This window comes from Dryobates pubescens, chromosome 1 (assembly GCF_014839835.1).
Source record: "Dryobates pubescens isolate bDryPub1 chromosome 1, bDryPub1.pri, whole genome shotgun sequence".
Classification (NCBI taxonomy): Eukaryota; Metazoa; Chordata; class Aves; order Piciformes; family Picidae; genus Dryobates; species Dryobates pubescens.
In genome coordinates, this window is record NC_071612.1 from 34340822 (window position 1) to 34604208 (window position 263387).

Sequence of the window (263387 nt, forward strand, 5' to 3'; positions counted from 1 at the left end):
AGAGTAACTGCATGTAAAACCTGGGCTATGGAAAAGTTGAAAAGTTTGAAAGCATTAGGAGATTCTCTTTACAGATATGATTTGAATTAACACTGCTCATTCATTTTCATACTTGATAAATATTCCTTTCAACATTTCCCCCTAAATCGATTCTCAGAAATCATAGAATCACAGACTCAACCAGGTTGGAAAAGACCTCAGAGGTCATCAAGTCCAACCTATTATCTAATACCTAACACCTCATGACAACTAAACCATGGCTCCAAGTGCCACATCCAGTCCTTTTTTGAACACCTCCAGGGATGGTGATTCCACCACCTCCCTGGGCAGCACATTCCAGTGGCCAATCTCTCTTGCTGTGAAGAATTTCTTCCTAACATCCAGTCTGAACCTCCCCTGGCACAGCTCGAGACTGTGTCCTCTTGTTCTGGTGCTGGTTGCCTGGGAGAAGAGACCAACCCCCACCTGGCTACAACCTCCCCTAAGGTAGTTGTAGTGAGCAAGAAGGTCTCCCCTGAGCCTCCTCTTCTCCAGGCTAAACAACCCCAGCTCCCTCAGCCTCTCCCTATAGAGCTGTGCCCCAGACCTCTCCCCAGCCTCACTGCCTTTCTCTGGACACATTCAAGTGTCTCAATGCCCTTCTTAAACTGAGGAATCCAGAACTGGACATAGTACTGAAAGTGTGGCCTAAGAGCAAGCATTTCCCCCCCCACACACCTCCTGCATTTTCTGCATCTTGAAAGTGTGTTTCCATATTTTCTGAGAATGGAAAGTCTAAGGCCAAGTAATTAAGATTTTACCAATTGCTAAGCAATAAGGCCTCTAGGTAAGCTCTTTAATTACAGCACAGGCCCTGGCACTAATCCATGGCTTGGATTACAACTGAACGTACGCTCTGTGTCACAACAAACCTGCACCCTGCATGACCTCAGCAGGGATGAGTCTGGAATTCACAAATCCTTCTCATTCATTCCTTCCCATTCTCAGGCAGCGTATGGAATTTGCTCCTGGAAAATTGTGTTTCCTGTATCTTCTTTTTAGTTCTTATGGGGCTGCACCTGGGAAGACTGGATGGGGTGCTTGGTGCCATGGTGTAGTTGATTAGATAGTGTTGGGTGATAGGTTGGACTCGATTATCTCAGAGGTCTCTTCCAACCTGGTTTATTCTATTCTATTCTCATTTTATTCTAAGGGCTCATCTGCAACAGCAGATTTTGCTGCTCAGGGGAATAGACCTTGTGCCCCTAACCCTTTTCTTCCCATTAGCAACTTGCAGGATCCCTGTGGCATCTGTCTGATGGCAAGAATTTATTCAGCTAAATAGAAATTCATTAGTAGGCACAGATAAATTATTAGTACAGTCTTTCTCTGGGGAATCACAGAATTGTCAAGGTTGGAAGGGACCTCAAGGATCATGTAGTTACAATGCCCCTGCCATGGGCAGGGACACAGCACACTACATCAGCTTGCTCAGAGCCACATCCAGCCTGGCTGCAAAAACCTCCAGGGATGAGGCTTCCACCATCTCCCTGGGCAACCTGTTCCAGTGTCTCACCAACCTCATGGGGAAGAATTTCTTCCTAACATCCAGTCTCAATCTACCCATTTCTAGCTTTTTTCCATTGCCACTAGTCCTATCACTACCTGACACCCTCTATATATAGACTATTACAAGCAAAACAGCAAATACCTCCATTGTGTCTTATAAAAATAACCAACACCTTTTTTCTCCTCTTTATCTGGCTCCAAGCCAGGCCACACTTCTCTCCTCTCCTCTCCTCTCCTCTCCTCTCCTCTCCTCTCCTCGAGTCGAGTCGAGTCGAGTCTCCTCTCCTCGAGTCTCCTCTCTTCCCTCTCCCTCTCCCTCACCCTCTCCCTCTCCCTCACCCTCTCCCTCGCCCTGTCCCTCACCCTCTCCCTCCTCTTGCCAGAGAAAGGAAGCTGCAATTTTGCATGAGAAGCCCTTTAAGAATGACAAATTCATCTGTGTGGATTTCTGTTCTTTTTTTTCAGAAAGTGAAAGTTACTTTCTGGAGTTAACATTCCCTTTAGGCAACTTGTGATCCATAGATTATTGACAGAAAATGCTGTGGCTGCTCTTTTGAAACCTTTATAGCCTGAAGAGCCTGTCTGTGTGCTTACTCTAAAGAAATAATTACAGCTTGTCCTTAGCAGCTTCATGACCTCCACACAGGTGAAATTTTTTTTTTACTGAAATGTTCAAAAAATCACAGAATCACCAAGGGTGGAAGAGACCTCAAAGATCATCAGGTCCAACCTGTCACCACAGACCTCATGAGTAAACCATGGCACCAAGTCCCACGTCCAATCCCTTCCTGAACACCTCCAGTGATGGTGACTCCACCACCTCCCTGGGCAGCACATTCCAATGGCTAATGGTTAGGGCATAGCTTGAGTCCTGTGTCCAGTTCTGGGCCCCTCAGTTTAGGAAAGATGTTGACTTGCTGGAATGTGTCCAGAGAAGGACTGCAAAGCTGGGGACAGGTCTGGAGCACAGCCCTGTGAGGAGAGGCTGAGGGAGCTGGGCTTGCTTAGCCTGGAGAAGAGGAGGCTCAGGGGAGACCTTCTTGCTGTCTACAACTACCTGAAGGGAGATTGTAGCCAGGTGGGGGTTGGTCTCTTCTCCCAGGCAACCAGCACCAGAACAAGAGGACACAGTCTCAAGCTGTGCCAGGAGAGGTTCAGACTGGATGTTAGGAAGAAGTTCTTCCCAGCAAGAGAGATTGGCCATTAGAATGTGCTGCCCAGGGAGGTGGTGGAGTCACCATCACTGGAAGTGTTTAAAAAGAGACTGGATGAGGTGCTTGGAGCCATGGTTTAGTTGATTAGGTGGTGTTGAGTGAGAGGTTGGACTTGATGATCTCAAAGGTCTTTTCCAACCTGGTTAATTCTGTTCTGTTCTATTGTCTTTTGCTTTCCTAGTAATTTCTATCAGCAGAATCATGTTTTTGACAGCCACTGGCTATTGATTAGTAGAACCATTCATACATACATACATACATACATACATAGAATAAACCAGGTTGGAAGAGACCTTCAAGATCATCACGTCCAACCCATCAACCAATCCAACACCACCCAAACAACTAACCCATTCGTGCAGGAATCCAGAACTTCTCACTTGTTTAGAATAGAATAGAATAGAATAGAATAGAATAGAACCTCTTCAGCATAAAAAAGAAAAACCACCAAAATCTTTGAATTTCACTTTTTTTTCTTTGCCTCTCACCTACCATCTGACGGAAAAAAATGAGGAGGCTTACAGTGGATGTGTCTGAGACCTCTATGCATAAAACTCATTTTTTAGCAGACACTTTACATAATGTATCCAATTAATTTGGGGTAAAAAAAAATATTTCAGGGAAGTAGTAAATGGTGTGTTTCTTTGCAATTAAATTTTCCTCTCTTCTTTAGGAACATAATTTAGTAATGTCCCACTTATAAAATTATTAATGGAGGCTATAAATATAAGTAATTAAGCTTAAGGCTTACTGAATTAATCCTTAATGTGATTAATTTTTGCATTTAAAAAAAAAACAAACTAGAGAATAATTGACTAATTATTATAATGGATTTGCCATACTCATCAGTTTACTTTGAGTAATAAATGTAGGGTTACATAGTGAATTCCATACACAAAATTCTTGAGTCTCTTCTACCACATCCCATTTAATCTTTTGCTATCTTTTTGTTTTAAATTATTTTTTAAACTTTACCAGTAATTTTAAAACTATTTTAATTATTACCTCATTTGCTTCTCTTTTCACAACAAAGTTCAGCAACTGGTTTGAGAGCAGCCCTGAAGAAAGGCTGGGGGTGCTGGGGGATGAGAAGCTCAACATGAGCCAGCAGTGAGCACTCACAGCCCAGAAAGCCAGCCAGAGCCTGGGCTGCATCAAGAGAAGCATAGCCAGCAGGTCAAGGGAGGTGATTCTCCCCCTCTACTCTGCTCTGGTGAGACCCCACCTGGAGTACTGTGTCCAGTTCTGGAGCCCCTAGGACAGGAAGGATCTGGAGGTGCTGGAGTGTGTCCAGAGAATGGCCATGAGGATGATTAGAGGGCTGGAGCTCCTCTGCTATGAGGACAGACAGAGGGAGTTGGAGCTGTTCAGTCTGGAGAAGAGAAGGCTCTGAGAAGGCTCATTGTGGCCTTCCAGTATCTGAAGGGGGCTACAAGAAAGCTGGGGAAGGACTGGAAAGCTGTTGTTGGACCACAACAACCCCATGCAGTGCTACAGGCTGGGGTCAGAGTGCCTGCAGAGCGGCCAGGCAGAAAGGGACCTGGGGGCAATGGTTGACAGTAGGCTGAACATGAGCCAGCAGTGTGCCCAGTTGGCCAAGAAGGCCAATGGCATCCTGGCCTGAATTAGGAACAGTGTGGCCAGCAGGAGCAGGGAAGTCATTCTGCCCTGTACTCAGGACTGGTTATGCCACACCTTGAGTCCTGTGTCCAGTTCTGGGTCCCTCAGTTTAGGAAAGATGTTGACTTGCTGAAACGTGTCCAGAGAAGGGCAATAAAGCTGGGGAGGGGTCTGGAGCACAGCCCTGTGAGGAGAGGCTGAGGGAACTGGGGTTAGAATAGAATAGAATAGAATAAACCAGGTTGCTTAGCCTGGAGAAGAGGAGGCTCAAGGGAGATCTTCTTGCTCTCTCCAACTACCTGAAGAGAGGTTGCAGCCAGGTGGGGGTTGGTCTCTTCTCCCAGACAACCAGCACCAGAACAAGAGCACACAGTCTCAAGCTGTGTTCTGTATTCAGTTCCTCTAGAAGACAAATGCAATAGTGAATGCACCACCTCCTCTGCTGTTCTCTTAACTTTTTTAATGCTGATCAGACATCATACACTATGGCACATCCCTCTTGTCAGTTTGGCCTGCTGTCCTAGCTATGTCCCCTCCTAAGGTCTTGCCCAGCCCCTAGTCTGCTGTTGGAGAGATGGCCTTGATGCAGTGCAAGCACTGCTCAGCAGTAGTCTAAAGCCTGGTGCACTCCCAACAGGTTTCTAGCTACCAGTACAAAGGGAAAATTAACTCCATCTCAACCAGACCCAATACAGCTGCCTAGTTTGTAACCTGGATAAACAAAGCTCATGGGGGGTTATTAAATTAATTCCCTACCTATAACAAAATAAATATCTTATCTGATCACCCTGTTACAGGAGGCTTGTTAGCACTGTTTGGAAACTGTTCTTGTGGTCAGCTGCTGCTGTCACTGTGAAACTTTTCAAGTTCTTCTGCTCTGAGCTTTAATTTACCATCAACTGATAGCTTCAAGGATTTGTTATCTGCTGTCTGTTTTGTCCTAGCAGATTCTGTTCAAACCACCCTGTGACTGGCTCTGCTTGATAAATTTTGCTTCAAAGTGTCTCCTAGATGAGGTTTGTAAGGCTTCTGCCCTATAAGGCATCATTAGAAATCCTCTTCTCTTTCACAATTACATTTGAGGCACATCAGGCAGCACTTATTTAATCAGTGTAATGGTTGTTCCATTAAACAGTGATGGTTCTGTATTTATTGAAGCAAAATCAAGTAAAATGCTTTGTATAAACACAGGTCAACAGTGGTTACCTTTCCCAGCTACAAATCTTGTTAGGAAATAAATTAGTTTGAAATGAGCTAGTTTCCAAAAGCCCATGGTGATTGGAATCATTGATTCAGCTATTTATTGTTTGAGCCCATAATTTGCTAGGATTAATCTCCTGGTGATAGGCCAGTAATTACTCAGGGCACCTCATTTAGCCTTTTGCAAAGTGGGGTATTTATTTAGTTTTGATCTTCTGAAACTCTCCTGTTGTTTCACAACTCAACAATGCAGAAAAGGTTTTGAGCTCTCCTTCTGCACCTTTTAGATGGAGAAGTTTTGAATGTCAATTTGAGCATTTCTAATTAAATGTTTCTTTTTGGTTCATTGATCCTTTTAGGTTGTTTTTTGTTTGTTTGTTTGTTTTATATATATATATATATATATATATATATATAAATCATAGTATCACTCAGGGTTGGAAGGGACCACAAGGATCATCTAGTTCCAACCCCCCTGCCATGGGCAGGGACGCCCCACACTAGATCAAGCTGGCCAGAGCCTCATCCAGCCTGGTCTTAAACACCTCCAGGGACAGGGCCCCAACCACCTCCCTGGACAACCCATTCCAGGGCTTCACCACTCTCACGGTGAAGAACTTCCTCCTCACATCCAGCCTGAATCTCCCCACCTCCAGCTTCATTCGATTATATATATGGTAGGAGAATGGCATTGTTGGTATGGTTATGCCTGCTTCTGATACAGTTTGGATGGTCATTGTTTCTACAGTCCACTTTCCTCCAGGCTGGATGTGTCTCTGGGTAACCTAATCATAGAATCATGGAATCAATAAGGTTGGAAAAGACCTCAAAGATTATCAAGTCCAACTTGTCACCCAAGACCTCATGACTACTAAATCATGGCACCAATCTAGTGGAAAGTGTTCCTGCCCATGGCAGGGGGGTTGGAACTAGGTGATCTGCGGAGGAAGGGGTACATTCACTATTGCATTTGTCTTTTGGAGGAACTGAATACAGAACACAGCTTGAGACTGTGTTCTCTTGTTCTGGTGCTGGTTGTCTGGGAGAAGAGACCAACCCCCACCTGGCTACAACCTCCCTTCAGGGAGTTGTAGACAGCAAGAAGGTCTCCCCTGAGCCTCCTTTTCTCCAGGCTAAGCAACCCCAGCTCCCTCAGCCTCTCCTCATAGGTCTGTGCTCCAGACCTCTCCCCAGCTTTATTGCCCTTCTCTGGACTCGTTCCAGCAAGTCAACATCTTTCCTAAACTGAGGGGCCCAGAACTGAACACAGGACTCGAGGTGCGGCCTGACCAGTGCAGTGTACAGGGACAGAATGACCTCCCTGCTCCTGCTGGTCTTTTCCAACCTGGTCTGGTCTATTCTATTCTATTCTATTCTATTCTATTCTATTCGGTTCTGTTCAGTTCTGTTCTATTCTCCTAATGAAACAGAAGTTATTTGGCCTTCAACTTCATAGAATTTAGGATGCACTTAATGCCCACATTAATGGTCTGATAAACCATCCCAGCTAGTGTCCCATTTTTCAAATCAACCGTCCCAAGTGCTCACTGGGAAGCTATTCAGTCAGTAAGTGAGAAAGGTAGCACCTGTTATAAGCGGTTAGCTACCTGATACTAAAGCATGGGTAAATAGAAAATTTGTCTTTGGAGTTTAAATGCTATTTCAAAATCCATACTGTGCTACAGGTTTTCTAGTAGCCAGGACTATAGAAGTTCTTAAAGTTTTATTCATGATGGGTTAGGAAACAAAGGAGATTTCACACTGAATATTGTATGGAAAAAAACACCCCAAAACCCCAAACCAAAATAAAACAAGAAGCCATGAATGTGATGCCTACACATTCAAGAAAGCCCTCCAAGAGCAGAGCAGAGTTCTCTGTCTTTTAAGTAGAGACTGCCCTGATCCTGCTGTGGTGGGTGCTGCACTGCAAGAGGATGCTTTGCAAATGAATAAGAGCTCCTGGAGAAGCAATGGGCCATGAAGATGTGCCTGGAGAATAGTGTCCTTGGCCTGCATCAGTGTATGGAGCTGACCCTGCAATGCCTTCAGCTTCCCTCTCTCTGCTGTTGCAGTCTCAGGGAACATTGCATTCTCCTGGAGAGGCAAGCAATGGAAAGCTTCCTCTGACCCCAGAAGGGATGACTCTCATGTGTCCCACATGCTACAGAAGCATCTGCTAGAAATGTGTCCCCACGTAAATGTATTTACCCTACACACCCTAATAATCCCTAACAGGGATTATTATTATTAATCCCTAACAGGGATCCCTAACAGGGATTATTACTATATTATTATTACTATTATTACTACTACTATTATTATTATTATTATTATTATTATTATTATTATTATTATTATTATCCCTAACAGGGATAATTACATATTGTTAAAACTTTCTGTTATCATAGAATCATAGAGGTGTTAGGGTTGGAAGGGACCTCAAGGATCATCCAGTTCCAACCTCCCTGCTCACACTACATCAGGTTGCTCACAGCCATATCCAGCCTGGCCTTAAAAGCCTCCAGGCATGAGGCTTCCACCATCTCCCTAGGCAACCTGTGCCAGTGTCTCACCACCCTCATGGGGAAGAACTTCTTCCTAACATCCAATCTGAATCTATCCATTTCTATTTTTATTCCATTCCCCATAGTCCTATCATTACCTGACACCCTAAAAAGTCCCTCCCCAACTTTCTTGTAGCCCTCTTCAGATACTGGAAGGCCACAATAAGGTCTCCTTAGAGCCTTCTCTTCTCCAGGCTGAACAGCCCCAATTCTCTCAGTCTGTCCTCATAGGAGAGGTGCTCCAGCCCTCAAATATCTAACATCTCAGCTCAGGGGGGCTCCAACAAGGTCTTCATAAATGCCTACTTAAGAAGAAAGCTTTAAACTGCAATCTAGGTTATTGGTTTGATTGTTTGTTCATTTTCTTTTGCTTTCCTTGGAAATCCCTTCCCCATTCTGCTTATGAATGCTGACCGTGCTATTGACAGGTTGTGGGTTTGAGGTTTTTTTCCCCCCCCTTCATATGCATCTGTTCAAAGATCAAATTTAGAATCTTATAAATAGCACTAAGCTCATCCCAGTTGAAGCAAGAGGATATTTTAGGTGTTCTCCAACATGTGAAGTCAACAGACTGGAGTTTTCATCAAGTATCTTGAAAAGTAAGTAACCTTAACTCCAGATTCTTTTGGAACATAAATCTGTATTTTCTAAACCCTGCTATAGACTTTGCAGTAGACCTGGTTTAGTAATTAACTTCATATAAAGTTGTCTTTTCTAAACCCTGCTATAGATACTGCAGTAGACCTGGTTTAGTAATGATTTCATATAAACTTATATCTTCTAAACCCTGTTCTAGACACTGCAGTAGACCTGGTTTAGTAATTAATTTCATATAAACTTATCTTTTCTAAATCCTGATATAGACACTGCAGTAGACCTGGTTTAGTAATGATTTCATATAAATATATCTTTTTTCCCTGAACCCTGTTATAGACATTGTAGTAGACCTGGTTAAGTAATTATTTCACTCCTTGTAATGGCAGCAAAGAACAGTAAAGACTTATTGGAGCTGAACTGTTGGGCTAGAGGTACCACGTAAAGTTCTTTGAAACATGTGCCTCATAAACTCTTTAATGAAGAAATGCCTAACTGATGTCCAGTTTCCAAATAAAACCACAGTAAATATCTTGGTACAATGAATTAATTCTACTAATTCCTATTTACAATGTAAAAAAATGATTTCTTTTCTAAAGGTGGAAATCCTGCATGATTGGGCAGCAGTTCAGAGAACAGAATAAAATAGAATGGAATGGAATGGAATGGAATGGAATGGAATGGAATGGAATGGAATGGAATGGAATGGAATGGAAAGGTCTCAAAGGTCTTTTCCAACCTGGTTAATTCTATTCTATTCTATTCTATCCTATCCTATCCTATCCTATTCTAGATGGTTGGACTTGATGGTCTTAAAGGTCTTTTCCACCTGAAATAGTTCTGACTCTATAAAGGTAACAGTGAGTCAAAATAGGGTCAGTCCCTAATCTTGTGGCTACTGCTACTCAAGGCATGGAAGGTACACCTACCAATTTTGAAGCTATTTTGTGGATTTCTAATCAGCCATGCTAATACCATAAAAAGCACCTTGATCAAATCTAAGGATTAGTAAAATGCCTTTGCACCTTGAGATGATCTGATGCCAAAAGGCACACAGTGTGTTACAGAACCAAGGTGCTTCATTTCATATGTTGCTTATATATGACCCAGACAACCAGCCCTGTGTGCACACAGAATACATGGGATGGGCCCAGTGTGTACAAAATTGACATAGTTATAGAAACAGCCACAATACAGAAAGGAAAAAAATACATGTTCACAGAAACACAGTCACAGAAAACATCTGGTTGGAAAAACCCTCAAAGATCACCCAGTCCAACCCTCAACCCAGCACTGAAGGGTCAACACTAATCCATGTCCCTAAGCAACAGGTCCACACACTTGCTGAAACATCTCCAGTGACTCCACCACTGCCCTGGGCAGACCATTCCAATGTTTGAGAACCCTCTGTATGAAGAAATATTTCCTAATATCCAGCCTGAATCTCCCCTGACTCAGCTTGAAACCATTTCCTCTGGTCCTGTCATTTGTCATCAAAGAAGAGGCTTGCCCCTTTTCACTCCAACCTCCCTTCAGGTAGCTGTAGAGAGCAATGAGGTCTCCCCTCAACCTCCTCTTCTCCAGACTGAACACCCCCAGCTCCCTCAGATACTCCTCACAGGCCAGGTACTTCAGGCCCTTCAAGAGCCTCATTGCCCTTCTCTGGACATGCTCCAGCACCTCAATGTCCTTCCTATAGTGGGAGGCCTAGAACTGATCACAACACTCAAGGTATGGCCTCACCAGTGCTAAGTGCAGGTGATGAGCTCCCTGTCCCTGCTGGCCACAGTGTTTCTGATCCAAGCCAGGATGCCACTGGCTTTCTTGGCTACTTGGGCACACTGCTGACTCATGTTCTGCTGACTATCAACCAATACCTCCAGGTCCCTCTCAGTCACAGCTTTCCAACCACACATCCCCAAGGCTGTAGCTTGCCATGGGGTTGGTGTGTGCTCCTTTCTTAATCTAATCAGCCTGTAGCTAGAGCACTGAACTATGAGTCAGCAGTATTGTTCCAACCAAGTTTTTAGCATCTTTTTTTTTGCCATTCAATCACTTAACTTTTCAAAGACATGAGGCTAACCAGTGAGAATGCATCTCTGATACTCCTCATATACCAACTACAGTGTCCTTAAACAGAAATCAAAGCTGGTGAGGGTCTTGGAGCACAAGCCCTATGAGGAGAGGCTGAGGGAGCTGGGGTTGCTTAGCCTGCAGAAGAGGAGGCTCAGGGGAGACCTTATTGCTCTCTACAACTACCTGAAGGGAGGTTGTGGCCAGGTGGGGGTTGCTCTCTTCTCCCAGGCAACCAGCACCAGAACAAGAGGACACAGTCTCAAGCTGTGCCAGGAGAAGTTTAGGCTGCATGTTAGGAAGAAATCCTTCATAGAGAGAGTGATTGCACATTGAAATGTGCTGCCCAGGGAGGTGGTAGAGTCACCATCATTGGAGTTGTTTAGGAGGAGACTTGATGGGGTACTTGGTGCCATGGTTTATTTGATTAGATGGTGTTGGTTGATAGGTTGGACTTGATGATCTTGAAGGTCTCTTCCAACCTGGTATATTCTATTCTATTCTATTCTATTCTATTCTATTCTATTCTATTCTATTCTATTCTATCACAAATTTCTGTGAACATATTGGTATTTTTCTATTGCTTTATGATAGTCACATAGAATACTGCAAACCTTAAATAGCTGAAAATAGCAATTAAAAAACAAACCCACCCACAAATACTTCTTTAAAACATTAATTTCCAAGCATTCCAGCATGGTCACAATTAATTAATTTGTTTATTTTTTTAAGTAGGAAAAGGAAGTGTTTGAAACAATAGCTTACTTGATGCATATCACCTTTCAAAACTAATCTGGTTTTGGAAACAGTAGGAAGAGAGGAAGTCTTGTACACCACTTGTAAACTAATGAGCAGTAACAGGAGATTAATTTCTCTTCTCAGAACAAAAGAAACAAAGAAAAGCTATTTTTGTTACTCCCAAGTTATCATTGATATTCTACAGAAAGATTCTCTTGAGTTGGTGGCTTTGATGTTTGCTTCTTAGGGCAGTTCCAAGTATAGATATTGGCTTGTTGCAAAGTCTGTTTTATTGATGTTTTCAAGCACTTTTTCTCCCCCTCCCCTAATCAGAATGTCGAATTTCGAGCAGTTTCACTTCGACTTTTACCAGTCCAATTATACCATAGATGACCAAGAAGAAGTTTGCAACAGTTCTGGGTCTAAGGAAAATCTTAGTGGAAGCAGAAAGTAAGTATGGTATTTAAACAACAACAAAAACCCCACACCCAAAGAAGTGAACAAAACAAAACAAACTCCCCAAAAAACTTTAAAAAACCCCAAACAACACCACAAAACCATAGAATCATAGAATCAATAAGGTTGGAAAAGACCTCAAAGATCATCAAGTCCAACCTGTCACCCAACACCTCAAGGATACTAGACCATGGCACCAAGTGCCACGGCCAATCCCCTCTTGAACACCTCCAGGGACGGTGACTCCACCACCTCCCTGGGCAGCACATTCCAATGATGAACGACTTGCTCAGTGAAGAACTTTCTCCTCACCTCGAGTCTAAACCTCCCCTAGCACAGCTTGAGACTGTGTCCCCTTGTTCTGGTGCTGGTTGCCTGGGAGAAGAGACCAACCCCTTCCTGTCTACAACCACCTTTCAGGTAGTTGTAGAGGGCAATGAGGTCACCCCTGATCCTTCTCTTCTCCAGGCTAAACAACCCCAGCTCCCTCAGCCTCTCCTCATAGGGCTGTGCTCAAGGCCTCTCCCCAGCCTTGTTGCCCTTCTCTGGACACGTTCAAGTGTCTCCATGTCCTTCTTAAAGTGAGGAGCCCAGAACTGGACACAGGACTCAAGGTGTGGCCTAACCAGTGCTGAGCACAGGGCACAATGACTTCCCTGCTCCTGCTGGCCACACTATTCCTGATACAGGCCAGGATGCCATTGGCCTTCTTGGTCAGCTGGGCACACTGCTGGCTCATGTTCAGCTGGCTGTCAACCATCACCCCCAGGTCCCTTTCTGCCTGGCTGCTCTCCAGCCACTCCAGCCCCAGCCTGTAGCACTGCATGGGGTTGTTGTGGCCAAAGTGCAGCACCCGGCACTTGGACTTGTTGAATGCCATCATGTTGGACTCTGCCCATCTGTCCAGCCTGTCAAGGTCCCTCTGCAGAGCCCTGCTACCTTCTAACAGATCAACTCCTGCCCCCAGCTTGGTCTCATCCACAAATTTACTGATGACTGACTCAACCCCCTCACCCAGATCATCAACGAAGCTATTAAACAGGATGGAGCCCAGCACTGATCCCTTCGGGACACCACTAGTGACTGGCCACCAGCTGGACTAGCAAAACAAAACAGAACAAAACAAAAAGGATAAAAAAGGTGATACATCTCAAAGCTCAAATGAAATGAATAACAAAACCCCAGCATACCATTGCCCAAAAAAGGGGTTGCATGTTCAATACCAGGGAAGAAACACAAACCAGACCAATAAAAAGACAGGAAGGATCTTGTTATTTCATTTTTTTCCTCACATTTTTTAAGCCTGTTGGTGACTTCAGCCTATAGGAGCCTCTTTCTATAGGGAAAGAAGTTCCAAGAGTTTACCCTTAAGGATCTTAAGGAGGGGGTTGAGTGTGCCCTCAGCAAGTTCACTGATGATACAAAGCTGGGAGGGGTGGCTGACACCCTGTCAGGCTGTGCTGCTGTCCAACAAGATCTGGACAAGATGGAGAGCTGGGTGAAGGAGAACTTCATGAAGTTCAATATGGACAAGTGCAGAGTCCTGCATCTGGAGAGGAATAACACCAGGTAACAGGCACTAGGGGTTGTCCTACTGGAAAGCAGCTCTGTGGAGAAAGACCTTCAATCCCAGTGGACAGCAAGTTCTCCATGGGCCAGCAATGTGCCCTTGTGGCCAAGAGAGCCAATGGTATCATAGAATCATAAAATAGAATCATAGAATCAATAAGGTTGGAAAAGACCTCAGAGATCATCAAGGCCAACCTATCACCCAAGACCTCATGACTACTGAACCATGGCACCAAGTGCCATGTCCAATCCCCTCTTGATTTTGGGATGCATTAAGAAAATGTGTCCAGCAAGTCTAGGGAGGTTTTCCTCCCCCTCCTCACTCTGCCTTGGTGAGACCTCACATGGATATTGTGTCCACTTTTGGGCTCCCCAGTTCAAGAGAGACAGGGATCCACTGGAGAGGATCCAATAGAGAGCTATGAGGATGACTGTGGGACTTGAACATCTCTGCTGTGAAGAAAGACTGAGAGACCTGAGGGTGTTTACTCTGGAGAGGAGAAGGCTGAGAGGAGATCTTACAAACATCTATAAATATCTGAGGGGTGGGTGTCTAGATGAAGATGCCAGGATCTTTTAGGTGATGCCCAGTGATAGGACAAGGAACACAGGAGGTTTTCCAAAGTCCTCAAACTGAAAATAGTTGCCAATTTAAACCATGGCACACCAGCAGCTTTAAGCTGGTGCAACGTTGGTCAGTGCATTTATTCATTTCTTACTGTCCTAGGAGGCAGACAGGAGAGCAATCTGCAGCCAGTGCTTTTGTGCCATCAGAAATACTTCCATCCTCCCAGAACTACACAGGTCAGATTCTGCAGCCAACATACAACCCCAACGCCTTCTCTCACCTTGATTATGCTGATGGATTTGATGAGGAGCCTCCTTTGCTGGAAGGTAAAATAAAACCATGGTCAACATGTGTGGTCCAGGGTGGGGGGGGAAGGGGAGAGTGTACCTGTAGCTTCCCAGCTAGTGACAGTCACTAGGGAGCGGCAGCAGAGGTGCCAGACCTGGCTGTGGGAGCTTCAGACAACAACCCCTGGCCCCTAAATTGACCTCTTCCCTTCCCTTCCCTTCCCTTCCCTTCCCTTCCCTTCCCTTCCCTTCCCTTCCCTTCCCTTCCCTTCCCTTCCCTTCCCTTCCCTTCCCTTCCCTTCCCTTCCCTTCCCTTCCCTTCCCTTCCCTTCCCTTCCCTTCCCTTCCCTTCCCTTCCCTTCCCTTCCCTTCCCTTCCCTTCCCTTCCCTTCCCTTCCCTTCCCTTCCCTTCCCTTCCCTTCCCTTCCCTTCCCTTCCCTTCCCTCTCCTCTCCTCTCCCTCTCCTCCCCTCTCATCTCCTCCCCTCTCACCTCCTCGAGTCCCCTCTTCTCTCCTCTCCTCTCCTTTCCTTTTCTGTTTACTTTGCCACAGCAGAGAAATATTTTGTCTCTTCAGCCTTACGGCACATGCAACATATATTCCTCTGCCACTAGATGACAGCATTACAGCAAGTTTTGCATTCCCATTTCCAAATCCTTCCCCCCCACCCGGCTCCCCCACCTCCCCAGTTATCTTCCATGCATATTGGACCATCTATAATTAAATACTGCTCATAACCCTCTTTTTTTTTGCATATCTAGTAATAAATGTGATGGTTTGAAGATGTTTGCTTCAGTGAGAAAGGAATTGGGAAAGCTGCTTTCAGCTTCCATTAGTGGATCATTTTAACTAAATGAGCAATGTCATTGTGTCTGATGGTTGACCCAGCTTAATGCTAGTGGCTGATTTTGCAGCTTGCAATCTACTTGTGCTCCATTAAAAAAATAATAATTGGAGGGTTTGTTTGTGATTATTTAATCAGAATAGAAGAAGAGCATGTTGAGTCTGCTGTTGCATACAGGAAGGGGAGTTTTTACTACTTAAGAGATACTGCCATAGCCTTAAAACAATCAGGATCACTCTGATATAGGTAATTACTAGATCTCTAACTCTTAGACACCCATGTGTGGTGGGCTGAAGTTTCCCCCCACCATCAACTTCAGCCTGAAACTACCACAGAATGTAACTCCACATGCAACTCACCCAGTGAAAAGGGTGCTGAAAGGCAACTGCTTCAAATCCACAGGGCTTCAGAGCTTCTCTTATCTCTGTACCACATACACCTGACCAAAGATACACATTTTAATTACAGGATACATTAATTTATATAGTGTTTTTGCTCAGCTTAGGGTGATGGATTGGTGGAATAAGGTCAATATTTGGCTTTCCAAAGAGATCGAGCAGTGTCAGTCTCAGCAATTCTGGCACCCAGTTCTGAGCCTAAGTTGTCGCTTACTGGACCATCTCAGGGAAGATGATTAGTCCTACAAGCTGAAGTGTTTCTGCAGTTCTAAGAGAAAACTTTGCCCTGGTGAAGTTAATGGCAGAATTCCCATCAGCTTTAATGGGGAAGAATATTGTTCTGTATCTAGAGGTCTTCAATAATTACTTTTCAAATGCAAAAGAAGTGTGGGGGGAGAGGGGGGGGAAAGGAGCCTATAAAGCACAGTACAAAGTATTATTAACTTGCCTTGAAGGGAAGAATGTCATTTTTAAGTGCTTCTGGCAGTTCAGGCTTTAGACACATCTCTTGTCAGATTTGCCAGAATTAAAGCATCTATCTCTGTCCTTGGGTATCTGGAATTCTGCAGTTGCTCTTAATTAGCATATTTTTCAACATCCAAGTTTGTGTGGCATGAGATAGATGTGTTTTAAATATAGGAAAACCCAAATATTAACTTAAAAATGCTGAGGGCTTTTTTTTTTTCCTCTCTCTAATGTGGTTACTTGCCTAAAACTGAATTTAATAAATTACCAAATATACTGGGTATCTAGCAAGGACATCACATTCCTACTACAGGAGACACCATCCTACGACACCATCCCCATTAAAGAGATTAACATCTTTGCCTCTTTGGAGTTTTTTGTGGTTATCTAATGGCTATCTGTAAAAGTGCTGGTTTCTTGTGAGCAATTAACAACCCTGGAGTTTCTCTTTGCAGAACTTGGAATCAATTTTGAGCATATATGGCAGAAAACATTAACAGTTCTAAATCCACTGAAGCCTGCAGATGGCAGCATTATGAATGAAACAGACCTCACTGGACCTGTGGTCTTCTGTTTGGCCCTGGGAGCAACGTTGCTGATGGTAGGATGTGGTAGAAGTCTTCAGGGATCCATTTTCTAACAAGATAATGCTGAGGTGCTAATGCATGTGACGTTGCAGAAGATGTAGCACTATCATAAAATGAGTCATGCCCCTATTACAAGAAGGATCTGGAGGTGCTGGAGCGTGTCCAGGGAAGGGCCACAAGGATGATCAGAGGGCTGGAGCTCCTCTCCTATGAGGGCAGACTGAGGGAGTTGGGGCTGTTCAGTCTGGAGAAGAGAAGGCTCTGAGGAGACCTAATTGTGGCCTTCCAGTATCTGAAGAGGGCTGCAAGACAGCTAGGGAGGGACTTTTTAGGGTGTCAGGTAGTGACAGGACTGGGGGGAATGGAACAAAACTAGAAATTGATAGAATAGAGTAGAATAGAATAGAATAGAATAGGATAGGATAGGATAGGATAGGATAGGATAGGATAGGATAGGATAGGATAGGATAGGATGTTAGGAAGTTCTTCCCCATGAGGGTGGTGAGACACTGGCAAAGGTTGCCCAGGGAGGAGGTGGCAGCCTCAGCCCTGGAGGTATGTAAGGCCAGGCTGGATGTGGCAGTAAGCAACCTGCTGTAGTGTGAGGTGTCCCTGCCCATGGCAGGGCAGGGGTTGAACTGGATGATCCTTGAGGTCCCTTCCAACCCTAACAATTCTATGATTCTATGACTTGCTGCCATTCATTCTGAGATTACACATTAATAAGTCTCTATGCTTTGAAAGTGACCTGCAAGACGTTTAAATGTCATGTAGGTGTGATGAAGGTGAAATGGTGTGTTATTTCCTGGTGGAAAGAAAAGGCCTAGCAATGTGTGCTAGGTAAATCATAGACTCACACAATCAACCAGGTTGGAAAAGACCTCAGAGAGTCCAAGCTATTACCTAACACCCAACACCTCATGACAACTAAACCATGGCTTCAAGTGCCACATCCAATCCTTTTTTGAACACTTCCAGTGATGGTGACTCCACCACCTTCCTGGGCAGCTCATTCCAATGGCAAATCACTCTTTCTGGGAAGAACTTTCTCCAGTATCTAACAAGCAGTTTTAAAGCAAGGAATAGAAAGGCATAGCAGGCCAGACTCTTGCAGTTGCTTTGAAATAATCTTCTGTCTTCCTTTAAAGTGCAGACAGATATAATTTTACTCCCCCATAAGAGCAAAACAAAACTCATTGAATTGGAGAGAAGTAACAGAATTATATTCACAAAATATACAGAAAAGTAGAGAATACATGAATCCTTAACACCTAATACCTACACAGGATACACGAAAACCCACAAAAACCTTCCCCCAACCAGACTAATCCACAAGCCCCAGTGCTCCTTTTCTCTTTTCCCACCTGCTCCACATTTTCTCCCTTCCATTCAGCCTAAACAGGCTGAAATGGTGCAGGAAAAATTAGTCAGGCCTCTGAAGGCCATAAATAGGTCTACTCCCCCATAGTACAAAATAAGAACTCGCAGGATCACAGGAGGTTAGGGGTTGGATGGGACCTCCGGAGATCATGGAGTCCAACCCCCTGCCAGAGCACGACCATAGAATCCAGCACAGGTCACACAGGAACACATCCAGATGGGGCTGGAAAGGCTCCAGAGAAGGAGACTCTACAACCTCTCTGGAGAGCCTGTTCCATTGTAATGTGACCCTCACAGTGAAGAAGTTCCTCCTCATGTTGAGGTGGAACCTCCTGTGCTGTAGTTTAGATCCATGGCTCCTTGTCCTGTCCCAGGGTGCAACTGAGCAGAGCCTGTCCCCTCCTTCCTGACCCCCAGCCCTCAGATATTTACACACATTTATTAAATCCCCTGTCAGTCTTCTCCTCTCCAGACTAAAAAGCCCCAGGTCTCTCAGCCTCTCCTCATCAGGCAGTGCTCCAGTCCCCTGATCATTCTCATAGCCCTGTGTTGGACTTTCTCAAGTAGATCCTTATCTGTCTTGAACTGGGGAGCCCATAACTGGAGAGCCAAAAGGAGGGAAGGAAGAGTTTGAGTTGACCTTGCTGTCAGTTTATAAACAGATAGCAGAATTATGGATTGAATAACAAGATTGCAGCTTCCTGGGTCTGCCTGCTGGACTGTCTAGCCCCTGGGTACTGTGTCCAGTTCTGGGCCCCTCAGTTTAGGAAAGATGTTGAGTTGCTGGAAGGTGTCCAGAGAAGGGCAACAAAGCTGGAGAGGGGTTTGGTGCAGAGCCCTATGAGGAGAGGCTGAGGGAGCTGGGGTTGCTCAGCCTGGAGAAGAGGAGACTCAGGGGAGACCTTATTGCTCTCTACAGCTACATTAAGAGAGGCTGTAGACAAGTGGGGGCTGGTCTCTTCTCCTAGGCAACCAGCACCAGAACAAGAGGACACAGTCTCAAGCTGCGCCAGGAGAGGTTCAGACTGGATGTTAGAAAGAAGTTCTTCATAGAGAGAGTGATTGCTCATTGGAATGTGCTGCCTGGGGAGGTGGTGGAGTCGCCATCATTGGATGTGTTTAGAAGAAGAATTGATAGGGTGCTTGGTGCCATGTTTAGTTGAGTAGATGGTGTTGGATGATGGGTTGGACGTGATGATCTTGAAGGTCTCTTCCAACCTGGTCTGTTCTAGTCTACTCTAGTCTAGTCTAGTCCTTTCTTAGCTAATTCTTTTTTTTTCTACATCATCTGCTAAATAAAGTATGGTAGCCTGTTTTTAACCTCTTTCCCCTTTATGAGCATAGCTTTCCTACAGGAGGAAAGTTGAACAGGGTTTGTACAGTGCTCCAAATTCATCTATTTATCCCTGACAACAGGGGCTCTCCATGTGCTGCTGAAGTACAGCTCTGATTATTGGTGGCTATTCATCAGACAGGGATAAGGTGGGACCGTTCTGGGAAGGGCTTTACTGTTCTGCAGCTGAGGTGTGAGAATGAGGGCCCTAATTCTCCATTTCCTCTGTGATAAATAGTGCTGAATCAGAAGACTCTTGCAAGTTCTTACTCAATTTGCAATGTCAGTGCAGTGCCTTGACTGCACAAACTGCAATGCCAATGGCAAATATTATTATTATTTATGTCCCCATAAAGATCAAAATCTTTTAAAAGGGTAGCAGAGGCAGGAGGAAAGAGAATAAAAAGGGAAAGAAGGTTGGAAGCTAGAGAAGACAAGGCTATTTTCCACCTAGAGAAATAAAGGTATGAGGGGAATAAAAGTAGAAAGTGTTGAATTTGTTCTAATCAGGAAAATAGAAGAAAAGCTACAAGGAAAAAAAAATTGAGAGAGGAGAAATAAAAACTGATAAGAAGTTGCTGTTGGTTTTGCTCCCTTAACAGCCAACAATTATAATGAATTAAACTGCAATTACTGAAATAAACTCCTTCATTTACCATATTTATTGTGGGATATTAAGCATTTTAGGTGCCATTAGAAAACAAACTGTTTTCCATGCTGCAGTTTTAGGACAGTAGAAATCCTCTGATACATACTGATGGGTTTGTGCCACAGCTAAACAGCAATATGCCTATGGGATTTCCACAGGCCATCTTCTACATTATAGAATCATAAAATTAGAGGGTTGGAAGGGACCTCAAGGATTGTCTAGTTCCAACCCCCCTGCCATGGGCAGGGACACCTCACACTACATCAGGTTGCTCAGAGCCACATGCAGTCTGGCTGCAAAAACCTCCAGGCATGAGGCTTCCACCACCTCCCTGGGCAACCTGTGCCAGTGTCTCACCACCCTCATGGGAAGAACTTCCTAGCATCAAATCTGAATCTACACATTTCTAGTTTTGTTCCATTCTCCCTAGTCTTGTCATTACCTGACACCCTCAAAAGTCCCTCCCCAGCCTTCTTGTAGCCCCCTTCAGATACTGGAAGGCCACAATTAGGTCTCCTCAGAGCCTTCTCTTCTCCAGACTGAACAGCTCCAACTCCCTCAGTCTGTCCTCATAGCAGAGCAGCTCCAGCCCCCTCTGATCCTCGTCATGGCCCTTCTCTGGACACCTTCCAGCACCTCCAGATCCTTCCTGTAATAGGGGCTCCAGAACTGGACACACTACTCCAGGTGGGTTATCTCAGATGCATTCGAATACTAAAGTGGCTCTTCAGCTGTGTAAGCCATCGCATCCTTCTGTATTTGAATAATTCTTATAGTACCGGGAAGATAATTTGGGTTGAGAGCTTGTTTCCAACAAGAATTTATAATTTTTATTTAGTTTCAGCTTTTTAACTATGGAGAAAAATATGCAAAAATATTCTCCAAATGCTAGCAATTCTTTCAGCACAGAGGCCCAGAGGAAAGGGTTGTTAGCCTGGCAGCAGGGCCTGTTCTTCCTCGTACTGGCATGAAACAAGGCAGCTCCAGCACAGAGAGAGGAACAACAGCAGTGAGAACTTTAGCAGGAACCTGAGCCTCAGCTGCTTTGCATTTTACACAGTCATTTGTGCAAAATCAGACTTCCCCATCCACTTGAACTAAGGATAGTAGCACCCACTCCAGGCAGATGTGAACAAGCACACCAAGTCTGACTTTCCTCTAACCTTGCTCCTTCCGCAGGACAGATTTAGCTCTTTCCATTCATCAAAGCCTGCCAGACTAATCAAGCCTGATTCTGGTTTTGCTTACATCACTGTGAATTGGGAGTATTCCCACGTGTGTGAGTCAATATATTTACATATGTTAAGAAAGACTGGAATTGAAATCAACGTGTTCAGCTGCCTGTTTCTCTCTCTCCCATTCCCCTGCACCACAAATCAAACATTTCACCGAGTTAGCTGCTAGGGATACTGCTCCCTTCAGCTCTGTCTCAATAATTTCTTCCTCTGAAATTAAGGAGGGCTGGAACTCCTTTCCTAGGAGGACAGGCTGAGAGAGTTGGGGTTGTTCAGTCTGGAGGGGAGAAGGCTCTGAGGAGACCTTATTGTGGTCTTCCAGTACCTGAAGGGGGCTACAAGAAAGCTGGGGAGGGACTTTTTAGTGTGTCAGATAGTGACAGGACTAGGGGGGAAGGATCCAAGCTAGAGAAGGGTGGGTTTAGATTGGATGTCAAGAAGTTCTTCCCCATGAGGGTGGTGAGACACTGGAACAGGTTGCCCAGGGAGGTGCTGGAAGCCTCATCCCTGGAGGTTTTAAGACCAGGGTGGATGCGGCTCTGAGCAACCTGATGCAGTGTGAGGTGGTCATGGCAATGGCAGTGGGGTTGGAACTGGATGATCCTTGAGGTCCTTTCCAACCCTGACAATTCTGTGATTCTGAAATTACTTCTCTGTGCAATGATTAAATGCAGTAGAACAGTCTAAAATATTAGCTCATAGTTGTTGTTGTTACATCTGTTTGAGACAGAGCTTTTCTTAACTGGTTTATATTAAAATATCTGACTGTTGAGTGGCAGGAGGGTGGAACCAGACTCTTCTCAGTGGTGTCTAGTGACAGGGCAAGGGGCAGTGGACACAAACTGGGCCACAAGAAGTTCCAGATTAACTTCTTCACATTCAGGGTGGTAGAACACTGCAGCAGGCTGCCCAGAGGCAGTGGAGTCTCTTTCTCTGGAGTCATTCTAAACCCACCTGGACACTTTCCTGTGCAACCTGCTCTAGGTGACCCTGCCCTAGCATTAAGGTTGTGTTAGATGATCTTCAGAGGTGCCTTCAAATCCCCACCATTCTGTGTGTGTGTGTGTGTGACTTTGTGAGAGGCTGCCCCACACCTTGGTGGATGCTAAATTTACTACAAATCTTCCATGACTGAAACTGTAATTGATAATAATCAAAGCTGCTATTGCTCTCCCACACTCTCTCCCACTAGCCATGATTAATTTTATTTGGTGAAGCAATTTTTTCCAGATTATTTTATACCAGTAGTATGCAAATTCTGGCAGAGGACTCTACATAAGTAGGAAGATCATAGAATCATAGAATTGTTAGGGTTGGAAGGGACCTCAAGGATCATCTAGTTCCAACCTCCCTGTCCATGGCAGGGAGGTTGGAACTAGATGATCCTTGAGGTCCCTCATGGTCAGGGAACCCCTCACACTAAATCAGGTTTCTTACACTGACAGGTCAGGAATGAATTCTCCCTTTATGGAGGAACTCAGAGATGGTGAACAAGCCAGCAGTTGGGACATCGTGAGCCTATAGTCAACTTAGTAGTATTTGACATCATCTTGAAAACTGGAACCAGAGGACAGCTCAGAAGTGAGCCAAGCCAGGCTGAAAACAGGATGACAGTGCAGATGGCCTCATCCCTGGAGGTTTTGAAGGCCAGGCTGGATGTGGCTCTGAGCAACCTGATGTAGTGTGCGGTGTCCCTGCCCATGGCAGGGGGGGTTGAACTGGATGATCCTTGAGTTCCCTTCCAACCCTAACAATTTTATGATTCTATGTTTCTATGTAAGTCAGGTCTTACTAACTGAGGCTGCCTTTCACATAAGCATGCACTGCTCTCCACCTAAAGCTGGTGAGCTGTCACCAGCCTGCAACATTGGAGCTTTCAGGCTGTGTCATCACTAGATTAAGCTCTCTCCACTACATTGCTGTGTATTTTTCCAACTCAAATAGTGCTGGCATCCAGGGATCAATTTCCATCATCAATTTGGGAGTGAGTAATGCCCTTATACCTGGAGGTGGCCCTTCAAAATGAGGGCAGGAGATGAAGAAGTAGGTGGTACTGTGGCTGCTGTTACCTATCATACTAGCTTGCCTTATAAATTAGAAAACACCAGGCTCCAGGTTGTCAGGCTGGTAGCTTTCACAGGCACTAAATTCACACAAAAGAATAAAACCTGGAAGGAAAGAAAAAAAAAATACACCTGAGTTTTTTCCTTTTGCTGGAACAAGAAAAGAACACAGGCTGACAGTTCCTGCTCAGGTTTATGTTGAAATGAGTGTGTGGTATTGATCTAACCACAGAGTTGTGTCTCTCTTTTGATAGTCAGGGGGAAGAATGGAGATATTCACCCTAGAATCCAGCATAATGTCAGCAGGCTTTTTTGAAGGCTTTCTTAAAGCTGGAGCTTTGTAATGAAATGTGAAGTGTATCAAGTAAACTAAGTCATCGTTTCCCTTAGCAGACTTTTCCACAGCTCCACGTACACCCATTAGGAAAGATGTTTCCTGACACTGACTTGTGCTTTCCATAACTTCATCTCAAATTTGTTACCAGTCAGACCTCTCCAAGTTCTGGAGCCCCTATTACAAGAGGGATGTGGAGGTGCTGGAAGGTGTCCAGAGAAGGGCCCCTAGGATGATCAGAGGGCTGGAGCACCTCTCCTATGAGGACAGACTGAAGGAGTTGGGGCTGTTCAGTCTGGAGAAGAGAAGGCTCTGAGGTGACCCAATTGTGGCCTTCCAGTATCTGAAGGGGGCTACAAGAAGGCTGGGGAGGGACATGTCAGGATCTCAGGTAGTGATAGGACTAGGGGGAGTGGAATGAAGCTGGAGGTGGGGAGATTCAGGCTGGATGTGAGGAGAAAGTTCTTCACCATGAGAATGGTGAAGCCCTGGAATGGGTTGTCCAGGGAGGTGGTTGAGGCCCCATCCCTGGAGGTGTTTATGACCAGGCTGGATGAGGCTCTGGGCTCTGTGTGAGGTGTCCCTGCCCATGGCAGGGGGGTTGGAACTAGATGATCCTTGTGGTCCTTTCCAACCCTGACTGATTCTATGATACTATGATAAGTTACCTCAACCATTACTGCCACAGAGAGCAGGGCTAAGAATCAGCCTGGTCACTTTAGGCTAGTGACAAGCACATGCTCACAACTTTTATCTTGAAGTTGTTTTTTTGATGCATAAAGCAGCCAAAATTATCACCTGTGGCTGTGGCAGTTATAGGCTGTGCCTAGGAAATTTTCCACAGATCTCAAACAGTGGCAGGGTGTAAATAAATCACCATGGGATGTCAAAGGGAAAATAATGATAAGGTCTAAATAATCCCCTGGGCCTGGTATCTAACACAAAATTAGGTGTGTACACTCTCTGTTTTTGGCTTCCTTCACTCTGGCAGATGCTAGCTGGCTTTTGCTTAGCTGTTGCTGACCTTGGCTGTGTTCTTTGTTTTGGCTAAGTACTAACAAAGCTACTTTCTGCTCTTCACTCTTTTACCTTGTGTAGGGGAGAAGGAAGAGGGAGGGGGAAGCTGTTGGTAACCCCCTAGTTTTGTCCAGGAGGGTTCTTGTGTTGTTTATAAATGTAAATATATGTAAATATTGTATATTTTGTACATATTCATTGCATTTCACACTTCTAGATTTTAGTTTGCTTGTAAATATAGCTTCATTTGCTTTTAACTGAGCTGGTCTGGCAATTTCAACCCCCTTCAGTGGCTTACAATTGAACTGCTGTTGGTGAAGCAGAGAGAGGGTGTCAACATGAAAAAGCAATAAACCTAGTGTTAGTCTTCTGTCTTTTACCACCACTTGCAATCTCTTGCTCACTTCGTGCTTCCTCCTATTTATTCCAGGCAGGAAAAGTTCATTTCAGCTATGTGTATGGCATGAGTGCCATTGGGTGTGTTGCTATGCATGCCCTGCTGAACTTGATGAGTGTCTCAGGAGTCTCTCATGGTTGTGTTGCAAGTGTCCTGGGCTATTGCCTGCTGCCCATGGTGATCCTGTCCTCTTCTGCAGTCATCTTCTCACTACAGTAAGTACCAGTCTATGTCAACAGGAATCAAGTGTCTTGGGCTATTGCCTACTGCCTATGGTGATCCTGTCCTCTTCTGCAGTCATCTTCTCACTGCAGTAAGAACCAGTCTATGTCAACAGGCATCACAGGGAGGAAATTAAGTCGGAAGGCTGATGTTATGCAAAACATTTTGTTTTACTTTCAGTAGAATAGAATAGAATAGAATAGAATAGAATAGAATAGAATAGAATAGAATAGAATAGAATTAACCAGGTTGTAAAAGACCTCAGAGATCATTGAGTCCAACCTGTTACCCAACACCATCTAATCAACTAAACCATGGCACCAAGCACCCCATCGAGTCTCTAAAGTAGTGAACCTTGGCATCTGAATCTGAAAACAAAATACTATTTTTGGGGGGGGGGGGGATGTACAAAACTGGATGATATTTGAGAGGGGTAATACATATTTGGTTCAGTAATACATATTTGGTTCAGTATGTTCTTAATTCAACCATTTACTTGGACTAATAGAAGGTCTTGGATCTTTGCAGCAGCCTTGGATGGGATTTTTGTTTTGCAGAGCCAACAGTGGCCAGACTCAGATATCTGATTGATTTTGCCAGATTTTGCTTTTAGATTGTTCTTTTATTTATTTATTTCTTTTTAAATCATAGTATCAGGCTCTCATTCTTAGCCTTCATCTCCTTCTATAGACTGCCTCCTGTGTGGCAAAAAATGTCCTGCATCAGAAGTAGTGTGGCCAGCAGGAGCAGGGAAGTCATTCTGCCCCTGTACTAAGCACTGATTAGGCCACACCTTGAATACTGTGTCCAGTTCTGGGCTCCTCGAGTCACCATCACTGGAGGTGTTTAAGAAGAGCCTGGATGAGGCACCTGGTGCCATGGTTTAGTTGATGAGATGGTGTTGGGTGATAGGTTGGACTTGATGATCTCAATGGTCTTTTCCAACCTGGTTAATTCTATTCTATTCTATTCTATTCTATTCTATTCTATTCTATTCTATTCTATTCTATTCTATTCTATTCTATTCTATTCTACTCTACTCTATTCCATTCTATTCTATTGAGACATTTGAACATGTCCAGAGAAGGGCAACGAGGCTGGGGAGAGGTCTCAAACACAAGCCCTATAAGGGAGAGGCTGAGGGAGTTGGGGGTGTTTAGCCTGGAGAAGGAGGCTCAGGGGAGACCTTCTTGCTCTCTACAACTACCTGAAAGGAGGTTGTAGACAGGTGGGGGTTGGTCTCTTCTCCCAGGCAACCAGCACCAGAACAAGAGGACACAGTCTCAAGCTGTGCCAGGGAACATTTAGGCTCAAGGTGAGGAGAAAGTTCTTCCCAGAAAGAGTAATTGCTCATTGGAATGTGCTGCCCAGGGAGGTGGTGGAGTCACCATCCCTGGAGGTATTCAAAAAAGGATTGGATGTGGCACTTGGAGCCATGGTTTAATTGTCATGAGGTGTTTTGTATTAGTTAATAGTTTGGACTTGATGATCTCTGAGGTTGTTTCCAACCTGGTTGATCCTATAATTCTATGAAAATGAAATAAGCCACTCTTAAAGACTTGGAGCATTTGAAGAAGCACTTAAGATGTGAAAGAGTGGTGTACTCTGAGGTCTAGTTGTGGTGTAATTGCAAACCTGAAAATAACTGAACACTTTGAAAAACCAAATGTGTGGTGGCATATGTATCTGTGCCTCTGTGTGTTGGTGTTCAGTAATATGCCTATAAATAGGAAATTTGTATGCAAACCTCTTCTTCCTCCTCATGCTGCAAGCCTTTGGAGATACAGGCTGTGTTTACCTCCCTGTTCACAGGCAGCAAAATACAAGGAAGCTCCAGGTCTTGCCTGAAGGCCTTGAGCAGTACTTTCATCCATCGTTAACACGTTATTAATAACGATTCCCCTCCTGGATATTTGTTGTTCACTCACATTTTTAGCTCTCCAATCTGTAATGGATGGGACTTGGCAGCTGATGAAAAAGAAAGTGACCCTGTTTGAGCTTTGGGTGTTTTGGTTTGGGTTTTTTATTGGGGTTTTTTGTTTGTTTGTTTTTTAAAGCAGCATTTTCATGTCTATGTATTTTATTTTTAAAGGAAATTAAACAATGTGATGAAGATTTTGGCATAATTCTTGTGGGATTTTTGCCAGGGTGCTATGATGGCTTAACCTGACCCATATTCATAGAATAGTTAGGGTTGGAAGGGACCTCAAGGATCATCTAATTCCAACCCCTCCTGCCATGGGCAGGGACAGCTCACACTAGAGCAGCTTGCTCAGAGCCACATCCTGCCTGGCCTTAAAAACCTCCAGGGATGAGGCTTCCACCACCTCCCTGGGCAACCTGTGCCAGTGTCTCACCACCCTCATGGGGAAGAACTTCTTCCTAACACCCAATCTCAATCTACCCATTTCTAGGTTTTTCCATTCCCCCCAGTCCTATCACTCCCTGATATCCTAAAAAGTCCCTCCCCAGCTTTCTTGTAGCCTCCTTCAGAAACTGCAAGGCTGCAATTAGGTCTCCTGGGAGCATTCTCTTCTCCAGACTGAACAACCCCAGCTCTCTCAGTCTGTCCTCATAGGAGAGGAGCTCTAGCCCCCTGATCGTCCTCATGGCCCTTCTCTGGACACATTCCAGCACTTCCAGATCCTTCCTGTCCTAGGGCTCCAGAACTGGACACAGTACTCCAGGTGTGGTCTCACCAGAGCAGAGCAAAGGGGGTGAATTACCTCCCTCAATCTGCTGGCTATTCCATATATTAATGCCCTCATGAGCTCTCCTTGATAAGATTAACAGCAGTGACACTGAAGAAACCATTTTTCTCTGTTCTCCCACACTTCCCATATTTTCTTGATTAACCTGTTTAATAATCCACCCTAATAATAGGTGCAGATGCCTAATTACAGCACAGATGGGGCAAACACCAGACCAGCTGTTACAACTGCATAGGGTACTGTTGTCTCTACAAGGAATCCCCCAATCACACACTGCATGGTTGTAAAATGCTTTTAATTTACAGAAAGCACAGCTTTTGGAGATCTCTAAGTGCTATTCTCTGACAGCCTTTACAAAATTCAACCTTTAGTTGTTAACATCCAGTGCTTATCACCAGGATTTCCCACCTGCATCAGAAAGAGTGTGGATGCCAGGGGCAGGGAAGTCATTCTGCCCTGTACTCAGCACTGGTTAGGCCACACCTTGAATACTGTGTCCAGTTCTGGGCCCCTCAGTTTAAGAAAGACTTTGGGATACTTTTGTCCAGAGAAAGGCAATGAGGCTGGGGGGAGGCCTTGAGCACAGCCCTGTGAGGAGGGGCTGAGGGAGCTGGGATTGCTTAGCCTGGAGAAGAGGAGGCTCAGGAGAGACCTAATTGCTGTCTTCAACTACCTGAGGGGAGGTTTTAGCCCGGTGTGGGTTGATCTCTTCTCCAAGGCAACCAGCACCAGAACAAGAGGACACAGTCTCAAGCTGTGCCAGGGGAAGTTTAGGCTCAAGGTGAGGAGAAAGTACTTCATAGAAAGAGCAATTGGCCCTTGGAAAGTGCTGCCCAGGGAGGTGGTGGAGTCCCTGTCCCTGGAGGTGTTGAAAAAAAGGGTTGGACGTGGCACTTGGTGCCATGGTTTAGTTGTCATAAGGGTGACAGGTTGGACTTGATGATCATTGAGGTCTTTTCCAACCTTATTGATTCTATGATTCTGCAGTCCTTGCTAATTCACTATATGAAGCTGCTTGAGCACAGCCAGCACCAGGGTTAACTATTGCAAACGCACAACTAAAATGAAGTGGCAACTTTTAAAATATCCAACATTTTTAATCTCTTTCAAAAGGCAAAGGAAATACAGGCACACATTCATTATTTCTGTTTTTTCCTAAATATTTGTTAAAATGTTATTCTTGTCTGTTTCAATGTGTGAAGTAACTTCAATGCTTGTTAAGGTAATCTTGGAATGGTTTGGGTTGGAAGGGACCTCCAAAGGTCATCTGGTCCAACACCCCTGTAGTGAGCAGGGATATTGCAGAGGCAAATACTAATCCAACAGTTTTCAGTTCTCTTGGCTACTGAATAAAAAGCAAAATATGGAAGATTTTGGGTGACAAATATTATCAAGGAGAAAAGCGGTTCTCCCTCTCTGTTCCGCTCTGGTGAGACCCCACCTGGAGTACTGTGTCCAGTTCTGGAGCCCCTAGGACAGGAAGCATCTGGAGGTGCTGGAGCATGTCCAGAGCAGGGCCACGAGGATGATCAGAGGGCTGGAGCTGCTCTCTTATGAGGACAGACTGAGGGAGTTGGATCTGTTCAGTCTGGAGAAGAGAAGGCTCTGAGGAGACCCCTAGTATCTGAAGGGCACCTACAAGAAAGCTGGGGAGGGACTTTTTAGGGCATCAGGGAGTGATAGGACTGGGGGGAATGGAAAAAAATAAATAGAAATGAGTAGATTGAGATTGGCTGTTAGGAAGCAGTTCTTCCCCATGAGGGTGGTGAGACACTGGCACAGGTTGCCCAGGGAGGTGGTGGCAGCCTCATGCCTGGAGGTTTTTGCAGCCAGGCTGGATGTGGCTATGAGCAACCTGCTGCAGTGTGAGGTGTACCTGTCCATGGCAGGGGGGTTGAAACCGGATGATCCTTGAGTTTCCTTCCAACCCTAACAACTCTATGATTCTATGCAAATGTGTGTGGAACCAGATTGATTTCTGCCCATCTATGCTGATACCATGAGTGAGACAAGCTGATCAGGCCATCTTTCTGAGAGAAACAGCAGCAGACTTTTTCTGTGAATAAACCCATTCATTACTATGGCCAAGCCATTTCCTTATCTAAACAGCAAAGGAAATAAGTGCAAGAGTGAAGAAATTAATTCTTCGACCCATCTGCAGGTTGAGAGAGGGAGGAGTAGAGAGGGTCCACCCATGTCTGTCCCCACAGCTCAGTTTCATGCCAGTACACCCTCAATTCTCTCCTTAGTCACTGTTGGCGTGATGGTGGGACTTGATGATCTTGGAGGTCCAAAACAATGCTATGATTCTCTCTGCCTTTTGCTTGAGGATTTGGCTTTCATGGACATGCCAGACAGCAGCTCTCTGCTGAAGCCAAACCCTTCCTTTTGGCAGCAACATGCTGTTAGATCAAGGAGTGAATTTATGAGTGCACAGAGAGATGTCTTGGCTCCAATATGATTTTATGTCCTTTTCATCCTGCTCACTGCCAGTCCTGGAGCAAACCATGAGAGACCATTGGACTTCAGTGCAAGGCAGAAGAGCTCTAAATTGTATGCTTTGTGACGGCCCCCTAAAGAGTCATTATACTAGCTGAAAATTGTCATCACACAGTATGTTCCTGTTGCATCCCAGCCCTCTGCCAGCATGGCTACTAGCTCAAAGAGCCATCCACACCAGCTCTAAATTTCTGCATAGCTGTTCAGGTCAGCATCCTAACATCTCCACTTGGAGCAGAGACCAGGAACTTGGTTCACACGGCCCAGGGTGGTTTCTCTGAATGCCACTGTGTAGGTTTAAAGAGCACTTAAGATGAGGATATTAACTCACATGCTCTTTAATATTTATTTTTAGCAGGTTGGAGTTGCAGTGAGGTGCTGAGTCACCTTAAAATCAATTCTCTCTTTCCTCCCTCAAAGTCCCAAAAGCTGATACCACCAAGCACCTTACTGACCTGGAGATAATGCACTATTATCTATCTGAAATTGACTTTCTTGTGTGATATGATTGCATGATGTAAACTGAAATAAGGAGAGCTTTACTCATCATGGTTTAATTGCAATAATAATAGCAGTGGAGATTATTTCTTGCAGATGGACACAAGTGAGTAGATGTAGTCATTTTCCCACTTCTGGTTCTATTTTGCTAATACTTCAGAAGAGTGTGGCACCAAGAAGCCCCATACCAAGTGGCAGAGATTCATTCCTTGTTAAAGTCCTTCAGATTGACACAGCCAAAGTGTGTAATGCAGCAGTTCTCATGATGTGCTCCAGCTATGTTTTCCATAGCACATGATTCACACATTCCCAGACTGCACTGGGTTTCAAGAGACCCTCAAAGGTCATTTTGTCCAACCCCCCTGCAGTCAGTCAGGACACCTCCAACTAGAACAGGCTGCCCAGGGCCACATCACATCTGATCTTGGATGTTTCCAGGGACAGGGCCTCAACCACATCCCTGGGCAACCTGTTCCAGTATTTTACCAGTCTCATTGAAAAGAACTTCCTCCTGATGCCCAACTTAAATCTATCCAGCTCCAGTTTCAGACCATTGTCCCTCATCCTATTTAAACCCTTCCAAACAGTCCCTCCCCAGCCTTCCTATAGGTCCCCTTAGGATATTGAAATGTGGCTCTAAGGTATCCCTGGAGCCTTCTCTTCTCCAGGCTGAACAAGCCCAAATTCTTGCAGCCTGTATTCACAGGAGAGGTGATCCAGCCTTCTGATCATCTTTGTGGCTCTCCTCTGGATTTGGTGCAGCAGGTCCATGTCTCTCTTGTGGTGGGGGCCCCAGACCTGTACACAGTACTCAAAGTGAGGTCTCACCAGAGCAAAGTGGCAGAATCACCTCTCTCAACCTACTGGCCATCCTTTTGATGCAGCCTAAGATGTAATTGACCTTCTGGGCTGCAGGTGCACATTGTTGGGTCATGTCCAGCTTCTCATCCACCAGTACTGTCAAGTCCTTTTCTGCAGGGCTGCTCTCAATTTCATCATCCCCCAGCCTGTATTGATATTGAGTATTGCCTCAACCTGTGCTCTCATGCATTTTACAGAAGCAGGCTGCAAACACAGAGAGCAAATAAAGACTATGTGAAAAATTATTTATTGGTGAGATCACAATCCTCCAGGGTTTAACAGTGAGCCCTCTGTAATGAGCTGGAATATTTCAGTGGATTTTTGACCATCATCCCATTATCATCAATTCTCCAGGCCAGCCTGTGCTTGAGAGGTGGCACAATGCAAGTTCAGAAAGGCCAAGCTGCCAGAAACGCCACTAAAGGAGCAGTGTGGAAAGCCACCATTCTTTCAGAGTACAAAGAAGGATACTATGATGAGAAAATTATTTTTCCTCAGTGGTTCCTTTCCCATCCCTTCCCTTCTACTTAATATTCACCCTTTTTTGAAAACTTTCTCCTGGAAGCCTCCTTCATTGCTCCTCAGAGTCTGCAGCACACTTAAAACTTGTGCCAGGTGTTACAATGACTGTTCCAGTTCAGCAGACTGCTTGATGGAATCATAGGTCTATAGTGCCCTTTTAGATCCTCACAACTTAGAATCATAGAATGGTCTGGGTTGGAAGGGACCTCCAAAGATCATCCAATCCAACCCTCTCTGTAGTAAGCAGGGGCATCCTCAACTAGATCAGGTTGCCCAGAGCCCTGTCAAGCCTTACCTTGAATATCTCCACAGATGAGGCCCCAACCACCTTCCTGGGCAACCTGTTCCAGTGTTCCACTACCCTCATGGTAAATAACATGTTCCTTCTACAATGGGGTCTTTGCTACCTTTAAAATTAAGTTCTAGCTGCTGCATCTGCTGGAGCCACAGAAGATTTATTTGGAAATGCATTGTTCTCTTCACTCCACTTCTGACGAAGCAGCTGCTTTTAGCCATGCTGCAGAAATTACCTTTCTGTTTCCTGTTACTATTTTCATTTGTTTCTCAGGCTTGACTTTCATTGTGTCTGTCAGTCCTTGGCTCTTCCAGTCAGTGGTTCCTTATCAAGACAGGCCAATGGCATCCTGGCCTGAATCAAGAATAGTGTGGCCAGCAGGAGCAGGGAAGTCATTCTGCCCTGTACCGTGTCCTGTTCTGGGCTCCTCAGTTTAGGAAAGATGTTGAGTTGCTGGAAGGTGTCCAGAGAAGGTCAACAAAGCTGGGGAGGGGTTTGGAGCACAGCCCTCAGAGGAGAGGCTGAGGGAGCTGGGGTTGCTTAGCCTGGAGAAGAGGAGGCTCAGGGGAGACCTTCTTGCTCTCGACAACTACCTGAAGGGAGGTTGCAGCCAGGAAGGGGTTGGTCTCTTCTCCCAGGCAACCAGCAGCAGAACAAGAGGGCACAGTCTCAAGCTGTGCCAGGAGAGGTTTAGGCTGGATGTTAGGAAGAAGTTCTTCCCAGAAAGAGAGATTGGCCATTGGAATGTGCTGCCCAGGGAGGTGGTGGAGTCACCATCACTGAAGGTGTTTAGGAAGGGACTGGATGAGGCACTTAGTGCCATGGTTTAGTTGATTAGATGGTGTTGGATGATAGGTTGAACTCGATGATCTCAAACGTCTCTTCCAACCTGGTCTATTCTATTCTATTCTATTCCATTCCATTCCATTCCATTCCATTCTATATTCTAAGATGCTACATATAAACTTGATCACCTTCCTTAAGAAGATGCAAGACATAAACTTGCATGCCATTTTGATGCTACATTTGCTAATGTGTGGACTCTGTCATGTCTCTTCTGTCTTCTCTCCTAGGGGGACCCTGGGCACTTTGTTAACTCTGTTTATCGTTGGATGGTGCAGTTTGTCAGCCTCCAAAATTTTCACCTCTGCCTTGGCCATGGAAGGACAACAGCTTCTTATTGCCTACCCCTGTGCTTTACTTTATGGACTTTTTGCACTGCTAACAGTTTTCTGAGCTGTATTTTCTGGCAGCCTGATTATAGGCTGTTTATGGTTGTTGTAGGGAACAGGGGTTGTTTACTTGTTTTTAGATTGCCTGCAGCTGCATTTAGTTCCATTAACAAAATTAGATTATATGACTTACCTTTTACTTGCCTAATGACTGATAATGAAAGAAAGGGGAGGAAAAAAAGAAGCTAACAGGTGAATGACTGCAATAATGGTGTTTTGAAAGTCTTGCAGCTTAAAGGGAAAAAAAACCCACACAAAACACATTTGAGGCTGTAGTAAAATGGGGAAAAAATAAATGATAATTAAAAAAATATATGTTCTGAGTATTTAATATATAAAGCATGTAGCAGAGACTAACTGGAAAGCAATAATGTCAATATTGAATATTAGAATATTGAATATTATTGAATTATTGAATTATTATTGAATATTGAATACTAGACCTAGTCAATCAAATTAAAATATACATTTCTCTGTTTCAGAAGCACCAGTTTGCCATCTTCTATGCTTGATAATGACTAACCAGAATTCATGTGTGTGGGTCTGGGGTTTGGGGTTGGTTGGTTTGTTTTTAACAGAAGGGTTGTGATGCTGAAGAATCATCCAAGAGCAGATTTCTGCATCAGAGGGAGGAAGCTGAGGATGTCAGCTCGTTTGTTCCTAAAAAGGTGCTGCTGCCCAAAACACTGTTGTACTTTGTAATGGACAGTGATGCTAGAGTTTCAAATTGCCACTAAACCACCTCCTGCTGTCACTGCAGAAAAGCACCATGCACAGCAAAGGCAACTCCTACAAATGTCTCCTGAAAGGCACAACTGTGTTTGAGCAAGCAAAATACAAATCCCCACAATTTTATTGTGTGCCCTGCCCACCCAAAAAAGGAGAAATGTCTATTTGCTGCTTTTAGTTTTCCAGGAACCTAACATTTTTATAATAGCCATGAAGCATGGAATGCACAAGATGGTGTTTCAAAATACCCAAAGTATCAAGAGGAAATGGAGATGTGTGTGCAGTCGTAACAAGAACCACAGTCGGCGGTACTGGAAAATCAATGTGGCTGTAGAAACGGCTAGGGAACAGAAACAGATGACATAAAGGGAAATGTGAAGGAAATAAATGGCAAAGAGATCATTTTGTCAGTGTTTTATAGGATCATAGAATGGTCTGGGTTGGGTCATCTAGTCCTGCTCCCTCTAGGATAAGCAGGAGCATCCTCAACTAGATCAGGCTGCCCAGAGCCTTCATGAGCCTCACCTTAAATATCTCCAGGGATGGGGCCCCAACCACATCCCTAGGCAACCTGTTGCAGTGTTTCACTACCCTCATCGTAAAGAATCTGTTCCTAACACCCAGGGTGTCCTCCCTCTTGATTATTCTCCAATTCATGCATTATCTTGAATTCTTTGGTGAAATGCTTGGGTCATCTAGTCCTACTCCCTCTGCAGTCAGCAGGAGCATCCTCAACTAGATCAGGCTGCCCAGAGCCTTCTCAAGCCTCAACTTGAATATCTCCAGGGATCACAGAATCACAGAATCACCAAGGTTGGAAGAGACCTCAAAGATCATCAAGTCCAACCTGTCACCACAGACCTCATGACTAAACCATGGCATCAAGTGCCACATCCAATCCCCTCTTGAACACCTCCAGGGACAGTGACTCCACCACCTCCTGGGCAGCACATTCCAATGGCAAACGACTCTCTCGGTGAAGAACTGAGGGCCTCAACAACCTCCCTGGACAACCTGTTCCGGTGTTGCACTACCCTCATGGTAAAGAATCTGTTCCTAACATCCAAAGAACCTGTTTGTTCCTTACACCCAGGGTGTCCTCCTTCTTGATTATTCTCCAGTACATGCATTATCTTGAACTCTTTGGTGAAATGCTTGCAAAATATCTCTCTCTCTCTTCAGACAGGGGACCAATGAGTCTGTGGGAGCGGGTCCTGATTCTGCAGGCAATTACACAGAAGTTTAGCACGGAAAAACTGCTCCAAAATGATGTCATATTAATTCTGTTCCTAATCCTTTTTAGGTCAGGGGTAAATTAGGTGATCAGCCTGTCCTCAAGCTAGTAATCCTGGTTCTGAATTGAAAGAGCCTTTGGTAAAAATATTTCCCATTACTTGCATATCTGGGATTTTTTAAGAGCTCTTGTGCCAACCATTCTGGAATTAGTTTTACTGAACTCCAGTGGAACTGGTTCAAACTAGGGGGGCATGAGAAGCAAACCAAAGTTAATGTATAATTAGGCAATTCCTTGAAAAGTCACAACTCATATATGGAAAAATACTTGCTGCATGTATCCATTTCTTTGGTGCAGGGCTATGAACAGGTTGCCCATGGAGGTTGTGAACATCTGCTCCCTGGGGGTATTCAAGGCCAGGTTGGATGAGGCCCTGAGCAACTGAGTCTAGCTGAGAGCTGTCCCTGCCCATGGCAGGAAGGTTGGAGGAGATGATCTCTAAAGTCCCCTCAACCTAAGCCATTCTGTGATTCCTTGTTGATTCTATGGTGCAGAAACAAGGTGAGTTTATTAGCTGCATGCCAGCAGCAGCAGTTCAACAAACAAGGAACCGAGGTTTTTTCTTACCTCTCAATACAGAAAAGACCACAGCAGAATAAACAATTAAGAAATAAATACTACAGCTACAGGGGTACACATATCAGAGACAATATTCTGGCAGGGAGGTTGGAGTAGGTGATCTCTGAGGTTTCTTCCAGCCTAAGCTTTTCTATGCTTCGATCATTCTATGAACAGAAGAGACAATGGTTGGAGGCACAGCCCTGGGGCAAATTGTAGCTGTAACTAGACAGGATCTAGCTGCCTGTGAGTGGGAAGTGTGTGAATTTGGCAGGTCAGCATTTGTGAGCGCAGCAGATTTGGCCCTGCTGTATCAGGGAGTAAATTTGCCACTAATGAGGCACAGATAAACATGTCAAGTGACTCCAGGGTGTGGTTATAAAATCAGGCAGTATCTGAAGGGGGCCTACAAGAAAGCTGGGGAGGGACTTTTTAGGGTGTCAGGTAATGATAGGACTAGGGGGAATGGAACAAAACTAGAAATGGGTAGATTCAGATTGGATGTCAGGAAGAAGTTCTTCCCCATGAGGGTGGTGAGACACTGGCACAGGTTGCCCAGGGAGGTGGTGGAAGCCTCATGCCTGGAGGCTTTTGCAGCCAGGCTGGATGTGGCTCTGAGCAACCTGAGTGTAGTGTGAGGTGTCCCTGCCCATGGCAGGGGGGTTGGAACTATGTGATCCCTGAGGTCCCTTCCAATCCTGACAATTCTATGATTTACTGTACACTAATGGCTTTCTCATGTCTGAAACGGGAAACATTCATGTAGTTGCACATCCTCTGAAGATCAGAAAACATGGTTTGGAAACACTTAGATCCATTTTTGTCCTGCACTTCCTATTATCATTCATACTGCCTAAAACAAGTATAAAATGGCTCTGTTCTGCAGCACTTTATAGTCATTTGCATCCTGATCTGCATGATATGAATGGCAGGGGAACCAATGAGTCAAGCCATCAATTTGTCTTTTGATGTCATAGACAAGTGAAATTGCTTGTGGGGAAAATGAACACCTTGAAATTTTGGCACAACATTTACAAAGGAAATTCTGGTCTAATTATAGCTTTGTTTGTCCTCTCAGAATTTGCTCCTTTCCTTTTCCCTCTTCTCTTCTCTTCTCTTCTCTTCTCTTCTCTTCTCTTCTCTTCTCTTCTCTTCTCTTCTCTTCTCTTCTCTTCTCTTCTCTTCTCTTCTCTTCTCTTCTCTTCTCTTCTCTTCTCTTCTCTTCTCTTCTCTTCTCTTCTCCCTTTTCTTTTACCATTTTTTCCCTTTTTTTTCTTTTTTTTTTTTCTTTTTTATTTTTTTCACTGAGATGCCTCTTCATCATTTCAAATGCTAACTTCTTGATTTCAGTAACTTCTCTGGCTTTGCTCTTTACCCATCCTGATTTCCTTTTACCTGTTCTCAAGAGATTTCCATCAAGCAATATACACTGGCGCTGTGCTCCCAGTGTGGTGTCCTTCAGATGTCTCTGTGCTGCCTGTGAGCATTCTAATCTCTTAGCCAGCCTTCTTCAACTTCTTTTAAACAGGAAGTCTCATTTTCACATAATTGTCCTTTCTGAAGGTCAGCATGGCTATGGGGATGCTTTCAGCCCTGTTCCTATAGAATCATAGAAATCATAGAATGATCTGCATTGGAAGGAGTCTCCAAAGGTCACGCAGTCCAACCCCCTCTGCAGTCCGCAGATCAGGTTGCCCAGAGCCCTGTTGAGCATCACCTTGAATATCTCCAGGGATGGGGCCCCAACCACTCCCAACTTGTTCCAGCATTCCACCACCCTCATGGCAAAGAATCTGCTCCTAATATCCAATCCAAACCTGCTCTTCCCTAGTTTGAAGCCATTGCCCCTCATCCTGTCACTGCAGGCTTTAGTAAACAGCCTCTCTCCATCCTTCATGTAGGTCCCCTTCAGGTACTGGGAGGCTGCTATTAGGTCTCCCCAGAGCCTCCTCTTCTCCAGGCTGAACACTCCCTGTTCCCTCAGCCTGTCCTCATAGCAGAGGTGCTCCAACCCCCTAATGATTTTCATGGGCCTCCTCTGGACCTGCTCCTGTGTGCTTCCTGACTCCAAAGTTGTCATGATCACTATTATAAGCAGTTACTTCTTCATAAATAAATGTTACTTTGGTCTAAGCTCAGTTCAAAACATGCATATTAAGTAATGTACTCTGGTTCTGCCTCTCTGGACAGGATTCCCCAACAGCACTTAGCTTTCCTGTTGTCTTCTTATCTGGGCCATTGTGTTTCCCTCCCTCACATCATTCCATAAAAGTTTAAACACAAGCCTGGCAAGCTACTGCTTTCAACTTGCCAAAAAGAGGATTATAAACTAGTAATGGGTCACAGACTGATTTTTAATTCATGTCCCTCACCCCAAAGAGTTAAAAATAATCACAAGACTTAAACATAAGCTTCAAAACAAAAGGTGGAGGGGAAAACCATGGATTTGGAGAGTGAAGGTTTCTAATCTGGTTTTGGTTTCTGGGTTTTCAGGGCATGCACAGTAAAGTGCAGTTCTGAATGTGCTTTCACACACAAAAATGGGCACTTATTTAGTTCCCTTCTGGCTGGTTTGTTGTTTTTTTTTAATGGTGATGCCAATATTGGATGCAGGCAGCACAGGAGACAAAGTGCTTGGTCTTGCTGGTCTTCCACTGTACTTCTTGTGTGCCAGATGCACTCAAGGTCACCCTCAGAAATGAGCTTGCAGCACTCTGCTGTAATCTAAACATTTTTGCTGTTGTGTTGCAACAAAAATGCAGGAGAGTATGAAAGTGAAGGTTTCCTGAGTGAGAGGAGACTACAGCATGAGTCAGAGTACGCAGTGATGGTAAAATGGTTATCATCTGAACAGCAGCTGCTGACAGGACATCAGGGTGCATCCACAGACCTGCTCTCCTTGGCAAGCCAAGGGCCACATTTGTAGCATCAAGGTTCCCCTTAGTTATCAAAAAATCATCTCATCGTATGTCATCCTTAAAAGATTGTAATGCAGGCCTTGAATGGTTTAACTGTTGGTAAACTGAATCTGGGATTGAAGGCTGCTGACACATTGAATTGGACACACGCCGGGCTTGCTGAGGAGGTAGCTCCATTAGCAAAGGGTGAGATTTGCTGGGCTTTAGCAGGGAGGCCACAGAAAGGTTATACACAAACGCAGTGACACAGGACTGCATTGCTAATGTCACTTGAGAACAAGACATGACAGCTCCGTGTCTTGTCTTAGACCTCTCTCTTTTATTTCAGCTCCTTGCTTAGAGAGACATCTTTCCATGTCATAATTTTCTGTCCCCTGAATGGCCTTAAGTGGATTTTGCAGTAATGTTGCATTACTGACCTTTACTCATATCAATAATGGCTATAAGTGAAGCAAGAATTCAATTAATTGTCTCTGTCTTAAATTTCCTTTTTCCCACCTCTATTATCAGGACTATATTTAGTGCTTAGGCTGTTGTGGGCTTGTTCATGACTGGTAGCCAAAACTATATATGTGTGATACCGGGGTGCAGTAAGAAAAGTGTGTTCAGCAGGTCTAGGGGGTTCTTCTCCCCCTCTGCTCTGCTCTGGTGAGACCACACCTGGAATACTGTGGAATACAATTTTGGGCTCCCCAGTTAAAGAGAGAGAGACCTGCTGCAGAGAGTGCAATGGAGAGCTGCAGGGATGATTAGGTGACCTGAACATCTCTCCTATGACAAAAGACTGAGACCTGGAGCTGTTTAGTCTTAAGAATGCTGAGATAGGATATGATCAACATCTATAAATATCTGAGGGGTGGGTGTCAAGAGGAAGGTGCCAGGCTCTTTTAAGCAGTGCCCAGTAATATACAAAGAACAAAAGGTATAAGCTGCAACACAGGAAATTCCACCTCAACATGAGGAGAAACTTCTTTACTGTGAGGGTGGCAGAGCACTGGAACAGGCTCAGAGAGGTGGTGCAGTCTCCTCTGGAGACTTTCAAAACCCACCTGGATGTGTTCCGGTGTGACCTGCCCTAGGTGATCCTGCTTGGCAGGGGGGTTGGACTGGAGTATCTCTGGAGGGCCCTTCCAACCCCTAATATTCTACGATCCCATGATATATGCATACGTAAGCTCTATCTATCTATCTATCTATCTATCTATCTATCTATCTGCTTCTGTAACTATTTTGTTCCTGCTGTCACCTGGGATCTTGGCCAACTCTGTAGAAAGAGAGATTGGCCATTGGAATGTGCTGCCCAGGGAGGTGGTGGAGTCACCATCACTGGAGGTGTTTAAGAAGAGCCTGGATGGGGCACTTGGTGCCATAGTTTAGTTGATTAGGTGGTGTTGGGTGATAGGTTGGACTTGATGATCTTGAAGGTCTTTTCCAACCTGCTTAGTTCTATTCTATTCTATTCTATTCTATTCTATTCTATTCCATTCCATTCCATTCCATTCCATTCCATCCTATCCTATCCTATCCTATCCTATCCCACCCCATTCCATTTCATTCCATTCCATTCCATTCTATATCTATCTGTATGTATGCACATATGTATGTATGCATGTGTGTATGTATACGATAGGTTACCAGATACAGGAGCTGCAGCAAGTTCTGGGCACTCCATCCTCACTTTTTGAGGGCATAACCTGAGCAGTGTGGTGACCCAGCCTGGGAGATGATGTACAACCTTCAAAAGAATTCAGCAGTTGCAGCATCTGCTAAGCCTTGTGGAGAATCACTGCACATAATGGCAGAGCTCACAGAGAAGTGATGCATTTGGTGGTTAATGTATTTTCTGACAGGTAACAAAGGGCTGCTGGATCAGCAAGTAATGGGTTACTGCAGCACAATGGCTACAAAAATAAACTGGATAATTAATGTCAACCTGCCTAGACCATTGTAATATGCTCTGGATATCTATCTGTGTTGGCATTACTAATGGATATGCTCCTTTTCAAAATCTGCTCGCTGTCACAATTTGCCCTTCACTGATTCCATGTGGGTTCATTTAGCCTCTTGCATGTTTATTCTAAGTGCATTGCCAAGGCACCGGTGGAAGTACTGATTTGTGTAGCTGCAGGCCATGACTTATCTGCTTAAACCACCTCACGTCCTCGCTGTTCCTGATGGTGCATTCCTAGGAGAGGTCAGAGCATGCACAAGTGCTGTGTTTCAGCCGTGCTTGCCGGGTGTTTTTCAAAAGAACACCACCTGTGGCAGTGCCAATATGTTTGCTGTGATTACCAAGCACATTTGCTAGACTTATGGTCTCATCATTAGCTTAGAAATGCCCAGTGACCTTGGTGCTGCATCACGGAGCTAGATGAATGGTGCAGTTCACAGCGATCTGCATACGGTTGCATAACAAAGACCTTGGTCAACACATCCCCTCTGCTATGATAGCATTTTGGTTCCAACTGCCAAACACCATAGAATCCTTACCCTTCTTTTGCTGTGATGTTAAGAGTGGTGGGAATGAGTGGAAAGAGGTCAGGGAAACAGCAGACAGCTGTAAACATAACCAACCTCGGGGGAAGCCATCGCTTTGCAGAGAACAAGGGGGAGATTTTCAAAGGCACAAAGGTCAGTCCTAGCAAAACTCACTAAGATCTGAGCTCCAGTGTATACTTTGGTGATTTTCCTGACAGCCTCTTGACAAGCACTCCTGAGCAATCAAAGTGCAACCAGCCACCAGGCTACCACAGTCAGTCTCTCCCAGGACACTGATGACCCACATAGAATTCGAGGTGGAGGCAGCTATAGCAATCAAGCATAAGAAGTTAGCCCACTGTGTGGCTACAAAATGAGATTCCTGGCTACAAGATCACAGGATCATAGGATCACAGGATGTTAGGGGTTAGGAGGGATCTCCAGAGATCATGGAGTTCAACCCCCCTGCCAGAGCAGGACCATAGAATCTAGCACAGGTCACACAGGCACACATCCAGATGGGTCTGGAAAGTCTCCAGAGAAGGAGACTTCACAGCCCCTCTGGGGAGCCTGTTCCAGTGCTCTGTGACCCTCACAGTGAAGAAGTTCCTCCTCATGTTGAGGTGGAACCTCCTGTGCTGTAGTTTACATCCATTGCCCCTTGTCCTATCCCAGGGAGCAAGTGAGCAGAGCCTGTCCCCTCCCTCCTGACCCCCAGCCCTCAGATATTTATAAACATTTATTAAAGTCTTCTTCAGACTGAACAGCCCCGGGGCTCTCAGTCTCACAGGGCAGTGCTCCAGTCCCTTCATCATCCTGGTAGCTATCTGCTGGACTCTCTCAAGTAGATCCTTGTCCCTCTTGAATTGAGGAGCCCAAAACTGGATGCAATATTCCAGGTGTAGTCTCACCAAGGCAGAGTAGAAGGGCAGGAGAACCTCCCTAGATCTGCTGGACACACTCCTCTGAATACACCCCAAGATTATTACTTTGAGGGTTGTTTTTCCCCAGTTTATTTAACCCTCTAGCTCAAGCACTATCTGCTTTTTATCTCAGCTCTACATTTATGATATGGAGTTTGGCTGGGCTCTGGCTTTGCTCTTCAGCTTAGTAAACTGCTGGTTGTTCTCATTTCTGACCCTTAGCCCCTCTCCTCCTGACTCCTAGCTGACTTCTAACTTTTAGCTTCTTAGCTAAAAATTCTTTTTTATTCCTGGCTTTTGGTTTCTGGTTCCAGGTTCATAGTTTTAGACATAATATTAACCATTTCACAGTCTGCATCCTTGTATTACTTTGATGCTCCACCTGCCTTATGGAATGGAAAGCACACAGAGGAAGAAGGAGTGTTAGTGAAGAACTTGAAAATATTTCTGAGATAAAATCCCATCAGAGATTCATAGAATGGACCTTAAAGATCATCTAGTTCCAACCTCTCTGCCACAGCCAAGTACACTTCCTACTAGACCAGGTTGCTCAAGGCCTGAACCAAAATAGCCTTGACCACCTCCAGGGATGAGGCATCCACAGCCTCTCTGGGCAACCAGTTCCAGTGTCTCATCACCCTTACTGCACTTCTAATATTCTATTATCTAATCTAACCACAAGTCCTTTTGGTGTATGGCTAACTGTGCAGTTAGGAGAAACACAACAGGAGCCAGCAGTGTGCACTTGCAGCCCAGAAAGCCAATTGCATCCTGCACTGCATCAAGAAAAGCAGAGCCAGCATGTTGAGGGAGGTGATTCTCCCTCTCTACTCTGCTCTGGTGAGACCCCACCTTAAGTACTGTGTCCAGTTCTGGAGCCACTATTGCAGGAAGGATCTGGAGATGCTAGAGTGTGTCCAGAGAAGGGCCTTGAGGATGATCAGAAGGCTGGAGCTGCTCTCCTGTGAGACAGACTGAGGGAGTTTGGGCTGTTAGTCTGGAGAAGAGAAGGCTTTGGGGAGACCTAATTGTGGCCTTCCAGTATCTGAAGGGGGCTACAAGAAATCTGGGGAGGGACTTTTGAGGGTGTCAGAGAGTGATAGGACTAGGGGGAATGGAATGAAACTAGAAATGGGTAGATTCAGATTGGATGTTAGGAAGAAGTTCTTCCCCGTGAGGGTGGTGAGACACTGGCACAGGTTGCTTCCACCACCTCCCTGGGGGTTTTTAAGGCCAGGCTGGATGTCGCTGTGAGCAACTTGCTGTAGTGTGAGGTGTCCCTGCCCATGGCAGGGGGGGGTGGAATTAGATGATCCTTGAGGTCCCTTCCAACCCTAGCAATACTATGATTCTATGATGATATGTCAGCTTAACAGTAGCATTGAGAGAGGAACCTCCAATCTATTTTACCACTAAAAGTAGGGTCGTTTTTCTTAAAATACAAATACCTTATTGAAACCCAAACACCATCAGGAGTGATAAAACTGCAGCCTTTCACTGAAAAGACTCCAGAAAAGAATACCCTAACATTTAAAAGAGGCATAAAGCCACGCAGGAGATTTTATCTCTCCATTGTAGAACAGCTGATAGCCATGCATTGCTGTTCAATTGCTCTCCTGAATTGCTAACTGGCTGGAGGAAGTGCACCGTTGATGCACTGCAGAATGTGAAGCAGCTCAGGCAGTTATTCCTTGTGGAAAGCAGTCATGGCACTTTGGCTCCTCAGAAGAAGGAGGCGTGATAATGTGATCCCCTTGTGCATTTTGCTTGGTGAGTCAATTTGCTGGAGGAAGATGATATTAAATGACACTAATAGCCACCCAAAAAAAATAAAAAAGGATGAGTGCAGCATAAATTTGCTTATATTTCAGACGTTGGGCACATGGTGCATAGAGATCTGCAGAGTGTTGCAGAGGAGCAGCGCTGCGATATATCTCACCTGCATAATGAGGGCTGCTGGCTAACTGCTGGCACTGCGTAGGAAACACTTTGCCTGAGACTGGAGCATACCTAATGCTTCCTGTCTCCTGGAAAAGACTGCTTCTCAAAAGAGAAACTCACCCTGGAGACGTGAATTTCTGAGGTGATGTGGCTAATGGAGCACTTTGCAGCTTGCTTCCCCCACCAGCGCTGCCTGGATTGTTCTATTCTCTCTCCCTGGCTCACCGCTCTGATTATTGATTGGGTCCTGATGCAAAGGAAGAGGCTCAGAGCAGTCGCTAAAGGTCACTTGCCAGGTGTACCCTGAAGTGCAGCCAGGATCTCCACATCCATTTGAAGGATGCACCACTCATGGATAAGGAATTGGCTGGGTGGCTGCACTCCTAGAGTTGCAATCAACAGCTCCATGTCCAAGTGGAGACCCAGTGGCATTGCTCAGGGATTGATACAGGGACTAGTGCTATCCAACATCATTGTCAGAGACATGGACAGTGGGATCAGAGAGTCCAATGGAGGGCTACTAGGATGATTAAGGGACTGGAGCAGAGACTTATGAGGAGATGGTGTGAGGGAGCTGGGGGTGTTAAACCTGGAGCAGAGGAGGCTCAGGGGAGACCTTATTGCTCTCTATAACTACCTGAAGGGTGGTTGCAGCCAGATGGGGGTTGATCTCCTCTCCCAGGCAACCAGCACCAGAATAAGAGGACACAGTCTCAAGCTGTGCAGGGGGAAGTTTAGGCTTGATCTTAGAGGGAAGATCTTCCCAGAGAGGTTGGCCAATGGAAGGGGCTGCCCAGGGATGTGGTGGGGCCAACATCCCTGGAGATGTTTAAGAAAAGCCTGGATGAGGCACTCAGTGACATGGTTTAATTGATTAGTAGGGTTGAGTGATTGGTTGGACTTGGTGATCTAGAGGTCTGTTCCAACCTGGCTGATTCTGTGCTTCCCATAGATGCTGCTGATTGCTGGAAACCTCCAAAGGCTGGATCAGGAAAAGAGTCACTCTATGTCTGTCCCATTTCTCATGTTTTTAGCTTAAAATTATACTTCTGGCCACTGCCAGAAGAGGAATACTGAGCTAGACAGGGCTTTGGTCTGACCAAAGACCATAATTCTTATAATTATTACCCTAATCCCCATGATTATTATGTAGTGCTTAATGGCTAATCAGGAATGATATATAGGCAAGGTACAAGCAGAGAACAGTGCCTCTTTCCCAGAACAGCTTATACCAGTAAAATATGACTGCTGTAGCAGAACACAATTGATGGCAGCCTTGCATTAAGACATTGCAAAGCTTTCCCTCTGTACAGCCTGAGCAGTGCACCACAGAAGGCATTTTGCTCTGTAATCACTGCAGCGTGGTGCTAATGAGCTCGTTAGGCTTTGTGTGCTTTGCTGCACGGTTTGCATACTTGCTGTTCTTGGGATGCTTCAATGTTTTCAGGCCGTGCCAGTGGTGTTTGCATTCTGTTTGCCTAACAAAACAACTCTGCACGTTTAAGGAAGGTCTGGATGCAAATCTAATGCATGGCAACAATAGCAATACCCTGGGTGCCTACAAATGCCAGTGGTGCCATGCATTCAGATGTGAAGGAAGTGGGCAATGGGAGGTTACAGGCATCAGTTAATGCATACATTCAGTGAATAAATACATTCTGCTTGCCAACATTCTTTTTTTTACACAGCTCAAGGAGTTAAAGGAAGAAGGTTTTGGCTGTAAGCAAGAGGGGATTGTGGTTGACATGAGAGAATCATAGTATCGTAGAATCAACCAGGTTGGAAAAGACCTCAGATATCATCAACTCCAACCTAATACCTAACACCTCCTGACAACTAAACCATGGCTCCAAGTGCCACATCCAAGCCTTTTTTGAACACCTCCAGGGATGGTGACTTCACCATCTCCCTGGGCAGCCCATTCCACTGCCCAGTTACTCTTGTTCCACACAGGTTCACCTCAGGCCCTTTGCTGGATTTCCCCTGGGATTCTGGTCACTGACTTGGACCTTGAATGCCAAAAGTGTTCAGTGATGTATCCCACTGATGTCTTTGAGAGACAGGCAGCTCTTAGGATCTGGGCCCACAACTCCTCTGCAAGAAGAATAATGCTTTCATGTCTCACAAATGTGCCTTGAGGGTACCTTTGCTCCTTAAAGATTACCAAGCACTCAGGAAATGAGGACTAACGTCAGCTCTTACAAAAGAAGTGCCACTTCCCAGCCTAGCAAGTTATCTTTTCACTGGAACACCACTTTTAAACCCAATGGACTGCATATCAGATGGGGCAGCCCTAATCATGAATGACATACTTACTTCCTAATCTGGTGGGGCCAGATGGGCAGCCTCCAGCCAGCAAGATGCTGTCCTGCCTGCCATGTTATTCTGCTCCTCTGTCTGTCACTGTGCAAAACCTCACTTCTTCCCTGTGGCCATATCTCCTGAGTGTGGACAAATAAAAAAGAAGACCTCAGAGACAGAATCCCTTCCTCTCTACTTTGGATGATCCTCATGAAAACCTCGAGGGAGGAACCTGAAGAGGGGAAAACACAGATGTCCCAAGGCCAAATGTGAAAATCTGCATTCCTTCTTTGGGGGTCTGGGGGGGGGGGGGGGGTGTGTGTTAAACTATGGGGGCTGTAAACTGCAGCAGGACTGGGAAAGGGTCACAGTTTTTTGACATGAGAGGTGCACCCTGTATGGGGCAGCTGAGAGCACTAAGGGTGCATACGCCAGGCAGAAACCCAGTACTCACACCTCTGAGTGCTGTCCAGGGTACTGGCAGGCAGGATGATGTCTGTCCTACAGCTAAGAGTTAGGAAATGGACTGTGGCAGTTTTAGGCTGCGCCTAGGAAAATTTTTCCACAGATTGAGTAGGAAAGTGGCAGAATGTAAATAAATTAATCCCAGGCAACCAGCACCAGAACAAGGGGACACAGTCTCAAGCTGTGCCAGGGGAGGTTTAGACTCGAAGTGAGGAAAAAGCTCTTCACTGAGCGAGTTGTTCATCATTGGAATGTGCTGCCCAGGGAGGTGGTGGAGTCGCCGTCCCTGGAGGTGTTCAAGGGGAGATTGGACGTGGCGCTTGGTGCCATGGTCTAGCCGTGAGGTCTGTTGGGACAGGTTGGACTTGATGATCTTTGGGGTCTCTTCCAACCTTAGTTATACTGTGATACTGTGATACTGTAAATTGCCATTGGATGCAAAAGAAAAATGATGATAAGGTCTAACTAATCCCTTTGGTCTGATAACTAACAAAGTTAGTTGTATAAACTAACTCTTGCTCTTTCTGCTGCTTTGCTCTAGCGGAGACTAGCTGGTTGCTTGCTGACCTTGGCTGCATTTCTTTATTGTGACTAAGTACTAACAAACTACTCTCTGCTCTTCTCTCTTTCTTCTACCTTGGATAAGGTGGGGGAAGGGAGCAGGGAGGGGTAACCCCCTGGTTTTGTCCAGAGGGGCTCCTGTGTTGCTTATAAATTGTAAATGCATGTAAATATTGTCTATTTTGTGCATATTCATTGCATCTCATATTTTAGGTTGTAGTTTTGCTTGTAAGTATAGCTTCATTTGCTTCCATCTGAGCTAATCTGACAATTTCATATTGGGGGTTAATTTCAGCCCACCACGTGGACTCTATCAAAAATCAATGCTGCTGAAACCCAGACACCAAGTCTGAGCTGCTGAATAGCTCTTACCCAGACATTCAGCATCCTCAACATGTGGTAAGTCCTGGCTTCCTGTGGGAAATTCAGTATGTCCTGCAAGTCTTCTGACTTTTAAGTTCACAATTCTCTCCCAGGCAACCAGCAAGAGAACAAGATGATGCAGCCTCAAGGTACACCAGGGGAAGTTTAGGCTGGCGGTGAGGAGAAAGTTCTTCACAGAAAGAGTAACTGGCTAGTGTAATGTGCTGCCCAGGGAGGTGTTCAAGAAAGGATTGGATGTGGCACTTGAAGCCATGGTTTAGTTGTCATGAGGTGTTAGGTAATAGGTTGGACTTGATGATGTCTGAGTTCTTTTCCAACCTGATTTATTCTATGATTCCAGTTGCTGTCTGCAGCCATGGTCCCAGCTATGCACCATCAGCCTGCCTGGCAAAGCTGCACCCTGCACGCTGCTCAGTTGCTCAAGTGACCTCGACAAGGTATTAGCTTGGTGCTTGTAAGCTAACTCAGTGAAGAGCTTTATTTTATGGCTAGTCTGTGATGCTTCAGATACTCAAGTATCTGTCAGTCTGTTTCTGCAGGTAGGAACCAGTCCAATGAGTTCCAGAAATACTTTTTGGGGGGTTAAAATCCACCAATAGATTTCTTCTGCAGTCCAGCGTGACGAGGCAGTGTGCGCGGTCAGCACTTACTCTTTGGGATGGTTAATTCATCATGTGCTGCTGATACTCTGTTTATTGCTATTTAAAGGAGCTCCTTTGTCCTTGATGGAGCATAGTTCATCCTAGCAAACAGACGCACAGGCCCATTATTTTTATAGGCCTGGTGAAAAGTCTTCCTCTGAGATCATTCTATTTGACAAGCAGAGATACAAATCCTCCATTCCACCTGAACAAACAGCAATACAAACTGTGAGTGCTGGAAACCTGAGGGAGAATTAGGCTTTCAACCTACCATCATAAAGATCTTTGAAGGACTAGAAAATACTTCCCTGCTTTACCTTGGTATGTCCTAGGATGTGCTTAATCGGACCACTTGTACAAAAAAATACCCCCAAACAACACCACCAAAACCCAACCCAACCAAAAACCCCCAACAAACACCAAACCAATCAATAAACAAACACACAAAATAAAACAAAGAAACTAAAACAAAGAAATAAAATGAAACAAGCAAACAAAATAAAACAGAAACAAACAGAATAAAACAAAGAAACAAAATTAAACAAAGAAAAACTAAAACAAAGAAACAAAATAAAACAAAGAAACAAACAAAATAAACCAGAAACAGACAGAATAAACCAAAATAACTGGGGTTGCTTAGCCTGGAGAAGAGGAGGCTCAGGGGAGACTTTGTTGCTGTCTGCTACTACCTGAAGGGAGGTTGTAGCCAGGTGGGGGAATGGTCTCCTGGGTGGCCAGCGCCAGAACAAGAGGACACAGTCTCAAGCTGCACCAGGGGAGGTTTAAGCTGGATGTTAGGAAGAAGTTCTTCATAGAAAGAGAGATTGGCCATTGGAATGTGCTGCCCAGGGAGGTGGTGGAGTCACCATCCCTGAAGGTGTTTAGGAAGAGACTGGATGGGGTGCTTGGTGCCATGGTTTAGTTGGTTAGATGGTGTTGGGTGATAGGTTGGATTCAATGATCTCAAAGTTCTTTTCCAACCTGGTTAATTCTATTCTATTCTATTCTATTCTATTCTAAAACAATGAAACTAAATAAAACAAGCAAATAAATCAAATAAAACAAACAAACACAACAAAGAAACAAAATAAAACAGAAACAAACAGAATAAAACAAAGAAACAAAATAAAACAAAGAAACAAACTAAACCAAACAAAATAAAACAAACAAGCAGACAAAATAAATCAGAAAGAAACTAAAACAAACAAAACAGAAACTGAATAAACCAAACTAAAACAAAGAAACAAACTAACCCAAAATAAAACAAACAACCAAACCAACCAACCAAAATAAATCAGAAACAAACAGAATAAAGCAAAGAAACAAACTAAAACAAACAATCTACAGCAAAAAAACAAAATAAAACAGAACAGAATAAAACAAACTAAAACCAAGAAACAAACTAAGACAAACAGAATAAAACAACCAAACCAACAAACAAAATTAATCAGAAACAAACAGAATAAAACAAAGAAACAGAATAAACCAAGCAAACAAAATAAAACCAACCAACCAACCAAGGTAAAACAGAAACAAACAGAATAAAACAAAGAAACAAAATTAAGCAAACAATAACCAACTCACCACAGCAAAAACAAAATGGGGGAAAATAAAGAGAGTTCTGGAGAGGAATTGTGTTGCAGGCACAGCACAAGTAAATAGAATGGCCAGAAAGAATCAAATGATGAGGCTGTTCTGGTTTTAATTTCAAGGATACTAAGCTGACTTAAGTTACTGCATCTCCGATTTCAATTGGCTTGGATCACTGAGAAAGCATCTCATAGCTTTGTGTAACTTAGAAGTATGAAGAAGAGGAAATGGTGCTGCTTTCTCTACTTCTTGATACAAACACAAAGAACTGGGTCAGTGCCTTAATCACAGGGCTGTTAGCATTTTGTTTATCCCTTCTCTCCTACAGTGGGCATTTTACAAAGCTGCATTCCAACATCAGGCTATTTGGACTGGATTTAAGTAGCAAGGGAAAGAAATGCTAGGATTTTGCTATCAGCCCAGAATGTTTCTTTCATATAGATTAATCTGATTCTAAACAAATATTTCTATGCCATCAGAGTATCAGTGTATTCTGATAACTCTGGTGAACACTGCCAGACTGGCTCATTCTGTTAAAGTATCAAGGAGTATTGATGATGTAGGCTGACCTTCAAGCTGATGCAGAATCATAGAATCACAGAATCATACAATCATAGAATGGTCCAGGCCAGAAGGGACGTCCAAAGGTCATCCAGTGCGACCTCCCTGCAGCCAGCAGGGACATCCCCAACTAGATCAGGTTGCCCAGGGCTTCTTCAAACCTCACTGTGAATATCTCCAGGGAAGGAGCCTCAACCACCTCCCTGGGCAACTTTCACCACCCTCACAGCAAAGAACCTGCTCCTAACATCCCATCTAAATCTGCCCTTCTCTAGTATGAAGGCATTGCCCCTTGTCCTGTCAATGAAGGCCTTTGCAAACCATTTCTCTCCATCCTTCCTATAGTCCCCCTTCAGGTACTAGGAGGCTGCTATTAGGTTTCCCTAGAGCCTCCTTTTCTCCAGGCTGAACACCGCCAGCTCTCTCAGCCTATTCTCGCAGCAGAAGTTCTCCAATCTCCTTATCAGTGTTCAATTCCATCCTGCAGGCTCCTGCACTAAGGGGAATTACTCTTTCCTCCATGTCTAAGAATTATACTAAACACTATTTCTGCTGCTCAGGATGGGAAACCAGGGTAAAGATCAGATTTAACTCTCAGTTACAATGCAGTATACTTGCAGTAGGGTCATTAACAAATGAAAGGCAACAAAGTTGGTGAAAGGTCTGGAGAACAGGTCTTAGGAGGAGTGGTTGAGGGAGTTGGGGTTGCTTAGCCTGGAGAAGAGGAGGCTCAGAGGAGACCTTATTTAGGAAGAGACTGTATGAGGCGCTTGTGGCCGTGGTTTAGTTGATTATATGGTGTTGGGTGATAGGTTGGACTCGATGATCTGAAAGGTCTTTTCCAACCTGGTTAATTCTATTCTATTCTATTCTATTCTATTCTATTCTATTCTATTCTATTCTATTCTAAACATCTTCGTTGAAAGGGCTTTCAAACACTGGAACAGGCTGCCCAGGGAGGTGGTTGAATCCCCAGCCATGAACTTGTTTAAAATCTGAAGGGATGTGGTTTAGCACCAAACTTGTAGAGTAAGATAATGGTTGAACTTGTTGACCTTAGAAGCCTCTTCCAAGCAAAACAGTTCAATGATTCTAAATACCAGTGGGTGACTCTCAGCAATACCTACACCTGACATGTCTGGCCAACACCATATTTCTGGGCAACAGTGTGGTTTAGGTTTAAGGATAGGAAAAAGGACAATTTTCAGGTTTCTGTAGAGTGTAAAATAGCTGTGACATGCCTGACACAGAATAGTTTGTGTTAACAAAATTGCTATCACATTTTTAATGGGAAAAAACTTGAAAGCAGATCCCTTCTGGTTCAGACAAACATTAATCAGTAGAACCAGGTACTTGTTAAGTAAATTAACTGATGCCACAGCCTCCACTACACCTTTTTCTCTTCACAAGAAGAGAAATCACAATATAACGCTGGGAAAAAATGGGTTTATATTTCGTGCTGACATCTAAAGAGGTCCCTGTAAAGAAATAAATACAAATCAGGAATGAAATGAAATGCTTGTCTCTAAAGAAAAGAAGCAGACTGTTTGATTGGTTTGTGATTCTTAGCATCTACAAAACGCAGGTCACTATTGCAAAGAGGTTCAGTTAGGATAGGATAGGACAGGATAGGATAGAATAGAATAGAATAGAATTAACCAGGTTGGAAAAGACATTTGAGATCATATAGTCCAACCTATCACCCAACACCATCTAAGCAACTAAACCATGGCACCATGCACCCCATCCAGTCTCTTCTTAGATGCCTCCAGTGATGGTGACTCCACCACCTCCCTGGGCCACATGTTCCAATGGCCAATCTCTCTTTCTATGCTATTTCTGTGGTGCAGAACTACCAATTCATCAGAAACTTACAGGGAAAAGAGCTTGAGGCCTGGGCAGAATTCATTATTCAGTACCCAACTTTCTCTTCATGAGATACATATGGAGTGCGGCAGCTACATTTTTATCCACTAAAGAACATTTCAGTGGGAAGCTCTCTCGGGAACTGCTACGAGACCAGCAGCCTCGGAGGGCGCCTTACTCTACTTTCCTTTTCAGGCTACAGGAGTGGCAGGACACCTTCAGTGATGGTGACTCCACCACCTCCCTGGGCAGCACATTCCAAAGGCCAGTCTCTCTTTCTGGGAAGAATTTCTTCCTAACATCCAGCCTAAACCTCCCCTGGCACAGCTTGAGACTGTGTCCTCGTGTTCTGGTGCTGGTTGCCTGGGAGAAGAGACCAACCCCCACCTGGCTACAACCTCCCCTCAGGGAGTTGTAGAGAGCAATAAGGTCTCCCCTGAGCCTCCTCTTCTCCAGGCTAAACACCCCCAGCTCCCTCAGCCTCTCCTCACAGGGCTGTGCTCGAGATCTGTCCCCAGCCTCATTGCCCTTCTCTGGACATGTTCAAGTGTCTCAATGTCCTTCTTAAATTGAGGAGCCCAGAACTGGACACAGGACTCAAGGTGTGGCCTAACCAGCACTGAGTACAGGGCACAATGACCTCCCTGCTCCTGCTGGCCACACTATTTCTGATGCATGCCAGGATGCCATTGGCCTTCTTGGCCACCTGTGCACACTGCTGGCTCATGTTCAGCCAGCTGTCACCCAATACCCCCAAGTCCCTTTCTGCCTGGCTGCTTTCCAGACACTCTGCCCCCAGCCTGTAGCTCTGCATGGGGTTGTTGTGGCCAAAGTGCAGTACCCAGCACTTGGACTTCTTAAATGCCATCATGTTGGACTCTGCCCATTTGTCCAGCCTGTCAAGGTCCTCTGCAGAGCCCTTCTACCCTCTAAGAGATCCAGACCTCCCCCAGCTTGGTGTCATTTGCAAATTTACTGGTGATGGACACAATGCCCTCATCCAGATCATCAATAAAGATATTGAACAGGATGGGACTGTTCCAGTGCTGCACCATGCTAATGGTGAAGTTTCTTCTCGTGTTGAGCCTCAACCTCCCAACCTATGGTTCTTGGCTCTTGCTTCTTGCTGTGCATCTGCTGCAGCTGAGGAAAGTTTGGCTCTGCTTTTGCATCTGTACTTCAGAAAGCTCTAGGCTGTGATTCAGCTGCTTCATCAGTTGCTCCTGGAATATGATGCCTAGGGAGGTGGTGGAGTCACAACTGCTGGAGGTGTTTAGGAAGAGACTGGTTGAGGCACTTGGTGCCATGGTTTAGTTGATTAGATGATGTTGGGTGATAGGTTGGACTTGATGATCTCGTAGGTCTTTTCCAACCTGGTTAATTCTATTCTATTCTATTCTATTCTTAGCCTTCTCCTTGTTAGACTAAACAGCCATTCTGCCTCCACCTCCCTTCATAGGACAGGGGCTGTATGCCTGTGAATAAATCATCTGTCTTCTTACATCAGGGTAATCATCAACACCTCGTTGAGAACATTTTGTTATTGGCAAATCTGCCAATAGCTTGACTAAAGCAAGCATCTGAGAAAAGACATGACAGTTTAATATCAGGGCCTGTACAGCACACTTGAAATATCCAAAGAGGTATAATTTAATGAGTCCACCTTACCACGTTTTAGTCAACACTTAAAATTGTCTGCTTTGGTTGGACAGCACAAAAGGTTGTTGGTTGAACAAAAAAAAAAAGCAAGAAATTATGACAGATGTGGAAAATGTTCAGATCAACATAAAAAAAAAAAAAGAAAGAAGCAAGAAACCCTCCCAGAAGGATGTTATGGTAAGGCTTCAGTATTATCAGCTTGTAGAGGGCAAGATGGGAGCCACTGGGACAGGCTGGGGACAGAGAGGCTGCAGAGTGTCCAGGCAGAAAGGGACCTGGGGGTACTGGGTGACAGCAGCTGAACATGAGTTAGCAGTGTGCCCAAGTGGCCAAGAAGGCCAATGGCATCCTGGCCTGCATCACATATGGTGTGGCCAGCAGGAGCAGGGAAGTCATTCTGCCCCTGTACACCGCACTAGTTAGGCCACACCTTGAGTCCTGTGTCCAGTTCTGGACCCCTCAGTTTAGGAAAGATGTTGAGTTGCTGGAAGGTGTCCAGAGAAGGGCAACAAAGCTGGGGAGGGGTCTGGAGCACAGCCCTGTGAGGAGAGGCTGAGGGAGCTGGGGTTGCTTAGCCTGGAGAAGAGGAGGCTCAGGGGAGACCTTCTTGCTCTCTACAACTACCTGAAGGGAGGTTTAGGCTGGATGTTAGGAAGAAGTTCTTCCCAGAAAGAGAGATTGGCCATTGGAATGTGCTGTGGAATGTGGGAGGTGGTGGAGTCACCATCACTGGAGGTGTTTAGGAAGAGACTGGATGTGGCACTTGGTGCCATGGTTTAGTAGATTAGATGGTGTTAGATGATAGGTTGGTCTTGATGATCTCAAAGGTCTTTTCCAAGCTGGTTAATTCTATTCAAGCTTCTGTCCTGGACAGCAAAGTGTGAGAACCTTCTGTTTCAGAAAACATCTGTTAAGAATTAGAGCTGCAATAAGCAGAGTGTAAAGTGCCTGTGGAGTCCCAAAACCGTGACAAACACAACCCCAAAGTAATCTGTGCTTAAGACAAGGCATCTGTGGTTTTTCCCATTTCAACTGGAACTTCAAAACCTGCAAACCCCAAGCCTGTGCTTGAGTTTTGCCAATAAAGCTTGCGCAATTCAAAACACATCTATCCCAAATTTCCATACAACCCCAGTGAGGCTACCTGAGCAGCTCTAGTCCCAAACAGAAGACCAGGAAACATTAATTCAGATCCAGTAAGTGGGTAAGTATTTTGCACAAGATGCATTGGAAGACACAAAGAGCCTTCCACGTGATGTGGTTTCTTATAGTGCTGTGGGAGATGTGGCTCTAATTCAGCTAAGGAACAGAGCATCCCCCGAGTCTCCCCCTCCCACATAACCATCACAGGATTGAGTGAAAATGTGACATTACTACTTCATGCTAATACAATGAACAGGAGTCAGTGACAAGCAGTTCTGGCAGCTAACAACTACCCTGGATACTGAATTAGGCTTAGTATAACATACTGAATGTTTCTCAGCATTCAGGAATGGCTTGTTTAACTTGCTGGCCTTCAGGAGACTCTTTATTGTGAGCTTTAGGGCCCAACTCCCAGTTGGATTCTGCTAGAAATTAAATACCAGAGTCCCCTTCATGCATTCTCTCACCAGTTTTAGGGCAAACACCTCAAGTAGCCCCATGAGCCACAGATAAAAAAACAGACTTGCATATGATCAGAGCAATAATGGATTTGGATTTTCCTTCTCCACCAGAAGCCTGCCCAACAGGTACAAGTACTTAAATGCTACACTTCCCTTTATTTGCTTCTCAAGCTCTTCCCTTTACCACCCCCATCCACCTCCAATTAGATGACTGCTAGTTGCTCTTTCCTGTTGTCCCTGATTTTCGTACTTTGTGATATGGTTGAACTGGTAAATTCTATCTCCATCTGCAATCCTCTGGGTTAGAATCATAGCATGGCTTAGGTTGGAAGGGGCCTAGTTGGGAGCAGATGTTGATCTGTTAGAGGGTAGAAGGGCTCTATAGAGGGACCTTGACAGGCTGGACAGATGGGCAGAGTCCAACATGATGACACTCAACAAATCCAAGTGCCAGGTGCTGCACTTTGGCCACAACAACCCCATGCAGTGCTACCGGCTGGGGTCAGAGTGGCTGGAGAGCAGCCAGGCAGAAAGGGACCTGGGGGTACTGATTGACAGCTGGCTGAACATGAGCCAGCAGTGTGCCCAGGTGGCCAAGAAGGCCAATGGCATCCTGGCATGCATCAAGAATAGTGTGGCCAGCAGGAGCAGGGAGGTCATTGTGCCCTGTACTCAGTGCTGGTTAAGCCACACCTTGAGTTCTGTGTCCACTTCTGGGCTCCTCAATTTAAGGACATTGAGACACTTGAATGTGTCCAGAGAAGGGCAATGAGGCTGAGGAGAGGCTGAGGGAGCTGGGATTGTTTAGCCTGGAGAAGGGGAGGCTCAGGGGAGACCTTATTGCTCTCTGCAACTACCTTAAAGGAGGTTGTATCCAGGAGGGAGTTGGTCTCTTCTCCCAGGCAACCAGCACCAGAACAAGGGGACACAGTCTCAAGCTGCACCAAGGGAAGTTTAGACTTGAGGTGAGGAGAAAGTTCTTCACTGAGTGAGTCGTTAGCCATTGGAATGTGCTGCCCGGGGAGGTGGTGGAGTCACCATCCCTGGAGGTGTTCAAGAGGGGATTGGATGTGGCACTTGGTGCCATGGTTTAGTCAAGAGTTCTGTGGTGTCAGGTTGGACTTGATGATCTTTGAGGTCTCTTCCAACCTTGGTGATTCTGTGATTCTGTGACCTCAGAGATCATCTACTCCAACCTCACTGCCAGGTCTGCTCAGCTAACGAAAAAGCTCTTAGGTTAGTTTGGGAAGCTGCAAAAACTTGAGACCTGTATTTTGCTGCATAGAACCAGGTTTTTATTTCATTTTCTGAAAGATATTAATAGAGAAAAAAACCCAAACAGAAAACTATTAGCAACTCTCTCTGTTCTCATTGAACTATTTCTGCTTGGAAAATTACTGCTGTTGCCTTTGGCTCCTCATAATTAGCTGTATGCTTGCATTCATAGGGCTCTGTCACCCTAAATCATCTCCCCTGAACGATGGGATGTCCTTCAGAAGTCAGTCCTGATGTCTATTTCCATGACGAAGACTCCACCTAAACTGTATGGATCACTGGTAGGTAATGTAGTGTATATACAGATATATTTTCCCCATTGCAGATAACTATTTTAAATGGCTTGAACTGTTCCATAGGAATTCTACTAAGTCAGCCTAGATGGTGAATTCTGAAGACTCTTCAAACGTCTTCAAGGACAGAAAGTGTCTGAACAGATTGTATATGACAATGGAAATCAATTCGTGTTCAAAGAGTCTCTATCATTTGTCAGAAGAAATCATATCAAACATGACAACCTCATCAGGTTCAACCAGACCAAGTGCAAGGTCCTGCAGCTGGGTTGAGGCAATACTGAGCATTGATACAGGCTGGGCAGGGACTGGCTTGAGAGCAGCCATGAAGAAAAGGACTTGGGGGTCCTGGGGGATAAGAAGCTCAACATGAGCCAGCAGTGAGCACTTGCAGCCCAGAAAGTCAACCAGATCCTGGGCTGCATCCAGAGAAGCATAGCCAGCAGGGCGAGGGAGGGGATTATCCCATTCTACTCCACTATGCTGAGACCTAGAGCACTGTGTCCAGTTCTGGAGCCCCTGTTAAAGAAAGGATCTGGAAGTGCTGGAGCATGTGTCCAGAGAAGGGGCAGAAGGATGATTAGAGGGCTGGAGCTCCTCTCCTATGAGGACAGACTTGAAGGAGTTGGGGCTGTTCAGTCTGGAGAAGACTCCAAGGACACCTGGAGTGTAGCCGTGAGCAACCTGATCTAGTGTGAGGTGTCCCTGCCCGTGGCAGGGGGGTTGGAACTTTGGATCCTTGTTGGATCCTGGTTGGATCCTTGAGATCCCTTCCAACCCTAACAATTCTATGATTCTATATACTGAGTGACCAGGGGAGAATGGATGTAACACAGACTGCTCTGAGTGTGCATCTGAAATGTGTATTTTAACATAAATTAACTGTACAAATGCAGTTCAATGAACGATGTGTGTATAAAAGTAGAGTTTTGTTGATCATAAGTTACAGACTGAAGTACCTGCATTTATGATCATTCCAATATTCTATATTGATGCATTCAGAGAATCATGGAATTTTGGGGAGTTGGAAAAGGCCTCTAAGATCATTGTGTCCAACCATCAGCCCAACATCAGAATGGCCTTAAAATCATGCCCTGAAGTGCCATGTCTACACATTTCTTGAACACCTGCAGGGTTGGTGACTCCACCACCTCCCTGGGCAGCATCTTCCAATGCCTCACCACTCTTGCAGGAAAGGAATTTTTCCTAATATCCAACCTAAAGTTCCCCAGGTGCAATTTCAGGCCATTTTTTAATGCAGTATCACTTGATATCTAGGGAGAAGAGACAAACACCCATCTTAACTACAGCCTCCTTTTAGGTAGGGGTAGAGAGCAAGAAGATCTCCCCTCAGCTTCCTCTTCTGAATAAGAGGGCACAGTCTCAAGCTGCACCAGGGGAGTTTTAGGCTGGATGTTAGGAAGAAATTCTTCCCAGCAAGAGAGATTGGCCATTGCAATGTGCTGCCCAGGGAGGTGGTGGAGTCACCATCACTGGAGGTGTTTAGGAAGAGCCTGGTTGGGGTGCTTGGTGCCATGGTTTAGTTGATTAGATGGTGTTGGGTGAGAGATTGGACTCAATTATCTCAGAGGTCTTTTCCAACCTGGTTAATTCTATTCAATTCTACTTCTATTCTATTCCATTCCATTCCATTCCATTCCATTCCATTCCATTCCATTCCATTCCATTCTCTAGACTAAATAATCCTATTTCCAGTTCCCTCAGCCTCTCCTCAGCAGATCTGTTCTCCTGGCCTTTCACCCTCTTTGTTGCCCTTTTCTGGACCCCTTCCAGCAACTCAATGTCTTTCTTGCAGCGAGGGGCCCAAAACTAACCCCAGTATTCAAGGTGAAGCCTCATCAGTGCCAAGTACAGGGGCATGATCACTTCCCTACTCCTGCTGCCCACGTTATTCCTGGTACAGGCCATTTATGCAGGAAGGGCTGAAAACCAGAAAGGAACCATTTAACCCTGAAATATCAAACTACTTTACTTAAAAGTAAATAAACCCACAGTTATACATGATTTAATTATTTCAGCTCTCAAAAGCTCTATCCAAGTGTAGCACTGCACCACTAAAATGAGATACTGAGAGGCATTCCTCTGCAAAGACCTCTTCTCTGCTCGCTCTCTCTCAATGTGATACTCTAAATGTCAGATTAATTTCCATGGGGATGATTTTACTTCTCATAAATTTTTATCAAGGGGATATATCCTTTCATAGTATAACAATATCCAGCCCTTGACTTAGCAAAGAGAGGTAAGTTAAGAAGGAAGGAAGGATCAAGTGGGTGTCTCAAACTGTATCTGCGCTGTGGGATATGGCAACCCTGCCCAGCCCTTGTGCTGTAAGAGATGACCTCGGGGCTTTCTGAGTCCATGTCAGGATGAGACCTGAGCATACATCCCCTGCCTTTGCTCATCTTGACTTCTGCGGAGGCTGTGCAAGAGGGAAAAGCCAAGTGCCCTACTGGGGGCTTGACCCGAGCCATCAGGAACCTCAATGGAACACCAACATCATCTGACCCGAAGGCTGAGCAGGTGTTTCACTCCTATTTCAGTGCTGAACACCCCCAGCTCACAGCTCATGGACTTTTGAAGGGCAGATACATTTAGGGACAAAAAATTTCTGCACAGACAGACAGGTGAATAAACCAGTTGGGGAGAGGGGAAAAGTGAATGCTAGAAATGAGCAATGGGTAGATTCAGCTTGGATGTTAGGAAGAAGTTGTTCCCCATGAGGGTGGTGAGACACTGGCACAGGTTGCCCAGGGAGGTGGTAGAAGCCTCATCCCTGGAGGTTTTTGCAGCCAGGCTGGATGTGGCTTTGAGCAACCTGCTGTAGTGTGAGGTGTCCCTGGCCATGGCAGGGGGGGTTGGAATTAGATGATCCTTGAGGTCCCTTCCAACCCTAACAATTCTATGATTCTATGATAATATCTTTTAAAGAGAAACAAGCCTAAACCATCCTGATCATGCCCGCTGAGATGCAATTCTCAGTGAGAAGATTAAGTTCTCTTTTTTTTTCCAAAATAATTCTATTTATACTGATAATATTTGAACATGGCTCATTTGATAAAAGCAAATATTGAAATCAATCATGAAAACTCAGTCTCTTGCATCAAAAACCTATGTCTGGAAAAGGATAATCTATTGTAGGGTAATTTTGCAGACAGTATATAGTGCAAAGAATATTATTATTGTTACAATAAGTCTTTGCAGAAGCATTTCACAGACATTTACTTCTGTCAGAAGTTACTTTGTCCCCTTTTACTACCAGATAAAAGTGTCAGGTTTAGAAGTAGAAATAATGGCACACAGAGATAATTATTCATCTTGAAGTTGCAACAGAAGTGGTATGTAGCAGGTAGTTGATATTATTTTTTTTTAGTGGAAATTGATAGAAAATACATTTTCTGTGGACAGATAATATTTCATGTAGGTAGATAACTAGATTGATTTTCCATTTTAAATATCTTTGATGATTGTTTTAATCACAGAATGTTAGGGGCTGGAAGGGACCTCGAAATATCATCCAGTCCAACCCCCCTGCCAGAGCAGGATCACCTGGAGCAGATCACACAGGAACACATCCAGGTGGGTCTTGAATAGCTCCAGGGAGGGAGACTCCACAACCCCCCTGGGCAGCCTGTTCCAGTCTTCCATTGTTCTCATAATGAAAAAGTTTTTCCTTCTGTTTCCCTGGAACTTCCTATGCCTCAAATTCCACCCAGTGCCCCTTGTCCTGCCATTGGGCACAATTGAGCAGAACCTGGATCCAGCCTCTTGGCACTCACCCTTTACATATCTGTAAACATAAATGAGGTCACCCATTTGGTCTCTTAAGCAGCCAGCACCAGAACAAGAGGACACAGTCTCAAGCTGCACCAGGGGAAGCTTAGGCTGGAAGTGAGGAGAAAGTTCTTCACAGAGAGAGTTGTTAGGCACTGGAATGTGCTGCCCAGGGAGGTGGTGGAGTCACCATCACTGAAGGAGTTCAAGAGACATGGCTTTGTCATGAGGTCTGTGGTGACAGGTTGGACTTGATGATCTTTGAGGTCTTTTCCAACCTTGGTGATTCTGTGATTCTCCCCTTAGTCTCCTCCTTTCCAAGCTACAGACCCCCAGCTCCCTCAGTCTCTCCTCATAAGAAAGATGTTCCACTCCCTCAATCATTTTTGTGGCTCTGAGTTGGACCCTTTCAATCAGTTCCCTGAGGTCCTGCTTGAACTGAGAACTGGACACAATATTCCAGATGTGGCCTCACCAGCACAGAGCAGAGGGAGAGGAGAACCTCTCTTAACCTACTAACCACTCCATTTCTAATCCTCCCCAGAATGGCATTGGCTTTCTTGTCCACAAGAGCACATTGCTGGCTGGTGGTCAACCTTCCATCTATTCGGAACCCCAGGTCCTTTTCCCCTTCATTGCTCTCCAACAGGTCAGTCCCCAACCCATACTGATTCATGGTTTTTTTTTTTTTCCCAGGTCCAAGACTCTACCCTTGCCCTTGCTGAATCATTGCAGAAACTCTGTGAAATATAAGACAAGCTGATATAAAAAAAATAATGCTTAATGTAGGACAATTAAAAGTTGGTTGAAGGAGGAAAAACTTGTTTATAAGGCATAGCTCTTTTAGTGCTGAATTACTGTGTTCTCTATTCTTTCCTCCAGTGTAATCTGAGCTTTGAGCTCTGCTCTGCTTCTGTGGCTTTCACGATAGTCTTTTAATGCTGGGATGGCACACAATGTCTTGCAGGGGATTAACAAAAATACAACAAAAGGCCAAACAAACAAACAAAGGCAGTAATTTGTGTGGCCATTTCTTTTTGTTCAGCAGAGCAAAATGGAGCTAGTCAAAAATCCTATATAATTTATGTATCCTATAGACTCTACCTGAAGGGAGGATGTAGCCAGGTGGGGGTTGGTCTCTTCTCCGAGGCAACCAGCACCAGAACAAGAGGACACAGTCTCAAGCTGCACCAGGGCAGGTTCAGGCTGGATGTTAGGAAGAAGTTCTTCCTGGAAAGAGAGATTGGTCATCGGAATGTGCTGCCCAGGGAGGTGGTAGAGTCACCATCACTGGAGGTGTTTAGGAAGAGACTGGATGGGGTGCTTGGTGCCATGGTTTAGTTGATTAGATGGTGTTGAGTGATAGGTTGGACTTGATGATCTCAAAGTTCTTTTCCAACCTGGTTAATTCTATTCTATTCTATTCTATTCTATTCTATTCTATTCTATTCTATTCTATTCTATTCTATTCTATTCTATTCTATTCTATATACAGAATGCAGAATTAAGCAGATTGGAAAGACCTTTGAGATCATCGAGTCCAACCTATCACCCAACACCATCTAATCAACTAAACCATGGCACCAAGTGCCCCATCCAGCTTCTTCTTAAACACCTCCAGTGATGGTGACTCCACCACTGTGGATGTGATTGGTGCTGTAGAGCAAAAAATAAAATCAAGTTAATGTTTTGGATATTAACAAAGCAGAACACATATTAAAAAAAAATTGCTTTTTCTTGCCCTTTTGTTTTTTCTCTTGAATCCTTTATTTTTGCTCCCTTTTACTTTTCTTTTTTATTTCTTTTATAATTTTTTTGTGGTTTCTTGTCTTTGTTTTGGGTTTTTTTTGTGCCTTTTTGGGTATTTACACTTTGTTTTGGTCTATCTTTACCCTTTTGTTTGTCTTATTTTAAATCCTTTTATTTGTTGGGGGTTTTTTCCTTTTTTTTGGTAATTTTTCAGGGGTTTTTGTGTCTTTTTTTTTATTTTCCTGTCTTTGTTTCGGTCTTTAATTGTCCTTTTATTTGTCTTTCATTTTATCCTTTTTGTGTCTTTTTTTTTTCCTTATTTTTTGGTCTTTTTCCTCTCATTTTTGTATTTTGTCTTTATTTTTTTTCTTTCTGGGGATTTTTTTGTCTTTTTTTGTATCTTTTTTGCATCTTTTTTCTGTCTTTCTTGTGTGTCTTTCGTTCTTGTCTTTTTCTCATCTTATTTTGGGGTATTTTTGCCTTTTGATTGTTTGGTTGGTTTTGTGCCATTTCTGTCTTTGTTTTGGTCTATTTTGATCCTTTTATTTGTTTATTTTATCCTTTTATTTGTCTTTTTTATCCTTTTATTTGTCTTTTTTAATACTTTTTTGGTCTTTGGTCTTTTTCCTTTCATTTTTGCATTTTGTCTTTTTTACTATTTTTTTGTCTTTTTTTTTAGTCTTTCTAGTCTTTTTTGTGTGTCTTTCTTTCTTGTCTTTTTTGTGTCTTATTATTTTGGGGTATTTTTGTCTTTGTCTTGGGTTTTTTTGGTGCCATTTTGGTCTTTGTTTTGGTCTATTTTTATCCTTTTGTTTATTTTATCCTTTTATTTGTCTTTTGTCTTTTTGTGTCATTTCTTTTTTCTGGATTTTTTTATCTTTTTTGTGCCTTTGTCTTTTTTTGTGTCTTTTATAATTTTGTGGGTAATTTTTTGTCTTTCTTTAGAGTTTTTTTGCATCCTTTTTTTGGTCTTTGTTTTGGTCTATTTTTATCCTGTTATTTGCCTTTTTTATCTTTTTTATCTTTTTTGGTATTTTTTTACTTTATTTGGTATTTTCTGTGTCTTTTTTTTTGTCTTCTTGGGTGTTCTTTAGTCTTTTTTTCTTTCTCTGTAGTTTTCTTTTTGTCTTTTTTTTATGTCTTTTTTTCTCCTTTTTGGGTGTGTTTTTTTTTTTTTCTACTAAGGAAATGGCAAAGCAGGAACCAATCTAATACTTATGCAGAACAGCACCTATTTTTAGTAAAGCAGTTTTCACTAGATACAATTTGGGCATTCTGAATAGAATTTGTGAACCACTGCAAATTTAACTCCTTTGGGTTAGGAAAGTAAGTCCACAGTGGATGTGACTAAGGTGAGGATATCAGCTTGGGTTTGGCCTGTCAGTGCAAGGTCTCCAGTTTTAAGAGATTCCTGTCAGGATCACAGCATCACAGCATGTCAGGGGTTGGAAGGGACCATTAGAGACCATGGAATCCAACCCCCCTGCCAGAGCAGGACCATACAATCTAGCTCGGGTCACAGAGGAACGCATCCAGATGGGTCTTGAAAGTCTCCAGAGAAGGAGACTCCACAACCTCACTGGGGAGCCTTTTCCAGTGCTCTGTGACCCTTAAAGTTCTTCTTCATGTTGAGGTGGAACCTCCTGTGCTGTAGTTTACATCCATTGCTGACTGGCCAGCCTGGTCTAGTGTGGGGTGTCCCTGCCCATGGCAGGGAGGTTGGAACTAGATGATCCTTGTGGTCCCTTCCAACCCTGACTGATTCTATGATTCTATGATTGCTCCTTGTATCACAGGGAGTGTCTGAGCAGAGTCTCTCCCTGTCCCTTCCTTCCTGAATCTCAGCACTCAGACATTTATAGACATTTATTAAATCCCTTCTCAGTCTTCTCTCCAGCCTAAAAAGCCCCAGGTCCCTCAGCCTCTCCTCACCAGGCAGTGCTCCAGTCCCCTAATCATTCTCTTAGCCCTGTGCTGGACCCTCTCCAGCAGATCCCTGTTCCTCTTCAACTGGGGAGCCCAAAACTGAACACAGTACTCAAGATGAGGTCTCACCAGGGCAGAGTAGAGGGGGAGGAGAACCTTCCTAGATCTGCTGGACGCACTCTTCTTAATGCACCCCAGGATCCCATTGACCTTCCTGGCCACCAGGGCACATTGTTGACCTATGGATAACTTGTGATCCACCAGGACTCCCAGGTCCCTCTCTACAGGGCTGCTCTCCAGCAGATCACCCCCCAACCTGTACTGGTGCAGTTTATTCTTCCTCCCCAGGTGCAGGACTCTGCACTTGTCCTTGTTGAACCTCATTTGGTTCCTCTGTGCCCAGCTCTCTAGTCTGTGCAAGTCTCTCTAAGCAAACAAAGATGATATTCAGGTATGTATCCAACACAGCAAAAAAAACCCAAATCCCAGATAGATGAACTGAGTGGCTCAAATTAAAGCACATTCACAGAGCTTGCCTTCATTAAGATGAATTTCCCCCCAAATATCTATGCATGGAGGAGGCATCCCAGCAAAGCACAGATACCTTCATTCCTCATTGCATGAGCACTGCATCTACCCCACATCTGTTTCTTCCATGCCAAAATCCAGTGCAAAAGAAGGGATTTTTGTTAGTCCACTGTGGGTTCAGCCCATTAACTCTTACCTATTTATTTGCCTGTATACATAGATTTTTCATATGAAGCCTGTGAAAGTAGTATCTAAGCAACAGCCTGAACATTTCAGCTTTGTCCTGAGGACTCTATTCAGCATTTACAACAGAGCAGAAATGTAGGCAAGTTGCAATGGCTAAGGGGAATTTAACCACTGTATTCTCTTACCTTGGTTTGTGCTAAGCAGGCTGTAAGCAGTGTGTTCTTTAGATGGTTACCATTTCCTGCTTGAAACAGCACTCACTGTTGTTACCACTAATGAAAGTACCTCAGAGGTGCTAACCTAGAGAAAAATATGACAGGAGATGCAAAATCATGCAGGAAAAAACCTAAAATCACTGCTATGTTATAGTCTCTGCAGCTGGTTGTAGGCATATGTGGGATTTATAAGGGTTTAGTAGTCAGATATTCAAAGCAGGCTACTAAATTTTCAGATCTTATGAAGGTATTTGAAATTTATTACATTGATTTATTTGAAATGCATACATTATATATATATATATATATATATATATTTCCTCTTCACTCATATCCCTTCCCCATCAACACTATATTGTGGGCCTCAGGACCACCACAGACATTCAAGGTCAAACTTGATGGGGCTCTGAGCAACCTGATCTGATTGGAGATGTCCTTGCTTACTGCAGGGTGCTTGGGCAAGATGACCTTCAAGGGTCCCGTCCAACCTGATGCATTCTATGTTTCTATGACAGGTTTGGTGCTCTCAGCTAGACGAGTGTGTGTTTGTGTCCAGAGAAGGGCCACAAGGATGAGCAGAGGGCTGGAGCTGCTCTCCTATGAGGGCAGACTGAGGGAGTTGGGGCTGTTCAGTCTGGAGAAGAGAAGGCTCTGAGGAGACCTAATTGTGGCCTTCCAGTATCTGAAGGGGGCTGCAAGAAAGCTGGGGAGGGACTTTTGAGGGTGTCAGGGAGTGATAGGACTGGGAGGAATGGAATAAAACTAGAAATGGGTAGATTCAGATTGGATGTTAGGAAGAAGTTGTTCCCCATGAGGGTGGTGAGACACTGGCACAGGTTGCCCAGGGAGGTGATGGAAGCCTCATCCCTGGAGGTTTTTGCAGCCAGACTGGATGTGGCCATGAGCAACCTGCTGTAGTGTGAGGTGTTCCTGCCCATGGAAGGGGGGTTGGAACTGGATGATCCTTGAGATCCTTTCCAACCCTGACAATTCTATGATTCTATGAAACAGTAGTTTTTTTGGCTGGCCACATATCATGAGAAAGTTATTTGGCAGTCCCATATTGATCCTTTTTTTTTACCACCTGGGATAAAAAAAAACCAAGGATAAGTTTTTGCAAGCCATCATGAAAAGAAGAGACTGAATTATGGGTTGTTGGATTCAGTTGCTGCTCGTTTTGGAGGGAATCAAAAATCCACAGTCTCAACCAGGCAAGCAGCAAAACAATTCAAGACCTTATTGCTATGTACAACTACGTGGAGGGAGGTTGTAGCCAGGTATGGGTTGGTCTGTTCTCCCAGGTAACCAGCACCAGAGCAAGAAGACACAGTCTCAAGCTGTGCCTGGGGAAGGTTAGGCTTGAGGTGAGGAGAAAGTTCTTCACAGAGAGAGTTGTTAGCCATTGGAATGTGCTGCCCAGGGAGGTGGTGGAGTCACCATCCCTGGAGGTGTCTAAGAGGGGATTGGATGTGGCACTTGGTGCCATGGTTTAGTTGTCATGAGGTGTTGGGTGACAGGTTGGACTTGATGATCTCTGAGGTCATTTCCAACATTATTGATGCTATGATTCTATGATGATTCTATGATGATATGCAAAACCTGGCCTTAGGCTAAAGCCAGGCTGAAGTTTAGCAATATTAAAAGTGAGGATGTGAACGCAGGGGGCTAAAAGCAAGAATTCCTTCTACAAACAGAAGGCTTTTCTGTTGGAAACAACAGAGTGGTAGAAATACTTGTTTTTCTATTACCTAACTCATTGCATGCCAGCAGATAGAGATAAGATACCAAAATAATGCTGTCATGGAAAAAAGAAATGGAAGATTTATCAATGGGAGGAATCTAAAAGACTTGGCTTGATGTGTTTGCCTGTAATAATGAACGGCTGGAACTGATATCCTGGGAACTTTCACCTAACAAATTCCCAGTCACTACACACCTCTGGGACATTGGTGGTTCTTTGGGGTCTCTATGCCTTAGGATGTGAATTCTTAGTTTCTACATATACTGAGAAGCATTCTGTAGCTTGTGGTGGCACTAGGATGTGCAGTTGCCCTTTCTTAACTGGATGTTTGCAATACAGGTTTTTGCCAAATCATAGAATCAATAAGGTTGGAAAACACCTAAAGGCCATCAAGTCCAACCTGTCACCCAACACCTCATGACTACTAAACCATGGCTCCAAGTGCCACATCCAGTCCCCTCTTGGACACCTCCAGGGATGGTGACTCCACCACCTCCCTGGGCAGCACATTCCAATGGCTAACATCTCTCTCTGTGAAGAACTTTCTCCTCACCTCAAGCCTAAACTTCCCCTGGCACAGCTTGAGACTGTGTCTTCTTGTTCTGGTGTTGGTTGCCTGGGAGAAGAGACTAACCCCCACCTGGCTACAACCAATCTTCAGGTAGTTGTAGAGAGCAATAAGGTCTCCCCTCAACCTTCAGGCTAAGCACCCCCAGCTCCCTCAGGCTCTCCTCACAGGGCTGTGCTCCAGAACCCTCCCCAGCCTCGTTGCCCCTCTCTGGACATGTTCAAGAGTCTAAGTGTCCTTCTTAAATTGAGATATTCAAAGTGGGGCTGGACAGGGCTCTGGGCAACCTGATCTAGTTGAGGATGTCCCTGCTGACTGCAGAGGACTTTGGACTGGATGACCTGTGGAGGTCCCTTCCAACCCAGCCTGTTCTATGATTCTATGATTCTGTGTTCTAACAGTAAAATACAAACCCAAACTTCAGTTACTGATGCACTCAAATAATTTTTGGAAGTTTTTTTCTCCTTCATTCAGTACATTATATCAGAAAGGACCATCAAGAATCAAAGTTGAGTGACTTTCAATATCTTAAATAAATAAATAAATAAATAAATAAATATGTATAATACAATTGACTTTTGGAGGTCCCTTCCAACCCAGACTAGGATTCTAGGATTCTATGATAACTAATCTTGAGTATCTTGCTGAAGGCTTTACTGGTTCCTACAAATGTCTTTGCATATATTGACAAACTTGGATTATAGCTGTGCTCTCCTGTAATGATTAATACCTTTACCTTTAAAAGGTTTGATTCAGAGTTATTGCCCATCCTTGACTTTCCTGCATTTGTATTTCCTGATTAGTAATGAAAACCTTGTTGACATTTCAGCTATCCAAGGGTAAGCAAATTGCTGCTCATTCTCATTTCATTTGAAATACAAATTATTGCTGGGTTTGTCCTTGTGCTCTTTTGGAGTTCTTGTTGCTGTTTTGCCATCTTTTTGATCAGGGATTGGAAAAAAAAAATCACTTAAAAGAGAAGCATTAAAAGTGATGATCATACCAGATAGCAAAAGAATGGCTGTTGTGTTGTGAATAAATCACTGCACTGATCCATAATGAAGGTTGATGCACCACAGCAAGAAAGCAGTAGTGGGGGGGTGCGAGAAAAATACTGCTGGAAACACCTGGCTAAAAAGGAGGGGAGGGAAAAAGAAGTTACTCAGGAGGGAAAAAATAAACAAAACAAAAAGTGTGGCAAATAATTGCTACAGAGCAGGAAAATGCTAAAGAATGGGGAGAAAGTAATGACAGTTTGAAAAGCTCTTCTTATCTTCACAATTGTGTCAGAAAGGTGATCTGCTGGAGAACAACCCTGTGGAGAGGGACCTGGGAGTCCTGGTGCATGACAGGTTATCCATGGGACAGCAACGTGCCCTGGTGACAAAATAGGCCAATGGGATCCTGGGGTGCATTAAGAAGAGTATGTCACAGAATCACAAAGGTTGGAAGAGACCTCAAAGATCATCAAGTCCAACCTGACACCACAGACCTCATGACTAAACCATGGCACCAAGTGCCACATCCAATCCCCTCTTGAACACCTTCAGGGACGGTGACTCCACCACCTCCCTGGGCAGCACATTCCAACGGCAAACGACTCTCTCTGGGAAGAATTTTCTCCTCACCTCCAGCCTAAACTTCCTCTGGCACAGCTTGAGACTGTGTCCTCTTGTTCTGGTGCTGGTTGCCTGGGAGAAGAGACCAATCCCCACCTGGCTACAACCTCCTTTCAGGGAGTAGTAGACAGCAATAAGGTCTCCCCTGAGCCTCCTCTTCTCCAGGCTAAACAACCCCAGCGCCTTCAGCCTCTCCTCATAGGGCTTGTGCTCAAGGCCTCTCCCCAGCCTTGTTGCCCTTCTCTGGACACTTTCAAGAGTCTCAATGTCCTTCTTAAACTGAGGGGCCCAGAAGTGGACACAGGACTCAAGGTGTGGCCTAACCAGTACTGAGTACAGGGCACAATGACTTCCCTGCTCCTGCTGGCTACACTATTCTTGATGCATGCCAGGATGCCATTGGCCTTTTTGGCCACTTGGGCACACTGCTGGCTCATGTTCAGCCAGCTGTCAATTAGCACCCCCAGGTCCCTTTCTGTATCTCTTTCATTATTTCCTCCTTTGTCTCTCTCTTCACAGTCTCTTTCCCTTTAATCCAAAAATCTTCTTTTTCTTTTTTTTCAGTTTTTTTCTTTTTTGGCTGGCTTCCATAGAAAGTACTGCAGTATTTTATTTTTTTTCCCCCTATACATACTATTCTTGCCAGCAAAACACTATCCTTGACAAAGAGGAAAAAAAAAACCAACAAGCTGCTTCTCTGGAGGTGGCTAGGAAGCTGGCATAATGCCAGCGAACATAATCCAAGTCTGGCATGGGCCAGACTACACAACCTGAACACCTTTCCTTTTAGTGAACTTTAAGGGGGTTGTGAAAGTAGTAAGGGAAAGAGAAGAATTCCAAAGCACTAAAATCTGTCATGATATGTTAATTGTGAAGAGCTGAAGAGATTCCACAGATCCTCCATCAAATCACCTTCACACTTCACTCTCACTGCTCGTTTTGCATTTCAGCTTGTTTTAAATTAAGTACCAATGGGATTCTTACTTTAACTCTTCACCTTGCTGGGGAGAGGCCTCGAGCACAAGCCCTATGAGGAGAGGTTGAGGGAGCTGAGATTGTTTAGCCTGGAGAAGAGGAGGCTCAGGGGAGACCTTCTTGCTGTCTACAACTACCTGAAGGGTGATTGTAGCCAGGAGGGGGGTTGATCTCTTCTCTCAGGCAATCAGCACCAGAGCAAGAGGACACAGTCTCAAGCTGTGCCAGAGGAAGTTTAGGCTGGAGGTGAGGAGAAAGTTCTTCACAGAGAGAGTCGTTTGCCGTTGGAATGTGCTGCCCAGGGAGGTGGTGGAGTCACTGTCCCTGGAGGTGTTCAAGAGGGGATTGGATGTGGCACTTGGTGCCATGGTTTAGTAGTCATGAGGTGTTGGGTGACAGGTTGGACTTGATGATCTTTGAGGTCTCTTCCAACCTTATTGATTCTATGATTCTATACTTCAGCTCAACCCCTTACTTTTGCTAAGCAGATGAGAAGAGCTTCTGTGTCAGAGGCAGCCTCGCTTAAGCAGGCTTTCCTGTGGAAAAGAGCAGTGTAAGCCCTCCATCAGTCCTTGGGTAAGCCTGCCGGCAGAACATGTAAGGGGAAGGAAGGGCAGACTCAAAGATTAAGGCAGAGCCCAGAGAAGTTAATACCTTGGGGACTGTAGCACATCCATATAGTTCCTTTCATTCCCTGCTTGCATGTTGTCAAGCTAAGCTGCATGTACCAAGCACCCACTTCAACTGCAGACCTTTGTAGAGGGGTGAGAGGAATTTGCTCTTGCCTTTGTGCAGTGGTTCCGTGATTTGTCCAGAGCTCAAGAAACGGTGCCTACAAGCATGCGGCTAGGTGAAGTCAATGATTTCACTTCTTGTTTCCAGTATTTTGGAACACACACTTCTGAAAGACTGCAGAGCTATGCCAGATGTAATAGAAAATAAAACATCCTCTCTCATCCAGGGTTCTCTGTTGATCCCTTGGGAGCCATCAAGCTAGATAAATACGTGATAAAGCCACCGCTGACACTGGCACATCAAAAAGTCTTATGAAAGTTCAACAAACCTTCAGACACAGCAATCTGACATCTTCTTTTTCTTCCTCCTTGTTCAGCTACCCATCCCTTTGTAACTGAAGTACAAAACAATCATGTGATTAAGAGCATTTATTAATATAAGAAACTCAAGACTAGAAACTGAGCAAAAATCAAACTAATAGCACAAGTGAAGATTTCATCCCAGCTTTGGAGTTGCTTTGCATTCCCACTTCTAACACATAGCACTGAGCCTTTTATTTTCATATCTTGCTGTAAGTCTTTGCCAGCCTGCTTATATTCCTGAAATAGCTTCTGCTTCACTACATTTCCATCTGTACAGAAAGGGCATGGACATAAACACTGATAAACAGTGAATGAAATCTTCCCTACCTCCCAGCAAAGGCAGGGTACTGGCAGGCCATATTTTTCTTTTCAGAAAGTATTATGCTAGGGATTGAGTCTTTTATTGTGATTTAAGAGGGATTTTTACCAGGATGCTGGCAGCATCAAGAGGGCTTTTTTGCTGGATGGTGTGCTGCTCTGTGATATATAGGTATGTGCCATTTGGCTGCTTGTAAAAACCTTCCTCAAAACCAACAAAGTACCATTAGCTATACCTTCACCATTTAATCCCTGCAGTAGATTAAAGTAGATTTTAGCCTTGCATATATTTTTCTGAGCTTTCCTCTGGTTAAGAGCAGGATGGAAGGTTGTCATATATGTGCCCATACAAAGGAGGGAATGGTAGAGCTATATTCTGTGGAACAATCTATAGAATCACAGAATAACAGGGATTGGAAGGGACCTCTGGAGGTCATCGAGTCCAACACCTCTGCCAAAGCAGGATCACCTAGGGCAGGCTGCACAGGAACACATCCAGGTGGATTTTTAAAGTCTCCAGAGAAGGAGACTCCACAATCTCTCTGGGCAGCCTCTTCCAGTGCTCCAGCACCCTCACCATACAGAAGTGTCTCCTCGTGTTGGGGTGGAACCTCCTGTGTTCTAGCTTGTGCCTGTTGTTCCTTGTCCTATCACTGGGCACCATCACAAAGAGCCTGGCACCTGCATCTTGACACCCATCCCTCAGATATTTATGGATGTTGATCAGATCCCCTCTCAGCCTTCTCCTGTCCAGGCTAAACAGCCCCAGGGCTCTCAGTCTTTATTCAGAGAAGAGATCTTCAAGTCCCCCAATCATTCTCCTGGCTCTCTGTTGGTCTTTCTCCATCAGGTATCTGTCTGTCTTGAACTGGGGAGCCCAAAACTGGATGCAGTATTCCAGGTGTGGTCTGACCAGGGCAGAGAGGGAGGAAGGAAGGAATGAAGACATCACCTGGCTACAAGCACAAACAGAAACATTTTTAAAGGTCAGGGCTTGGTGGAATCCTGACTTCTTTTTGCCCACATCATTACTGTACTGGTAACAACCAGTAGAAATGTACATGAGCCTGTTGAGTAATTAGCACACTTATACCCTCTGTCGTAGTTTGGGCTGGGTGCCCTCTGCTACAGGGGTGTTTCCTGTGTCCAGAAGTCCATCCCAGTGGGTGGACTCAGGAAATTAGGTATTTCTACCATAATCCCTTGCACCACTATAAATTTTGCGGTGGGGTCTGGCACTTCCTCTTTCCTTCCCTCTCCGAGACTTGGTAACTGGGGGAGAGATCTCCCGGCCATGGGCCTGATTGGGCCCAAGGCCACAGGGGGATGGGCAGTCTCAGGCCTGGCCAGCTGGGACTAGCCCAGCAGAGGGAGGGGGAAGAAGGAGCCCTGGGGGTTTTGCATGCACCCTCAGGTGGGGATGGGATCTTTCTTTGTCACTGCGCTTTGGGTTTTCTGTAACATTCACTGCTTTCTATTTAAACTTTCATCACTTTTGCGATCCGTTTGTCTGAGTCGTTATTTCTGCCTGTGGTGGGGAGGGGATCTGCCCCAACCCATTACACCCTCTAATCATGCTCCTGAATTAGGAGGATTTTACACCATCACAGGTATAAGATATAGAGAATTATAAATCCAGGTAGCAACAATTTGAAACAGGGTTTTAAAAATCAGATAGGCTACTGAAAAAAACCAACACCAACAGACAAAACAATAACCCCCCAAAAAAACAACCACCACTTTGCATCTGGAGTTATGTTCTCCAAAGGAGGGCATTTTCAATATGAGATGATTCCAGTGAGGTACAGGTGTATCAAATATTCAGAATCAAGCTGGTTCCAAGTGATAAGAATAATAAGGAAATAAAGACTATCAAAATCATGAACCATATTGTATCTATCAAGTATTGTATTTATCAATATTCTATTATAATTCTTTAAAAGGCTCACATTGGAGAAATCAATTGGAGAAATATTTATTGATGATCTGGATGAGGATATTGAGTCCATCATCAGTAAATTTGCAGATGTCACCAAGCTGGGAGCAGGTGTTGGTTTGGTAGATTGTAGGAGAGGTCTGCAGAAGGAGCCAGGCTGGACAGATGGGCAGAGTCCAAGGGCATGAGATTTAGCACATCTAAGTGTAGGGTTCTACACACTGGTCACAACAACCCCATGCAGTGCTACAGGCTGGGGACAGAGTGGCTGGAGGGCGGCCAGGCGGAAAGGGACCTGGGGGTGCTGGTTGACAGCTGGCTGAACATGAGCCAGCAGTGAGCCCAGGTGGCCGAGAAGACCAATGGCATCCTGGCCTGGATCAGGAACAGTGTGGCCAGCAGGAGCAGGGAGGTCATTCTGCCCTGTACTCAGCACTGGTTAGGCCACACCTTGAGTCCTGTGTCCAGTTCTGGGCCCCTCAGTTTAGGAAAGATGTTGAGTTGCTGGGAAGTGTCCAGAGAAGGGCAACAAAGCTGGGGAGGGGTTTGGAGCACAGCCCTGTGAGGAGAGGCTGAGGGAGCTGGGGTTGCTTAGCCTGGAGAAAAGGAGGTTCAGAGGAGACCTTATTGCTGTCTACAACTCCCTGAAGGGAGGATGTGGGCAGGTGGGGGTTGGTCTCTTCTCCCAGGCAACCAGCAGAAGAACAAGAGGACACAGTCTCAAGCTGTGCCAGGGGAGGTTTAGGCTGGATGTTAGGAAGAAGTTCTTCCCAGAAAGAGAGATTGGCCATTGGAAAGTGCTGTGGAATGTGGGAGGTGGTGGAGTCACCATCACTGGAGGTGTTTAGGAAGAGACTGGATGAGGCACTTAGTGCCATGGTTTAGTTGATTAGATGGTGTTGGACTTGATTATCTCGACGGTCTTTTCCAACCTGGTTAATTCTATTCTATTCTATTCTATTCTATTCTATTCTATTCTATTCTATTCTATTCTATTCTATTCTATTCTATTGTGTTAGAGTAAATTCCAGGCACATCTGCTGATGAAAAAAAAAGGGGGATGTGTATGCCCTAAAATATTGCAGTTAGATTACTCAGAAGAGAATTTTTTTTTCTCTAATTAAATTAATATCAGCATAACTAAGCTCACATAATTCTCATTAATATCAATAGGAAGCTGATGCCTAGAAAGAAGATAATAGAATCCTTACACACTTATCAGAAGCAGATTTGCAGCTGATTAATTAATAGTAATAATAATTAAAAAAAGATTAAACTTGTCTCTATCCTCCGATCCTACACAACATGGTTGCCAATGTATCTGCAGTCTATGTTTTGCATGCTCATGACAGCATCTAATCATGAGTCCTGAGTCCTGTTTCCCTGTCTTTCCCAGGCTCTTCATCAGAGCTGCTCCAGTCTGCCAGGGGATTCCTCACATGTTCTTCAGAGTCCTGTCATGACCAGACCTCCAAGAGTCCACACAACAGGTAGAATAGCATAGAAGAAACCAGGTTGGAAGAGACCTTTAAGATCATCAAGTCTAACCCATCATCCAACACCATCTAAGCAACTAAACCATGACACCAAGCACCCTATCAAGTCTCCTCCTAAACACCCCCAGTGATGGTGACTCCACCACCTCCCTGGGCAGCACATTCCAATGAGCAATCACTCTCTCTATGAAGAATTTCTTCCTAACATCCAGTCTGAACCTCCCCTGGCGCAGCTTGAGACTGTGGAGTAGTGGAGCCAGCTATGGAAATGCATGCCAGATCATGCTGGGGGTGTCTGCAACAAGGAGAAGAGCAGGAAAGACTGCAATTAGTAAATAATAAAAACGAATGAACAAACAAAAAAAAAAAGGAAAAACAAAAGCAAAAACAAAAGCAGAAGAACCAAAAATAAAAGCAAAAGCAAACCAAACCCAAACCTGAATACAAAACCAAAACCCCAACCAACCAAAAAAAACCCAGAAAACAAAAAAAACACCCTGCTAAACCCCTCAAAAAAAACACAAACTAAAACAAATCCTCCCCCAGCTCCCCCCCCCCCCAAAAAAAAGCACCAGGAAGAAATTGACAGAAAGAGGAAAGCAAACAGGCAAGACTGCAAGACATACTCTATCCAAAATCACAGAATCATAGTATCAGTCAGGGTTGGAAGGGACCACAAGGATCATCTAGTTCCAACTCCGCTGCCGTGGGCAGGGACACCTCACACAGAGCCCAGAGCCTCATCCAGCCTGGTCATAAACACCTCCAGGGATGGGGCCCCAACCACCTCCCTGGACAACCCATTCCAGGGCTTCACCACTCTCATGGGGAAGAACTTCCTCCTCATGTGCTGCCTGAATCTCCCCATCTCCAGCTTCATTCTATTCCCCCTAGTCCTATCACTACCTGACATCCTGAGAAGTCCCTCCCCAGCCTTCTTGTAGGCCCCCTTCAGATACTGGAAGGCTACAATTAGGTCACCTCGGAGCCTTCTCTTCTCCAGACTGAACAGCCCCAACTCCTTCAGTCTGTCCTCACAGGAGAGGTGCTCCAGCCCTCTGATCATCCTCGTGGCCCTTCTCTGGACACCTTCCAGCATGTCCATGTCCCTCTTGTAATAGGGGCTCCAGAACTGGACTCGGTACTCCAGGTGGGGTCTCACCAGAGCTGAGTAGAGGGGGAGAATCACCTCCCTTGACCTTCTGGCCACACTTCTCTTGAAGCAGCCCAGGATCTGATAGGTTTCTCCCATGGCAAAATCTTGTAATAAATAGTTGAAATATGCCTGATAAGATAATGCTTGTGATTCTGGGGAGCTGCCAGAGTCTAGCCATCAATAAAGAAATGCAATTATTGATGCTCACAAAACAAAGGAAGCCTACTGCAGATTTGGGAGTAGGGTTCCTTGTGCTGGGTGTTTGTTGACATCTCACTATATACCAGTTCAAATGTGCTTGTTGATTTTTAATAAAAGCTTTTTCCTTTATCTTAAAAATCTCTCAAAAAGCAGGAAAATGCCCTGCAATTACAAGAATATATAAATGGAGTGGAGACCATTTTGCTTCCTAGCCTGTTGTAACATTGGCTTTTGTATCCAGGATAAGGAAGATGCACCCTTATGTAGTACTCTTCTGTCTGATCTTCTAGATCTTCCTTTAACAAGGTCTGCTAAATAACTTGGCCTGAAATGGGATGTTTTTCTTTTAAAGTGTTAAACTTCCCCTTTGAAGAAAAGACTGTGGTGTGGAGCCAGGGCAGAGGAAGGCAAGGAAGATGGGGAGGGCCTGGAGAATAAATCCGATGAAGAGCAACTGAAGGAGCTGGGGATGGTTAGTGTGAAACAGAGGAGGCTGAGGGGAGACCTCATTGCTCTCTACAACTACCTGAGAGGATGTTGTGGAGAGGCTGCTGCTGGTCTCTTCTCCCAAGTAATTAGTGATAGAACAAGAGGGAATGGCCTCAAGCTACAACTGGGTAAGTTTAGACTGGACATTAGGAAACATTTTTTCCCAGCCAGAGTGGTCAGGCACTGGAATGAGCTGCCCAGGGAGGTGGTTGGGTCCCCAAGCCTGGATGTATTTAAAGGTGGTTTGCATGTGGTACTTGGGGCTATGGTTTAGGGGTGAACTTTGTAGAGTAGGGTTGTGGGCTGGACTTGGTGATCCCGAGGGTCTCTTCCCACCCGAATGTTTCTGTGATTCTGTGATTGGTTCGGTGTCCTTCAGTTTTTCCAAATGGCTTCAGGAAAGGAGATCAGCCAAAGTGGCTCAGTGAGCATTCTGATGTTAAATAGTCCTCTATGCACATTAGTTTCATTTAATTACTCTTTGGATTTCTACCACTGTATAAAATACCTCCACTGCTTAGAGATATAACATTGATTTAGCTTCCTTATGTTGATAGCATTCCAGACCACGCTTCAATTAATCCTGACCCTGCATTTGTAGTTTGGAGAGCCAGTCTAGGTAGCTTTTGGGGCTTTTTTTTTGTGTAATTAGACCCTCCCAGGTAGCAGGAAGCTAGAGCTTTGGCTCCTTAGTTAGCAGCTGTGCTCCCAGCTGGGTGTGTTTATGAGAAATGAAAAAGACTCCTCAAATTCCCATTCTTGGCATGCCCATGCTTGGCTTCAGTCTCCATTTCTGGACGTCACTGAAGATAAACATTAAAGGCAGCCTGAATGCTGCCTCCTAAAGATTTGGTTGCCATAATGGGCCATAATGATATATTTCTAATCAGGCTATTTAGTGCTATCAAAGGATCTTAAAAAAAGAGACCCACCCAAAACCTGAATCATGACTTGTCACTGGAATATAAATGGAACCTAACTCAGTGTGGCAGTTTTAGGCTATGCCTTTAAAAGTTAGCTGCAGACTTTGAGCAGAAAAGTAGGGAAAAAATATAAATAAGTCACTACAAAGGATTATTCCAAACCAATTCATTGGATAAATGTCTGAGATAAGAGAAGCTGTATCATAATTCTATTCTATTCTAATCACCTGGAGCCATGGTTTAGTTGTCATGAGGTATTAGGTATTCGGTCATAGGTTGGACTTGATGATCTCTGAGGTCTTTTCCAACCTGACTGATTCTGTGGTTCTGTGGTTCTATAACAATTCCACACATTTAATTTCTATTCCCATTCCTTCTCTCTTCTCTTCTGATCACAGAATCACTGAATCACCAAGGTTGGAAGAGACCTCAAAGATCATCAAGTCCAACCTGTCACCACAGACCTCATGACTAAACCATGGCACCAAGTGCCACATCCAATCCCCTCTTGAACACCTCCAGGGATGGTGACTCCACCACCTCCTGGGCAGCACATTCTAACAACTCTCTCAGTGAAGAACTTCCTCCTCACCTCCAGCCTAAATCTTGGCTGTTTTGCTTTGCTCAGAAGGTAACATGCTTCAGGCTGACCTTGGGATAAGTCTAACCCACTGCTTACTCTCAACTCCTTCTCTCTCTCTTGGGACAGGGGGGGTTTGTAGGAGCAGTGGAACAGGCTTCTCTGGTCATCTGATCAGGGTTTTTTTTCATGTTGTTTGCTAACTGTAAATATCTGCATAATATTGTAACTCCTGTATATTTTGTACACACTCATTGCATTCCATTGTAGAGTGTAGGCTTTGCTTGTAAATACAGCTTCATTTGCTTCTAACTGAGTTGGTCTGGCTTAAAACTTAATGCTCTGGGGAAACTTCAACCCACCACACTCAGACAACTCTCTCTCTCTAATAAACCCACACTAAATGGAATTTCTCCCTAAAGGATGCAGGTGGTAACCAAACAATGGGGCACTGTTGACCTGTAGGGGGAGTATTTCACTGCTCATTTGAAGAACAGCTGACCTGTGAGTCAATCTCATTATACAAAATGGGAAATGTGCTCCCTGGCATTGTTAACAACAGCACACAGCATTTTACTGGCTCTCTTATACCCAGTCTGGAGGGTTTAAGTGAGATTTAAGGAGCTCTGGGCAGCAGACTGACCTAGTTGAGGATGCCCCTGCTGACTGCAGACTGGATGACCTTTGGAGGTGCCTTCCAACCCAGACCCTTCTATGATTCTACATAGGCCCAGTATTGGTTCTTAACATGAGAGGATTTAATCATGAATAGCCATAGGTTGGATGTAAGCCTCTGTAAAAGCAAGACATGGAAAAACAGCATTAAAATTTAGTTTTCCATGAAGTCACTAGAGTCTATTTTTTTTTTTGGTGGAGCTGGAGCTTTTTGTCCCAGGTGATATTTTTATGTATTCAAATGTGATTCTTTTCCACTCTCCCTTCTATTTAATTCTCTAACAAGCAATCTCTCCCTCTGCACCTCCTAGCACTTTCACTGCTTTTTTGCATGACTCATTGAGCTTTTTGTCTCACATATTTCATTCAAGTGTAACAAATCCCCTCAAGCCAGCATTGGTCTAGAAAAATCTGAGGATGGGGAAGCAAGTTATTTCATATCAGGGTTAAAGTCTGTACACTACTGTTCTGTATTAAAACAGCTATGAATTTGTCTACTTAGATTTTTGGTTTACCATCCGAGTTCTAGTCAAGACACACCACATTTCTCAGGCAAAATCCTATCAGGTTAAATGAGAGTTTTGCAGCTGATTTCAGGAAATCTCACTCAATTTCATTGCTTTTTAAGAGATAAATATCTGTTCTGCTGTCCTGATGCAGTCTACTTTTCTGTCTCCATGTGGTTGTTCTCATAGATCAGAGGAACAACACAGAGGTGCCTTATTCCAAGGCCATACTTTGAGGACTGTGTCAGTTTAAGAAGGACAGTGAGACACTTGAACGTGTCCAGAGAAGGGCAACAAAGGTGGGGAGGAGTTTGGAGCACAGCCCTGTGAGGAGAGACTGAGGGAGTTGGGGTTGCTTAGCCTGGAGAAGAGGAGGCTCAGAGGAGACCTTATTGCTGTCTACAACTACCTGAAGGGAGGTTGTAGCCAGATGGGGGTTGGTCTCTTCTCCCAGGCAACCAGCACCAGAACAAGACAACACAGTCTCAAGCTGCACCAGGGGAAGTTTAGGCTGGAGGTGAGGAGAAAGTTCTTCACAGAGAGAGTTGTTAGCCATTGGAATGTGCTGCCCAGGGAGGTGGTGTTCAAGAGGGGATTGGATGTGGCACTTGGTGCCATGGTTTAGTAGTCATGAGGTCTTGGGTGACAGCTTGGACTTGATGATCTTTGAGGTCTCTTCCATCCTTATTGATTCTATGATTCTATGATTCCATGTTATTAAAAGCAATCACTTCCTTCCCTAGGAACATGTTTCTCTATGACCACATAGTCTCAGTCAACTATTTAGTAAGTATTATAACCCATCAGTATGAAAATTGATTTGATGCACTGCTCTATTAGGAATACATCTGGTGCAAGACTTCATTTATTACCTATCCTCAGTGGCAAGCACCTCTGGCCAGTGCCCATTCTGATCTATGTCTTGAACTCATGATCATCACTGAACTAATAGAGGCAACACTAAGCATGGCCACGAGAAAACTGAACTGGGAAGCTTTCAAGAAGACTAAAACTATTTTTTTCTTCACTTCTTCACAAATAGAAGACTTTAAAGGTGTTAATCTTTTGGTCATGACACCATTAAAATGTAGTGTTTTGTGCCCCTAGGTAGGATGCTCTCCCCCACAGCTACTATGACTTTGAGGCTATCATCAAATTTTCTTTTAATGCAGTAAAAATGCCTGGATGGCAGCCAGCCTCTCTACTTCATCTGAAACCAGCCTCTCTGATTAGCTGTGTAGTAGAAATCTAATTACATGTTACAGCTTAATGCCTGAAGGATGAACAAAGCAGTTGAGACCATATTCTTTCCACATGTGCAGTTTGGTCCCACTTATTCCCTGTTTAACAGTGCTGGAAAAGGTGTTGAGTTTTTTTTGTCTCCCAGAGATAAACATGATACATAGGCCAAATTCTCCTCTGATTTACATGCAGCGCAGGCTCTCTGGGCCAAATAATTAAGTTATGCTCCTCTATCATGTGGTGCCTTAGCACAAATCTCTTTTTCTGCCATGCATCTTCGAAATGAGATATATTTCACTTTGGAAAGGTGAGGCTGCTCTTGTGTGTGCCAGCAAAACCTGTCATACTTTTGGCAGAGAGGAACTGAACCAAGAAAAAGTGTGGACGTACTTGTGTAGGTCACAGTCTGAAAAATTAACTCCTGGTATTATAAAATCATAGAATGGCCTGGGTTGGAAGGGACCTCCAAAGGTCATCCACTCCCACCCTCTCTCAGGGACATCCTCAGCTAGATCAGGTTGCCCAGAGCCCTGCTGAGCCTCACCTCACCTTGAGTATCTCCAGGGAAAGGGCCTCAACTGCCTCCCTGGTCAACCTGTTCCAGTGTTCCACCACCCTCATGGTGCAGAATTTGTTCCTAACATTCAAAGTAGAGGTTTTTTTTCTGCTTTCCTCTTTTCTGAGTCACAAACTCAGTAATTTGCAGCACAGCACTAAACCACATGAGAACTGAAGTTAGGTTTAGGTTAATGTAGGCAACTGCACAATTTGAAACAGCCTCTGGACTACAAATTATGCTGCTCTTGAAGAACTGCATGCCATATCCTTGCAAGGAGAGATGGGAGCAGTGAAAAAATACTCAAGAGATTCTTCTGCATAGAGTTGTTACAGTTGTTGCTACTGTACCTTTCCTGACACATGTGGTACAAACACCCCACAACAGAACTGAGGACCATGCTCAACAGGTTAATGTGATGAAAACCTCTGAGGTGATAGGAGTTGGCCACTTAGCCCTGTTGTGAGGAAGATAGGTGATGGCTAAGGTGATGGATGGAACTTCTGTTTGATTAGCATGCCCTGCAAGGGGATATGATCTACTTATGGAGTAAACTTCAACCTCACAGCATTAATCATATTGTAGAATTGTAGAATCATAGAATCAATAAGGTTGGAAAACACCAACAACCTGTCACCCAACACCTCATGACTAATAAACCATTGCACCAAGTGCCACATCCAATCCCCTCTTGAACAACTCCAGGGACGGTGACTCCACCACCTCCCTGGGCAGCACATTCCAATGGCTAACAACTCTCTCTGTGAAGAACTTTCTCCTCACCTCGAGTCTAAACTTCCCCTGGCACAGCTTTAGATTGTGTCCTCTTGTTCTGGTGCTGGTTGCCTGGGAGAAGAGACCAACCCCCACCTGGCTACAACCTCCCTTCAGGGAGTTGTAGAGAGCAATAAGGTCTCCCCTGAGCCTCCTCTTCTCCAGGCTAAACAACCCCACCTCCCTCAGCCTTTCCTCACAGGGCTGTGCTCAAGGCCTCTCCCCAAGCCTCGTTGCCCTTCCCTGGACAAGTTCAAGAGTCTCAATGTCCTGCTTACCTTAGTCAACTTTTAGCATCCCCAAGAGCTGACAGAGCAGAGGCTGCCAACCAGAGACCTAAGATGCAGCATACACAAAGAATAAATAAGTGTGTGTGTATATACATATATAAGTTAGGTTTAATATCTTGAATGTTTTCTAGGGTTTAGGAATATGATCCTTCAATTCCCAGTTTCCAGCAGATGAGGGAAAAAAGCAACACCACTAATGTTTCATGATTTATACTAGGAAGTACACGTCATAAAACTAAAGCAAATGTGAAGTCAAGGTTTATTAGTCAAATCCAAAATTAGTTTGTCATGTTCTTAATTCTGTGTTAATACTTCATTAGCACTTTATGTACAGCTATTTATATTCCATTTATTACCTGCCTGAAGCACTAAGCACCTTTAGAATGTACAATCATTGTATTGAAATCTCTGTCATAGAATCATAGAATCAACCAGGTAGGAAAAGACCTCAGAGATTATCAAGTCCAAGCTATTACCTAACACCTAACACCTCATGGCAACTAAACCACTGCTTCAAGTGCCACAACCAATCCTTTTTTGAACACCTCCAGGGATGGTGACTCCACCACCTCCCTGGGCAGCACATTCCAGTGGCCAATTACTCTTTCTGGGAAAAATGTTCTCCTCACCTTGAGCCTAAACTTCCCCTGGTACAGCTTGAGACTGTGACCTCTTGTTCTGGTGCTGGTTGCCTGGGAGAGAATTGTGAACTTTAAAGTCAGAAGACTTGCAGGACATACTGAATTTCCCACAAGAAGCCAGAACTTATCACATGTTGGGGATGCTGAATATCTGGGTAAGAATTACTCAGCAGACTTGGTGTCTGGATTTCAGCAGCATTGATTTTTGGCCAATTACTCTTTCTGTGAAGAACTTTCTCCTCACCTCCAGCCTAAACTTTGCCAAGTGCAGCTTGAGACTGTGTCCTCACACTGTGCCAGAGGAGGTTTAGGGTGGATGTTAGGAAGAAGTTCTTCCCACAAAGAGAGAATGGCCATTGGAATGTGCTGCCCAGGGAAGAGGTGGGGTCACCATCACTGGAGGTGTTTAGGAAGAGACTAGATGGGGTGCTTGGTGCCATGGTTTAGTTGATTAGATGGTGTTGGGTGATAGGTTGGACTCAATGATCTCAAAGGTCTTTTACAACCTGGTTTATTCTATTCTACTCCTATTCTACTCCTATTCTATTCTATTCTATTCTATTCTATTCTATTCTATTCTATTCTATTCTATTCTATTCTATTCTATTCTATTGTTCTGTCACTGGTTGCCTGGGAGAAGAGTCCAACCCCCACCTGTCCACAACCTCCTAATACCTCAACTCATTGGATTTTAATTAGTAGTCCCTGAAACATGTTGGTTTGATGTTTAATAGGACGCACCTCTGTTTCACCTCTGTGGTTTTGTTTTCTTCTTTCTTTTAATATCAGGTTTCTGCTTGACATCCTCTGTACTTTTCCCTAGTCATGGGTTTTGTCATTCTCAGCAGTATTTGTGCTAAAAGTATTTGGAAATTTATTATGTAGAAAATAGCATCTGCATGTATATCTCCACAGATATACCACCAGCTTCATTTCTTCCACTTGATTCTCTCAGATCTATGGCTAGGGTAAGAAAATCTCCCATTACTCCTACAGCTCTCTTGACCTTTCCTTATGCCTTTTCATTTACTCAGTCATTTCACACTTGAGCTGTTGTTTCTGGAGAAGGCAAAATATAGCATATTCCTGTAACTAGTTTATTCTCTGAGACCAATTCAAATGTAACCCTGGGTGACACTGCAGCTTTAGGAATGACCAGGTCACCACTGCTCTTGGCTCCAGAAATAAGCAAACCAGTGCGCATGTGAACACCTGCCATGTGAAACACGCAGAAGGGAATATTTTGCCTCTCCTCTGCCTTTTCTCATAGCATGGAGTGGAGCAGCTGGGTGGAAAATCCAAACATCTCCTCTCCATGTTGAATTTTCTGGCTGAATTGTATAATCTTAGAATCATAGAATGGTCTTGGCTGGAAAGGACCTCCAAAGGTCATCCAGTCCAACCATCTCTGCAGTCAGCAGGGACATCACCAACCAAATCAGGTTGCCCTGATGAGCTTCACTTTGAATAGCTTCAGGGATGGGGGCCCAACCACCTCCCTGGGCAACCCTCATGCTAAAGAACCTGTTTCTCACATCCAAAGGTGGTATGACAACATGTTTTACCCTTCTCCAACCTTTTTGGCCCAAAGTAAAAAGGAATGAAGTAATCTCATTCCTAAAGGGCTGCTGCTCAAAAAGGAAAGTGCAGGATTCCTGTTTCTGCTGGCTTCATCTAATCTATATCTTTTGTTGTTAATAGCCCAGTTAATGTAATCTTCAAGCCAGATTTGAGTTATGCCTATAACATCCTACTTTTCTTTGTATGACTAGCTCTCTCATTCTCCTACCTACTTTGTTAGACTTCTTTCCATTTTTGCACAGGCATTTTAACAGCAGTTTAATGTGGAGCTTACATTACTGTATATTAATGTCTATAAACTCTCCATTAATCTCTTCTATAGTATGTTTCCACCACACAAAAACATTACATTTTCCTGTTACCATTTACTCTATCTTTTGTTTTCCTCTTCTCTATGTATATATTTGCCAGACAGGCTACATTCAGGAGAGATTTGGATTTGCTTGAATAGGTTCAGCTGACTATTTAGATATTCTTATTGGTCATAAAATAGGCAATGGCTTCAAACCAGAGAAGAATAGATTTAGATTGGATTTTAGGAACAAATTCTTTCCATGAGGGTAGAGGACGTTGGGTTGCCCAGGGAGGTGGTTGGGGCCCCATCCCTGGAGATATTCAAGGTGAGACTCAAAAAGGCTCTGGGCAACCTGATCTAGTTGAGAATGTCCCTGCTGACTGCAGAGGAGGTTGGACTGGACGACCTGTAGAGGTCTCTTCCAACCCAGACCATTCTATGAGTCTATGATTCTATCAGACTATGATTACATGATTCTATATTCTTCTAGCAGTAAAATACAAACCCAAACTTGAGTTCCTGATGCACTGAAATAATTTTCAGAAGTCTTTTCTCCCTCATTCAGTACATTAAATCAGAAAGGGTCAGCAAGAATCAAAGGAGTGATTCACAGTAGAAAGAGCAGTTGAGTGACTTTCAGTATCTTAAGTACATGTATAATACAATTGCCTATTTTGATATAAAACCCTTGTAACAGTGAAGTAGTTTGGGGGCTGTTTAGTTTGAAGAAGTGGAGGCCAAGGGGAAACCAAACCACTTTCTACAATGACCCTTCAGATCATTGTAGAGAGGTTGGTGCTGGTCCCTTCTCACAAGAAATTAATGATAGAACAAGAGGGAATGGCCTCAAATTGCACCAGGGTAGGTTTAGACTGGACATCAGGAAAATCTAGCACAGGTTGCACAGGAATGCATCCAGATGGGTCTTGAAAGTCTTCAGAGAAGGAGACTCCACAACCTCTCTGGGCAGCCTGTTCCAGTTCTCTGTGACTCTCACAGTGAAGAAGTTCCTCCTCATGTTGAGGTGGAACCTCCTGTGCTGTAGTTTAGATCCATTGTCCCTTGCCCTATCACAGAGAGCAACTGAGCAGAGCCTTTTGCATCCCTCTTGACCCCCAGCCCTCAGGTATTTATAAACATTGATTAAATCCCTTCTCAATCTTCTCTTCTCCAGACTAAAAAGCCCCAGGGCTCTCAGCCTCTCCTCACAGGAGTGCTCCAGTCCCCTGATCATTCTCATAGCCCTCTGTTGGATTTGAGAGTTGATCCCTGTCCCTCTTGAACTGGGGAGCCCAAAACTAGAGAGCCAAAAGGAGAGAAGGAAGAGACTGAGTTGGCCTTGCTGTCAGTTTATAAACAGATAGCAGAATTATGGATTGAATAACAAAATTACAGCTTCCGTGGTCCACCTCCTGGACTGTCTAGCTCCTTGAGGACTTTTTTTCTCTATGGAAGAGGACTTTTCTGTCTCTATGTCTTAAGACTTCCAGTGTTAAGTCATCCCCCCTCAGTCTTCTCCAGATTAAAAACCCCAGCTGTCTCAGCCCCTCCTCATGGTGCAGTGCTCCAGTCCCTTCATCATCCTGGTAGCCCTGATATTGACAAAAACGTGGTAGCTGCAAAACCACACACAACCTGTTATTAGTACTTAGTTATTAGGACTTTTGCATCCACATGTGTTAATTTACTCTGCTATTCTTTGGAGCCTTGTCACTTCCATCATTTTTCTTTTCAAACTATCATTTATTTATCATTGTAACAGCCTTTGTGCTTTCTTTTGTGAATGCAGCCCCCTGCATGAAAAAGAAAGTCTGTCTTTACATTCTGCTTTGTTACAGGAGGAAGAAAATATCAAGTGCAAAAAAAAGAAAGAAGAAAAAAAAACAATCTATATATGGAAGTTACAAACAAATACTCATATTTCACTCTGCTATTTTGTCTCTTGCAGGATGAAATGAGTAGACAGTAAGCGCTAAAGCATTATGAATTATTATTTTATGCTCTCTATAAATATTGTTTCCCACTAATAAAAGCTCAGTATAACTGACAGAGGAGCAAAGACTTAGTAGAATCTCTGATCCTGCATTGCATATGAATAATTTTACATTGATCAGTACTCTTATCATAGCCAATGGAGCTTTTGGAAGGCTGCAAGAGTGTTTATATGTCCAATACCAAAATGTTACTGAAGCACTTACCTCCTGTTTAGGCACTTCACTCATATTAGTTTCAGTGAACCTGGCTAGGCTGTTAGATATTCTATTATAGATCTGGCTTTAAGTGTTTTGCAGCATCAGAGCCATGACCAGCATTTCCTCTTCTTCTTTTTTTTTTCTTTTCTTTTTTTTTCCACTTAGTCAACAGGAATAGAATAGAATAAAATTAACCAGGTTGGAAAAGACCGTCGAGATCATCGAGTCCAACCTAACATCCAACACCATTTAATCAACTAAACCATGGCACCAAGAACCCCATCCAGTCTCTTCCTAAACACCTCCAGTGACTCTACCACCTCCCTGGGCAGCACATTCCAATGGCCAATCACTCTTTCTATGAAGGACTTCGTCCTAAAATCCAGCCTAAACCTCCCCTGGTGCAGCTTGAGACTGTGTCCTCTTGTTCTGGTGCTGGGTGCCTGGGAGAAGAGACCAACCCCCACCTAGCTACAACCTCCCTTCAGGTAATTGTAGACAGCAGGAAGGTCTCCCCTGAGCCTCCTCTTTTCCAGGCTAAGCAACCCCAGCTCCCTCAGCCTCTCCTCACAGGGCTGTGCTCCAAACCCCTCCCCAGCTTTGTTGCCCTTCTCTGGACACCTTCCAGAAATTCAACATCTTTCCTAAACTGAGAAGCAGAGAACTGGACACAGGACTCAAGATGTGGCCTAACCAGTGCTGAGTACAGGGGCAGAATGACCTCCCTGCTCCTGCTGGCCACACCGTTCCTGATCCAGTCCAGGATGTCATTGGCCTTCTTGGCCACCTGGGCACACTGCTGGCTCATGTTCCACCTACTATCAACCAGTACCCCCAGGTCCCTTTCTGCCTGGCTGCTCTCCAGCCACTCTGACTCCAGCCTGTAGCACTGCATGGGGTTGTTGTGGCTAATGTGTAGAACCCAGCACTTAGATGTGTTAAATCTCATGCCCTTGGACTCTGCCCATCTGCCCAATGTTGATGTACAATATGGCAAGTTAAGATATGACCAGAAAGGTGACATTCTTGGGTTATTTGGGGGTTTTTTGGCATTTAAAAACTAAGCATAATCACACACTGAAAAAAAAAAACCATTGTGTATTATATTTCCCTTGATATTTTCTCCCTTAATGAAGGAAAATATTATGGTCATCCATTGCAATATTAGATAACCTACAACAAACAGGGGGAAAAAACAAATCTATACTGAATTTAGTGGAGCCATAATTTGTACTACTGCAGGGAGTTCCCAAAATAAACTCTGTTTCATAAATTTCTGTGTGCTACAGTGTAGATACAGACCCACTCTGACAGTAAGTGCCTACTTATCAGAGCTCCTGAATGCCACAAACACAAGCTGAAGCCAAAGGGAGCTGTGATGATGCAGACTCTATTAAAACACAGGAAAAGCAAAATCTTTATTGGCAAAGCTTGAAGTGCTGGAGTGGGGCCAGAGGAGGGCCACCAGAGGGCTGGAACACCTCCCCCATGGTGTCAAGCTATGAGAGTAGGGGCTGTTCAGCTTGAAGAGAAGGCTCTAGGAGACCTTACAGCACCCTTCCACTGCGTAAAGGGGGGATGCAAGAAAGCTGGGAAGGGACTTTTTTAAAGGAGGAGAAGAGGGAATGGGTTGAAGCTTGGGAGGTCAGATTTAGACTGGAGAACAGGAAGAACTTTGCAGGACAGATGGTGAGACAGTGGGACAGGTTGGCCAGGGAGGCTGTGGATGTGGAGTTGTTTAAGGGCAGGATAGGTGAGGCCTTGAGCAACCAAATCTAGTTGAGAGGTGTTCCTGCCCATGGCAGGGGGATTGTAACCAGATGATCCTTGAGTTCCCCTCCAAGCCAAACCATTCTATGAATCTATGAAAAATTCCATCCAGACTGTAGTTGCAGGCAACCAGTATCAGAACAAGAGGACACAGTCTCAAGCTGTGCTAGGGGAAGTTGAGGCTCAAGGTGAGGAGAAAGTTCTTCCCAGAAAGAGTAACTGGCCATTGGAATGTGCTGGCCAGGGAGGTGGTGGAGTCCCCGTCCCTGAAGGTGTTCAAAAAAGGATTGCATGTGGCACTTGAAATCATGGTTTAGTTGTCATGACCTGTTGGGCACTGGGTAATAGGTTGGACTTGATGATGTCTGAGGTCTTTTCCAACCTGGTCAATTCTATGATTCTATGACAGAGATTTCAGTACAGTGATTGTACATTCTAAAGGTGCTTAGTGCTTCAGGCAGGTAATAAATGGAATATAAATAGCTGTACATAAAGTGCTAATGAAGTATTAACACAGAATTAAGAACATGACAAACTAATTTTGGGTTTGACTATGCTGCAGCACAACTGTGTACCACTCCACCTATGTCCTGTCAGTACCTGAGGCTTCTGAATTACATTCATCTTAGGTTCATAAAGAAGAGGCAATGAGAGACTATGAGATTCCCTGTTCTGATGCCAGAGACAAGGCAGATAATCACACAAGATCCCAGGCAAGCAGCACCAGAGAAAGAGGACACAGCCTCAAGCTGTGCCAGGGGAGGTTTAGGCTGGATGTTAGGAAGAAATTCTTCACAGTAAGAGAGACTGGCCATTGGAATGTGCTCCCAGGGAGATGGTGGAGTCACCATCACTGGAGATGTTTAGGAAGAGACTGGATGAGGCACTTGGTGCCATGGTTTAGTTGATTAGATGGTGTTGGGTGATAGGTTGGACTTGATGATCTCAAAGGTCTTTTCAAACCTGGTTAATTCTATTCTATTCTATTCCAGTCTCAGAATCACAGAATCACCAAGGTTGGAAGAGACCTCAAAGATCATCAAGTCCAACCTGTCACCACAGATCTCATGACTAAACCATGGCAGCAAGTGCCAGATCCAATCCCCTCTTGAGCATCTCCAGGGATGGTGACTTCACCACCTCCCTGGGCAGCCCATTCCAATGGCTAATGACTCTCTCAGTGAAGAACTTATTCTATCCTATCCTATCCTATCCTATCCTATCCTATCCTATCCTAGCCTAGCCTATCCTATCCTATTCTCTGTTGCTATAGGAAGTGACCGTATCATATGCTTTACTATTCAGGAGCCAGGTGTTAATGAAAGAGACCCTAACTTCACTCTAATGAAACAGTATGGCACCAGATATCTCTGTCTGTTCTGCAGAGCTGTTCCTTTTCAGCAGGCTCGGGGAAATTGCTGCTTGTAGAATAAGAAAGAAACGAGCAGCTGAGCAGAACATCAATACTCAGTACTTCTATGGAGATCACTTCACGTTGATCAACATCAAAAGGATGGGGTTTAAAAAAAAAAAAAGGAAAAAAAAAGAAAGAAAGATGAATGAAGAAGGGAAAAAATTAGTACATTCAAATGCTAAGTGCAGCCTACACTGAGGAAAGTGAGAAAAATGTCATTGTGGCACTTGCGTAACTGTTCAGGGTATTAGGCCTAATTAGCAGCAAGCTAGCAGTCTTGCCATGGAGGTGTTTGTATGGAGGATATGCTAAATGTAGAGCTTAATGCAATGAAGCTAGCTTTAGGTTAGTGTAAATTCATAGAGAAAACACTTTTCTGCTCTGGAAAGCATCTATGAGCATCAGCTTTGGGCTCCACAAATCAAGAGAGATAGGAACCTACCGGACAGTCCAACATGGGAAATACCATCCCAATGAAATTTGTTTGTGCTTGTAGCCAGGCGATGTCTTCCTTCCTTCCTCCCTCCCTCTCTGCCCTGGTCAGACCACACCTGGAATACTGCATCCAGTTCTAGGCTCCTCAGTTCAAGACAGACAGGGATCTGCTGGAGAAAGTTCAATGGAGAGCTAAAGGTATGATTGGGGGACTTGAACATCTCTCCTGTGAAGAAAGACTGAGAGACCTGGGGCTGTTTAGCCTGGAGAGGAGAAGGCTAAGAGGGGATCTCATCAATATCTATAAATACCTGAGGGGCGGATGTCAAGATGAATGTCCCAGGCTCTTTTAGGTGGTGTCCAGTGACAGGACAAGGAACAACAGGTACAAGCTAGAGCACAGGAGGTGTCATCTCATCAGGAAGAGACATATCTGTATGGTGAGGGTGCTGGAGCACTGAAGCAGGCTGCCCAGAGTGCTTGTGGAGTCTCCTTCTCTGGACACTTTCAAAACCTGCCTGGATGAATCCCTGTGCAGCCTGCCCTAGGTGATCCTACTCTGGCAGTGGGCTGGACTGGATAATGTCCAGAGGTCATTTCCAACCCCTAACATTCTGTGATTCTGTGAAATACTTTAGCAATGGTAATTCTGAGTGCTAATCTTAATGATGAAAGTGTACATTCTTCATGGAACCAATCCAATAAGGGAAAAGATAATATTACTCTCATTTATGTTTGGATAAAATAATATAATAATAATATTCTGTGATAACCAAAATATTTCAGTGAAGCTAGGCTGGCTTGAAATTCCTGGTCTTATTCTTTCTTTTGTTTTTGCTTTGGAGTTACATCATGGTGTAGCGAATGTTCCAAAGAGGTATAGTATGAGAACAAACCACTTTATTTTTAACTGAACCCAAAGAACTCCTCAGGTAAAGCTAATGCAGTTGTTGCTGTGAATAATTCAAACAAAGGACTTCAGTCACTGTATGACAGAACTGACTTCACAGTGGTAACCTCTACAAATGCTGTCAGAAAACAGACACATCAGCTATTAGTGACAGAAACTTCTAGTCCTTGGGAAGCAAAACTTGCTAAATTCTTTCTTGATTAACCTGGCTGACAAAACAATAGCATCATAGAATCATTTTGGTTGGAAAAGATCTCTAAGATCATTGAGTCCAGCCATCATTTAGGAAAAAGTTCTTCCCCATGAGGGTGGTGAGACACTGGCACAGGTTGCCCAGGGAGGTGGTGGAAGCCTCATCCCTGGAGCTTTTAAGGCCAGGCTGGATGTGGCTCTGGACAACCTGCTCCAGTGTGAGGTGTCCCTGCCCATGGCAGGTGGGTTAGAATTGGATGATCCTTGACGTCCCTTCCAACCCTAACAATTCCATGATTCTGTGATCATCAAACTCTACCAAGTCTGGTGCTGAATTATGTCCCTCAGCACTACATCTGGGTGTCTTTTAAACACTTCCAGGAATGGGAAGTCAGCTACCTCCCTGGGAAGTATATTCCAGTGTTTGAGAACCCTTTCAGTCCAGAAGTTTGTTCTGGTATCTAACCTAAACCTCCCTTAGTGAAACTTGAGGCCATTTCCTCTTATCCTATCACTTGTTACTAGGGAGAGGAGACACCCACCTCACTACCATCTCCTTTCAAGCAGCTGTAGAGAGCAAAAATGTCTCATCAAGTTGGGTTTTTTTTGTTGTTTTAATCTTAAGAATGCATCATCTATAAATCCTTAGTAAGTACTTGCTAGGTTTCAAACAGCTTAAATTAGAACAATGAATTACTATAGACTGCATAGAAGGCGGCTCACACATTCTCAGAATCAAGTGTGCAGACTAATCTCATCTGATTTCAGTCCTGTTAGTGCAACTAAATAATCTATAACACTAATCTAAATGTATCCAGTGTTGCTGTACACATGCCCAAAGAGGTGGTGGAAGCCCCATCACTGGAATTTTATAAGGCCAGGCTGGAATGGCTCTGAGCAACCTGATCTAATGGAAAGTGTCCCCGTCCATGGCAGGGGGATTGGAACTGGATGATCCTTCATGTCCCTTCCAACCCTGACAATTGTGTGATTCCCATGTGTGGTAGCTGTAGTAGTTTAGTACTAACTTCCCCCAGGAGAGTGCTTCCTTTTAACCTTGGAAATTAATTACATACATAAAAAACATTCCTAAGTTCTTGCAGGGCAGAGTTGGAATAATCATAGAATCACAGAATCAATAAGGTTGGAAAAGACCTCAGAGATCATCAAGTCCAACCTGTCACCCAGCACCTCATGACTAATTGAACTGTGGCTTCAAGTGCCACATCTAATCCTTTTTTGAACACCTCCAGGGATGGTGACTCCATCACCTCCCTGGGCAGAACATTCCAATGGCCAGTCTCTCTTTCTAGGAAGAACTTTCTCCTCACCTCCAGCCTAAACTTCCTCTGGCACAGCTTGAGACTGTGTCCTCTTGTTCTGGTGCTGGTTGCCTGGGGGAAGAGACCAACCCCCACCTGGCCACAGCCTCCCTTCAGGGAGTTGGAGACAGCAAGAAGGTCTCCCCTGAGCCTCCTCTTCTCCAGGCTAAGCAACCCCAGCTCCCTCAGCCTCTCTTCACAGGGCTGTGCTCCAGATCCTTCCCCAGATTTGTTGCCCTTCTCTGGACATGTTCCAGCAACTCAACATCTTTCCTAAACTGAGGGGCCCAGAACTGGACACAGGACTCAAGGTATGACCTAAGCAGTGTAATGTACAGGGGGAGAATAACTTCCCTGCTCCTGCTGGCCACACTGTTCCTGATACAGGCCAGGATTTAAGGGTTTACTGAGCCTGAGTACAGCAGTGTTAGAAATCTGATCCTGCTGGCAGTTTTTCACACTCTTGTCTACAATTTTAATGTCATTTTTTGGGCTGATGACTTTTTGAAAGACAACATAATCATCTTAAATGCTTATCACGTGATTTCTGCAATTATTGCAGACCTGCTCCTAGTAATCATCTGGAACTTTTTCTGCATGATGAACTACTCTTCCTGCTTGATCCTGCAACTCGAGACAAAGGAACAATTCCCTTTGACTTCACTGGGAGTCTGCCAGAAGAATCTTGTCCTTACTAAAAGAGTTCACCTAATTTATTGACTAGCTGGGATTGCAGAATTTTCATAGCTCTTTCTAAGGTCCTCCAATTAAGTGTATAATTTCAGTGTTTGTTTGTTTTTCCCTTCTCCAACATATGATCTTCTTTTTTGTTTATTTTCAGTAGAGAAATAAAATCTATTTCACAATTTAATTTGGAAAGCAGTTATGTATTCTTTGTTTCATGTTATCCAGTGACATTAAAAAATATGACTGCAACAGCAGCTCTACAGGATGGGGTCAGAGTGGCTGGAGAGAGGCCAGGCAGAAAGGGACCTGGGGTACTGATTGACAGCAGCTGAACATGAGCCAGCAGTGTGCACAGGCGGCCAAGAGGGCCAATGGCATCCTGGCCTGTATCAGGAACAGTGTGGCCAGCAGGAGCAGGGAAGTCATTCTGCCTTGTACTCAGCACTGGTCAGGCTTGAGTTCTGTGTCCAGCTCTGGGCCCCTCAGTTTAGGAAAGATGTTACGCTACTGGAATTTGTCCAGAGAAGGGCAACAAAGCTGGGGAGGGGTTTGGAGCACAGCCCTGTGAGGAGAGGCTGACGGAGCTCGGGTTGCTTAGCCTGGAAAAGAGGAGGCTCAGGGCAGACCTTGTTTCGGTCTACAACTACCTGAAGGGAGGTTGTAGCCAGGTGGGGGTTGGTCTCTTCTCCCAGTCAACCAGCACCAGAACAAGAGGACACAGTCTCAAACTGCACATGGGGAGTTTTAGGCTGGATGTTAGGAAGAAGTTCTTCCCAGAAAGAGAGATTGGCCATTGGAATGTGCTGCCCAGGGAGGTGGTGGAGTCGCCATCTCTGGAGGTGTTTAGGAAGAGACTGGATGGGGTGCTTGGTGCCATGGTTTAGTTGATTAGATGGTGTTGGGTGATAGGTTGGACTCAATGATCTCAAAGTTCTTTTCCAACCTGGTTATATTCTGTATTCTGAATCACATTGGATTGTTTTAGTGAACATATATTTAATTTAAAAAAATAGAAAAAAGAAAAAATGTAAAGGAAATGCTCATTTCCACCTCTCTCCTTCTCAGAAAACATAAATGTTTCATTTAGCAGCTTTGACCAAGTATAATTTCACAGGAGATTAGTGAAACATTTTTAAAATGTAAAAAAGTTACCTTTTTTTTGGATGGGTATGTCAGTTCAAAACCTGACTGAGCAGGAAGCTAAGTAAATGTATTAATTCCTGATATCCTAATTTCCATTTCACAACTGGACAGTCTGAGCAGCAGTAAATGAGTACTTTCATCTGCATGAATTTTTCATAAGGGTAACCTGGTTGATCTACATGATGTGGTCTGGGTGATCTTCCTGACCCTCCTTTCTGTGCTTTTCCCCTCTCTCAGCATCATCCTCTCAAATAATTCCAGATTTCTCATATGGCCTGGGCAAACCAGCACACCAAGGTATTCCAGGGCAGTAAGGAATACAGTGAGGTTTCCTGCTGAGGAACATGTCCTGACTGTGCCACTCTAGGCTGCTTTCCAAGGGAGTGATGTTGCTTGCTGTTTGCACCAGTGTGCCTACCTAAGGGAATCTTCCAGAAAATTTCTCCCTCCTGTGAAGTCTTTAGCCCTGTCTCAAAAGGCAGTGGAATGGGCTGCCCAGGGAGGTGGTGGAGTCACCATCACTGGAGGTCTTTAAGAAAAGATTGGACGTGGCACTTGATGGCATGGTTTAGCTTATGTCATGGTGTTAGGTCACAGGCTGGACTTGATGATCTCAGAGGTCTTTTCCAGTCTCAATAATTCCGTGATTCTGTGAAAACACTCCCAGGAAGCAGATCACATCAGATTTTCACCTGCCCTTTATTTCTCTGCTTTAAGCATCAGGAACCCTCAGCTATCAGAAGCTTAATGATATTCACTTATGTACTTGCAAGACCTACTTGTTTCCATTGTGCTGGCCTTAGACTTCACTCAAATGGCACTGCAGGATGCAATCTAAGACTGTAACAAGATGCTTCCTACTCCACAGAGCACAAATACCTTCTCTCTGCCTGCTGTCATGTGAAAATACCTTTGAAGTTTATATGAGTTATTTTCATCAACTAAAACAAAGCCATTGACAGGCTTAGCAGATACTTACACACCTGGGAAACCATGAGCTGGCCAGATAATGGACAGTCTACAGGAGCTTAATGAAGGAGTGACCTTAAGCATTTGGTATTTTTTGAGTGCTTCAGGCAATGGCCCTTGAGCCTAGAAGGAATGAAGCACTGATTCTCTCTTCTTTCCCTGATAATCCTGGGAAGAAATTTCTTCTTTCCCTGAGTAATATGTTAACATTTACTTTATGCAACCTGCCAAACTTGGGCAATCCTGTGTGGTAAATGATCTCACTCTAACATTTGTCACACTACATATCCTTAGAGTACGAATCCTTACAAACACGAGTCACTAGAGAGAAGGTTTAAGATACAGCTCTACTGCAGCCACAGGCTTCTGGAAATGAGAAAGAAATGCAACTGTCCCCTTGCTAATGGCACCATGCAGGGTATGGCAGGAGCTCAGCGCTGCTCATCAGTGCGGTGCTGCAGTATCACAGACATGTGCTGCTCTGGCATGGGTTGTCTTAGATATGGCCAAATATTGTTGCATAGTACACAGAGGAAGATGGACATGAGAACTGTCTTCCAAGAAAGAAATAAGCAGAAACATTTCAACGGGGTCCACAGGAGAAACAATTTCCCCTCCAGGTGAGGATAAGACAAGAACACTGTGTCTTCTCATCTCTGAAGGATCTGAGGCTAAAGAAACACATGACAAAACGGTCAATAAACAACAATACCCTGCTTGCTTGTTTCACAGCAGTTTATATGATTTTTTTCCCTGCTCTCTAAGAGCATTTCAAACACAATAACCAAGGAAAGAGAGAGAATTTTCCTTAGTTTCTTACACTTATCCCCATTTTCATAACTATCAGTCGATTTCAGTAAGTGGTCAAAAAGGGGCACTGCAGAAATCTTTCCTGCACATTTGTTCTCTGTCACAAACCCTCCCACTCTCACATAACTCTCAAGTTTAAAGCACAACCCACCTAGTTTTCTAGGAGTCTTTGATCAGTTTTTCCAACATTCCCCACCCAAAGGGTGGCTTGTGGCTGTGCCTCCCCTAGCATCAGTTGTGTAAAATCTAGGAGGTGTCTCTAAACATACCTCCAGGTTCTGTCTATGGTAAATGGAGGGAGGAAGGTAGCACCATAGCCTGATTTATTCTACCTTGAAAGAGTAGAAGATTGGTGGAATAAAGTGTTGTAGAGATCTAGTTGAGGATGTCCCTGCTCACTGCAGGGGGGTGGACTAGATGATCTTTGAGGTCTCTTCCAACCTTGGTGATTCTGTGATTCTGGGGTTGGACTAGACGATGTTCAGAGATCCCTTCCAAGCCAGGTGATTCTATGATTCTGTGATCTGCTGCTTTAAAAGTGAGATGCCTAGACAAGTAGTTTAAAGAACACAACCAAGCTTTGGATGACTCATGGTGGTCTTGATCACTGCCCACTAGTGAGAGGGTAACCAACTGCAACTGTATCCACCTGCAAACTCATGATGTCAAGGCCTGATGTGACCTCTGTTTAAATGAAGAACAAGTTGGGTTCCTGCCTCTGTGGAGCACAATGCAGGGTTCAAACCTTAACTTATAAAGGATTACAAAAAACCCAAACAAATCTGCAGTGTTTCTATGCACAAAAAGAGAATCACGCTCAGATCTGTCACTGCTAGTCAGAGAAATGCAGTCAGGTTGGGTCTCAGTTTTTATTGGCAAGAGCAGTCATGCCTCTCTCATCCAACACATGGGCACAGGTCTGTGCTCTAACACATTCCAGCAGCACAGCCTGAAAGTACACGCATCAGAAATCTGGATGCAGGTGAGTCGTGGCTCCAGCTAAAAAACAAATAAATAACAATTAACACCCCTCCCCCCTTTCTCCCCCCCCCCCCAAAAAAAAAAAAATTATGACTTACATAGTGCAAATTTAGTTGCTTCACAGCCAAGAATCCAACTGCTAACGTGTTCCAAATAGAAATCTGTGCCTGGCATTTGAATCCTAATGGCAGCTGACTTTCTTTTCTGCTCTGAATCACCCCAATTCCATTGTCAAAGCTAGACAGCATGCTAAGCGTCTCTCAAAATCAAGATCCCAGCGTGCCGTGCCCCGGTGAAGCAGCGGGACATCAAATACAGCATTTGTGTCCCACCTGGGCCCATTAGATTCGTACAACCGCTGGCACAAAGCAGAATACTGCTTTCTTTTATGCCCTCAGTTAAATTCCCTCCTTCCCTCGTGGCAAAGGCATGCGGATCTAGAGAAGATGCTGAGAGAAGCTGTCATGCATCCTGCCGGATGCTACTTCTGTAAAGACGGCCATGAAGTGCCGGCTGGAGCGACAGCGTAAGGGAGGCAGAGGGATTTGAGGGAGGCTGTCAGTTTTTTAAAGGGGGGAAATAAATAAATAAATGAATTCCAAGCGAACCAAAAAAGCCACCCAGCCGAGCTGAGGGGAGGAGCCGGGGTAGGGGCTTGGCTCTTCCCTGTGCCGAGCCTGGCAGCGCGGCAGCGCTTTGCCAAGTGGCAGCCGGCTGGGGCGGCCGCTCGGCTCTGAGGCCAGCGCAACCGCGGGCCGAAGTCGGGCAGGGGCAGCGCTCGGATCGGCCAGGGCCACCTCAGTCTCCGGCTCAGCCCGTCCCTGGGCGCTAGGGCAGTGAGGTGCCGCGGCGGGGCAGCGAGGGGAGAGCCGGGGCCGCTCCTCGGGGCCGTGCCGGAGGGCAGCGGGAAGCAGCGGCTCCGTCCAGGCGCTTCCGGGCGCGCCGGGCGGTGCGGGGAAGAAGGAGGAGGAGGAGGAGGAGGAGGAGGAGAAGGAGGAGAAGGAGAAGGAGGGGTAGGGTGGGTGGAGGAGAGGGAGGGAGGGAGGCCGCCTTTTTTAGGAGGGAGACCCTCCTTCGCGGCCGCCCGCTTTCAGCCATGGCTTTGAAGGAGGCGGGCGGCAGCATCCTGCCCATCAGCGACATGGTGTCGGGACCGTCGGGGTCGCCGTTCCCCGAGGTGGTGGAGCTGAACGTGGGGGGCCAGGTGTACGTGACGAGGCACTCCACGCTGCTCAGCGTCCCGGACAGCACGCTGGCCACCATGTTCTCCCCGTGCCGGGGCGGCCCGGCGGCGGCCCGCCAGCTGCCCAGGGACAGCCGGGCGCGCTTCTTCATCGACCGCGACGGCTTCCTCTTCAGGTACGTGCTGGATTACCTGCGGGACAAGCAACTGGCGCTGCCCGAGCACTTCCCCGAGAAGGAGCGGCTCCTGCGGGAGGCCGAGTACTTCCAGCTGGGGGACCTGGTGAAGCTGCTTTCGCCCAAGGTCACCAAGCAGAGTTCGCTCAACGACGAGGGCTGCCAGAGCGACCTGGAAGACAGCAACTCGCAGGGCAGCAGTGACCGGCTGCAGCGGTCGGCACTGGACAAGCGCTCGGGTTTCCTCACCGTGGGCTACCGCGGCTCCTATACCACGGTGCGGGACAACCAGGCGGACGCCAAGTTCCGCCGCGTCGCCCGCATCATGGTGTGCGGCAGGATCGCCCTGGCCAAGGAGGTCTTCGGAGAGACCCTCAACGAGAGCCGCGATCCCGACCGCCCCCCCGAGAAGTACACCTCCCGTTTCTACCTCAAATTCACCTATTTGGAGCAAGCCTTCGACCGGCTTTCCGAGGCGGGCTTCCACATGGTGGCTTGCAACTCCACCGGCACCGCCGCCTTCATCAACCAGTACAGGGACGACAAGATCTGGAGCAGCTATACCGAGTACATCTTCTTCAGTAAGTGCTTGTCCGCCCCCCTGCCGCCAACCCCAGGGCGAGGGGCAGTTAGAATTACATCGGCACCCTCACACTCCAAACCTCGCTGTCCCAAAGCAACGTGTAGCTCCAGAGAAATTGAGGTTGCTCCCTTTACCCCCTTCTTCGGCGCTGTCACGGGCACAGTTGAGATTTTGTGCACTGGGGCGGCGGCGAGGCAGGACAGGGTTGCCTAATGCCCCGTCCATATCGCGGCCAGGGGACTGCTCCCCCCAACTCCTTGCAGCAAACCTTAGATGCCGAGTGTGCCATGTCGCCTGCCCGGTGTCGGGGTCTACCAGGGGGACGTCACGCCGATGCCGGAGGCAGGGGGCTGCCGCGGCCGGGGGTTCCCAGCCCCGCTGGCCGGGACGGGGGTGAGGGCGCAGGGCTGGCGGCGAGCGGGCGGTTGCGGCTCTTCCCCGCAGCGAGCCGGTGCAGAGATTGCAACGGTGGAGCCCCGAGCAAGGAAGGGTTTTAATATTTTATCGCTGCGCTTCCTTCCCAAGTGAGCGCACTGCGCCTGGGCACTGTCTTCTCTTTCAGGGAAGGGGCAGCGAGGGCACAGCCCAACTTCTCGCGGAGTAAGAGTCTGGCTTTAAGGTGGGGGGGGAAAAATGGCAAAAAGGAAAAAAAAAAACTCTGTAGCCAGTACATAGTTCCTAAGCAACTTTGCTAGCTGGCCGTGGGTAGTCTTAAAAGGTTTCAGGTCACTCGCAAATAGTCAAATGAAGCGATGACGAATGAGTTTCAATCTGGCAAAGTACGTGGTGTCATGTAGGGCAATGGTTGGGCAGTGGTTTGGGGTAGTGAACCGCATCTGGCTGGCTGGAAAGCACCAGCTTCTCACAGAGATGTGTCTTGGAAGGGCAGAGGTAGCCTTAAACATGACAGATGTATCCGAGAGTCGAGTAAGCCTGTGGAAGACAGAGGTGTTCTCCATTCACTTCTTCCTTCTGCCTCTGTGTGGTCCCACGCTCCCAGAGCGCTGGAGGGATGGTTTGGTAGAGCATCTGCTTCCCTCTGGCGAGGTGGGAGATGCAGCCTCTAACTAACTTCACCGGTAGGGCAGCTAAACAGAAGCAGCCTGTTTTGCATGCAAAGCTGGACCTTGGCACCGTATTTAATAGAGGAGGGAAATGTGAATGGTTTTCTGCTCAGAGGAGAAATACATTTAACAGTTTACATTGCTGTAATATTGTATAGGCAGTGACCACCCTGACTTAAGTATTCAGTCCTCAAAACTGTATTAAAATAGATTTTGAAGATTCATTGCATAACCTATTGCCAGTCATATTTCATTAGGATATGTAAAAGCTGAGTAGTAGAGGAGCAGTAAAGAAGCTTTGCATTCTTCTGGGTGGACTCTTACCAGGTATTTTACATGATTATTAAATCTCCCTTCTGAGCAAAATGAACGTGCTGATGCTGTAAGCAGTAGAAATTCCTTATTGCCAGGACTACGGAAGAGCCTGTTGTGTTTGCTCAGGAAGAGATTTATAGGTGCGGAGTTACCTGTGTGCATTTGTGATGCTCATAACGTTTTGGGTTGCTTCTCTGTGTGTGTCTGTGTGATGATGAAGTTGCTGTATGGAGCAGTGCTCTAATTCAGATCAGTGTTCCAAATTAATCCCTGGTGTAATACTGCTGATTTACGTGGAATAATGCCAGGCATGAATTGGATGTTGTTGCAGCGTGATTTTTGTTGTTGTTGTCATCTTTTAGCTTTCCAGCTTATGATGTTTTGATAAGTAAAACAGTGACTTAAGTGGATACAGTTAACTGAAAATTTAAAGGTTTTCTTCTTATTTTTGAGTGATTTTTTTAAAAAAAAACTTCTTAATGCAAAGAAATGGTTGAGATAAAAGTAAGGGGGGAAGAAAGGAAGCTATATTTTACTATGGGCTGCTTGTTATGCATTTAGCAACCTTTTTTTGTTGAACAGTTTCACACGTTTTTGTATGGGCAGATAGATATTTCCAAAACACAGCAGCAGGGAGACAAAACTTCAACAAAATCACCAAAACACAAAGGGAAACAAGCAAAACCATGCCTGGAGTAATGTTTTAGTTTTGTTTGTTTTTTTCCTAGAGGACTAGAGGGCAACGAGGCTGGTGAGAGGCCTCGAGCACAAATGCTATGAGGAGAGGCTGAGGGAGCTGGGGTTGCTTAGCCTGGAGAAGAGGAGGCTCAAGGGAGACCTTTTTGCTGTCTACAACTACCTGAAGGGAGGTTGTAGCCAGGAGGGAGTTGGTCTCTTCTCCCAGGCAACCAGCACCAGAACAAGAGGACACAGTCTCAAGCTGTGCCAGAGGAAGTTTAGGCTCGAGGTAAGGAGAAAGTTCTTCACTGAGAGAGTCATTAGCCATTGGAATGTGCTGCCATGGGAGGTGGTGGAGTGACCATCCCTGGAGGTGTTCAAGAGGGGATTGGATGGGCACTTGGTGCCATGGTTTAGTCATAAGGTCTGTGGTGACAGGTTGGACTTGATGATCTTTGAGGTGTCTTCCAACCTTGGTGATTCTGTGATTAGCCAGGATTGTATTCTTCCCTCACTCACAAACAGCTTAATAATAAAGAAATGAGCAGTCACTTTTCCTTGCCACGTGTCCCCATGAACCCCAGAAAGGATGCAGTTCAGGTTGGGAGGTTGCTGATTTCAAGTGTTCTCATGGAGAATGTTCAACACTGGACTGTGCTTTACAGATGAAAATATCAACAGAGAAAGCTTTGGGGAGCCTATTCCAGTCTTGGCCAGTGTCTGAAACTTAATTTGGTGCGTAGTGAAGAAGAAAGCTAGTTTTATGTTCCACTGGAAGAAGCCCTAGCTGGGCTTGCATTTGTTACTCACAGCATGAGCATCAGCAACCAGCAGCTACATTCATCTCGAACATCTCTTCCAACCTGGTCTATTCTATTCTATTCTATTCTTGGTCTGTAATTCTATAGCAACCACATAAACTTCTCTTTCACCATTTCTCCTGAGGACTTGTTGGACAACTCTGTGTCATTGGAAAAATAAATGAAGATATATGCATTCTACTCCTTTGCTTAGGTCATGAGTAGCTGAGTGTAATTACACAGCTCCCCTCACTGGAAGTGTTCAAGACCTGGTTGGATGAGGCCTTGAGCTACGTGGGCTAGTGGAAGGTGTCTCTGCCAATGCCAGAGGGGTTGGAACTAGATGATCTTCAAGGTCCCTTCGAATCTAAACCAAGCTGTGAATCTGTGAGAGCATTTTGTACTGAGAGTGACTAATGAATGCTTGAAGGCCAAAAGTTTAATCTGTAGTTTGTAGAAGAGATTTCAGGGTTATCTCTGGCATCTCTCAAACTTCAGTGAGCATTTTGAGTCACAATGGCCTTGTTCTTAAAAATGGAAATTGCTATGTGTTCTTAAATGTTCCAGCAGATGAAATTCACCTTAGATAGTACATAAATACTTAATTAATTTGTGAATTGCTTAATATCCAGGGAAGGATTAGTTCTTGCAGGCTAAGGCTAATTAAAGAACCAGAGGTTGTTTGAAACTGCTTACTAGGAAATAATGCTTCAGACTTTGGCAGCATGTCCTGACAAGTGGAGAGACTGACTTTTCATCTTAGCATGCATAATTCCCTGTTTAAAACCATTTGGTTCTTTGCCCCCAGTGGCGTGCAGGCTATCCTGTATGCAGTGACAGCTTCATTTGTCTACACAAGTATTACACAACCAGAATTTAACCTGTATCTTAGTTCGGAAAGGGGCTCTTAGTTCCGAACTGGACACGGTTCCCCATGTCCATTACAAATCCTGTCTCTTAATGGTCCTTAAATGTGTATGTTTTCACATGATAGTGAAAAGTCCCTGCCAGAAGGTACCACAAACTGCTAATTTTTGCCCCTCTTTTGCTGATAGATTAACTCTATGTTACTGAAACTCTCACCTTGGTGCCTGTGAGGATGACTTGGGTCAGTTAATGTGACACGAAGTTCGTATGCACTTCGTGTTTAAAAAAGAGGCTCAAACTCTTGTTCCTAGTTTCAAGCCACCACAGAGAATCTCTGATAAATTACCTGTTGGTGTTAGTAGGTCATGGGCTTCACAAAAGTTGCTTCACCATGAAGGGTGGTGAGACACTGGAACAGGTTGCCCAGGGAGGTGGGAGAAGCCTCATCTCTGGAGGTTTTTAAGGCCAGGCTAGATGTGGCTGTGAGCAAACAGATCTAGTGTGAGATGTCCCTGCCCATGGCAGGGGGTTGGAACTAGATGATCCTTGAGATCCCTTCCAACCTTAACAAATCATTCTATGATTCTAGCTACAAACAGGAGACCAGAATCCAGGAGACCTTGCTTCAGGTGGCTTCTGCAGGCATCATACCACCACCTGTTACCTGCTCTCCATGTGAGGAATGGGTGCAATTTACATTTTGAAGCTTTTTGTCTTGTTTTCTGGTGGTTCATTTTATCTCTCAGTGTATTGTTGGCTAGGGTAGGATTGCCTGTGCACTCTATTCCCATTTTTTTTTTTTCCTTCTGTAGAATCTAATTGGTCTTAATGGATTTTACATTTAACATCTGCTATGCAATCTGACTTACGGGTGTTGAGAGCATCGTGCTCAACTGGGAGCTTTCAGTGCTGAGCTGATGTGTCTATTGTAAGAAGGATGCAGTAATACTTCATGAAAAAAAAACCCCAAACAACTTTGACACGCATTCTGTTTTGACATATGACAATTTCTGTTTCCTTCTCCCTTACTTGTTATAACAGGTGAGATGTGCAGGAATTTATGGTGGCAGCGTTCCGAGATTATATTGGTTGCTGTGGAAGTTGTCATAAACAAGTGGTAATAATTTTGTCATCAGTGGGGAATAACTGGTTGGAAGAAATGAACTCATAGGAAACAGTATGGTGTTTTGAAAAACACTTAAGCATGGAACCCCACAAAACTTAAACCATACCACCAAGGGCCTCCCCCCCAAAAAAAAACCCCTGCCCACAACAGCACCCAAACAACATTATTTGTTTGTGTCTTTGCGATAAAAAGGAGAAGAAAACAGGAACAGTGTGGCCAGCAGGAGCAGGGAGGTTATTCTGCCCCTGTACACTGCACTGGTTAGGCCACACCTTGAGTCCTGTGTCCAGTTCTGGGCCCCTGACTTTAGGAAAGATGCTGAGTTGCTGGAAGGTGTCCAGAGAAGGGCAACAATGTTGGTGAGGGGTTTGGAACACAAGCCCTATGAGGAGAGGCTGAAGGAGCTGGGGTTGCTTAGCCTGGAGAGGAGGCGGCTCAGGAGAGACCTCATTTCTGTCTACAACTACCTGAAGGGAGGTTGTAGCCAGGTGGGGGTTGGTCTCTTCTGCCAGGCAACCAGCAGCAGAACAAGAGGACACAGTCTCAAGCTGCACCAGGGGAGGTTCAGACTGGATGTTAGGAAGAAATTCTTCCCATAAAGAGAGACTGGTCATTGGAATGTGCTGCCCAGGGAGGTGGTGGAGTCACCATCATTGGAGGTGTTTGGGAGGAGACTTTATAGGGTGCTTGGTTGCATGGTTTAGTTGATTAGGTAGTGTTGGATGATGGGTTGGACATGATGATCTTGAAGGTCTCTTCCAACCTGGTTTATTCTGTTCTAGTCTAGTCTAGTCTAAACAGAAGGTGAAGCTTGAAATGTGGGGAACAAACATGTATGTAAAATACTTTGCAGTGTTGCTCTGTGAATGCCAATATCCCACTGGGATAGTGAATGGTGGGTGGGCAGATAAACCTAAACCGCTCTTCTGAGGGTAGGGTGGTGTAAAGGCCGTTCTGCAGGTGGTTTCTGTGACCATGCCAAGCTGCTGTCCATCCAGCACCCTTTATTTGGTGGAATTTTTGCTACATGGAGTGTGTCTGTGCTATTTTTAATTTATTTTAATTATTTATTTGGTTTTTATTTATTTTAATATGGAACTGATACATCTGAAACATGCCAGGCTGAGGGGAGATGGGAGATCAAGACATGAGTAAAAGAAGGGTAGTGCTTCTCTAGGGCATGTTAAGGTAAAGTTGGACAATTTACTTTGCACCTGAAGCAGAGCCTCAAAGATTAGAGTTCAATTTTTTTGGTGGCACAGGGAGAGTGGAAGGATTAAATCAGTGTCGCAAGCATAATGTAGGAAAGCTTTGGATTTCTGACAGTATCAATATCTAGGGGTGTTGTTTCTGGTAGGACTACTGAGCAAAGCCCTTTGAAGAGAAATTTCTGTAGGCTGTTGTGGAAAATCAGGCTTAAAACTTCAGGATATTCTGCTTTATGATTCTAGCTCAACTCTAATACAGTTTAAAAATAAATGAATAATAGACTACTCTTTATCATGAGCCTGCAGTGTGCCCAGGCAGCCAAGAGGGCCAATGGCATCCTGGCCTGCATCAGGAACAGTGTGGCCAGCAGGAGCAGGGAAGTCATTCTGCCCCTGTACACCGCACTGGTTAGGCCACACCATGAATCCTGTGTCCAGTTCTGGGCCCCTGACTTTAGGAAAGATGTTGAGTTGCTGGAAGGTGTCCAGAGAAGGGCAATGAAGCTGGGGAGGAGTTTGGAACACAAGCCCTGTGAGGAGAGGCTGAGGGAGCTGGGGTTGCTTAGCCTGGAGAAGAGGAGGCTCAGCAGAGACCTCATTGCTGTCTACAACTACCTGAAGGGAGGTTGTAGCCAGGTGGGGGTTGGTCTCTTCTTCCAGGCAACCAGCACCAGAACAAGAGGACACGGTCTCAGGCTGCACCAGGGGAGGTTTAGTTTGGATGTTAGGAAGAAGTTCTATACAGAGGGAGTGACTGGCCATTGGAATGTGCTGCCCAGGGAGGTGGTGGAGTCACCATCATTGGAGGTGTTTAGGAAGGGACTTGATAGGGTGCTTGGTGCCATGGGTTAGTTGTTTAGGTGGGTTGGATTGGTTGATGGGTTGGATGCGATGATCTTGAAGGTCTCTTCCAACCTGGTCTATTCCATGCTATGCTGTGCTATGCTGTGCTATGGTATGGTATGGTATGGTATGGTATGCTATGCTATGCTATGCTATGCTATTCTGTTCCAACCTGGTTGATTCTATGAAACCTTTTTTGATTTTTCTTATAAGTCAATATAAACCTGCAAGACTCTGCACAGTGATTTGTGATCACCTTTCAATCATTGCATCTAGTTTCTGATCTTTTATTGCCCTACAATAATATTTTAAAGCTCTGTAGAACCACTTAGGCATTTGGAACTGAGGGCAGGAACTGTAGTGCAGTGTTGCCAGTGTAAAATTATGGATTAACAGAGAAAATGAACTACCCTGAATATTATATACCTGGATCAATATTAGATAAGCAATAAGCAGCTTGATGCATACAGCTGGATTTGTGATGCTGGGGAATGGAAACACACTGGCTTTGATATTATCCCTGACTTGTGCTTCTTGTGGATTACATGAGGACAAAGTGATGGTGTTGGAGAAGCTGACTTTGCTGGATCTGTAGTATTTTTGCAGGAAAACTGCTTTTTGGTGTCAGATCACTTCATCCATTTCCAAGGATTTATGACAGTAGTTGCAGGCAAATGTTTGCTTTTCCACAGCAGGATGAGCAAATTATATTTGTAGGTTTTTTTCTTTATTATCAACATGAGCTTCTTGTTATCTTCTGTTGGGCTGCAGAATTTGTGTGTGCAAAAAGTATTCTGTATAATATCATTCCAGGTAGGGGATTTAAAATTAAAATATTATTGCTCTATATTTGCTTCCTAAATGTGGTATGGCTGGCACTTCACTGCTGGTTTTCTCCTTTGCTGTAAATACACCAGTTCTGGTGTCCCCATCACAAGGACAAAGAGCTGCTGGAGTGAGTCCAGAGGAGGGCCACGACAATGATCCAAGGGCTCAACATCTCTGCTATAAGGATAGGCTGAGGGTGCTAGGGGTGTTCAGCCTGGAGATGTGAAGGCTCTGGTGGGACCTTAAAGCTGCTTTCCAATACCTAAAGGGATGCTACAGGAAGGCTGAAGAGGGACTTTTCACAGTATCACAGTATCACTAAGGTTGGAAGAGACCTCAAGGATCATCGAGTCCAACCTGTCACCACAGACCTCATGACTAGACCATGGCACCAAGTGCCACATCCAGTCCCCTCTTGAACACTTCCAGGGACGGTGACTCCACCACCTCCCTGGGCAGCACATTCCAATGACGAACGACTCGCTCAGTGAAGAACTTTCTCCTCACCTCGAGCCTAAACTTCCCCTGGCACAGGTTGAGACTGTGTCCTCTTGTTCTGGTGCTGGTTGCCTGGGAGAAGAGACCAACCCCCTCCTGGCTACAACCACCCTTCAGGTAGTTGTAGAGGGCAATGAGGTTTTCATAAGGATGTCTAGAGATAGGACAAGGGGGAGTGGTTTGAAGCTGAGGGAGAATAGGTTTAGACTGGATCTCAGAAAGAAGTTCTTCAATATGAGGGTAGTGAGACTCTGGAATGCGTTTCTCAGGGAGGTTGTGGCTGCCTCCTCCCTGGGGGTGTTCAAGGCCAGGGTGGATGAGGCCTTGACTCTAGGAGAGAGGCATCCCTGCCCATGGCAGAGAGGTTGGACTAGATGCTCTCTGAGGTCCCTTCCAACCTAAGCCCTTTTGGGATTCTGTGAAATACCACTTTTGTTATACTGTGACGAGAACTTGTGTGGTGAATGAAAATTCACTAAGCAGTGCACCAAAAGTGAGTTCATCAATTTTCACCTTATCTTCTTTCTTCCACATTTAAGCATAGGTCTCCAGAAATGAAAAATTGCTCAGGCAGCTCTCACAGATGTCAAAAGTAATATGCTGTGGACATGAGAAGGGGCAGAAAGAAAAGCCTTCTTGGCACAGCTGAACATCAGTATGGCATGAAGAACACTATCTGAAGTAATAGGTCATGTTTTGGAGTGTCCTCTGTTTAAGGGCAAGATCTTTGGTGAGCCAGATACCTAGATGGGCAAAGAAGGAAAGTGTGTAAGGTGATGTGCATGCATCTCATCTCTCTGGGGTCCTGGGCTCCTTAACACTGGTGTGGCGCCTGGTGTAGATCTTAGCCAGCTTAGCATTGCCCTCCATTGTCTCAGCAACCAGAGAGATCCTGGGCGTCAGTGCAGAAGTGACTAGCATGGCCATGCTCTGGATTTCCTCTCTGATTTTTCTGTCTCCTGTTTGGATTACTGCTGCAGTCATGTAAGAAGTCTCTTACAAAGTTAAGTTGGCTAAGGTCATGTCTGCAGGGCTTTTCCACTTCACAGGCTGGTGGTGGTGATTTGACGTGCTGTAATTGTTGAAAAAGCTGAAGTCACTACAGCAGCTAACATCCTGACCTGGCAAGAAAAATGTCTTGGGTTTTTTTAAGAATAGAATAGAATAGAATAGAACAGAATTAACTAGGTTGGAAAAGGCCACCAAGATCATTAAGTCCAACCTGTCACCCAACACCATCTGATCAACTAAACCATGGCACCAGGTGCCTCATCCAGGCTCTTCCTAAACACCTCCAGTGATGGTGACTCCACCACCTCCCTGGGCAGCACATCCCAATGGCCAATCTCTCTTTATGGGAAGAACTTCTTCCTAACATTCAGTCTAAACCTCCCCTGGCACAGCTTGAGACTATGTCCTCTTGTTCTGCTGCTGGTTGCCTGGGAGAAGAGACCAACGCCCACCTGGCTACAACCTCCCTTCAGGGAGTTGTAGAGAGCAAGAAGTTCTCCCCTGAGCCTCCTCCTCGCCAGGCTAAGTAACCCCAGCTCCCTCAGCCTCTCCTCGTAGGACTGTGCTCCAGACCCCTCCCCAGCTTTGTTGCCCTTCTCTGGACACCTTCCAGCAACTCAATATCTTTCCTAAATTGAGGGATCCAGAACTGGACACAGGACTCAAGGTGTGGCCTAACCAGTGCTGAGTACAGGGCAGAATGACTTCCCTGCTCCTGCTGGCCACACTGCTTCTGATACAGGCCAGGATGCCATTAGCCTTCATGGCCATCTGGCATCCAAGGATGACTTTATTCCATTTTTGCTTACAAGATCTTCCTGTAAAGCAGGTAGGGTACTAATGGCCCACAAGTCATGGCTCTTTTTTAAACTGAGCCCCTGGAAATCCATTGGATAAATCCTTTAAAAAAATTTAAACTCCTAGGCAAAGTTCATTTTGCATTAGCAAATCAAATGTTTCATGATGGATTTCCTGGGGAGGTTGTTCACTTTAGCTTTATAAACCTGCATGTTCTTTTTCAGGAGAGGCAATTTATACTCTGCTTAAAATTCATGCATTGACTAAGTGTTAGGAGGAAGTAGTGCTGCATCTTAAACAAAATGATTGTTCTTAGTCGTGTTTAAGGACTTCCTTTTACATATTTTGTATGATTTAGAGGACACAGTCTCAGGCTACACCAGGGGAGGTTTAGACTAGATGTTAGGAAGAAGTTCTATGCAGAGAGAGTGATTGGCCATTGGAATGTGCTGCCCAGGGAGGTGGTGGAGTCGCCATCATTGGAGGTGTTCAGGAGGAGACTTGATGGGGTGCTTGGTTGCATGGTTTAGTTGATTACGTGGGTTGGATTACATGATAGGTTGGATGCAATGATCTTGAAGGTCTCTTCCAACGTGGTCTATTCTATTCCATTCTATTCCATTCTATTCTAGCAAAAGACCTATGAGGAGATGCTGAGGGAGCTGGGGTTGCTTAGCCTGGAGAAGAGGAGGCTCAGGGGAGACCTTATTGCTTTCTACAACTACCTGCAGGGAGGTTGTGGCCAGGTGAATTCTATTCTATTCTATTCTATTCCATTCTATTCTATTCTATTCTATTCTATTCTATTCTGTTCTAATTTCTAGATTGTTAATTTTTATTTTTAAACCAGTAGTGGCCATTGGATATATGGCATCTGCCTCATGTAAATTCAGGATTATTGTGTGAATCTATTTATTGACTTATTTTTCTTTGGCCCAAATGAGATTAATCATACAAATAGAGACTAACAGTGTGTGAAACTCAGACTCAAGTCCCATTCACAGCGGCAAGAGAGAACTTCCTTGGGACTGAAGCAGCAAATATTTTTGGGGTAGTCTTTCATATGAAGTGAAGTTCAACTTGAGAGATTGTTTGGCTTCATAATTGTTTCTGGAAGACATAATCCTGGCAGGAGGTAAGCAGTGATGTTTTGTAGTTTCATGGCACTTAGAGAAACTAATGACATTTCATTTTGGCTGCATTTTAGCACATTGTGATAACAAAACTTGTCATGTTTGTTGCATTTTGACAGTTTAGCTTCAGAAGACATATTTAAATGAAAGAGTGCATCTTGCTGCAAAGTGTCACTCCATTTACATCATCATATCTCTAGATAATGTGCGGGACTTCAGCACACACAGGAAGAATCCCAGTGGTGCTAAAGAGAGCTTCATGCTCCTAGAAATGATAAATGCAACATGTATTCAAATATTATTTCTTCTTGATGGGATGACTTCCTTCTTGATACTTTCTTTCCCAAAGTTGCTCCAAACAGGATTCAAAGGCAGGGAACTGTGTTCACCCATTTTTGACCTTATGAGGTCTGCCTGGCCATAAGCAGCATCAGCATTGCTCTCAGTTACTGCTGGTGCAATGATTCCTTCATCAACATTTTCCAGCTGAGAGGAGCTGGCTCAAAACTTTGGGGAGCCTATTCTAGTCTTGGCCAGTGTCTGAAACTTAATTTGGTGCCTAGCAGAGAAGAAAGCTAGTTTTATGTTCCACTGGAAGAAGCCCTATCTGGGCTTGCATTTGTTACTCACAGCATGAGCATCAGCACCAGGCAGCTAACATTCATTGTTGGTCTGTAATTCTATAGCAACGACATAAACTTCTCTTTCACCATTTCTCCTGAGGACTTGTTGGACAACTCTGTGTTCTAGTAATGGCAGATAGCAAAGTGATTGGAAAAATAAATGAGGATATATACATTCTGCTCCTTTGCTTAGGTCATGAGTAGCTGAATGTAATTACACAGCTCCCCGCCCTGGAAGTGTTCAAGGCTAGGTTGGATGAGGCCTAGAGCTACGTGGGCTAGTGGAAGGTGTCCCTGCCAATGCCAGAAGGGTTGGAACTAGATGATCTTCAAGTTCCCTTCCAACCTAAACCATGCTGTGAATCTATAACAGAGTTTTGCACTGAGAGTGACTAATGAATGCTTGAAAGCCAAAAGTTTAATCTGTAGTTTGTAGAAGAGATTTCAGGGTTATCTCCAGTATTTCTCAAACTTCATTGCTTTTTCACTGCTTCCTATATATGCCTGAACCCTGTGGCTGGGACTCTGGGGAACGGAGATCCAAAAACAGAGGCCACTGCCTCTGGGGGACTGCCACTGCCTCCGGGTGGCTGCCACCGCCTCTGGGCTATGTGCACAGTCAGGTTTGCTTTGTACTGCTTGAGTCCTGTACCCTGTGCCTGACCTATTCTCTCTTCCAATGACATGCACTTAGTAAACAAAGGAAACTGGAGTGGCTTAGACAATTAAAAAAAACAGTAATACTTTATTTTTAAGGGACTGCTACAACACTTAAGAAAAAAGAATACTGTGAATAACTCAATCACAAGTGCAAGAAGACAGAGCAGCAGTCACTAATGCATTGAAGCAGTTATGCTGCACGGCTCTTCAGGGGGAGAAGGGAGTGGGCTGAGAAACTGAAGAGAGACATCAACACCATCATTACCTTCTATTAATGAAACAAAGCATTTCCAGTCTTCACTTAGCATATGTTCAGTTTATTACACTTACTACATAGAGAGACTTTATTTTTGCCTTAGCAGACAAGCACAATTCAGAAGTGAAATCAGTTGGTGCATTTTATATAAGCAAATAACAGTCACCTTCAGATGTATTTGTAGTTTTCTCTTTCATCCTTAGTGGAAGTTACCCTTTAGTAGTATTAACAAATACTCCCAGAGAGACAGGAGTTGGTGCCCAGGGACTCTTGCCACATTCTGTTGTAAATAATCTCCTGCAAGTTAAGCTAATAGTGAAATTAGTTTATATTCTGTTGCAGGTAGATGTTTAGAGGTTCTTGTAGGATTACAACTATGTCAGTGTCTTCCATGGAAGTTATTAAAAGTGTGCTATCATTCCAAAGGCTTTTGAGTCCTTCATGTATGCCTGGGGTATCTGTGAAGCTCTTGATGTTTAACAGGGGGAGAAAGAAAGGACCAAAATTGCATATATACATGATAATATAAATACATTCTGTACAAACCAGTTACTTTTATAATGTATTACTAACAGTTTAATTGAACCAGACTATTTTTTTCCCTTGTCTGTTACTCAAATCCTCATTAAAACCACCTTAGCTGCAAAACTATGAGAGTAGTAACAAATGCAAGAGAGATGGAAGGATGGACAGCAAGGCTTTTCTGTTTCTGTGGATACCCCTAGGTTATAGGCCTAATTATAAGCACTTAGTTTAGTTTTGGTTTTAGTTGGTTTAGTTGATTAGATGGTGTTGAGTGATAGGTTGGACTCAATGATCTCAAAGGTCTTTTCCAACCTGGTCTATTCTATTCTATTCTATTCTATTCTATTCTATTCTATTCTATTCTATTCTATTCTATTCTATTCTATTCTATTCTATTCTATTCTATTCTACTCTACTCTACTCTATTCTATTCTATTCTATTCTATTCTATTGTAATGTGTATGTTGTGTATGCAGAAGTGTTCTCTCACTTCTGCTTCTTAATCCAAGTTGATTTCTGATGAAAATCAGCTACATAAGGGTTAGAAGGCAGATAAAGTGAGACAGTAGAGTGCCAACAATGTAATCAGTGTAATGTGTAGATAATACAGTGGAGAAGGACTAAAACTAAACAAGCTTTTGCTGGTGTTTCTTAACAAACACATTTTCATTCCCTTTCTTCTTACAGTCACCCATTTATAGGCAGTCACTTCTCAGCATTGTTCTCTCCAGACAGCTGTTACTATTTCTGTTGTTAATGCCTACTGTGGCTTTTGAGCTGATGTGAAACAAAGCAGATGCATGGCTACTCTTGCCTTTTCCCACCTATTTTTGTCTCTTCCCAGTGTTTGGGGGATATAAATATCACTCATTCTGTCCTTCTAAATAAACCATAATACAGCTTTATAGAAGGGGGATCAATACTGCTGAAGCTATGTGGACTTCAGGAGGGAAAGAAAAAGAACAAAGTAATTCAGCTCTTTATAGAACAGAATTAACCAGGTTGGAAGAGACCTTTGAGATCATTGAGTCCAACCTGTCATCCAACACTATGTAATCAACTAAACCATGGCACCAGGCACCCCATCCAGTCTCTTCCTAAACACCTCCAGTGATGGTGACTCCACCACCTCCCCAGGCAGCCCATTCCAATGGGCAATCTCTCTTTCTGGGAAGAACTTCTTCCTAACATCCAGCCTAAACCTCCCCTGGCACAGCTTGAGACTGTGTCCTCTTGTTCTGGTGCTGGTTGCCTGGGAGAAGAGACCAGCCTCCACGTGCTGCAACCTCCCTTCAGGGAGCTGTAGACAGCAAGAAGGTCTCCCCTGAACCTCCTCTTCTCCAGGCTAAGCAACCCCAGCTCCCTCAGCCTCTCCTCACAGGGCTGTGCTCCAGACCCCTCCCCAGCTTTGTTGCCCTTCTCTGGACACATTCCAGCAACTCAACATCTTTCCTAAACTGAGTGGCCCAGCAAGACAGAATGGTATTGCTCAAGTAAGGTTGTGTCTCTTCTCTCCTCTTAAATTTTGGTGTCATGTCCCAGACCTGCCTTCCTGAGTGACTGACCCATCTGAAGTACCCCTTCTTTTTAAGGCCAGGCTGGATGTGGATCTAGGCAACCTGATGTAGTGTGAGGGGTCCCTGCCCATGGCAGGGGGGTTGGAACTGGATGATTCTTGAGGTCCTTTCCAACCCTAACAATTCTATGATTCTTCAGTGCAGGAACTGTCAGCAACTGCATGTGTAGATAAGCTTTATCACATTAAAAAGAGTAAACTAAAATTACATAAGGAATATAACTGAGATCACTGCAATTTGCAGTCCTGCTTGGAATTTTACTTTCCCATTACTTGTAGACTTTCTTTTTTTCCTGTTAGCAATCCCTCAGCAAACTGTGCATCTTTACCTCTTTTAGCATTGACATAGCTAGCAAACAGGTTCCTGATCACTTTCTTTTGCCTGCGACATTTCTTCATGCTGTTGGTTTGTTTCTGGGAATGAAATAAATGGATCTTAATAGTTGCAAAATCTTACAGCAAGAGCTAGACAAAGCATGTGCTTTTGCTTCTCAATAAATATCTGGAGTAGAGGGGTGTCTGGTGGCAAAAAGTTTACTGGGGAATTATTTGCATGAGGAGGACCCTTTGATTAGCTTTGGGTGTTACTGAACCCCTCTGTCATAGGATCATAGAACAGTAGGGGTTGGAAGGGACCTCCAGAGGTCATCTAGTCCAATCCCCAAAAGAATAGTAATATCCTTTGGTGTCAGAATAATTCTTCAGGACAGAAGGGACAAACTTTTCAGAAATGTTTTGGTGATTTATTATGTGATATTTTGAGGACTATTGTAATTTTTGGAACTGGACTTGCTAACTTGCCAAGTTTCTATCTTCCTATGACTTTTGGCTGCCTAGTAATCTAGCCTCCAATCATAGCAACACTTACATTTTCATTCCTGCCCTTTCACTGTTTACCTCTTCCACCTGCAGCTGAAGTAGTTTGGTGTCTAAATTGGTGGAATTATGCCCCTAAATAATTGCATCTGTGATCACATTTAATTACAGGAAGAAGAAGATGCTCCTGGTAGAGGAGATTAGGTTAAACGCTGTCTGTCTAATCGAGTCCCCGCTGACGGGCTTCTGGCAGCGCTTCCTTCCTAAATCCCATTGCTGGGGATGTGATGAATAAAAGCTCTGCAGCCTGTGGCAAATCCATGCTTTTGCTTTTCTGAGTTGAGGGCTACAACACAAACTTAGAAGAAAGACTGAACATTGTCCACCCTTGCCAAAAGCGTGTAGGGGCCTCATGGTGCTTTTGGCTTGGTGAGACCAGGGCATGACTATATGAGGAGATGGGACTGCCAACCCTGGGTGGGGGGGGCTGAAATGGGGTCCTGGGCAGGGTTGGGATGCTGCCAGGAGGTCAGGTCCAGTATAGTCTGGAGGCATCTCTCTGTGGCCTGGCACTGTGGTGGCCATATCTGTTTTCTGTAGATGCCAGCGAATAAGCCAAGAGCTGCCCCATCCAAGGACCTCTGGCCATGTACAGAAGTCTGCTTCAGGATCTCAGAATACCAGAACAATGATTCAGGGTGATGTTTTTCACACTTCCATGAACTTTTTGTAACATAAAATGCAAAATAAATGGCTCTGTGAGTTATTTTTATTGGAGGGCTCTTGATCAAAGACACCAGTAAGGCAAGGAGAATTCTACCTCACTAGTATTTATTAAGTGGCAATGTTTCTGCAACCATTTAATGTCTAATTGAATACAATTGATATAAATATTCTTTACATTTAGCTGCAAAATATGGGGGGGGAGCACCTGTTATAAGTAAATGATAATCTGAAAGAACAGAGTTTTGCAAGCTTCTTACAGGATCTTCTGGCCCAAATTCAAGGCCCAAATTTAACACATCTAATTACAGGGTTATACACATTGGCCACAACAACCCCATGCAGTGCTACAGGCTGGGGTCAGAGTGGCTGGAGAGCAGCCAGGCAGAAAGGGACCTGGGGTTACTGGTTGATAGTAGGCTGAACATGAGCCAGCAGTGTGCCCAGGTGGCCAAGAAGGCCTAGTGTGGCCAGCAGGAGCAGGGAAGTCATTCTGCCCCTGTACTCAGCACTGGTTAGACCACACCTTGGGTCCTGTGTCCAGTTCTGGGCTCCTCAGTGTAGGAAAGATGTTGAGTTGCTGGAAGGTGTCCAGAGAAGGGCAACAAAGCTGGGGAGGGGTTTGGAGCACAGCCCTGTGAGGAGAAGAGGAGAAGAGCCTGGAGAAAAGGAGGCTCAGGGGAGATCTTCTTGCTGTCTACAACTCCCTGAAGGGAGGTTGTAGCCAGGTGGGGGTTGGTCTCTTCTCCCAGACAACCAGCACCAGAACAAGAGGACACAGTCTCAAGCTGCACCAGGGGAGGTTTAGGCTGGATATTAGGAAGAAGTTCTTCATAGAAAGAGAGATTGGCCATTGGAATGTGCTGCCCAGGGAGGCGGTGGAGTCGGCATCACTGGAGATGTTTAGGAAGAGACTGGATGGGGCGCTTGGTGCCATGGTTTAGTTGATTAGATGGTGTTGGATGTTAGGTTGGAATTGGTGATCTCTGAGGTCTTTTCCAACTTGGTTAATTCTATTTTGTTCTATTGTATTCTATTGTATTCTATTCATGTTGAGTTGGCCATCGTTAAGAAAGAGCCTGAAGGAATGCTCAAGTTTTGACACAGGATAGCACTGTGGTTACCTGAAGAGCAAAATTTCTTTGATTTAGCAAGTGATGATTGCTTAAAAAACCTGTTCACCATTTTTTCCTGTCCTTCTTTAGGTAGATTCTGCCTCTGTAAGTGTCATAAAGGTGACAAACCATCTTGGATTCTTTGGAGTTGTCTTAATTTGGGTAGTTTTTTATCTTCTCAGTATTGAGTTCCTTTAATATGACATGTTTTTGTTTTGCTGGAGTTTTTCAGCTTCTGCATTTTTCCCCCTAGCATAGCTTGAATCAATTTATGTAGCAACTGTAAAAATGCTGAACAGGGCTGTTTTTTTGTTGTAGTATTTATTTATTTATTTATTTATTTTTGTAGCCTGGCAAAGGAAAAACAAATAACTCGTGAGGCAAACATGAACAATACCAAATTGCTTTTTAGCAATACATTGCTGAATGAATGCATAGCATAAAAGTCACATAGTTAATTGTTAGGGTATTTAAGCAATATAGGCTTATTTCTTTCCTTCTTGAAATGTTAATGTAAGAAAGCAACACAGGACACTAAGATTATACAACAAAGACTGGATGTAGCTCTTTCTTGTCCCACCTTACTTTGCTGAAGTGATGTGTCTGGAGACCCCTTTTGCTGATAAAAACTCTCCTATGCCCACAAACTAAACCAGAAGTGTTGCTTGATTGACACCTAATAGATAAATATACATGCATAGGCATAGAGAAGAAACATAATAAAAAGATCCTGAGATAGGCCTTCTGTCAGTTGTAGGTTGTCAAAACACTGAAACTCTGTCAGTTATGCCTGGTAATATGTTGTCATCTCTGAAGTTATCCTCCTGGGCAGGGCATGCCTTGTGCATTTCCATCAGCATTCACAGTGATGCAGGGGTTGGGCAGATTTGTACTGGGTACCCTTGTTAGGAGCTTACCTACATCCACCTAGAGAAAGTCTTGATCAGAGAATCACAGAGTGTTAGGGCTTGGAAGAGAGTGTTAGGGATTGGAAGGGACCTTGAAAGATAATCCAGTCTAACCCCGCTGCTGGAGCAGGATCACCTAGAGTAGGTCACACAGGAGCACATCCAGAGAAGGAGACTCCATAACCTCTCTGGTCAGCCTGCTGCATTGTTTTGTCACCCTCAAGAGTGAAATGGTTTTTCCTGATGTTGATGCAGAACCTCCTATGTTCCAGTTTGCACCCATTGTTCCTTGTCCTATCATTGAACCTCACTGAGCAGAGCCTGGCTCTGTCCTCCTGACACTTAACCCTTCACATCTTTATAAACATGAATGAGGTTAGCTCTCAGTCTCCTATCCTCCAGGCTAAAGAGCCCCAGCTCCCTCAGGCTCTCCTCATAGGGAGATGTTCCATTCCCTTCAGCATCTTAGTGGCTCTTTTCTGGACTCTTTCAAGCAGTTCCCTGAGGTCCTTTTTGAACTGAGGGGCCCAGAGCTGGACAGAGTATTCCAGATGATGTTTTGATATGTTGATGATGTTAACTAGTCTGTTCCTTTATGTCCACATTAAGCATGTCTAAAAAACCTTCTGTGATACTGTGTCCAAACCCCTGTGGCTTCACTGTATTTTGCTGCTGGGAGAATGCTGGAGATGAATTCCCCAGAAAGGGGAGGAAGGGTTCCTGAGGAGCAACAGCCACAGGGTTTCAGCACATCCCTTCTCCTAAGCTGGTGTCATGACCTAGAAGCAGTGGATCATGAAGCTTAGTCCCACTTCAGGCTCTTCTCCAGACTTTAATTGGTCTCTTAAATCTGCTTAAGTCTGTGTTATGAGTTACAAGCTTTACTGCACAACGTAGAGGGCCAGATAATTGCCCTCACAACTTGTGACTGAAATTCCTGTGTGATCATGTGAATCAGGAGCCTAGGATCTGCTGTACTACTACTGTTTTCACTGTCTTTTCAGGGCTTGTTTTCCACCCCTATTTGTAGACCACTGTTGGAACTATATTAGCCATTTTGCAGCACAGTATTGTAGAATCTTAGAATCAGCAAGGTTGGAAAAGACCTCAGAGATCATCAAGTCCAACCTATTACCTAATACCTAACACCTCAGGATAACTAAACCATGTCTTCAAGTGCCATATCCAATCCTATTTTGAACACCTCCAGTGATGGTGACTCCACCACCTCCCTGGGCAGCACATTCCAATGGCCAATCTCTCTTTCTGGGAAAAACTTTCTCCTTACCTTGAGCCTAAAATTCCCCTGGCACAGTTTCAGACTCTGTCCTCTTGTTCTGTTGCTGGTTGCTTGGGGGAAGAGACCAAGCCCCACCTGGCTACAACCTCCCTTCAGGTAATTGTAGAGAGCAATGAGGTCTCCCCTGAGCCTCCTCTTCTCCAGGCTAAGCGACCCCAGCTCCCTCAGCCTCTCCTCACAGGGCTGTGCTCCAGACCCCTTCCCAGCTTAGTTGCCCTTCTCTGGACACCTTCCAGCAACTCAACATCTTTCCTAAACTGAGGGGCCCAGAACTGGACACAGGACTCAAGGTGTGGCCTAACCAGTGCAGAGTACAGGGGCAGAATGACTTCCCTGCTCCTGCTGGCCACACTGTTCCTGATACAGGCCAGGATGCCATTGGCCCTCTTGGCTGCCTGGGCACACAGATGGCTCATGTTCAGCTGCTGTCAATCAGTACCCCAGGTCCCTTTCTGCCTGGCTGCTCTCCAGCCACTCCAACCCCAGCCTGTAGCTCTGCATGGGGTTGTTGTGGCCAAAGTGCAGCACCTGGCACTTGGACTTGTTGAATGCCATCATGTTGGACTCTGCCCATCTGTTCAGCCTGTCAAGGTCCCTCTGCAGAGCCCTTCTACCCTCTAGCTGATCTCAATTCAAAGCTTCTTGACGTCTTTGGATTAGTTTCAGTGACTCAAAACTGAAATGTAAAGATCCAGGGGTACATACAGTTACCAAAACACAAATACTGATTTAGTAATCATTTTATGTGCTGTTAAATCCTACATCAAATACATAAGAATTAGTTACCAAGTAGAGAAGATTATAGTAAAGTAGCCCTTGCTTTTTGTACATCCTCCTTTCTGAATTGTAATGTTTAAAGAGGATTTTTTTCCCCTCCACATATTTCTCCCTTGTAAGATTGTGATGTTCCAATCCTTCTTGGAGAGAAAGGGAGCCTCACTGCCACATAAAGCTATTTTTTTCTTTGTGCTGTCTTCTTCTCCAGCATTATTTGAGAGCAAAAATATATAGGACCACATTTTTATCAGGCTGCAGAATTCTCTGCAGACTTCCAGAGTCATTAATACAGCCTGCACTTTGAACAGGGTTTTGTTGTGATGAGGGTGATAAGGAATGTCTGCACCAGCTAAGTATATAACACTGCTTTACTGTAGTCCTGGGAAGGGGTAGACTGCAGTGTTGGGTACCCCTGAGTAGCACAGTGGTATTATAGATGCTACAACAAGTTGTGGGGAGCCTTGAGTAGCATGGTGGTGTTATAGGTGCTACAACAAGCTGCAGGAATAAATAACATAAAGGTGTTCATGTATTGGTCTTTGTGACAGCTCTGTAAGCTTTGTAAGATTATCATATCTTCCATTGTCTCATGTCATGTGTACTTAACTTCCATGTGTACAAAGTTGAGCCAAGCCAAATAGGTCACATCTGTTGGGCGGTTGTAGGTGATTGCACAGGGCACAAACTAGTGGAAAGCTTGGGGCTGTATGGACAGGAATGTTCCTGGAAGAGAGGAGAAAATCCTCAGCTAGGGCAGATACAGAGGCAAAACTCCAAAGTTTCCATTTTTTTTCTGGTCCTGCAGACTCTTATGTTGCAATACTTCCCATACAGTGAGAATTAAAGTCACAGAATCGCAGAACGGCTTAGGCTGGAAGGGACCTCAGAGATCATCTACTCCGACCTCCCCACCAGGATCAGGGATGCCTCTCACCTAGACTCAGCTGCTCAAGACCTGGTCCAACCTGGCCTTGAACACCCTCAGGGAGGAGTCAGCCACAGCCTCCCTGGGAACCTGTGCCAGAGTCTCACCACCCTCATACTGAAGAACTTCTTCCTAAGATCCAGTCTGAATCTGCTCTCCCTCAGCTTCAAACCATTTCCCCTTGACCTCTCTCTAGACACTCTTATGAAAAGTCCCTCTCCAGCCTTCCTGTAGCATCTCTTCAGGTATTGGAAGGCAGCTTGAAGGTCTTTCCAGAGTCTTCTCCAGGCTGAACACCCCCAGCTCTCTCAGCCTATCCTTAGAGCAGAGATGTTCCAGCCCTTGCATTGTCTTTGTGGCCTCCTCTGGGCTCACTCCAACAGCTCTGTGTATTGGAACTGTACATTTGCAATAAAATAGGTTGTAATTAAGAAAAAGTTCTCTTCTGCCAAGGGATTCCTGCCATTAAACACTGCAGAATTTCATTTTTAGTTTCACAGAGTTGCTTCAAATGAGGCTACTGAGGCTCAGTTCTTCTGAGCCTGACTTGAGACCAGTTCAATCTAATGGAAACTATTGCAGTCAAGGAGGTTTCTTGTAAAAGGGAAGGCTATTGTGTGCTTTCATAAAGTAGAGTAGCTGATGTTAAGCTGAATATGTTGTGTGCATGTTGCAAATGTTTGAAGGAAGCAGACAGAATAAGCAGACAGAATTTTATCTGCCAGGTTGCAAATATTCTTTCTTTTTTTCTTTCTTTCTTTCCCTCTCAGTTATATTGATTTTCCACACTAGATGGCAGTGCCTTAGCACTAGTGCATGCTAGGGGAATTGATTTCATTTGTCCAGCGGGGTGAAGAAATCCATCTGTCTCATGTTTCCTTTTACATACATAGCTTCCAGGATTGTGGATGGGAGGATGAATTACGATTAGCCACAAATGGATGGGTAAAGGAAGATGCAAATTGGTTTCCCTCATCCTTTGCACAAATGAAAATGTATCCAGGCTGAATGAACCGGGCTTGCCCTGGCAGTAGGTGAGATGAACTGCGACCACCTCTCTGTGCTGTCCCCAAATAATTGCATTCATAGCAAGTCCACATGAAATGCTCTATTGAGTTAGAGCTGAGAGTGTGTCCATACTCTAAGCAGATTGTCTCACAGTTTTGATCCATATGTTGTCTATCCTGAGTAGTCAGTGAGAGAAAAACACAGCTTCTCTTTCTTTCCAAGAAAGCCAGGTGCTGGAGAAGTGGGCATGGAATGCTGAGAAATGGTGGGATGCAACTAGATACTGCTGTGTTTGTGTCCTGGCTAGGGGAGGTTTAGGCCGGATGTTAGGAAGAAGTTCTTCATAGAAAGAGAGATTGGCCATTGGAATGTGCTGCCCAGGGAGGTGGTGGAGTCACCATCACTGGAGGTGTTTAGGAAGAGACTGGATGGGGTGCTTGGTGCCATGGTTTAGTTGATTAGATGGTGCTGGGTGATAGGTTGGACTCAATGATCTCAGAGGTCTTTTCCAACCTGGTCCTGTCCTATTCTATTCTATTCTATTCTATTCTATTCTATTCTATTCTATTCTATTCTATTCTATTCTATTCTATTCTATTCTATTCTATTCTATTCCATTCCATTCCATTCCATTCCATTCCATTCCATTCCATTCCATTCTAGCTCTTACACACAGACACCTGTGAGCTGGGGTGCACTCCTTCCCGGGTTGCATGTTAGGTGCAAGACTGAAAGTTTACTAACTTGAAGTATTTTGACTAACAGAAAAGCCTGTGAAACTGATGGTGAGGACTGAGGGGAGATCACAAGTCATCAAATGGGCTCTGGAAGGTGTAAGTGTGGCAATAACAGGGCAAGGCTAAAAGCTGGAAGCTTGGAGATGAAATTCAAGTCAAAATTGTGCTGCAGTGTTTGAAATGTGTGGATGAAGTCCTTAAAAACACAAGGTTATTAAAACAGACAAACATCCCTTTGTCAGTAGTGGTTTTTTTGAGTCTCTAGTGTTCATTTTTTCAACCTTAGGCCCATAAACTTGGAAGAAAACCTTCACCTAATCTTGAGAAAGGAGGAGGCAGAAGTTTGAAAACTCCTGTTTGAAATATCAGTAACTACAGTTAAAACAAAAGAAATAGTCACAGAACATAATTCAAGGGAGACAGGGACCTGCTGGAGAGAGTCCAGTGGAGAGCCACAAGGATGATTAGGGGACTTGAGCATCTCCCCTGTAAAGACAGTCTGAGAACCCTGGGCCTGTTTAGTCTTGAGAAGGGAAGACTGAGAGGGGATCTGATCAATGTGTATCAATGTCTGAGGGGTGGGTGTCAAGTGGAGGAGATCAAGCTCTTTTTGGTGGTGCACACTAATAAGACAAGCAACAATGGATACAAACCTGAACAGAGAGGGTTTCAGCTCAACATGAGGAGAAACTTCTTTACCGTGAGGGTAACAGAGCCCTGTAGCAGGCTGCCCAGAGAGGTTGTGGAATCTCCTTCTCTGGAGACTTTCAAACCCCACCTGGATGCATTCCTGTGCAGATTACCCTGGGTGATCCTGCTATGGCAGGGGGGTTGGACTTGATCTCTGGAGGTCACTTCTAACCTCTGACATTCTGTGATTCTGTGATTATCAGGAGACATTAAATATCTTGAAGGGCAAGCAACAGTAGGGGAAAAAAGTGCCTGCCATGGGAATGACCAATGGTACAAAAAACAGATGAAAGAAAGAAGGCACAAAAGAGCACGAAAAAAATGTCAAGAAGTCCAAAACTCCCAAAACTTCCTCTCTGTAAAATTCCTGAGGAACCTCTTCATCCTAGGACTTGCTCAAAACCAAGATCATTGTTTGAAGTTTCATTCCACTTTATACTTAAGAGGAAGTAAATTTGCTGCAATGCCTTTATCTTGCTCACTGGAGTTAAGAATTTTAGAATCAGGAAAGCTCTTGCCCGAGGCTGGGAAGGATACTGCCATGAATTAGTTCTCTTAAAGAAAATCTAACTAAACTTGGTGTCTTCTGGGACCTCGCAGCATGCAGCTTCTATCTTATTTATTCAGTTTTATTTTACTTCATTTTTGCTCCAGCCCTACTGAACGAGCTGGAGAAAAACAAATTGAAATGCAGGAAACCAATTTTTCACTTGCTGGTTGTGGTGTTTTTTTTTTCCCTGGATGGGCTGTAGTAGCTGAGGTTTCATTAATATTGCTGGAAGGAAGGCAGGCCAAAAGAATGTTTACCTATCTTCTACCAAAACATTTGCACAAACTGCATTTTTCTTTTTCTTTTTGCAAAATAAGGCACTGTTGCTTGCTGTCAGTTTTTCTTTGCATGTCACAGAAAGTGATAGCCTTGCCTCTTAATTTATTACATAACTCTGCCAGAGCAAAGAAGGCGCAGATGGCTTGCTATAAAAATGCAATGCAAATGGTATCTGATAGTACCACTTAGATGCTGGAGAGTTGGGCAGGGAGGAATTTGATGAAGCTCCACAAGGACAAGTGTAGAGTCTTGCCCCTGGGAAGGAACAACTCCATGCACCAGTATAGGCTGGGGATGGACCTGCTGGAGAGCAGTGAAGGCAAAAGGGACCTGGGGGTCCTGGTGGATGGAAGGATGACCATGAGCCAGCAATGTGCTCTTGTGGCCAGGAAGGCCAATGCCATTCTGGGATGGATTAGAAGGGGTGTGACCAGTAGTTCAAGAGAGGTTCTCCTCTCCCTCTACTCTGCACTGGTGAGGCTGCATCTGGAATATTGTGTCCAGTTCTGGGCCCCTCAGTTCAAGAAGGACCTCAGGGAACTGCTTGAAAGGGTGCATTGCAGACCCACAATAATGATGAAGGAAGTGGAACATCTTCCTTATGAGGAGAGACTGAGGGAGCTGAGGGCTCTTGAGCTTAGAGAAGAGGAGATTGGGAGGTGACCTCATCAGTGTTTATAAAGATGTAAAGGCTGAGTCCCAAGAGGCTGGAGCCAGGCTCTGCTGGGTGATGCCCAGTGACAGCACAAGGGGCAGTGGTGGAAGTTGAGGCATAGGAAGTTTCATGTAAATATGAGGAAAATTTTTTTCCCTGGAGGGTGACAGAGCACTGGAACAGGCTGCCCAGAGGGGTTGTAGAGTCTCCCTCTCTGGAGATATTCAGGACGCACTTGATTGTGTTCCTGTGTGATCTGGTGAAGGTGATCCTGCTCTGACAGGGGGGGCTGGACTGGATGATCTCTCGAGGTCCCTTCCAGCCCCTAACATTCTGTCATTCTGTCTTTCTGTGAGTGAGCCACATGCTTGGGGCAGTTCTGTGGGAGGTGGGAGTTGCCAGTTGTTTCAATCAGAGAGAACAAATGATTGAATATAGACCTCCTACCTCCCAGATGAATTTTCTAATCACCAGGTTAGGTTGTCAAGGGAAATGCCTCTTCACTTTGCAGCAATGATTGTATCTTTTTTTTTTCCCTTCCCCCCTCCCCCCCTTTCCTTTCTGAATTTAAATATGAATATCTTGCCTTGAAGGTTTTCATAAAACAGACACTTGTTTGCCAATTAGGGTTCTTCACATCAGCGGGAAGCGTGACACAGTTGTTTGGGGAAGAAGGTATGAAGTGTCTTGAGGAAAAAAATGAGCATTTAGATGAATGATATTATGCAGGAATTTGGACTTGAGGAGGTTTGTTCTTGGTTTTGGAGGAGCTGTTTTTGTGTTCTGTCTTGGTTTGGCTCTCTTTCATCTTGTGGGTAGCGGACGAGCTGGGATTTTCCCTTTGTACAGATCTTTGGGATGTCTGAGGAAAGGAAGTCGTGTGGAGAGCTAGTGAATTCCTTCCAGAATTTCACTCTTCTGAGCACACAGTTTCACAGACTGATGAGATATTCAGAGCTACCCAGCCTCCTCGGGTGCTCAGTGCTGGACTTTCTTTATCCTGAACATCAGTGTATTTTCAGAGACTCCTCTGAGCAATCTGTGTAGCATGCAGATCAAATTCCAGTTAAAAAGAAGAGGAGCAATTTGTAAACTTTTAATGTCAGTACCGAGGGAACATGACATCTATATTTTAGAAATAATTGGAGAGTCTCATTAAAATCTGATTAGCTCATCAGTAATTCTGTAGCCATTTCCTCTCTTTTTTTTTTTGAACAAGACGTGCCCAGCACTTTGGGAAGCAGCAGCAACCTCTTTTTGTTCATGCAAGCCAAGACCAACTGGCTCTGATGGGAGATTTTGATCTTGCTCAGGTGGGTTCTTCTGGTTACACCTGAGGAACAAATGAATGACAGGATGCCTCAAACCACCCAGATGACTTCCCCTTACTCGTTGTGGCTGTCCAGGTTGGGTGCCTCCAAAAAGGAAGCCACAGAGCTGAGACCTCCAGGGTCTAGAGTGTCCAGCCCAGTGTGGTGGGTTGAGATTTCCCCCTCAACGTTAACTTTGCCAGACCAACTCAGTTGGAAGCAAATGGAAGCTGTATTTACAGGCAAAACTACAATCTACAATGGAATTCAATGGATGTGTACAAAATATACAGGATTTACAATATTTTACAGATATTTACAATTAACAAACAACATGAACCCCCCTCTAGTCAAGAAGACCAGGGAAGCTGTCCCTCTGTCCCTCCACCCCCAGTCCAAAAGGGAGAAAGGAGCAAAGAAGAAAAAGTAGCTCTTAGACTTCACCCAACCAATGCAGCCAAGGTCAAGCAGAAGCAGATTAGTCTCCCTTCAAAGCACGAAGCGAGCAGAGAAGAGATCAGAAGAAGCAGCCCCCAGAATGTTTTGGTACAAGCAGTCTTATGACAGATACCTCTCCAAAGGAATAGTTTAGAATTATCTTTGGTTTTCCTTTTTGCACCCAATAGTGATTTGTTTACATTTTCCTACTTTTCTGCTTGAAATCTGTAACAAATTTTAAAGGCATAGTCTAAAACCACCACAGATGGGCACAGGCAATAGTGTATTTCCACCCATAAATCCTGCACCCTTATCAATCTGGATGCAGAATTACTGTCTTTTTCTTTCTTCTCTCTCTGCTCTCTTATCTCGTGATGGGAGAGTATCCCAGGCCTCTTTGGCCTGAGTGATTTTTTGACCCTGTGCAATCTTGGTCTGTTTAGGCCTAATGCCAGGGTAAAAAAGTGGGGGGGAGGGTGCAGATCAGGCTTGGCCAGCCCAAAACCAGCCTAGCAATGTGGGGGAAGAAAGAGCCCTGGGGTTTTGGGTGGACCCCAGGTGGGGAGAAGGAAAGGATTGGGTTTTTTGATCTGGTGTAAAGGAACTTGTGTGTTAAAATTAGGTTGGGGATTTCTTTAAACTTCATTTGGTTTGCTGTGCTCACCACTGTGCTTTGTAGTTCTTGTAGCACATGAATTGCTTTTCCATTTAAACTTTCTATGACTGTCCAGTCCAGTTGTGTGAGTGTTATTCTTTTGCCCCTTTTGGAGCAATAGAGCAATCTGTCCCACTTGAAACTGGGCCACTCAGGATTTAATTGTAGGATTTATATATTTAATTGTATATATATATATATATATATATAATTTCTTTGTAGATTTAATTGTAATCAGTAGTTTGTCTTCAAGAATGAACCTCTGTAACACTACCCTTGTTTGTTGAATGTTAAGACTCATCATTCAAACTTTGTGACTTTGTTTCCTTAAAACAAAGGACACCTGGACTATTTTCTTGGGTTTGCTGGGGCTGTGTTTTTGAAAAACAAACAAACAAAAACCCCAACCAAATGGGCAAGGTGTGGATTTTGGGTTTGTACTGCTGCTTTCCCTCCTCAACATTCTGCTTGCCTCCTCCTGATTCTGAACTGCCATCAACAGGAACAACAGAATTGCTACTCTTGCTAAAGTAATGTTAGAATCATAGAATTATAGAATCAACCAGGTTGGAAAAGACCTCAGAGATCATCAACTCCAACCTATTGCCTAACACCTCATGACAACTAAACCATGGCTTCAAGTGCCACATCAACTCCCTCTTGAACACCTCCAGGGATGGTGACTCCACCACCTCCCTGGGCAGCACATTCCAATGGCCAATTACTCTTTCTGGGAAGAATTTTTTCCTCACCTCCAGCCTAAACTTCCCCTGGTGCAGCTTGAGACTGTGTCCTCTTGTTCTGCCTGGGAGAAGAGACCAACCCCCACCTGGCTACAACCTCCTTTCAGGTAGTTGTAGACAGCAGTAAGGTCTCCCCTGAGCCTCCTCCTCTCCAGGCTAAAGAGCCCCAGCTCCCTCAGCAAATCTAAAACCTTTTAAAGGCAGCAGCTCTGGTTGTTTCTACATTATCTTTGTTATCTCATCTCCATCCTGCCTGACATATGGTAAGCAGCTGGTTCCCTTGTTTCCATTCCTTAACTATTACTTCCTGTGGTCACAGGCTGTTCTGAATCAATGCAAGTTCTTGGGGTGGCATGGTAGAGAGAAGAGATTGGGATTTTCTTTTCTCTTTTCCTCTCAGTTCATTTGGTCTAAAATAGAGGATGAAACACATAATTTCACTGTGTAATGCTTGCTTGTTTTACTGTAATAATGAGTAAAACTCTGCAATATACTCAAAATCCTTCACTTTCTTGTGCTACTTTTAGTTGCTGCTGTAGGTTGAGATCCTCAGTCCAGCTGAAAATCCAAGCTGACTGCCAGAAAGAAGATTGAGATGCAGGTGGCAAGGTGAGAAACTTCTGCTGTAGCCTGCAGAGTTTCTGTGAATGTTTTCTGCCCTGGGGGGACCTACAGAAATAGCCAAATTAGCATTTTTCATGCTAGCATTTTAGCTGCCCTGGATTAATCACAGACCCAGTATGCTTAGTTGGCAACATGTACAGACCCCTCTCTGTGTACAAGAGGGCAATTTCTGATTTGATTTAGCCTCCTTCCTAAAAAATGGAAGAGATGGTGGGCAGCCAGACACCTCAGGATTCTGAGTTCCCACCAAGCCAGCTCTGTGGTGAACGTTTTCTCACTGTACAGGCAGCACATCCATCAAGGCAAAAGTTTGTTCCTCTGATTTCATAGAATCAGTAAGGTTGGAAAATACCTCAAAGATCATCAAGTCCAACCTGTCACCCTAGACCTCATGACCACTAACCCATGCCACCAAGTCCCCTCTTGAACACCTCCAGGGACAGTGACTCCACCACTTCCCTGGGCAGCACATTCCAACAGCTAACAATTCTCTGTGAAGAACTTTCTCCTCACCTTGAGCCTAAACTTCCCCTGGTGTAGATTGAGACTGTGTCCTCTTGCTGTGGTGCTGGTTGCCTGGGAGAAGAGACCAACCCCCACCTGGCTACAACCTCCTTTCACAGGATCACAGGATGTTAAGGGTTGGAAAAGACCTCAAGTGATCATTGAGTCCAACCCTTCCGCCAGAGCAGGACCATACAATCTAGTGCAGGTTGCACAGGAATGCATCAGGATGGGTCTTGCAAGTCTCCAGAGAAGAGGACTCCACATTTCCCATTCTTGCTGTGGCTACTTCTGTCAGATAGAATTCCATATTTAGGTGTCCCTCTTTTAATTTAGCACATGCCTGTTTCCTTCAGATGGAAAGCACCCACCTACCTATATGAAGACTAACAGGTCACACTACTCAAAGGCTGGAGCATGTAATTTATGGCTGCCTTCATAATGCAACAAGATAAGGTGCTCAAGGATACTGTGCACTGGTGGCCCTAGTAGAGTTAGGCAATGGTTGAACTTGATAATTTTAAAAAGACTTTTTCAACCATAGTGATTCTGTGAACTTAAGGAGTAACTTAAGTTACTTACGTTAATTTAAGCAGTGGAACAGACTGCCCAGAGAGGTTGTGGAGTCTCCTTCTCTGGAGATGTTCAAATCCCACCTGGATGTGTGACTGTGCAACAATAACAATAAGCACCAGTACAGGTTAGAGGCTGCCCTGCTGGAAAGCAGCTCCATGGAGAATGACCTTGGAGTCCTAATGGACAGCAAGTTCTCAATGGGACAGCAATGTGCCCTTGTGGCCAAGAGAGCCAATGGTATCCAGGGCTGCATCAAGAAAAGTGAGGCCAGGAGATCTAGGGAGGTTCTTCTCCCCCTCTACTCTGCCCTGCTGAGACCACACCTGGAATACTGTGTCCAGTTCTGGGCTTCCCAGTTCAAAAGAGACAGAGAGCTGCTGGAGAGAATCCGATGGAGAGCCACAGGAATGATTAGGGGACTTGAGCATCTCCCCTGTGAAGAGAGACTGAGAGCCCTGGGGCTGTTTAGTCTTGAGAAGTCTGAGAGGGGATCTGATCAATGTCTACAAATACTTGAGGGGTGGGTGTCAAGTGGAGGGGGCCAAGCTCTTTTCGGTGGTGCACAGTACTAAGACAAGAAACAACAGGTTCAATCTTGAACAAAGAAGATTTCAGCTCAACATGAGGAGAAACTTCTTTACAGTGAAGCTGATAGAGCGCTGGAGCAGGCTGCCCAGAGAAGCTGTGGAGTCTCCTTCTCTGGAGTCTTTCAAACCCCACCTGGATGCATTCCTGTGCAGACTACCCTGGGTGCTCCTGCTCTGCCAGGAAGGTTGGACTTGATGATCTCTGGAGGTCCCTTCCAACCTCTAATGTACTGGGATACTGTGACACTGTGATTCAGGCAAACCTGTGTTAGCAGGAGGCTGGACTGGATGGTCTCCAGAGGTCCCTTCCAAGCCCCACCATTCTGTGATTCTATGAACACACAAGGAGTAAACCTTTATGCATTTTTATTTCTTAAGACACACACAAAAAGGCAAGATGACGAAATACAGACTCATCAGTCTGCATTTTTCTCCATGTTGTTGCAGCTTTTTAAGCTTTCTGCTTAATTTCTGAGATTCACCACAATTTATGTAAATGTGCTGTACAATAATAGCAGCAAAGGTAGTGAGGCAGATTTATGTCCTTCTCCCTGTTAGAGGCAATAACTTACAAACCCGAGATGCAGCAGTTTCTGGGGCAATATTACTACATAATTATGCCATGGATCTTCTTCTTTTTAAAGATGTCCCCTAAGACATGGAAAGGAAAATGGCCAATTTTTACCCAACTGAAAATTATTTTATTTCAAAACAAAACAAAACAACAAACACACAACAAGCAACAACAAAGGGCTAGCCTAAAACTGAATGTCCATCAGCTATTGTCATTCCCCATCCTGTGTTCTTGTGGTGGTTTGAGCCTTAACTGGGACTTAAGAGCTCAGATAGGGGCACGGCTGAGAATCCCTCCCCTGCTTCCCCCTCCTCTTTCCCAATAGAGAGGAAAAAGAAAGGGAAGGAGCAAATCCACCAAGAAATAATTTGGAGTTGGCTTGGAAGTAGAGAGGTAAAGAATTTTCTTTAAACAATATATATATGTATACATGTAACAATAACAGGTAGGGTTGAACAAGGTAAGGAACAAGAATGGATGGGAGGAAAACTAAGAATACAAAGCCAGTCTCTTTGAAGAGGTGTGGGGGTAGCAGGGAAAAGGATCAGGCCTGACCACATGGCAGAGAAGCAGGGAGCCACCAGCAGTCCTCCTCCAAGCAAAGGTGAGGGCCCAAGAGACCTAATGGCTGCAGTATCCCCCTTTTTATAGCCTTGCTGGGCAGGGAGGGGGAGTGGAACAGACTAATTTAGTTTCCCAGGGGAAAAGCCCCCTGTAGGGAGGGCAATGCTCTCAGAAGCCTTCCCCCCACTGCTTCCAGGATGGGCGTTAACCCATCACAGTTCTCTAGACTTGGTTTGCCAGTTTGAGGTAATTTGAGCAGTGCCTCACTGTTGCTTTGACTTTGTGAAATTTAATATTAAAGTGAGTGTAAAGTACTGTTCTCCACAAAGATGGCACAAAGCATTAAAATTCAAGAGCAAGTGTTTGAGGGGGAAGGGAACATCATATCCAATCATGCTATTTCTTAAGAAGTCAACAACAAAAGACAAAAGATATTTATCTGGAGTGATCACAGCACTGTACACAGACAGGAGGCAAAACCAGAACTGGCATTTTAATTTGAATATCCAAAATTGCTGGTCCTGAGGAACTCAGCTACTGACTCTTTTTCTTCCTTCAGAATCTCGTTACTGACGTCTTCAGTTTGGGCTGCTGAGTGGTGTTGGCTGTGCAGCTCACAGCTCACCACCACTCCTCCATTTCTGACAGCTGGGTACAGTGGGCAGCTTGTGGAAGTGCTATTTCTTCTGGGCTGGCATGGGCAAAGTGAGCTGGTGTCTGCAAGCAGGGAGCTCAGGGAGACAAAAAGCCAGAGCAGCCTGGAGAAGAGGAGGCTCACGGTAGACCTCATTGCTGTCTACAAATACCTGAAGGGAGGTTGTAGACAGGTGGGGGCTGGTCTCTTCTCCCAGGCAACCAGCACAAGAACAAGAGGACACAGTCTCAAGCTGTGCCAGGGGAGATTCAGACTGGATGTTAGGAAGAAATTCTTCAGAGAGAGTGATTGGCCATTGGAATGTGCTGCCCAGGGAGGTGATGGAGTCACCATCACCGAAGGTGTTTAGGAAAAGACTGGATGGGGTGCTTGGTGCCATGATTTAGTTGATTAGATGGTGTTGGGTGATAGGTTGGACTTGATGATCTCAAAGGTCTTTTCCAACCTGGTTAATTCTGTATTCTGTACTGCTTCAGTTCAAATGGCTCTTCTTGTTCCATTACAAAAGCAATCATTTTGCTGTCTACGGGTTTGCTAGGATTGACAAGATATGGTTGTGTCATTCACTATTATTTGATAAGTGTTGCCATCCCTCTGATCTTCTGGTGGCTTTCTTTTCCTGCATCTAATCCTGTTCAGCTGTATATTTCCTGGAGAAAGGATTGTATAGAGTACATTCAATGAGATTTTTATCCTTCCAGTGGCATTTACACATTTTAGGATACACATTTAGGATAACAAAGCCACACCATGTAGACATTAGTTTACCAGCTTCAGAGAGTCGTATCTTTCTCATCCTTTGTTTTCACCAACTAAGATTTCTTGTCCTTAGTAAACTTGGTAATATTACATTTCACTCCATATCACACTACTTTCATTCTGCTTTTGTGATACTCAGATCTTAGCTTACTGACTTCTGAACTGTCTGGAAAGTTTTCTTTAATCTCATCTGTTTCTGAGATGTTTTGGAGTTTTTTTGAGTCTATAAGCTGTTGCAGCCATGCTGCAGCCCTCACAGCCTGGAGCTTCAGGATAGTGTGGCCAGAGTGAATGCAAACCTGCTTTTAAAAATCTCCTTTCTATATTTCTTTGTCACATGGTTCTAGTGGATACTTGAGTGTGGTAGTCCAGACACTTTTTCATATTGCTTTAGATCCATTCTTGTTTGCGCAGATGCTCTGACAGTCTTTCATAGATTCATAGAATGGTTTGGGTTGGAAAGGACCTTGAAGGTCATTTAGTTCCAACCCCCTGGCATTGGCTGAAACAACTTCCACTAGAACAGGTTGCTCAAGACCTCATCCAACCTGGCCCTGAATACCACCAAGGAGGGGGCATCCACAGCCTCCCTGGGCAACCTGTCCCAGTGTCTCACTGTAAGGAACTTCTTTCTCTTTTTCCAGGCTGAGGGAGCTGGGATTGTGCAGCCTGGAGAAGAGGAGGCTCCAGGGAGACCTAATAGCAGCCTTCCAGTACCTGAAGGGGGCTACAGGAAGGATGGAGACAGAATATTTGCAAGGGCATGCGGTGACAGGACAAGGGGCAATGGTTTCAAACCAGAGAAAGGCAGATTTAGATTGGATATCAGGTAGAAGTTCTTCACTATGAGGGTGGTGGAACACTGGAACAGGTTACCCAAGGAAGTGGTTGAGGCTCCTTCCCTGGGGATATTCAAGGTGAAGCTTGATGAGGCACTGAGCCACCTGATAGAATTGGGGAGAAGGGAGTAGGGAGAGAAGAGACTAGGTTGGAAAAGAGATCATCAGGTCCAGCCTATCACCCAACACCTTTAATCAACTAAACCATGGTACCAAGCGCCCCATCCAGTCTCTTCTTAAACACCTCCAGTGATGGTGACTCCACCACCTCCCTGGGCAGCACATTCCAATGGCCAATCTCTCTGTGAAGAACTTCTTCCTAACCTCCAGCCTAAACCTCCCCTGGCACAGCTTGAGACTGTGTCCTCTTGTGCTGGTGCTGGTTGCCTGGGAGAAGAGACCAACCCCCACCTGGCTACAACCTCCCTTCAGGGAGTTGTAGACAGCAATAAGGTCTCCCCTGATCCTTCTCTTCTCCAGGCTAAGCAACCCCAGCTCCCTCAGCCTCTCCTCACATGGTTTGTGCTCCAAACCCCTCCACAGCTTAATTGCCCTTCTCTGGACCTAGCTGGGGATGCCCCTGCTGACTGCAGGGAGGTCAGACTGGATGACCTTTGGAGATCCCTTCCAGCCTGGACCATTCTATGATTTATTTTTCTTTAAACATAAGGAATGTATTAGAGAATAGAAGCCTTTCACAATCCCTTCTGGACATTGTTTTTTTAATATATATATATATATCTGATCTCAACACTTGCTAAGATTACAGAAGGAATTTGGGGAAGAAAGATTCTCTGGAAGGCAAAAGAAAAATCACTGACTGAGGGTTTTTATGGTTGTGCAGCAAAACATCAATATGTTATAATAAGGCAAGCTCTAGTTTCTGTGGTGTGTTTATTCCATCAGCAGATAATACTGACAGGTGGGAAAGCTGACTTTCTGATTAATCTCACTTTCTTTTCCTTTTTTTTTTTTTTTAAATGTAGAATTAAAAGCATCTGTAGATAACAGCAGCTGACTGTGGGGTTTCAGAAGTTTCCTTTTTGCCAGTTCTAGTGCCTAAACTGCTGAGCACTCCATAGCTATAGAATCCTACTCTTTGAAATTGCTGAAGCTACTTTATAAACAATGTAAAAAGTGCTTTAAAAAAAAATAAAACATCTTTAAATACTGTAAAAAATCCTTGCAACATTTGTGATTAAACATCAAGAGACAAAATCATCAGCTTCTGAATTTTGAGTGCAATTTTGGTTGGGTGTTTGTTTTTTCCCCTCAGGCAACATATTTTTCAGGTTTTGAGTTTTGCAGTTTACTAAACCTCTGGTCTTCTATATCAGGTTTTTTAGCAGTATCACAGTATCACCAAGGTTGGAAGAGACCTCAAAGATCATCGAGTCCAATCTGTCACCCCAGACCTCATGACAAGACCATGGCACCAAGTGTGACATCCAATCCCCTCTTGAACACCTCCAGTGATGGTGACTCCACCACCTCCCTGGGCAGCACATTCCAATGGCAAATGACTCTCATTGAAGAACTTTCTCCTCACCTCCAGCCTAAACTTCCCCTGGCACAGCTTGAGATTGTGTCCTCTTGTTCTGTCACAGATTGCCTGGGAGAAAAGACCAACCCCCACCTGGCTACAACCTCCCTTCAGGTAGTTGTAGAGAGCGATAAGGTCTCCCCTGAGCCTCCTCTTCTCCAGGCTAAGCAACTCCAGCTCCCTCAGCCTCTCCTCGCAGGGCTTGTGCTCAGCACAAGATGGACTGCAGCCTATTTAGAGTGGTTCCAGAGTAGCTCTCAAAAATGGTGGAGGGGCTGGAATGCCTCTGCTATGAGGAGAGGCTGAGAGAGTTGGGGTCATTCAGCTTGGAGAAGAGAAGCTTCTGGGGGAGACCTTACTGTGGCCTTTCAGTGCTTAAACAGGGCTTATAAGAAAGATGGGGACAGACATTTTAGCAGGGCATGTTGCAACAGGAGAGTGGTGATGGTTTCTAAACTAGAAGAGGGGAGATTTAGAAAAGATATGACAGATTTTTTTTTACAATGAAGGTGGCAAAACACTGGCACAGGTTGCCCAGAGAGGTGGTAGAAGCTCCATCCCAGGTCTGATTTGACAGGGCTCCGAGCAACCTTTGCTAATTAGTGAGGTGGCCCACAAAGATGATCAGAGGGCAGAAGCACCTCTCCTGTGGGGATGGGCTATGAGAGTTGGAACTGTTCAGGATGGAGAACAGGCTCAGGTGAGACATTAGAACAGCCTTCCAGTATCTGAAAGGGCCTACAAGAAAGCTGGCAAGGGACTTTTTATAAGGGTTTGTTGGACTGGGATGAGTGGGAATGGATTGAAGCTTGAAGAGAGCATGTTGAGACTGGATATTGGGAAAAAATTCTTTCCAGTGAGGCTGGTGAAACGCTGGCACAGATTGACCAGGAGGGTTGTGGATGCCTCCTCCCTGAAGATGTTCAAGGCCATCTTGGAGGAGGCCTTGAGCAACCTGGGCTAGTGGTAGGTGCCCATGGCAAAGGGTTGGAACTAGATGATCTTTAAGGTCTCTTCCAACCCAAACCATTCTGTGATTCTGTAAGATTGTCAATGATTTTTTTTTTATAGAAGACTTGGGGATATTTTTACATGTGGGTTACCAATGAGACAATATCATGCAGCTTGGCTTCCAATCTCAGCATCAACTGAACTCAGACACAAGTGTTTCCTCAAGTCACACAGGCTCACAGGAAGTTAGAGATTGGAAGGGACCTCCAGAGATCATCACATCCAACCCCCTGCCATAGCAAGACCATGGAATCTAGCACAGGTCACACAGGATGGGTCTTGAAAGGCTTCAGAGGAGATTCCACAACCTCTCTGGGGAGCCTGTTCCAGTGCTCTATGACCCCTCACAGTGGGCAGAGTCCAAAGGCATGAGATTTAACACATCTAAGTGCCAGGTTCTATCTACTGGCCACAACAACCCCACGCAGTGCTACAGGCTGGGGTCAAAGTGGCTGGAGAGCAGCCAGGCAGAAAGGGACCTGGGGCTACTGATTGATAGTAGGCTGAATGTGAGCCAGCAGTGTGCCCAGGTGGCCAATGGCATCCTGGCCTGTATCAAGAACAGTGTGGCCAGCAGGAACAGGGAGGTCATTCTGCCCTGTACTCAGCACTGGTTAGGCCACACCTTGAGTCCTGTGTCCAGTTCTGGGCCCCTCAGTTTAGGAAAGATGTTGAGTTGCCAGGTGGGGGTTGGTCTCTTCTCCCAGGCAACCAGCACCAGAACAAGAGGACACAGTCTCAAGCAGCACCAGGGGAGGTTTAGGCTGGAGGTTAGGAAGAAGTTCTTCACAGAAAGAGAGATTTGCCATTGGGATGTGCTGCCCAGGGAGGTGGTAGAGTCACCATCACTGAAGGTGTCTTGGAAGAGACTGGATGAGACACTTGGTGCCATGGTTTAGTTGATTAGATGGTGTTGGGTGATAGGTTGGACTTGATGATCTCTGAGGTCTTTTCCAACCTGGTTAATTCTATTCTATACAGTGAAGTAGTTCCTCCTCATGCTGAGGTGGAACCTCCTGTGCTGTAGTCTTTGTGGTTGTTCCCAATTTTTAATTGCTTATTTGTGCCTTACTGATAACTAAGAATCTTGCATCATGGCATTACACACAGCTTGAACAATTGGTAACATTTATGCTTTTCATGATTTAATATTTGCTGCTCTGTGCATTGTTTTATTGAGCTTTGTATAAAACTACTTTAATTAGAGCTTGAACTCTACTTGTTCCTCTTACTTGAAGCTAAGGATGCCCATTAGAAAGAAAGGCTACGTTTCCAACACAGATTCAGCAACAAATTTGATACCTGCTGCGAGTGCTCAGAGAACTGCACCCAACTGGGATATTAATATTGCATTGTTTATCAGGAAGGTAACTTGCTGAGTTATTTCAAGTTAAAGGCCAGGGTTACCTCCCACTGAGATAATAGCAGCAGATTTTTTTTGGTACAAAAGTACAGGTCTAATTGCATTTTCCACTGTGCTACTAACTATGGTAGCCATCCAGCTACATGCATTAGGGTTTAAATGACTTTACATTGTGCACTGCTCCTAAATTATCCTGGGTTTCAAATGTATTTTGAAATTCTTGCACAGTAGTTTGTTAACCTGGGTTTTGAATTTGTTACTGAATTTTAATGCAGTGACTCAAGAAAATTAGCTACACAGAATTCTTAAACATTTGAATGAATCATAGAATCAGTAAGGTTGGAAAAGACCTCAAAGATCAGAGAATCGCCAAGGTTGGAAGAGACCTCAAAGATCATCGAGTCCAACCTGTCACTGTAGACCTCATGACTAAACCATGGCACCAAGGTCCAAACCCCTCTTGAACACCTCCAGGGATGGTGACTCCACCACCTCCCTGGGCAGCACATTCCAATGGCCAATGACTCTTTCTATGAAGAACTTCTTCCCAACCTCCAGCCTAAACTTCCTCTGGCACAGCTTGAGACTGTGTCCTCTTGTTCTGGTGCTGATTCCCTGGGAGAAGAGAGCAACCCCCTCCTGGCTACAACCACCCTTCAGGTAGTTGTAGACAGCAATAAGCTATCCCCAAAGTTTCTAGTAAAAATGTTTCTAGATCCTTTAACTAAAGCTAAAGGGCAACAAAGCTGGTGAAGGGTTTGGAGCACAAGCCCTGTGAGGAGAGGCTGAGGAAGCTGGGGTTGCTCAGCCTGGAGAAGAGGAGGCTCAGGTGTCTTCTCCCAGGCAATCAGCAACAGAACCAGAGGACACAGTCTAAAGCTGCACCAGGGGAAGTTTAGGCTGGAGGTGAGGAGAAAGTTCTTCACTGAGAGAGCTGTTAGCCATTGGAATGTGCTGCCCAGGGAGGTTGTGGAGTCCCCATCACTGGAGGTGTTTAGGAAGAGACTGGATGGGGCACTTGGTGCCATGGTTTAGTTGATTAGATGGTGGTGGAAGATAGGTTAGACTCGATGATTTCAAAGGTCATTCCCAACCTGGTTAATTCTATTCTAAACAGACAGTTTACCAGCATAATTTGTTGTCCACCAGAGACAACAGCAGCATGCTATTATCAGGAGTTGTAACCACAATTAGTCTTAACTTCTCTTGATGAGTATTAGTAATAATATTTTAAACTCCTATAATCCCTCAGACTTGAAGTTTTTAGTGCACTTTAAATATATGATTTAGTACTCAGATCATCTCCAGGACATGCAGGATTACCATTTCCTTTAAATATAGTGGAATTCAATCAGAAGAAAGTACAGATCTGGAAGGCATTTAGAAAGGCTACACTAAGCATGTGAGTAACTGGAAATTGCAGTGCTTTGCAGAATTAGAGCTAGGATGAGGAATTACATGAATAAATTTAAGGGTTTGAAATGGGAAGAAAAGGGAAATTATTTTAATGCAATTCAGTGCAAACTAGTTCTCACTGATCTTGGGTGAAAAATTGACAACTAAGGTTAAAGCAGCATCTGTAATACTGAAAGTTTGGTGTGTGGAATGTTATTGTAGCCTTTAAATTGAATAAGCAACTAATGCACTGAAGAGCTGAACCCCATTCAAGTAACAGCATATGGCAAGGGAAAAGTTCCCTTCACTGTGTAGCCACAGTTACAGGTGACATGTTTAATAAATGGACTCAGCTCCTCCAGATACAGTCAGCACTTGGTGATCTGAGGATGAATTATTCAGTCCCAGGGTTAAGTGTGCAGCTGATGCAGAGACGCCGGAGCTGGCTCTGCATGAGCTGGTTTCATTTCAGGAACAGTGCAGGTGTGCCCAGGCTGAGCACAGTGTGTTCTGGCCTGCATGCTGGGTGCCAGCTGGGGGATCTCCCTGCTCATCAGAAATGCTGCCCTTTTCCTGCTGCACCCCCGTGGTGTGTTCTTATGGCCCAGTTTTACATGTGTCTTGCATTCTGTGTGGTTTCAGGTTAGCCAACCCCATCAGAGTCTGTGAGCATATCGTCAAGAGTTGATTGTTGCCTTTTTACATTCTTTGTGTACCAATGCTGTATCCAGTTTTGGGCTCCCCAGTTCAAGAGAGACAGGGATCTACTGGAGAGAATCCAATGGAGAGGCTGATTAAGAGATTTGAACATTTCTCCTGTGAGGAGAGACTGAGAGACCTGGGGGATTTGTTCAGTCTGAAGAAGAGAAGGCTGAGAGGGGGTCTCTATAAAAAGGGTAGGTATCAAGATGAAGGTGCCAGGCTCTTTTCAGTGGTTCCCAGTGACAGGACAAGGAACAATAGGTACAAGCTGGAACAAAGGAGGTTCCACCTCAACACAAGGAAACACTTCTGTATGGCGAGGGTGCTGTAGCACTGGAGCAGGATGCCCAGAGAGGTTGTGAGGTTTCCTTCTCCGGAGACTTTCAAAACTCACCTGGATGTGTTCCTGTGCAGCCTGTCCTAGGTGATTCTGTTTTGGCAGGGGAATTGGTCTCAGTGATCTCTGGAGGTCCCTTCCAACATTCTGTGAAACTATTTGGTAGGAAACTATATTTAAAATGGGACTACACTAAAATCTGCTAACGTTGAAGTTACAACTTCTATGTGATTTCACAATCAGGCTTACTGCTGTGTTTTAGTAATAGGATTCATGATCTCTTCTAGTGGCAAAAAGACATTCCTACCCTTAACTTGCCTTGGGCTTTTGGTGCAGAGTGAATTTCAACCATTCCTCCAGTATAGCTCTGTTGTGCAAACTTGAGAAGACCATGCACTTCAGAACTTTGTGTGGAGTAGATCCACTCTGCAATACATAGAAAGTAGCATGAGGTTTAAATTTCCCACAGTTCTAGTTCTGATCCTTTTCACAAGGATGAATGAAGTCCCACTTTATGATATTTTCATAGAATCATAGAATCAATCAGGTTGGAAAAAACCTCAAAGATCATCAAGTCTAACCTGTCACCCAACACCTCATGACTACTAAACCATGGCACCAAGTGCCATATCCAGTCCCTTTTTGAACACCTCCAGGGACGGGGACTCCACCACCTCCCTTGGCACATCTACATTCAGAATGTTAAGGTTCCCCTCAGTTGTTTCCAATGCCTTACCATAACATGGTCTGCATTTTGGAGTGGCAGGTATACACATATATTCACATCTCTAATTTTTTTTTTGGCTCTGAACTACATTTTATTCTAATAATAGGACATCACTGGCACTGTTAGACCCACTGATTCCCAGCCACCAACTCATAGAATCATAGAATCAATAAGGTTGGAAAAGACCTCAAAGATCGTCAAGTCCAACCTGTCACCCAACATCTCATGACAACTAAACCATGGCACCAAGTGCCACACCCAGTCCCCTCTTGAACACCTCCAGGGATGGTGACTCCACCACCTCTCTGGGCAGCACATTCCAATGGCTAACAACTCTCTCTGTGAAGAACTTTCTTCTCACCTCGAGTCTAAACTTCCCCTGGCGCAGCGTGAGACTGTGTCTTCTTCTTCTGGTGCTGGTTGCCTGGGAGAAGAGACCAACCCCCTCCTGGCTACAACCTCCCTTCAGGTAGTTGTAGAGAGCAAGAAGGTCTCCCCTGAGCCTCCTCTTCTCCAGGCTAAACAATCTCAAGTCCAATCTTTGGCTTGTTACTTGGCCTCCTATTATAGCCTATATGGCACACAGTCATTTGGGAGCAGTATGATGGAAATCCACTTATGAGATGTACTCATGTTGCTTTTAAATTGAATTTCCAATGGCACTAGTGAAAGGTAAGTGTTTTTTTAACATAAAAAAAAAAACCAACCAGCATTTTAAATGCTGAGCACAACCATTTATGTTTGAGTTACATTCCAGAGTGTAAGATCTAATTAACCTTCCATTTAATGTAGAAACCTTTGCATTTTTTGGTTACTTCCATGATGGAGATAACAGCCTGTCAAAATATTCTGCCCAGGATGACTTTATCTACCTGGTTAAAGCTTTGCAATCTTTCAGATACTGTCTGTGAAATGTCTGTAATTGAATCCATGGGCAGTTAACAGCATTACCTCTGTAATCTTAAAATGTCATTTGTTTCATCAACATCATCAGCTGCCTAGCAGAGAAGTACGACAGGGAAATCATATGAGGTACATATGTGAAAGGTTAAAGTCTACATTTTCACTGTTTCTTCCAGGGAGTATCTAAATAAGACAAAAAAATAATCAAAGAATGGCTTGGGTTGGAAGGGATCTTAGAGATCATCTACTCCAACCTCCCCACCATGGGCAGGGACACCTCTCAACTAGACTCAGCTGCTCAAAGCCTTATCTAACTTGGCCTGAGCACCCTGAGGGAGAAGGCAGCCTCAACCACCCTGGGCAGCCTATTCTACAGTCTCACCACCCTTGTGCCAAAGAACTTCTTCCTAAGATCCAGCCCAAACCTATTCACTCTCAGTTTGAAACTATTTCCCTTTGTCCTGTCCCTGGATAGCATTATGAAAAGTCCCTCTCCAGACTTCCCAAAAGATTCCTTCAGGTATTGGAAGGCAGCTATAAGCTCCCCCTGGAGCCTTCTTTTTTCTAGGCTGAACAACACCAGCTCCCTCAGACTATCCTCATAGCAGAGGTGTTCTAGCCCTTGGCTCATCTTTGTGGACCTCCTCTGGACTGGCCCCATCAGCCATGTCCTTCTTATGATGGGGACACCACAACTGGATGGGGTCTCAACAGAGCAAAGGGGCAACCAACTCCAGTTGAGAGGTGTTCCTGCCTGTGGCAGGGAGGTTGGAATAGATGATCTTTAAGGTCCCTCTCAGCCTAAGCCATTCTATGAAACTTGTAGTCTCCCTTGCACATTAATACCCCTCAGTTTAGGGAAGATGTTGAGTTGCTGGAAGGTGTCCAGAGAAGGGCAACAAAGCTGGGGAGGGGTTTGGAGCAACCTCTGTGTGGTGACTCTGTTTTATATGCATTATGTCAGCAGCCAGGGAGTCCACACAGAAGGGGAAAATCTGCTCAGTGATTACTTTGGTATTGTGCAGGTTTTGGAAGACTGGAGCTTGTCAGCCATCACTTTCTGAATAAATCAGGTCTGCTAAACTTCTCTGTTTCAGTAAGTTTTCAGGTAGAGTTAGTGCTTTTCCCTATTGGATAAATAGATGGAAAAGGTTTCAATCTCCAGCTAAGTTTATTTGTTGGATTCTTTTATCAAGATTGGAAGTTAGAAGATAGCATTCTGGCAGCAATAAAGCCTTTACCTCAGTTTAGGAAAGATGTTGAGTTGCAGTAGTGTGTCCAGAGAAGGGCAACAAAGCCGGGGAAGGGTCTGGAGCACAGCCCTATAAGGAGAGGCTGAGGGAGCTTGGGGTTGCTTAGCCTGAAGAAGAAGAGGCTCAGGGGAGACCTTCTTGCTCTCTACAACTCCCTGAAGGGAGGTTGTAGCCAGGTGGGGGTTGGTCTCTTCTCCCAGGCAAGCAGCACCAGAACAAGAGGACACAGTCTCAAGCTGTGCCAGGGGAAGTTTAGGCTGGAGGTTAGGAAGAAGTTCTTCATAGAAAGAGTCATTGGCTGTTGGAATGTGCTGCCCAGGGAGGTGGTGGAGTCACCATCACTGGAGGTGTTTAAGAAGAGACTGGATGGGTGCCTGGTGCCATGGTTTAGTTGATTGTATGGTGTTGGGTGGTAGCCTGGACTCTTGAAGGTCTGGTCTTGAAGGTCTTTTCCAACCTGGTTAGTTCTATTCTAATGTTCCTTCTCTTTATATGAGGAGCCCATCTCTACAACATGGACATGTAGCACATATCTACAGCACAGTTATCTTCCTTAGCTGGGCAAGTTTCTTGGGAGACTGCATCTCCCCATCTACCCCAATCCCAGCAACACTGCCTCTCTCTTGATGGAAGAATAAGGAGAGTCTTGCTCTGAATCAGGGCTGTTCCATGGGGGAACAAAAAGCCTGCACCTTGAACAGAGATGTGGGTGAAGTCTGTGTGGTAGCACTGCTGCTCAGAGATTGCCCTTGCTCAGCTGTGGGCATGACCTGCTGTGGGTGAGGGATCTGCCAAGTCTTGTTGGGCAGTCTTACTTGGGAGTCACAAATTTATAAGGTAGTTTCAACTGTCTGCCTCATTTATTCAGGCTGATCTTGTGATGCTGATAGCTTAAATGAGGGAGTTTTTTTGGAGAAGTCCTCCAGTTCATTAGAAATGCAGGACTGGTGCTGGGTATGACAGGACCTGCTAACTCATTAGTCACACCTGACAAAGAGCAGGATCTGCTACAGCAGGAGCTTGTGATCTTGACTCATTTCAAACAAGAGTCTGCCACAGTCTGGGGGTGTGTGGTGTGTCTTATTTTGAATGACAAAACCCCCAACCAACCAAGGGCATCCATCCAGATTTGAGACAACAGCTTCTTGGATGACATCTCACATGTCGTACGCAATAATCTGTGTAGAATACACTTACTTATCACTTCTCGTGGAGGTACACAGATTCTATATTATGCAGCAACATGGCTAAGATTGCTCAACAATCTTCTTCCTGAAAAGTAATAGAAGCTCTCTCCTCTGAATATTTTGTTTTAAAGTTGTTGTTTTTCTCATAACCTTCAGGGAAATTCACATTCTGGTGTTGGAACTCTGGAGGTCACTTTTAATCCTTGGTTGGCCAAGGAGGAAACTTAAATATTCAGACTTCCTAGAGGTGGAACATGATGATCTGGCAGCATGTCCAGAGAACGGCCACAAGAATGATCTTAGGGCTGGGGCTCCTCTGCTATGAAGACAGACACAGAACTTGGACTATCCAGTCTGAAGAGGAGAAGTCTCCAAGGAGACATTATTGAAGCCTTCCAGTATCTGAAAGGGGCCTACAAGAAAGCTGGTGAAGGACTTTTTAGAGTGTCAGGTAATGATGGAGAAGATGCAGTCTTGTCCTGTCTGTTCTTTATGAAATTCATCTTATGATTCATAAGAAGTGGTTCTCACTCTCCAACCTGCCCTTCTTCCTGAGGGCTTCCTGTTCAGAGCTCATTGATAAGTGAATGCATTTTCCAGATATGCCTTATTGCTTTATTTCCACCTTTAACTCCTTATTTCTGAAAAGAAGCAGTGAGGGGGAAGAAATGGTCTGTAAATGAGGCACAAAACCAGAGATTTATGGAATGATGAGAGCAGACTTAAGGGGCCTCCAGGCAAAAATAGTGTAATTAGCATAATATCATCCGACTAGCCCAGAAAGCAAATCACATCCTGGGCAGCATCAAGAAGTATAGCCAGCAGGGTGAGGGAGAGGATTCTGCCCCTCTGCTGAGACCCCACCTGGAGTACTGTGTCCAGTTCTGGAGTCTCTATTACAGGAAGGATCTGAAGGTGCTGGAAGGTATCCAGAGAAGGGCCACAAGGATGAGCAGAGGGCTGGAGCTGCTCTCCTGTGAGGACAGACTGAGGGAGTTGGGGCTGTTCAGTCTGGAGAAGAGAAGGCTCTAAGGAGACCTAATTGTGGCCTCCCCGTATCTTAAGGGGGCTACAAGAAAGTTGGGGAGGGACTTTTGAGGGTGTCAGGGAGTGATAGGACTGGGGGGAAATGGAACAAAACTAGAAATGGGTAGGTTCAGATTGGATGTTAGGAAGAAGTTCTTCCCCATGAAGGTGGTGAGACACTGGCACAGGTTGCCCAGGGAGGTGGTGGCAGCCTCATCCCTGGAGGTTTTTGCAGCCAGGCTGGATGTGGCTGTGAGCAACCTGCTGTAGTGTGAGGTGTCCCTGCCCATGGCAGGGGGTTTGGAATTGGATGATCCTTGAGGTCCCTCCCAACCCTAATAATTATATAATTGTATGACTAAACAGCTCCTGCTCCACCACTACCATTTCTGTACCCATCCCAGAGCCAGGGGCAAGACCCTCACCAGCCAACAAGATTCCACTCAGAGGAGCTCAGCCCCAGCCAGCACCTGTGGATGATATTGGAGTAGCCATCAGTCACTGCCCTACCTAACCGGGGGGCCAGCAGGCCCCCCGGCCTTTGTTGTCACCACCACCATCACCCAGTGTGCACCATGGGCACTCACCAGTGATAAGAGGAGGATCCTCAGCCCAAATGGGCTCAGCTTGGGGCTGCTGCCTCTCCTGGGGGGGATTAAAAAGGCGAGTGGGTGGTAAGGGCCAAGTGTCCTCACCTGGGGTGGGAGGAGACTCAACAGAGCCCAGGTGCTCTGGGTTTGAGGAGAAAAAGGGAGAAAAGGGTCAGGTGAGGGACTTTTAAGGTGTCAGGGAGTGACAGGACTGGGGAGAATAGAAAAAAATAAAACTAGAAATAGGTAGATTTAGATTGGAAGAAGTTCTTCGCCATGAGGGTGGTGAGACACTGGCACAGGTTGCCCAGGGAGGTGGTGGCAGCCTTATCCCTGGAGGTTTTTAAGGCCATGCTGCATGTGGCTGTGGGCAGCCTGCTGTAGTGTGAGGTGTCCCTGCCCATGGCAGGGCGGTTGGAACTGGATCATCCTTGATGTCCCTTCCAACCCCAACAATTCTATGATTCTAAAACAATTTTGCAGTTTAGGCTGGATGCTAGGAAGAAATTCTTCACAGAAAGAGTGATTTGCCATAGGAATGTGCTGCCCAGGGAGGTGGTGGAGTCACCATCGCTGAAGGTGTTTAAAAAGAGCCTGGATGAGGCACTTGGTGCCATGGTTTAGTTGATTAGATGGTGTTGTTGGGTGATAGGTTGGACTTGATGGACTTGAAGGTCTTTTCCAACCTGGTTAATTCTGTGATTCTGTGATCTGTGCCTGGGGGGAATGGAACAAAACTAGAAGTAGGTAGATTCAGATTGGATGTTTGGAAGAAGTTCTTCCCCATGAGGGTGGTGAGACACTGGCACAGGTTGCCCAGGGAGGTGGTGGAAGCCTCATCCCTGGAGGTTTTTGCAGCCAGGCTGGATGTGGCTGTGAGCAACCTAATCTAGAGTGAGGTGTCCCTGCTCATGGTAGGGGGGTTGGAACTGTATGATCCCTGAGGTCCCTTCCAACCCTGGCACTTCTATGGTTCTCTGGTGTAGTGATGCATCACGAGGGTAGCTCTGAAGTGCAGAGCAGATGAAGCGCAAACTCCATGACATGTATCTGAGGAAATGGCCAGCACGGCAGCCTTCAGTGACTCATCAGAGCTCAGGGGTGGAGGCATCAGTACCCGCATCACTTTGATGCATCTGTGGAAGTGCAGTCTTCAGTCAATGACAGACGATGTAGCTGGCTCTGGTATCTTCTTGTGCTTTGTTCTTCAGCACAGCAGAGGCAGTGAGCGCCTGTAATGGCAAACACAGGCAGTTGAAAGAACAGCATGTTTTGGTTTGGGAATAAAGTCTATTGTTGCAGAATTATTCTTGAATTCAAAGAGTTCTGAAACAGAATCCCATGATGCACAAGCTCTTAAATTGAGTTGCTCTCAATGCATCCCAGCTGTACTGATCTAATTTCCAGACAAGTGACTGCGGCAGCCTTTTATGCTTTGAGTGCTTGCTGCTTGTCCTCAGGACCACTGCTTCCTTCTCTGTGCTCATTCATCCACAGTATTCCACCCTTTAGGTCAGAGCCTCAGAATTCTATATGTGGAGTGGGACATGTCTTGCAGTAGAAGCCAGCAGCCAAGAAGTCTGACTTTTTGTGGTTAGCAATATCAACAAAACCACACCAGATGCACCTTCACACAGAGGAATCACAGAAACATAGAACATTAGGGGATGGAAGGGACCTTGTAAGATCATTTAGTCTAATCCCCCTGCCAGGACAGGATCACATAGTGTAGGTCACACAGGAATGTGTCCAGGCAGGTTTTGAATGTCGCCAGAGAAGGAGACTCCACAACCTCTCTGGGCAGCCTGTTCCAGGGCTCTGTCACCCTCACAGTGAAAAAGTTTTTCCTTATATTCACATGGAACCTCCTATGATCCAGCTTGCTCCCATTTCCCCTTGTCCTGTCATTGGACATCACTGAGCAGAACCTGGCTCCATCCTCTTAACAAGAGGACACAGTCTCAAGCTGCGCCAGGAGACGTTTAGGCTGGAGGTTAGGAAGAAATTCTACACAGAGAGAGTGATTTGCCATTGGAATGTGCTGCCCAGGGAGGTGGTGGAGTCACCATCATTGGAGGTGTTTAGGAGGAGACTTGATAGGGTGCTTGGTTGCATGGTTTAGTTGATTAGGTGGGTTGGATAATAGGTTGGATGCGATGACTTTGAAGGTCTCTTCCAACCTGGTCTATTCTATTCTATTCTATTCTATTCTATTCTATTCTATTCATTGCCCTTCACATATTTAAAAACATGATTGAGGGCACCCCTCAGTCTCCTCTTCTCCAGGCTAAAGAGCCCCAGCTCCCTCAGCCATTCCTCATAAGGAAAGGAAGGTGCAGATCAGAGGACTGGAAGCTCTGCTGTATGAGGAAAAGCTGAGAGGACTGGGTTTGTTTAGCCTTGAGAAGGCTTAGGGGAGACCTTATTACCATGGACCAGTACATAAAGTGTGGCTATCAGGATGAAGGAGACTCCCTTTTTACAAGGAGTCACATGAAAAAGACAAGGGGCAATGGGTACAAGTTACTCCTGGGGAGATTCCTATTGGATTCTGAAGAAAAGATTTTTTACCATGAGAACAGTCAGACATTGGAATCATCTCCCAAGAGAAGTAGAGGACTCTGCTAGATTGCACAGTTTTAAGACTCAGCTTGGCAGGGTGCTGGCCATCTCATTTAAGCTTCACTGTCAGCTAGAATGGTTGGACCTTGATCCTTGGGGTCCCTTCCAACCTGGCATTCTGTGAACTGTGTGCAACTTTAGCTCCTCATAGGCTGCAAACAATATTCTGCAACAGCAGTGGCATCTCATCTGAATAGTCATACTGCAATTATAATTTAAAGTGCCCTTTTATGCATACATCACATTTTCTGCCTCTTGGCTTCCTGCCCCTATATAGGAGTCCACTCTCTTCTTCAGACAGGCAATCATCAAGTCCAACATTACCTACCTAAAATCATCAAGTCCAATACTGTTCATAGAATCATAAAATCAATAAGGTTGGAAAAGACCTCAGAGGTTATCAAGTCCAACATATCACCCAACACCTCATGACAAATAAACCATGGCTTCAAGTGCCACAGCCAATCCTTTTTTGAACACCTCCAGGCATGGTGACTCCACCACCTCCCTGGGTAGCACATTCCAATGGCCAATTATACTTTCTGTGGAGAACTTTCTCCCTACTTCCAGCCTAAACCTCCCCTGGCACAGCTTGAGACTGTGTCCTCTTGTTCTGGTGCTGGTTGCCTGGGAGAAGAGACCAACCCCCTCCTGGCTACAACCTCCCTTCAGGTAGTTGCAGATAGCAATAAGGTCTGCCCTGAGCCTCCTCTTCTCCAGGCTAAACAACCCCAGCTCCCTCAGCCTCTCCTCTCAGGGCTGTGCTCCAGACCTCTCCCCAGCCTTGTTGTCCTTGTCTGGACACATTCAAGAGTCACAGTATCACAGTATCACAGTATCACTAAGGTTGGAAGAGACCTCGAGGATCATCGAGTCCAACCTGACACCACAAACCTCATGACTAGACCATGGCACCAAGTGCCATGTCCAATCTCCTCTTGAACACCTCCAGGGATGGTGACTCCACCACCTCCCTGGGCAGCCCATTCCAATGACTAATGACTCTCTTGGTAAAGAACTTTCTCCTCACCTTGAGCCTAAACTTCCCCTGGCACAGCTTGAGACTTGTTCTGGTGCTGGTTGCCTGGGAGAAGAGACCAACCCCTTCCTGTCTACAGCCACCTTTCAGGTAGTTGTAGAGGGCAATGAGGTCTCCCCGGAGCCTCCTCTTCTCCAGGCTAAACAATCCCAGCTCCCTCAGCCTCTCCTCACAGGGCTGTGCTCAAGGCCTCTCCCCAGCCTTGTTGCCCTTCTCTGGACACGTTCAAGTGTCTCAATGTCCTTCTTAAACTGAGGGGCCCAGAACTGGACACAGGACTCAAGGTGTGGCCTAACCAATGCAGAGTACAGGAGCACAATGACCTCCCTGCTCCTGCTGGCCACACTATTCCTAATGCAGGCCAGGATGCCATTGGCCCTCTTGGCCACCTGGGCACACTGCTGGCTCATGTTTAGGTGTCTGTCAATCAGTACCCCCAGGTCCCTCTCTGTTTGGGAGCTCTCCAGCCACTCTGACCCCAGCCCGTAGCTCTGCATGGGGTTGCCGTGGCCAAAGTGCAGCACCCGGCACTTGGACTTATTAAATGCCATCCCATTGGACTCTGCCCATCTGTCCAGTCGGTCAAGGTCCCTCTGCAGAGCCCTTCTGCCCTCTAACTGACCAACATCTGCTCCCAACTTGGTGTCATCTGCAAACTTGCTGATGACTGACTCAACTCCCTCATCCAGATCATCAATGAAGATGTTAAAGAGGATGGGGCCCAGCACTAATCCCTGGGGGATGCCACTGGTGCCTGGCTGCCAGCTGGATGTGGCACCATTCACCACCACTCTCTGGGCTCGGCCCTCCAGCCAGTTCCTAACCCAGCACAGAGTGTTGTGGTCCAAACCACGAGCTGACAGCTTAGGCAGCAGTCTGCTGTGGGGGACGGTGTCAAAAGGCCTTGCCGAAGTCCAAGTAGACTACATCCACAGGCCTCCCCACATCCACCAGACGGGTCACCTGATCATAGAAGGAGATCAGGTTGGAGAGGCAGGACCTGCCCCTCCTAAATCCATGTTGGCTGGCAGTTGGCTGGCAGTCTCAATGTTCTTCTTAAATTGAGGAGTCCAGAACTGGATGCAGCACTCAAGGTGTGGCCTAACCAGTGCTGAGTACAGGGCAGAATGACTTCACTGCTCCTGCTGGCCACACTATTGCTTTTGCCTCTTTGCATTAATCAACACTAAGAGTTCTCTTCTCCTTCTTTAATCCTTGCACCTCTTCAGGAGCACAACAATCTCCAATTTTTACTTCTGTAATGTTCTCCTCCTACATGTTCACTTACCTAGTTGCCAGCTAGCAGCCTATCTGGTGTTGGTACCTTAATGCTACAAAAAGCTGATTATTTCACCTGGGTGTCATGTAGTCATGGCTGTTTGGAAATGCTCTGAAATACACTCAGTGCATTTTGTTTTCCTTTTAGAAAACAAAGATTTAAGACATTTGGGTGATTTTGCTTGTTTATGTATAAAAGGGCAGTCTTAGTTGGGAATAGAATAATAGAATGGTCTGGATTCTGGGCCCCTCAGTTTAAGAAGGACATTCAGACTCTTGAACATGTCCAGCAGCAAGGCTGGGGACAGGCCTCGAGCACAAGCTCTCTGAGGAGAGGCTGAGGGAGCTGGGGTTGTTTAGCCTGGAGAAGAGGAGGCTCAGGGCAGACCTTATTGATGTCTGCAACTACCTGAAGGGAGGTTGTAGCCAGGAGGGGGTTGGTCTCTTCTCCCAGGCAACCAGCACCAGAACAAGAGGACACAGTCTCAAGCTGTGCCAGGGGAAGTTTAGGCTGGAGGTGAGGAGAAAGTTCTTCACTGAGAGAGTTGTTAGCCATTGGAATGTGCTGCCCAGGGAGGTGGTGGAGTCACCATCCTTGGAGGTGTTCAAGAGGGGATTTGATGTGTCAGTTTGTGCCATGGTTTAGTTATAAGGTCTTGGGTGACAGGTTGGACTTGATGATCTTTGGGTCTCTTCCAACCTTGGTGATTCTGTGATTCTGTGAGTCTGTTGGATGTGACCTCCAAAGGTCATCTAGTCCAACCCCCTCTCCAGTAAGCAGAGGCATCCTCAACTAGATCAGGTTGTCCAGAGCCCTGTCAAGCTTGACCTCGAATATCTCCAGGGCTGGAGCCTCAACTACCTGCCTGGACAACCTGTTCCACTGTTCCACTAATAGAACACTAGTTAATGCTTTCTGTTTCCAAGAGGTCTATAATGAATAAGAGGAAAAAGTTCTTCTATGAATGAGATTCTTGTGGAAATCTGCAAAACACCAGGGCTTAGTAATTTAAGTCCACTCTAGAATCAATTTAAATTATGGTTAGGAAAACTAAAAAGCCAGGGACATTCTGTTTAGTAGTAGCTTTAGAGATGAGATGTAAACTTCAGTGACGACAGTGGCACTAAAGAGCAATTAACTACATTATTTCAACAGACTCTGTTGCCTTGATGAACTGTTCCTAAAAATTTACTTTTCATTCTGTTTACTCCAATATGTCATTGTTTTTAGGGCTGTTGCTCTTACTTGTGACCTTTTTGCTCTATCATTCACTATGTAACTATGAACCAGCAGAACAGGGAGAGAAATGGAAAGTACAAAGGAAATAGAAAGTTCAAAGCTTTCACAGAATGCCTTCAGGTTCCTGAAGCCTTTCAAGTAGAAAAGTATGATGAAAATTAATTACTTGCTGGTGCTAAAACATAATTAAGGAGGAATGGGTAGCACAATATACAAAATTTAAGGAACAGTCATAATACATTATTAATACCTAAAATATTTATCTAGAAGCAACTATTCAACCCCATCCCAGTATTTGGGGTTTTAGGTACTTGGATGTAATTTTAATGATCTGAAATAATGCCTTAAAGTTCTGGAATGATTTGGGTTGGAAGGGACCTCCAAAGATCATCAAGTCCCTCTGCAGTCAGCAGAGGCATCCTCAACTAGATCAGGTTGCCCAGAGCCCTGTTGAGCCTTACCCTGAATGTCTCCAGGTATGAGGCTTCAACTACTTTCCTGGGCAACCTATTCCAGTGTTCCACTACCCTCATGGTAAAGAACTTGTTCTTGATATCCAATTTAAATCTACTCTTCTCTAGTTTGAAACCATTAATCTGCCTCAACTACTTTGCTGGGCAACCTGTTCCAGTGTTCCACCACCCTCATGGTAAAGAACTTGTTCTTAACATCCAATCTAAATCTACTCTTCTCTAGTTTGAAACCATTAATCTGTGAATCTGTTGTAGGATAGAGTAACCTGTTCTGCTATTTGGAAGCAATAGAATTTGGAAGTATTTAAAATGGAGATCTTCTGGCAGAAAGCATCATGTAGGATGATGTAGTCAGAGATGCACATGGGTGGGTTAGTCATTAGTTAGAGGCATAAAGAACAGACAAGATCAAGGCCAAAGAGGAGATGCCCAGAAAAGTATATGAATAGTGGTGTCATACTTTTAGAGAGCAGACAGAAGCTTTCTTACCCCTTACCAAAAGAGTAAAAGAAAACTCTCCACACAGGATTGGAAAGAGCTGGAAATTTAAATGGAAGTACTATTTACAACTATGTACAATAGAATACAGAATATAGAATTAACCAGGCTGGAAAAGACCTTTGATATCATCAAGTGCCTCATCCAGTCTCTTCCTAAACACCTCCAGTGATGGTGACTCCACCACCTCCCTGGGCAGCACATTCCAATGGCCAATCTCTCATTCTGGGAAGAACTTCTTCCTAACATCCAGCCTAAACCTCCCCTGGTGCAGCTTGAGGCTGTGTCCTCTTGTTCTAGTGCTGGTTGCCTGGGAGAAGAGACCAACCCCCACCTGGCTACAACCTCCTTTCAGGTAGTTGTAAAGAGCAATAAAGGTCTCCCCTGAGCCTCTTCTCCAGGCTATGCAATTCCATCTCTGTCCTTTCTAGTGTCCACCTCCCTGCACTTCTCTGATACTTGGAGAACTTTCAACTCCATGGTTAAGACATCTGATCTTACACCTTCAACAGCTGGTGATCCTGCAGTGAAGCTTCCTCTACCTCTATATAGGCATTGAAAAGTACTTTGCTGTTTGTATTTGAAACGTAAATGCTGGTACACCAAAGCGTGTGAGGCATGTTTGGATACACTTTGGAAAGTAAATTTGCAGACTGTATTTTCTCTGGCAGTGAATAGATCCTGCCCTAAAGAAAATGCCTCACCAACAGAAGGTAGCTGATTCTGTTGGCAAATAACAGGCGACGCATTTTAAAGCGAACATTAAACTTTGCCTACCTAAAAGACTTTTTTTTTGAAGTAGCTGTTACTCCCAGATCCTTTGCAGTGTCTTTATGACTCCTTCATGAAAATTTAAAATATGGTAATGCTTTATGTTTAAAGCAGAGGAAACTTTGAGACACCAAAGCACATCACTTGGTGCCCTGAAAAGAGCTGAGAAAATAATTCATAATTTATTTGCAGGATTTGACTTCCCCCCACCCCCCCCCCCACACCCAACCCCCTCTTCTTTCCTTCATGAATAGGTCACATAGAACAGTTTCCCAGTGTCAAACTTCTGTGTGTTGTGAACTGGGTTAATTTTATGTTCATGATTTTTAGTCAGTAGGAGTTTGGGGCTTATTTTTTGTTTGTCAAGAGTTGTTGAATTTACAAATACTTGAGCTGTTCTGACTGATTGGCTATTTTTGTCCCTCAGCTGTGATTCTGTGCACCACTCTCTTAGGCTGGATGTTAGGAAGAAGTTCTTCATAGAAGGAGTGATTGGCCATTGGACTGGGCTGCCTGGGGAGGTGGTGGAGTCACCGTCACTGGAGGTGTTTAGGAAGAGACTGGATGGGGTGCTTGGTGCCATGGTTTAGATGGTGTTGGGTGATAGGTTGGACTTGATGATCTTGAAGGTCTTTTCCAACCTGTTTAATTCTATTCTATTCTATTCTATTCTATTCTATTCTATTCTATTCTATTCTATTCTATTCTATTCTATTCTTCCAGCAAATGTGAGAATAAATAATGATTTTTTTGGTAGACATCTCAGGCTTCAGATGTCTTTGTGATATCCTGTCTGGAGTTCTGAGATCCATGACCTGTGATACTGAATGTTCATTAAAAATACAATATAAAATATCTGTATATATAATGCTTATATAATACGTATGTAAATCACAGACTCACAGAATGCTAGGCATTAGAAGAGACCTCCAGAGATAGGATAGGATAGGATAGGATAGGATAGGATAGGATAGGATAGGATAGGATAGGATAGGATAGGATAGGATGGGATGGGATAGGATAGAATAGAATTAACCAGGTTGGAAAAGACCTATCACCCAACACCATCTTATCAGCTAAACCATGGCACCAAGTGCCTCATCCAGTCTCCTCTTAAACACCTCCAGCGATGGTGACTCCACCACGTCCCTGGGCAGCACATCCCAATGGCAAATCTCTCCTTCTGGGAAGAACTTCTTCCCAACATCCAGCCTAAACCTCCCCTGGTGCAGCTTGAGACTGTGTCCTCTTGTTCTGCTGCTGGTTGCATGGGATAAGAAACCAACCCCCTCCTGGCTGCAACCTCATACCAGGGAACTACAAGAGCTTTTACAGAATTCAGGAGATGGAATTTCCCACCCTCATGTTTTCTTCATAGTATAAAACAGAATCCACAGTCTGAACTGCTTATTCTCAGAAAGTAATGATGCTGATTAAAGTCTAGTTGGTTGCAGATGAGCAGCTGACCTTGGGAATGATAAATACTCTCCTAATTCCAAATAATATTGCTGAGTGCTTGAAAGTTTTCAATGGCAATAAGGTGGTGAAGAATTTTAACCTAGTATGCATAAGGAAAGAAAAAATTGCACCCCTTTCTGCATTTGATTGTAGAAGTATTTGTAAGCTCTCTGGCCTCACATATACAGATATTTAAATTGAATCAGTTGCTTAGAAAACCAGGCACATAGTGTTTGTTCCTCTGCAGTGTTTCCACTATCACTGAGTATTTCTTTCTTCACTTCACTACCAGAGATTTATTTCATTTATTTGTTTTGTTCTAAATGCTCAGTGGCAAAGTGGGAAGTAATTGGTTTTTTGCTTCAGCTAGTTGAAAATCCATGAGTTCAGGGACACTGGAAGGGTTTGTCCAGGCCAATAGTTTGCACTTTATACCTTAATGGTGAATACAACAACAGCTCTTGCAAGGACCATTTCTAACATAAACTAGGGTGCCTGAGGGGGGCAGAGTGCTGGGAGAGGCTGCCCAGAGAGACTATGGAGTCTCCATGTCTGAAGAATTTAAAAACCCACATGGATGCATTCCTGTGTAACCTGCCCTAGTTTAGAATAGAATAGAATAGAATAGAATAGAATAGAATTGAATTGAATTGAATTGAATTGAATTGAATTGAATTGAATTGAATTGAATTAACCAGGTTGGAGGAGACCTTTGAGATCATCAAGTCCAACCTAATAAAACATGGCACCAAGCACCCCATCAAGTCCCTTCCTAAACACCTCCAGTGATGGTGACTCCACCACCTCCCTGGGCAGCACATTCCAATGGCCAATTTCTCTTTCTGGGAAGAACTTCTTCCTAACATCCAGCCTAAACCTCCCCTGGCGCAACTTGAGACTGTGTCCTCTTGTTCTGTTGCTGGTTGCCTAGGAGAAGAGACCAACCCCCACCTGGCTACAACCTCCCTTCAGGTAGTTGCAGACAGCAGTAAGGTCTCCCCTTCGCCTCCCCTTCTCCAGGCTAAGCAACCCCAGCTCCCTCAGCCTCTCCTCACAGGGCTGTGCTCCAAACCCCTCCCCAGCTTTGTTGCCCTTCTCTGGACACCTTCCAGCAACTCAACATCTTTCCTAAACTGAGGGGCCCAGAACTGGACACAGTACCTTTACCTGCTCTAACTAAAAGCATAATGATGTCAGCCTAATTTTCAAATTAAAGCACATGAAAACTTCCCTTTTATAGGATTTCATGACACCTCATTTCTTGCAGCTGGAGCCAAATCTACCATTATCGATAAGCTGATCTGCCAACGGTGAATTGTTTGTCAGAGCCTTTCCATCTCAGCTCCGTTTCCCAGCTTAATTGCTGTGAGTCAGCAGTAGGGAATTAGAAACACATCCATAATGAATGGAAGCTGGCTGTGAATACCATCTTTTTAAAGTACAGTTGAACCTTTACAAGTGTAATCTCATTTTGGATGTTAGGAACAAGTTCTTTACCAGGAAGGCAGTGGAACACTGGAACAGGTTGCCCAGTGAGGTGGTTGAGGCCCCATCCCTGGAGATATTCAAGGTGAGGCTTGTCAGGGCTCTGGGCAATCTGATCGAGTTGAGGAGGATCCTGCAGAGGATTGGACTGGATGACCTTTGGATGTCCCTTCCAACCCAAACCATTCTATGAATTTTGTGCTTTACATTTTAGGGCCATGTTTCCATTCAATTTTGTTGGGGTTTTTTTCACTTTCAAAACTTAATGGCTTGTCATAGATGACAAGCTAGGCAGCAGTTAGAACCTGCAAATAATCAACCAGATGATATTTCAAAATCACTGCTGTTTGTGAACATGAGCTGTAATTGCTGCTCTTTAATATCTTCATTGATGATCTGGATGAGGGGATTGAGTCCATCATCAGTAAATTTGCTGACGACACCAAGCTGGGGGCAGGAGTTGATCTGTTAGAGGGCAGGAGAGCTCTGCAGAGAGACCTTGACAGGCTGGACAGATGGACAGAATCCAATGGCATGAGATTTAACTAATCCAAGTGCCAGGTTCTGCACATTGGCCACAGCAACCTCATGCAGTGCTACAGCCTGGGGTCAGAGTGGCTGGAGAGTGGGCAGGCAGAGAGGAACCTGGGGGTACTGGTTGATAGTAGGCTGAACATGAGCCTGCAGTGTGCCTAGGCAGCCAAGAGGACCAATGGCATCCTGGCCTGTATCAGGAACAGTGTGGCCAGCAGGAGCAGGGAAGTCATTCTGCCCCTGTACTCAGCACTGGTTAAGCCACACCTTGACTACTGTGTCAAGTTCTGGGCCCCTCAGCTTAGGAAAGATGTTGAATTGCTGGAACATGTCCAGACAAGGGCAACAAAGCTGGGGAGAGGTCTGGAGCACAGCCCTATGAGGAGAGGCTGAGAGAGCTGGGGTTGCTTAGCCTGGAGAAGAGGAGGCTCAGGGGAGACCTTCTTGCTCTCTACAACTACCTGAAGGGAGGTTGTAGCCAGGTGAGGGTTGGTCTCTTCTCCCAGACAACCAGCACCAGAACAAGAAGACACAATCTCAAGCTGCACCAAAGGAAGTGTAGGCTGGAGGTGAGGAGAAAGTTCTTCCCAGAAAGAGAGACTGGCCATTGGCATGTGCTGCCCAGGGAGGTGGTGGAGTCACCGTTCCTGGAGGTGTTCAAAAAAGGTTTGGCTGTGGCACTTGGAGCCATGGTTTAGTTGTCAAGAGGTGTTAGGTATTAGGTAATAGGTTGGATTTGATGATCCCTGAGGTCTTTTCCAACCTGGTTGATTCTATGATTCTAAAACTGAAAAAAGTGGCATTCCAGAAACCCTACTCAAAATCAAGGCACACAGTCCTAGAAAGGAGCATAGAGGGAATCAAGTCATCACAAAGCTCTGTGATAAGTGAAATTTGCAATAAATATAGCAGTCTCTGAAATCCAGGGAGGGGTCTTCCAAATGTAAGAGCACTTATTTGAATATTCCATTGATGTCACAATGCTGCCTTGTTTCAGTCTAGAATCAGATGTGAAAATAAACCAAAATCTTGAATTAGCGCAATGCTCACATTTCCACCAAGGTGGATTTCACCAGAGTCTCCTTATGGCAACTCTTAAGTGCCAGATGCAGTGGTCTGTAAGGAGGTTTCACTCTAGGTACTCCTCTTGTGCTGGGGTTAAGATCAAAGCATTTAGTCATGGATAGTCTGTCCTTGCCTCTGTCAAAATATAACTCTCTGGCCCTGCTCATCTTAATTGGCTTTCCTAAGCTTCAGATGCCTGCAAGTACCACAAACAGAACTTTTTATGGTGAATATGTGGAAGTCTGAGATGCTAAAAGAAGGCTGGTTTCATTTGCCAGCAATTAAGATAAGGTTATTCATGTATGTAATAGATTGGGTTTTCTTATTCTTCTAACTAATTATCAAAGGTCAGTTTTAGCTTCAAAGTCCTAAGTATCTCTGTAGTCACTGACTTTCCACAAAGTCAAAAAAGTTCACATCTTCACAGGCTGTGTTCAGCAGTGTTGACTGAGTCGTCCCAAGGCTTCTCTTGAAACTCTCAGAAGAGTAAATCTCCCCTGAACACAGAATATACATTCAGTTCTCTTGTGGTGTCGGTTTGTTTCTAACTTCAGGGCTTCTCAGAGTATCACAGAAGGTTAAGGATTGGAAGGGACCTTCAGAAGTCATTGAATCTCAGCACCCTGCCAGAGCAGGATCACCTAGGGCAGGCCACACAGGAACGCATCCAGGTGGGTTTGGAAACTCTCCAGGGGAGATTCCGCAACCTCTCTGGGCAGCCTGTTCCAGTGCTTCAGCTCCCTCACCACTATGGAGTGTCTATTCATGTTGAGGTGGAACCTCCTGTGTTCTAGCTTATACCTGTTGTTCCTTGTCCTATCACTGGGCACCACCACAAAGAGCCTGGCACCTTCATCTTGACACCCACTCCTCAGATATTGATAGACATTGATCAGATCCCCTCTCAGCCTTCTCTTGTCCAGACTAAACAGCCCCAGGGTTCTCAGTCTCTCTTCATAAGAGAGATGCTCAAGCCCTTTCAGCATCCTCTTAGCTCTCCATTGAACTTTCTCCAGCAGATCCCTGTCTGTCTTGAACTGGGGAGTCCAAAACTGGGCACAGTATTCCAGGTGTGGGCTCACCAGGGCAGCACAGAGCAGGAGGAGAACCTCCTTAGACTTGCTGGACACACTTTTCTTGATGCACAAGAGGATGCTGTTGGCCCTCTTGGCCACAAAAACACATGGCTGTCCCATGGAGAGCTTGCTGCCTGCCAGAACCCCAAGGTCTTTCTCCATGGGACTATTTATCTAAAACCTTCTATTTGATAACCTGTTGGTCTGTCAATGTAATAGATTCTTATCTGTGCAGCAGGACCTATATCCACTTCTGTGTTTGCAGGCTACCCAGAGCAGTATGACCTGAGCCATGGGGCTCACAGCCATTACTATTCAGTGCAGTACTGGAATATTATCAATTTAAGGCCATTTTGGTGGCCATGCAGGCAGCATGCCTTCATGAGTGACAGAATACCGGACTCACACCACATCTGTGCTGCTAACCTCAGGAGTACTGAGGGCTTTCCTGTACCTCATTAGCTGTGAATAATTTAAAGTTACTGGCAGTTAGCGCAGTGTAGGGGGATGAACCCAGTTCACACCAAATCATACTGGGAAAGTTGAAGGAAACCTTTGCAAATGCTCTCTGAAAGCTTAACTGGATTTAATGGCAGGGGGGTTGGAACCGAATGATCCTTGGGGTCCCTTCCAACCCTAATAATTCTGTGATTCTATGAATGAGTGGCAAAACTTGATGTTTAATATGAGCTTCTTGTCTTTCTGTTTCTAATTATGCAAATGCTCTTTTGTATCAAAACATCATTAAACTTTTAATGATATACATTATGTTAGTCAAGAAACTGAATCGTGCTAGGACTGCAAGCTGTTTCATCCAGAAGGAAGAAAAGATCTGGAGAGGAAGCTTGGTTGAGAAGGAGAAGAGCATTGTGCATAGTTGCAAGTTGCTTGCATGAATAATTTTTGGGTCAAAATCCTGTTTATTTTGTCCTGCATGGCAGTGAATATGTGTGAGAGCTCATGGGAGGCTTTTGGATTATAACTTTGTCCTATAGCAGATGTGGCTGAGAAGAATTTTGTCCAGAGCACGTTGGTCTGTTGGGCAAACACACTTCTGTTTCTGAGCACAGCCTCTCTTGAGACATAGCCATTTGCTGGTATCTGCCTCCTAGCATCTGTGGGCACAGGATGGTTGATGAGTTTATAATGCTGTAAGATGGGAAAAGAGGAAATACAGAAAGGAAGTAGTAAGAAGAAATATAAATACATGTGAGAGCCTCCCTCCCAGGGTCATTCTCCCACTGTACTCAGCACTGGTTAGGCCACACCTTGAGTCCTGTGTCCAGTTCTGGGCCCCTCAGTTTAGGAAAGATGTTGAGTTGCTGGAACGTGTCCAGAGAAGGGCGACAAAGCTGGGGAGGGGTCTGGGGCACAGCCCTGTGAGGAGAGGCTGAGGGAGCTGGGGTTGCTTAGCCTGGAGAAGAGGAGGCTCAGGAGAGACCTTCTTGCTTTCTACAACTACCTGAAGGGAGGTTGTAGCGAGGTGGGAGTTGGTCTCTTCTCCCAGGCAACCATCACCAGAACAAGAGGACACAGTCTCAAGCTGCACCAGGGGAAGGTTAGCTGGAGGTGAGGAGAAAGTTCCTCCCAGAAGGAGTAATTTGCCATTGGGATGTGCTGCCCAGGGAGGTGGTAGAGTCCCCATTGCTGGAGGTGTTCAAGAAGGGATTGGATGTGGCACTTGAAGCCATGGTTTAGTTTGTCATGAGGTATAGGGTGACAGGTTGGACTTGATTATCTCTGAGGTATTTTCCAACCTTATTGATTCTATGATTCTACTTCTTTGTCGTCATAGCTTCAGTCACAGCACTTGATAACCTCCTTTGACTTAGGCTATAGACTGGAGAAATGCTGAGTTGCTATGAGAAGAGAGACGCATGCCAAGGGACATGTAAACACCTAGGCAGCAAGGGAAGTAGTCAGCTGGAAACTGCTGCAATGATTGCTTTTAATTGGAATGGCAAAGTGGCTTTGCTTTGTTCTGGAAAATAAAAACCCTGAAACAACCCTGACTTTTAGGAATAAACCCCACACAAACTATTTAATTTAAATGTCTTTAGATAAAGAATGTTAATAGCAGAATTGCACATTAGCATCACATTTATAATTCCTGGGGTACAATTAAGGGAAATGCATATGCTCTGGAAGTATTTGAGGCCAAAACAATAAAAGCAGCTTCGGTTTTCATAATTGATTTGGTATTGTTAAGGAAACATTTCCCCCCGTGGTTTGATCTCCAGTGTATACTTGTATTAGAGGATAAAGATAACAGGAAAGATGTTGAGTTGCTGGAAGTTGTCCAGAGAAGGGCAAAAAAGTTGATGAGGGGTTTGCAGCACAGCCCTATGAGGAGAGGCTGAAGGAGCTGGGGTTGCTTAGTCTGGAGAAGAGGAGGCTCAGGGGAGACCTTCTTGCTGTCTACAACTCCCTGAAGGGAGGTTGTAGCCAGGTGGGGGTTGGTCTCTTCTCCCAGGCAACCGGCACCAGAACAAGAGGACACAGTCTCAAGCTGTGCCTGGCGAGGTTTAGGAAGGAAGTTATGAGGAAGTTCTTCCTACAAAGAGAGATTGTCCAGTGTAATGTGCTGCCCAGGGAGGTGGAGGAGTCACCGTCTGTGGTGGGTTGAGGGAAAGGCCCAGCTTTCCCTCCCCCACGAAGAAGGAAAAAAAACCCACGGCTACCTCAGTTGGAAAAGCAAAGGAATGCTCTATTTTACAAGCAATATGGAAACGCAGGGTATGTATACACAATATATACAGTATTTACAATATAGAATAGAATATATATACAGAAACATACAGCAAAGAAAGATACAGGAACAAGACCCCCTCCTCCGGACAGAGAGGAGTTCCCCCCTGTACCCCCTTCTCTCCCCCTACCTCCCTTTTTTCCCAGAGAGGGTTAGAGAGAGAAAAAAAGCAGTTCTCAAGGAAGAAAAAGCTAGTAGGCCTCCAAGCACATGCAGGATTAATGCTTATCTTATCCAAGGTCATTCTGGCTAGATGCTCAGAAACAGACAGGCTAGAAGGGGTGAGCAAAGAGGAACTGAACAAGATTCTAACTGCATTAAAACTTAAAGCTGCGTTCTACCAATGAAATTCGTTTAGGATACCATGTTTACAAAATATTCAGCCAGAGTGTCCCAGCACTGTCCCTTTCTTAAAGGCACAGCCTCAAACGGTCACACCATCACTGGAGGTGTTTAGGAAGAGACTGGATGGGGTGCTTAGTGCCATGGTTTAGTTGATTAGATGGAGTTGGATGATTGGTTGGACTTGATGATCTCAGAGGTCTCTTCCAACCTGATCAATTCCATTCCATTCCATTCCATTCCATTCCATTCCATTCCATTCCATTCCATTCCATTCCATTCCATTCTATTTTAAAAATAGGTGTTCTTAACAGGCAGAAAGGAAAAGATGAGTGACTTGGGTAGCCCCAGGTTGCCAGTGTATCACCTCAGGCTTAATCTGCAGAAGGAAGAATTTTCCTGGTGGTAGCAGCAGCCACAAAACAGTTACTCAGATTTAGAGCTGCTTTACTGCAGGAATGCATTGGAGCTTTTCACTTTATTATCTTCTTCAGTCAGTGATGGAGCTATATATATTTTTGGTGGTATGGTGTCAACCCACAATATAACTGACAGAGGAAATCTGTCTGGCACTGTGCTATGAATAAACACATACAAAACAGCTGAAGGAAATGGCTGGCTGGCTGTTCTGGCGAAAGAACTGCACAGAATATGAAAAAGCAGCATTAACCTTTCCTGTAGTTCTTAATAAATAAGAAATCACTAAAAGGTGCCGCACAGGGAGCTCTGGGATGCCCAGGGAATAGTTATATGGTTAAAGCTATCAGTAAAGTTTAAAACCTCCCCATGAATAAAAATTAAAGCTCTACTGTTGTGATTTCTGTGTCAAAATCTTCATTATTGGAATGTGCTGCCCAGGGAGGTGGTGGAGTCACCAGCACTGGAGGTGTTTAAGAAGAGACTGGATGGGGCACTTGGTGCCATGATTTAGTTGATTGGATGGTGTTGAGTGATAGGTTGGACTCAATGATCTCGAAGGTCCTCTCCTCTCCTCTCCTCTCCTCTCCTCTCCTCTCCTCTCCTCTCCTCTCCTCTCCTCTCCTCTCCTCTCCTCTCCTCTCCTCTCCTCTCCTCTCCTCTCCTCGAGTCTCCTCTCCTCGAGTCTCCTCTCCTCTCCTCGAGTCTCCTCTCCTCTCCTCTCCTCGAGTCTCCTCTCCTCTCCGAGTCTCCTCTCCTCGAGTCTCCTCTCCTCTCCTCGAGTCTCCTCTCTTCTCCTCTCCTCGAGTCTCCTCTCCTCTCCGAGTCTCCTCTCCTCGAGTCTCCTCTCCTCTCCTCTCCTCGAGTCTCCTCTCCTCTCCTCTCCTCTCCTCTCCTCGAGTCTCCTCGAGTCTCCTCTCCTCTCCTCGAGTCTCCTCTCCTCTCCTCTCCTCGAGTCTCCTCTCCTCTCCTCTCCTCGAGTCTCCTCTCCTCAAGTCTCCTCTCCTCGAGTCTCCTCTCCTCTCCTCGAGTCTCCTCTCCTCGAGTCTCCTCTCCTCTCCTCGAGTCTCCTCTCCTCGAGTCTCCTCTCCTCTCCTCGAGTCTCCTCTCCTCAAGTCTCCTCTCCTCTCCTCGAGTCTCCTCTCCTCTCTTCGAGTCTCCTCGAGTCTCCTCTCCTTGAGTCTCCTCGAGTCTCCTCTCCATTCTTCTCATCTATGATCATAGAGAAACTTCCCAGTGGCATGTGGAAATGCTTGAGATTTAAGAATATTTTTTTTTTTACATTATTAATTACTCGAAATTGCATTAATTGCATCTCTTACTCAGTGTACAAGGTTGAAATGCACATCTTAAACCTTAATTTCAGGATGAGTGCATTTGGTAGGTTCTCTTTGAAAAGCAGTTACCTACCTAGTCTCAGTCTCTATTTTCTGCTCCTTGGTTTCATTATTGACAAAGAACTCCAAAAATTATGCCAGAAATAAGGAACCAAATCAATCCATGTCAGCTGCTCATTATTTTTTCCAACAAAGGTAGATTCATCTAAATTCTCCAAATCCTTGGTTTATTAGGCACTTGGAGCTATGGTTTAGTTGTCAGGAGGTGTTAGGTATTAGGTAATAGGTTGGACTTGATGTTCTCTGAGATCTTTTCCAACCTGCTTGATTCTGTGATTCTATGATTATTGACAAATCATTAAAATTATTAGTCAAAAAATAAGGAACTAAAGTAATCCATGTAGGCTGCTCATGATTTTTTCCAGCAAAGGTAGATTCACCTAAATTCTCCAAATCCTTGGTTTATTATTGACAAATCATTCCAAGAATTAATCAAAAAATAAGAATTAGAAGAGAATTAGAATAGAATTAACCAGGTTGGAAAAGACATTCAAGACCACTGAGTCCAACCTATCACCCAACAATATCTAATTAACTAAACCATAGCACCAAGTGCCTCATCCCGTCTCTTACTAAATGCCTCCAGTGATGGTGACTCCACCACCTCCCTGGCCAGGAACAAAAGCAATCCATGTAGGCTGTTCATGATTTTTTTTCCAGCAAAGGTATCTTCATCTACATTTTCTGAATCAGGAAAAAAACCTAGTGTGTTTAGAATATGCACACCTAGAAATGCTTTATTGTCTCAGAAAGGCCTTACCTAATGCCCTTATGAAATGCATATATTCTCTAAAGGATCTTTAACTCCAGTGGATATTTCAGCCCCTCTGAAGTGTCAATCTGCACTGCCCATGAGAATAAAAGCTAATAAAAAGTAGCTTTTCCCCCCTTGACTCAGCCAGTTGTGACTGCATGTATTTCCAACACAAGGTGTATGGACACATTTGGTTTGTACCTTGTATGATACAATCAACTATTCTTCAGAGGGTCTGCAGGAAATAGTTTTGTACTCAGCTCATCATCAATGATTTTTTTCTCTACAGTACAGTCTTTCATTCATAGAATCATAGAATCAACCAGGTTTGAAAAGACCTCAGAGATCATCAAGTCCAACCTATTACCTAATACCTAACCCCTCCTGACAACTAAACCATGGCTCCAAGTGCCACATCCAATCCTTTTTTGAACACGTCCAGTGATGGTGACTCCACCACCTCCCTGGGCAGCACATTCCAATGGCAAATCTCTCTTTCTGGGAAGAACTTTCTCCTCACCTCCAGCCTAAAATTCCCCTGGTGCATCTTGAGACTGTGTCCTCTTGTTCTGGTGCTGGTTGCCTGGGAGAAGAGACCAACCCCCACCTGTCTACACCCTCCCTTCAGGGACTTGTAGACAGCAATAAGGTCTCTCCTGAGCCTCCTCTTCTCCAGGCTAAACAACCCCAGCTCCCTCAGCCTCTCCTTGTAGGGCTTGTGCTCCAGACCTTATTCTCCCTTAATTTTTTGCCATAGCTGATAGATGCTCTGTGACTGTGAGCTTAATTAATAAAAACATTACCCTAAAACAGCATCCAGAAGTGACTTGTTCTCCATTTGCTTGCTGTGTTACATATTTGGCTCTTTTTTTCACAGAAACACAAAATGTTAGGGGTTGGAAGGGACCTTGAAAGATAATTCAGTCCAACCCCCCTGCCAGAGCAGGATCACCTAGGGCTGGTCACACAGGAATACATCCAGGCAGGTTTTGAATGTGTCCAGAGAAGGAGACTCCACAGCCTCTCTGGACAGCCTGCTCCAGGGCTCTGTCAGCCTCACTGTGAAAAAGTTTATCCTTATGTTCACCTGGAACCTCCTCTGCTCTGGCCTGTGTCTGTTGCCTTTTGTTCTGTCATTTGGCATCACTGAGCAGAGCCTGCTTCTGTCCTCCTGACACTGACCTGCACATCTTTATGAATGAGGTCACCTCACAGTCTTCTCCTCTCCAGGCTAAAGAGCCCCAGCTCCCTCAGCCTTTGCTTGTAAGGAAGATGTTCCACTCCCATAATCATCTTTGTGGCTCTGTGCTGGACTCTTTCAAACAGTTCCCTGAGGTTCTTCTTGAACAGAGGGGCCCAGAACTAGACACAATATTCCAGATATGGCCTCAACAGGGCAGAGGAGAGGGGGAGTAGAATCACTCTTGACCTACTAACCGCTCCCCTTCTAATACACGCCAGGTTACCACTGGCCACAAGGGCACATTTCTAGCTCATGGTAACCCTTCTATCCACCAGGACCCTCAGGTGCCTCTCCTCTCCACTGCAATTTTCTCATTGTCTTGAAAGTCTTCATCATAAGGTTTTGCATCAGTAAATTACTTTTGACTTGAGAAGGTGATACAGGATGAGAGGGTCCAGTCAGGAGGAAAAAAATGAATGCATATTGTTGGTTTTTTGTCTTGCAAAGGTTAAAGCTTTTCCATTGTAGTCCTATTTGAGGAGCAAAGCTGTCCTACTGCCAGCTTCAGTAAATTTTTCATGAATCTTTTGAGTAGGCAGTCCCAGAACCTGTGTCCTAAAACTGCCAAACCTATATTTACTGGTTGCTGTGGGAGGTTTTCATTGTCACTCACGGCTGAAAGATCTGCCTTGAGGGTAAAGACTATGCTAATATTTGTAACTTATTTAGAAGAGATGAGTTGTTCTTTCTTCCACTTAGTCAGGGAAGAACAAATTGCCTCTCTCCTTATCTTCCGAATTCCTTTTCTCTTTTTGTTCAGCCGGAGAATCACTTTTCATAGAATCATAGAACCAATAAGGTTAGAAGAGACCTCAAAGATCATTAAGTCCAACCTGTCACCCAAGACCTCATGACTACTAGACCATGGCACCAAGTGCCATGTCCAATCCCCTCTTGAACATCTCCAGGAATGGTGACTCCACCACCTCTCTGGGCAGCACATTCCAATGGCTAACAACTCTCTCTGTGAAGAACTTTCTCCTCACCTCCAGCCTAAACTTCCCCTGGCACAGCTTGAGACTGTGTCCTCTTGTTACAGTGTCACAGTATCACCAAGGTTGGAAGAGAACTCAAAGATCATCAAGTCCAACCCGTCACCACTATGTGCTGCTTGCCTGGGAGAAGAGACCAACCCCCACCTGTCTACAACCTCCCTTCAGGTAGTTGTAGACAGCAAGAACATCTCCCCTGAGCCTCCTCTTCTCCAGGCTAAACAACCCCAGCTCCCTCAGCCTCTCCTCACAGGCCTGTGCACCAAACCCCTCCCCAGCCTCGTTGCCCTTCTCTGGACACGTTCAAGTGTCTCAATGTCCTTCTTAAATTCAGAAGTCCAGAAATGGACACAGGACTCAAGGTGTGGCCTAACCAGTGCTGAGTACAGGGGCAGAATGACTTCCCTGCTCCTGATGGCCACACTATTTCTGATGCAGGCCAGGATGCCATTGGCCTTCTTGGTCAGCTGGGCACACTGCTGGCTCATGTTCAGCCTACTGTCAATCAGTAGCCCCAGGTCGCTTTCTGTTTGGCTGTTCTCCAACCACTCCGACCCCAGCCTGTAGCACTGCCTGGGGTTGTTGTGGCCAAAGTGCAGCACCCAGCACTTAGACTTGTTGAATGCCATCCTGTTGGACTCTGCCCATCTGTCCAGTCTGTCAAGGTCCCTCTGGAGAGCCCTTCTACCCTGTAACCAAGAAACAGAAAGATCTAAAAGGGGGAAATCAGGTATATTTACACTTAACGGTTACACAAACAGTCTTTTAGCAAATCCAGCATGCTAGTTTACTTCCCTTAATACTTTTTGAGTCCTTCAGAAACATCCATGTCCTTCAGTGACCTCCCAAAGACACAGCATGCAGATAATGTGCACCTCAAGCAACATCTGTTAAAAGAGACCAGAGAAATCACTTCCTTCTGCTTTCCCAAGGATTGTCCAGGCTGTTCAGAAACTTCCCTTTGGGGCAAAACTGCAGAAAAGGAACAGCTGTGTTATTCAGTATCAGAGCTGCTGTTCTTCCTAGATGAGTTCACAACAGGAGGAGGAAATAGAATAGAATAGAGTAGAATAGAATAGAATAGAATAGAATAGAATAGAGTAAAGTAGAATAGAATTAAGCAGGTGGGAAAAGACCTTTGAGATTATCAAGTCCAACCTATCACTCAATACCATCTAATCAACCAAACCATGGCACCAAGCACCCCATCCAGTCTCTTCCTAAACACCTCCAGTGATGGTGACTCCACCACCTCCCTGGGCAGCACATTCCAATGGCCAATCTCTCTTTCTGGGAAGAACTTCTTCCTAGCATCCATCCTGAATCTCCACTGGTGCAGCATATGTTCCTTTCTGCAGCTCTCTGCAGCTTCACAGAAATCAAGAACCCCTTCTGACCCATAATTGCTCTTTGAATCATAGATTTTTTTTGGTTGGAGGAGACCTTTAAGATCATTAATCCAACCATTAACATAGCGCTGCCAACTCACCACTAAATCATCTCCCTCAGCATCACATCTGTAGGTATTGAAAATACCTTCAGGGATGGTGACTAAACCATTTCCCTGGGCAGCCTGTTCCAAGGCTTGAAAACCCATTCAGGGAAGAGATATTTCCTAGTATTCAGCTTAAACTAAACCTCCCCTGGCCATTTCCTCCTGCCATATCAGTCGTTACTTGGGAGAAGGCAATGACACCCACCTCCCTACAACCTCCTTTCAAGTAGCTGAGGAAGATAAGGTCTCCCCTTTGCTTTCTTTTCTACAGGCTAAATAACCCCAGTTCCCTCAGGCACTCATCATAAAACTTGTACTCTAGACCCCTCACCAGCTTTGTTGCCCCTCTCTGGACCTGATCCAGCTCCTCAATGTCCTTCTTGGAGTGAGGGGCCCAAAACTGAACCCAGTTTTCAAGCTGTGGCCTCATCAGTGCCGAGTACAGGGGCATGATCCCTTCCCTGCTCCTGCTGGCCACATTATTCCTGATACAGGCCAGGATGCTGTTGGCCTTCTTGGCCACCTGGGCACACTGCTGGCTCATGTTCAACCAACTGTCAACCAGCACTCCTAAGTGCTTTTCCACCAGGCAGCTTTGCAGCTGCTCTGCCTGAAGCTTATGTCCTGAAGACTGTATTCAAATTCAGAACTGGTCTTTTCATAATAAAAAAAAATCAAATGGATAGATCAAAATCTTGAAACTGAAGATTTGTCTCTGAGTATATGAAAAATGTCAGTACTTTGTCCAAATACAGGATCACAGATCACAGTATCACAGGATGTCAGATTGGAAGGGACCTAAAGAGATCTTCGAGTCCAACCCCCATGCCAGAGCAGGACCATACAATCTAGCTCAGGTCACAGAGGAACGCATCCAGACAGGCCTTGAAAGTCCCCAAATAAGGAGACTCCACAACCTCTCAGGGCAGCCTGTTCCAGTGCTCTGTGACCCTCACAGTAAAGAAGTTCCCCCTTGTGTTGAGGTGGAACCTCCTGTGCTGCAGCTTACATCCATTGTTCCATGTCCTATCCCAGGAAGCAAGTGAGCAGAGCCTGTCCCCTCCTTCCTGACCCCCAGCCCTCAGATATTTATAAACATTTATTAAATCCCCTCTCAGTCTTCTCCTGACTAAAAAGCCCCAGGTCCCTTAGCCTCTCCTCATCAGGCAGTGCTCCAGTTCCCTAATCATCCTTATAGCCCTCTGCTGAACCCTCTTCAGCAGAACCCTGTCCCTCTTGAACTGGGGAGACCAAACCTGAATACCTTTAAATGCTTGTCATGATTATTTCAAAATAGACTCAAAACTTACAATATAATTGAAGCTACATCCTTTTTTATATATATTATCATTTTTTTTTACCATGACTTTATGTGATGTCTCCTACTTTTACAATTCTATTTTCTAAGCAGTATTTTTAGGGAATGCTCTTTAACCCTATTGTGGCAGTTTTAAAGGCTAAATTTTTCACAGATCTTGAGTAGAAAAGTAGTAAAATGTAAACAAATCACTATTGGGTGTGAAAAGGAAAACAAAGATAATTCCAGACAATCCCATTGGAGAGATAAGGGACTAGGTGTTCAACAAAGGATTGGATGTGGCACGGAACAAGAGGACAAAGTCTCAAGATGCACCAGGGGAGGTTTAGGCTGGATTTTAGGAAGAAGTTCTTCCCAGAAGGAGAGATTGGCCATTGGAATGTGCTGCCCAGGGAGGTGGTGGAGTCACCATCACTGGAGGTGTTTAGGAAGAGACTGGATGGGGTGCTTGGTGCCTTGGTTTAGTTGCTTAGATGGTGTTGGATGATAGGTTGGACTCAATGATCTCAAAAGTCTCTTCCAACCTGGTTAATTCTATTCTATTCTAATTACTTGGAGCCATGGTTTAGTTGTCATGAGGTATTAGGTATTTGGTCATAGGTTGGACTTGATGATCTCTAAGGTCTTTTCCAACCTGGTTGATTCTGTGGTTCTGTGATTCTTAGTTCCATGGTTTAGTTGATTAGATGGTATTGGGTGATAGGTTGGACTTCATGATCTCTAAGGTATTTTCCAACCTTATTGATTCATTGATTCTATGAAAACTAGTTGGACCAAAACAAATTCCTCTTCTCTTCTCAGTTATTGGTTCTGGAGAGGTACTAACTTGCTTCTGCTTGACCTTGGCTGCATTGTTTTGGTTAAGTTTAACAGCAACTTTCTCTACTCCTTCCTCTCTCTTTTGTACAGGGGAATGGGGGGAGGCAGAAAAGGAGAAGCTAGTAGCTTCTCCTGGACCAGGGGGCTCTCGTTCTGTTTATTAATTGTAAATACCTGTATACATTGTAAATCCTGTATATTTTGTACACATTCATTGCATTCCATTGTAGAGTGTAGTTTTGCCTGTAAATTTCATTTTCATTTGCTTCCAGCTGAACTGGAAGCAGACCAGCTTCCAGCTGGTCTGGCAAAGTTAACGTTGGGGGTGGGGGTGGGGGTGGGGGGTGTGGAATTTCAACCCACCACACCTATACATTACTATTTAAAACTTGCAGTTCTTGTCCTGGAGTGGTACATACATTTGAGATGAAAGACTGTTCTTTTCACTTCCCATTTGTGTTGCTAGATCTGTAATACAGTTCAGATATGACATTTTAATCATCTGATGGTGAATGAGGTTTATTTTTCATTGAAGCATTACTCATCAGCAAATTGACTAAATCCTGTATTGACCTTTCTTTTTAATTTGGGTGTTTGGGTTGTTTTTTGTTGTTGTTTTTTTGCTTGTTTGTTTGTTTTTTGGGTTTTTTTGAGGTTTCAGAGGCTTTAAAGAGTTGCAGTTCATCATCCAAGATCAGATTCATCTGCCCTTTACTCTGTGTTTAACAAGGCTCCGTTCCTTTGATTCGAAGAATCCTGTATTGTGAAATACTGCTTTCGCTTTTCCTCCTCCTGTCAATCCAAGGGCAATATCTGCAAGCTATATTGATAAGAAAGCAGCAGTCTTTCCACAGAATTAATCTGCTCATGTTCCTGCTGTTACAATGCTAAGATGCTCCCATGCAATGTTTCTCTGTTCTGCTTACGCAGAACGAAGCAGGGGGGAGGGGTTTGAAATAGCTGTGTCCTGACATAACCTGAGAACCAAGAGCTGCTGAGTGTTATCTTCCCCTGGTAAGTCAGTCTGACATTAGATTACTGATGTTAATTTTTCAAATTACTACCCACAGTTAAATGCCTCAAATGTTTTACAGAGGATAATGAATTCTGTCAGGCAGTGTTTTGATGAATCTTCAGCTGACAACTGCAATGTGCAGGCAATAGCAATGAAATCCATTCAAAGGCATCCCATTCCCTCTAGGTGTTGAGATGAGAATCAAGTCAGTCTAAACTTTTTATGAGTATTTGCTCTCCCACCTTCCCCTGTAATCAGTGAAAAAGTGGATAATACAAAGTGAACAAAGGAAACGGGATGAGTGAATTCCTTTTGTGTTTGGTTTTTTGTTATTGCTGGGCCAGCCACTAAACAAGCAACAGATGCTGTGAAACCCTTCTCCCTTCCTAGAGGGGGGAGAGAGGGATTAAGAGAGAGAGACTTGTGGACTGGAAAAGAAAACTGAAACTACTAGAATAGAATAGAATAGAATAGGCCAGGTTGGAAGACACCTTCAAGATCATCATGTCCAACCCATCATCCAATACCACCTAATCAACTAACCCTATCAAGTCTCCTCCTAAACACCTCCAATGATGGTGACTCCACCACCTCCCTGAGCAGCACATTCCAATGGGCAATCACTCTGTGTAGAACTTCTTCCAAACATCCAGTCTGAACCTCCCCTGGTGCAGCTTGAGACTGTGTCCTCTTTTTCTGTCACAAGTTGCCTGGGAGAAGAGACCAACCCCCACCTGGCTACAACCTCCCTTCAGGGAGCTGTAGAGAGCAAGAAGGTCTCCCCTGAGCCTCCTCTTCTCCAGGCTATGTGACCCCAGCTCCCTCAGCCTCTCCTCACAGGGCTGTGCTCCAAACCCCTCCCCAGCTTTGTTGCCCTTCTCTGGACACCTTCCAGCAAATCAACATCTTTCCTAAAGTCAGAGGCCCAGAACTGGACACAGGACTCAAGGTGTGGCCTAACCAGTGCAGTGTACAGGGGCAGAATGACCTCCCTGCTCCTGCTGACCACACTGTTCCTGATACTGTAAACAATGATAAAATTAAATAGATAAAAATACCTACAAAACCAATATTGAACTCAACCCCTTTGATGGCAATTGCATCACCAGCACCGATGATACTGTGGCAGGCACCAGGGAATGTCCAAGACTAAACTCAGGGACATAATGGAACCAGATTCAGGAGGCAGATTATGGAACTCATGGGTTTGGATCAACGGAGTCCTCCTTGGACACTGGTCATTGAAGAAGAGAGCTTGACCCTTATCATCCCTCAGCTTTGTACATTACAGTAGCTCTGCTACGCCTTTATTTTTAGCCAGTCACCTCTTTGGAGTTGTTATCATTACTTACAGTTCTCTTTCTGTATTACACTTTGGTTCAGCACACAGAACAAAACTTTGGCTGCAGCTCAGGATTAAAAAAAAAACAGACACCACCTTTTCAGACTCTGTACCTGATGTTCAGAACAGTGAGTTTAGGTTTGGGATCTCAGAGGTCTTTTCCAACCTGGTTGATTCTATTCTATTCTATTCTATTCTATTCTATTCTATTCTATTCTATTCTATTCTATTCTATTCTATTCTATTCCATTCCATTCCATTCCATTCCATTCCATTCCATTCCATTCCATCCTATCCTATCCTATCCCATTCCATTCCATCCTATCCTATCCTATCCTATCCTATCCTATCCTATCCTATCCTATCCTATCCTATCCTATCCTATCCTATCCTATCCTATCTTATTCCATTCTGCCTCCACTGTGCTCCAGTCCCATCTTATATACCCAATGTCATAGCACTGGAAAACTGCAGAAGCCAGTCCATCCCTAGCACTCTGCTTATATAAGCACACATTAAGACGTTCTGCTTGCCAGTCAGAAACAAGTATGGCCAAGCAACACCCCACTAGAACCAGTGGAATAGGCTTATTAGGGGTTTCTAGGAAGGATTGTTGTGATTGTCCTCTGAGCCCTCCACATCTGAAGCTGTCTGGCATGTACAGATGCAGTGCCCCCAGGTTTGTTCCCAAACAAACTTTAAGATCTACCTTGGCATTGCTATTTCTACAGGTGAGCTTAAGCCTCTCTAAGCTTCCTTGCTATTGCAGAAGCTATTTTTCCACAGTATAGAAAGTTTATCCAGCTAGTGGCCAGGTGTAATGGTAATCCATGTGAATCTGATTATGGACTTCCTTCATATTCCCTTACCTTACTTACCTGCTTCTAGATGTTGTTGACTCTAGTATCCCTTTAGCTGCAAATTAAATCAGGAGTGGCAAAGGATCAATTGCAGAGGGTCATTTCAATTCACTTTTAACCTTAATGCAGCACCAATGCTTTTAGAGTGTAATATTTACACAGGCTTAAAAATTACTCAAGAGAAAGCCTGGGAATTGTTTAAAAACCAGCTCCAAATCATCTACTTTGTTTTAAAAGCAGAGTTGCTGATTTATTGGGTTTTTTAAAATTCTTTGAAATTCAAACTGATGGTTGCCAGAATTGCTTGCAAATGTATTCCACTGTGGTTTAGTATCATCAGTGGGAAGAGGACTGTGAAGCTGAGCAAATCTCTTGCCATCTGGAATGTAACCCCAAGCACCTGATAGTTCCATTCTGAGTCCCCCTCAGGAAGCTCACAATTATATAAAATGTTTAATCAAAGCTGTTATGCCAAGTATAACTGCAAAGCTGACACCAACATAGGAAAAGAAAAGTTAAATGTCTCCACATGAGCTCTTCTTTTCACTGGAACTTTGTAAAGATGGGAAGAAGAGATGATTCCAACTTTGCTTCCCCTATCTGTTCAATATCTTTATTAATGATCTGGATCAGGGGACTGAGTCCATTGTCAGTACATTTGCAGATGGCACCAAGTTGAGAGCAGGAGCTGATCTCTTAGAGGGTAGGAGGGCTCTGCAGAGGGACCTTGACAGGCTGGACATATGGGCAGAGGCCAACAGGATGGCATTCAACAAGTCCAAGTGCCGGGTGCTGCACTTTGGCCACAACAGCCCCATGCAGTGCTACAGGCTGGGGTCAGAGTGGCTGGAGAGCAGCCAGGCAGAAAGGGGCCTGGGGGAACTGGTTGACAGTAGGCTGAACATGAGCCAGCAGAAAAGCAAAACTTCAGTCATGCCATGAAGCAAGGAAAGTTTCACCTTCATCAAGAGTAACTAGTGATAAGATGAGAGAAAATGTGTTTAAGTTGTGCCAAGGGAGGTTTAGACTGGACATTAGGAAAAACTCTTTACTGAGTGAGTGGGAGGTCGGGGGAGGTGTTCAAGAAGCCTGTAGATGTGGTGCTTCAGGAAATGGTTTAGTGGTTGTGGTAGTCGGTTATAGTTGGACTTGATGACCTGAAAAAAGTCTTTTCCAGCCCTAATCATAGAATCATAGAATAGTTAGGGTTGGAAGGGACCTCAAGGATCATCGAGTTCCAGCCCCCATGCCATGGGCAGGGACACCTCACACTACAGCAGGTTGCTCACAGCCATATCCAGCCTGGCTGCAAAAACCTCCAGGCATGAGGCTGCCACCACCTCCCTGGGCAACCTGTGCCAGTGTCTCACCACCCTCATGGGGAAGAACTTCTTCCTAACATCCAATCTGAATCTAACCATTTCTAGTTTTGTTCCATTCCCCCCAGTCCTATCACTCCCTGACACCCTCAAAAGTCTCTCCCCAGCTTTCTTGTAGCCCCCTTCAGATATTGTAAGACCTCCTTGGAGCCTTCTCTTCTCCAGACTGAATACCTCCAACTCCCTCAGTCTACCCTCATAGGAGAGCAGCTCCAGCCCTCTGCTCTTCCTCATGGCCCTTCTCTGGACACCTTCCAGCACCTTCAGATCCTTCCTGTAATAGTGGCTCCAGAACTGGACACAGTACTCCAGGTGTGGTCTCACCAGAGTGGAGTAGAGGGGGAGAATCACTTCCCTTGACCTGCTGGCCACACTTCTCTTGCTGCAGCCCAGGCTCTGGTTGGCTTTCTAGGCTGCAACTGCTCATTGCTGGCTCATGTTGAGTTTCTCATCCACCAGCACCCCCAAGTCCTTTTCTTCAGGGTTGCTCAAGCCAGTCCCTGCCCAGCCTATAACAATGCTTGGGATTGCCCTGACCCAGATGCAGGAGCTTGCATTTGGTTCTGTGATTCTAAGAGGCAGTCTGGTTCAGAAGGAAAGGAGCATAGTTAGACCCCACCACGTGGTGGATGGAGGGTACCATCTGTGCTTACTTTGAACAGGAGATTGACCTGAAATTTTCTAAGTCTTTACAGCTTCCTGAGAAATTACATTGCCCTAATTAGAGCTGCACCAGAGCTTCACCTACCACCATTTCTTTTCTTCTTTTATAAGCAGGCTGAAATTTCTGCTAAGCTAGCCTAATAGCTGGCTTATCCTGCTGCTTGAAGGATTGCCTGCACTTTAGTCAGCATGAACTCTGAAGACAAACTGACAACTTTCAGATCAGCTGGAGAAGGTTTATTAGGGACATCTGTACTTAACAGGAAGCAGGCTGCTTTCCCAGGCTTTCAGAGAAACCTGTGCATCCTGAAGGTATTTAGCACTTCCCTGTTGTGAAGCTGTATGTGAGAGTTACCAGTAGCAGTAGAAACTTTATATAGGGTTCTGTTGGTACCACCTAAAAACTGAAAACCTAAACTGGTTACTTTGAAAAGAAAACAGAACAAAACAACACCAACAAAAACTCAGCAGTGGCTTGTGAAAGTTTGCTTGGTTTACAGAACCATGACAGAACCATTACAGAATTAACCAGGTTAGAACAGACCTTTGAGATAGAGTCAAACCTGTCACCCAGCACCATCTAATCAGCTAAACCATGGCACCAAGCGCCTCATCCACTCTCTTTTTAAACACTTCCAGTGATGGTGACTCCACCACCTCCCTGGGCAGCACATTCCAATGGCCAATCTCTCTTTCTGGGAAGAATTTCTTCCTAACATTCAGCCTAAACCTCCCCTGGCACAGCTTGAAACTGTGTCCTCTTGTTCTTGTGCTGGTTGCCTGGGAGAAGAGACCAACCCCCACCTGGCTACAACCTCCCTTCAGGGAGTTGTAGAGAGCAAGAAGGTCTGCCCTGAGCCTCTTCTTTTCCAGGCTAAGCAACCCCAGCTCCCTCAGCCTCTCCTTATAGGGCTGTGTTCCAAACCCCTCCCCAGCTTTGTTGCCCTTCTCTGGACACCTTCCAGGAACTCAACATCTTTCTTAAACTGAGGGGCCCAGAACTGGACACAGGACTCAAGGTGTGGCCTGTGTCACACTTTGGACTGGGAAGGTAAAAAATCTCAAAGATCTTGAGTGGTTCTCTGTTATTTTTGTGTTCTGTTTTGCTTTGCTTTGCTTTGTTTTTAAATGTAAAGCACCTGATCCCCAAGCCAGTAGATATCCATTAAATAGTGCAGGAGGCAAATGCTATCATTTCTCTCTTTCATGTCTCTGTGCCCTTTCAGAAACTCTCCAAGGACTTGTGAAGTGGCCTATTCATCTTTATGAGATACTGCCAGGCAAATGAGAACATCACAGGGACTTAAGTAGAGATAGAAACCATCCCTGGGATGTCTCAGGGCTTCATTCTTTTCTGTGTCTCTTCTCATTTCCCCTACTCTAGTTTCAATCCCTCCTGAGTTGGCTGGTAATTAGAGCATAAAGCTTTTTATATTTAGATAAACAATTTTGCTGCATTTTGAGATTTATTCTGCTGTTCCAGTGCTTTGTAAGACTACTGTGTACATGTGCATGAATCAGGGGGAGGCAAAATAACTCAGCTGATTTACCAGTAACAAATGAAATAAAACACCTGAGACAACATTCCATATTATTGCGCACACACACACACACACACACACACACAGAGAAAAGAAAGTCTGAAGAAAATGGTGGGAAAATAAGAATTTAAAGTACTCCTCTTCCACTGGTATGGCATCTTCACACAGCATCTTCTTGCTGACGTATACAAAGCCACATGAGCTGTGTCAGACTCCCCACATGTTTTCAGCAGTAAGCAAACTTCAACCACTAAAAGAACCTCAGCTGGAGAAGGACCTGGGAGTCCTGGTGGATCACAAGTTATCCATGGGACAGCAATGTGCCCTGGTGGCCAAGAAGGCCAATGGGATCCTGGGATGCATTAAGAGGAGTGTGTCCAGCAGGTCAGGGGAGGTTCTTCTTTCCCTCTGCTCTGCCCTGGTGAGGCCACATCTGGGATACTGAGTCCAGTTTTGGGCTCCCCAATTCAAAAGGGACAGGGATCTACACAAGAGAGACAAACAGAGAGCTACCAGGATGATTGAGGGACTGGAGTACTGCCTGATGAACAGAGGCTGAGAGACCTGGGGCTTTTCAGTCTGGAAAAGAGAAGACTGAGAGGGGATTTAATAAATGTCTATAAATATCTTGGGGCTGGGGGTCAAGAGGGAGGGGACAGGCTCTGCTCACTTGCTCCCTGTGATCAGACAAGGGTTGATGGATATAAACTGCAGCACAGGAGGTTCCACCTCAACATGAGGAGGAACTTCTTCACTGTGAGGGTCACAGCACTGGAACAGGCTCCCCAGAGAGGTTGTGGAGTCTCCTTCTCTGGAGACTTTCCAGACCCATCTGGATGTGTTCCTGTGTGACCTGCACTAGAGTCTATGGTCCTGCTCTGGCAGGGGGGGGTTGGGCTTGATGATCGTCCCTTCCAGTCCCTAACATCCTGTGAGCCTGTGAACTGACTTATGAAGCATTGTTTGCAGGCTGCTTCATCTTCTTTCCCAAGTTTTCTTTTGGCTGTTAGAGTTTCTGCCTTTCAATCCTCTGTTTTTCATTATTCTGTTAATAACTGTTTCCTCCTAACTGAAAATTATTTTTATTTGCAAAATGCTGGAAGTGTGCTTAGGCAATCACTAAGATGGTTTAATATCTACCTTTAACAACTTTCATTTCCATTACCCTTGCTTTTACCTAGGATTTGAATCCTCCTCCCTTAGCTCTACCAACTGCATTAGATTCCTCATATTCTGTTCAATTTACTTCATAGCCTTGTCATACTCCTTGACAGGCCTTTGGTTAAAGCATGCTGTCATTTAAATTATGAATGCTTCTATTGCTTCTTTGTAGCACTTACTCTTCTGAGTTTTACAGGGTATACCTTGAGATGTAATAAATTCAACCTTGTTTGGTGTGATCAAAGAGCAAGCAAAGCTTTCGCTGGATTTGAGGTTAGCTTCATCCCTAATGCTGCCAACAGCAAGGTTAGGACCATCTGGATTGTTCTCAACAAAATAGGTCAAAGAAGTCAACTTCTGAGGCCAAGAGTGAAGCCTTCTCCTTGTTGTAGAGCTGAGGGAGTTGTAGCCATTTGGGAGGAATTATTAGACACAGAATCAATGAATGGTGGGGGGGTTGGATTGGACCTCTGGACATAGGATAGGATAGGATAGGGTAGGGTAGGATAGGATAGGATAGGATAGGATAGGATAGGATAGGATAGGATAGAATAGAATAGAATAACCTGGGTTGGAAGAGACCTTTGAGATCATCAAGCCCAACCCATCACCCAACACCATCTAATCAACTAAACCATGGCACCAAGAACCCCATCCAGTCTCTTCCTAAACACCTCCAGTGATGGTGACTCCACCACCTCCCTGGGCAGCACATTCCAATGGCCAATCTCTCATTCTGGGAAGAACTTCTTCTTAAGATCCAGCCTAAACCTCCCCCTGGTGCAGCTTGAGTCTGTGTCCTCTTATTCTGGTGCTGGTTGTCTGGGAGAAGAGACCAACCCCCACCTGGCTACAACCTCCCTTCAGGGAGTTGTAGACAGCAAGAAGGTCTCCTCTGAGCCTTCTCTTCTGCAGGCTAAGCAACCCCAGCTCCCTCAGCCTCTCCTCATAGGGCTTGTGTTCCAAACCCCTCCCCAGCTTTGTTGCCCTTCTCTGGACATCTTCCAGCAACTCAACATCTTTCCTAAAGTCAGGGGCCCAGAACTGGACACAGGACTCAAGGTGTGGCCTAACCAGTGCAGTGTACAGGGGCAGAATGACCTCCCTGCTCCTGCTGTCCACACTGTTCCTTATACTTTGCAATACAATAATACAATGCAACGTTGGTAATCCACATCCTGTGGCAATATGTTAACGAAGACTGAACATGGAAGCCCTTGAAAATGCACTGCAGCCTACACTGAACATTGTGTAAAGAAAACCTTCAGAGGTAGTTATCACATCAGAGGTAGTTGTCACATTAAAAATATAATTCTTTAGGCCAAATACTTTTAGAAATGGTGTAATTTCCACCCCCTATCCCCCTCTCCCCTTTTTTTTTCCCCTTTACATTTTAAGGATTAAGAGATTTTTTTTGCACTGCATGAAAGAATTCTTATTTCAGGCCATCTGCCCCTATTGCTTTTTTGGCTTTGATCGAGTGTCTAAACTTACATCTGTCCTTGTGTAATTAGGATTCTAAAATTGATTTGTCTTCTGGTTACAGCAGATAAAGATAGAATTTATCTGAAAATGATATTGTTTCTTCAAGGGTGCTCATAAATCTTCTTAGAAAATAAAGAGAAACATAAGACTGTAGGGAAATAAAGCCCATGAAGACTTCAGGGTTAGTCTCTTGGAGTCCCTTTGTAGCTTTTGTTGCTGTTTTAGCTGGACTTTTTCTTAGTACTTGCCTAACTGCTCTGAAGTTTTACCAGAATGTATTTTGGTGTTGAAAATTGGATGGGTGCAGTTGCTGGTTTGCATTAAGTTTTCTAAAGGCAAGTGGAGGTGACAACATTGAGTTGAGGAAGCTTGATGACCCTGAGAAACGCATTGAAGAGCTCCTAGCCTGCATATCCCTATTGCAGGTGGTCTCTATACCCCGGTAATTTTCTGTCTTAGACCACATGTGGTAGAGTTCAGGCAGATGCAGATGAAACCTGCAAGCTGCCATCCAAACACTGCCCAGCTTTTGGCATTGCAACATGTCCTGAGTGTGATTTAACAGAGATGAGCACTCTTGCAGCAGATCTCCTTTTCTGGGCAGGTGTTCCTCTCATATCCTTTAGTTGTCAGGAGGTGTTAAGTATTAGGTTTAGTTTGGAAAAGAGGAGGCTGAGGGGAGGCCTCATTGCTCTCTACAGCTACCTAAAAGTACATTGTGGAGAGGCTGGTACTGGTCTCTTCTCAAAGGTAATTAGTGATAGAACAAGAGGGAATGGCCTCAAGCTGCACCAGGAGAGGTTTAGGCTAGATGTTAGGAAAAAATTCTTCATAGAAAGAGTTATTGGCCATTGGAATGTGCTGCCCAGGGAGGTGGTGGAGTCACCATCACTGGAGGTGTTTAGGAAGAGACTGGATGAGGCACTTGGTGCCATGGTTTAGTTGCTTAGATGGTGTTGGATGATAGGTTGGACTCGGTGATCTCAACCTGGTTAATTCTATTCTATTCTACTCTATGCTATGCTATGCTATGCTATGCTATTCTAGCTGTGACTGGGTAGGTTTAGACATTAGGAAAACTTTTTTCATGGAAAGAGTGGTCAGGCATTGGAATGTGCTGCCCAGGGAGGTGGTTGAGTCCCCAAGCCTGGATGTGTTAAAAGGTGGTTTGGATGTGGTGCTTGGGGCTATGGTTTAGGGGTGAACCTTGCAGAGTAGGGTTCTGGGTTGGACTTTTTCCCAGCTGAATGTTTCTGTGATTTCTTGCAGAAATGGGGTTTCTTTCTTTTACAGATTTTGCTGTTCCTTGCCCTGACTATGAGAAGAGAGTTTGTAGCTGTGAGGTTCACAGTATCACATAAGGAGCGGAAAAATTCTTTGGTGTGAGTGCTGAGCTCTCTGCTAATGTGATTACATGTCTGACATAATGTGATCTCAGTGGCTTACAGTTAACTGAAGCTAAACCATTTGCTTCCACACTATAGTGCAGTCTCCATTGGCTTTTTCTATTGATCTTTTCCATACCCTTGCAATGTTTAGCATCAGTTGTTTATTACACAGAGTTGCTTCGGTCAGCCTGGTAGCTTAGTATGGATCTCACACATTTGCTATTAGGTTACATCAGGTAGAAAGCTGCTTTTTTCTTCAATTAGATGGATATATAGTTACAAAAATGTTGAGTTGCTGCAATGTGTCCAGAGAAGGGCAACAAAGGTGGGGAGGAGTTTGGAGCACAGCCCTGTGAGGAGAGGCTGAGGGAGCTGGGGTTGCTTAGCCTGGAGAAGAGGAGGCTCAGGGGAGACCTTCTTGCTGTCTACAACTCCCTGAAGGGAGGCTGTAGGCAGGAGGGGGTTGTTCTCTTCTCCCAGGCAAGCAGCACCAGAACAAGAGGACACAGTCTCAAGCTGCACTAGGGGAGCTTTAGGCTGGATGTTAGGAAGAAGTTCTTTCCAGAAAGAGAGATTGGCCATTGGAATGTGCTTCCCAGGGAGGTGGTGGAGTCACCGTCCCTGGAGGTGTTTAGTAAGAGACTGGATGGGGTGCTTGGTGCCATGGTTTAGTTGATTAGATGGTGTTGGGGAACAGGTTGGACTTGATGATCTCAAAGGTCTTTTCCAATCTGGTTAATGCTATTCTATTCTATTCTATTCTATTCTATTCTATTCTATTCTATTCTATTCTATTCTATTCTATTCTATTCTATTCTATTCTATTCTATTCCAACCTTGGTGATTAGAATTAGAATTAGAATTAGAATAAACCAGGTTAGAAGAGACCTTCTCCTGTTCTGAAGAGAATGTTCCATGTCTGGCACTGAGGATTTGAATCTATGTGCAGAAAACTCACTCTCAGGGACTGCTTTTATAACCTGGCTTTGGTTATATAAGGCAGTTTAAGGCAAAATCCTTCTGGTCTTCTGTGCAGCCAGCGTTCACAAAGAGATTCAGTACTCAAAGCAGAAATTTGAAACTCTGTCTTCAGGGACTGCATCCATAACCTGATTTTGAAGATGGCAAAATCCTTTTGGTCTCATGTGTAGCCACCGTTCAGGAACAGATTCAATACTCAAACAATCCGTTTCAGCTGGTATTTTCCATCAGTGTTTCTGTCTCCTGACAGCTTACCTGCTGCAGCTGAGTAAGCTGATGCAACTGGTGGGATAATGAGGTGCAATGGAGTAGGTAGGATTAAGCATTTGGTGACTACAGAAAGCCTAAGATTATTGTGCTTCAGTTCCCCACTGCTGCTCTGCTCTAGCATGTGACTGCTATCCTCTGACCTTTCATTAGTGAAACCTTTCGTGTCCTTGTGGTTTCAAGGACAAACAACACTTATTTTTCTATAGGATTCAGCCATGGAATCACAGAATCATAGAATCAATAAGGTTGGAGAAGACCTCAGAGATCATCAAGTCCAACCTATTACCTCATACCTAACACCTCATGACAACTAAATCATGGCTCCAAGTGCCACATTCAATCCTTTTTTGAACTCCTCCAGGGACAGTGATTCCACCACCTCCCTGGGCAGCACATTCCAGTGGCCAATCTCTCTTCCTGGGAAGAACTTTATCCTCACCTCTAGCCTAAACCTCCCCTGGTGCAGCTTGAGACTGTGTCCTCTTGTTCTGGTGCTGGTTGCCTGGGAGAAGAGACCAACCCCCACCTGGCTCCAACCTCCCTTCAGGTAGTTGTAGACAGCAATAAGGTCTCCTCTGAGCCTCCTCTTCTCCAGGCTAAACAACCCCAACTCCCTCAGCCTCTCCTCACAGGGCTGGGCTCAAGGCCTCTCCCCAGCCTCGTTGCCCTTCTCTGGATACGTTCAAGAGTCTCATTGTCCTTCTTAAACTGAGGGTACCAGAAGTGGACACAGGATTCAAGGTGTGGCGTAACAAGTGCTGAGTACAGAGTGGAATGACTTCCCTGCTCCTGCTGGCCACGCTATTTGTGATGCAGGCCAGGATGCCATTGGCCTTCTTGGGCACCTGGGCACACTGCTGGCTCATGTTCAGCTGCCTGTCAACCATTACCCCCAGGTCCCTTTCTGCCTGGCTGCTCCATTCATTCTAGGCAGAGACCCCTCTATCTATATATTGAGTGTGTGCACTTGATTGTGTGCTCCTCCTTAGTTTTCTTTTATTTAAAAGTAAGATTCTTAGCTGCACCCTGTGATAGGACAAGGGGTAATGGAGATAAACTACAGCACAGGAGGTTCCACCTTATCACGAGGAGGAACTCCTTCACTTTGGGCATCACAGAGCACTAGAACAGGTTCCCTGGGCGGGTTGTGGAGTCTCCTTTCTGGAGACTTTTAAGACTGATCTGGATGTGTTCCTTTGCAGTCTGTGCTTGATTCTCTGGTCCTGCTTTGGCAGGGGCGTTGGACTCAATGATCTCCTGAGGTCCCTTCCAACCCTAACACCCTGTGATCCTGTGAGATGAAGACTTGTGCAAAGTCTGTACTTGATGAACAGATTAAATTAAAATATCCCCAGACTATATTGATTTTATCATCCAATGGCTTAGCTATCAATATGGTTTAAAAATGGAAAGAATAAGAAAGAAAACCTCAAAGAACGCAAAACATTTCTATGTACCTTGTACACATAACTTTGAAGTCATAGTCTTGCAGCCTGCTTTATGCCATCAAGCCTAAAATAACTCCTTCAAGCTTCTTGTACTCTGCATAGTTTTTTATTACATGTTTCTTTATGTTTGGAAACCTTCAGAACTTCAGACTATGCTAACCTTCAGAAGCTTCTTCAGCTTCATATAGAAGGATCACAACTGGGAAACGGATGTCTCATGTCTACAGAAAACCAGTGTTCAGTCACAAACTTTGCACCACTCATGGATAATGCCAACTGCTCATCGTGGAATTTGTCTGGATGCTGATGATAGTTAGGTAGAACAAATGACTGAGTATGTGCCTCAGGGGAAAAGCATTTTCCTTTTGAATATTTATAGGTGTTAAATTTAGCTTTATTAGAACATGCTCATTCATGTTATTTGGATGAACAGTCAATGAATATTCAGTCCGGAGAACAGAAGGCTCTGAGGAGAACTAATTGTGGCCTTCCAGTATCTTAAGGGGGCCTGCAAGAAAGCTGGGGAGGGACTTTTGAGGGTGTCAGGGAGTGGCAGGACTGGGGGGAATGGAACAAAACTAGAAATGGGTAGATTCAGATTGGATGTTAGAGAGAAGTTCTTCCCCATGAGGGTGGTGAGACACTGGCACAGGTTGACCAGGGAGGTGGTGGAAGCCTCATCCCTGGAGGTTTTTGCAGCCAGGCTGGATGTGGCTGTGAGCAACCTGCTGTAGTGTGAGGCGTCCCTGCCCATGGCAGGGTGGTTAGAACTGGATGATCCTTGAGGTCCCTTCCAATCCTAACAATTATATGATAATAAAAGAAGTGAACTGCTATGTGTAACATTCAAACTACTTCCAACAGGCACCAAACAGGCACTTACTTTATGTTTTATAAATGGATGTTTATTGCCCATTAGTAAATAAAATACTAGTAAATAAAACATTTTGTTTTTGCAGCAGTGTAGTGATGCCATATAAGGAGTGATACCTTGCATGTGGGTACCATAGATAGTAAAAAGAGATATGCCAAACCCCCAAGATATTTGGAGCTCTCTTCTGAAGCTCACATTTCTGCTAAGCAGATGTAGGGTGAGAGAGCTACAGGCTGGGGTCAGAGTGGCTGGAGAGCTCCCAAACAGAGAGGGATCTGGGGGTACTGATTGACAGCCGCCTAAACATGAGTCAGCAGTGTGCCCAGGTAGCCAAGAGGGCCAATGGCATCCTGGCCTGCATTAGGAATAGTGTGGCCAGCAGGTGCAGGGAAGTCATTGTGCCCCTGTACTCTGCATTGGTTAGGCCGCACCTTGAGTCCTGTGTCCAGTTCTGGGCCCCTCAGTTTAAGAAGGACATCGAGACACTTGAACGTGTCCAGAGAAGGGCAACATGGCTGGGGAGAGGCCTTGAGCACAGCCCTGTGAGGAGAGGCTGAGGGAGCTGGGGTTGTTTAGCCTGGAGAAGAGGAGGCTCCGGGGAGACCTCATTGCCCTCTACAACTACCTGAAAGGTGGTTGTAGACAGGTGGGAGTTGGTCTCTTCTCCCAGGCAACCAGCACCAGAACAAGAGGACACAGTCTCAAGCTGCACCAGGGGAAGTTTAGTCTCGAGGTGAGGAGAAAGTTCTTCACCGAGTGAGTCATTCGTCATTGGAATGTGCTGCCCAGGGAGGTGGTGGAGTCACCATCCCTGGAGGTGTTCAAGAGGGGATTGGACGTGGCACTTGGTGCCTTGGTCTAGTCATGACGTCCATGGTGACAAGTTGGACTTGATGATCTTCGAGGTCTCTTCCAACCTTGGTGATACTGTGATACTGAGAAATACATAATGTTTGAAAAGAAAGCATGCTAGGTATAAAGGGTGCTCCTCATCTTTTTATTCACCAGGTGTGTCTGGGGAAAATGGTTTAATATTTTGAAAGAAATGACAATTTGACACAAGTTTTCCTTTCTTGCAACCATTAAGTTGATTGGTGCATCCCTGTGAGTAAGAAATCAAGCCAAGGAGGCAGGAGACCTGCATGGAAGAGGAAATACTTCAGTTGGAAGGGGGAAGTTTACAGTATGTGCAACAAAAGGGACTGACCACTTGGGAGGAATGTAGGAATATAGCCACAGTATGCAGGGATTCAATGAGGAAGGCTAAGGCTCACTTGGAATTAAATCTGGCAAGAGATGTAAAGGACAGCAAGAGCTTCTTCAAGTACATCAGCAGTAAAAGGAAGACTATGGAAAATGTAGGCCTGCTGCTGAATGAGTGGGTGCCTTGGTGACAGAGGACACGGAGGAGGTGGAGCTACTGAATGCCTTTTGGGTTTTTTTTGCTTCTGTTTTTACTTCTAAGGCCACCCCTCAGGAATCTCAGTCCCTGGAAGTAAAAGAGAAAGTCTGGAAAAAGGAAGAGTTTCCCTTGGTCAGGGAGGATTCAGTTAGCTGAATGCAAGCTTTTAAGACCTGTCTGGATTCATTTCTGTGCAACCTGGGCTAGATTATCTGGTCCTGCTCAAAGATCTCTAGAGGTCCCTTCCAACCCCTAACATCCTGTGATCCTGTGACTCCCACAAATCCATGTACCCTGATGGAATGCCCCCAAAAGTAATGATGGATCTGGCTGATGCTATTGCTAAGCCACTCTCCATCCCCTTTGAAAGGACAAGGAGAACAGTGGAGGTACCTGAGGACTGGAGGAAAGACAATGTTACTCTAGTCTTCAAAAAGGGGTAGAAGGAGGGCCCAGGAAATTACAAACCAGTCAGCCTCTACCCCTTGAAAGGTGATGGAGCAGCATGTTCTGGATGTCATCTTCATCAATGACCTGAAAGATAGAGAGTACTGTCAGCAAGCTGTACAGATTGGTACAGTAATTTCCATTTAAATATAGGGGGAAAAAAATCCTTTCTACTGTTGGAATGGTTGAACCCAGGTACAGGTTGCCCAGAGAATTTGTGGAGTGTCCATCTTGGGAGACAATCAAAACCTCTCTGGTTTCTATTCTTGGGCAACCTGCTGTTGCTGACATGGCTTTGAATGTAAGTTTGAATTGGATGATCCCCAAAAGTCCCTTCCAGCCTCAGCAGTGCTGCAAATTTACTTCAGTTTTGCCAAGGATTAGGAATGTAACATCTAAGGGTTACCTGAACCGCTCCAGATCATGCAAGGCTCACTTTCCATTCTATCTTTGTAACATGAGTAGCTTCTCTTCCGTTACCAGCAAATGCTTCAGAGGTACCTCCAGATGTAAAATAGAATAGCATAGAATACAATAGAATAGAATAGAATAGACCAGATTGGAAGAGACCTTTGAGATCATCAAGTCCAACCTATCACCCCAAACAACAAATCAACTAATCCATGACTCTTTTTCTGGTCATAGATTCAAAGAATAGGTTGGGTTGGAAGAGACCTTGAAGATCATGTAGTTCCAGTCCCCCAGTTTTGGCAGGGACACCTTCCACTAGCCAAGGTTGCTCAAGGTCTCATCCAGCCTGGTCTTGAACATGATAATTAGATGGTGTTGGGTGAAAGGTTGGACTTGATGATCTCGAAGATCTTTTCCAACCTGGTTTATTCTATTCTATTCTATTCTATTCTATTCTATTCTATTCTATTCTATTCTATTCTATTCTATTCTATTCTATCCTATCCTGTTCTACTCTACTCTACTCTACTCTACTCTACTCTACTCTACTCTACTCTATTCCATTCCATTCCATTCCATTCCACCTCCACAGAGGGGACATCCAAGACCTCCCTGGGCAACCTGTGCCAGTGTCTCAGCTGTAATTTGGGTGGTAGGTGCTGCTCATTGTCTGAATGCAGGCTCAGTTTCAGAAAACACCAGCTAAGCTTTCTTTTTATGAGTAGTTTCAGTGGTTATTAAAAGACTCAATACATGCATCAACAGGAATGTATGAGCAGATTTCAGTGACCATTACCAAAGTGCTTCCTCAGCCGGGTTACTCTATCATGTATTGATCCAGGGGTAATGGTGCTGTTTGTTTTCATTCTTTTCTTCTATGTAAACAGCTTGAAACAGAATTTAAATACCAAATTCTCTCTTGAATAGTCAATTCCCAGCAGGCAAATAATCTGTAATGATTAATCTATTTAATTAATGTACAGCAAGCATCAAGTAATACTTAATTTTGGTCTGTAACTTTGTCAGGAAAGGTTCAGTGGAGGCGTTTGCAAGGAACAAATACTTGGACTTGATGATCTCGAGTATGGTTTCCTTCTCTGGAGCCTTTCCAGCCCTGTCTGGATGTGTTCCTGTGTGAACTGTGCTAGATTCTATGGTTCTGCTCTGACAAGGTGTTGGACTCAAAGATCAATTGAAGAAGGACATTGAAATTCTTGAACATGTCCAGAGAAGGGCAGCGAGGCTGGGGAGAGGTCTGGAGCACAGCCCTGTGAGGAGAGGCTGAGGGAGCTGGGGTTGTTTAGCCTGGAGAAGAGGAGGCTCAGGGGAGACCTTATTGCTCTCTACCACTACCTGAAAGGAGGTTGCAGCCAGGTGGGGGTTGGTCTCTTCTCCCAGGCAACCAGCACTAGAACAAGAAGACACAGTCTCAAGCTGTGCCAGGGGAGGTTTAGGCTTGAGGTGAGGAGAAAGTTGTTCACAGAGAGTTGTAAGCCATTGGAATGTGCTGCCCAGGGAGGTGGTGGAGTCACCATCCCTGGAGGTGTTCAAGAGGGGATTGGACGTGGCACTTGAAGCCATGGTTTAGTTAGTCATGAGGTATTGGGTGACAGGTTGGACTTGATAATCTTTGAAGTGTTTTCCTACCTTATTGATTCTATAATTCTATGATCTTTGGAGGTCCCTTCCAACCCCTAACTCCCTGTCATCCTGTGTGTGGCCCTGCAGAGGTCTTTTCCAACCTGGTTAATTCTGTATTCTGTAATTCTGATTTAGGTGAAGGTTTATTTTCCTTTTATCCCTCAAAAATGAGAAGCCAAATTCTTTAGCTCACAAAATGTGACAGTATCAGTAAGACTTAATAAAAGTCTTACTTCTGAAAACACATCACTGCACATTATTTTAAACTGAGCAAATGCAAAGCACTCTATCACAGCAAGGTCAATTCAGCAAATTATTCTCCACTAAACTGGAATTAGAGTCAAACTGATTAAACCCTCAAGTTAGTACCAAAAATATGCTATCTTTATATCCATTCTGAGTGAGTGTCTGCATTTGTGGGGGGCAGATCCTAGATAAAGTTTCCCAGAGTTGTAGAATAGAATAGAATAGAATAGAATAGAATAGAATAGAATTAACCAGGTTGGAAGAGACCTTCGATATCATTGAGTCCAACCTATCATCCAACACCATCTAATCAACTAAACCATGGCACCAAGTGCCTCATCCAGTCTCTTCCTAAACACCTCCAGTGATGATCATTCCACTGCCTCCCTGGGCAGCACATTTCAATGGCCAGTCTCTCTTTCTATGAAGAACTTCTTCCTCACCTGCAGCCTAAACCTCCCCTGGCACAGCTTGAGACTGTGTCCTCTTGTTCTGGTGCTGCTTGCCTGGGAGAAGAGACCAAACCCCACCTGGATACACCCTCCCTTCAGGGAGTTGTAGAGAGCAATGAGGTCTCCTCTGAGCCTCCTCTTCTCCAGGCTAAGCAACCCCAAGCTCCCTCAGCCTCTCCTTATAGGGCTGTGCTCCAGACCCTTCCCCGGCTTTGTTGCCCTTCTCTGGACACACTACTGCAACTCAACAGCTTTCCTAAACTGAGGTAAAGGCTTTATTGCTGCCAGAATGCTATCCTCTAATTTCCAATCTTGATAAAAGAATCCAACAAATAAACTTAGCTGGAGATTGAAACCTTTTCCATCTATTTATCCAATAGGGAAAAGCACTAACTTTACCAGAAAACTTACTGAAACAAAGAAGTTTAGCAGACCTGATTTATTCAGAAAGTGATGGCTGACAAGCTCCAGTCTTCCAAAACCTGCACAATACCAAAGTAATCACTGAGCAGATTTTCCCCTTCTGTGTGGACTCCCTGGCTGCTGACATAATGCATATAAAACAGAGTCACCACACAGAGGTTGCATGGACACACTTCCATTCCTATCAATTCCAGATAGAAAGGACATCTCCAAATGAATAAAAACAAAATGAAAATGAATGAGCTGCTTAAAAGAGTGGAGCTTGGATACTCTTTGCCTCCCACAGGACAGGTCTGCACAGTGCAGTGGAGCACATCTCCAGGCAAGTGCTGATGAAGCTTGTCTGATGCCAGCAGCAGTACTCTTGATGGCTGTTAGCACTGCCCTGGTGCTCAGGTGTAGCACTGAGGACGTGCCATAGGTAATTCCAGGTGTAATGAGTTAGCTGTCAGTAACTTGGATAGTCTTAAACTAAAGCATAGCCCAGAGCCAGTCGTGGTTGTAATGGTGAAAGAGCTTTGTACATAAGCTCAGGAAAGAAATCCCTATTTTTGTCCGCAGCACATTACATTAAACACTACTTCTGTTCTCAAAGTGGTGCTGTAGACTTAGTGATCCATTTGGGTTTGGCTTCTGGTTTGAGGTTATGCCGCTCACTGTGTGAGGGAATGAGGCATGTCTGGAAAACCAGTATGCACAGGAACCTCTGCCTCTGAAGTGGACAGAGCCTCTGCTTGGTGAAATGTAGAGGTAACAGTTAAGACCTGTGCTCAAGGTACAGAATACTCAGTACATCTGTGCTGAACTCTCCAGGACCTCTACTTCCTTGGTAAAGATTGCTTGAGAGGTCAGAGTTCTGCATAGTGTCACAGTATCAGAGGTTGGAAGGGACCTCCAGAGATCGAGTCCAACACCCCTGCCAGAGCAGCATCACCCAGGGTAGTCTGCACAGGAATGCATCCAGGTGGGGCTTGAAAGTCTCCAGAGAAGGAGACTCCACCACCTCTCTGGGCACCCTGTTCCAGTGCTCTGTCACTCTCACTGTAAAAAAGTTTCTCCTCATGTTGAGGTGAAATCTTATATGCTCAAGCTTGAACCTGTTGTTCCTTGTCTTATTAGTGCACACCACCAAAAAGAGCTTGGTCCCCTCCACTTGACACCCACCCCTCAGATATTTATACACATTGATGAGAGCCCCTCTCAGTCTTCTCTTCTCAAGGCTAAGCAACCCCAGAGCTCTCAGTCTCTCTTCATAGGGGAGATGCTCAAGTCCCCTAATCATCCTCATGGCTCTCCATTGGACTCTCTCCAGCAGGTCCCTGTCTCTCTTGAACTGGAGAGCCCAAAACTGGACACAGGATTCCAGGTGTGGTCTCACCAGGGCAGAGCAGAGGGGGAGAAGAACGCCCCCCCTAGACCTGCTGAGCACACCCTCCTTGATGCATCCCAGGATCCCATTGGCTCTCTTGGACACAAGGGCACATTGTTGTCCCATGCAGAGCTTGCTGTCCACCAGCACTCCAAGGTCTTTCTCTGTGGAGCAGCTTTTTCTTCTTCTCTCCAGCAGGTCTCTGTCTTTCTGACAAATCACCTTGGTGTCCAAAGGTTGAGATCTGTGATGAGATTTTGTATTTCCATGGTTCTTCTCAGCTCTTCCTTAAAAAGATGTCTGAAAAGGAGCATGAGACATCTTTAAAACCTTTAAAAGCAAATGAAGCAAAAGAAGGGGAGGCTTTGTTTAACTGTTTGGTGGAGACCAATAGGAAGATCCAAGCAAGCACACTTTCTGATCAAACCTGAAAACAGGAACTCTCCTAATTTCTCCTCCTCCCCCTGAAGCTAATCACAACAGTCATCATTGCATCTCCACTTGAAATGGGTCTGCTGAAACTGGGATAGGAGAGTCCTGAGACAGTACCATTTCCCACAAGGTAGACCTGCTCTGGTCATGTGCAAAGGGCGATAAACAGAAATCATTTATTCAATAGTGATGCTCTGACAGTTTGCATTAAGCATTTTGGTCTGCATGGTACAAATATTATGAGACTGGGGAGGGGAGGAGAAAGAGAAGTTTCTGGATCTGTTGGCTTTCAGGAAAACTCCAATACTGTGTCCAGTTCTGATGTCTCCATTGTAAGAAGGACACAGAGCTGATAGAGCGAGTCCAGAGGAGGGCCACAAAGGTGATCCAAGGGCTGGAGCACCTCTGCTATGAGGATAGGCTGAGGGAGCTGGGCTTGATCAGCCTAGAGAAGGCTCTGGTGGGACCTCTGAGCTGCCTTCCAATACCTGAAGGAATCCTATGGGAAGGCTGGAGAGGGACTTTTTATAAGGGTGTCTAGCAATAGAAGAGGGTGGGATGTGCTGCCCAGGGAGGTGGTGGAGTCCCTGTCCCTGGAGGTGTTGAAAAAAGGATTGGATGTGGCACTTGGAGCCGTGGTTTAGTAGTCATGAGGTGTTGGGTGATAGGTTGGACTTGATGATCTCTGAGGTCTTTTCCAACCTTGTTGATTCTATGATTATATGATTCTAAGCAGCCCACTTTTCCAGTCCAGTGCTTTCCTTCATTTGGATCTTTCTTAATACTTTATTACCTCAATAAATGAGATCATAATTAAAACCTGAGCAGATCAACAGTGCCTTTACATTTTCATGTGTAATCTCTTAATCCTCTACCAATATTAGACATTGGTCTTTCTTTCTACCCCCCTGCCCCCGCCTTTATTCCCCCAAACCTTGTGTTTAAAATGTCTCTGCTAGTTCTTAATGTACCTAGGGATTAGCTTTAGTAAACCAGCCCAAGAGTGTTTCACAGCAGTCAGCTGATTTCCTCTTCAATTTGTCTTTTTCCATGACTTACTGCTAGCTGAGAGGAGCCTCATTAAATCTAATGGACTGCTGGTATACATCTATTGGAATATTGACACTTTATCACCAATTAAACTGCATTCCTTATCTTCTTATGCTAATAGCTGGGCTTTCTGCTGCTTTACCTGGTGGGATTAGGAAATGCTTCTTCCTCTGTTTTTTTTCAATGTGTTTGTTTTTAATTAAGATGTTGAGGTTTCTTGCTTGGCAAATAGAAGCTTTGCTTGCTAGAAGATAAGTACACAGGGTTTGAAGATGGAGCCTGGAGAAAAGGAGGCTCACTGGAGACCTTATTGCTCTCTACAACTGCCTGAAGGGAAGTTGTAGCCAGGGGGTTGGTCTCTGCTCACAGGCAACCACCAAGAGAACAAGAGGACACAGTCTCAAGCTGGGATGTTTGGGCTGGAGGTGAGGAGAAAGTTCTTCCCAGAAAGAATAATTGGCCATTGGAATGTGCTGCCCAGGGAGGTGGTGGAGTCCCTGTCCCTGGAGGTGTTCAAAAAAGGATTGGATGTGGCACTTGAAGCTATGGTTTAGTTAGTCACAAGGTGTTGGGTGATAGGGTGGACTTGATGATCTCTGTGGTCTTTTCCAACCTTATTGATTCTATGATTCTGTGAACTGGAAGGCATAATCATCTTACATACCCTTTTCTCTTTCTCCACTTGGATTCTTTCTCTTTCCAAAATACATCCTGCAGTTGGATAAAATAAGCTCCTGCCTGCAAATCTGCTTTCCAGCTACAGTTGCTTGCTTTGTTTCTCTTTTTTTACCCAGACCATTTTACAACAAGAAATTTCTAATGGTTTCAGCCCTAATATCTTGCTAGGCTATAACACACACACACACACACACACACATGCACTTGTTTCATCTGGAGACAGCACTACAGAAATGGGGGTCCCCTCACTTCTTACCCTGATAGTCTTGTGCAAGCAGGTATCTTCAAACTGTGTGGCACGCTGCAGCATTAAAGGCATGGAAGGCTCTTGTAGGAAGCTCAACCCAAAGCAATGTTTGTGAGTGTCAGAGCAGCTGCAGGGTTGCCTAATGCCTGTTAACTCTCAGCCTCTGCAGCTTGTTATTAGAGAAGAAAGCAGATAGAGGCAGATCATAGACTCATAGAATTGTTAGGGTTGGAAGAGACCTCAAGGATCATCCAGTTCCAACATGGCAGGGACACCTCACACTACAGCAGGTTGCTCACAGCCACATCCAGCCTGGCCTTAAAAACCTCCAGGCATGAGGCTTCTACCACCTCCCTGGGCAACCTCTGCCAGTTCACCACCCTCAGGGGAAAGAACTTCTTCCTAACATCCAATCTCAATCTACCCATTTCTAGTTTTGTTCCATTCCTCCCAGTCCTATCACTCCCTGACACCCTCAAAAGTCCCTCCACACCTTTCACGTAGCCCCCTTCAGATACTGGAAGGCCACAATTAGGTCCTCTCAGAGCCTTCTCTTCTCCAGACTGAACAACCCCAACTCCCTCAGTCTGTCCTCATAGCAGAGCAGCTCCAGCCCTCTGATCATACTTGTGGCCCTTCTCTGGACACGTTTCAGCACCTCCAGATCCTTCCTGTCCTAGGGGCTCCAGTACTGGATGCATTACTCCAGGTGGGGTCTCAGCAGAGCGGAGTAGAGGGGGAGAATCACTTCCCTTGACCTGCTGGTTATGCTTCTCTTGATGCAGGCCAGGATGTGATTGGCTTTCTGGACTGCAAATCAATACAATGATTTGGTTTTGTTCTGGACTTACAGGTGGGTCTATGCAAATTGTTGTGATTATGGGAAATTAACAGTACTGAATAGTTCTTATATAATGAAGCAGCCTGCTTCAGAGTGTAGTATTATTCTCATGATGACGTGACAACTTGTTTCATAGATGGATTAGATGAAGCAGCAGCAGCAGCAGTAGAGAGAGCAGCACAAACATCATGCTCCACTGCCTGCCCTGTGCTGGAAATGAGGAGTGTGGGAGGGAGAAACACAACATTACTAGTGGTGAGACTGACAGCCATGGAAGTGATAAGTCTTACAAAATCAGCAGCAGTCTGCACTCACCAATTACCATGACAGGGCTTCACTGAAGGTGGACCTGCTATCATTACATCTAAAGAGAGCCGTCAAGACAGTTTCCAGAAGATCAAGAGCAGCATAGCTGCTTTTGAATAGAAGAAGTTGGTTGAATTCAGTAGCTCTTCTAACACAGTATCATCCAGCCTCCTACCAGTATGAGATCTGAACTGTGAAAGCTTTTTTTTGTTGCATTCCTCACTGTCAATACAGACTGGGGGATGAGGTGTTAGAAAGCAGCCCTGTGGAAAAGAGTTTGGAGGTGGTGATGGATGAGAAGCTGGGCATGAGCAGGCAGTATGAGCTTGCAGCCCAGAAGGCAAAACACATCCTGGGCTGCATCAAAAGCAGCATTGCCAGCAGATGCAGAGAGGGGATTCTGCCACTTTGCTCTGCTCTGGTGAGACCTCACCTGGAGAACTGCATACAGATCTGGAGCCTTCAATATAGGAAGGACATGGAGCTGATAGGGGGGGTCCAGAGGAGGGCCACAAAAATGATCAGGGGATTGGAGCACTTCTGTTACAAGGACAGGCTGAGGGAGCAGGGGGTGCCAGTCTGGAGAAGAGGAGGCTCCAGGGAGACCTAATAGCAGCCTTCCAGTACCTGAAGGAGGCCTACAGGAAAGATGGAGAGAGACTGTTTACAATACAAAGGCCTGCAGTGACAGGACAAGGGGCAATGGCTTCAAACTTGAGCAGATTTAGATTGGATATTAGGAACAGGTTCTTAACTACGAGGGTGGTGGAACACTAGAACAGGTTGCCCTGGGAGGTGGTTGGGGCCTCATCCCTGGAGATATTCAAGGTGAGTCTTGACAGGGCTCTAGGCAACCTCATCTAGTTGAGGATGCCCCTGCTTGCTGCAGAAGGGTTTGGACTGGATGACCTTTGGAGGTCCCTTCCAACCCAAACCATTCTATGATTCTATGATTCTTATTCTCATTTGGCTTCAAAATATTTTGTAGTCCCTTCTTCTCTTGGTCCCACTGGTTGTACCAAGAGCTTGGCTGAAGAGGGGATTGGATGTGGCACTTGGTGCCATGGTTTAGTTAGTCATGAGGCATTGGGTGACAGGTTGGACTTGATGATCTCTGAGGTCTTTTCCAACCTTATTGGTTCTATGATGATTCTATGATGATGATACCACCATGTGTGTGATACTATGCTGCTGCCAAATGCAGGGCAAATTCTCAGGGAGACCTGTTGGGTAGGGTTTGTTTGGTTTTCTGTGTGTAACTCGCCAGCCTCACTGTGAGGCATGGCAGAACATATGTTGAATTTGTTTGTCCTTAAGCTGGTACACTGTGTTCTTGTGGAGCCACTATCTGAATGATTGCCTCTGCCTGGTGCCCTCAGTCAGTGTGCTGAGGATGGAAAACATTTGCGTATCTGGTAGATGTATGTGCTGGGTTGAAATTTCATCCCCCAACCTTAACTTTGCCAGACCAACTCAGCTGGAAGCAAATGGAAGCTGTATTTACAGGCAAAACTACAATGTACAATGGAATGCAATGAATGTGTACAAGATAAACAGTATTTACAATATTTACAGATATTTGCAATTAACAAGCAGCACAAGAGCCCCCCAGGAAAACACCACACCACCAACAAAACAGGACAAGCAATTCAAGGAAAACGTAGTTTTTCTTTTGTTCTCTTTTATTCTCCTCTCATTTATCAAAAGCCTTTGAGCGGTACCTATGAGGAAATTGTCTGCACAGACTAACACCAGAGATGCAGCTGATGTGGGAATCTCAGCATAGATACGGCTGGAAGACACCTCCCAGTTTGCTGAATTTGTGCTGTCACAAGCAACCACACAAAATCCTGTTTATAAACTTACCAACCTGCAAGACCTTGGTGTTTGGCTTGGTGAAAAGCTTCTGTTTGCATTGCTTCTTGTGGGCATTCAAGTGTAATTAAAAAGAAGAAAAATGGAGGGAGGGAGGAGGGAAGGAAGGAGGGAAGGAGGGAAGGAAGGAAGGAAGGAAGGAAGGAAGGAAGGAAGGAAGGAAGGAAGGAAGGAAGGAAGGAAGGAAGGAAGGAAGGAAGGAAGGAAGGAAGGAAGGAAGGAAGGAAGGAAGGAAGGAAGGAAGGAAGGAAGGAAGGAAGGAAGGAAAAAAGAAAAAGAAGAAAGAAAGAAAAAGAAAGAAAAGAAAGAAAGAGAAAGAGAGAGAAAGAGAGAGCGAGAGAAAGAGAAAGAAAGAGAAAGAAAGAAAAAGAAAGGTACAAAGAAAGAAAGAGAGAAAGAAAGAAAGAAAGAGAAAGAAAGAACAAAGAAAGGAAAAAAAGGGAGAAAGGGAGAAAGAAAGAAAGGGAGAAAGAGAAAGAAAGAAAAGAAAGAAAGAAAGAAAGAAAAGAAAGAGAAAGAAAAGCAAGCAAGCACTTGCTGTAGTTTGCAATTGTCTTTCATAAGTGTGGGAAGCTGTAATTAAACACAGGATTCTGGGTCAGGTCTTACCTCTAGAGCAGTACAGTTTTTCTTCTGGGTGTGCCTCACTTGCCCTGTCGTGCAGTCACAGCTTTATTCTTTTAATGACAGCGTTACTTTGTTCACAGGAGCTGTGATCAATCAGCACGGCCAATTTCCCTTCCCCTTTTGCTTCCACCCAGATGCCTAAAGAAGAAATTCTTGTTAATAACACCCAAGATGCGTTTCGTACCATTACACTTCATCCTGTTTCTGTCATTTAGGTCTTTAGTGTCACCTCATTTCTCTGCTGTGATATCCTGATCTTCCTGTCTGGAGTGTATCTTGCAGCTTTGTGTCAACACCGCATTTTAGCAGCGTGTTTCTGGGCAGAGCTCAGTGCTCCATGTACTAAATGAGACGCATCTCAAGGGTGATGCCTGACAAAAAACCACTGGCCACTTTACTCCAGCTCAGTGCTGCAGTTTTCAGTGCACCTTCACTTCCTGAGGAGAAAGTTCTTCACAGAGAGAGTTGTTAGCCATTGGAATGTGCTGCCCAGAGAAGTGGTGGGGTCACCGTCCCTGGAAGTGTTCAAGAAGGGATTGGATGTGGCACTTGAAGCCATGGTTTAGTTAGTCATGAGGTACTGGGTGACAGGTTGGACTTGATGATCTCTGAGGTCTTTTCCAACCTGGTTGATTCTATGATTCTGTGAACTGAAAGGCATTATCATCTTACATAGAGAATCACAGAATCACCAAGGTTGGAAGGGACATCAAAGATCATCAAGTCCAACCCATCACCACAGACTTCATGACTAAACCATGGCACCAATTGCCACATCCAGTCCCCTCTTGAACACCTCCAGGGATGGTGACTCCACCACCTCCCTGGGCAGCACATTCCAAAAGCTAACAACTCGCTCTGTGAAGAACTTTCTCCTCACCTGGAGCCTAAACTTCCCCTGGCACAGCTTGACACTGTGTCTCTTGTTCTGGTACTGCTTGCCTGGGAGAAGAGACCAACCTCCACCTGGCTACAACCTCCCTTCAGGTACTTGTAGACAGCAATAATACCCTTTTCTCTTTCTCCACTTGGATTCTTTCTCTTTCCAAAATACATCTTGCAGTTGGATAAAATAAGATCCTGCCTGCAAATCTGCTTTCCAGCTACAATTGCTTGCTTTGTTTCTCTTTTTTTACCCAGACCATTTTACAACAAGAAATTTCTAATGGTTTCAGCCCTAATATCTTGCTAGGCTGTAACACACACACACACACACACACACATGCATTTGTTTCATCTGGAGACAGCACTACAGAAATGGGGGTCCCCTCACTTCTTACCCTGATAGTCTTGTGCAAGCAGGAATCTTCAAACTGTGTGGCACGCTGCAGCATTAAAGGCATGGAAGGCTCTTGTAGGAAGCTCAACCCAAAGCAATGTTTGTGAGTGTCAGAGCAGCTGCAGGGTTGCCTAATGCCTGTTAACTCTCAGCCTCTGTAGCTGGTCATTAGAGAAGAAAGCAGATAGAGGCAGATCATAGACTCATAGAATTGTTAGGGTTGGAAGGGACCTCAAGGATCATTTTTTTCCAACCCTCCTTCCATGGTTGCTCAGAGCCACATCCAGCCTGGCCTTAAAAACCTCCAGGCATGAGGCTTCCACCACCACCCTGGGCAACCTGTTCCAGTGTCTCACCAGCTTCATGGGGAAGAACCTCTCCCTAACAGCGTGAGGGGAGGTTTAGTCTGGATGTTAGGAAGAAGTTCTTCATAGAAAGAGAGATTGGCCATTGGAATGTGCTGCGCAGGAAGGTGGTGGAGTCACCTTCACTGGAGGTGCTTAGGAAGAGCCTGGATGAGGCACTTGGTGCCATGGTTTAGTTGATTAGATGGTGTTGGGTGATAGGTTGGACTCAGTGATCTCGAAGGTCTCTCCCAACCTGGTTTATTCTATTTTATTCTAACTGAGAAGCAGCTTTTTTTTCCCCCTCCCCTTTTACTGGGTGACATTTTCTTTTTGCTTATTAAAAATAGAAAAGGACAGCTGCATACTTAGATGTGCATTAACTTCATCAATTGTTAATCCTGAGAAGACATGCTGCTCACAGGCGGGGGTAGTTTAATGCTGTGGACTGCCACTCTCGACTATCACTGTTTCTTCCATCTGAAATCGTGCACATCAGGCGATATTTACTTCCCTGTGAATTGGAACCATTCTCAGGGTGCCTCTTGGTGCAAACAAGTTTCATTTAGTTTTGAAAACAACTCAGGTAAAATAATAGGCCTAGCTGGAATGGCTGTCTAGTTTGTGTCCCTCAGGAGAAAGGAGGAGGGACTTGCTGCCATGGTTTAGTCATGAGGTCTGTGGTGACAGGTTGGACTTGATGATCTTTGAGGTCTCTTCCAACCTTGGTGATTCTGTGAAGCAGTTTTGCAGCACAACTTGAAAATCAGCACCCATACTCTTCACAGAATCACAGAATGATAAGGGTTGGAGGGACCTCCTTAGGGTGGCAGCTTTCACCTTGAGGAGGTTCAGGCTGGATGTTAGGAAGCAGTTCTTCCCAGGAAGAGCCATTGGCCATTGGAATGTGCTGCCCAGCGAGGTGGTGGAGTCACCATCACTGGAGGTGTTTAGGAAGAGCCTGAATGAGGCACTTGGTGCCATGGTTTAGTTGATTAGATGGTGTTGGGTGATAGGTTGGACTTGATGATCTGGAAAGTCTTTTCCAACCTGGTTAATTCTATTCTAGTCTAGTCTATTCTAGTCTAGTCTAGTCTAGTCTATTCCTGTTTACGTTTGTTGGCTTTGTCTCTGAGCAGCTACCCTATTTATTACTGTTTCCAAACCTCTTTCACCCATTCTCTTCCCAGCCATAAGCTTATGCTTGGATTTTTGTTAAAACAAAATGCTCAAAGTCCTTGGCAAACTTTATCAAAGAAACATGGGTGGAGGAGGTGAGAATCTTGGCATTTGTCATTGCTTACATGACAAGAGAGAAGCAAATCTCTCTTAAGCTGTCTACCAGCTCAGGGGAATACTGAAAGTCACATCAAAACCCCACAGATTTAGTTCCATATGCTGAAACTTAGCTAAGTCTAAAATGTTATCATGGGAAGCCTGTCTCAGCTATCACTTTGCTCTGGAAACAGCTGCAATCTCTGTCAGTTTCCCACTTTTCAGGCTCTTGGCTTTCCTAGATTCATAGACTCATAGAGTAGTTTGGGTTTGAAGGGACCTTACAGGATCACAGAATGTTAGGGGTTGGAAGGGACCTCCAAAGATCATCAAGTCACTGTTACATCTACCTGCTGCTTCTGGGTGTAACATGCTGCTAAGTAAAATAAATAGTGCTAATTTGTCTATTTGGAGAAAGACCACCTTTAAATTTCCTACTTCCAGTAAAGCAGATCCTTTACTCTCACTCATGGCTATGTTGGCTTTCATTTAAAATCTCTCTGAATATGATCTGGAATATATTTAGTGCATAAAGTCTTGAGCATTAAGAGTCTATTCTGTGTCACCAGGAATTAAAATGATGATTGAATCTGGAAGCTTATGAAGTGAGTTTGCCTAGTATTGAATAGAAATATTCATCTTATCACAGGATCAGAGGATGTTAGGGGCTGGAAGGGACCTCAGGAGATCACTGAGTCCAACCACCCTGACAGAGCAGGACCATAGGATCCAGCACAGGTCACAAAGGAACACATCCAGATGGGTCTTGGAAGTCTCCATAGAAGGAGACTCCACAATCTCTCTGGGAAGCCTCTTCCATTGCTCTGTAATGTTCACAATGAGAAGTTCCTCCTCATGTTGAAGTGGAAACTCCCGTGCTGTTGTTTAATATTATGATGTATTTCATACTAAAGTGAAATAGCCATTCATTTTAAAGGGTCATTAGACACTTCCCTAGTGTGCCAGGCTAGGCAACATACCAAATTCCCAAAGCTCTGCATGTGACGTCCCTCTGAAAGCAATAAATATGGTATCTTCCTATCATCATTCCCTGGAAATAAGAACAAATCTTCATAGAATTGTCAGGGTTGGAAGGGACCTCAAGGATCATCCCGTTCCAACCCCCCTGCCATGGGCAGGGACACCTCACACTGCATCAGGTTGCTCAGAGCCACATCCAGCCTGGCCTCAAAAACCTTCAGGGATGAGTCTTCCACCACCTCCCTGTGCAACCTGTTCCAGTGTCTCAGCACCCTCCCAACATCTAATCCAAATCTCCCCTCTAGCCCGGATCCACTGCCCCTAGTGCCATCACTACCCAAAATCCTAAGTCCATCACTACTTGTAATCATAGAAGCATAGTCATAGAATTGTTAGGGTTGGAAGGGTCAAGGATTTTAAAGATCATCTAGTTCCAACCCCCCCCGGCACTGGCAGGACCACCTTCCATTAAACCAGATTGATCAAGGCCCCATCCAAGCTTTTCTTATGCCTCACCTGCCTGCTGAGGGTTTTCCACAAGCCAGAAAATAATGTATTGTCTAAGAAGGATGAATCCTTTTCTAGCAGCTATGTTTTTAAAAACACTTTAAAATACAGAAACTTTTAAAAAATTTTTTATATATATATATATATATATAAATGAACTGCAAGGGCAACAGAGATGCCCATACAGAATATCATCCTAACAGGCTGTTTGATGATAACCATGCAAACATTTGTGAGGTTTTGGAAACCAAGAGGGTTGATGAAAACAAGATGAGAACTTGCAGGTACACCTTGAACACTGCAGAGTATAGGACTGCGTCCCTCTTGTACATATTCAGGTTAATATATAAGAATAAAAGAGACAAACTCACTGAACCTAACTCATGTTTTGAGCCTGGTGAAAGACCAGAGCACCTTCATCAGCACTGCTAACAGAGAGCTGGATTCACAGTGGTGTAGCTCTGCTTGTGTTTAGAGGCTGGTGAAAGACCAGAGCACCTTCATCACACTGCTAACATAAAGCTGGATTTCCTCTGGTGTAGCTCTGCTTGTGTTTAGAGGCTGGTGAAAGACCAGAGCACCTCCATCACACTGCTAACATAAAGCTGGATTCACAGTGGTGTAGCTCTGCTGTTGTTGTGAGCCTGGTGAATGACCAGAGCACCTTCATCACACTGCTAGCATAAAGCTGGATTCACAGTGGTGTAGCTCTGCTCAGGATCTGAGCCAGGCTATCAGAAATGTATCCATATGAATGTGCCAGAAGTGAAATTCTCATTTCTGAGCACAACAATAGCGATAGGAAGCAAAGGGGATGATGATTGCAAAATAATTGCCTGCCTCCACCTGCTGAGGGAAAAAAAAGTCCTTTTTTTTGTGCTGTATGAATATATTATAGGATGTCTTGCCATTAGTAGAAATGTATTTCTTTATATTTTTAGTGCTCCATCTGCATAATCTGTAGATACTGCATCATCTATAGATATTCTAATTTTACCATGCATGCTCACACTGTGCCTATTCTTTGTCCTTTGTCTGCCTTTTGTTTCTTCAGCTGAAGACATTAAAAAGCTTCAGTCAAATATAAAAGTGATGTGTGGAACTATTGGTGCAGTTGTTTCACAGGGTGATTTGTAAGATAAGAAGGATGTATTTCTAGCACTACTTGTGTTCAGTGGAAAATATGGGTTTCATCAGTTTAGGAAAGATGTTGACTTGCTGGAACAGATCCAGAGGAGGGCAACAAAGCTGGGGAGTGGTCTGGAGCACAGTCCTGTGAGGAGAGGCTGAGGGAGCTGGGGTTGATTAGCCTGGAGAAGAGGAGGCTCAGGGGAGACCTTATTGCTCTCTACAACTCCCTGAAGGGAGGTTGTAGCCAGATGGGGGTTGGTCTCTTCTCCCAGGCAACCAGCATCAGAACAAGAGGACACAGTCTCAAGCTGTGCCAGGGGAGGTTTAAGCTGGATGTTAGGAAGAAATTGTTCCCAGAAAGAGAGATTGGCCATTGGAGTGTGCTGCCCAGGGAGATGGTGGAGTCACCATCACTGGAGGTGTTTAGAAAGAGCCTGGATGAGGCACTTGGTGTCATGGTATTAAATGGTGTTGGGTGATAAGTTGGAGTCATTGATTTCAAAGGTCTCTTTCAACCTGGTTAATTCTATTCTATTCTATTCTATTCTATTCTATTCTATTCTTAAATATATTGTGGAATGGAACGGAACGGAACGGAACGGAACAGAACGGAACCGAACGGAACCGAACGGAATGGAATAGAATAGAATAGAATAGAATAGAATAGAATAGAATAGAATAGAATAGAATAGAATAGAATAGAATAGAATAGAATAGAATAGAATAGAATAGGAGTAAACCAGGCTGGATGAGACCTTCGAGATCATCAAGTCCAACCTATCACCCAGTACCCTCTAATCAACTAAACTGTGGCACATGGATTTATTTTTTTTTTCCCTAGGAACAGTAATTTTAAGAAGAAAACCAGATGATTTCCAAATGCATTGGAAGTTCACAGGATCACAGGGGACCTCTGATGGTCATCAAGTCCAAACCCCCTGCCAGAGCAGGACCATAGAATTCAGCACAGGTCACACAGGAACACATCCAGATGGGTCTTGAAAGTCTCCAGAGAAGGAGACTCCACAAAGCCTCTGGGGAGCCTGTTCCAGTGCTCTGGGACATGCTCTCTCCTCATGTTGAGGTGAACCTCCTGTGCTGTCGTTTGTATCCATTGCCTCTTGTTCTATCACAGGGCACAAGTGAGCAGAGGCTGTCCCTCCCCTTTTGACCCCCAGCCCTCAGATATTTATAAACATTGATTAAATCCCCCCTCAGTCTTCTCCAGACTAAAGTGTTGACTTAATAACTTGATTTGTATTTTTAGTATTTATTTTGACTCCTGTGGATTCCCCCACTTTCTTTCTGGTACTGTATACAAATAAACCAAGCACCTTACTTGCCTAAATGGACAACCTTAGGTCTTCAAACAGGAGGCAAAAGTCAAAAGCCACCCTGAGCTAAAGAAGAAGCAGTTCTTTCCTAGACCTTTATGTATTTAATAAGGAACTGCAATGCCTCCACTATAATTAGAACATACAAATGCTTCTCTTTTCTGGTCTCTTCTTATGAACAGCTGCTGACCAGGATAAAATATAAACAAACAGTATCAGTGACAGAAGGCTGAAAAACAAAGAAGCTGTTAAATTTACTCTGCAGGATGGTCTTTTATTTTCTTTTGGTGGCATTGCTTTTACAAGGAGGTTGAACTCAATGATCTCTGGAGCCCCCTTCCAACCCCTAGCATTCTGTGAGTCTGTATTTGTGTCAGAAAGCATTTCATGAGCGGTTTAAAGCATCACGTTTAGAGTCTTTCACAGAAGAAGCAGAACATGTAGCCAAGATTTTTCCTCTTGCTTTGTGTTAATATAATGGTGAAGAATAGAATAGAATTAACCAGGTTGGATAACACCTTTGAGATCATTGACTCCAACCTATCATCCAACACCATCTAAGCAACTAAACCATGGAACTAAACACCTCCAGTGATGGTGACTCCACCACCTCCCTGGGCAGCACATTCCAATGGCCAATCTCTCTTTCTATGAAGAACTTCTTCCTAACAGCTTGCCTAAATCTCCCCTGGCACAGCTTGAGACTGTGTCCTCTTGTTCTGCTGCTGGTTGACTGGGAGAAGAGACCAACCCCCATCTGGTTACAACCTCCCTTCAGGGAGTTGTAGACAGCAATAAGGTCTGCCCTGAGCCTCCTCTTCTCCAGGCAAAGCAACCCCAGCTCCCTCAGCCTCTTCTTACAGGGCTGTGCTCCAAGCCCCTCCTCAGCTTCGTTGCCCTTCTCTGGACACGTTCCAGCAAGTCAACATCTTTCCTAAACTGGGGGACCCAGAACTGGATACAGGACTCAAGGTGTGGCCTAACCAGTGCTGAGTACAGGGCAGAATGACTTCCCTGCTCCTGCTAGAGTAATGATAAAGCATCACATTGCAGTCACCCTTCCCAGTCTGTGTAGTCCCTAAGCTTGGCTGTGGGGAAATGGAAGCATATATCAGGAAAGGGAATTCTATCCACACCTGCCCTGGTTTGTTTTAAATGCAGACAGTGTCTTTCAAAGAAAATCTCAGAAGCTTTTGTTCTGTCAGTAAAAATCTCTGCCAGTGTTCATCTCCCATCTGTGACCTTGCCTGGAATGCAGAACTCTAAAGCTCTGCCCTTCCTGCATACTAAGGATAACACAAAAGCTTGATCTTCAGTGTGGAAGTTGCAGTATGTTGTGTGAGGAAAGTAGAACTCTATATCAGCACGTTTTTATTCCTCTTTTATACATTCATTTACACTCTTTAATGCTAAGTAGAAAAAATAATAGCGAGGGTTAATTTCATAAACCTTTGACTGCAGAGTAATAATCAAAGTCAACCAGAAGCAGCCAGAAGAACTAAAATTGTGTTCAGTACCTTTTCATTCCTCTTTTGCCACTGAGGACTTTGACTCCCTTTGCTTTCCTAAACTTGTACAGCCAAAGTAACCATAGAATCATACAATTGTCAGGGTTGGAAGGGACCTCAAGGATCATCCAGTTCCAACCCCCCTGCCATGGGCAGGGACCCCTCACACTACAGCAGGTTGCTCAGAGCCACATCCAGCCTGGCTGCAAAAACCTCCAGGGATGAGGCTGCCACCACCTTCCTGGGCAACCTGTGCCAGTGTCTCACCACCCTCATGGGGAAGACCTTCTACCTAACATTTCAATATGAATCTTCCCATTTCTAGTTTTGTTCCATCCCCCCAGTCCTATCACTCCCTGACACCCTCAAAAATCCCTCCCCAGCTTTCTTGTAGCCCCCTTCAGATACTTGAAGGCCACAATTAGGTCTCCTCAGAGCCTTCTCTTCTTCAGAATGTACAGCCCCAACTCCCTCAGTCTGTCCTCATAGGAGAGGTGATAATACTGCAGGATACCCTGCATTACTAGAGCATAAATGGTAGTAGGAATGTAAAGAGGGAACTCTTTTACAGTCTCCGGAGATAAACCTGTTACCTAATTGAGGATCTTGATTTTCCTTTCTCTTGCCCAAGCTGGACTTTTATTTTGTAACCTCACATAATGAATTTGGCATTTCTTTTGTGAGACTTCAGTGGGACTTGTTCTGACATATTCTGGTATCCAGTTGTCAAGTAATATTTTCAGCAGTAGATCTTCAAGCATTCTACAGAAGAGTCAGCTCCCATTTCACAGATTGAGAAGCTCAGGCACTGAGACAGAAGTTACCCTGACTTTCATATTGACATTGTAAAACACAAGGCAATTACATTTTTAGAAGCAGAAAAAGTTGTTCAGGGTACCTGCCTGGTTGCATTTAACAGCTCAGTGTACAGCTGAATAGGAAAGATATAGTACCATTAGTAAAGCTTGCTTCAGTTAAGTTAGCACATGAGGAAATCAAAACAGTAGGAGAAACAAGTATGTAGAAAGCAAAATATTTCACTGTAAGAAGCCTGAGGCCAATGAATGTAAGAGAGGTATTTTGATCCTGGGTTTAGAAAGTGCTAATTTGTAATGAGTGCAAGATGATAGCATTCAACAAGTCCAAGTGCTGGGTGCTGCACTTTGGCCAGAACAACCCCATGCAGTGCTACAGGCTGGGGTCAGAGTGGCTGGAGAGAAGCCAGGCAGAAAGGGACCTGGTTGACAGCTGAACATGAGCTAGCAGTGTGCCCAGGTGACCAAGAAGGCCAATGGCATCCTGACCTGCATCAGGAACAGTGTGGCCAGCAGGAGCAGGGAGGTCATTCTGCCCTGTACTCAGCACTGGTTAAGCCACACCTTGAGTCCTGTGTCCAGTTCTGGGCCCCTCAGTTTAGGAAAGATGTTGACTTGCTGGAATGTGTCCAGAGAAGGGCAAAGCTGGGGAGAGGTTTGGAGCACAGCCCTATGAGGAGAGGCTGAGGGAGCTGGGGTTGCTTAGCCTTGAGAAGAGGAGGCTCAGGGGAGACCTTATTGCTCTCTACAACTCCCTGAAGGGAGGTTGTAGCCAGATGGGAGTTGGTCTCTTCTCCCAGGCAACCAGCACCAGAACAAGAGGACACAGTCTCAGGCTGTGCCAGGGGAGGTTTAGTCTGGAGGTGAGGAGAAAGTTGTTCACAGAGAGATTTGTTAGCCATTGGAATGTGCTGCCCAGGGAAGTGGTGGAGTCACCATCCCTGGAGGTGTTCAAGAGGGGACTGGATGTGGCACTTGGTGCCATGGTTTAGTAGTCATGAGGTGTTGGGTGACAGGTTGGACTTGATGATCTTTGAGGTCTTTTCCAACCTTATTGATTCTATGAATGTAATCTTACTTTGTATTAATTGGGCATTTCATTGCATGCATGCAGGAGCTTTCATATCTTTGTTGCACAAAAAAATGAAACTCAGGAAAAAATGTTGAAATGGAAGCAAAAAGATAAAGGGCAGTTGATATGCAAAGCTATCTTTCTTCTTCCAAACTGAAGAGAAGTATTTTGATCCTGGGTTCCTTTTTTTGGGGGGAATACAAAAACAGCGAGAAGAAAGGGCACACAAGGGCACAATGACTTCCCTGCTCCTGCTGGCCACACTTTTCCTGATACAAGCCAGGATGCCATTGGCCTTCTTGGCCTCCTGGACACACTGCTGGCTTATGTTCAACTGCTGTCAACCAGTACCCCCAGGTCCCTTTACCCCCAGGTCCCTTTCTGTTCCCAGCCTATAGCACTGCATGGGGTTGTTGTGGCCAAAGTGTGGCACCTGGCACTTGGACTTGTTGAATGCCATCCTGTTGGACTCTGCCCATCTGTCCAGCCTGTCAAAGTCCATCTGGAGAGCCCTTCTTCCCTCTAACTGATAACTCCTGCCCCCAGCTTGGTGTCATCTGCAAATTTACTAATGGTGGACTCAATCCCCTCATGCAGATCACCAATGAAGATGTTAAAGAGCATGGGGCCCAGCACTGATCCCTGGGGGACGCCACTGGTGACTGGCCACCAGCTGGGTGTGGCACCATTCACCACCACTCTCTGGGCTCGGCCCTCCAGCCAGTTCCTAGAGGGAACTGTTCCATGATAGCTCCTGCATGAATACAATGAAATCACCAATTAATACAAAATAAGATTACATTCATCACAAATGAGCACATTAAATGCTGCTTTCCTAACTCAGTGATTTTTTTTCTTTTCCTTGTATGATAATGGTCCAAAAATAATTATTCCATCTGCTGGTCAATCCTCTGGTGAGCCAGTCAAAGGTAGGAAAAGAAAATAAGGCAAATGAAATTAGTTAAGCTATAATGAAACCCTAGTAAAACAATTACTGACTGAGCCTTTGGTAAAAATGAGGTGGAACTATTAGTGATAATCAGAATGAGGTTATTAATTTCAGTGTAATGTTTTTGCTGTGTTTTAATGTGTTTTCCTTCCTCTGCTATGCAAAGCTACAAAAGCTACTCAGCTCCTCATTGAAACATTCTTCAGAAAATTTCATAGAATCATAGAATTGTCAGGGCTGGAAGGGACCTCAAGGATCATCCAGTTCCAATCCACCCTGCCATGGGCAGGGACACTTCACACTACAGCAGGTTGCTCACAGCCACATCCAGCCTGGCTGCAAAAACCTCCAGGGATGAGGCTGCCACCACCTCCCTGGGCAACCTGTGCCAGTGTCTCACCACCCTCATGGGGAAGAACTTCTTCCTAACATCCAATCTGAATCTACCCATTTCTAGTTTTGTTCCATTTCCCCTAGTCCTGTCACTCCCTGGCTCCCTAAAAAGTCCCTCCCCAGCTTTCTTGCAGCCCCCTTCAGATACTTGAAGGCCACAATTAGGTCTCCTGGGAGCCTTCTCTTCTCCAGACTGAACAGCCCCAACTCCCTCAGTCTGTCCTCATAGCAGAGCAGCTCCAGCCCTCTGCTCATCCTCATGGCCCTTCTCTGGACACCTTCCAGTACCTCCAGATCCTTCCTGTAATAGAGGCTCCAGAACTGGACACAGTACTCCAGGTGGGGTCTCACCAGAGTGGAGTAGAGGGGGAGAATCACCTCCCTTGACCTGCTGGCTCTGCTTCTCTTGATGCAGCCCAGGCTCTGGTTGGCTTTCTGGGCTGCAAGTGCTCAGTGCTGCCTCCTGTTGAGCTTCTCATCCATCAGCACCCCCAGGTACTTTTCTTCAGGGCTGCTCTCAAGCCACTCCCTGCCCAGCATATATTGATGCCTGGGATTCCCCCTGCCCAGATGCAGGACCTTGCACTTGGTCTTACTGAACTTCATGAGGCTGTCTTGGGCCCACCTCTCCATCCTCTCAAGGTCTCTCTGGACCTTTACTAAATTGTGGTGAAATGTGTAGATAAATGTGTATTTCTGCTCTGAAATGCTTCTACTTTTTATTGTAGTGTGGTTTTTGTGATTGTTTTTGTTTTCTTTGCCTCCATTAGGGGTAAATTGGGTATCAATGAATAGTATCTGTTTCAGTTTTGTGAATTTCTCAAGATTTGGTAGCTTTTATCAAAAAAGAAGATAAAATCTAAGAATAACATGAGAAATTAAATTCTCACTGAACAACACTGTCACCCTCTTTAGATAGCCTCCTGTACTCATTTGGTATTCAGTTTACAGGACAGTAGAAAACTTGTCCATGCTTTATTAGTTGAAAACATAGCAAGTGTAAAGATTTCAAGAAAGAATGGGTTTAAACAGACACATTTCACAGAATCATGGAATGGTCTGGATTAGAAGTGACCCCCAAACGTCATCTAGTTCAGCCCCCCCTGTAATGAGCATCCTCCACTAGATCAGGTTGCTCAGAGTCTTCATGAGCCTCACCTTGCATATCTCCAGGGACTGAGTCTTAAGTATCTACCTGGACAACTTGTTGCAGTGTTCCACGAGCCTCATGGTGCAGAGCTCGTTCCTAACACCCAATCTAAATCTCCTCTCCTCTAATTTCAAACCATTGTCCCTCATCCTAGTAAAAAGTCCCTCTCCAGCCTTCTTGTAGGTCCCCTTCAGGTACTGGAAGGCTGCTGTTATTTTCAGTCTGAGCTGGACCTAATTATTTGTTTGTTTCCCACTGTAGTAAGTGATTACATATCTCAGTTGTTTAGCCTTGAGAAGAGGAGGCTCAGGAGAAAGGGGCACAGCACTTTATTGTAGATACTTACATCCTTGTTAAAGCAGAATTTTGTGATGGGTTTAATCTCCATTTAGGAAAGATGTTGAGTTGCTGGAAGGTGTCCAGAGAAGAACAACAAAGCTGGGGAGGGGTTTGGAGCACAGCCCTGTGAGGAGAGGCTGAGGGAGCTGGGGTTGCTTAGCCTGGAGAAGAGGAGGCTCAGGGGAGACCTTCTTGCTCTCTACAGCTCCCTGAAGGGAGGTTGTAGCCAGGTGGGGGTTGTTCTCTTCTCCCAGGCAACTGGTACAAGAACAAGAGGACAATGTCTCAAGCTGTGCCAGGGGAGGTTTAGGCTGGATGTTAGGAAGAAGTTCTTCCCAGAAAGAGAGATTGGCCATTGGAATGTGCTGCCCAGGGAGGTGGTGGAGTCACCATCACTGGAGGTGTTTAGGAAGAGCCTGGATGAGGCACTTGGTGCTATGGTTTAGTTGATTAGATGGTGTTGGCTGATAGGTTGGACTCAATGATCTCAAAGGTCTTTTCCAGCCTGGTTAATTCTGTATTCTGTACATATCTGAATCGTATTAAATAAGAGGAGGTTGAAGTCTTCCTACCTTTTCTGATGCAGATTTCCTCTGGGCTCTTAATGGGAGTTTTGGTGACTTGGTCAGGGGTGGACATGTCATGTGTGAATGCAACTGTTGGATGCAACTGGCAGTCACAGAAAATGTTTCTGTAAGGGATGTGGTATTTAAGGCATAGGAAAATATGGAAGGCAGGACCTCTCCCCTATCAAATCACACATCATGTGTCAGGATTGAATCAGAAGGAATATATTTTCTGCAGGACCAGTTTTACAAGTCTCATGTTGCTCAGACCAGGTCTGGTGCTGTTCATTCCTTGAGTACTTCTGCCAGAAGATGGAAGGAGTTCATAGGGAAAAACTAAGATGAGGCAAGAAAGTGTTATGCTAAGTCCCAAGCCATGGAAAAGTCAGTCAGGACCTGGCTGCTCCACAAACCTATGCAGCTGCTTAAGCGGGGACAGAAAGAAAGTCTTCTGGCAAATCATGTTTTCAATTCTGTCCAAATTAAATTCAGACACACTGAAGAAGCTGGGGATTCTGTTTTGGATGGAAACAGCTTATGGGCATTTTTATTTCCATTAAAAGTAACATGGATTTGAAACCTGAAATGGATTTGCTGAGAAATATGTATTTTCTTAAGGAAGGGTCTTCATTTTCCACCACTTCCATCCAGACTTTAGGTTTCCAGCTGTGGAAAGTGCTACTTTATCTGCTTCCAGAGCGTCTGCTTTGGGTTGTTACAAACATTGCAGTTCATTGCTCAACATGAGCTGTCAGTGTACACCTGCAGCCCAGAGAGCCAGCCCTGTCCTGGGCTGCATCAAGAGAAGCATAGCCAGCAGGTTGAGGGAGGTGCTCTCTGCCCTCTCTGCTCTGCTCTGGTGAGACCCCACCTGGAGCACTGTGTCCAGTTCTGGAGCCCCTATTGCAGGAAGGATCTGGAGGTGCTGGAGCATGTCCAGAGAAGGGCCACGAAGATGAGCAGAAGGCTGGAGCTGTTCTGCTATGAGGACAGACTGAGGGAGTTGGGGCTGTTCAGTCTGGAGAAGAGATGGCTCTGAGGAGACCTAATTGTGGCCTTCCAGTGTCTGAAGGGGGCTACAAGAAAGCTGGGGAGGGACTTTTGAGGGTGTCAGGGAGTGACAGGACTAGGGGGAATGGAACAAAACTCCCTTTTTACAAGGAATCACATGGAAAAGACAAGGGGCAATGGGTACAAGTTAGTCCTGGGGAGATTCCTATTGAATTCTGAAGAAAAAAATTTTACCTTGAGAACAGTCAGACATTGGAATCATCTCTCAAGAGAAGTAGTGGACTCGCCTACATTGCACAGTTTTTAAGACTCAGCTTGGCAGGGTGCTGGCCATCTCATTTAACTTGCACTATCAGACGATCCATGGTGTCCCTTCCAACCTGGCATTCTGTGATTCTGTGAGAAATAGAAATGGGTAGATTCAGATTGGGTGTTAGGAAGAATTTCTTCCCCATGAGGATGGTGAGACACTGGCACAGGTTGGCCAGGAAGGTGATAGAAGCCTCATCCCTGGAGGTTTTTAAGGCCAGGCTGGATGTGGCTCTAAGCAATGTGATGTAGTGTGGGGTGAACCTGCTGATGGCAGGGGATTTGGAACTGGATGATCCTTGTGGTCCCTTCCAACCCTAACAATTCTATGATTCTAACCTCTCTCATTTGTGATTGTGGTGGTAACACTTATCCCCAGTCAGACCATGGTGACTTTCTCTTGTGCTCACATTCACATCACCTCTAGCGCTGCTTCTTACTCAAGGGAGAAGATAACATCTGCAAAGCTGTTGTGGTGTTATCCTTCAAAATGCTCCTTAGAACTCTCTGGTTTTGTGCTGCTCATATAAATTTTAGCAAAAGATGAGACAGCTGGAGGCCTGAGACAACCAGCTCATCGTGCTGACCAGTACTGCATTTGCTGTACTTTCCCATCTGTCCCTCTCTTCCCATCTGTTGTTTCTTGTCTCATTCCTAGATTTTAACTCGTTTGGGGCAAAGGTCATCTATTAATTAGTGATGATGCAGCCCAACTACATCATGCACAATGTAGCCTATTGCTAGAACACTTAGTCTGCAAGGAAACTATAATGAATATTAATAACAGCAACCATCTCAGTAAGAGCAGTAGATCCTATTTGCACTTGTCTCTTAGTTTCCTTCATGGGATTAATTGATCCAGGCAAACCTGTGTTAGCAGAAGGCTGGACTAGATGATCTCCAGAGGTCCCTTCCAAACCCCATCATTCTATGATTCAATGATTAATGAAGAAACCTTTAGTTAGTTCAAGACATCTTCACTTTCAAAGAAAGCTGGGGAGGGACTATTTAGGGAGTCAGGTGATGATAGGACTAGGGGCAATGGAGCAAAACTAGAAATGGGCAGATTCAGATTGGATGTTAGGAAGAAGTTCTTCCCCATGAGGGTGGTGAGACACTGGCACAGGTTGCCCAGGGAGGTGGTAGAAGCCTCATCCCTGGAGGTTTTTAAGGCCAGGCTGGATGAGGCGGTGAGCAACCTGCTGTAGTGTGAGGTGTCCCTGTCCGTGGCAGGGGGGTTGGAACTGGATGATCCCTGAGGTCCCTTCCAGCCGTAACAATTCCATGATTCATCTTCAAGTGTTGAAGAAATTTTGCAATTTTCCAAATACTGCTGTAAGGAATCTCTTTCTGTTTTGAATGTCTGTATTTGACCAGTGTATAAAGTCCTGTATATGCTGTTGCTTCTTGTCTTGTCCAAAAAAGCCATTTGTTCTGCAAATAGTATCATAGAATCAATAAGGTTGGAAAAGACCTCAAAGATCATCAAGTCCAACCTGTCACCCAACACCTCATGACTACTAGACCATGGCTACTCAGGACTTCTGTTAAGGATTTCACATCATCTTTACTAGACTGGAGTTGCCATCTGTGTGGTTTTACTGTTTCCCAAGGATGATTCATTTGCTGAATTGAAACTTCAGTATTTTGATGTTTGCATGTTTAGGTCACATAGTCATAATATTTGGTTTGCATGGAGATGAGGTATTCTTCCACGCAGAAGATTTGCTTTTTGCAGCAGACAAGATGTGTGCAGAGTGAATTCATTATCCTTAAGACATACATTTTTATACTATTATTATCAAGGATTTTTTTTTATTTTGCTTAACTGTATAGCATATAAATAAGACTGATGTTCTGCACATATTTGCATGTTGTCTGTAGCTGTTTGCTTGCAGTGAATGCTTTCAATGTTCCATGACGCTGATCTAGGAATTTGGATCTAGAGATAGTGTGTTATTATTGAGTTCTGTGTCCAGATCTGGGCCCCTCAGTTTAGGAAAGATGTTGAGTTGCTGGAAGGTGTCCAGAGAAGGGCAACAAAGCTGGGGAGGGGTTTGGAGCACAGCCCTGTGAGGAGAGGCTGAGGGAGCTGGGGTTGCTTAGCCTGGAGAAGAGGAGGCTCAGGGGAGAACTTCTTACTCTCTATAACTACCTGAAGGGAGGTTGTAGCCAGATGGGGGTTGGTCTCTTCTCCAAGGCAACCAGCAGCAGAACAAGAGGGCACAGTCTCAAGCTGCACCAGTGGAGGTTTAGGCTGGATGTTAGGAAGAAGTTCTTCATAGAAAGAGAGATTGGCCATTGGAATGTGCTGCCCAGGAAGGTGGGGGAGTCACCATCACTGGAGGTGTTTGGGAAGAGACTGGATGAGGCACTTGGTGCCATGGTTTAGTTGATTAGATGGTGTTGTATGACAGGTTGGACTCGATCTCAAAGGTCTTTTCCAACCTGGTCTATTCTATTCTAGTCTATTCTAGTCTAGTCTAGTCTTATCAACACATGTTCACATAGCTTTGGATGCAATGCTTCATTGATTTCCTATTGGTTTATTTTATTTCTCATGGCCCAAATCTTAATGACAAAACTGATGAATGGCACTTCTCAGACTGCAGTGTCAACCTGAAATTTACTTCGTGCCGAGGCCTTTCTCATTTCTGTGTACATGGCACGAAGTAAATTTCACTCTTGCTTATTTGGGCAAAGTTTTCAGCAGATACTGCTGGTCCTTTCACAGAACTCTTGCAGAGTGAGGTGTGTCCATTACCATAGAATCATAGAATGGTCTGGGTTGGAAGGGACCTCCAAAGGTCATCCAGTCCAACCCCCTCTGCAGCAAGCAGGGGCATCTTCAACTAGATCAGTTTGTCCAGCCTGACCTTGAATATCTCCAGGGATGGAGCCTCAACCATCTCCCTGCGCAACCTGTTCCAGTGTTCCACCACCCTCATAATAAAGACCTTGTTCCTAACATTCCACTTAAATCTCCTCTTCTCTAGTTTGAAGCCTTTGCCCCTTGTCCTGTCACTGCAGGCTTTTGTAAACAGTCTCTCTCCGTCCTTCTTGTAGCCCCATTCAGGTCCTGGAAGGCTCCTATTAGGTCTTCCCAGGGTCTCCTCTTCTCCATTCTATCAAGGGGATCAGCGAGGGAAGACATAAAACTCTACAAATATAATCTGAGTGTATTCCGAATCACTTCTCTTTTAGTGCTTGAATGCTTAGGGTAATTCACTCTGGACTCACTGTCAGTTCAGATTATTCATTGCCAGTTCTCAGTAATCATAGATTGGCTTAGGTTGCAAGAGACCTTAGAGATCATCTACTGCAACCTCCCACCCACAGGATGGAACACCTTCACAACTAGGCTCAGCTGCCTCATCCAACCTGGCCTTGATAAAAATGCAGACTTGATTCAAGTGTGTAATTCCTATTGTTTTGCACTTGCTTATTGCCTGAAGTGCCATCACGGGTATCACATAAGCCTGCCAAAACTGCTGGTGTCTGAAATATCTCTTCACCGAGAGGCTTTTTATGAGGCAAAGCCAGTGCATGGTATTTTGACAACTTTCTGCTAACATATTTTATACATAGCCCTTAAATCTGCATTAATTCATTTTTCATGCCAGAGGAGAGAAACCTGTAAAGTCTAAAGAGCTGGGAGAAAGAAATGGAGATTGCACATTTTATCTAGGGTAATTGACAAAGCACAGTAATGTGAGACCATAGCAGACAAACAGAACCAGAAATAAGAAAAATGTCAGTGTAGTATCTGAAATTGAATGAGAAACAAGCCACCAAGGCTGATTCTGTCCCTCTTTTATCATTTGATTTTCCCCCTGTGGTTCATCCTATATCAGAACAAAGAAACCAAGACTAAGGCCACTGCCAGTCCCCAAAGAAGAGAGTTTGTACCAATGAGGAGTGAATGAGCCTTTCTTAAAGTATCAAAACAAAGATTCCAGAAATTGCTGTGTTAATCACTCTCCCTCTGCTTTAACTCATGCTGAAGCTTCTAAGAGAGCAGCAGCTGTTTTGTAAATGACTTGTTCTGCATTCATTTTTGGGCTCCCCAGTTCAAGAGGGACAGGGATCTGCTGGAGAAGGTCCAGCGGAGGGCTATGAGGATGATTAGGGGACTGGAGCACTGCCTGGTGAGGAGAGGCTGAGGGACCTGGGGCTTTTTAGGCTGGAGAAGAGAAGCCTTAGAGAGGATTTAATAAATGTTTCTCAATATCTGAGAGCTGGGGTTCAGGAGGGAGGGGACAGGATTGGCTCACTTGCACCCTGGGATAGGACAAGGAGCAATGGATGTAAGCTGCAACACAGGAGGTTCCACCTCAACACAAGGGGGAACTTCATTACAGTGAGGTTCACAGAGCACTGGAACAGGCTCCCCAGACTGGTTGTGAAGTCTTCTCTGGAAACTTTCAAGACCCATGTGGATGTGTTCCCCTGTGACCTGAGCTAGACTGTATGGCCCTGCTCTGGCAGGAGGGTTGGACTTGATTTCTTTGGGTCCAATCCAACCCCTGACATCCTGTGATCTTGTGAAGTCCCACTGATATATGTTTCTTACTGGTAGATCTTTTTTGAGATGGCAATCTTTACATTCCATGTATACTTTTACTGAAAGGAAACTGTATTTGATGAGGACATTCTGAAGTCAGTATATCTAAAGCAGGTGTTTGTCACACAAAGGCAGGATAGTTGCTTCACAAATGTTTCAAATTGCTATAAACTTTCACTGAGAAATGCAGTCCCTTCCCCTCAAGTATTCTTTCCCAATCCCTCTGGTGCCTTTGACTGTGGCACAAGCATTTATGTGGCCACATCTGACAACTAATTTAGGAAAGAGGAAATGTGAGTGGTTCAAAGAAGAGAGCTGCTTATCTGGGTGGAAAGAGATTCAGCTTCACCTTGCCTAAATCTGATGAGGGCTTTGCCAAACACAGACCTGGTGGCTAAAAGACTGTTTTGCACTTGAGCAGATGCCCAACCAATACTAATATTTACAAAGCAGAAGGCAGCAACCAGCAATGTGGTTCACAGAGTCACAGAATCACAGAATCACCAAGGTTGGAAGAGTCCTCAAAGATCACCTCACAAGAAACTGGAATTCCTTACTTACAAATCAATACACCCTTAGAAGGGGAAGAGAGTGAGAAAGGGGAATGGTAATATCTGGTGACCTCAGAAGGACCCCCAAGGATCAGCAGGCTATATCAGGGGTAAAGAGGGATGTAGAAGTCAGTATCCTTCCCCAGCCCAACAGCTGGTTTTGTTCTGAATGTGCACACCAAGTAGGAAATAGAACTGATCTTCTAAATCCACAGGTTAAGCAGTCAGTTCTAGTGTGTCCTGTGAATCCTTAGAGGGAGACATACCTGTGGTGTGTTTCAGCAGTGAGAAGATGGAGTGATTCTCTCTTTCTTGTCACTTCTGCCCTTACAGAGCTTTCACAAGTGTGTTTCTAGCTTTTTTTTTTTTTTTTTCTTGTGTCTTAAGCCTGTTTTAGAGGTGATTTCAAGAAAATGGAAAGAACAACCTAAAGACATTTAAATCCTTGACATTGAGTTTCCCCAGTAGTGCCCAGCATCTTGCCGGTGAAAGAAGAAATTATCTTTGCTTCTATCTACAAGGACTAGAGTACGAACTGAAAGGCTGGGGTCTGTGTCAAGGATCCCTCTTCCAGTTATCAAGATTAATGAAGTGAACATCATGCCAGCATCAGTTAGGGGAAAGAAACACTGAGGTCTTGGCATACTAGAAGACCAATGTGATCAAAGGTCCTGCTGTCAGTTATTCTCCTGAATTCTTTTTTGTGGTAAATTGAGAATATCACTCTAGATAAATCTTACTAACTACCTGATTCTTACTAGTTACTAGAAAGGAGGTTATAGCCAGGAGGGGGTTGCTCTCTTCTCCCAGGCAACCAGCACAAGAGCAAGAGGACACAGTCTCAAGCTGTGCCAGGGGAAGTTTGGGCTCGAGGTGAGGAGAAAGTTCTCCCCAGAATGTGCTGCCCAGGGAGGTGGTGGAGTCGCCATCCCTGGAGGTGCTCAAAAAGGGAATGGATGTGGCACTTGAAGCCATGGTTTAGTTGCCATGAGGTATGAGGTATTAGGTAATAGGTTGGACTTGATGATCTCTGAGGTCTTTTCCAACCTGGCTGATTCTGTGATTCTATGGTAATAAACCAAATCTTTCATTTGAAAATAATTTGGTGTATTTTAGTCACAGAATGGACTGGAAGGGACCACAGAATGGTGGTCTCCCCTTTGGAGATTCACCTAGTCTAACCTCCCTGCTAAAGGAAGTTCATCTAGAGCAGGTTCAATAGAATAGAATAGAATAGAATAGAATAGAATAGAATAGAATAGAATAGAATAGAATAGAATAGAATCTAAAGCAGGGGAGGGACTTTTTAGGGTGTCAGGCAGTGATAGGACTAGGAAGAATGGAGAAAAACTAGAAATGGACAGATTCAGATTGGATGTTAGGAAGAAGTTCTTCCCCATGACAGTGGTGAGACACTGGAACAGGTTGCCCAGGGAGGTGGTGGAAGTCTCATCCCTGGAGGGTTTTGCAGCCAGGCTGGATGTAGCTCTGAGCAAAGTGATCTAGTGTGAGGTGTTCCTGCCCATGGCAGGGTAGCTGGAACTAGATAATCCTTGAGGTCACTTCCAACCCTGGCAATTCTATGATTATGTGTTGCCAAGCTGGTACTGAAACACAAGCAATTGGCACTCTTCACTGTAGTGAGTGAGGTTTGGACAAGTCCTGCTTATTATGGAAGTTGTTCACATTTGTCACGCATACCAATGCTTTCCTTTCTGAGATCTCCTTCAAGTATCTCAGTTGTTGGATTTTGAGCAAGGTAATATTTCTGTGGGTGGACAAAGAACAAGTGAACCATTCTACATGAAAAATGCATTTGTGTCAGATTGCTTTCATTTGTAAAATAAGCCAAACTCTCCAATGTCAAGGTCAAGATCAGTCTTACTCCTACTAGTAAAATACTTGTATTTTATTGCTATTACTCAGCTGTTAGTGGAGATTAATATAGCATATGACCAGCACTGAAAAATGTGATGACTTATCTGGCTCTTGCTTCAGGAAGAAAATTCTGTACTGCTTCACCGAGTCCTTTTTGTCCCAATAACTTCCAAACAAAATAAGAAGCATCTGGTTACCTCTGAAAGTTTGCATTCATAGAATCATAGAATCAGTAAGGTTGGAAAAGACCTTAGAGATCATCAAGTCCAACCTATCACCCAACACCTCATGACTACTAAAACATGGTTTCAAGTGCCACATCCAATCCCTTTTTGAACACTTCCAGTGATGGTGACTCCACCACCTCCCTGGGCAGCTCATTCCAATGGCCAATCTCTCTTTCTATGAAGAACTTCTTCCTAACATCTTGCCTAAACCTCCCCTGGCACAGCTTGAGACTGTGCCCTCTTGTTCTGCTGCTGGTTGCCTTGGAGAAGAGACCAACCCCCATCTGGCTACAACCTCCCTTCAGGGAGTTGTAGAGAGCAAGAAGGTCTCCCCTGAGCCTCCTCTTCTCCAGGCTAAGCAACCCCAGCTCCCTCAGCCTCTCCTCACAGGGCTGTGCTCCAAACCCCTCCCCAGCTTTGTTGCCCTTCTCTGGACACCTTCCAGCAACTCAACATCTTTCCTAAACTGAGGGACCCAGAACTGGACGCAGGACTCAAGGTGTGGCCTAACCAGTGCTGAGTACAGGGGCAGAATGACTTCCCTGCTTCTCCTGGCCACACTGTTTCTAATGCAGGCCAGCATTAGAAATAGTGTTGTCTGCTAAGAGCTTTTCAGATAACTTTGCAATATTCCTTTAGCTGAGATAGACTTTCTAAACATTGCTTCTGGGATTCTGCTGAGGTTCTTGCAATGTGTTTGCTAAACAGTGCTCTCTTCAAGGGTAATAAGAAGGGTTGACATTTGTGGCTGCAAAGTATTCACTTAGAGATACAGCCCTGAAATGGATAAAATCTATCTGTGGTGCATGGATATTGGCAGTGTTGCTGGTGTGCTGATTTCCAGTCTTTTGATGTTGATTCAGCTTGTATCTTATCTATCCCAAACATTTCATTTTCTTCTTGTATCTCCAGCAGTGCATTAATGTGGCAGCCATCGCTACCTCCACGAAGTAAAAATATTATCTTCAATATTAGACTCTGTTTGCAGTTGGAGATTAAAATTACTGGCTCCTCCTGTTATCTTTATCTTATCTGCCAAGAAAAGACACTTCTCAGAACAACTTGGAAATGCTCAGATGAATATATTTGGTAAAAAGCTGTAGGCTCTTGATTGGTTGTGCTGGCATACAACAAATTGTCTATGTCAGAATTTCACTGGCTCCTTTTGAAGTACTGTTTTGCCTACCATGAAATCCAGCTGGTAAAGTGAGGAATGAAGGGAATGTGGGTTTGTTGTTTGTTCAAAACAAGATTAGGGTGAATCATAGAATACTAGAATAGAATAGAACAGAATTAACTGGAGGTGTTTAGGAAGGGGGCGCTTGGTGCCATGGATTAGTTGATTAGATAGAGTTGGGTGATAGGTTGGACTTCATGATCTCAAAGGTCTTTTCCAACCTGGTTAATTCTATTCTAGTCCATTCTATTCCTATTCCTATTCCCATTCCTATTCCTATTCCTTTGGTGGCACTGCTTTTAAAAGGAGATTGAACTCAATCATCTCTGGAGCTCTCTTCCAACCCCTAGCATTCTGTGGGTCTGTATTTGTGCCAGAAAGCATTTAATGAGTGGTTTAAAGAATCAAGTTTAGAGTCTTTCACTGAAGAAGTAGAACATGTAGCCAATAATATATGTGTTAATATAATGGTGAAGAATAGAATAGAATTAATCAGGTTGGAAGAGACCTTTGAGATCATCGAGTCCAACCTATCACCCAACACCATCTAATCAACTAAACCATGGCACTGAGTGCCTCATCCAGGCTCTTCTTAAATATCTCCAATGATAGTGACTCCACCACCTCCCTGGGCAGCCCATTCCAATGGAAGGGATTGGAAGGGGCCTCAGGAGATCATCTAGTTCAAACCCTAACACAAGTCTGCCTAGATCAGGTTGAAATATCAAATAAATTCAAGTTGGACACATGGCTGTTTATAGTAGATCTTCTGTCCTTCCAAATAACAAATTTAGTTCCTTCTCTCTATAGTAATTAGTCTTTTCATGTTGTGAATAATGTTAAATATTTTCATGTTGTAAATAATGTTAATCTCTGCTACAGGGACAGGCTGAGAGACCTGGGGTTGTTCAGCTGGGAAAAGAGGAGGCTCCGGGCAGACCAAATAGCAGCCCGACAATACCTGAAGTGGACTACAAGAAGGCTGCAGAGGGACTGTTTACAAAAGCCTACAGTGACAGGACAAAGGGTAGTGGATTCCAACTAGAGAGGAGCAGATTTAAATTGGATGTGAGGACCAGGTTCTTTACTATGAGGGTGGTGGAACACTGGAACACGTTGCCCAAGGAAGTGGTTGGAGGCCGAGCTCTGGAGATATTCCAGGTGAGGCTTGGTGAGGTCCTGGGCAACCTGATCTAGTTGAGGATGCCCCTGCTTGCTGAACAGGGAGTTGGACTGGATGACCTTTGGAGGTCCCTTCCAACCCCAGACCGTTCTATTATTCTAATATTTAAAATATGTCCTGCCTGGAAATAAGCAAAGAAAATTTCCTCATTGATGTATTCAACTCCTTCTGCCACACCCTTTCTAGTAGTCAGTTTAACATCAGGGGGTAATAAATGTGACAGAAAAATACTTCTATATTGTTTGGAGTTTGTTGTTGTTGTTGTTGTTCCTTTTGAGACAAAGCACTTATCACTTAAAGGCATGTGGTCCTAATCTGGAAGATGAATTGGTTCATTCACTTCAAGCACCACATAACCATTCACACGCCATCGAGCTTAACACTATTAAAGGGTAATTTCCCCTGTGGGAGCCATGCCCAATATAGCCACAATCTCTACACAGTGTCTCTTTATCTTTCCATGGCAGGTAAGGAGATTTAAATAAAAGGCTTCATGAAGAGTGCAATCACAGACATATTCTTCCCACTGAAATAGCCATGAAATGGCAAATAAACACTCCTAAAAATCATGATGCTCCTACACATTACCAAGACTTCAGTGTACAGTTCCCACTTGGTGTTGGAATCAAAGCATATGACATGCTTAGTAGTCTTGGCAGTAGAGGATAGGGAATATTATGAGGAAATTTGCATCTCCTGTTAAATTCTGACCATAGTGATTTTTTTTCTGAATAATCTATAAGTGTATTTTGCCTTTATCTCATATTTGCTATGAATTAAAAAGACAAATTCTCATCATTTCTTTAGTTTGGGTACAATGAGTCATTGAACACCAGGTTATTGCAGAACCACAGAATGTTAGGGGCTGGAAGGGACCACAAAAGGTCATCCAGTCTAACCACACTGCCAGAGCAGGATCACCTACACCAGATTACACAGAAACTCATCCAGGTGGGTCTTGAATATCTCCAACCCCCCTGGGCAGCCTGTTCCAGAGTTCCATCACCTTCACAGTGAAAATAATTTTTCCTCCTGTTTCCATGGAATTTCTTATGCCTCAGCTTCCACCACTGCCCCTTGTGCTGTCGTTGGGCATCACCCAGCAGAGTCTGACTCCATCCTCTTGGCACTCACCATTTATATATTTACAAACATGAATGAGGTCACCTCTCAGTCTCCTCCTCTCCAGGCTAAAGAGCCCCAGCTCCCTCAGTCTCTCGTCCTAAGGAAGATGTTCCACTCCCTTAATCATTCTCATGGCTCTGCACTGGACCCTTTCAATCAGTTCCCTGAGGTCCTTCTTGAACTGAGGGGCCCAGAACTGGACACAATATTCCAGATGAGGCCTCACCAGGGCAAAGAATAAGGGGAAGAGAACCTCTCTTAATCTGTGAACCACACTCCTTCTAATGTAACCCAGAATAGAATTGGCCTTCTTGGCCACAATAGCACATTGCTGGCTGGTGGTCAACCTTCCATCCACTAGGACACCCTATAGTCTAGCAGAGATGATAATTGAGTCTCAGGTGAAATTTTCTTTAGAACATAGCATTTTTAGATGGTGGTTAAGCCACACCGTGAATTCCATGTCCAGTTCTGGGCCCCATAGCTTAGGAAAGATGTTGAGTTGCTGGAAGGTGTCCAAAGAAGGGCAACAAAGTTGGGGAGAAGTCTGGAGCACAGCCCTGTGAGGAGAGGCTGAGGGAGCTGGGTTTGCTTAGCCTGGAGAAGAGGAGGCTCAGGGCAGACCTTATTGCTGTCTACAACTACCTGAAGGAAGGTTGCAGCCAGGTGGGGGTTGGTCTCTTCTCCCAGACAACCAGGACCAGAACAAGAGGACACAGTCTCAAGCTGTGCCAGAGGAGGTTTAGGCTGCATGTCAGGAAGAAGTTCTTCATAGAAAGAGAGATTGGCCATTGGAATGTGCTGCCCAGGGAGGTGGTGGAGTCACCATCACTGGAGGTGTTTACAGGGAGACTGGATGAGGCACTTGGTGCCATGGTTTAGTTGATTAGATGGTGCTGGGTGATAGGTTGGACTTGATGATCTTGAAGGTCTGTTCCAACCTGGTTATTTCTATTCTATTCTATTCTAAAGAATTATGACCAATAATGCCACATGGTTTCACCTAAAGATTTCTTTTCCAGGGATGCCAATAAAAATATGATGAATAAAGTACCAAAAAAATTGTAAAAATCATTTAAACTTTTATTTTTTAAGCTTTTTTTTTTCTCTGTAAGAAGAGACAGCATTTTTCCACCCTTTCTGCTTTTGCCATTAATTTACTTTCCTTCTAACATCTCTTTTTTTTTTCTTCTATTATTGCATTCACACTAGAATTCTCAGGCTTTTTTTTTTTTAATTAATTGTTTTGCAACTTAAGGTCACCAAGTTTGTTGTCTGTGTCAACATTTAAATCTAAAACCTTTTAGTGAATGAATGCAGTTTTGGACCCAGAATTGCAGCTCAGAATTAACTTGATGGTGAAGCCAAACCAATATTTGTGGCCTGTAGATATGAATTGAAAGTTTTTGCAGGTCTCAGAGCATACATAATGAACTGTTTTGATAAGTTGCTCAGATTCCTGAGACCTATCTGTGGCTGTCTCATTTATAAGCTGACTTACTTGGCTTTCTTAAGTCACATAAAATTCAGATTCTTCTCCAGGTACTGAAGCTGGTATGTCAACAGTGCTGGCCTTGACTCGAGAGTTCAAGGTTTAGCACATTAATATACCAAAGCTTCCCAGATACTAATAGGCTCTTCCCTCACTTATCATAGAATCATAGGATTGTTAGGGTTGGAAGGGACCTCAAGGATCATCCAGTTCCAACCCCCCTGCCATGGGCAGGGAGACCTCACACTACAGCAGGTTGCTCAGAGACAGATCCAGCCTAGCCTTCAAAACCTCCAGACATGAGGCTTCCACCACCTCCCTGGGCAACCTGTGCCAGTGTCTCACCACCCTCATGGGGAAGAACTTCTTCCTAACATCCAATCTGAATCTACCCATTTCTATTTTTGTTCCATTCCCCCAAGTCCTCTCACTCCCTGACACCCTCAAAAGTCCCTCCCCAGCTTTCTTGTAGCCCCCTTCAAATACTGGAAGACCACAATTAGGTCTCCTCTCAGCCTTCTCTTCTGCAGACTGAACAACCCCAACTCTCTTAGTCTGTCCTCATAGCAGAGCAGCTCCAGCCCTCTGATCGTCCTCGTGGCCCTTCTCTGGACACCTTCCAGCACCTCCAGATCCTTCCTGTAATAGGAGTTCCAGAAGTGGATGCAGTACTCCAGGTGGGGTCTCACCAGAGCAGAGTAGAAGGGGAGAATCACCTCCTCTTCTTCCACTTATCCAAATGAATCTTACCATGAAGTAATCAAAGTGGAAAGGAAGATTCTTTTCACTTTATGGAAGCTGTTCTACTTTGCATTGACTAAAGCCAAGAACATGGAAGTGTGAGCACTTGGCTATCCATAGCAGTCCATCACTCATCTGAAAAGGGGAAGAAAACAGGAAATGCTGAGTTTCAATCCCCCTTTCTGATAAAGCAGTTCACTGTTATATACTGAACATTCTTTGGATCAGGCCTTTAATCCAAGAAGTGAAATGTTGTACCAGATGAGACTCAAACTGGAAACTGATGATTTTTTTTTTTTTAAGTTTTATTTTAACTCGGAGGAATTTGAAACCACACAGAATAAAGACTCCCACACAAAGTTTTGTTCCACTGAAATCTCTGTGCTGAGCTTTTCAATTTTTCCCCGAAGTGCAAGCTGTCAAGAGCAAAGCTTGTCAGGAGCACTTGGATATTTCTTACATTATATGCCTAGTTATTAGTATTGCTTGCTTGGGATGTTCCTAATCATGTGTTTAGCCATAGGCAGAGGGGCAGCTAAGGACTTTATGCCACTTAAAAACCCTCTGTGGGCCTGCATATTAGCCTTAAAATAGAAGTGGAGCATGGCATTCCTTCCTTCCCCACTCCCAACAGGATTAAGTTAGATGTAAACTGCAATACCTAAAATAAGTAGAAAAGTTTTCTTGACAAACTGTATGGAGTTAAAAAAAAATAAATAAGGCATATAAATTCTCACTGCTACACCTAAACAGTGGATTGAGCTTGGCTTTGTAGCACATTGAAGAGGACAGAGTGCAGCGGTCAGAAAGTCCCTTCCAAAATTTCTCTGCCATAGGTCTGGTTTTAACTTTCAGCTCTAGTGGGAGAATCATAGAATCATTTTGGTTGGAAAAGACCAGATCTTTAGATGGTCTTTAAGATAGAATAGAATAGAATAGAATAGAATAGAATAGAATAGAATAGAATAGAATAGAATAGAATAGAATAGAATAGAATAGAATAGAATAGAATAGAATAGAATAGAATAGAATAGAATGTCCAGTTCTGGGCCCCTCAGTTTAGGAAGGAGGTTGACTTGCTAGAATGAGTCCAGAGAAGGGCAACGAAGTTGGTGAGGGGTTTGGAACACAAGCCCTATGAGGAGAGGCTGAGGGAGCTGGGGTTGCTTAGCCTGGAGAAGAGGAGACTCAGGGGTGACCTTATTACTCTCTACAACTACCTGAAGGGAGGTTGTAGACAGACGGATGTTGGTCTCTTCTCCCAGGCGGCCAGTACCAGAACAAGAGGACACAGTCTCAGGCTGCACCAGGGGAGGTTCAGGCTAGATGTTAGGAAAAAGTTCTATACAGAAAGAGTGATTGCCCATTGGAATGGGCTGCCTGGGGAGGTGGTGGAGTCACCATCATTGGAGGTTTTCAGGAGAAGACTTGATGGGGTGCTTGGTGCCATGGGTTAGTTGTTTAGGTGTTGTTGGATTGGTTGATGGGTTGGACACGATGATCTTGAAGGTCTCTTCCAACCTGGTTTATTCTATGTATTCTATGTATTCTAGAATAGAATAGAATAGAATAGAATAGAATAGAATGGAATAGAATAGAATAGAATAGAATAGAATAGGTTGGAAAAGACCTTTGAGATCATCAAGTCCAACCTATTGCCCAATACCATCTTATCAACTAAACCATGGCTCTAAGTGCCTCATCCAGTCTCTTCTTAAACACTTCCAGTGAAGGTGACTCCACCACTCCCCTGGGCAGCACATTCCAATGGCCAATCTCTCTTTCTGGGAAGAACTTCTTCCTAACATCCAGCCTAAACCATCTCTGGCACAGCTTCAGACTGTGTCCACTTGTTCTAGTGCTGGTTGCCTGGGAGAAGAGACCAACCCCCACCTGGCTACAACCTTCCTTCAGGTAGTTGTAGACAGCAATAAGGTCTCCCCTGAGCCTCTTCTTTTTCAGGCTAAGCAACCCCAGCATCCTCATCCTCTCCTCATAGGGCTTGTGCTCCAAACCTCTCACCGGTATCTAACCAACCATTATCTAAATCTGCCAAGTCTGTGTCTAACCCATGGCTCTCAGCACCACATCTCTGCATCTTTTAAATGCCTCCAAGGATGGGGATTCAGCCACCTTCCTCTTCCAACAGTATGAGGCAGGCTGGAATCTATTAGTGCTCTCAGGGAGAGAATTCTTTCATTCAGCTGGGCTCAGGATTTTGTTCTGGAACTGGACATATTAATATGGCACAGAAAATGTCAAGGGTTTAGAGCTGTCCTTTTATAGCTCTTAGAAACAATCCTTTTTTAGAATCAAAAAAATCAAAGTGAAATTAGACATAAAAGATAATCATTTACCATTGAAGTGTGATATTAAGTACTCAGAAGTCTGGTAATGGAAGTGTTCCCACAGTGGCCATAACCTGTCATCAGATTTCACAGGTGACTTCTCTCCAAGCATTCAGTTCAGTGCTCCACTCTGAATGTTGGTGAATGGCAACAAAAAACCCTAGAGAGGTAAAATAGATAAATCTGTCATCATGTGAGATGTGATGAGTGTTGTTTCTATGATTGTATACTGATTATAGCTTATTTTTACTTAGAGTCTTCAGATTCAGTCATAAACCACGCCAGGATTCACTCTGAAGAGAGTGCAAATAGCCATTGGAATGTGCTGCCCAGGGAGGTGGTGGAGTCACCATCCCTGGAGGTGTTAGGAGGGGATTGGACGTGGCACTTGGTGCCATGGTCTAGTCATGAGGTCTGTGGTGACAGGGTGGACCTGGTGATCTTTGAGGTCTCTTCTAACCTTGGTGATTCGGTGATTCTGTAATTTTGAGACAGTAGGCAAAGGAGAATATCATTCAGGTTTAACGTGAGCTGTGTGGCAGACTCAAGCCTCTCTAGCCTGTAAAAATAAAGATTTTTTTTTCTCTCGTGCAAAACAATGTGAACAAAAATGCATCTCATGCAAAAACACAAGAAAATCACATAGAATAGAATAGAATAGAATAGAAAGAATAGAATAGAATAGAATAGAGTAGAATAGAATAGAATAGGATTAACCAGGTTGGAAAAGACCTTAGAGATCAAGTCCAACCTATCACCCAACACCTCATGACTACTAAAACATGGTTTCAAGTGCCACATCCAATCCTTTTTTGAACATTTCCAGTGATGGTGACTCCACCACCTCCCTGGGCAGCTCATTCCAAAGGCCAATCTCTCTTTCTAGGAAGAACTTCATAGTGTCAATAGGAGGAGGCTCAGAGGAGACCTTATTACTCTCTACAACTACCTGAAGGGAGGTTGTAGCCAGGTAGGGGTTGGTCTCTTTTCCAGGCAACCAGCACCAAAACACGAGGACACAGTCTCAAGCTGTGCCAGGAGACATTTAGGCTGAGGAGAAAGTTCTTCCCAGAAAGAGAAATTGTCCAGTGGAATGTGCTGCCCAGGGAGGTGGTGGAGTCACCATCCCTGGAGGTGTTCAAAAAAGGATTGGATGTGGCACTTGAAGCCATGGTTTAGTTGTCAGGAGGTGTTAGGTGTTAGGTAATACGTTGGACTTGATCCCTGAGGTCTTTTCCAACCTGGTTGATTCTATGATTCCATTTTTTTTAACACCATTTTATTTTATTCTATTAAGTTTGCTGATTTTTTTTTTCTTTAACATTAATTCTCAATAATTTTGTTTATGCAAAAGTTAGTTCCATTTACAGCTATATCAGTTCAAAGGAACTCTTAATTGGATTATTTGATTAGCTCAATAGATTTTAGTTTGGGTTTTTTTTTTTAATGTACATTTGATGAAGCAGAAAGTTATGAAGATAAAAATCCCCCCAAGAACTTTGTTGTTACTAAAATTGCATCATAGAAAAACCTCAAGATTTTGTTTGATTTGTTGATTATTTTTTTCTAATTTTTTTTTTTTCATTAAATCAACAAACAGACTTCAGACCTTCATAGGTCTGGCAAGGAGATTGGTGAAATTTAAATCCTTTTGTTTTCATTTCCTGTCTGTTTGAACATGAGCCAGCAGTGTGCACAGGCAGCCAAGAGGGCCAATGGCATCCTGGCCTGTATCAGGAATAGTGTGGCCAGCAGGAGCAGGGAAGTCATTCTGCCCCTGTACTCAGCACTGGTTAGGCCACAATTTGAATCCTGTGTCCAGTTCTGGGCCCCTCAGTTTAGGAAAGATGTTGAGCTGCTGGAACATGTCCAGAGAAAGGCAAAAAAGATGGGGAGGAGTCTGTAGCACAGCCCTGTGAGGAGAGGCTGAGAGAGCTGGGATTGCTTATCCTGGAGAAGAGGAGACTCAGGGGAGACCTTAGTGCTGTCTCCAGCTCCCTGAAGGGAGGTTGGAGCCAGGTTGGGGTTGGTCTCTTCTCCCAGGCAACCACCAACAGATCAAGAGGACACAGTCTCAAGCTGTGCCAGGGGAGGTTTAGGTTGGATGTTAGGAAGTTCTTCATAGAAAGAGAGATTGGCCATTGGAATGTGCTGCCCAAGGTGGTGATGGAGTCACCATCATTGGAAGCATTTAAGAAGAGACTGGATGAGGCACTAGAAAGCCATAGTTTAGTAGTCATGAGCTGTTGGGTGATAGGTTGGACTTGATGGTCTTTGAGGTCTTGTCTACCTTATTGATTCTATGATTCTATGATCTCCAGAGGTCCCTTCCAACCCTTAACATTCTGTGATCCTGTCATCATACAATCCCAGCCACAAATGAATCTGCCAGCATGGAGGGCAATGAGGAGATGTCTTCCGAATTAGACCTGTAGCTAAATTTGTCTCATGATCCATGATGCTGAAAATTAAACAAATGTAATTTAAGGATTCTTTCTTTCTTACTTCTAAATTCTTTTGGGTTTCAGCAGGTAAAAAAAAAAAACAAACAAGGCAACAATTGAGAAAAACCTCCCCTCCAGCAGAACTGTCACTTCTGTTAATAACACAGTCCCAAGAAAGAAGTGCAGGAGTGTATCAAGAATTCTTTGTGAAGGAGGATTTGTTAATTTTTAAAAGGAAAAGTGTGGGAGAGCCCTGGGTTTGGATTAAAAAGTCATTATGTATTTAGGTGCTTCAGTGAAGCACACAGAGCTTGCTGCTGTAAGCTACTGAACCTCAGGGTTGTGAGCCAAAAGAGCATTTAAATACCTGCCTGCCTTCCTCCTTGCAGAAGGAAATGGATTTATTTATATTCTTGAAGGTGTATTTCAGTGCTTTTCTTTTCAAATAGATCCTTTGTGTATTGCAGGCTTGAGCCTCTGAGAAGGGAGCAGTAGTACCAATAAAGAAGTAAATATAAATAGATCAGCTAGAAAGAATGTATTGATTTATGAAGTCACAGCAAGAAAGGGGGCGGGAGAGACAAAAGTGAAATCTGCAAGGTGTTGCCAGCAGAAAACTTTGATTAGATGGTGTTGGATGATGGGTTGGACGCGATGATCTTGAAGGTCTCTTCCAACCTGGTCTATTCTATTCTATTCTATTCTATTCTATTCTATTCTATTCTATTCTATTCTATTCTACTCTACTCTACTCTACTCTACTCTACTCTACTCTACTCTACTCTACTCTGTTTTCTTTGGCAGGGGGTGTATTGTTAGCTGTGAAAGATCTAAGAAGCCACCTGCCATGGCAGGGTAATTCAAATCAGATTGTAGAATCCAAGAATCACCCAGATTGAAAGGGACCTCCAAAGGTCATCCAGTCCAACCCCCCTGCAGTCAGCAGGGACATCCTCAACTACATCAGGTCACACAGAGCCCTGTTGAGTCTCACCTTGAATATTTCCATGGACGAAGCCTCAGCCACCTTCCTGGGAACCTGTTCCAGTGCTCAACCACCCTCATTGTAAAGAACTTTTTCCTAACACCCAACCTAAATCTGCTCTTCTCTAATTTCAAACCATTGCCCTTTGTTCTATCACTTCAGGCCTTTGTAAACAGTCCCTCTGCAGCCTTCTTGCAGGCCCCCTTCAGGTACTGGAAAGCTGCTATTAGGTCTCCCTGGAGCCTTCTCTTCTCCAGGCTGAATATTCATAGAATCATAGTCATAGAATCATGGAACCATAGAATCAGCCAGGTTGGAAAAGACCTCAGAGATCATCAAGTCCAACCTATTACCTAATACCTAACACCTCATGACAACTAAACCATGGCTCCAAGTGCCACACCCAATCATTTTTTAACAACACTATCTCCCTCAGCCTGTCCTCATAGCAGAGGTGCTCCAACCCCCTGATCATTTTTGTGGTCCTCCTCTGGACCGGCTCCATCAGATCTGCGTCCTTCTTATACTGAGGCTTCCAGAACTGATCTTTAAGGTCCTTTCCAATCCAAACTATTCTATGAATCTGTAGGATTTTAAACTAGATTTGATATTGATGTTAGTCATGCTATTGAAAATCAGAGCAAGGATGCAGAAATCTCTCCCTGATTAACTACTCAGCTCTATAATTGCATGCTGCAAAGCCAGAGGGATTCCATCATGCCAGCTGACTCTCCATTTAGCATATTCATAAAATGGGTTTGAGGTATGAAATGAAATGCCAGATGCAACAATAGAAGGAAGGAAATGTAAATCTTGTTTAAGAAGGTGAACCTATTTCTGGGAGGGAGAGAGGAGGGAAATTGCTGCAGCCATGTGCTAAGTATTTGGGTTTGATATAATGAAGCAGAAAATCGCTTGTGGTTTTTCGCTCTGAATAATGTAAGTACAAGCCCTGATGGATTCTTGTCTCTTCTCTTTGGATCTTCATTATTCATGGGTTTCTCTAGATGGACTACAGAAATGTGGCACTGCATCCTGGGACTCTGGCTAAAACAAAAGCAAAGCAGGTTCTTGAATGCTGCTGCTCTTAAGACTATTATTTATTTGCTTTTATGTTTTGCTTTGTTTTGTTTTCCCCTGTGCCTCATATAAAACATTACATCTTTCACAGATTCCCTTGAATCATGGAACTGCACTGTCAAAAAGACACTGGAGTGTTCACACTGCTCCTGCATCCTTTATCATTGTAATTATATTTCTAATTTGTAATTCTGAGAAACAGAATACTAAGTGACTTGAAAATCTCCTTTCAACTCTATCCCAGTAACTCAAGCTTGAGCTGTCATACTCTTGAGCTTTGGTACCAGTAAAGGCAGCTAAGTGATGCTGGTGGTGTTTGGGACAATTGTAAGGACAACCTAATTTTAGATACGTAGATGTGCCCTGCTGGCCAAGAAGGCCAATGGGATCCTGGGGTGTGTTCAGAGGAGTGTGTCCAGCAGAACCAGGGAGGTTCTCCTCCCCCTCTACTCTGCCCTGGTGAGACCTCATCTTGAGTACTGTGTTCAGTTTTGGGTTCAAGAGGGACAGGGATCTGCTGAAAAGGGTCCAGCAGAGGGCTACAAGGATGATTAGGGGACTGGAGCACTGCCCTGTGAGGAGAGGCTGAGGGACCTGGGGCTTTTTAGGCTGGAGAAGAGAAGACTGAGAGGGGATTTAATAAATGTTTGTAAATATCTGAGGGCTGGGGGTCAGGAGGGAGGGGACAGGCTGTGCTCACTTCCTCCCTGGGATAGGACAAGGAGCAATGGATGTAAGCTGCAGCACAGGGGGAACTTCTTTACTGTAAGGGTCACAGAGCACTGGAGCAGGCTGCCCAGGGAGGTTGTGGAGTCTCCTTCTCTGGAGACTTTCAAGGCCTGTCTGGATGTGATCCTCTGTGACCTGAGCTGTGTGGTCCTGCTTTGGCAGCAGGGTTGGACTCAATGATCTCTTTGGGTCCTTTGCAACCCCTAACATCTTGTGATCCTGTGATCTAACCTGTTTGGATACTTTCATGTTTGTAGCAGATAGGCAAATGACATTGAACTCCCAGTGCACATCTCATTTGAAGTTTAAACACCTTTGAAATTTTTCCCTTTGGGTCTGGTCCAACACCTCCTGAGCTCTGTAGATATTCCTGAGAGCCTGAGTAAGTGTCCTAAATTAAGATTGTGATGTTTATATGATGTCAGCATAGCATCATTTCACTTCACTGCTGGAGTTTTTTTGGGGGGGAGGGGAGGGGAAAGGCTTCAGAAGTGAAAACACCCTTACAGGCTACCACTTAATTTTCACATTCATATTCTACTTAAGACGTCAAAGGAAAAGTGATATCTGGAGAGAATAACAGCCTAGAGATGATTTTCAGGCATGTGAAGTATTGAACAGTGCTTGCTGATAGGCCATCAGACCTCTCTCCCTGCCATTGCACAGTGCCTCTTTACTGATAACTTCATTATCTCCTTTTCCCTGCCAGCTTGTGAAGTAAGAGGTGTGGGACTGCATCCTGAGCTTGCACTGAGGCAAGTCTGGGATAATGACTGGCAGGAAGAAGTGCACTGAACTCCCTGTAAGAAAAAAAACAAACCCAAACCTAAAGACTTTATCAATAGTGAGTGATCTCTCTGTTATTCTAGGATTAGTACTCTCTTCTGCTGGAGTGGCTGGAGAGCAGCCAGGCAGAGAGGGACCTGGGCGTACTGGTTGATAGTAGGCTGAACATGAGCCAGCAGTGTGCCCAGGTGGCCAAGAAGGCCAATGGCATCCTGGCCTGTATCAGGAACAGTGTGGCCAGCAGGAGAAGGAAGTATTATGCCCCTGTACTCAGCACTGGTTAGGCAACACCTTGAGCATTGTGTCCAGTTCTGGGCTCCTCAATTTAAGAAGGACATTGAGATACTTGACTGTGTCTAGTGAAGGGCAGTGAGGCTGGAGAGAGTTCTTGAGCACAAGCCTTATGAGAGGCTGAGGGAGCTGGGGTTGCTTAGCCTGGAGAAGAGGAGGCTCAGGGGGGATATTATTTCTCCTGAAAGGAGGTTGTAGCCAGGTGGGGGTTGGTCTCTTCTCCCAGGCAACCAGCACCAGAACAACAGGACACAGTCTCAAGGTGCAGCAGGGGAAGTTTCTGTGTAAACCAGCAGCCCTTGCTTACTACTTTTTCTCTCTTGCTTTGCATTAGGGCCCCCCCAGCGAACCGTTTCCCCCAAACAAGACCATGAGGAGAGGAAACAGGACAAAGTCTTGGACAAGGGCAGTGAAAGTGGGACTTCTTGCAACGAGTTGTCCACCTCGAGCTGCGACAGCCACTCAGAAGCGAGTACCCCTCAAGAGAACACCACCAGCGCTCAGCCCTCCGCAGCCCACCAGCCAAACACTCTGACTTTGGATCGCCCCTCCAAGAAGGCCCCGGTGCAGTGGATGCCGCCACCGGACAAACGCAGGAACAGTGAACTCTTTCAAACTCTCATTAGCAAGTCCAGGGAAACAAACCTTTCCAAAAAGAAGGTGTGTGAGAAGCTGAGTGTGGAGGAAGAAATGAGAAAATGCATCCAGGATTTTAAGAAGATCCACATCCCAGATTACTTCCCGGAGCGCAAACGTCCCTGGCAGTCTGAACTCTTACAGAAGTATGGGTTATAGTGATCAGTACTTTCATGACATGGCTCTCTGGGGTTGTGGGGAGGGGGGGCATTTGATGTTTATTAAGTTGCCACCAAATTACTGATGTCCTCCTCCTCCTGGCCAGCTCTGCCACCAGAACTCTTCCTGCTGCTTCTTTTCTCTCTGTGAACAGTGGATGTGGGGTAGTACACGTTTTCTTTTAAGAATATGTATCTAAAAGAGATAGACATCAAAAATAAATAACTATGAAAAATAAAAAAATACAAAAGGCATCTCATCTAAACCACCTCATAATAGTAAAGGGGAAAAAAAAACAACAAGTCAACAACAGTGCATGGTCAAGAAAGGTGGGGTTTGAGCTGTAGTCTGTTGAGCTTCATTCTTGTTTTGGAACGTACCAAATTATAATCTCCATCATCAGTTAGGGCCTCGTTTTATGTTGCCACTAAAAAAAATGACTCAGACTCACCATGGGTGAAGAGGAACAGGGTTTCAAACTGGATGGGACTGGTTGCAGAACTAATTCCCAACGTTCTTTCGATGTTAATGCAATAAAGCCAATACCTGTTTTGCATGAGCACAATGTTACAAATAAATCACACGAGAACAAGAGGTTGTCTGTTGCTTGGGGAATTGTTTGATACCAAGCCTATAAAAAACATCTTAAGGGATTGAACTTACTTTGTTCTGGATCTGTGATTCTTTTTCTTTGGGTTTGGGGTTTTTTTGTGTGTACAATGTTCTGTATGTAAGGATGGTGTAAATATGCCTCATACTGTTTGATCACTGCACCAACGCCGTTTCATCTACTAGCGCTTGTCGGGGTTATTATTTCTGTGAGGTGCAAACTTATGGCAGATTGTGAACGCTGGTTTGATGGTCTGGAAGTTTCTGTCATGTCAGTCGCTGAAACTGGAGAAAAATAAAAGACGACTTTAATGTATTTATTAAAAGAACCATCTGGTAGATTTTCTTGGCTGTCATTATCTCCTCTGTCTTTTAAAAATAGAGATTTTTCTTGGCTATCATTATCTCCCCTGGGTTGGGTTTGGTATGTTGGTTTGGTTTGGTTTTGGTTGGTTGTTGTTGTTTTTTTGTTTTGTTGGTGGTTTTTTTTAATAGAATCGAGCAGATTGTTGCTTTTTGTTTAATGTTTTCATAATTGCTCTACTGAAAAAAAAACAAAAACAAAAACAACCAACCAAACAAAAATGCTTCAAGATGGGAAGAAATTCTTCCCAGAAAGAGAGATTGCCCATTGGAATGTGCTGCCCAGGGAGGTGGTGGAGTCACCATCACTGGAGGTGTTTAGGAAGAGACTGGATGAGGCTCTTGGTGCCATGGTTTAGTTGATTAGATGGTGTTGGGTGATAGGTTGGACTCGATGATGTTGAAGATCTATTCCAACCTGGTTAATTCTATTCTATTCTAAACAGGCAAAGAGCTAAGATTGTTGTGAGTAGAGAGGTGAATGGGCAATGAATGACTAAAGCCAGTTCCTGGATTTTGAACTTACTGTATCTATAGGCACCTGGTTAATTCTATTCTGTTCTATTCTATTCTAGCCTATTCATGAAAAATATTTAGCATAGCACCACTTAATGGGAACCACCTAAAAGATTCTCCAAGAGGAGGAGAGTTATGCTAAGGAGCAGCAGAGAATGAACTAAAAAAGCAGAGTGGTTTTGCTAACAGAGCAGAAGGCAGTTGCATTCTGACAAGTTCCCCCAAATCAGCTTAGAAACAGAAGATTTAAAATATCCCATCAGAGTGCACTACATTTACAAATGAATTTTTTCTATGAATAGTCAACTTGATATGACAAACTTATTTTCTCAGCCCAGATACAGGAAAATCAATGCCTTTCTCATTACAGCATCACCAAGAAGATGACTGTGATTCAGACAGCCATAGCTGGAATGGATAAGGACCACTGGAGTTTGAAGGAGAACTGCTGAGTTCTTAACACTCAAAATGATCACTGTGTGCACACAAACATACTTTACTCTGCTCTTGTGAGACCTCACCTTGAATACTGTGTCTAGTTCTGGTGTCCCCAGCATAAGAAGGGGACAGAGCTGTTGGAGCAGGTCCAGAGGAGGGCCACAAAGATGATCCAAGGGCTGGAGCTTCTCTCATCCTTGAGGATAGGCTGAGGGAGCTGGGGTTGTTCACCCCCGAGAAGTCTCCAGGGGCACCTTAGAGCTGCCTTCCAATACCTGAAAGGAACCTACAGAAAGGCTGAATAAGGACTTCTCAGATGGGGGTCTAGCAGCAGGACAAGAAGGAATGCTGCGAAGCTGATGGAGAGTAGGTTTATACTGGATTTTAAGGAGTTCTTCAGTACAAGGATGGTGAGGCTCTGGACTAGGCTGCCCAGGGAGGCTGTGGATGCTGCTTTGCTGGGGGTGCTCAAGGCCAGGTTGGCTGAGACCTTGGACAACCAAGTCTAGACTAGGTATTCTCTAGGATCCCTTCCAACCTAAGCTATTCTATGTTTCTATGATACACATACACGTTTAGAAGGGTGTTAGAGCAGGAGCTTTAGACTTGTGCTAGAAGAGATGTTTTACATCTGACAGCAATTTTGACCATTTATCCTAAGAGCACTTCTTGTGTTGCCGTTTCCAGGGTTATTCCAAATACCTGTGTCACTTGACACTTTTCTAACTGGCCACTTTAAGACTGCATACTTCTGATGGCACCTCAGTGACTTCCTTCCCTTTCTGGGGTTTTTTAACCTCTCTAGAGTTAGTTACTCTCCTACTCAGTTAATTAGTTGGTTCCAACATTTCATCTTTTGACAACATTTTCACACCTTGAAAAAAAAAATCTGTCTGGGATAAGTCTAGTCTGAACTGATGCAGTCCAGTGTGAAAGCATGTGGCTTCTCAGTCCTGCCCTTATGTTCCATACTTGTATCTTTCTCTGACATCCAACCCCCCCCATTCCTTCTTTGGAAAGCTTCTTTCTTACACGTTTCACATTTACTTTCTCTTTTTTAGTCTTTGACTTCCTAGTCATTACCTAATGAATTTTCCAACTGTTTAACCCTGACTTACTAATCTCCAGTGGATCAAATTCTGGTTTTATTTGGTCTGAAGTCATATTAGTATTGAGAGCTATTGAAAATCCCCCATGGAGTGGTCTTCTAGCCTGTCTTCATCTGAGTCCATTGCATTTCTCACACCTTGTGCTATTTTCTGTTACCTTTGTTTAGGTACCTGGGATGATACCTTCAGACAGCATGTTGAACCCTCCCATTATAACAACAGGCTGAGGGAGCTGGGGTTGCTCAGCTTGGGGAAGAGAAGGTTCCGGGGAAGCCTAATAGCTGCCTCCCAGTATCTGAAGGGGGCTACAAGAAGGCTGCAGAGGAACTGTTTCCAAAGGCCTGCAGTGAGAGGAGGAGGGGCAATGGTTTGAAATGAGAGGAAAGATTTAGATTGGATGTTAGGAACAAGTTTTGCACCACGAGGGTAGTAGAACACTGGAACAGGGTTCCCAGGGAGGCGGTTGAGGCCCCCATCCCTGGAGCTATTCAAGCTCAGGCTGGAAAAGGCCCTGAGCAACCTGATGTAGTAGAGGATGTCCCTGCTGACTGCAGGGGCATTGGATGAGATGACCTTTGGAGGTCCCTTCCAACCCAAACCCTTCTATGATTCTATTAGACCTTGCCTTTGAGTCTGGATATCTGTTTTGCCTTCCTTGTTACTCTCAGTACTGCAGGCAGCACCCACCTGAGGTATGGTTACGTGATTATTTGATCTGTCTGTCCATTTTAATTCATCCATAGAGAGATGTTTTTATGAGCTTTTATTTTCCTTTATTAATATGGTACCTAAAACCTCCTAGAGCATTTTTAATTCATTCTTGATGAAAAGAGAATATTAGGGTGTCAGGTAACGATCAGACTGGGGGGAATGGAACAAAACTAGAATGGGTAGATTCAGATTGGATGTTAGGAAGAAGTTCTTCCCCATGAGGATGCTGAGACACTGGCACAGGTTGCCCAGGGTGGTGGTGGAAGCCTCATGCCTGGAGGTTTTTGCAGCCAGGCTGGATGTGGCTGTGAGCAACCTGCTGTAGTGTGAGGTGTCCCTGCCCATGGCAGGGGGTTTGGAACTGGATGATCCTTGAGGTCCCTTCCAACCCTAACAATTCTATGATTAATATATATCTTAATATATGGGCAGCACCAGATTTATGATAAACCTAACCACTTTCTGTTGTGCTCAGGAGGCATGCGAGTGATGGAGCAGATAAACCACATTGCTATTCCACACTGGCATCTCAAGATGAAGTGGTTTGGTTTTGGAATTGCACAGTGCATGCCATCCTCCTCCTTCCAGAGTGAAAAATTAGGATGTGTTAGAAGAGTCGGGGATAGCTCCTTGGAGTCCTTCAGTCCTATTCTCTGATTCCCATCACACTTTTCATCCAGTTTACCCAGTTACAGCTCCAACCCTATCTATATGGTTATTAAACTACAGTTTTCAGGTTGTTGCCTGTAATGAAAGAAGGCAAGCTGAGACATTCAGAGGAGCTTGTGGTTGGTTAGATGGCCAAGGCTGGTATGAAATTCCCAGGTGACACAAGAGAGTTGTCTATTAGAAGCACCAGGGTGGGGGGGTGTTGATTGCTTCCTTTTTTCTTTCATTTTTTCTTACTTTTATATAATAGATGTGGGTTTGGTTTTTTCCATTTCATACTTTTTCCCCTTCTTTCCAGCTATTCAATTTGTTACACACAGGAACAGGCTATCTGTGCCTTTGTTGGACTTCAGTGGAGGTGGTCAGTGCATTAAAATTCCATTCCATGTCAAGTTTGTGATGTCAAAAACGTTACATTTTTACTAGAAAGATCAAAATACTGACATATGTCACTCTTAAATTACAAAGGGAATGTGAGGAATAAAGCTTGATTATTTTTTTCCCTTTCAATATTTCCATTAAGATTTATATATTAATGTCAAGGTTTGTAGGTTGCTTGTTTTTTTTCCACAGTTGTGACACATTTACCGCAGAACCATAGAAGGCTTGGGGTTGGTTTAAATATCATCTCCCCCTGCAGTGAGCAGGGACATCTTTAACCACATCTGGTAGCTCAGAGCCTCATCTAACCAGAATGATTTGTTTGCATTCACAGAATGCTAGGGGTTAGAAGGGACTTCCAGAGGTAGTCGAGTCCAACCCCTCTGCCAAGCATGATCACCTAGGGAAGGCCACACAGGAATGCTTTTGGCTTTTGAAAGTCTCCAGACAAGGAGACTCCACAACCTCTCTGGGCAGCCTGCTCCAGTGCTCCATCACCCTCTCCATACAGAAGTGTCTCCTCATGTTGATGTGGAACCCCCTGTGTTCTAGCTTGTACTTGTTCTTTGCCCATCACTGGGCAAAAGGAGCCTTACACACTTTGTTCTAACTAAACAGATCATAGAATGGTCTGGGTTGGAAGGGACCTCCAAAGGTCATATGGTACAAATCCTTCTGTAGTCAGCAGGGACATCCTCAACTAGATCAGGTTGCCCAGGGATTCATCAAACCTCATCTTATCTCCAGGGTCAGAGCCCCAACAACCTCCCTGGGCAACCTGTTCCAGTATTCCACCATCCTCATAGTAGAGGAGATCCTGATATCCAATCTAAATCTGCCCTTCTCTAGTTTGAAGCCATTGCCCCTCATCCTGTCGCTGCAGCTCTTTGTAAACAGTCTCTCTTCATCCCTTCTGTAGCCCCATTCAGGTACTGGAAGGCTGCTCTTAGCTCTCCCTGGAGCCTTCTCCAGGCTGAACAACCCCAGCCTCCTCAGCCTGATCCTATAGCAGAGATTCTCCAACACCCTGATCATTTTCGTATCCCTCCTCTGGACCCTCTCCATCAGCTCCATGTCCTTCCTGTACTGAGGGCTCCAGAGCTGCACACAGTACTCCAGCTGAGGTCTCACCAGAGCAGAGCAATGTGTCAGAATCCCCTCTCTGGGTCTGCTGGCAGTGTGTCTTTTGATGCAGCCCAGGATATGATTGGCCTTCTGGGCTGATCATATCCAGATGGAAAATAGAACAGAATTCAATTTTTCCATACAATGTGTACACCTTTAGAATGCATGAGCAAAGATCAGAATTACATGGTGGACTAATTAGCCTGTTGCTGAAGCCTGGAGAAGAGGAGGCTCAGAGACCTTATTGCTCTCTACAACTACCTGAAGGGAGATTGTAGCCAGGTGGGGGTTGGTCTCTTCTCCCAGGCAACCAGCACCAGAACAAGAGGACACAGCCTCAAGCTGTGTCAGGGGAGGTTTGGGCTGGATGTTAGGAAGAAGTTCTTCATAGAAAGAGTGAGATTGGCCATTGGAATGTGCTGCCCAGGGAGGTGGTGGAGTCACCATCACTGGACATGTTTAGGAAGACACTGGATGAGGCGCTTGGTGCTATGGCTTAGTTGATTAGATGGTGTTGGGTGATAGGTTGGACTCAATGATCTCAAAGTTCTTTTCCAACCTGGTTAATTCTATTCTCTTCTCTTCTAAACTCCTCTTCCACTACCAAAAAAAAAAAAAAAAAGTTAAAAATGTATGAGTCTTGGAATAATTCAAATTAATTCTGAAATAGAATTTTAGACTTCACTATGATTCAGTTTTAATAATAGTAAAGCTAAACTGTATAAAGAAACCCATCCCTTTATGGCTTTAAAAAAAGCCCAACAAACCAAAGTGCTCACACAAAATGATTTGACTTGCTAATGCTGGCTTTGTTCAAGTCATCATATTCCAAAATATGCTTCCTACTGGAGGTGGAAACCCCACTTCAGTACACTTGGTAACAAGAGGGCAACACAGGGTTCCCTCAACAAGTGACTCATGTCCTGAACTAAGCTGCTTGGGATGCTCAGAAATGATCAAGAAACCTTTAGTTCTTTGCAGGATCACACCACTGGTATGGCTCACCATAAAAATAGGATTCACACATTGCTTCAGCTGATATATTGCAGGCCATCATGTAGCTGCATCCTTTCCAGTTGCATCTTATCTAGAAGAAGTTTTCAACCTGCTTCATGTTTTCTGCTCTACCCCTTCTATTTCCCTTGTCACTTTGTCATTTCATACAATAACTTTTACTTAAGAGCTTATCTGATCTGTGCTTGAGGACACATACCCACATTCAGAATGGACTACTGTAGTCTTCACACTGGAAAATTAAGAGAGAAAGTCAGGCACACTGGGATTGTTGCTGCTTTGAATATGGCAAGAATATGCCATGACAGGTAAGGATAGTGGGAATGGAAAAAAATTCAGCTTGGATGTTAGGAAGAAGTTCTTCCCCATGAGGGCAGTGAGACACGGCACAGGTTGCCCAGGGAGGTGGTAGAAGCCAGGGGCAAGACTCTCAACCAGCCAAGATACCACCCAGAGAAGCTCAGCCCCAGTAAGCAGCCCAGCCAGCACCCACAGATGATATTGGAGTAATCATCAACCCTATCCCTAACAACCGGGGGGCCAGCAGGCCCCCCGGCCTTTGTCACCACCACCATCACCCAGTGTGCACCATGGGCACTCACCAGTGATGAGAGGAGGATCCTCAGCCCAGATGGGCTCAGCTTGGGGCTGCTGCCTCTCCTGGCGGGGATTAAAAAGGGGAGTGGGAAGGAAGGGACAAGTGGTCACACCTGGGGTGGGAGGAGACTCCATCAGAGCCCAGGTGCTGTGGGATTTGAGGGGAAAGAGGGGGAAAATGGGGCAGGTGGGGTGGAAAAGGGGCAGATGTGGTGGGAAGAGGGAGGTGGTGGTGAAAGGAGGGGGTCTTAAAATACCTTTATTGTCCACCAATCATAGTGTGCAACTGCAGTTCAAGGTTTCTTTGCTTCCATGCAAAAAGAACAAACCATCAATATTTCATAAAATAAAGCACAGTGGTGGCTGTTACAATGAAATCTTTCCATCATTACCATTTTGTTTGGTGGGAAAATCTGTACTTTTCATAGTATCATAGTATCAGTCAGGGTTGGAAGGGACCACAAGGATCATCTAGTTCCAAGCCCCCTGCCATGGACAGGGACACCCCACACTAGATCAGGCTGGCCAGAACCTCATCCAGCCTGGTCTTAAACACCTCCAGGGATGGGGCTTCAACCACCTCCCTGGACAGCCCATCCCAGAGTTTCACCACTCTCATGGGTCTTATCTGCAGAGTCATCACTGTTTGCACAGAAAACAGCTGTCCTGCAGGACCAATCTTGATGGCCTTACATGCAGATCCACAGCAGAAGATGAGTATCTCTGCTGCTGTAGCACATTGTTCTTTCTCTGACACTGGGCTCATGGCAGTGTGAAATGAGGTGCTGAGAAAACAGAGTAAAAATGGTGCCCAGAAGAAAAACTCAGCACCAACTGTGCTCCCATCTGTTTGGAGCCTGGCACCCTGGCCACACTCAGCTGCAGGCATGAGGTTGTGTAAGACACACCGGGGAAAAGTACAGAGTGAGGACAGTTAGTCACAAATTTAAGATAATAAATACTTGGGAATTTTTTCCTTCCCTCAGGGTTCTTCCTCTTCTTGCTGGGCCATCTCTTCTTCTCCCATTATGAGAAAGGAAAGGACATTGTTTAAAAACAGTAATAGATCAGATGGAGGTAGTGGGAATGGTGAGGGGATTTTTAGTCATAGAATCATAGAATCAATAAGGTAGGAAAAGACCTCAAAGATTATCAAGTCCAACCTGTCACCCAAGACCTCATGACTACTAAACCATAGCACCAAATGCCATATCCAATCCCCTCTTGAACACCTCCAGGGATGGTGACTCCACCACCTCCCTGGGCAGCACATTCCAATGGCTAACAACTCCCTCTGTGCAGAACTTTCTCCTCACTTCCAGCCCAAACTTCCTCTGGCGCAGTTTGAGACTGTGTCCTCTTGTTCTGGTGCTGGTTGCCTGGGGGAAGAGACAAACCCCCACCTTGCTACAACCACCCTTCAGGTAGCTGTAGACAGCAATAAGGTCTCCCCTGAGCCTCCTCTTCTCCAGGCTAAATAATCCCAGCTCCCTCATAGGGTTTTTGCTCAAGGCCTCTCTCCAGCCTCGTTGCCCTTCTGTCAGGTAGTGAGAGGACTAGGGTGAATGGAGCAAAATCAGATTCAGATTGGACATTAGGAAGAACTTCTTCCCCATGAGGGTGGTGAGACGCTGGAACAGGTTGCCCAGGGAGGTGGGAGAAGCCTCATCCCTGGAATTGGATAGGGCTGGGTGATAGGTTGAATTGGATGATCTTGGAGGTCTCTTCCAACCTGGTTGATTCAATGATTCTAAGTTTTTAAGGCCAGGCTGGATGTGTCTCTGGGGAATCTGATGTTGTGTGAGGTGTCCCTGCCCAAAGCAGGGGGGTGGGCACTAAATGATCTTTCGAGGTCCCTTCCAACCGTGACAGTTCTGTGACTCTGTAATTTCACTGTCTCTGTGTTCCGTTGCTTTTAGGATTCACATATTTCTTCACAGTGTTAGTTTGTGTTCCATCATATTAAAAAAAAAAAAAATAGACTGCAGAGATAGCTTGACAATATTCATTCTGAGATCCTGGAGCATCTAATCTTTCATGGACACATTAGATAAAATTCTAGTAATGAGCATGTTAAGTGTTTCAATTACAGTGCAGAGCAATTTTTAGCGAGAAGTCACCCAAGAACAGATGAGTACCAGTAACAAGAAGTAAATTAAATTAACATAAAAGGAAGGGAGCTCACAAATAGGCAATAAATAATCTTTCCACATTCTGAAGCAACACTTAATGCTGAAATATTAACACTTTATCTACTCTCTGCTTAGCATCCCTGCAATTAATTTAATTTAATATTGATGAATTCATCATTTACTCAAAGCTTAGATGCCTCACAATGGGTTTCTGAAAGACTGTTTTCTTCATAAACTCTGCATCTTCGATGTACATTTTGACAGTGGGCAACACCTGATGAAATATTTCTTGTCCCTACTAGATTGCTAGGTGATTCTCCCCCTCTGCTCCACTCTCTGAGACTCCACCTGGAGCACTGTGTCCAGTTCTGGAACCTCTATTACAGGAAGGATCAGGACGTGCTGGAAGGTGTCCAGAGAAGGGCCACAAGGATGAGCAGAGGGCTGGAGCTCCTCTCCTATAAGAACAGACTGAGGGAGTTGGGGCTGTTGAGTCTGGTAGAAGAGAAGGCTCCGAGGAGACCTTGTTGTAGCCATCCAGTATCTGAAGGGGGCTCCATGAAAGCTTTTTAGGGTGTCAGGGAGTGACACCCTGGGGGTGACATTCCTGGGGGGAATGGAACAAAACTAGATTCAGATTGGATGTTAGGAAGAAGTTCTTCCCCATGAGGGTGCTGAGACACTGGAACAGGTTGCTCAGGGAGGTGGTGGAAACCTCATCCCTGGAGGCTTTTAAGGCCAGGCTGGATGTGGCTCTGGGCAACCTGCTATAGTGTGAGGTGTCCCTGACCATGGCATTGTTGTTGGAACTAGATGATCCTTGAGGTCCCTTCCAACCCTTACAGTTCTGTGATTCTCTGAAGTATGGACACCATCAATCAATGACCCTAAAAAGCTTTTAATCTGTTTCTCTCCCTTTTGGAGGTGAATTTTTTATTTCATGTGGTGTCATTTTTTTTTTTCTGGCTGAAGCAGTGTCAGATTCAATGCGCCACAAAAGTGTCACCAACGCTCTGGCCCTGAGTTGTTCTGATTTATACTTACCTTTGATTCAAATTACATTAGTAAGCCTCTGACCTCAGCGGCTGAGGTGACTGCTGGGTGATTGAACACCTGCCATGCAGTCAGGACACAAGCATAAAGAAAACAGGGTTAAAAATAGTCCTCTGTGCTGCTGTGGGTTTCTAGGCATCTCAAAGGGTTAGAAGCCCCAGCACCTCCAGGACATGGCACGTGGTGCTTCTCACTCAGGACAGAGAGGGATGGGAAGCTCTTCCATATCCTACCCCAAGGGAAAGCTCGGTTCATCATCTTGCAGAACTAATCCTTTGGGGAAAAAATAAAAGCAGTTGCTCTTTCACAGGTTTTATGATGCTAGTCCTGAATGTCCTCAAGGAAGAATTAAGCAGTGACCTCTTGGTCCCTGCAGAGAAAGTAGTCTTGGGTTCTATTTTTGTGGCTACAGCCACTAAATTTATGTGAATAATTACCAGGAACTTCCCTGGCAAGCTCAGGTTTGTCTTTTCAAACCTGTCTTGTTACTCTCCTTGAACTTCTTTCAACTCTTGAATACCCTTTTGGGAAAGAGATGCTCACAAGTGCATTTATTCTACTTTCAGTCAGTAATGGAAGGACAGAGGTAGGAAGGAAAAAAAAGTTTATTCCCTCCCTGCACTGTGATGAGATGTTTCCATATATAGAATTCATTACTGCATGTTCCTTTTTACTGCCTCCTTATACTGCAAAGTGATGCTGCTTTTCTTGACTTTGTCTCTCTCTCTCTCTTTTTAAATTATTATTATTTTTAACATCTTTCTTCTGGTTATTTTGGCCCTCTGGAAGTGCACAGCACAGGTTCACAATTATTTCTAAACAAACCACCCCCTTCAAAAGTTCACTCACATTTTACCTTGCTCTGTGTTTCTAATTACTCATTAGTCTTTTTTTCCCCCTCTTTTTTGTCTTGTTTTTTTTTTTTTTAACTGAATTTCATGAACATCCCACTCATTTTATCTTAGATTAATTAGAGAAGATGGCAAATAAAATGTGTGAGAGAGATTTTCAAAGGCACACGGGTGAGAAATCACCAAATCCCTGTTGGCAAGAGGGACCAAATGAAATTTGCTTGTTGGACAGAGCCAGGCAGAAAGGGACCTGGGGGTAATGGTTGATAGTAGGCTGAACACGAGCCAGCAGTGTGCCCAGGTGGCCAAGAAGGCCAATGGCATCCTGGCCTGCATTAGGAACAGTGTGGCCAGCAGGAGCAGGGAAGTCATTCTGCCCTGTGCTCAGCACTGGTTAGGCCACACCTTGAGTCCTGTGTCCAGTTCTGGGCCCCTCAATTTAGGAAAGAGGTTAACTTGCTGGAATGTGTCCAGAGAAAGGCAACAAATCTGGGGAGGGAGCACAGCCCTGTGAGGAGAGGCTGAGGGAGCTAGGGTTGCTTAGCCTGGAGAAGAGGAGACTCAGGGGAGACCTTATTGCTCTCTTCTCCCAGGCAACCAGCACCAGAACAAGAAGACATAGTCTCAAGCTGCACCAGGGGAGGTTTAGGCTGGATGATCATTGAGGCCCCTTCCAACCCTAACAATTCTATGATTCTATGTTACTGTCCCATTCCCTTCAGTCTCTGATTCTCTAGTGCTTACTGAAAGGAACAATCATGCTTGTTTGACAATAACTCTATTTTAATTCTCCTTAGGAGTTTGTCTATTCTCACACAGTGGTAAACAGCAATTGCCTGCCTGTGACAGGATGGAAGCAATGGTGCCGCTCTGTGTGGTACAGAAAAGACAAGCCCTATGCATACAAGCTTCCAATAAATGAGCTGTACATCAATGATTCTGAAAATCTACAGAACAAAAGCTTCTCCATGGCTTTGAAAGTGAGTTGAGTGTTTTTATCCAGTCTCCAAATACCTGGGGAGCAGTAGGATCTGTTGGTGCTTTAATTGTTTCCTCCCCACATGATTATATTGATTGCCTGCTGATGCACATCCTGTGGGCTGGGGCTCACAGCTTATTGAGTAGTTAGAATAGAATAGAATAGAATAGAATAGAATAGAATAGAATAGAATAGAATAGAATAGAATAGAATAGAATAGAATAGAATAGAATAAGCCAGGTTGGAAAAGACCTTTGGGATCATCAAGTCCAACCTATCATCCAACACCATCTAATCAACTAAACCATGGCACCAAGTGCCTCATCCAGTCTCTTCTTAAACACCTCCAGTGATGCTGACTCCATCACCTCCCTGGGCAGCACATTCCAATGGCCAATCTCTCTTTCTGGGAAGAATTTCACCCTAACATCCAGCCTAAACCTCCCCTGGCACAACTTGAGACTGCCCTGAGCCTCTTCTTCTCCAGGCTAAGCAACCCCAGCTCCCTCATTCTCTCCTCACAGGGCTGTGCTCCAAACCCCTCCCCAGCTTTGTTGCCCTGCTCTGGACATGTTCCAGCAACTCAACATCTTTCCACAGTATCACAGTATCACTAAGGTTGGAAGAGACCTCGAGGATCACCGAGTCCAACCTGTCTCCACAGACCTCATGACTAGACCATGTCACCAAGTGCCACGTCCAATCCCCTCTTGAACACCTCCAGGGATGGTGACCCCACCACCTCCCTGGGCAGCACGTTCCAATGACGAATGACTCACTCGGTGAAGAACTTTCTCCTCACCTCGAGTCTAAACCTCCCCTGTCGCAGCTTGCGACTGTGTCCTGTGTCCCCTTGTTCCTTTACTGAGGGGCCCAGAACTGGACACAGGATTGAAGTTCCTACCTGGTGCTCAGGAGCTGAGATCCTGCTTGTCTTTGTAGAAACCATCAGGGTCCTCACCACTCAAACACCATCAATAGATGACAACAGATGTTCCTTCATAGGCCATGCTTCAGCAGTGCTGCCAGAGCAATGCACTGCTCCTGGGAGCTATGATTTTGGATGTGTGCCACATCCCATCTTGAGCCTGACTTCAGAATTCAAAATTGCAATATTATGCAGGCTCGGGGTCCAGAATTATCATATCTTGTTTTGGCTGTAGTTCTTAAAGCATTATGTTCAGCTGATAAGATGCTAGGCTTTTAAGCTCTACACATCCTTATGTGATTATATGGCTGATGCTTCCTCCCAGTTCTGAAGGTGTGCTATTTCTTTTTCCTCTTCCCTGCTGGTTCCCTAGTCACCCAAGGATATTCAGTAAGAATTATTATTGATGTGGTAGGTGTGTGCTGATTTACTGAATGCCCCAGAATGCCTATCATGAGTCATTTTGTATTTATTTTGCATGAGGTGCATGGTTAGTGCTTTACAGTTAAGTGTAAGAACTTGTCTCCTGCCCCAAGACAATTGCAAATGACAAAGCAAGAACTGGGACCATTCTGACATAAATGCAAAGAGATTGGTTGTTCCCTGTAATTTCTGTTAGTATTCTTCAGAATGGTTCTGTTTAAGCTTTGTTACAATGTGTGTGGGGTAAGATCACAAACTCTTGTTTTTAAATCAGTGAAACCCTTTGTGAGTTAAATCAGGTCCTGACCAGACCATGCTTTTCTGCATGCTTTTCTTCCTAATTACCTGTCATCCTCCATGACACTTTCATGTTTTTCAGGCTTATCAAATTACTTTGCTCTATTGTTTGCTCATCAACTGTGTGATCAGCTAACTCAGAAATCATATCATGTGAATGCAAAATAGAAGGCCCTTACACAAAACCTCTTCCTGTACTGAATCTTCTGGTTGGTGTGTGTGAGACCTGAGAAATTTTGTCATCTGTCACCATGCATGAAAGCTCCTGAATGGGTGAGGATGGTTTCTCACAGACCCCAGTCCTGCAGCTCTGTGTTTAAGCAAGGCCCTATGGTTGGACTGTTGGCATGAAAGGGATTCTTGCCCATGGGGGTCCAGTTGCAGGAGGAATGTCAAAATTGAATCTTTAAGCTTCCCTTAAGCTGTTTGTGTCCTTGCAGTGCACAGCAATATTCACAGAATCATAAAATCAACATGGTTGGAAAAGACCTCAGAGATCATCAAGTCCAATCTATCACCCAACACCTCATGACTAACTAAACCGTGGCTTCAAGTGCCACATCCAATCCCTGGTGAGACCTCACCTGGAGTATTGTGTCTAGCTATTTGGACCCCCAACACAAGATGGACAGAGTCCTGCTGGAGCAGGTCCAGAAGAGAGCCACAAAGATGATCAGAGGGCTGAAGCACCTCTCCTACAAAGACAGGTTGAAAGAATTGGGGCTGTTCAGCCTGGGGAAGAGAAAGCTCTGGGGACACCTTACAGCTACATTTCAATATCTGAATGGGACCTACAGGAAGGCTGAGGAGGGACTGTTTAGAAGGGCTGTTTAGAATGGGCTGCCCAGCGAGGTGGCAGAGTCACCATCACTGGAGGTGTTTAGGAAGATACTGGATTGGATGCTTGGTGATATGGTTTAGTTGCTTAGATGGTGTTGGGTGATAGGTTGGACTCAATGATCTCAAAGGTCTCTTCCAACCTGGTTAATTGCATTCTATTCTATTCTATTCTATTCTAATCAAATTCTATCCTATCCTATCCTATCCTATCCTATCCTATCCTATCCTATCCTATCCTAAGGGCTGGTAGTGATAGGATGAGGGCAATAGTTTGAAACTGGAGCATAGTAGAATAGAATAGAATACAACAGAATAGAATTAACCAGGTTGGAAGAGACCTTCAAGATCATCATGTCCAACCTATCATCCAACACCACCTAATCAACTAAACCATGCAACCAAGCATCCTGTCAAGTCTCCTCCTGAGCACCCCCAGCGATGGTGACTCCACCACCTCCTTGGGCAGCCCATTCCAATGGGCAATCACTCTCTCTGTGTAAAACTGCAAGGGAGTTGGACAAGATGACCTTTGAGGGTCTCTTCCAGCTGAATGCAATCTGTGAATCTATAAAGCCCCTTGGTTTATTGGACACCTCTAAAGAAGAGAAAGTGACTACTGCTACTCTCCCTAGTGCAGGAGAAATTCATTATAGCCTTAACCTCCTTCTCAGCCTCCAATGTCTTACATGGCTGAATGATGCCAACTGCAGAGTCTGCGGATTCAGCATGGAATTTGGGTTATTTTGTTTATTGGTTTGTGGTGGTTATTTTCCCCTCTGTAAGCTTTCTTCTAGAGACACCAGCTGCAAATCCGGGCTGGCAGCCAACTTTGCCTCTCCTTGAATAAAAATAAGACAGAGCTTAGTATGAAGTGCAGAGAGGGCAGCAGAAGATCACACAGTGATGGGGATCGACCACTCAATGCTCACCCAAGTTGCAGCAGGCTGCTGAGGTGTTGTCCCAGAGAAGGAACCATAAACAGCATCCATATAGACAGATAAGTACCTGCAGATACGTGGCCTCTCACTGAGCAGAGCCCAGGTAGTGATGGCAATAAGCTGCTCTCAGCTTCTCCTGAACTTTCAGGATGCAGAGCTGCAGTAGGAGAGGGCTTACAGCACCATCTGGGCTTGGACTCTAGCTGTGCTACAGAATCACACAACAGTGGGGATTGGAAGGGACCTCTGGAGATCATCTAGACCAACCCACCCTGCTCCACCATGACAGTCAGGTGGAAGTGTGGAGAGAGCAGAAGCAGGTGCATTGTGCCCAAAGAGCACATATTTCCTAGGCTGAGGTGGGAATCATCAGCAAGTTTGCTGTGGGGAAGCCAGCAGCACCTCTGTAATGTTTGGAAGAGGTGATGAGAGGGGGCTTGGATTTGGAGTCAAGAGCTTAAAAATAAGCAACAGCTGCTCAGTAGGTGGATGATGAGGACTTCAGTATCTTCCCTTGCAAGCTTCAGAGAGCAGAAACATGCCTCTAGAAGGACATTAAGTTGAATAGCAAGGAAATTAAAAGAGGCACTTCTGAGTCCTGGGCTAACCTTGTCTGGCCCTGAGACCCTTTTCTCTTACTGATCCAGCTTTTCACTGGGCTGAAAACTGCCTCCCAGCACAGACCTTGCCTTCCCCCCTCCTTACCCACCCACTCATGGTGCTTTCTTCACCAGCTGCCTTTTGACTGATTGCATTACAGCAGTGCTGCATATTGGACAGAGACCTGTGTTGGGGAATGACTTCTCAGCTCCAACATCACTAACTGAGCCACCCCCAACAGCATGGCAGGTGTGTCCCTCGCCTCATAGGAAAAACAGCTAAGCTTTCAGGGAACTGCAAAGCAGCAAAGGGGTTCTGGGAGGTGGAAGATGTAAGTGTCCAGATGTTCTGCTGGATGAGCTGGATACTGCGTCTGGACATGAGCCCTGAGGTGAAACCATTTGCTGTGTACTCAGGTTGCAGGCATTTGGGTAGTTAAGTGATGATGGATGGGCAGATACCTGGAGGTTTAGGCAGCAGATGAATTGCAGTTTAACAAATATCTGAGATGCCTGGATTGTAAGCAGAGCTGGCAGTCTGCCTCTTTATGAACCCTCCCCATGGATTGACCTTCTGGCCCCTGTCCATCCCCAGAGAGGTGCACACTGCCCCAGGCTGTGGCTGCCCTGGTGCCCCAGCTGCCCTGCTCCCTGGCTGGGGTGATTGGGCTAGCCCTGGCTGGCAGATCCTGCCCTGCTGCTCCCCAGGGAGCCCCTGTGGTGCCTGACAATGTCTATGCATACACTGAACTGTTCAACTAGACATATTCTTAGGAAGAAAAATAAGGCTGGAATACTAAAGCACTAGCTAAGAAAGAAGAGGAAGGGAGGGAGGAAGGGAGGGAGGAAGGAAGGGAGGAAGGGAGGGAGGAAGGGAGGAAGGGAGAAAGGAAGGGAGGGAGGAAGGGAGGAAGGGAGGGAGGAAGGGAGGAAGGGAGGAAGGGAGGAAGGGAGGAAGGGAGAAAGGAAGGGAGGAAGGGAGGAAGGGAGGAAGGACGGAAGGGACGAGAGAAAGAAAGAAAGAAAAGAGAGAAAGAAAAGAGAGAAAGAAAGAAAAAGAAAGAAAACAGAAAGAGTAAGAAAAGAGAAAGAAAATAAAAGGAGAGAAAGAAAGAAAGAAAGAAAGAAAGAAAGAAAGAAAGAAAGAAAGAAAGAAAGAAAGAAAGAAAGAAAGAAAGAGAAAGAAAGAAAGAAAGAAAGAAGAAAGAAGAAAGAAAGAGAAAGAGAGAAAGAAAGAGAGAAAGAGAGAAAGAAAAAGAAAGAAAGGGAGAAAGAAAGAAAGAGAAAGAAAGGGAGAAAGAAAGGGAGAAAGGGAGAAAGAAAGAAAGAAAGAAAGAAAGAAAGAAAGAAAGAAAGAAAGAAAGAAAGAAAGAAAGAAAGAAAGAAAGAAAGAAAGAAAGAAAGAAAGAAAGAAAGAAAGAAAGAAAGAAAGAAAGAAAGAAAGAAAGAGAAAATAAAGGGAGAAAGAGAAAGAAAAGAAAGGGAGAAAGAAAGGAAGGTAGAAAGGATGGAAGGAAAGAATTGAAGGAAAGAGATAGGAAGGAAAGAAAGGAAAGAAATAAAGGAAGGATAGAAAGAAAACAAATAAAGAAAGGAAGAAAAGAAAGAAAAAGGAAAGAAAGAAAAAAGAAATAAAGAAAGAGAAAGCATCGTCACAAAAAATGCAGGATCTGTGACAATGCCTCTGTCATACCACAATTGTGGATGATTAAAAGTAATCACTTTCCTGTCATTTTCCTGTATTATTTTAGTCAAAGAATAGAAGCTGTGCAAATACCTGCCTTGGACACTTCTGCTCACTGCTCATTTCCCCTTCCGTGCATTTGAAACAGCTCATAATAATTTCATTCAGGACAAAAAGGTTATGTGCTTAAACTAATACAGGGCAGGAATGAAGCTGTAACTCTCTGTATTGGAAGCAATCAGCCACAAAATATAGCCCATCTTCAGAACTAGGAGCGTCCAGAGGATGATGAAATGTCAGCCTGCTCCTGGAAACAGCTGTTTGTCAAAGAAACAAATAAACCAGCCCTCATTCTCTGTATGCCCCTCACTTCAGTTGATGGAGCTGCTAAGGCTGGCATTTAAAAACAATGCAGCTGGTAGAAGGCAGAAATACAAACCTTAACAAATCCTATCAGCAGGAAGAGAGGTAGGAGTGTCTCTGGGGACATAGAGAAAAGACATCTTCCTATTGTAATTTATGAACAGTGGATCAAACAAAGCCAAAGACAAACAAACAAAAAAAAACCACAACCAACCAAACAAAAAGGTGTCTATAGATACAATAGTTCCAATATCCAGGAACTGGCTTTAGTCATTCATTGCCCATTCACCTCTCTACTCACAACAGTCTTAGCTCTTTGCTTATTTAGAATGAATAGAATAGAATTAACCACATTGGAAAAGACCTTCAAGATCATCATGTCAAACCTATCATCCAGCACCATCTAATCAACTAAACCATGGCACCAAGTGCCCCATCCAGTCTCTTCTTACACACCTCCAGTGAAGGTGACTCCACCACCTCCCTGGGCAGCACATTCCAATGGCCAATCTCTCTTTCTATGAAGAGTTTCTTCATAATATCCAGCCTAAACCTCCCCTGGCACAGCTTGAGACTGTGTCCTCTTGTTCTGCTGCTGGTTGCCTGGGAGAAGACACCAGCCCCCCCACCTGGCTACCACCTCCCTTCAGGTAGTTGTAGAGAGCAAGAAGGTCTCCCCTGAGCCGCCTCTTCTCCAGGCTAAGCAATCCCAGCTCCCTCAGCCTCTCCTCATAGGGCTTGTGCACAAGGCCTCTCCCCAGCTTTGTTGCCCTTCTCTGGACACCTTCCAGCAACTCAACATCTTTCCTAAACTGAGGGACCCAGAACTGGACACAGGACTCAAGGTGTGGCCTAACCAGTGCTGAGTACAGGGCAGAATGTTGCATGGGGTTGTTGTGGCCAATGTATAGAACCTGGCACTTAGATGTGTTAAATCTCATGCCCTTGGACTCTGCCCATCTGTCCAGCCTGTCAAGGTGCCTCTGCAGAGCTCTCCTGCCCTCTAGCAGATCAACTCCTGCCCCCAGCTTGGTGACATCTGCACATTTATTGATGATGGACTCAATCCCCTCATCCAGGTCATCGATAAAGATATTGAACAGGATGGGGCCCAACACTGATCCCTGGGGGACACCACTAGTGAATGTCCAAATAACTGTCCATGATTTTGGTGAAGAGAGGCCTTTAAAATTGGAGAGAGTGCCCCTTACACCCCTATTAAGCCTCTTTTACTGTTGTTTCTTGTGAAAAGCCTTAGTGAAAATGAGAATCTGGCACATTCCTCTTCACAAACACTGCCATTTATTAGCAGGTCAAGAGAGGAGAAGAAGGATCCTTTTGAAGCTCAGCATGGAAGATAATTAATAAGAGTTGTAATTCAGCAGAAAAGTGTTAAATTTAAACTTCAGAAGAATTATAAAACTTAATGAATTGACCTGGAATGTGCTGAGATTTCTAGCAACTTACTTAATTGTCCTGAATTAAATGACCTAAAATCATGATTGGATGTACAAAAAAATGGAATGGGTTGACCTGACCTGTGAGCAGGCAGTCAATGAAAAACTGAAGAGGGACTGGTAAGAAATGTGTGTTCTGAGAGGAAGAGAATGTACAGGCACAACACAAATAATGTAGATAATAATTTCTGGTCTACCATGAGGGTGGTGAGACACTGGCACAGGTTGTCCAGGGAGGTGGTGGAAGCCTCATCCCTGGAGGCTTTTAAGGCCAGGTTGGATGTGGCTGTGAGCAACCTGCTGTAGTGTGAGGTGTCCCTGCCCATGGCAGGGGGGTTGGAGCTGGATGATCCTTGAGGTCCCTTCCAACCCTAACAATTCTATGATTCTATGGTCCATGAAGACTATCATGTTGAATTGGTTTCCATTCATTTCTAGGAATCACAGAATCTTTAAGGTTAGAAGAGACCTCTAAGATCATCAAATCCAACCATCAACCCAATGCTACCATGGCCACTAAACCACATCCCAAAGTGCCACATTTTTGAACACCTCCAGGGATGGTGACTCCACCACTTCCCTAGGCAGCCTGTTCCAATGGCCAAAGGAAGACTTAAAGGCTTCAGCTAGAAGGCCCTCAAATAAGGTTTTGAATGATAAGCATTTAAAGCAGAAGATGCTAAATGGACAATTTTCTTTCTGCTGCTCTGTTTGCTACCTCACTTCACTCCCATCTCCTTTGTGCTATGTGGCCAGCAGCAGTCTGTCAGCTGCTGAAGATCTTTGAAGACTAACAAGGATGCTCTATGTCCAGTGTCTGTGCTTTACTCTTTCCTGGATATTTAGAATAGAATAGAATAGAATAAACCAAGTTGGAAAAGAGCTTCAAGGTCATCGAATCCAACCTATCACCCAATACCATATAATCAACTAAACCATGGCACCAAGCACCCCATCCAGTCTCTTCCTAAATACCTCCAGTGATGGTGACTCCATCACCTCCCTGGGCAGCACATTCCAATGGCCAATCTCTCTTTCTGGAATTTAGCTGAGTTCTCTGAAGCATACACCACATTCAGAAGATCAGCTAAAGCAGGAAGGACATTTAACTTAATGGACTATGAAGCTGGTGCAGCTGAACCTGAGGTCACACACAGAAGCCTTACACACTGTTGTTTCTTTTTAAAGTTCCTAAATAAAAGCAAGTTTGTGAAAACAGAGCCACAAACACAGAAATAAAATAATAAAAACAGGCTCTGAAGTTTAGCTTTGAGGAGCCCAACTTCGCTCTTGGTTTACTTTCCAATAAACTTTGACTGATGCCACTGTGCAAGCAGGAGAGAAAATGGGCATGTGTGTAAATGCTGTGGCAGATTTAATCATGGAATCATAAAATTGTTAGGGTTGGAAAGGACCTCAAGGATCATCCAGTTCCAACCCCCCTGCCATGGGCAGGGACACCTCACACTACAGCAAGCTGCCCAGAGCCACATCCAGCCTGGCTGCAAAAACCTCCAGGGATAAGGCTTCCACCACTTCCCTGGGCAACCTGTGCCAGTCTCTCACCTCCCTCCTGGGGAAGAATTTCTCCCTAACATCCAATCTGAATCTACCCATTTCTAGTTTTGTTCCATTCCCCCCAGTCCTATCACTCCCTGACACCCTCAAAAGTCCCTCCCCAGCTTTCTTGTAGTCTTCTTCAGATACTGGAAGGCCACAATTAGGTCTCCTTGAAGCCTTCTCTTCTCTAGAGTTAACAGCCCCAACTCCCTCAGTCTGTTCTCATAGGAGAGCAGCTCCAGCCCTCTGATCATCCTTGTGGCCCTTCTCTCTACATGCTCCAGCACGTCCAGATCCTTGCTGTAATAGTGGCTCCAGAACTGGACACAGTACTCTGGGTGGTTTCATTCCATGTTTGTTGGTTGTATTGATTCCTTCCCTACAATTGACTCAGAGATCACATTTGGGCCTTTCCAGTTTCACTCTGGATCTAATGCATCAGGTTGAGAAGGGCTGGGACTGTTTAGTCTGGTGAAGAGGACGATGAGGGGAAACCTCCTTGCTATCTGCAAATATCTGAAAGGAGGTCAGAATGAGGTGGGTGTTGGTCTCTTCTCCCTAGTAATTAGTGATAGGATGAAAGCAAATGGCCTCAGGTTGTGACAGTGGAGGTTTATATTGGATATTAGGAAAAATTTCTTTACTGAGAGAGTAGTCAGGCTTTGGAACAAGAAGCCCAGAGGACTGGTGGAATCACCAAAAACATGTAGACAGGACACTTCAGTACATACTTTTTTGGTCTTGGTACTTGGGTTAATTTTATGGTCCTAGAGGTATTTTCCAACATTAATGACTCTCTGGGTCTATGATTTAAACTATGCTCTCCCTACACAAGTTGTCCTGTAGCCAGCCACAACCCATGGATGGAAGTTTCACAGAATCACAGAATTATTGAGGCCAGAAAAGACCACTGAGATCATCAAGCCCAGCCTGTGACCTAACACCATGACATCAGCTAAACCATGACACCAAGTGCCACATCCAATCTTTTCTTGAAGACCTCCAGTGATGGTGACTCCACCACCTCCCTGGGCAGTCCAGCCCAGTGCCTTTGCCAGCTGAAACATCGGAGGATATTTACTGAAATCATTTTCATCAGTGTTTTCCCCCACAGATGAAAAGTAAGCCAACTGCTCCCAAAATGCCAACGTTTTCCCTTTCTGTTGCTTTTCTCACTCTGCTGAAATCCTGACGTGCTCAGCACAGCACTGGGCACTGCCAAATGGCAGGAGATCACTGTCACTACAGGAACAACACTGCACACAAATCTAAGGGATTGGAAAAGTCTGCTCAGAGGCTCAGGTGGCTTTATTCCATAAAAACAAAAGCAAACAGGCCCTCCAACACTGCTTGGGAGGGACCCCTGTGCATGATAAGGCAGAAACACTGCAAACGCCACGAGGCAGCACTGAAATTCTGGGCAAGCTTCAGAGTGTGTCAGAATCAGAAAGTCATCCACCTAATTCAGGACTGATTTTAAACTCATGCTTCCCCTTCAATTTTATGCACTGCAAGAGCATACTACAAACATTAGTATCCCATTATTGGTTCATAATGTGGTGCCATTACCCCATCCCAGCTCAAATTACCACTGCAAATGGCTACTGGCTTCCAATAACTTACCCCAATGTGTGACTGCACAAGGGAAACACAGTTCATGTGAGGCACCACTATAAATGTCCTGTTATCTGCATAAAAGACCAAATTGCGTAGCAGAGATAGAACATCCTCTGAATGCAAAGCCTCTATGCTCTGTCTTTCGTGCTGCCCCAAAAGAATAGAATAGAATAGAATAGAATAGAATAGAATAGAATAGAATAGAATAGAATAGAATAGAATAGAATAGAATAGAATAGAATAGAATAGAATTAACCAGGTTGGAAAAGACCTTTGAGATCATCGAGTCCAACTTACCACCCAACACCATCTAATCAATTAAACCGTGGCACCAAGCACCCCATCCAGTCTCTTCCTAAACATCTCCAGTGATGGGGACTCTACCACCTCCCTGGGCAGCACATTCCAATGGCCAATCTCTCTTTCTGTGAAGAACTTCTTCCTAACATCCAGCCTAAACCTCCCCTGGTACAGCTTGAGACTGTGTCCTCTTGTTCTGGTGCTGGTTGCCTGGGAGAAGAGACCAACCCCCACCTGGCTACAACCTTCAGGTAGTTGTAGAGAGCAAGAAGGTCTCCTCTGAGCCTTCTCTTCTCCAGGCTGAACAACCCCAGCTCCCTCAGCCTCTCCTCATAGGGCATGTGTTCTAAACCCCTCCCCAGCTTTGATGATCTTACCCTTTCTTGCCAGTTTTTCCATTATCAAAATTGCATGCTCTTATTTCTTTGACAGAACTCTAATGATGTGATGTGAAACACTGATTTGAAGTACAGATAGGATGTTGTTTTATTCAGGTAGTGCTGGGGAAAGAAAGCTGCTTATTTCCATCAAGTAATTAAAAGGTTTTAATGTTTTGAAGTACAGGGCAAGTGGAGTCCCTGACTGGAATAACAATTTGTGTTTCAGTGAACAATCATCTGGCTTGCACCATATAGAGATCAAAATAACAAACACTGAATATCAATATAGCAGAAACACAAAGCATTTGTCTTAATAAAACCATGTTACAGTTTTAGAGGAACTTTGATCTCAAATCATATTTTATTAGCACTAAATTACATTTCTGATGAGACAGAACACATTGATGTTAGAAATGATCTAACTTTCAAATGGCTTTCAAGACATCTCTGGAAGGAAGCAAAATGGTTGAGAGGATACATTTGTTTATTCTTGCTTTGTAATTAACAGCCATTACTGACTCAGAATCAATCTGGTTAATGGGGCATCGTTTTGGTAATTTTTTCCCCCCTGTACTGTAAGGAAAAACTATGAGAAAATTTATTAAGACAACTTCAGGAATAGAGCAGAATAGAACAGAATAGAATAGAATAGAATGGAATGGAATGGAATGGAATGGAATGGAATGGAATGGAATGGAATGGAATGGAGTGGAATAACCCAGGTTGGAAGAGACCTTCAAGATCATCGCATCCAACCTATCACCCAACACCATCTAATCAACTAAACCATGGCACCAAGCGCCCCATCTAGTCTCTTCCTAAACACCTCCAGTGATGGTGACTCCACCACCTCCCTGGGCAGCACATTCCAATGGCCAATCTCTCTTTCTATGAAGAGTTTCTTCATAACATCCAGCCTAAACCTCCCCTGGTGCAGCTTGAGACTGTGTCCTCTTGTTCTGCTGCTGGTTGCCTGGGAGAAGACACCAGCCCCCCCACCTGACTACCACCTCCCTTCAGGTAGTTGTAGAGAGCAAGAAGGTCTCCCCTGAGCCGCCTCTTCTCCAGGCTAAGCAATCCCAGCTCCCTCAGCCTCTCGTCATAGGGCTTGTGCACAAGGCCTCTCCCCAGCCTTGCTGCCCTTCACTGGACACCTTCCAGCAACTCAACATCTTTCCTAAACTGAGGGACCCAGAACTGGACACAGGACTCAAGCTGTGGCCTAACCAGTGCTAAGTACAGGGCAGAATGTTGCATGGGGTTGTTGTGGCCAATGTGTAGAACCTGGCACTTAGATGTGTTAAATCTCGTGCCCTTGGACTCTGCCCATCTGTCCAGCCTGTCAAGGTGCCTCTGCAGAGCTCTCCTGCCCTCTAGCAGATCAACTCCTGCCCCTAGCTTGGTGTCATCTGCACATTTATTGATGATGGACTCAATCCCCTCATCCAGGTCATCGATAAAGATATTGAACAGGATGGGGCCCAACACTGATCCCTGGGAACGCCACTGGTGACTGGCCGCCAACTGGATGTGGCACCATTCACCACCACTCTCTGGGCTCAGCCCTCCAGCCAGTTCCTAACCCAGTAGAGTGCTGCTGTCCAAACCATGGGCTGACAGCCTGGCCAGGAGTTTGCTGTGGGATTGACCAACCAACACACAACCAACAAAACCAAAACATTGAAACTAACTAACTAACTAACTAAAATAGCAACAAACCAAACCCAGTCTTTGTAAAGACAATTTACCCAAAGCAGCAGTAGACTAAAATTTTAAACTAAGAACTTTAGGAACAAAATCAGGTCACTAGCTGTCACAGACATCCCAGAATTAATGTTCTCTTCCTTTCAAATTAAAACTTCAGCCAATATATCCTGGTTGCTCTGTCTTTAGTTTTGATTTTTAATGTCTCCAGAAGGAATAACAGAGGCTAAATCTCTTCCAAGAGCCTGAGTTCCCTGATGCAGAATTAAACAGACTGGTATTTTTTAAAGCAAATGGTTTTAATTGTATAACATTTAGGGAAAGAGTCTGTAACCATCTAAAATTAAAGTGACCCATAAAGAACCTGATAGGCTAAACTGGATGACATGAACATATATTCTAAAGAAGGAAAAGCATTTCCAAGGCCTGAAGCTATTCAGCTTCAACTAGGTACCAGGTCAACTAGATCTGTGCTAACAGACTGGAGAGACTGCTCTCAGATCCCAAGAGAGATCACAGAATCATAGAATTGTTAGGGTTGGAAGGGACCTCAAGGATCATCTAGTTCCAAGCCCCCTGCCATGGGCAGGGACACCTCACACTACAGCAGGTTGCTCACAGCAACATCCAGCCTGGCCTTAAAAGCCTCCAGGGACAGGGCCCCAACCACCTCCCTGGACAACCCATTCCAGGGCTTCACCACTCTCATGGTGAAGAACTTCCTCCTCATGTCCAGCCTGAGTCTCCCCACTTCCAGCTTCATTCCATTCCCCCTATCCCTATCACTACCTGAGAGCCTGAGAAGTCCCTCCCCAGCCTTCTTGTAGCCCCCTTCAGATACTGGAAGGCCACAATAAGGTCACCTCAGAGCCTTCTCTTCTCCAGACTGAACAGCCCCAACTCCTTCAGTCTGTCCTCATATAGGAGAGGTGCTGCAGCTGTCTGCTCATCCTTGTGGCCCTTCTCTGTTATAACCCCCATGGCCCGTCTCTGTTATAACATCCCTGTTATTTTCTCAGGGTCTCTGTGTACCCTGCTAAAGGTGATTTAAAAATCTTCTTAGGGAGGACTCTTCCCTACACAGGTGTTTTTTTGAAAAGCAAAGCACATATTTTTTGTCAGTCTGGGGATTTTTCTTTCTCCATTTATTTTACTAAGCTTGAACAAATCTAGCAGCCTGGGTTTCAAGAGGTGAGCCATCAAAAGAACACTCCTCAATTACTATTCCTGCAATGTATTTGTTTCAAAACCAGTGCTCTGCCATCTGCAAGCAACGAGCTACATGGCTGCTGGGAATACTCTGGGTTTTGGAAGGGCTCTGACATTGCACCAACAGTAATGTGCTGTGAATTGGGGATGTCAAAATGGCAAGAAACTGTCTTTGGAGGGCTGAGGGGAGATTTGCTTTATCAGTTTTCTGCACCACAGTTCAGAGAAAACAAAAATCCAGTGGCTCTAGGAAGATTAGTAGGACAAAAG

The 263387-nt window shown here is 44.8% G+C and overlaps 2 protein-coding genes across 3 annotated transcripts; both read left to right on the forward strand.

Moving 5' to 3' along the window:
- The first annotated feature begins 11885 nt into the window (after nucleotides 1-11885).
- YIPF7 (Yip1 domain family member 7) lies at nucleotides 11886-34121 on the forward strand. 2 transcript variants are annotated; one of them, XM_054165249.1, is made up of 6 exons: nucleotides 11886-11988; nucleotides 13193-13214; nucleotides 14334-14470; nucleotides 16594-16739; nucleotides 25167-25348; nucleotides 33815-34121. In XM_054165249.1, the coding sequence occupies exons 1-6, from the start codon at nucleotides 11886-11888 to the stop codon at nucleotides 33975-33977; spliced, it is 753 nt and encodes a 250-aa protein (XP_054021224.1). In that variant the 3' UTR covers nucleotides 33978-34121. The 2 variants fall into 2 exon arrangements, with proteins under 2 accessions (XP_054021224.1, XP_009897564.2); XM_009899262.2 differs by lacking the exon at nucleotides 13193-13214 and having other exon boundaries at nucleotides 11886-12001; nucleotides 14304-14470.
- A 65820-nt stretch (nucleotides 34122-99941) lies between these two features.
- Nucleotides 99942-236312, forward strand: KCTD8 (potassium channel tetramerization domain containing 8). Its single transcript, XM_009899283.2, has 2 exons — nucleotides 99942-100834; nucleotides 235811-236312. Exons 1-2 carry the CDS (start codon nucleotides 99991-99993, stop codon nucleotides 236269-236271), a joined length of 1305 nt encoding a protein of 434 aa, XP_009897585.2. The 5' UTR covers nucleotides 99942-99990; the 3' UTR covers nucleotides 236272-236312.
- The last annotated feature ends 27075 nt before the right edge of the window (nucleotides 236313-263387 follow it).

Coding starts and splice junctions, on each gene's coding strand:
- YIPF7 (XM_009899262.2), top strand. CDS start 11,886: ATGTCGAATTTCGAGCAGTTTCACTTCGACTTTTACCAGTCCAATTAT. Junction 16,740..25,166: donor TGGGAGCAACGTTGCTGATG/GTAGGATGTGGT, acceptor TATTTATTCCAG/GCAGGAAAAGTTCATTTCAG. Junction 25,349..33,814: donor GCAGTCATCTTCTCACTACA/GTAAGTACCAGT, acceptor CTTCTCTCCTAG/GGGGACCCTGGGCACTTTGT.
- KCTD8 (XM_009899283.2), top strand. CDS start 99,991: ATGGCTTTGAAGGAGGCGGGCGGCAGCATCCTGCCCATCAGCGACATG. Junction 100,835..235,810: donor TACCGAGTACATCTTCTTCA/GTAAGTGCTTGT, acceptor GCTTTGCATTAG/GGCCCCCCCAGCGAACCGTT.